General features: G+C 33.3%; 18 protein-coding genes and 2 long non-coding RNA genes across 33 annotated transcripts; 14 read left to right on the top strand and 6 right to left on the bottom strand.

The window, feature by feature from the left end:
- The first annotated feature begins 7,534 nt into the window (after positions 1-7,534).
- Positions 7,535-9,549, top strand: LOC108454574 (CASP-like protein 4A3). Its single transcript, XM_017753078.2, has 3 exons — positions 7,535-8,549; positions 8,624-8,759; positions 9,173-9,549. The coding sequence occupies exons 1-3, from the start codon at positions 7,975-7,977 to the stop codon at positions 9,365-9,367; spliced, it is 906 nt and encodes a 301-aa protein (XP_017608567.1). The 5' UTR covers positions 7,535-7,974; the 3' UTR covers positions 9,368-9,549.
- A 7,892-nt stretch (positions 9,550-17,441) lies between these two features.
- On the top strand, positions 17,442-23,025 carry LOC108457312 (1-deoxy-D-xylulose 5-phosphate reductoisomerase). 2 transcript variants are annotated; one of them, XM_017756299.2, is made up of 13 exons: positions 17,442-17,883; positions 18,059-18,240; positions 18,413-18,499; positions 18,829-18,954; positions 19,041-19,103; positions 19,401-19,550; positions 19,744-19,811; positions 20,070-20,181; positions 20,305-20,409; positions 20,589-20,710; positions 21,022-21,168; positions 22,407-22,599; positions 22,679-23,025. In XM_017756299.2, exons 1-12 carry the CDS (start codon positions 17,793-17,795, stop codon positions 22,573-22,575), a joined length of 1,422 nt encoding a protein of 473 aa, XP_017611788.1. In that variant the 5' UTR covers positions 17,442-17,792; the 3' UTR covers positions 22,576-22,599; positions 22,679-23,025. The 2 variants fall into 2 exon arrangements, with proteins under 2 accessions (XP_017611788.1, XP_052875076.1); XM_053019116.1 differs by lacking the exons at positions 18,829-18,954; positions 19,041-19,103.
- Positions 23,026-25,041: 2,016 nt separating this feature from the next.
- On the bottom strand, positions 25,042-80,667 carry LOC108456394 (serine/threonine-protein kinase ATM). 2 transcript variants are annotated; one of them, XM_053018734.1, is made up of 79 exons: positions 80,355-80,667; positions 79,777-79,885; positions 79,524-79,667; positions 78,927-79,088; positions 78,611-78,806; positions 78,325-78,481; positions 78,110-78,249; positions 77,918-78,005; positions 77,558-77,661; positions 76,784-76,882; positions 76,014-76,070; positions 75,759-75,843; positions 74,208-74,282; positions 71,992-72,033; positions 71,782-71,852; positions 71,160-71,208; positions 70,713-70,784; positions 68,812-68,967; positions 68,623-68,712; positions 68,351-68,538; positions 61,436-62,048; positions 61,255-61,326; positions 60,924-61,085; positions 59,803-59,928; positions 59,144-59,271; positions 56,734-56,890; positions 56,545-56,591; positions 56,403-56,466; positions 56,095-56,169; positions 55,455-55,574; positions 55,002-55,187; positions 54,208-54,329; positions 54,046-54,115; positions 53,819-53,946; positions 52,706-52,847; positions 52,483-52,623; positions 52,228-52,326; positions 52,067-52,113; positions 51,593-51,785; positions 51,291-51,503; positions 50,690-50,761; positions 48,983-49,052; positions 48,289-48,406; positions 47,731-47,854; positions 46,288-46,422; positions 45,066-45,173; positions 44,131-44,178; positions 43,911-44,015; positions 43,666-43,752; positions 42,738-43,052; positions 42,517-42,632; positions 40,603-40,669; positions 40,440-40,514; positions 39,012-39,134; positions 38,178-38,342; positions 38,008-38,106; positions 37,367-37,518; positions 37,059-37,260; positions 36,939-36,986; positions 36,783-36,866; positions 33,772-33,855; positions 33,440-33,520; positions 33,249-33,338; positions 33,115-33,177; positions 32,579-32,719; positions 32,422-32,478; positions 32,266-32,325; positions 30,716-30,810; positions 30,516-30,624; positions 30,125-30,214; positions 29,325-29,404; positions 29,151-29,229; positions 28,852-28,898; positions 28,672-28,771; positions 27,984-28,115; positions 26,949-27,083; positions 26,812-26,877; positions 25,417-25,560; positions 25,042-25,335 (listed from the first exon to the last, which is right to left on the bottom strand). In XM_053018734.1, the coding sequence occupies exons 1-79, from the start codon at positions 80,421-80,423 to the stop codon at positions 25,258-25,260; spliced, it is 9,102 nt and encodes a 3,033-aa protein (XP_052874694.1). In that variant the 5' UTR covers positions 80,424-80,667; the 3' UTR covers positions 25,042-25,257. The 2 variants fall into 2 exon arrangements, with proteins under 2 accessions (XP_052874694.1, XP_052874695.1); XM_053018735.1 differs by lacking the exons at positions 79,524-79,667; positions 79,777-79,885; positions 80,355-80,667 and having other exon boundaries at positions 78,611-78,819; positions 78,927-79,062.
- A 5,447-nt stretch (positions 80,668-86,114) lies between these two features.
- On the bottom strand, positions 86,115-87,041 carry LOC128280889 (uncharacterized). The gene is made up of 2 exons (XR_008271085.1): positions 86,771-87,041; positions 86,115-86,448 (listed from the first exon to the last, which is right to left on the bottom strand). It is a non-coding gene; the product is annotated as an uncharacterized LOC128280889 (long non-coding RNA).
- A 5,501-nt stretch (positions 87,042-92,542) lies between these two features.
- LOC108456181 (dof zinc finger protein DOF5.6) lies at positions 92,543-94,841 on the top strand. Its single transcript, XM_017754780.2, has 2 exons — positions 92,543-93,239; positions 93,808-94,841. The coding sequence occupies exons 1-2, from the start codon at positions 93,189-93,191 to the stop codon at positions 94,582-94,584; spliced, it is 828 nt and encodes a 275-aa protein (XP_017610269.1). The 5' UTR covers positions 92,543-93,188; the 3' UTR covers positions 94,585-94,841.
- A 115-nt stretch (positions 94,842-94,956) lies between these two features.
- On the bottom strand, positions 94,957-96,233 carry LOC108456030 (uncharacterized). The gene is made up of 2 exons (XR_001866852.2): positions 95,621-96,233; positions 94,957-95,281 (listed from the first exon to the last, which is right to left on the bottom strand). It is a non-coding gene; the product is annotated as an uncharacterized LOC108456030 (long non-coding RNA).
- Positions 96,234-103,402: 7,169 nt separating this feature from the next.
- Positions 103,403-105,818, bottom strand: LOC108454802 (uncharacterized). Its single transcript, XM_017753382.2, has 5 exons — positions 105,626-105,818; positions 105,109-105,213; positions 104,562-104,817; positions 104,291-104,368; positions 103,403-103,911 (listed from the first exon to the last, which is right to left on the bottom strand). Exons 1-5 carry the CDS (start codon positions 105,662-105,664, stop codon positions 103,778-103,780), a joined length of 612 nt encoding a protein of 203 aa, XP_017608871.1. The 5' UTR covers positions 105,665-105,818; the 3' UTR covers positions 103,403-103,777.
- Positions 105,819-106,504: 686 nt separating this feature from the next.
- On the bottom strand, positions 106,505-109,446 carry LOC108454760 (uncharacterized). Its single transcript, XM_017753326.2, has 3 exons — positions 109,059-109,446; positions 108,502-108,836; positions 106,505-107,501 (listed from the first exon to the last, which is right to left on the bottom strand). Exons 2-3 carry the CDS (start codon positions 108,827-108,829, stop codon positions 106,789-106,791), a joined length of 1,041 nt encoding a protein of 346 aa, XP_017608815.1. The 5' UTR covers positions 108,830-108,836; positions 109,059-109,446; the 3' UTR covers positions 106,505-106,788.
- Positions 109,447-114,634: 5,188 nt separating this feature from the next.
- Positions 114,635-122,698, top strand: LOC108455425 (cysteine-rich receptor-like protein kinase 1). 2 transcript variants are annotated; one of them, XR_008270970.1, is made up of 7 exons: positions 114,635-116,107; positions 116,194-116,304; positions 116,394-116,744; positions 116,834-117,068; positions 117,200-117,344; positions 117,445-117,980; positions 121,992-122,698. XR_008270970.1 is itself a non-coding variant. In XM_017753982.2 (6 exons), exons 1-6 carry the CDS (start codon positions 115,345-115,347, stop codon positions 117,775-117,777), a joined length of 1,938 nt encoding a protein of 645 aa, XP_017609471.2. In that variant the 5' UTR covers positions 114,635-115,344; the 3' UTR covers positions 117,778-118,075. The 2 variants fall into 2 exon arrangements, 1 of the variants encoding a protein (XP_017609471.2); XM_017753982.2 differs by lacking the exon at positions 121,992-122,698 and having other exon boundaries at positions 117,445-118,075.
- An 8,185-nt stretch (positions 122,699-130,883) lies between these two features.
- On the top strand, positions 130,884-133,356 carry LOC108455424 (GDSL esterase/lipase At5g03610-like). The gene is made up of 5 exons (XM_017753981.2): positions 130,884-130,940; positions 131,028-131,250; positions 131,332-131,603; positions 132,391-132,706; positions 133,023-133,356. Exons 1-5 carry the CDS (start codon positions 130,884-130,886, stop codon positions 133,250-133,252), a joined length of 1,098 nt encoding a protein of 365 aa, XP_017609470.1. The 3' UTR covers positions 133,253-133,356.
- Positions 133,357-134,653: 1,297 nt separating this feature from the next.
- LOC108457134 (26S proteasome regulatory subunit 6B homolog) lies at positions 134,654-138,237 on the top strand. The gene is made up of 6 exons (XM_017755997.2): positions 134,654-135,330; positions 136,720-136,950; positions 137,046-137,204; positions 137,296-137,448; positions 137,637-137,720; positions 137,828-138,237. Exons 1-6 carry the CDS (start codon positions 134,830-134,832, stop codon positions 137,960-137,962), a joined length of 1,263 nt encoding a protein of 420 aa, XP_017611486.1. The 5' UTR covers positions 134,654-134,829; the 3' UTR covers positions 137,963-138,237.
- A 357-nt stretch (positions 138,238-138,594) lies between these two features.
- LOC108457136 (phosphopantetheine adenylyltransferase-like) lies at positions 138,595-141,573 on the bottom strand. Of its 3 annotated transcripts, none has more exons than XM_017756000.2 (8): positions 141,463-141,573; positions 141,327-141,372; positions 140,793-140,913; positions 140,610-140,700; positions 139,935-139,994; positions 139,431-139,525; positions 139,031-139,100; positions 138,595-138,902 (listed from the first exon to the last, which is right to left on the bottom strand). In XM_017756000.2, the coding sequence occupies exons 3-8, from the start codon at positions 140,813-140,815 to the stop codon at positions 138,780-138,782; spliced, it is 462 nt and encodes a 153-aa protein (XP_017611489.1). In that variant the 5' UTR covers positions 140,816-140,913; positions 141,327-141,372; positions 141,463-141,573; the 3' UTR covers positions 138,595-138,779. The 3 variants fall into 3 exon arrangements, with proteins under 3 accessions (XP_017611489.1, XP_017611487.1, XP_052874975.1); XM_017755998.2 differs by having other exon boundaries at positions 140,610-140,681; positions 141,463-141,564; XM_053019015.1 differs by lacking the exon at positions 139,935-139,994 and having other exon boundaries at positions 140,610-140,681; positions 141,463-141,564.
- A 12,027-nt stretch (positions 141,574-153,600) lies between these two features.
- LOC108454881 (ubiquitin-conjugating enzyme E2-23 kDa-like) lies at positions 153,601-158,537 on the top strand. Its single transcript, XM_017753486.2, has 7 exons — positions 153,601-153,752; positions 155,726-155,799; positions 156,485-156,564; positions 157,003-157,117; positions 157,397-157,449; positions 157,639-157,767; positions 158,007-158,537. The coding sequence occupies exons 2-7, from the start codon at positions 155,756-155,758 to the stop codon at positions 158,141-158,143; spliced, it is 558 nt and encodes a 185-aa protein (XP_017608975.1). The 5' UTR covers positions 153,601-153,752; positions 155,726-155,755; the 3' UTR covers positions 158,144-158,537.
- A 363-nt stretch (positions 158,538-158,900) lies between these two features.
- LOC108455423 (probable inactive receptor kinase At2g26730) lies at positions 158,901-160,917 on the top strand. The gene is made up of 2 exons (XM_017753980.2): positions 158,901-160,194; positions 160,280-160,917. Exons 1-2 carry the CDS (start codon positions 158,901-158,903, stop codon positions 160,846-160,848), a joined length of 1,863 nt encoding a protein of 620 aa, XP_017609469.1. The 3' UTR covers positions 160,849-160,917.
- A 2,914-nt stretch (positions 160,918-163,831) lies between these two features.
- LOC108454765 (WAT1-related protein At3g28050-like) lies at positions 163,832-167,478 on the top strand. 2 transcript variants are annotated; one of them, XR_001866766.2, is made up of 8 exons: positions 163,832-164,202; positions 164,284-164,346; positions 164,427-164,543; positions 164,652-164,892; positions 164,969-165,127; positions 165,209-165,360; positions 165,686-166,633; positions 167,226-167,455. XR_001866766.2 is itself a non-coding variant. In XM_017753333.2 (7 exons), the coding sequence occupies exons 1-7, from the start codon at positions 164,012-164,014 to the stop codon at positions 167,347-167,349; spliced, it is 1,047 nt and encodes a 348-aa protein (XP_017608822.1). In that variant the 5' UTR covers positions 163,856-164,011; the 3' UTR covers positions 167,350-167,478. The 2 variants fall into 2 exon arrangements, 1 of the variants encoding a protein (XP_017608822.1); XM_017753333.2 differs by lacking the exon at positions 165,686-166,633 and having other exon boundaries at positions 163,856-164,202; positions 167,226-167,478.
- Positions 167,479-195,106: 27,628 nt separating this feature from the next.
- LOC108457315 (alpha-mannosidase I MNS5) lies at positions 195,107-201,081 on the top strand. Of its 2 annotated transcripts, XM_017756306.2 has the most exons (16): positions 195,107-195,399; positions 195,785-195,827; positions 195,909-195,974; positions 196,043-196,104; positions 196,250-196,349; positions 196,553-196,735; positions 197,145-197,193; positions 197,279-197,458; positions 197,639-197,759; positions 198,371-198,452; positions 198,537-198,622; positions 198,746-198,846; positions 198,996-199,137; positions 199,255-199,405; positions 199,516-199,760; positions 200,741-201,081. In XM_017756306.2, the coding sequence occupies exons 1-15, from the start codon at positions 195,260-195,262 to the stop codon at positions 199,738-199,740; spliced, it is 1,731 nt and encodes a 576-aa protein (XP_017611795.1). In that variant the 5' UTR covers positions 195,107-195,259; the 3' UTR covers positions 199,741-199,760; positions 200,741-201,081. The 2 variants fall into 2 exon arrangements, with proteins under 2 accessions (XP_017611795.1, XP_017611794.1); XM_017756305.2 differs by lacking the exon at positions 200,741-201,081 and having other exon boundaries at positions 199,516-200,190.
- Positions 201,082-202,298: 1,217 nt separating this feature from the next.
- LOC108457316 (snakin-2-like) lies at positions 202,299-203,155 on the top strand. The gene is made up of 4 exons (XM_017756307.2): positions 202,299-202,417; positions 202,497-202,544; positions 202,611-202,662; positions 202,738-203,155. The coding sequence occupies exons 1-4, from the start codon at positions 202,364-202,366 to the stop codon at positions 202,920-202,922; spliced, it is 339 nt and encodes a 112-aa protein (XP_017611796.1). The 5' UTR covers positions 202,299-202,363; the 3' UTR covers positions 202,923-203,155.
- A 3,928-nt stretch (positions 203,156-207,083) lies between these two features.
- Positions 207,084-216,148, top strand: LOC108456688 (uncharacterized). 7 transcript variants are annotated; one of them, XM_053019435.1, is made up of 7 exons: positions 207,085-207,283; positions 207,395-207,817; positions 210,072-210,443; positions 210,523-213,157; positions 213,278-215,007; positions 215,156-215,223; positions 215,583-216,148. In XM_053019435.1, exons 2-5 carry the CDS (start codon positions 207,677-207,679, stop codon positions 214,957-214,959), a joined length of 4,830 nt encoding a protein of 1,609 aa, XP_052875395.1. In that variant the 5' UTR covers positions 207,085-207,283; positions 207,395-207,676; the 3' UTR covers positions 214,960-215,007; positions 215,156-215,223; positions 215,583-216,148. The 7 variants fall into 7 exon arrangements, with proteins under 7 accessions (XP_052875397.1, XP_052875396.1, XP_052875398.1 ...); XM_053019439.1 differs by having other exon boundaries at positions 207,085-207,817; positions 215,583-215,778; positions 215,908-216,148; XM_053019441.1 differs by lacking the exon at positions 207,085-207,283 and adding an exon at positions 209,704-209,761 and having other exon boundaries at positions 207,684-207,817.
- Positions 216,149-220,538: 4,390 nt separating this feature from the next.
- On the top strand, positions 220,539-221,501 carry LOC108455421 (uncharacterized). Its single transcript, XM_053018639.1, has one exon. The coding sequence runs from the start codon at positions 220,539-220,541 to the stop codon at positions 221,499-221,501; it is 963 nt and encodes a 320-aa protein (XP_052874599.1).
- A 3,608-nt stretch (positions 221,502-225,109) lies between these two features.
- LOC108456497 (peroxidase 31-like) lies at positions 225,110-226,261 on the top strand. The gene has a single exon (XM_017755061.2). It carries the CDS (start codon positions 225,175-225,177, stop codon positions 226,168-226,170), a length of 996 nt encoding a protein of 331 aa, XP_017610550.2. The 5' UTR covers positions 225,110-225,174; the 3' UTR covers positions 226,171-226,261.
- The last annotated feature ends 13,535 nt before the right edge of the window (positions 226,262-239,796 follow it).

Genomic DNA, 239,796 nt, shown 5'->3' with positions numbered 1-239,796 from the left:
CAAAATTCATTATATATCAAAATTTACAAATTCATTGCTTACACTGTTTCTTCTATGAGAAACTAGACTCATTAAGATTTAATTCCATATTTTTTCATCTTCTAATTCAATTTATAAAATTTATGGTGATTTTTCAAAGTTAGACTACTGCTGCTGTCCATAACTGTTTTAGTGCAAGATATTAATTACCATGTTATAACACCCTTATTTTCTTTTTCTACACCATTTCTCATCACTTTCTCTTATTTTCTCTTCACTAACATATCAAGAACATAGGACCTTATGTAATAAAACTCTACTATAACATTATTTCCATGATTTATCAACAATAACAAACTTAAAAACATATTGAAATCTTGATGTACTTACCTTATTCTCTTGATACCAATCTTTAACTTGATTTTCTCTCCTCCAGCTTCTATTTCTTGAATCCAACTTGATATTCTAACTCCCCATGTTCTCCTTAACATTTTCTCTCTTGGTAGCTATGGAAATTCATTTGATTTTTGGGTGAAAATGGTGAATTTTTGGTAAAGGACCAAATTGTAAAGAAAGTAAAACTTTCTTTCTTCCTCTCTTTCTCTCACGTTAGTTTGCATGGAAAGGAAAGATGATGAAAGTTCTTCATCTTTCTTTCCTTATATACTAAATAAATAATAATAAAATAATATTAAATATCTCATAAAATATTAATAAAATAATATTTATCTAATTAATTAATTTAAAATATCATTAACATAATCATTACATTCTAGAATTCTCTCTCTTACTAATTGACCATTTTGCCCTTCATGATCTTTTAGAATTCCATCCTTGAGTCATCATTTAATTTGGTAAAATTACAATTTAGTCCTCATAGTTCTTCACTTATTCAATTTGGTCCTAATTCATCCATTTTCCTTAGTTTCTAGATCATTCTACCCTTAAAATATTTACACTATTGGTCCTTAAACTTTTCATATTTACACTTTAACCCTTTAAGTCTTGAGTATTTACTCTTAGGCAACAAAACTTTTCTAACTTTTACAATTTAGTCCTTTCTGAATCAAGATATCATAATTTACTTCCCAATGTTGCCATAACTCAAAACTTCCCTTTTTATCACTTTATTTCCTTATTTTATTATATCAAGGATAATATATTCTTGTAAAGATTTTGTGGTATTACATTTCTCTCCCCTTAAAATAAATTTCGTCCTCAAAATTTTCTTGTTTTCTTTTGATCATGAATTTCATTATTTCTATAGTTCTATAGTTTCTTTCTGTACATATTTACCCAGTTTATCATTTATATCCATTCTCTATCTTTTCATTTCATAATTTATTTTCAATACAATATTTCACATTTACCTTTCAGAGCTTCTACCAATAGAAATAGAAAATAATATCATATGAATCTTATTATCAAGTGTTCTATCACATATATTAGCTTGAAAAACCAAAGAAAGATAGAGTAGTACCACTTGTGAATCAATCAGACTTGCGATAATTTCTGTCTATTAACATATTTATCCAACCTTTTCATATATTGATTATAGCATCCAAACATGAACAGTTCCATATGCCTCTGAAAATATCAATATATATAAGATACCCATATAAAATCCCAAAAATTTACTATAATATACCCAGTTATAACGGCTATATTCAAATATTTTTGCAATCTATTCACCAATCTATTGACTAGTATAGTCATCAATAATTTCACATCATTTACTCTACTAAAAAAAAACTAATTCGGAAGAAATTTTTAGTTAACTATTCTGTAAATACCATATTAAAATAAATCGATTTTCCCATAAATAACTTCTTTCTTTAACAGTGATACTGTATATCTCAACTAGTTTAAGAAAAATCTGATATCTTTATTCAGAACCCATCTTTACTTATTAACTCATTCTCAGTTCCGACTGCATTATCAATTGTTCAACCATTGAGTTTTTTTCACTTTCCGCTTCTGAACTTAATCAATATAAATCTCATGAATTTCATTGCATATAATTGTACTAGTAAAGGGGTATAGATCGTAAAGTCTCATAATTTAATTGTCATATATTTACTCATATAACATTTATCTTTCTCAAGTACTATAAAACATTTATTCGTACTTTTACGAGTTCTACTTCATCATAACTAACATTTTTACTCGGAGATAATCCTTTACTTCAGAATGAAAATTGTTTACTTTTTACTTAGCAGAGGCCCAAGAGACTAGATAGAACACTTGGATATATGGGACTTATATAGAGGTGCATTATTATGCACTATTAAATGAAAAAACTTGAAGTGCTATCTGAAAGTACAAATGTCTTGAATGTGCTAATAATCGAAAGCATCTTGAGGTCCCTTAATATACTAGTAGTTCTAATCTTGTCTACTTGGGCAAATTATTTCATGCACGCATATCACTTTTACACCTTTCGCATGATACTTTTACATGCTTTACAATTTAATCCTTGTACCAATAATTCATATACTTATATCTTCGTATCTTCCATACATGTAATATATTTCAAAATTCGCTATTTATTCATAATTCTCTAATAATCCTTATCATGTACTTCATATATTACTTTTATATATTTTGTAATTTAGTCATCAAGACAATATTTCATGTAGTAATATAATTTGCTTTTAATAATACATATAGCATCATATTCATCATCGACATGTATTATAAAACATTTATTCATACCATTTTTTTATACCGATTTATCATAATCAACTTTCTACTCATATACTTGAGTATCGCTTTTAACATTATCGAAATTAGCTTGGTTGAAAACATCTCTTTCTATAAATAAAACAAATCTCATCGAGTCGAAAGATATCACACTATCACATATTATAATGACATGTGTTTTAGACTTCACATGTACTACGTTTGGTCCGAGAATCGACTAAACCATAGCTCGATACCACTAAATGTAACACCCTAACCCGTATCCATTGCCGAGCAGGGTTTCGGAGCATTACTACCATTTACAGATCACTAAAAAATTTAAATACTTACCGATTCAATGCATCATATAAATAAATATATTACCATTCAATCAACAGTTTGACAGTTGTATAAACATCAAACAGCAACATTGTTAGTATACTTGCACATATCTCATATAAATTCAACACTGATATATCTATTTTCTCGACATATCACACTTGAGTTTAATAATAGTCTCAATTACATAATTTCCTTGTATCAACATATCAAGGATAATCATATATGTACATGTCATGAAACATATCATGCTCTTACCGTTTCTTCATAAGCATATATCATTCATTTCATTATATCAATATTTCATTCTCCATCATTTCCATATATTTTATGTATATTTATTAGGTAATAGCTTATATCAAACTTAACATAAATTATATTTCATGTACTTATACTTATTTCGTTTATCTATCTTCATAATTATTTCATATAACCATTCGTCATCTGATACATATTACCTGAATATCAATTGTTCAACAGATGCTAGAGCGTCTCCCATCCACGGTCTTATTTATCTTTGACATGATGCCATAGTGTCTTTCAACTATGGTCTTACTCATTTTCTGTCATGTTGCCATGGTATCTTTCAACCATGGTCTTGTTCATTTCATATCACGTTGCCATGGTATCTTTTAACCATGGTCTTACACATTCATATCAGTTGCCATGGTATCTTTCAACCATGGTCTTACACATTTTATATCAGGTTGCCATGGTATCTTTCAACCATGGTCTTACACATTTTATATCAGGTTGCCATGGTATCTTTCAACCATGGTCTTACACTCGGGTTGCCATGGTATCTTTCAACCATGGTCTTACACATTTCATATCGAGAGCACACTCATGAACCTCATCCTTGCAGCGGGATTACCAGTCGAGCTAAATCCGCAATATAAACTCATAGAGTATTGTCGGGATTACCGGTCAGGCTAAATCCCTCGCAACGACAATTACTCTAATGAGCTTGGATCCGAATTACCGATCAAGGCTAAATTGAGACCCTAATTCGGATTACCCGTCCGGGCTAAATCCATTTTACACATATTCTTGGGAGGGCTATATCAGATAGGATCACCCGTCCGGGCTAGATCCTTTTACCGTCAATTCCTTTTCGAGATCCATCAAATTTTCCTTTCATTCAACCGGATTTCTTCCCATTTTATCAAATATATCAATGTTTTATAAATTTTCATACAATGAACATTCAAATCATATTCATATAAAAACATACAATCTCAAGTAATTTAAGAATATAATTCAAGTTACGAACTTACCTCATTGATTGCTCGTGTTTATTATTTCATTATTATGATATATTTTCTTTTCCATGATCAAGTCTCGTATTTGTGTCGTCCGGATCTTTATAAATAAATTTGATTATCATTTTCATTCATTTCATATTCTAATACATTTAATTAATGCTCTAGGCAAAATTACCATTTTGCCCCTAAACTTTAATTAATGACGATTTCATCCTTAGGGGAGGAAAGTAAAATTCTTGCAATTTAATCCTTATTTCCAACTATTATTCTCATATATATTGATAACAGTCCATGAATTCTATAAAGTATCAAAATTTTCCATAATTTCAACACTTTTCAATTTAATCCCTAAAACATGTTTTCCCGATCTTGAACTAAATTGATAATTTCGTTAAATTTTGTAATTTAAATAATAAAATAATCTATTTCATGCAATTTAGTCATTTCTGACATTTTTACAAAATTGCCCATAAAATTTTACTTTTATTCAATTTAGTCCCTGAGCCTAAAACATGCAAATTAGCCATGCTAGATGAATATTCATACATATTTTCCTCCTCCTCCTCCTCTCCATTCCACATCCTTAATTTATATAACATACAACAAGTAACATTATCAATAATTTCACTATTTACTTATATGTACATTCAAAACTGTCCATTTGCGTCATAGTCACTAAATTATTTATATATTAAGCTACAGAACTCAAAATTAAGATCCGTTAATTTTTCCTGAAACTAGACTCACATGTATTCTTATCATAAAATTTTCAGAATTTTTGGTTTAGCCAATTAGTACAGTTTATTCATTAAAGTCACCCCTGTTCTGCTGTCTGACAGTTCTGACCCTTCTTCACTAAAATTAGTTATCTCCTTTTACAGAATTCAAATGATGTTCTAGTTTGTTTCTAATAAAACTAGACTCATTCAGGATTCTATAAATATAAATTTAAGCCTCTAATTATTTTTCTTCATTTTTTATTATTTTTCAAAGTCTGAACAGGGAACCCGAATTCATTCTGACCTTGTCTCACAAAATTCATTATATATCAAAATTTACAAATTCATTGCTTACACTGTTTCTTCTATGAGAAACTAGACTCATTAAGATTTAATTCCATATTTTTTCATCTTCTAATTCAATTTATAAAATTTATGGTGATTTTTCAAAGTTAGACTACTGCTGCTGTCCATAACTGTTTTAGTGCAAGATATTAATTACCATGTTATAACACCCTTATTTTCTTTTTCTACACCATTTCTCATCACTTTCTCTTATTTTCTCTTCACTAACATATCAAGAACATAGGACCTTATGTAATAAAACTCTACTATAACATTATTTCCATGATTTATCAACAATAACAAACTTAAAAACATATTGAAATCTTGATGTACTTACCTTATTCTCTTGATACCAATCTTTAACTTGATTTTCTCTCCTCCAGCTTCTATTTCTTGAATCCAACTTGATATTCTAACTCCCCATGTTCTCCTTAACATTTTCTCTCTTGGTAGCTATGGAAATTCATTTGATTTTGGGTGAAAATGGTGAATTTTTGGTAAAAGGACCAAATTGTAAAGAAAGTAAAACTTTCTTTCTTCCTCTCTTTCTCTCACGTTAGTTTGCATGGAAAGGAAAGATGATGAAAGTTCTTCATCTTTCTTTCCTTATATACTAAATAAATAATAATAAAATAATATTAAATATCTCATAAAATATTAATAAAATAATATTTATCTAATTAATTAATTTAAAATATCATTAACATAATCATTACATTCTAAAATTCTCTCTCTTACTAATTGACCATTTTGCCCTTCATGATCTTTTAGAATTCCATCCTTGAGTCATCATTTAATTTGGTAAAATTACAATTTAGTCCCTCATAGTTCTTCACTTATTCAATTTGGTCCTAATTCATCCATTTTCCTTAGTTTCTAGATCATTCTACCCTTAAAATATTTACACTATTGGTCCTTAAACTTTTTCATATTTACACTTTAACCCTTTAAGTCTTGAGTATTTACTCTTAGGCAACAAAACTTTTCTAACTTTTACAATTTAGTCCTTTCCTGAATCAAGATATCATAATTTACTTCCCAATGTTGCCATAACTCAAAACTTCCCTTTTTTATCACTTTATTTCCTTATTTTATTATATCAAGGATAATATATTACTGTAAAGATTTTCAGGGTATTACATAGACAATGGTCCGACCTTAAACGAGGGAGGTATTGGACTCGCACGTTCAAGAAAAGGATTCTCCAATTAGGGTTGGCAAAAGCGTAGTCGATATGTTCTTGTATAAGATGACCTGCTTCCCTTAAATTTGTCCAAGTAAATTTAGGACCAGAAAAGACCCAGATGAATGAGACCACATTCATTGAGACAGTCGTTAAAAGCCTTTGTTCTACTCGGGGTCATTTTGCATGAGTGGAGATGACCATTGAAGTTACAGTAGCAATCCATGGTATATTATGGTTCCTTGCTACTGAAGACAAGTTGATCCACAGAATTTTCCGTTCCTCTATCCTAGGATCCATGGTAAATATCAGACAAGAGCTATTGAGAGTTAGATTGTACCTTCACCCTCGCGTGAATCTCTTGCTCCGTTTCACAAAGATTGTCGATTGTAACCACTGCCGAGAGTCATAAGAGCCAAATGCCACTTCTCTTACCAATAGTAGTTGTATCGCACCAAGCATGAAAAAAGAGCTTATTGACAACACCTGGCAGATTCGCAGCTCAAAACTTTGTCTCCGTGATGACTATAATTTGAGGGTTGTGAATGAAGCCAATGTGTTTTGCACTTTACAATCCCATGTTAACACCGTGAAAAACAGTCAACATATAGTATTTTGCCACGTCGTACCAAAGAAACGTGAGGGGAATTTACCGGTAAAAATCCTGGGCTTTGTCATAAATTACTGCACTTGATCGAAAGCTAAAGCTTAAAGTAAATCAGTAAATTAAAAAGTCGGGTAAACTACTAAAATAGTCACTTTTGTTTGTCTCATGTTACATTTTTGTCACTTATATTTGAAATACTACGATATAGTCGTTATCTTGTTGTTACATTTTAGTCACTGAGTGTAAATTGTCGTTAACAGTAATGGTGTAGCTGACTAAGCACATTAAATCATCATTTTAAATGAAAATTTTAGGTTAAATTAAACAATTGGTCTTTTCGCTTTCAATAGTTTAATTTTTTTTCTTTTTTGTTTTTTGAACTTTCTTTTTTTTTCTTTTTTTTATTTCCCTTCTCATTCTCCCTCTGTTTTCCTCGGTTCTCAATTATTTACCAAGTTTTTTTTATGTTTTCATTTGTTAAAATTAGTCTTTATATTTTTATATTTTTAACATTTTTTTATTTTTTATTTTCTTTTCTTCATCCCTATTATTTTTCTCTCTTATCATATTCTTCATTGCAGAAACATAACCTTTACTCACCAAAAACACCACCAAAAACACCAAGTAATTATTAACATAGGTGACTAAAATATAACATTTTAAACAAAAATAACTAAAATGTAATATAAGATAAATAAAAGTAACTATTTCCTAAAAAGTCTTATATTCTTCAATCGTTCTCTTTTCACTCACTCAATTTCTCGCTACCCCCAAACCCTGATTTCTTTTTCTTTCTAATTTTAATTTTAGTTTGTTTCCTCTCTTTTACTCAGCCCATTAGATTTCCGGAAAGAAATGGAACCTAAAGCCTCGATGAAAAACAATCAAACTCTCGATGACATCATGAAAAGATCCTCTTCCTCAAACTCCGACTCACTGTCTCACCTCGACTCGCCCCACTCTCCTCTCTGTTCAGACCACGGTGACCCCGACCCACCCGATCCCCAAAATACCTCCTCTCCTCATGTTCCTCCGGCAGTCTCCCCCCCAGTTGACAACTGCAAGGCACTCGTCGCCTTCGACAAGTCCACCCAGTTCAACGCCAATTCTTCCCCGTTTGCTTCGCCTCCGCTTCCGCCGACTACTCCACCGCAACAATCCTTGCAATTGTCAGTGAACCGATCGGTGAGGGAGGAAGGACAGGGGATGACGACGAAGACGAAAGTGAGTGGTGGAGGGGGAAGAGGAGGAGGAGCAAGGGCAGTGGCGGCTGTGCTGAGGAGATCGAAGGTGAAGGAGACTGTGAAGATGGCAGCTCTAGGGTTTCGATTAAGTGAAATTGTTTTATGCTTGATATCTTTCTCTGTTATGGCTGCTGATAAAACCTCAGGCTGGAGCGGTGACTCTTTCGACCGCTATAAAGAATACAGGTTCTTCATTACATGCTTCATTAAATGTCTACTTTTTACATTAACATGTTTCACTGAATGTATATGTTTTACAGGTATTGCCTATCGGTAAATGTGATTGGATTTGTATATGCGGGGTTTCAAGCCTATGCTCTAGCTTATCATCTCATCATGCGAAAACATGTCATTCGCCATTACCTTCGTCAGCATTTCGATTTCTTCATGGATCAGGCAAGTTTTTTGCATTTTATAGAACACTTAATTGTAAACTAGCCTCTTTAGCTTTCATTGTTAGCAGTTACTCACCCCTGGCATTTTCTTAATTACTATAAAGTTAATTTACTGCAACTCTCCCTGGATATGCCTCTTGGTCTTGCCATGTTGTCGAGTATCAGTGTATCAGTATTGGCAACTGTTAATTAGATTTCCCATTTTTGTGATAGGTTGAGTTCACTTTACATGCCCTTGCATCAATTTGCTAATAAAATTGCACTAGATCTATGGATTTAAGTATTATATAAGATACATATGGCTGTTTGAATCGCAAAATGTCCAAGTGAAACACAAAGGCATGCATTTATATGTGCAAACACAGAGCAAAATGCTGAAAGAGAATTGCTTGCTTCTTTGGTTTCATCTTGCAGATACTAGCCTATCTTTTGCTTTCAGCATCATCTGCGGCAGCCACGCGAATAGATGACTGGCAATCTAATTGGGGCAAAGATGAATTCACTGAGATGACTAGTGCCTCAGTTGCAATGGCGTTTCTGGCTTTCACTGCATTTGCATTAAGCTCGCTTTTATCTGGTTACGAACTCTGTACCCATGAATCTGCATGATCTCTGAGGCAATTACAAAATCATAGCACGATTGGATTAAATCAACTTGAGCTGCACATTCGGTTTTAGTTATTGTACAGAGAACATATGATATCATGTTTTTCTTGTGAAAATTTTTCCCTTCAAAAGATAACAATGTAAGCATTCAGATTTGGATATGGTATACACCCTCTTATTGGTCATTTGGTGCCTGGTTCTTGTGTCTGCATAGGAGTTGGATTCTATCGCCCTGCACATCTGCTCTTATCAAGCTATCGTAGGGTGATATTAATGTTGTCAAAGCCGGTTTTGTGGTGGATTCAGGTCTAATATCAATATATATATATATATATATATAGATTCTCTTGTCACTCTTTTCTCTGGAGATTTGCCTGGAATCCAAGCAAAGGGAAACAATTATCCCAGCTAATTAATTGTGGCTGTACTTTTCTGATGGTTAATTTGGTTGTCCTCAATGTCTATATATCTCCAGAGGAGAAACAAATTTATTTCATTGTCGGTAAAAAGATGGCGTACAGAATTAAGGTCTTGGATCAATTCATTCATGCAATCATCTCCCACAAAGTGATATCTGACATATTAGGGATCCAAATCTCATCATTTATATAACCCTCTACTCTATGTTCAGATTGCCGCAACTTCCTTAGCACTTGAAGAAAAAAAGTGGTAAGACTGATAGTATGGCTTTTGCTCCCAATGGAACAGAAAGATTGATAATTATGACTTCCACCCCCCTTTGGTTGGAGAAGAAAACAGATGATGAACCACTAGAAGTTTACATATCAGTGTCTTAGCATTTGTTTCAAAAAATGTATTCATTCTCATGAAGAGATATAAATATTGAAATGTTTTTAGGTATATTTCTATCATTTAAAAAAAAAATTGTCAGTGGATTGATGACTGCAATTTATGGATCTCGTGGAAAATTAGGACGGGTTGATGCTATTCAAGAAAAACTTGACCGTGTGTTGGTGATGGTGGAATGGAATTTGATATTTCCTTCCGCCAACAAATTGTGGTGCAATTATTCAGGACAGTTGGAACTGGAGTACGGGAGATCTGGGTGATCACAGCACCCATGGAAACTCAGGACTACCTTCTCATTTCTCCACGAATGGAGAAGGTCGAAATTCGGGAATAATAGAAAGATGATGGCCAAACTCCTTAAAAACCTGCTTACCTACAATTGGCCCAGACTACCACTTAAACAAGGTATGAAGCTCAAGCCATGAAAAAGAAACTCAGACTCCATCTAGGAGATGGAAGAAATAATTGGCTCAAGCTTGGCACTCTCAACACTATTCAACATCGCAACACCAATGCCATTCGAAGAAATAAGGGGCTTGACGGGAAATGGGTTGATGAAGAAGATAAGGTGTCTGAGTTGTTCCATCATGTTCTAACTCCTAGAATTAATGAATCGTTTGCAATTGTGGACAAGTTGATTCTCAAAGAGGTGAATGTTGTTCTTATGGATATTGCATCTAATGAGGAAATTGAAAATGTTTCTAAAATCGGTTCCCTTAAGGCCCTTGGGCCCAATGGTTTATCTGGCACTTTTTGCCTCAACTTTTGGTACGTGATCAAGGAGGGCGCTGACGGTTTTCAATTTTTCTTTCCAGCACCAGATTCTTATTAAAAAGTCAACTGCACGAACATTATATTGACCATGAAAGCAAATGACCCGGAGTTGATCTCTCAAAGTCGCCCCATTGGCTATTGTATTTTCATGTACAAAATCACCCTAAGGATATGGCTACACAGACGAAATTATTTCTTTCAAATATTATATACCCTCATCGAGTTTGCATTTGTGACCGATCAACAAATTCAACAAAACACTATCATCCCCCGTAAAGTTTTTCATGCATTATAGAAACGAAGATAAAGGAGAAAAGAGGCTACAACTATTAAATTTGACATGATTAAGATTTAAGACCAAATTTCTTGGAAATTTCTCAATCAACTCCCATGAAAAATGAGTTTTTGTGACCAATGAATTGTGGCATGACACGAGTTTTCACTGTCCGTCTAGGCTTCAGATCGATGGTGAGAGAGCAAAGAAGGGTTTGCTCCAAAAAGAGGTCTTAGACAAGGCAACCTCTTGTTTCCCGTACCTTTCCATTATTATGGCCAATGTGTTGTCTCTTCTTCTCTAGCAAGTTGTGAATGATAATCACTTTAATGGATTAAAGATGAATCACTTTTGCCTAAGAATCTCCTACCTCCTATTTGTCGATGATTGCCTGCTCTTCACCATTGTTGACTCCTAAAATTGTGATTCTTTAACTCGAAGATTCTTTTGTTTCAATAGGTGACGAGCGAAGAAGTTAACATTTCCAACTCAATAGATTACTTTTGGATTAAATCAATATTTAAGGCTTGAGCTTGATAATTATTCTTACAATAGGGCTTGAACTTTTTTGGGTTTAAGTTAATCTTTGAATTTGACAATTATTTTCACATTGGAACTTGATAAGCAAGGTAATACCAACTTAAGTTGTACTTGTTTGAAACTTTTTTTTATAGAAGTTGGACTTCAAGGTGGATAAATTGATTTATGAAGGGCATTATGGTGAAAGAAAGTGAGCTAAGGGGTCTTAGAGCGTAGACTCTGAAATGTTCTTCGTGTTAGCATAAACAATAGTTTACAATATAGAACAGCGAAAAATATCAAACATAAATATTTCCCGCCATTGCCTGAAATAAATATTATAACACCACTATCGAGCATGTCAAACCACCATCTACATGTCCACTATCACACATACAAATGTAGTTCCCACTAATTACCATGCAACATGAAAGTGGGGGCAGGAGAAACGTGGGAATGACCTACGAACCACAGCAGTTCCAACACTTGGATACCTAGAGCTTTTGACATGAAACGGTTAAGTAAAGCTCTAATGTAAGAAAAGCAAAGAAATGATAAGTAAAAGAAGCATGAGAGGAAGATGATGTTACTTAGGACCTTGAGCCAAACTGCCCTGGAGGTCAAGTATGGGTTAATTGATAGTCCCCCATTTTTGTTCTTAGCTGAGCCGAAGTATATTGTATGGGATATAAGGTAATCTGTGTCAGGAGTGCGGCACATGACAAGTGCCCATATGTGATCTCACCAAGTGTTGGAAGCTATAAAAGTTTGTTTCATGTGCTGCTAGATGTCTTTCGTTAAGGCAAAACTTGATGTTGGGCTGGGGTATTATTTGGGCATTAGCCCAATAATTCTTAGCAATTTGTCAATGATTAGAATTCGAGTTTCATCAACAATTGATTTAACATTAACTGAAATCTATAAAAAAAAAAAAAAAAAAAACTTTACAGTTATCAAAGTTTACTTAGAAAAAGAAAGAAAAGAAAGAATCTGGAATGATGAAAAGAAGCACCTGTTTAATAATTAAGAAAGAGTTGAAGTGAGAACAAAATTAGGGGAGATGCTTGTGTCTAGAAAGACAAAAGATGACCAAAATGCGCCCACTTATATTTCATGTTTCCTACTTGACCAATTATACGGAAGTTATTTGTGAAGAGACAAACTTCATGAAATGGAATATCTCCAAATTTCACAAACTTTAGATCCCTTCTCTTATTTTAATTTAACTCAATGCAATTATTTATAAGAATTCTAACCATTTTAATTGCATCAACCCTCATTTTTTCTATTACTTAGAATTAAAATTAAACAAAAAATTATAATCATAATCAATCACTATATGACCATTTATTAAAGGTGAGTAAAACTTGATTCGATTCAAAAAAATCAGTTTTCAACTTAATTAAATTGAGTTGTTCGAGTTGTTCAAGCCAACTCTAATAAGTAATTCGAGTTTCAAGTCAAGTTTGAATTTTACAATTCGAATAACTTGAATAACAAATTGGTGTAAATACCCCTTTGGTTCCTATCAATTTTTAAAATGAACAAATTGGCCTCTCTCTCAACAAAAATCATAAAATAATTTTAAATAAATTTTAAATTTTAAAATATTTATAAAATTTTAAAATCTATATATTTTAAAAATTTTAACAAATTCTAAAGAATATATAAAGAATAATAAAATTTTATAAAATAATAATTTTAGAACCTAAATAAGTTAATTAATAATTCAAGTTTATCATACTAAAATATAATGTTTTTTTTATTATATTTCTTTGAAATTTTTCAAATATATATGATTTCAAATTTACATATTTTAACATGGAATTAGTTATATTACAATAATATTTTAATTTGACACATTTAATTTTTAATTTAACTCGAACTATTTCACTTAATTGAAAAGAAATTAAATCTAATTTTTCACTTAAAAAGGAATCGTCAATTCGATTAACTTAAATTTTTTCACTCGAGTTGATCAAACACTCACTCTTAAATATTTATCATTGTATAATCGAGTTAAGTCAACTATCAATCTAATTAAACAGAATGATATTTCGATAAATTTAATATAATTATGAAACCTATAAATAATAAAACTTCATTCGCATCTTAAAATTTCAGAGTTTACATGTTATTATTAGATCAAAGTGTCGTTTGGCGCAGAAATTCTGATTTTAATAATACCAAAGATATATAATTTTGAACTTAGTGATTTCAGCACAACAATGAATTATTAAACGTGTTGCTGAATGAAGAATCTTTAGATTTGAAGAAGACGATAAATTTTTTATATAAATGAGACATTGGGATTTTCTCTCTTTGTCCTTACATCCTTTCACCTTCTTTTCTGATGAAATGAGGAAAAAAAAGAAAGTTAATATTTTAATTTCAAAACATAGAGAGGACAAACATGCATGAGGGACTAACTCAAAAATGTTACCGTCCAGGTTAAAATGAATTAATTTAACTCATCGGAATTTATTCATTATTTTTAGTAATTAAATTTAGATATAATTACTTATAATTATATATAAATGATATGTTTGAGTAACAATTATAATTGGCAACCTTCACCAAATTAAGTGTAATTGACGCATCTTGATTACATTTCTCAATTATTAGAAGCAATTACTTAGTTAATTACATCCAAATCCAATTATATTATTGTTTTCTAAACACTCACATATTATTTAACTTTAAAATGATTTTTATACAAGTTTTAAGTTGTAAAATTATATTATAAGCATGAACACGTATAAATGTTTAGGATGATTATGACCATTTTTTTAAATTATATTATTAAACCGATTCATATTAATTTTATAAAGTTATAATAAAAATTATATTATTTAAATCTTAAAATTTTTCTAAAGTTATGGTCAAAAGTGTATTGTAAAAATAATTTACATGTTATAAAAATGTGTTTCAATATGTTTATTTTTCTTATTATTTTTATTAGTAAACATATTATTAACTGCTTTTTTGAAATAACATTTTACATATGATTATTTGATTTTAATTTTTATTACTCATTTATAAAAATTATCGCACTGAAAATTTTTATAGTAATTAATATATTTTAAAATATAAATTATATAATTGTGTAATTACAATTTATACTACCAAATATGACGTAGAGAATTACGATGCAATTACACTTCATCAACCAAACACATCTAAAAATTATAATTTTTGTAATGACACTTTCACCGAATTACTTTTTGCTATTCAAATAAATCTTTAATAAATATTTAAGTTTGAAATTATATCCATAATCTCATTTGACTATACAATCCAATTATTTTAATATTATTTAGTAAATTTAAAAAAATAAATATTATTCACTTTAGTTGAATATTTTAATATTAATTTTATTTTAAATAATTTTACTAATTGAGATAATGTGTAATTAATGAATGCACCAACTTTGTAAATTTTTGGACATAGTAAGTACTACATATAACTCTTATAAAAAAAGTTTGTGATTTTGTTTGATATAAAGTGATATGTGATTTTGTTTGATATAAAGTGAAACAAATTTAATTAAGTAAATTATGTAAAAAGTATTAGAAATTTTATTATATGTATATGTGTATAGAAATTATATGTTTAAAATATAATTGTGTGTTTAAGAATAACATACAATAAATAAAAACGTATAGTTTAAAACTAATTAATCATTACGATATTAAAATAAAGAGTAAAATAAAATTTATACACATAAATGTATTAGATGAATAGTACTAAATATACTATAATTATTTATCATGATTTTGTCAACAAATGTGAGTTAGTGTCGAGTTGACTTATGACACCAATTCAATTAACAACATTATTAATATGTACAACTAATGGAGATAATAATTTGTGCATATTAAAATAATAACGTATAAAACACATCAAAATGAAGCTTTAGTTGAGTGGTGAATTTAAAATTTTACTAATTAAATTGACGCGGATTTAAATCTCACGATATGCATATTTTAATTAGTTTTAGTTGAAATTAAAATACTAAAATATTCTCAAATAACATAACTTATTTTAATTACAAAAGAATATTTTCATAATTTATTAATATAATTAGCGGTCTAGTTGAGAGTGACACCAATTTAGTAAAACACTTAATAAATAGTAAGTACAGATATACAACTAATGGAGAATTGGAGATAATAGCTTGTGTATATTAAAATAAAAATGTATAAAATACATAAAAAATAAGTTTTAGTTGAGTGGTAAATTTAAGATTTTACTCAATCAAATGGTATGGGTTTAAATCCTACCATATGCATATTGTAATTGGTTTTTGTTAAAATAAAAAGACTAAAATACCCTCAAACATTATAGTTTATTTTTATTACAGGATGACATTTTCGTAATTTTTAACTGAATTGATAACCCGATTGAGGGTGATACCAACTCAATAAAATACTTAATACTCGAATTCATCATATTAATTTTGTGGTTGAAAATAATTTTTAAAAAATACAAATATTATATTTTAAAAGAAAAATAAAAATAAAGTCTTGTTTTTAAGTGAATAGTTGGTTTTAGTCAAGAGTTATTTCTTAAAATAGAAAATCTAAATATCCTAATTTATTTTTAATTATACTATAAATTTAGCTTTTATATGGTTTCTTTAGGTAAGGTAAGTTGGTGTCAAAGATTTTGAGAGTTATTTTTTTTATATGACTAGTGTTGCTGACCTTAGATTTGTGGATGCGTAATTGAATTTTACATTTCTTTTACCCAAAAGAAAAAATCCTATTTTAGGTGAAAAAAAGTAGCTAAGTATATTTCTTTAATTCAATTAAAATATAATTTAATTAAAATATATAAGGTTAATTTAATAATTTTATTGATTGATTTGGTGTTAATTTAATCCGTAATACTAATTTAATTATACACTTAAATAATAGTATAGATATACAAAATTAAAATATAAAAATACCTTATAATTAATCAGTTAGTTTATAAAATAAAATAAAATAAAATAGTCTAATTTTCTAATTCTTTAATTGATATCCCTTAACCTATCACATAAAATTCAATTGAAAATTTTATAATAATAAAATTATTATGCATGCAGTAGTAAATATTGCCAAAAAATATGTTTGGTACCTATAATGTTTGCGCACCCACTACGTGATAGTGGGTATTTTCTTTATTCAGCAATATAGTTTTTTAAGTGAAACATATAATAAACGTTTTCGTAGTTCTATTTCAAAATAATTAATTTATCATCATTCCTTTATCCTCTCGTCTTAAAAAGTCAAAAAGTATAATGTAGTATATTTAAGCATGTATTACCATCCCACTTCTTCCATTGCTCACTCAGCAAACCACCACCACCGGCCGTCTTCCACTTCCACTTCCCCTTCACTCATTAAAATATCTTAATTTATTATTAACTTTTAATTTTTTAATCCATTTTTCTAACAGATTTTAAAGTTTTAATTTTTTTTCCTTTTAAAAGATTTTAATAGGTTTGTTTACTTTGAAATTCTTTTGCTAAGTTAAAATTTTTAAAATTAAAAGTTATTTTTAAATTGAATGTATTATTTTTTATTTTATTATTTTCGCGTGTAAATATATGTTTTTGTTTAAGTTTTTAATTGTATGGGTGTTATTTGACTATTATCTCAATTTCAGTAAAAAAAATTATTATAAAATTGATTAACAAGTTTTTTATGAAACGACCGAGGGAGATGAGACCATCATCCATCATCTTGGGTCTTAAAGAGTAAACTACCAAACCATGGTGGTAACTGGTGAGAATAGGTGTATGTTATTGATGATGTTACCGTCCCAATTGTCCCATTGCCTAACTATATATATATATATGCTAAAAACAAACGCCAGCAGACCACCACCACCATCCTTTGCCACTTCCCAAACTCCCCCACCTCCACACATTAATACCAATTCCTTATTCAAAGAGTTCTCAAAGTTTTTTCTTTTGGCACCCCCACTTTTCATTTCTCCAAAGCCTAGCCTGGTGTGATTTCCTTTTTGTTTTGAGTTAAAAGGGAGTTCCTTTTCACAGTTATCATGGCTTTGAATTTGGTTTCTCCTCCTGAAATCCATTCTATCTCCTTCTTGGGTTCTACTAAGTCCAGCTCCTTCTCCAAGCTATTTCCAGGTTTTTTTATTTTTTGCTGCAACTTATCCTAGTTTCATCCTTTCTTTTTTCCGTGTTTGGTTTCCTAGACACCTGGAAAACTGTTTTTATTTGTTCAAATCCCTGAAAATGCTTCTCTTATAGTTTCTTGGGTTTGGATTGTATTTTTAAAGATTGTTGTTTTGTGAATTTTAAGGGGGTTTTGTTTTGAAGAAGGACTGTGGCACCACGTTTGGGAGGAAAGTTCAATGTTCAGCTCAGGCTCCTCAACCACCACCTGCATGGCCTGGACGAGCTTTTCCAGATCCCGGACGCAAAACTTGGGATGGCCCCAAGCCTATCTCCATCGTTGGTTCAACTGGTTCCATTGGAACTCAGGTGAAATGGGGCAAAGCCAAAAACTTTTAATTATTACATGCTAAAAGCAAGTTTTTGGCCTTTTACGATTAAACTATCTAGCGGCCATTTGCCTATGTAGCTTTTTGCTCCAGTTTTAGGCCTGCATAGCACTTGATCAAATTGTTTAGAATCACAATTTGGTGTTTTGCAGACGTTGGACATAGTTGGAGAGAATCCAGATAAATTCAGAGTTGTGGCGCTTGCTGCTGGTTCAAATGTGACCCTTCTTGTTGATCAGGTAACAATTCAGTTTTACCGGCAACTTGTAATGCGTTAGTGTTTTCTTACATAAAAACTATTTGGAGATGTCAACCTTGGGCTTGAGTAGCTTGATTCATGGACTAATATGATATTGGTGTCATCATGACCTACTGATACTTGAGTCATCTGTGGTTCTGTAGTATAATCTCGTATAAACTGGTTTCAGCAGATGCTTAAAAGTGTTACAATCAATATGATAGAGTCTGATAATTTGTTCTTATAAGATTTAAAACATGAATTGAGTTTTTGCTTTAATGAATAGGGAGTAGCAACTTTGTAGGCTGATAATTGTTCTGCTTATTAAAGGTTAAGACATTCAAACCTCAATTGGTTGCTGTTAGAAATGAGTCTTTGGTAAATGAACTAAAAGAGGCTTTGGCTGATATGGAGCAAAAGCCTGAGATTATTCCTGGGGAATCAGGTGTTATAGAGGTACCTATCATTTAGTTCTTTGTTTCTTTTTTTTAACAAGATAAAGCAACTTTTAGTATTTAGATGGTTTGCTTAAAATTTTCCAGGTTGCTCGCCATCCAGATGCTGTCACTGTAGTTACAGGGATAGTAGGCTGTGCAGGATTGAAGGTACGCACTGATATCTGCAGATATATCTCTGCATCCTCCATGCATAGCTTCCTTTGTATCCACTGAACAAAGTATGTTCAAGATATTATGAACTACAGTTTACCGTCAACCATTAGAATATTTATTAGAAAGAGAAGTGAATAGTTTGTTGTTTATTAGTATATATTTTTGCTTGAACTACAGTTTACCGTCAACCATTAGAATATTTATTAGAAAGAGAAGTAAATAGTTTGTTGTTTATTAGTATATATTTTTGCTCTGCTAAAATCCTGATCTTTTATTTTTTATATTTTGTAGCCTACAGTTGCTGCAATAGAAGCAGGCAAAGATATTGCTTTGGCCAATAAAGAGACCTTGATTGCTGGTGGCCCGTTTGTCCTTCCTCTTGCTCACAAACATAAAGTAAAAATTCTTCCAGCTGATTCCGAACATTCTGCCATATTTCAGGTGTGGACCATAATACAATGAATAAGATTATTTGAAAATCGCTCATATTTCAGAGATTATTTGTCAAATGTGTTGTTTTCTTGTCAACAGTTGGCTGTCTTTGCTCTTTTTTTGGTGTAACTTGTTGCATCAACTTGCTTAACTCATTCTTGATAACTACAGATCAAGCTCATAGAATCTTGTGTTTCTTCAGTGTATTCAGGGATTACCAGAGGGTGCACTTCGGCGTATTATTTTGACTGCATCTGGTGGGGCTTTCAGGTGTAGAATCATAATATAAGTTAGAATGGTTAAGTTTGTAAGTTGAAAGCCTGATATAATGAACTGTTTACTTGCTGACATCTCCTTACTTTCTGTCCTCAATTGAAAAGAAATTGACATTGTTAAAACTAGGCCTGGATGTGCATAAACATGAACTTCCATTTCGATTATATTTTTTACTGAGCATTTAATATAACTTGCTTTAACATTGCTAGAAAGAAGCTGTATTGAACAATTTGCTCATTTTTTCCCACATAGGGATTGGCCTGTTGATAAATTAAAAGAAGTCAAAGTAGCTGATGCTTTGAAGCATCCTAACTGGAATATGGGGAAAAAGATTACTGTGGACTCTGCTACCCTTTTCAATAAGGTTTAGTTTTATCAAACGTCTTATTCAAAATTACAAGCATTGTACTTTTTAAAATAGTATATCATCATTTTGATGTCAACCTAGTCTCAATTACTAGCATTAAGTGATTTGTCTATTTGACAGGGTCTAGAAGTCATTGAAGCTCATTACCTATTTGGAGCTGAGTATGATGATATCGAGATAGTAATTCATCCGCAATCTATTATACATTCAATGGTTGAAACACAGGTGTTACTCTTAACTTAATCTTGTTGGCTACTTCTTCTTGGTGATGTTACAAATGTTACATGCTGTTTACCTTTTAGTTTGTGTGGGACCTGTCCCCTTGAATTGCAAGATGTGGAGAGCATAGAATGTAATTAAAATTTTCATTCCCATCATTATTTTTGCATTTTCTTGTTTTGAAGGATTCATCAGTGCTGGCTCAGTTGGGATGGCCAGATATGCGCTTGCCAATCCTATACACTATGTCATGGCCAGAAAGAATTTATTGCTCTGAAATAACTTGGCCTCGCCTTGATCTTTGCAAGTAATTAGTTTGTCTCCTTTCAAAATTTACTTCACTGCTAATTTAAGTTTTCAAAGTTTGATAGGTTTTCATTCGACTTACAATTAACAGTAATAATACTTGTGATGATAATAATAATGCTAATAGCCTGATGCCAGCAGGTTTGATATAACAGTTTATTGAAACTTTTGAAACTTTCAAAGTTTATTCGATTTACAAAATTTACTGCATGTTACCTTTGAAACTTTTGTTGGTTGAAAAAGTAAGTTTATTGAAAATGCATTGCCTCCATACTCATTCTCATGGGTTAAGTTGGTTGATGGATGATGCAGACTTGGTTCACTAACTTTTAAGGCTCCTGACAACGTGAAATACCCCTCCATGAGTCTTGCCTATGCTGCTGGAAGGGCTGGAGGCACCATGACAGGAGTTCTTAGTGCAGCTAATGAGAAAGCTGTGGAATTGTTCATAGATGAAAAGTAAGTCTTTTGTTTCCTGATGTTATCTTGTTAGCGAATGTTGCTTTCACTTTACAGTTTTATGTCTGGGTTCTGCCTTCACCTTTTATGGAATTTTGAGTTTTTTTTATAAGGTTAAAGCATGAATTCGGTCCCTCTACTCAATTTCAATGAATCGAGTCCATGTACTTTTATTTAAAAAAAATATTTATGGACTAATTGATAGCAAAAAAAGATTCTCCCTTTCTTATTATCCACCTTAGGCCTAGCTGAGAGAAGTAGCAAGCTCTAGTTGATTCATCCAACAGTTCTTCCACCAAGGGATTAGAGATCTTTCCTTAACCAGAAGATTGTTGCATTGCCTATAGGTCAGCCCATCCTCCTGATGATGCCTGCATCATTCATCTCAACAACCATTTTCTCTCTCTCTCAACTTCTGTATGGTAAGGTATCAGTATGGCCTTATTTTGACTGTTTGAGAATTATCCACCGAGATGGTCTTATGGTCATGCTACCTATGAGATAGCTCCTCCGAAATTTCAAACAGCAGAGCATAGTGAGCTATATGTCTTTGGAGGTCCTCTGTCTGTGTGTGGTTTGCATTTTGATTTTGACATGCATTGTTGGTAATGGGAGTCATAATTGAGGTGCTTGTCAACAGCAGACTGCATTGACCTGTAAAGTCCCACACAATTGGCCTGATTTGCTTGAGCCACTCTACCCCCAGTACCTATTCACAGCCCATGAGAACTAGCACCAAGAAATCAGTTTTTTTGCTGTGAACTTCATGCCCACATTTAACTGCTTCACAAGTATCCCTATCTAGGATCTTGTCACCATTTGCTACTGTCACACTGCACCCAGCAACAGACCAAGTGTGGAACCCCAACCTCTTGATCAAAGATTGGTCAATGAAGTTTATGCTAGCATAATCAATCAAGCGAATCACCTTGAGGTGCTTAATTCTGCCTTGGGTACTCATACTCTGAGAATCTTCAGTTCCCAGTAACTCTTGGAGTGATATGATTGGCCGTGGCACTCAGCATTGTTATTCACGAACTCTTTGTTCTACACAAACCGGGAATTCTTCAGGTTCTGGTGGAACTTTGAATCATCTGCTGGTTTTTTATAGTGTTGGGATTCCATACATGTGTAGTAATATTTTTATCTTAATTTATGTTGCTCGGACATGGGTATGGATATGATCCTCCTGTGGATATCGATGAATTGGAGCTAAATAAATTGTTACCCAATTTCAGGATCAGCTATTTGGATATTTTTAAGGTGGTGGAATTAACATGTGAGAAGCACCAGGAAGAATATGTGGCCACTCCTTCCCTAGAGGAGATTATACATTATGACCTGTGGGCTCGAGACTATGCTGCTAGCATACAACAATCATCTGGTCTGAGTCCCGTTCTTGCATAACTGATGGCTTGCACATGTTACAAGGTGAATACCCTACAAAACTCGTGAACAACTCTTTTCATGTGTATTCGTTACCTAATAGATTTCTCCCCTGCACCCCCAGACCAAACCAGGCTCTATCTTGAAGACTCGAAAGTTCTCAGTTTATGCAGAAGGCTAGCATTCTTTCAAAGATGCCTAGTATCATGTGTCTCGATCTGAAGATATTGATATCATTCCCCCGTTTAGTTGTATAATGTCCAATTTAGAAGTGGCAAATTAAAGAATATAGAGCATGACATGTTGCGGTTGGGTGTAAACATAGGACAAATGCGAGCAATCAGTAGCAGCCTCCGCTAAGCAGGGTTGTTTTTATTACATCTAATTGATGTCATGTTTATGTTTTTTTTTTTTAATGATATCATTGTACTGAAAGTGTTAAAATATTTATATAAAACTTTGACAGGTTAATAGTGCTTGGCATATTTGTGAATTTATATTATGTTTGGGTTCTCCATTTGAAATCATCCAAGTGGTAATGTTTGGTATAAATATTTAATTAGATAAATATATAATCGGAGATCTGAGCAAACTGACAGATTGCGGCGGAAGAGCAACTAGAGTGACATGCGTGCTTGAATTCAGGAGTGGGCAGAAGTTGAAATGGGGATAGAGCGGGGAGAAGCTAACAGGCTGACAGTGGTGGGATGAAACGGTGGTGGAGCAAAGCTAAGAGTCGAGGCGCGATGCAGGGATATAAACAGTGAGGAAGTTGTCTAAGGAACTGAGGAGCTTTCGCAAGTGGGAAAAGATGAGATTCAAGGAAATCAAGGTAAATTTAGAACTAAAAGTGAAAGAGCTTTTGAGTGACAATAACCTTCGCCGGGAAAATGGCTTACACCAACGGCAACAATTCTCCCTCAAGAAAATAAAACAAGAGTCAATTCTATTTCAACTATTGAAATGATGTGTGAAGAACTCGAACAGAAGAAATTTACCAGAGAAGAGAAGAAGAGAAGAAGAGAAGAAGAGAAAAGAGATTTCGAGAGAGAAAGAGATGAGAGATGAGAGACGAGAGATGAGCAAACCAATCCACTGAATTGCATAACAATTTTCCCCCATGAATGGTGCTTAAGAGGGAAACTAACGATTTCTGTGAACAGACTGGCAAGCTGTTAAATAATAGTTGCCTGAAACACACTGTTTTCATTAAATGGTATTGACTCAAAACGTTTCGTTTTGAACACGACTCAGACCCTAGCTACAACGGACTATTTCATTAAAGTTTCTAACGCCAAAAACGCAGCGTTTAACAATTACACTAAAAAATGCAATAACAGAAATAAAAAAAAATTCAAAACCACAAGACTGGTGCTGCATCCTTCCATAACATTCCAAGACCGTTGCTTGGAAGTTTCAAGGACATCAAATAGTTCGCATCTTTATATGGCTTTTCCTTCAACAACGATTACTCACCAATGTGGAACAAGTGAGGCGAGGGATCGGACATGATAGTTCTTCTTTGTTTTGCGGACATGAATCAAAAGATGTTCTGCATGTGATTAAAGATGCCCGCAACGAAATAAGTATGGTTGAAGGTTATTCCAGTAAATCATAGTAGTAATTTTTTCTCGAATAATCTCCATGAGTGGCTAGCTTCATATATTCAAAACCTCTTGAGGCAAACCGTGGGAGAGGTAAACTTGTTTTGCCTCTTTGGTTTGCTTGCTTGGTCTATATAAAAAAATAAAAATATTTACTTTTTAAGATGTAACTTGAAGCCCCTTCAAAATTGTTAAGGTCTTATGATTGGGCTAAACAGAATGGCTCTAGCTCCAACTCACAATGAAGACTTATTATTGCGGCATGAAACTAGATTTGAGAATTCTTTACCAGGTAATTGAATCCATTTAGGCATTGATGGTGCCGTTAAAACAAACTCAGGAACTGCATGAACTGAGGGAGTTTTATGTGACAAAAATAGATATTAGATTCTAGGGTACAAACCTTATTTGAGGTAATGTTCAATCTTTGATGTTAAGTTTTGGGTATTCTGAATGGTCTTGTTCTTCTTTAAGGCCATAGGTACCAAAGGATGATGATTCAAAGTGACTGCTTGGAAGTGATAAGATTCTCCAAAGACACTTCTTCAACAGGATCAAATTTTGCTTTGATCAAGCTTATCCAACAACTTTTGAAGCATGTCAATCACTGCCAAATTATTAATCCTCTAAAAGATATGATAACAATCCTTTACTTTGATAAAGCTAGAGATGTTTTTGTTCAGCTTAATATAATGTAATTCAACAGTTCTGTTTCTTTTCAAAAAAAATAAAAAAAAGGGGTTATCTTGAATGACATAAAACATGTCGATTTTTCAATCTTTTTGTTTGGGATTTACTTATTAGTATTGAATTGAAAAGCAAAGAGTTAACCGATTTGACATCAGGTTTTTAAGTCGTTGGCAAGAATGCAAGAGAATTCAAATTTTATAAAACCAATCTTGAATTTCGGAAACCCTAAAATTCCCAAATAAAAAGAAATCCTGTAATAATTTCTTGTACAAAATGTACAAACACCCAAACTCAAACCCTCAAACCTCATTAAAAAAAATACAAATAGAGAACCGCCTGTACAGAAACATGATTGGGTGTAAATGTGGGGGGTGGGGGTTACCGGTGAAAAAAGAATATGGAAAAGGGATCACATCCAAGCTCCCCATCCAGGAAACATCTGACATAATCTCTCAGGATCAATGGCATCTTGAATTAGTTGCTGAACCTACATCACATTAATCAAACATTTCAATTTGAACTCCATTGATTTAGGACCAATAATGCGACAGCTGAAATTGAATATTACCTGCCCGTGGACACTTCTCATTTCACCTTCTTCATATCCATCTAACTTTTGTTTTACACGCAGGAGAGCACGTGCAGCATCCTTATTACCTTCATAATCATCTTGGGAACCTTCTATGCTTGTATCCAAATCGTAATCTGTTTCCTGTTAACCAACAAGTGGGAAAAACAGAGAATATATGCTGTGAGAAGATAAGTATCATTTCCAGAAACATATGTCAAAGCATTTCAGCCAATTTACTGTTTACATAAAAGTGCTGGTTCTCTCAAAGATTAAATTTGGTGATGACTCCCAGTGAACTATTGCTCAAATAATTAAGCTTGCATTTTGGAACTTTTTCAGAAAATGGTTTTGAATTTCAATTTAGTGCAAAATGCGTGATAAACACATAAATGTAATGATATCAGTGATTATTTTTCAAATTCATTAATTTGTTAGATATTCATTTAGCGGTGAAATTGAAATTCCTATAAATATACTTGCGATTTTGAAATTCATATTTTAAATCTTTCAATATATGATATTGAATCTTAATTAATTCACAAACACATATATAATCCATGATTTCGATTCCATAATTTATATAACAAATGGAATCCATACATAAATTTCCGAATTCATGTTTCCAAGCACAGCATAAGATGATAGTATAGAATAGATGCTACATCTTAGCACCAATTGTCAGTAATGCAACACCTAAAATTGGACTTTAATTACTGGAAAGAGAAACTGAAACCAAAGACATAAGAAGGCGAACATCAAGTATTAGGTATCGAATCCCATCCTAGTAGGACACTACTTAGTTTTGGACAGTGTTGTTGGAACCAGACGGGATGAACCAGGAACTGGTTGAATTAGCTTATAAATTTTAATATATATTTTTAAATTTATTAATGTTATGAATTTTTAATTAATTAATTAATTGTCATTGGACCAAGGCCAATTGGTCGAACCAGTTGAAACGGGAATTAATGGTCTGACCAGTTGACCACCGGTCCAGTTTTTGAATCATTGGTTTTGGAGGCGAGTAAACCGATTGGACGCCCCAAGTTACCAAAATTTGACTTTCCTGTACTCCAAAGAAAGGAATACCCAACAGGTGGCCTATTTAATGAATCAGTCCCCAACAAACTAGTTCAATTAGATTATTTACATACCTTAGGTGGCTTAACTGAGTTGTATACATACATATTACAAACCAGCTATAAAATAGAATATGGAGGCGAGGGACTATTATTTGTTTATATAAATGGTAACAATTATGAATTTCTGGTCTATCATTAAGCCAGCAGTTAGGTTGGGTTTTAATTGCCAATGTCAATCATCTTGCTCTTCGTTTATCTCAACCAAAAAAATTTTGAACTTCAATGCAAAAAATATTGTTCAAGAAAATACCTTTTGACGCTGCAAAGCCTTCAGGGGTGATAAAGCCCACTTATAAAGAGGATCATGGATAAAAACCTGCAAAGGGTTTTCATCATCAGGAAAGGATACTTAATGTGGGGAATTTAAGTTGTCCACGAAAGTCATACCTCGATAATAGTCATTAGAGCTTCTTTGTTTGTTCGCATTACAGAGAGAGTTTCCTCGCAACATTTTCTGAAAACACCTTCCACTCCAGCAGCACCCATGCCATCGATGATGTCTCTTGTTAGCCTGAACGGAACCTGGCACAATTAAAGGAATAAACGGTGAGAAATACTAATAGCTGACAAATCCTTGAGGATTTGTTGACTCGAATAAAGGAATTCAATCCTAGATTCTCCAATATTGTACACAGATAAATATATAAACAAGAAAGACCATTTCTCTCAACCCAGAAAAACCATAATATCTTGTCTCTGAAACCTCAAATCCATCCCAAACTTAGACCAATCAGTTAAACAAAGAGAAGAATGAGAAGCTCCGAAATCTTCTTACTTCAATAGAAAAAAGGTTGATACATGTTCATTTGCACATTTAGGTAACCATTCCTTATCACATTCTCTTTACTCAAGGGTAAGTACAACACAATAAATCTGAGTTGTTGATTTGGGTGCTACTGATCACATTACCAATGGGTCATATCACTTCACTACATATACTACATCTCCCGGAACCAAAAGAGAGTTACCAATGGTAAAATGGTGTCAAATTGCAGGAAACATAATTACTCCCCTCATACCCCTCTCCCCGAAACCTGTGCTACACGTGCCTAAACTTTCTACTAATCCTTTGAACATCCATAATTGACAAAAGATCCAAAGAATCTAAAATGCAAACTAGCTATGTCACCTACGGATTGTTTTTTTTAAGGAATTGATTTGGTTGACTTAAATCAAGGAGAGATTACAATAGTTGTGTTTCTTCCCTTATTTAGTTGCAAAAATCTGGCCATTAATTTTCGGGTTACTCCTAAGAAAGATTTCCTTCTAAGCTTTTGTAATTTAGTTTCCTATGGGAGTGGTGATTGTACGAGATAAGTTTTAAAGTCTATTTCACAGAAATATGTCAGATTTCTCATTAATTAACAATAACTGAAAGAAGTAATGAGAGAAAAAAGAAAGTTAAATTATGGAAGAAGCTACCCTCTCTGGTGTCTTGAGCATTAAACCTTGTTCAAAAGCAACACCAAGATCAATGTGAACAACTTCTGCTGTGGCCTGATCAATCAAAATATTCATAGTATGTCTATCTCCAAGGCCAACAATATAACCCACCTGAAACAAAGATGTTTTCAGTATTATTACATTTTGTGACAGACTACATTGTCCTGCGAAGAGGTAATGAATCAGAATTTAATTTGAATCGTTATTAATAATTTTTTTTATAGAAGTTACTAATACTCAAAAATCAGAAATAGTACCTTTTAAAACATAAATAAATAATTCAAAGGAAAGAACTTAAACATGATTTTCTTGGAAATAATACAGACCAAAAATCCTCCAAATGGATGAACTTATTCCATTTATCACTTTGTTCTAACGATTTATATCAAAGTGGAATTTGTCAATATAGAGAGAAGAAAAGAACTTTGCTTGTTGGAAACAGAATAACTGCCCATTTTTGGCAACCCATTGTTCTAAAAAGAGTATATCTATCAGTGCAAAAGACATGGGAACTAAGCTTTTTGGTTCATTCTTTGTCTTTCCATCTATTTATGTTTGGATTAACGGGATCATGTCCTAGAAGGTTAAAATAGTTGGATGGCATAACAAGGGGAAACAATTCTTGACTTTAACATGAATACAATAATGCAGAGCAGAGTATGCCTACCATTGAAGTAGCTGCTACACTTCGCGTGTAAGCTAGTCTTTTCTCAAACCAATCAGCTGGTTGAAGAAATCTTTCTAGAAAAAAGTAATGCATGACAGGTCTGCAAAAAGCCTCTAGTACGTTAGGATTTGAAAACCATAACAATTAAACATAAGATATCTTATATTCCAAAGTTTAAACCTGAAGGTCTCACAAACTTCCTGGAAGGCTTTGCGCTTGTCTTTTTCCTATCATCAAATAAAAACAATATCAGGTAATTTTTATTTTTCATCTGCCAATCTCCATGGAGAAGAAGGGTTAGAAATGTTTCTTCAGATAATTAGAACATTTAGAGCTTACAGAAATAATCCAACTGATTATCACAAAAGAGATAGAGCAGAGGAAGAAGGGTTAGACATGCAATCCAAGCTGGTTAGAAATTTTACAGCAACGGAAAACTACTGTTTTTGATGAAACAATAGAAGGGAAAGGCAACTTGCATTTGACATGTGTTCTCGGCATTTTAGAAATGACCAGTCTCCGATTCCATAGCGACCATGTGCACCGCCATTCCTATTGCTGAAAATTGATGATATTGAGTCATTAAAGTTCGTGTCTTATCTCACAGTCAACTGGCAATGCTATGGGACTGGAACTGTTGTAAGTTAACAAACCTTCCTATAAGATATTCCCCAAGAGGAAGTGTGCCATCAACCCATTCAATAACACCAGCACTTGGAGTGAAAGGAACAACCTAATTCATCAATAATAATGCATTTATAATTCTGAAAGGAAATCAAATTTTAATTAAAATGCACAAACATATGTACTTAAATACAGAACTAGCCAGCACTGCAATTCTTTTTTCATCTTCCATGATTTACTTGGTGAAATCACCACAGAGCCAAAAATCAAACAAAACCTTATAATCATTCAAGTTCTTCAAAAAGAATCCTCAATCCCCATGTCTCTCTCCATTATTTTCAAGTATATAATCAAATTAATCATATGAGCTCTATAGCAAACAATTGAAAGAACATAATAAAATGGTGAAATTGTATAACCAATGCAAGGGAACCTAGCATCTCTTACGAAATTCCAATTGAAGAGAAAAAAACAACACTGCATAGATGCCATCATCAATATAAGTACCTTCTATGCCATATCAGATGCCTCTAAAGAAGGAGAACAGGGAAAAAGTACAAGTAAAATAAAGAGAATTCAGATATACATGACTATACAACCAGAAGACATGCTTGTAGTCTTTCCAAGGACAATGAAAACCCAAAAGAGTTCTTAAGTTTCAAAACTACAGAAAAGGAAAAAGGAAATTTATAAGCTAATGATCATCTAAACCAAGATTTCAAAATTATGAAAAAGAAACCAATTCTTTGATCCACATTGAAAATGAACCTTCAGCTAAACAAGAGTGAAATAATATTTCATTCTTGTTATAAAAGAAATGAGGAAGTACCTTGTATGTACGTATGACTAATCTCCTTTTCCATGTATCGCTATGATTCTGTAGGAAAGTATTTACTAGTCCAAAAAATTGTTCCATAACCTAAAGAAAAAGTACTCTCAGAGTTTATATTCAATTTAAATGATGCATTCCTCAAAAATGAAAAAGATGCACAACATGTGCTCATACGAGACTTCAGACTAGTTTGACTGAACTTTGACATGATGTTTATAAAGTTTTCTGGCCAAATTTAATGACAACAGTATAGACTTTTATATTTAATGCTGAAAGGGACTGAGAAGATAGATTTCTGAGATTCTATCTATAGATTTCTGAGATTATATCTTAAGATTGACCATGTCACCAAGAAGATACTGAACAGATGGATAGAGAAAATTCTTACAGCATCTTGTCTTAGGTCATCATTCCCAGATTTTGCGAGCTGCTTGTATTTATGACCATCAGAACCCAAGCATTCAACCACTCTTGGAGCATTTACACCATTCATTACCCTGCTTATAACATCCATAACAATTAGCATCCATAGCTATTATACTGAAAAATGAAGATATAATCTCAAACAATTAAAATTGCCAAATGTACATGACCGAGTCTGCCAATCCTCTGAAGTATGGGAAAGAGCCTTCACAGTATCGACAACTACGGTCAACTGGAAAGCTAGCTGTCACTACAGGTACCTATCAAAATAGAATAATCAATGTTTAGCATCCCAGTAGCAGCATTCAAGAAGTAAAAGTTGCACTAAATAGCTGCTGAATGAAGTAAGAACTAAAAATCCAAAACAAGGTAGCTGCTAAAGAAAAATTTCTTTCCACCAAGGATCAAGAAATAAAGAAAACCAGTTAGAAGAAACTGTCACAAAAAGCCAAACTTGAACTGGTTTTGGATAACAGTTACTTTCCAGTTACAACAACATGAACCAAGCATGAGTTAAAAAGATCAAAAGTCAAATTTAAAAAATTTCAGATTACTCAAAGAAAATGTGCTTTAAAATTTATGTTCTACTCTTCAATACGTTTGAAACATGCCATAATCAGGATGTAATTAGACAAATAAATTAGCATGAAGATAACAGGATTCAGGAGTAATTGTCAATATTTAGTTTCCTTAGATAGCATCTGCAGGAGTAATTGTCAACATTTAGTTTCTTAGTTCTTTGACGGGGTGTGATGCTTGAACCCAACAATCTATTACAACTCTGACTTTGGGATTCAGTCATGGGTGATGGATAGAGAACAATTCAAGCTCATCAAAGAGAGCCTACAACCTGAGGACTCGTTAGAGAGAGATCCAGATCTCTTTAGGTTTTTGATAGAAATTTTGCATAAGGTTTATTACTCCATAAATAGGAAACCTATTCTAGAAAGGAAAGAAATCAATTGAAATAGAATCATAATAAAAAAAAAAACCTAAGGAAAGAAATAAAATCACAATCTAAACCTTAATTAGAGAACTGAAATTAACAACGTTTAACATAAGTTCCGCCCGCAGAAACATCCATAACACAATCAGAGAGATGTCAAACGGCGGGTGCAAGAAAAGCCTGAACCTTGAAAAGCAATGATTGAGGATAAAAGCATCATTGCATCTAAGGAATACCAAGGAGCATTGCCAGAAACCGCAAGGAGAATCTCCAAGCAGGAAAGAGGTTCCAAAAAGGGACAAACATGAAATCAAGGATAGGTTCACATGAACACAATAAAACTGAGCCTAGAGAAGCCTTAATAACAAGGAGGGTTCAACAAAAATGAAATTGAGAAGTTAAAAACCTATCTGGGACACCTGAAATGTCATGGTACCATCAATGCTTCCTCCTAGGAACACTCAGCTAAGTTTTTGTAGCACTTACGGATTAAATACCTCAGAAAAGTTTGCTACTTGTAACCCATGTAATAGAAAAAATGTTAAACATACATATTTAAGTATTTGGGCCTATAGAAAGAGAATAGATCTGTTAATAGTTCTCTAAAGATAGTCTGCCTCAATCCTTTTAACTATGATTAATGAAAATATAACCTGAACAGAAAAAGATAGAAATATTTTTAACACAGGAAGAGTGTAACTGCTAACGTGAAACCTTCTGAATAAAAACCAACAATTCAAAAGCTATGAATCGATATTTTAGCACTTACAAGTTCCAGCTGTCGAACACTGCGAATTTCTCTTGGCAGTGGTACCTTTCTACTAGTGTCCTATTGAGAGAATATTAATAAATTATTCTAGTGAAATAGAACCATAACCAACTGTAATGACAAGAAACAGTGGACATTTGAAGCATGTAATAAAACCTCTCTCTTGGTCTCAAGTTCTGCAAGCTTGATATAAATCTCCACCATTTGTTTCATCTGACAAATAATGAAAAAATGGCAACAACAATAACCTAGCCAAGAATAACAACAAAGAAGAACCAATAATTATTAATAAAAAGAAAAAAAATCTAATTACCTGTCTAATAACAGGTCCATGGTATGCTGATAACTCTTCCAAGAGATTTTCTGCTGCAAGCTTTTTATCCAAATCCACGACAAAAGAGTTCCTGCTACGCTGTTTGTCCTTGATACGATCACCATTTGCGAGAGCTAGAAGCTAGCATCAAAACAGATCGAAAAATACAATATTTAAACAAAAAAGCATAAACCATATTCAGATGAAAAAATACATACACACAAAAATGCTACAAAGAAGTTAATCAAAACACCCAGCTAGGATACACAGGATATGCAGGCCTTCAATTTCTGATTCAACCACTGGTATAAATTCATATATAAGTTTTATTTATTTAATTTTAAAGTTACTCAAAATGATGACTTATGCACTGATTGGAAAGCAGCAGCAAATCTTACCAGCAGCACAAGTTGTCTAATTTTTTAGAATATTTTTTATCTTTTTAAAATTTTATGAATTTTTTAATTTTTTAAAAAACTTTTTTGCAAAGAAAATTCATTTTCCCAACAAAATGCTAGTAAGGCTGTTAAGTTCACCTGGAAGATTGTATGGTAGGGATGATCAATGGCCATTTTCTTCAGAAGAGAAACCAAGGCAAACTGCGAATGGATAAATTTGATTAGAATGAAATTGAACTCTAGAAAATTTAACAGTCCAAAAATTGTCAAACCTGAAAATTATTAGGCACAATTCCATCTCTAATGTTTCCCATTCTTGAAGCAATTTGGTAAACCAGTGGAACAAATTTATAAGATTGAACCTGCAAATTTACACATACAAGAGCTAGAATAAGAAAAAATTTCACTAAAAATACAATACGTTACATCTCAACTGCATGAACATTGGCAATGAACTCCATACCTCATCAATCGTTTTAAGCAAGTTGTTGACAACATCTTGTCTAGATGAAAGGCTGAACCACAATGATACAAGTCGAAACACCTAAATGCACAATGGTTAGTTTACAAAAAGGCAATTTTATTAGCTATAATTATTTTAAGTGAAAAATAGAATACAGTCAAATAAATGCACCACCCATTTGGATGCAGAACTTATTATACAAAAACTAAAATTGGCTGCTCGCATCAAAGCAATAGGAAGTAATTAATTAAAGTAATTTATCTTTTCAATGACAAAAATCATACAATTTTTGTTTTATCATGTGCACAAAATACTTGGATACAAGTGCATACCACTCTTACGTCATATTTGTCACCTATGACCAAGCAACGTTTATAGCCCTCCAAAGCTAGGTTGAGAAAATTGTCTCTGTCATCCTGGGAGGCCAACAGATGAATATAAAACATTATTTATAGACTAGATTATAGAGCTTTATGTCAGTCAAAAGATAAATAAAGGTTTTGAAGTAACAAATAAAATAAAAAAACCCAGTATTCCATGATCATAGATGAACAGACTTAGAACTATTATTCCATGATTATAGACTTACAGCTATTTTATTACTATTATTATCATCATTATTAATTAACAGACTTCAAAAACTTGAGGTTTATCAAACACTACTTTTTATAAAAGTTCCAACTTCTTGTTTCTCAGATTTGTTCTATTGATTTGCAGCTGTTTTCTCCCTAAACCACACTAATTTTGGTATTTGACCCTGATCAGATCCTAGGTTTACAGTACAACTTGCTTTTAAGGGATATTAGAGTTAGACATGGTAGAAGATGAGAAAGAGGTAACAACTGTTGAGATAAAACAAAAAATGTTGCAATAAAGAATTGTGGCACGCAACTTACGCTAGGCTAGATAGGAACAAATGGTTCCCACGTGGAATTTTCAGAAGGTGCCCACGACAAGTTTGGTGTACTAAAAGCTAATTTGCTAATAATCCTGATTAAGGTGGGTAAGAAAGCCCCTTTTCTAATACTGGACCAACAAATTGTGCAGTAACTTGAAAACATATAAAAAAAAAATTGGTGGCTTATAGTGGTGTTGATTAGAGATGTAAATGAGACATTGTTGCTTGCAAGCTACTTGTGTTTGACTAAAAAAAATTCGATCTCGATTCGGTAATTATCGTGCCGAGCTCGAGCTATCGATCTAGCCGAATTCAAACTTAGTAATACTTGACTTGAACGGCTTGCGGGCCTTATTGATCTTTTCATATTTTTATATTATTAAATTACATTATTGATCTTAATATATATTATTGAGTCGAGCTCAAGCTTGACTACAAAAATTGGTAAACAAGCTTAATTGAGTTTGAGTAGCTCGATTATATCTCGAGCTGAGCTTGAGTTTAAAAATAGATGTTCGATCGAGCTCGAGCCGAGTATCATGCTCCGAATTTTCAGTCGAGCTCGAGCTTGGCAGTATTCAGGCTCGGCTTGGCTCAATTACACCCGTAGTGCAGATGTAGAATATAGATCTATGGCACATGGGATTTGCCTGATGTTGCAGCTTAAATGAATTTTGGAAGAATTAAGAAGACTTTATGACTATGCCTATGAAGTTGTAGTATGAAAACAAAGCAACCTTCAGTATTGCCCACAATCTAGTCCAACATGACATGAAAAAACACATTGAGTTTGTATACCATTTGTCCCTGCATCACAAAGGAAAAGATTGAGGCTGGAACAATTTGTATACCATTTGTCCCTGCATCACAACAAGTGACAGATATTCCCACAAAGGGATTGTTCAAACCAAACTTTGAGTTTCTCATTAGCAAGTTGGGTACAATGGGTATCCATGCACCAACTTGAGGGGAAGTGTAGAATTTTGAAATAAAATATGATAGACCAAGATAATTAACATAATCTGTCGATAAGGGATTTGGAGATAGTTTAGGAGATTTTTTAATGTAAAGTTTATCAAAGAGATCCCAAGAATCAAGGATCCCGATCAATTAAAAGAATTTCATACCACATTCAATGCCATGTTTTCCCTATAAATTATATTGAATTTTTTCAGAATGAAGTATCCAGAAAACTATAGCCTTTTGTTCTGAACTTGCTTTTATTTTTCTATCCTCAAGAAGCAGCATGTTGTAGCCAGAAGCAGTGCAAAAGCTGAATTTAGAGCAATGTCACACAACATTTGTAAGGGAATTTGGTTAGAAAGGATGTTAAAAGAATTAGAGGTATCTCCAGGAAATTCCATGAAGCTTGTCTGCAATAATAAAACAGCTATTAACATTGCAAAAAATCCCGTTCACCATGGTCAAACTAAACATTTGGAGATTGATCGCCACTTCATCGGAGGAAGGAATCATCAAGCTAGTTTACACACCTACATGTCACTAGACAGCAGAGTTATTATGTCGATTGATGTTCAGTTTGGAAATCAAGAAATGTTGACTAGAATTAGGAGTTATTATGTTGGTTGATATTAGGTAGAGAAATTTTAGGAATATTTGTTGACTAGTGGTTAGCACAAATTTGGAGTTCTCAATTGTGGATTTGGAGTTATTTTAGGAGATTATGTTAAGCTATCTAGGTCTATCATATTATATTCCATAATTCTACAAGCATGATGACTGAACTTATGGCTGCATGAACTACCCATTGGGTAGCTTTGGAACAAATTTTATGTTAAGGGAGCTCTAGGAGGAGGAATTTTATACAGAAATCATTGTCACTCTCTTACTGAGTGTTTCTCATATGTAAATTGGGAAGGTTCTTAAATTGAGGGGGACCTATTACAGGATAGTATTTTTTATGGACATAGTTGGTGTCATAAGTAAGAAGCGAAATGTTTTCTAGGTATAGTGTAGAATCAGAATATAGAGCCTTGGCACAATCCTCATGTGAGCTTCAATGGAAATTTCAACTACTAAAGGCAGTTGGTCTTGGTAATTGACCACCTATGAAGCTGTGGTATGACAATCAAGTTGCTCTTCATATTGTATCAATCATTCTTTTCCATGAAAGTTTTAAACACATAGCAATTGATTGTTATTTTATTCAAGAGAAAGTACCTGATATCGCTACTAGTTATGTCAAGAAACAACTACATGACATCTTTCAAAAAGCTTAAATGGTCCTAGGATTGATCGTATTGGTAACAAGTTGGGCATGATGGATTAGTTATAGGCTAACTTTAAATTGATTGGTTTTAGGACCAAGATAACTTCTCACTAACAATATATGTGCCTCAACACATACCATTTTCTGCAGAACACATGTAGAAATGCATGCTTAGGTAGAAAATGACTCGTAAACATGTAAAAGCAAAACAGTACCTGCAACTTTTGAGCTTCTTCCTTGTCCATTGCAAGTTGCTTTTGCAACTCTTGTATTTTCACTGAGTAGTCAATTTTGTCCCCCTAAAATGTACCATCATCAAGGACAAGGAAAATGAAAGCGCTAAATTGAATAGAGAGAGCCTTGCAACATACCTTTGTTGAACCTTTCAGACGTCGCATAAGGGCTTCTAGTTCCAATGTCTGCAGAGTCAAATTTTACACAAATTTTAGTGAGAAGCTCTCTTTATATAGATGCATGTTGTCAATTACTACCTTATGTTTTCTTAAACGCATTGCTGCTTGCCATTCATTGGAATTAAGTCTTTCCTCATAACTTCTGAAAAGAGCATCTGCATAATGTGCAAGGCGGAAATGAGTCTGACTTTTTCTTTCTGCTGACTTCTTGTCAGCAGTCTTGTTACCTTCAGCAAGTGACACTGCAGGTTTTAAATACTTCTCGAAAATGGTTCTTGAGCTATATTTTCATGGAAAGGCATTAAAGAAAAAAAAGAAAAAATCAGCATTTACTATTGATTAAAAAAGAAAAGAACAATTGATCCAAACAGAAGAGACAATCATACTTGCTAGATCTAGTTTCTGCCAACCACTTCCCAACCAATCGATATACATCTGAAGCTTCTTCGTCCAACCGATTAGTCTGCAAGATGTATTTTCCAAGGCCGATGGCCATTTCATGCTGACCTTGAGCACGCAACAGCTTTGCTTCCTCAAGCTGCCATCATACAAATATTTCAGCAAAACTGGATCAAAATTTTATTGGAAGACATTTATGGTTAACCAACATGGGGCATGCTCTCATCCAAGAAAGGTATGGAAGTGGCTAAGGCTTAGTTTGGATGGGCGATTGAGTGCGGTGCGGTGTATTTAGCTTACTTTTTGTCTCACGCTACAGTATTTAATCTCACCGCCACCGCTATTTTTACACTAACCACAGGTAAACGCACCGCCCATCTAAACTCACCCTAAATGTTACCAATTGAAATAAGACATCTTCAAAATAAGCAAAAAGTTTTCCTCCTTTTTGCTAAAAATAAGTCATGGAAGTGGCTAAATATTGCTGATTGAAATTAATTTATTGCTAACTCATATACTAAAGTATAGTGAAAAAATAACACTCTTACCGAACGTAGCATTGGTGATATAAGTATCTTTCTTCAAATTTAACTGTAAAGCAATACAGAAAGAAATAGGAAGAAATTACCCTTCCAAGCCAATATGCAGATGAACCTTGTTCTCCAGTTCTCACACAAAGAAACTTAAATTCATGCAAAGCTGCAGCAGCTTGAGAAAACCGAGAGCCCTGTACCACATTGAACAGTTAGAAAAACAGAATGCAGCATGGTTGCCCAGTATGCCAAATGGTTATCATACCTTACGAAGAGTGGATGCAGACTGCAGAAGATGTTGCATTGTACAGTCATGACAATTCAAGATTTGAAGTAGAACTCGCCTAAATGCAATAAATGGTTCTAACAAACTCATATGCAGCTGAGATTTCGTCAACATTGAGCTCCAGTCCTTATTCAGCCACAAAAACTATATTGAAAATTAAAAACTTTGTAAAGCTATGTTGGAAAGAGAATTTCCCTTCAATTCCCACAGCAGAAAAGGTAGGAGAGCTCCATTAATAGAATAACTTGCAAGATTGGCTACAATTTTCTTCCACCAAGAAAGGAGTCATGGAACATTTTTCACAGCATCATGTATAAAAGAATATTATCATAACATGTTTTAGAACTTTTTTCCATATAACACAAGTCTACCACACACTAAGGTAAGGCACAAAATCTTACAAGACCAATAAATTAACAACACTTTACCATTCACACCAATAAGTTCGTATTGCCTTCATTTCTAAGTTATCTGTAACTACTATATCACTTCAACATCTTAGGTAATGCATTAATCTAGCAATCTATAGAATTATATTGCATGCAAATAATCCACATACTTTTGAAGTCCAAATATGCATACAAATTGTTGTCACAGTTTTCATTTTCTTCTTTCCTTCCAGCCCTCAACTATAGAAGAGAAAGTAGTGTAACCATGATATTAATGGATCAAAACAGGATTATTCAGTAAATAACAAAACTAGCGGACCACATAATTTTCATTGTACGAAGTTGCATAAAGTAGACAGTTATCAGTCATAACTCATAAGTCAATTGCCACAGCTACAGCATACAAAGTACTGGAAGTAAATACCTGATCCATTGTAGGGATTACAGGATCTGAAAACATTTTCTGCTTATGTTTCTGAAGTTCAATTCTTTCAAATGAAGATGTTGGCCAGCGCATTTCCCATACTATACCAAGATGATACAGGATCTGTAAGAAAGGATTGGTAATGTTAAAGGGAACAAAAAGTAAGATACACTGCAAGATTCCCCCCCCCCCCAATTTAAGTGAACAGATGCGGCCGAACAGCCTAGCAATGATTCAGAAATTCAATTTCTAAAGCATGTCAAAGCTTCACAAAAGTTCTACGCATGAGTTACCATTTAATCCTATCATTAGACCGAACTTTAATTTGGCCAAAAAAGTGAACCAAAAGATAACAAATATTTCTGCTAGCAGATTCTAACTAATAGGGGTGATCAAAATGTCAGTTATCTGACTAAACTGAATTAAACTGAACCCATTTGACTGAATTTTATAGGTTAGTTGATATTCGGTTAAGTCAGTTAGAAGTTTGGTTTAAATAGGTTTATTCCATCAGTTGTTGGATTTGATTTTCGAAACCAAATAAACCAAAATCCAACCTAATACCCATAATAACACAATACGTCTAATCCAATAAATGTTACCCATACCCAACTCAAAATTAAATGAAATAAAGCCCAACGCAAATCATTTTAAACCCTTTTATAATATTAAAATACTAAACCCAACCTAAAATAATAATAAAGAAAAAGTAAAAGAAAAGTAAAATCATCACAAGGAACACTTATCCTGTCACCAAACCACCCAAACTCCTTCCCCCACCCCTGTTTCCGTCGAGATTCTTGTCAGATGTTGAGAGACAAACCAGTAAATGAACTAAAGCCTAAAACATCCTCTGAAATTCTCACCAATCATCTGTCACCAACCTACATAGAATCTACCCTAAAACAAACTAAAACTACAAGCCCATTACCTAGTACCAGAGGTTAAAAGCTGCCTCCCTTGACCTACAATACTTTTTATTCTCGCATCTGTCTCAGGTTTTTTTTTACCATGGGTGTCATCAAATCTTCCAGGTATAATGCTTACTTGAGGGGAAAAAAAACCGAACCAAACTGACATTGTTCGGTTTGATTATTTTGGTTTTTGAAGAAAGAGTCAGCCGGTTTAGTCAGTTTTGAAGTGTAAATTGGTTTAATCAAACTAACCCAGTATGTGTTTGGCTTTTCAGAAGTACCATAATTGACATATGAGAGCTTTTTATTTGATTACAAGAGTTTGAGAAACATGCAACCCTAGCCTGGCCATTTTATCCAAATAAAATAAAATATCTTGGACTGATGATGGTATACAACAATATTGGTTGCAAGCATAATATAAGTAAAAAATTCCAGACTGCCTATAGTGCCATGAGTAGAAAATACAGCTTGTCAAAATTTCCATATCAGTAGAGTAACAATATTGAGGTACCTGAAACTTAATTATTGTTGAGTAGATAAACTCAGTGCTTTCCTCACTTGCACGAGAAACAGACCAAACAAGCTCCTTAAATTGAACAAAAAAACAAGCATGTTAGTAGGTCATACAAAGTCTAGCACCTTACAAACTAGAACATATGAGAAACTAGCACAACCTCTTTTGAATGCTTCAACTTTCTCTGAAATTCATCAGAATCTCCCTCCTGCAATGCTCTTAGGCAACTGACATTCCACCAAGTGGAAACAAAAGCATTGTATCAGGAAAAAAAGGCATGGCAATATAGGTAAGCTCAATTCTAGGGGCTTAAACATTTAGGTATGAGTTTTAATAGTATAGTATCAAAAACCTACTTGAGTAGTAGTTCAGATTCAAAATCTGGACACTTCGTCATTAATTGAGAACTCAGCACATAGGGGAAAGCATTTGAAAAAAACATTAAAACATCAATCAAACTTGGCGTGGATGGTGCAAGATTACCAATCATTGACAGCCTCAAGCTGGCAACTCAGACTTTTAGGACTACAGATTCTCTAATGTGATACAGACAGCTATATAGTTCTTTTCTTGATAAAATCAGCTACCAATGTCTTAAATATTTAAGAACAGTAAGATATCACTGTACCTATAAAGTACCAACTCAAGAAAATGTTTACTTCCCTTTTGCTTTCTACAACAGATTTTACCAGGAAAAAATAAATAAATATAATCTTTATATAATATAGGTAAGCATAAAAAATCTACTTGACTAGCAGTTCAGATTTTAAATCTGAACGCTGTCATTATTTGAGAACTCAGCACATAGGGGAAAGCCTGCACTTTAGAAAAACATTTAAGCAGTAATAAACCTTGATGTGGATGCTGCAAGAGTACAAAACATTGAGAGCCTCAACCTGGCAACTCAGACTTCTAGGATTACACATTCTCCAATGTGATAGAGACAGCTAAATAGTTTTCTTTTCTTGATAAAATCGGCTAGCAATGTTTTATATATTTATTAATGGTACGATATCTCTACAATCAGTGGCTGAGCAAGGGGGGAATGGCAGGGGCCCCAGCCCCTCCTAAAACAGAAAGTTTTCCATTTAGGCCCTTAATAATTTATACAATTTTAAATTAATAATAGTAAAATTACACTTTGCCCCCCAAAATAATAAAAATTTGAATTAATCCTTTAAAAATTATAAAGATATAGACTATTAAAATGGTGAAATTGTATTTTAACTATCATAAAAATATACAATTTAATTTCACCCCCCCACCCCCAAAAAAAAATAAAATTTCTGGCTCCGCCACTGGCTACAATGTCTATATAATACATTAAAAAAACTTACCCTACTACTCTATTTAAAAGCCAACAGAAAAGTAATGTACCCCTTGAGTCCATTTTCTTCTCCATGTTAGCCTACTTTTAGCTTTCTTTTTTTTTTTTCCCTTCTGTGAAACCAAAGGAGAGAGAAAAAGAGGAAGAAAGAAGAGAAAGAAGACAGCCTTGCTGTCACTGCTTTGGCTGTAATCAGCCATGAAAAAGGTTTTCGGAAATAATTTCCTGTGTATATACATTATGCTACATAACATATTTATACTAGCACCCAGATATACAAAGGCGGAAAGATATCTAGATTAACGTTAATTATTCCCTAGAATTATGCACAATAAATCTAAAGACACTAATATTACCATAACACCTTTTTTTTTTCTTTTTTTTCTGTCAAGGTGAATTACTTAAACCATCATATTCATGTAAACCTGTTAATGAAAATCCTCAGAGACGTGTGTTTCATACATGAATATCATTATGTTCTCTAAAGCTTAGCAGTCATCAAAATCTTTATTAAACTTACTTTCATCTCATTCATTCTCTAGTCAATATTATTTTTTGAAATAAATAACTCCTTTAACGAGCTTTAAATTGACATATCCCTACCTTTACAAAAGCAAAAGCAAAAGCAAAAATTTACAGAAAATGTCTTTTCTAACAACACATCCCTATCTTTTGAGTCTTGACACAAAGTAAAAACAAAATTTAAGAATCCAAATTGAAAAACGAAAGATATTCAAAGAAATTTACCAGTGCAAATTTTCATTGAAATGATGAGTTTTAGTATGTTGCTCTGAAGATTGAGGAATAGGTCCTGCTGAAAGTAAAGAGAAATCCCAGTTTCCCGCACGCCAAGCAGCCTCGTACTGCAAATATTTGCTCAGGCAACAAGTGGGAAAGAGTGAGAAAACATTCAATTACATTTTAATCAACCATCCAAAATAAAGAGAATAAATAATAATGTCATGAACCTGCAATTCTGTGAACTCTAAATCCTGCTGAAACTGACCCTTCCCAGAAGTTAATCCTTGGCAATACAAATCTAGCATATGCCTACAACCAATTTGCTGCAAAGATCTAATCAGCCCTTTGTAAGGTTTCCTCTTAGCCTCATCGTCTGATGTGGAAAGGTGAGGTTGAGACAAAGATTGGGTCTCTGTTAATGATAGAGTTCTAGAACTTCCATCCATGTGAGCTGTGGCTTCAGATCGCACTTGTAAGTCATAATATTCGAGGGCCTTGTTCCAGTTTCCCTCATGCTCAAAGGTAATAATTTGGGAGGTCAACTGTTAAAAGAAAAAAAAAGGGATTTAGAAAACCATCAAGACAAACTTCTTTTTATTTTTCCAACCATTACGACAGACACATCATCATTTACACTCTTATTATACGTATACATACCAACTGGAAGCATTTCCTAGCTGACAAACATAATAATAATAATAGGGTTAATATTTGGTACATTGGCAGTGTACTTTTTTTATCGTCTCTTTTTTTAAATATATATTTTTAATATTTTACAATATTTTACAATATTTATTTTTTTTAATATTTTACTATACCCCTAGGACACTTGTCAACCTCCTGACCCTTCTTGTGGAGTCTAAAAACTCCATTGGTAGTGTACCAAATATTATTCCATAATAATAATTATTATAATAAGTCCTTATGTTATAAACAAGGCCAGGGAACAAATTTTCTTTTAAGTTAGCAAAACGTTAGTTGATCTGATTCACAATTTGATTCACTTTCACTCATATTATTCATGAAAAATTCACTACTTAATTAATTTCTAAGATAATTGTTGGTCAATAAGACAAATACCATTATGACATTTCGTACCTGTGTAGAACAAATCATAATAACTAATTGAGTACTGTATGGACTAGGTAGACTTACTGTGTGTGACTGGATAATCCCATATAAGCTGTCTGGTTCATTTATTTGAGTGATTGCCGAGATAAGAATTTCAATGTGCTGCGGTAACTGCAGGGGAAGAAAATAAAAGGGGAATTGTTAGAAAATTTAGTATACGAGTTCCATTGTTCCTTGTGCTGCTCTACAAAGACAGCCAGAAACTGACATATATTCTGTGAAAGTACCCATTTCCAAGTTTAAAAGCACAAAGTTTCTCCACAAATTACCATCTCAAGATTGGAAAAGTCAGGGTTCCCAAGGGTGAGGCCATGAAAATGTTCTTCACACCAATACTCCACATACATCATGGATGTAAAGTAAGAGCCACAAATCTATAAAACATACAACCTTGTTACAAAGAAAACCACATATAATTCCAAAGAATTAAAATAAAAAACATATGGAGACAATTAAAAGGAAATGAAGTGTGAAGATTCAGATACTCACAATTGCTGACCTAGCTACAATGAGATAATCAATAGAAAGCCAATATACCTGGCAAAATAATACATACATCTCAAAAAAGAAAAATCAAGGGAGCAACCAAGCATAACTAAAATAAACCAAACACATCCAGATTCCAGAATTAGAGGCAGTTTCACTTAAAGTGAAATCCTAATGAGCTAGACAAAGACCCAGTCAATATAAACTCTCACTACATACGAGTACAGTGCTTCACCTTCACCAGAGTAAGATTATTTAATTGCTCCCGCTAAACTTTTTCTTAGCCCTACTCATAACCTCCACTGACAGAACTCAGCAGAATATTATGACATAAATTTTCAGTATGTAGCATGCAACAATAAACAAGTCAAACTGATGCTTATATCAAACTTGTATCTTATAAAGCCAATTAGAAATAAGTAATACTTTTCAAGAAGACCAAGGTTCCAAGACAAATAGAGAACAACCATAAAGTTTTTCTTGGGGGAAGGCAGAATAAAATTATAATCAAATTATAAACTTTTTGGAGTTCAAATGAAAATTCACCATTATATTTACTTACAACTTTATAATTTATGGAGGGACAACTAATATTTCATCATTTTTAGAGAGGCCATAATTGAATTATAATTTTTCTTTTGGGGGAGGGGTGGCAAAATGCAAATTATCTTTGTATTAAGATACAAATTCATATTTTGGAGTGGGGGAACAAAAGCACCTATCTGCCCCCTTGGAGCTGTCCCTGAAGACAGCTCGTTCTATGAACAGAAGAGCCTGATACAGTTGAACTGTACACAATTTTTACACAAGCTGGAACTGAAAAACGAAACAGCTCACTAATCAAGTAATCCTCCATATAGTATTTAGGTCTACCCAATATGCAAGGACATCAAATGCACTCCCGCTATGTTTGTGCACATTATAAGCAAAAAGCAAACCTTGGCCCATGAAGATGTTGACATGGTCACTGCACTCAATGTAGCTACTGAATCTCTAGGTTTCATTGAGGAATGGGATCTTGAACTAAAATTAGAGGGCCTGCAATGCTGCAAAATCATCATGAAACTCTCAGTACAATATAATGGCATTCATAACCATGCAAACATCGGATATATTGCCATAAATCAAATAAGAAGTCCCAAAGAATAGATGCGGACAAGCAATTAATGTCATATATTGATAGGTCAATTACATTGGAGTACAAGTTAGCTATTGCAAAATCTCAAGTGTGCGGAGTAAAACAACTTCACTTGCTACCATGGCAGCAAAGCACAAAATGCTTCATCCCCCTAGGCCTGTCTTAGAGGATCCAGTACTATGCAATGAACAATATGAATTCCTACATTAGTAGCTGATCAAATAATTACACATTTTTTTGACTCTTACAGAAAGCTAAAAATTGGAATTTCCCGTCAAGTTCAAGAAATTACCCCTCTTTAGCCTCATTAAATGAAGATTAGTAAAAAAAGAAGCGACTATGGCAAAATCATAATGGTATTCAATCTTGAATGAATTCGTGTATAAATCATTTAAATATTGTAAATAAAAATTATGTTATTCATTAATTGTCAAATTTTAAGATGGGCAATCAACCCAAAACCAATGGGCAATAGCTGTAGTGTTCTAGTTATTATTAGTTCTTTTTTGGTGCGTGGGTTAGTTATGTTTTAACAGATGAGGTATCTCTGTTATCTCCATTTCTAGTAATTTGCCTCAGGTGTAGGGACAACAAACCTACCCCATGCTATGAACTTCACATAGAGGCATAACAAATCTATTGTCTGACATGAACTTTACATCATAGCGATAACACACCTATCATGGACAGTATACATCTGCTATGATGCCAAGAAAGAAGAATTGATTCGATTGAATGAAAACTTCAATTATTTTTGTTAAGCACATGATGTGTGTACATGTAAGATATCATCTTTACAGGACTAAATCCTATCTAAGACTGCACCATGTATAACCATTCTAAGACTACAACTAAATTCTCCGGTCAATCAAAACTTTTAGCAATTTAGTCTAAGTCATGGATACTGAGACAACAAAACCATGGAATTCCACATTAATTCTATCTAATTTTCATGTAACTGAGGTAATAAAAGAATAGCAGCACCACATCCAAACAATCAAGAGGATATCTGATATATGTACCTTAGAATTTTCCTTTCTTAATGGCCCCGAAGATCTTTCCAGAACATAACATATTCGAAGTTCATTAAGGGCATTCAACCAAACTTGTATAGACTTTATCAACTTATTCGACTTCACAAATATATGCTCCTGAACCTGCAGATTAAGCAAAGCAAAAATTCCAATTTGGTGTTTTCAGCTAAGATCATACGTTGCAAATTAGGCAACGAAGAAAGAAAGGCATCACAGTACCAGTATTGACATCTAAAACTAACCTAAAGAGAATTTAGAAACCATTGCACAACATACTATCTTGTTCATAAAATAATAACTAAAACTGGAAAAAAGAAAAAAAGAAAAAAAAAGAAATGGGTTATAAGCAACAGAAACAAGAGTACCCTCAAAGGAAATTCATAACTGAAATATGGTTTTAAAAAGAGTAAAGTAGTCCTTTTGTGTATTTTACATCATTGATGAATGAATGGTGGTCAGCCAACTGCACAGCAAAAAGTAACATCTCACACATTCAATACATGCATCTATCTATACTATCCTTAGTATCCAAGGGTGCTTCACCTAATTGCCATTTGTATAATGCATGCCTCCTGTTCCTCATAACAATCGGATGAATTAGATTGCTCCTCTAGCAAAGATGCAAAAAATCATGATCATAAAAGATATGCCATTACTCAAAAATTGAGTTTATTTGACAACTTTAGGCCCTGTTTGACATAAATGTGAAAGAAAGAATTTGGCCTAAAGGCTGCATTCCACCCTTACCTCAATTCCAAAGGGGTAAGAATTTCGGCCCGGTTTCCAGGCAGCAATGCAAGTGCTTCTACAGTGAAAAGCGTAGTTTGCAACTAAAATTTACTCATTACTCCTTATAGCTCTAATTTTCTATCCATGCATAAGTTTTTGGACATTTTAATTCATCATAACACCTTTCAACATCAATGCTGAAGTCTTAAAACTCTCTAACCATACTTTTCTCACGTCAAACACACTTTTTCCATCCAAGCTTTTCTTAACTGCAATACCAATACCAAACTAGGCCTTAATTTGCTTTTTCAATTACTCATTCACTATTACAATCAATAGCATCAAAATGCTTGAGCTTTGAGTTTTAAAAACTAAAGATCACATATCACGCAAAGCCTTGTTATCAATTGTTATATATTTAAAATTTTGCCAGATAAAAATACAACATGCCTACTTTATACCCTCGTGCTCACTACAAAAAAGTATACAGCTTGTCATACTCTCATACTCTAATCCAGTCTTAAAGCCAGTCTCCGCTAATGACAGTGAATTAGTAAGTAAACACATGAAATACAGAAAATATACATTAAAATGGTAAGGGACAAGCAAAAACAAAACCTTGGCCAGAAAAAGCAGAAAGGAAAACTAGAAAAACATCAATCTCTTTTGACAAAAACTCCCACTAAAAGTTTAACAGGCAACCTGATCAGAAATCAAATTCTGAATATTAACACCAATATCCTTTCTTCCAGCTAAATTGACAACAACACTGGGCAAAAGAAGCTCTGCAACTTCCGGTTTCAGCAGCACAACATCCTGACATAGTCTGAACATAGCATGTTGAGCAATTAGGAATTTGAGCAAACTATCAAGAGGATGAAATGAGAAGTATGAATTTATTAAGGTTATTTCAGACCCTAAATTTGGATAATCAATTTTAAGATTTTCAAACATTTATATTTAAAACTGAGGAATCAAAAATCATTGTTTGGCTAAACATAGGATTTAAAAAGGATTTTAAAAAATCTTAGTTTTGGAAAGCAAGAAGTTTTTAGCTAAGTGAATTAGACAAATACATACCTAAAAGTTTATTTGAAATCAAAGATGTGGATGCCTTTAAAAATCCAAATGGGTTAAAATCAAAGTCAACATTTTGCAACCATTTCCAGACCACAAATTGGAATTTTATAATACAAATATCGCTAATATGCATTTCCAAACCTACCATAAAGCATTTCGCAAGATGCATGAAAATAGTACCTTAGGATCACATCACTGCAGTAGCCAACCAATGAGTATACAACTGGACATATCCACATCTCAAAAGTTTTACCATGCGTCACCCAAGTTGTTGACTTCTCCAGAAAAATGTGTTCAGCTGTAATAACATAGAATGACACATTATAGATTTAAAGGCCAAAGAACATAGATAAAGGAAAACCAATAGAAATGTTATATAATTGACCAGAAAATTGAAACCAAGCACATCGCTCAAGCAAAAATTGACAATGGCAGCTTCAACTAACTAAAACAGAACGCACCAAAAATGTTGGGTCCCTACAAGGCGTAATAACATATTTGTCTTGCTCATAACCTAAAGCCTATTGATAGCATGATTTTGGGTGTACCTGTCCCAAACCATACTCCCTTAACTGTTTTCTTTACAATTACGTTTTGTTTTTCATGTTAATAATGCTTCCCTTGTTGAAATGAGAAAGCTTGTTTGTATTTCAAAAAAAGGTGACAAAGGTCATCCAATTCTCCCAAATAGAAGTTCACAATGATAACAACAATTAATTTCTTCATCTGACAAAGTCTAAAATATATCCAAGAAATATATAATAATTAAAACAAACAATAACAAACCTACAAGATAAGATTCATTCAACATGTAAAGCCCACATAAACCTTTTTTAAACTAAAAGACCATTTTCAATATTTAGCCATGCACTACCTTTAAACTTCTTTTCCAGATCCATTAACAACTTTTCCACCAGCTCAGAGTTAATGCCTTTAGAGTGAACCTGCAAGGGAGGAAGATCATTACTTAAGCATATGAGAGGAAAATTCATCTAAAACTTTCATAAAATAAAATCATGTATCTGGATAATGAAAGGGATCATATCATAATTAGCAAGAGACTATAAGCTGCCAATAAAGTACAACAGATATGAAATAGAGAAGCATTGTGAGCATTCAAGTTCCACTAAAATGCAGCAGCATCTCTATCTGACTCAGGCATATGTGACCATATATTTCATGCATCTAACTTAATTATGCTAGAGTTCTCGAATGATGCTTCACATAAAAGGGAACCTCTATTCTATTCTAGTACAACCACACAACAGCAACATGTACATACGGTTCAGCATCAAAGAAATTATCCAACCCAAATGAATATCCAACCAAAGCAATTTCACAAATTGCTTCTGACAGAAGGCAAACTGAGCTTTGACACAGTAGCACCATCAGATTCTCCTAAGTAAATAACAGGTATTGGAGGTCCAGATCAGATTCAAGTTAAGCATTACTTGAAAGGTAATCCTGGAAAAGGAATAATGTTCAAGAGAAACTCTGAACTTATTCTTGAAGCCTACAATGATGCAGATTATGCTGGGTCCCTATAGACCAAAGTTCTACATCAGGTTACTGTACATTCATTGGAGGCAATTTAGTGACTTGGTGGAGTAAAAAACAGAATGTTGTGGCTCAATCAAGTTTAGAGTGATGGCACAAGGTATCTGTGAATTGTTATGGCTGAAAACTATGTTGGAAGAATTAAAGATTAAATGAAGTCGATCAATGAGGCTATATTGTGACAATAAATTAGCCATCAGCATCGCACATAACTCAGTGCAACATGATCGAACTAAACACATTGAGATGGATAGACATTTTATCAAGGAGAAGCTGGAGAGTGGGTTGATTTGTACACCATATGTTCCTTCAAGGGGACAACTACTAGATGTCTTTACAAAGGGACTTGATGGTAACACATTACATGAAATTATTATCAAGCTGGGAATGGATGATACCTATGCACCAGCTTGAGGGGGAGTGTGCAAGATATAGGTATTTTCAGCAAGTTTGAGATGCGGGTCGACTAACACTAAGTTTCATAATTTATCTTTAGATTTATCATGTAATTATGTTTCCTAAAGCCGAGGATCAGAATAGCTGTTTAGGTATCTTTTATTTATCACCTATTTTTCCATCTTTTAATATTTGTATATTTAAACAATTAGAATCCAAGTACAGTGAAAATGCAGAAACTTTTCCCTCTTTCCAACAAGTTCAAACATCCTCATCAAACCAGGTGAAGTTAGATGGTGCAAGGGCATTCTCGTTGTAGCTTAGGGTTAGACAATGACAAAAGACCAATCTTCTAATGTGACAGAAATTTCAACTTGGATAAAACTTTCAACCATCAAGGACCTGCCGTTTTCAACCTAATCACGGGAACGAAACTGAGGTAGATGGAAATCTTGTAGAATTCAGCTATCATTGTGGATACACACCACAATATGATTTCAAATAACCTTGCTAAAACGAAGTAAAATCAAATGAAAATACGTTCTTCTTATTCTCAATCATAAGTTTAAGGAACCTATAATGTTTAAACAATATAATAAGCAAACAAAACAGAGAACAGAATATTTACCTCAATCAAAGATCTTTCATAAGAATCAAATGATAATATAGCTTTTTGACCCCTTTCAGTTGAAAGTATTCCCTATAGAAGAGAGTAAAAGAAATCAACAAGATTCTTTTTTTACCATCAAAGAAGCTTAAAATAATATTTTGAAAAAAAGTGTGTGCGTGTGTGGCAAGAACATTGACCAAAAGTCCAAGACAATTATGAGAGGAAATAGAATAAATTACAGGGACTCTTTCATGCAATAACAAGTAAAATAGGAGATCTGACAACTTAATGAGAATAGGTCCAAGTTAATTATTTTAATGAACTTACCATCATCAAATATTTTACTATCTTAACAGACAACAAGCCTTTCCTTGTCCCATCCACTCAGAATTTATTTTTAATCATAGTTTTTTAGTGCATTAGCAATTAATGTTCTAAAGATAAGATTAAAATTAATTTTGTAGGAAAGCTTACAGAATTTATGTTGTCATTACTGCTTACCTAGTCAAAAAAAAAAATGCTGGCTGATAAAAAACTGACAGGAAAGAAACCATTGAATACAACTTAAAAATGGGAACTTTACCATAAAACAGAGGCAAAGAAATCTTTATGGACTCACCCGAAGTGTTTGTGACGTTATATCAACTATTTTAACAGAATCATCCATTAAGTATTTCTTCAAAACTTTCAAAAGTGCTATTAGAAGCTCTTCAGATACGCTAGACCCCATGATTTCAGAAGCACCATTATGACTAATGGGTCCATGAACATGCATATGGTTAGAGTCTCTGGGGAGATGAAAAACAACAGAGTGTGGATCTCCAATGCCAACCTACAACCACAATCAGGTAGGCAGAAATCATGTAAGCTGACACATAAAGCATCAGATAGCAAAGGTGTAAGCAAATCTAATAAAAATACCCTGGATATTAAATCAGACACCAATCCTCTAATCCTACTAGAATCATCTGAAGCACACATGCGAACAAGTGTCCAAACCGCATGCACAATTTCCCCGTCACCATGCCAATATGTATCATCCACAAATTCTTTAGTAGTCTTCCCTCCCTGAAATGTTTCCCCTGCAAGTAGCTTCTTGTGCAGTGCCTGTAGACTGCAAGGGCCAAGAAACATGAAGCATCTTAACAGCAGCAGCATATCAGAAATTTCAGCTGAACCCATTCTAAATATAGAATGCAACACCTTAAGCATTTTGAAAACAATCACTTTATAAAATATAACTTCATAATGTACAGGAAGTGATTTAGTATTAATTGGTTTCTATTTTTTTCATTTTACCACCTGCATGCTAACTAGACAACCCAAAGGTATTTATATAAGCTTCAATCTGAAGAACCAAGAGCATGGAAATGCAAGTTTAGAAAGCACATTGACCTCCATGAAAGTAATCTTGGCGGAAGGTTGCAAGACCTCTTCACAATCTAAAAACAAGCAGAACAAAATGGGAGAAATAGAACAGGAAAACCATGGTGAGTAAATCATCCAATCATACATATAATGATACATTGATTTAGCTATAATTCATTCAGTCTTACCTTCAATAAATGGTCTCTTGGAGAGTATGCTCGGCACAAATCCTGGTGGAAGTTTCTTATTCGTTCAAAGATATCTATTTCAGGAAAGGGTTCCAATTCCTGAAATAGAATACTCCATAAATAAGTTCAAGGATATAGCTTCCAAAAGTTCAAAAGATAACCATACAAAACAATATCACATGCATCTGGAAAACTTCCCCATTAAGGTATAATAAAAGAGCCTCCATTTTACAGTAGGAAGCCAAAGATACTTACTCTAATATAATCATAAAGAGAAGGATCAGACTCCACTGTTAGCTCAAGAAGCAAAGACAAAAATAGAGATGATACAGTTGCAGAACGCTGCCCTTCAGCTTCAAGAGGAATGCAACATGCCACCAACTTTGATACCAAAAACTGCAAAAGAAAACAAGTTGAGAACAGAGATTTCGCCAAGTTAATAAATTGTAATCTTTAAAGAGTTAAGCAAATAAAATACCTGGAGTTGTTCACCAAGCACACCAACAATTTCCTTAGATGGGTTGCTTTTAAAAGTTTTGAGTAAGGAAGAAATTATACAACAGCACTGATCTTGTAAAGCATGGCAACCAATATATTGGCCAATCAAATTGAAAAGATAACTGCATTAACTCAAAAATGATTCAAATGAGGATTCAATTCATTAAAGTGCATAACTTTAAATAATAACCGTACAAGCCAAAACTAGCACGCATGAGACTGAAATTCTTCCAAAACCTCAAAAAATTTTCTGAAAAGCCAGGCATCAAAAGATCACAACTAAACTCAGCCAAAGATTTCTGAGAGAAATTTACCCTTTCACACAACCCCGTTATTGAAGACTAAAAGAATCCAAAGAAAAGATCAAAAACATAAAAAAACAAAACTTACATTAATCAACATCAATTGCGTTTTACTATTATCCCAAACTTGAAAACGCAGTTTAGGTAAAATTGTCTTTGAGCAAGTGCACAACTATTCTGCAGTGCAACTTTGTGGGGAGGATGTTTCAAACAATAGAAATATGGGCAACAGTCTAGATGATAAAAGGCCCAACTAAACATCCTAAAATGGTAATCAACTCAACATAAGAATCCTAATATGGTATTCACTATTAAGCCCATAGATAAAGTTAGATGTTGAGAAAGAAAAGAAAACTTGTAAATTAAGACACATCCTGAATCCGCAGTTAACCAAACATCCATAATTAGTTTTTTCTATATGCAACTATTTACAACAACAAAGGGGAATTCCACACAAACTTCACCCCTGCCTCCTTCCTAGTCCTGATGTGATCTTCACTTGCTGTTTTTATAACTTACCCTCAGACACTACAATAGCTCAACTAATCACAACCATCAATCGTTATAAATAAAATGAATCTTCAAAACTCTTCTGATTGTACACAAGCAAAGGAATGAAAAAACTCGTATCACACCTATATATAGACTATATGTATGATACAACCCATTCAAAACAGCATAGGGCAAGTTCCACTAATTGCTAGAACAAAACCTCAGAAGCTCGTGCAGATGTTTCACACATGCACATGTATAACTTTGATTAAGTCAATAAGACTTTAATTGCAACTCACTTGGATGTACTTGAAAGCGCAGCTCTATGCCCAAGAACGGTTATAAGCACCTCTATTGAAGCTAACCGATGACATCTGTGCCTGTGATGAATAGCTGCTGCAATTTTGTAATGCATTTCTACAATAAACTGCAAAATTACAATGAATGTGAGAAAATAAAAGATAAGGAAGACTATTCATTGAAATATCCTTAAATAGAAATCCTTGTTATAAGAAAGCATCTTCACCATGAAAACTCTGTCAGGACGAAAGATATTAATCTTGTCAACAACACTAATACTTGCACAGTGATCATCCCTACATGAGTCAAAGGAGAAATGAATAAATACACAAAGAAAAGCTAACAAAATGAACAATAAATAAATAAATAAAAACTAAATGTAACATACATTTCCAAAAATCCATCAACAACTGTTTGTATTGCACGGGCAATAGTATCCCTGGAGAAAAAAGGAATAATTGGATCTGATGCACAAGATGCAAGAGAAAGAATATGGCTGACAATAGACACCTACAAATGCACAAAAAAGAGGAAAAAGTCAAACGTTAAAGTTGATGTGGTCCTGATCATACATGATTATAAAAGCTAAGTCCCGAAATATAAAATGATTTTGCAATAAATGAGGATTCATAAATGACGCAGGACTAAAATGCTTTGAATGCATAATTAAAGGTGCTACACTCCGAGAAAATACTGTCCACATAAATGTAACTAAAACTACTCTCATTTAAAAATGTTTTTTGAATATTAATTATTGTTTATTCTGTATTCACTGTCCACATCGTAATTCGTTTGGGTTTTTAGTTATCACTATCAGACCTATATATACTGATGAGAATTAAATGGTGTTATCCAATATCAAATAAGATTTCAATTTAGTGCAGCCATATATTCAAGTTGTCCGCCTCCACATCATATCAACTGGTTCTAGATTGGACACTTAATTTTTGCTATAGTCAGCCTGTACAATGAATCATCAGGAATTATCAGAAAAATCTTGAGAAACTGTTACTAATGAATGCATATTACAGTAACAAAGTGAGTCACGCATATTATCAGAAAAATCTTCCTGTAAGTGATCCTGCTCAGCGGGGTTGTCATGCCAAAACCAACTTAAAAAGGTTTTCCACCTAATTTTGTTATCATGAACCGCTGGATGTATCAAACTTACAGGGAACATACCATATTTTTCTTTATGAGTTCATCTCTTTCACTCTCAGAGATCTCAGCAAAATGTAAAATAGAGTTCTGAAGCACCATTGCTCCCTTCTCAAAACCAGAGCTCTTACTGCAATGCAGTGTCATACAAACTGAAAAAATTGGCACGAAATGATCCTTAACCATAACAGTCAAAGGTTGACCAGCAATCTGAAATCAACTAATCATGTCAGTCAAACAAAATATAGTATGTAAGTAGAAAAGGGAATAGATATCATTAAGAGACTAGTACGTCTAAAACAAAACATTTATCAGATTGACCAAAACCACCTATAAACCTTAATTTCTTGCAAAAGAGAAGACAACATTAATTAGTGACATTTCTCTAAAGATCTTTTACCTAGATGTAACCATAAACCTTAAAATGTCTTTATTTATTCAAACCAGAAAGGTGATAGGACAAGGAATTTGTCCTACCTTAGAAACCCAGTTCAGGTTAGAGTTGTCCTCGTGAATAAATAAAGCTGGAAGAAGCCAATGGAAACAATATTGCAAGAAATAACTAGGTTCAGCATCTAATACAAAAAGTTGTCGTATCTGCAAGCAATAACCGCCAATGGTCAGAGAATGTTTAATTCCATAAGGAAAAAGAAATGGAAAAGCAACATCGTACATAAAAAAATAAGGATCCAAAACATGCTTTCCACATTTAATAATTGAAAGCAAACAAAACAACCCTAATAACAAAATATTACCCAAGTTTACAACACATAATCAATGTATTTGATTTAGTCATCCAACTAGATGAGTTAATCAGAACAGATGACACTTCAACTCATTCAGTGACTTCTATCATTTATTAGCATCAACAGCCAGACGAGAATGAGAAGACTCAATAACATTTAGCAACCTTTAAAAAGCACATAAAAACTGCTACCTTAGAATATTTTAAAGAATTTTGAGATTAACTGTATCAAAAAGCACAACTGCTGCCAAAACAACAAACCAACACAACATAGGAGTTGTTCAAAAAGATACTTGATTGACTACAACAGATGCCAGTTATTGTGTTTTTCAAACAAAACAGAATCCAATAAGAAGCTAACAGGTAAGTTACCTCAACAAGAGCAGCTATGCTGACACCACAAGCAACCCAACAAAATAAAATGGATCCAATAAGTTCTTCCAAGTACTGCAAAGGAAAAACGTTCTGCAAAGTTAAAGCAAAATGAAGGTCCAGATAGTTCGGAAAATCAAAAACTTCCAGCAAACAAATTCCAGAATCAATCCTTCCATTGAATGCTTTGAAAGGGAGTTCATAAAGAGGCATTTTGACAGGGTAAAACCTCAAGAAATATAAATCACAGCGATCGCTGTTCCATGTCAACAATCATAATGAATTAAAAATGAAGAAAACCTGCTCACCTTCATTCTTGACATATAGTTTAGCTTTCTTGCCAAATTATCAAGTGCTGCATTTACTAATTCCCTGAAGCAAAAAGATTACCACTCAAAGGAACAAACCCGTGTTGGTAAAAATCACAAAGAAAAAGGTAGAATATTGTACCTCTGACAAGGATCAATGGAAGAAACTGCACACATCATGAAAACAGCCTGCACGTTAAATGAATACAACCATTAAGCCCTTCTAAATTGCACAATTAACCCATTCAATCATAAAAAAAAAAAAAAAAAGGTTCAAGAAGGGCGTTCAAGAAGGGCAGGTGCTACAGTAACAAACAAAATCACATCCAACCTCTAATTCGATGTTCTCACTATGCAAAGCAAGCTGCATTAGGGTAACAATGACAGTTTCAACTTTTTGACGAGGCTGTGGACCAGCAGCAAGAACTTCCCGAGCTGTAACAAGTTTTTCTTTGGAGTAAAAGATCAACTCGATGCCAAAGTTAGAACTGCAAAAACAACCAAGAAAGTGTTACAATTCAATGTGTTACTTTTTTTATGATTAAGGACCACTCTAAAAATATTAATGGAAAGGGAAAAAATAGATTGAAGAGAACTAGAGAACCAATATATTATAGTAAGTCTTAATTAACACTATTAAGTATACTGATACTAATATACCCTTCACACTAGTTCCTTAAGAGATATCAATATAAGATAGAACATGAAAGCGCGTAACCTTTTATATAATGTACATGAATTTTTACTCTTTTGACAGTAATTCTAATGTTCAGAGTGGAAGAAAGATGCTTAGAAAGACATTTTTCAACAGCATCCCTTTATTAGTAGATTCCAGAGAACACGTCTAGTCAGCGTGAAACTTTATCAAACCTTTTTCCATCCAAAACAACACCCATCTTCAAATTAGAATTTCAACTGAAACTTGTTTTGGGCAAAAAAAAATCTAGACACAAGATAAGAAAGCTATAAAGAAAATGAATTTCGCCAACAAGTGCTCTTAGGGCACTTTTGAAGGTGCTATTTATGAAAATATTTTCACATTACATGCAACAGTTGACTACAGACACTTATTATGTGATGACTTCCAATTCATTGAGTGAATATATTTCTCAGAAAGACAAGTTAGGAAAGGTGGAGCAGATTTTCAGATACTACAAATCCAGGAGTGGGCAAAAACTCCAATCATGGATCAACAGCTCCTACATGACTAAATCATCAAGAGACAAAACAAGTTGACTGTTTAACAAAATGAAAACTAGAGATATCTTCCTAGCTAAAGAACCTACCACAGATGGCCCATTGTCATTTCTCATGCACATAGTATGATATGACTTTACTTTTGCATAAAAAGGTGCTATTAAAGTACAATTTCCCAAAGCTAAAACATTGTTTAGAATGTGCCGTAAACATCAAAGGTTCTTCCATGAGAAAGTACCTGCCAGCCAAAATTAAAGCCTAAACAAATAACCTGAAACTGTTAACTATTTGAAAACACCCAAATCACTATCACCAACATCAGGACTTCTTAGTGAAAAGCACATTAAAGAATAAAGTCAGAGACTCCATTTCCCAATAATTCAAATCCCCCTGTGAACTTCGGATATATATAAAGGGATAAATTTATTGGATATTTTCAACATTTTGCATTTTACAAAAAAAAGCATCTTTTATTGTTCATTCACCAAACACATTTTCCAGGAAAAAAACAGTATAAAACAAAAGCAGTTTGCAAAAATAAAATTTCAAACCAAAAATAGCCTTAATATTGGTAGACTCAAAATAAAATAAATAGAAGGCAAAATGATTGACAAGTGCATTAGAACAAAGTTGAAACATAAGAAATATTGAAGTGATAAAAAAAAAGACATCTATTAAATTCTGGGTATCTGAGGCACATGGCCTTCCTTCCTATTGCAATTTGGATTTAGGTTGGATGCCCATCTTAAAATTAAACATGGATAGCATACATCTGTCCATAAAGGAGAAAAGAAAAGGAAAGTCACTGAGAAAATTTACACATCAAAAACAAAGACGACATATAAAGACGATGATGTCTATCATATCATTACGGTGCTTAAACACAAAAATTTAGAGATGAAGATAGCAATGTCAACAGCTGCAACAATAGAACTTCACCAGCATTAAAACCAATACTGTTCTACTAAAAGCAAAACAACAAATATTTGTATACACAAAATAATAGGCATATGCATCAGAAAAAAGTTGAAACATAAGAACTCTTAAATGGTGAAAAAAACAAAAGAAAAAACAGATGATAAATTAGGGGTATCTTTGCCACATAAATATAAAAAGGGCCTCTCAAACAAATGCTAATCAGTTTTAGGGTGGATGCCTACAATTGGGGGTACCTATCCCCATTCATTAGTACCCTGGTGAAAGACCTATTAAGCCTACAATGCAAAAATTCATGTCACAGATAGATCCAGTATGACTACATGTGAAGTTCATGTCAAGTGATAGGTCCATTGTCCTCATACATGAGGGGGAGTAATGAATTGGTCATAAAAAGAAATCCCACATGTATCAAATTGCAGTATCTTAGGCTGATAAACACAACAATGGCCTCTCCACCTATTGCCAATTCATTTTAGGATGGATGTCCGTCTTAACAATTAACAAGAACTAACCACTGTATTATGACATATTCCAACGCACAAAATCAAAAAACCTTCTGCTTAGCTGAGCCTTTCATAAAATTGAAAACACATCAAGAAACTCACCAAATATCACGAAAGAGCTCTCCATGGCCATCCCAGGTCTGGAATAGAACACCAATGCGCCTACTTAGAATGAACCTAACTCGATAATCAGGATCATGGAGCATGGAAAGCAGCTTTTCAATCATTGTCTGTAGATGGTTACAGATCAGAAAAAATGCCCCATATAGTGGCATGTGGAGAAAGAACAAGGAACTGAATCAGTTCGTTCTATTTAAATAATTTTCGAAAAGGACAAAATATTCGTGATGTCCTAAAACCAAGAGACAGTGATGAAAACTAGAACTACAAAAAACTGAAAAAGGAATTGAAACTACTCCTAAAATTACATGTGTCCAGGAAGTAGAATACTTTAGAGGCATGTTTATATGTCTTGACTTTAAATTACTAAATGCGATTTCCTTTTAAATAAAATAGCCTCCTGAATGCCTAATTAAAGTGATTCAAAACGTTTCTCATCTAGAAGAGGTGCCTTCACAGTGCTAATGACCTACAAGTTCTTAGATTTTCCACATCATATAAGTATACAAAATCATATCAGCACTAATTTTTTTTAAATCTACGCCTAATATATTATTTTAGTCGGTGCATGAACTTCTCTGTCCAATCTGAAAAGAGAAACATGAGAGGCACTATAGGGGGGAAGGATCAAAAATAATCACCTGGCCAACCTCAGGACTGAGTAAAACAAAATTGCATATGCAGTCAATTAGCTTAACACGACCAAACCAGTTAAGAAGATCAAATTCTGCAACTTTGCCAACCAGCTCCCCAAGATACACCAAGGACTGCAATAAAAAATATCAAGCCAAAACACAATGGTTGGGAACAAATCTCCAGGTCAATCTCGTCATCATCATAGCATAAGAATATATTATGTTTTGCAACAAAGAGGTCCAATCTTTGAATAAAAAATTTCAGATAGGAAGTTGGAAACTGTGTCAAAGCAGCATGCCACTTGAAGAGAGCACATTGCTATAATCAGCGGTTATGACACTAGAAAAGGTGAAGAAAGCAGGTTGAAATCAAAATTCAATACCTTTCCAAGACAAATTTTCACCCAACCTGAGAACTTACAAGTTTTCATATCACCTGATCTAAACTTAATTTTATTCTTCTTAACTGAAAACTCCCCACGTCACCCCTAAAATCCATAAAATGATGATTCCCGTTTTAAGCAACTGATGGTCAGAAAAAGTTTAAAATTCTATAAAATTTCACCTTTTAAGGCTTCTAGCCATCTATAATACTATTTTTCTTTCAGCAGAAACCAACCACTCTCTTAATGCATCAAATGACAGCTATTGCTAGGCTTACCACAATAGATGCGGCAATATGTGCAGCAGGGCAGATTGGATCATTTCAGGTTTTCACTTCCAGTTTGCTCCAGGTTGTTAAGGTTTCAATTTATAATCTTTTCAAATTAATTTGGATTGGCTTTTACATTTACTGATTTGTTAGCAAATAGAAATCAAATTCAAGTCCAGCTCGATCTTGATTTTAGGTTGCCATAGTCCAAGATCAGCTTGGTTTAAAACCAGCTTAAGATATCTAAAACTCAATATTCATTAACCAATGAAGAAAACTGTGGCAAATTTGACCCAAATCCACACAGGCTGCAGTATTCAAATTGTGGATGTATTATATCTAGAGGAAAAACTAGAAATTCACCTGAAAACCCAATCTCTTACAAAGATAAACAATCATCATTTCTTTTCAAATCAAGCATATAAAACCAATAACAAAGAATAAACAAGAAAGGCAAAATAACATTATAAAGTACCTGTTTAGCTTCTCTTTCTTCCAAAGCTACGACACCATGTTTATCCTTTTCAACGTCCAAAGAAAGAAGGGTATCAAGCAAACAACCAATAGCAGCTAGAATGTTAAAACAATCAAGCTTCTGACTAACTTGCACTCTGATCCTGTTATCTATTAAATTGACCTAAAGTAAGAAAAAAAATGTTAGACAGAACAGTGGAAAAGTTGAAAAAGAAACAAACCCTACTAAAATGGCATGAGCATTAAACAGGCTGCTATGGTTTCTATTACAAATACTTCTACAGAAAATCCTTATTAATTCGACATAATCATCGGCAAGACATTTTTCATACCAGATCTGTCAGCTTTGAAGAATATAATGAGGGAAGGCGCCGACAAAGATTGCACAAAATAACCTCATACACCTGAATTCATTGAAAACTGTAATTATAAAAAAAAAGTGGGGGACAAAAGCAGTTAAATGCAGATAACGCAGCAGGAAACATATACAGCATAATACTATTACATTCATACCTTAAAGTCAAGTTCTTTTCCCAGGAGGTTCGATAGGACATCCCAAGTCTTATCGTGCAGAACCAAGAAAAAACTTGAGATTAGCGATACCATACCCAACTTCCACTTCACTGCAGAGAAAGATCCACCAGACGGAGTTTTCCCACTAGATGTCTGAATAGTCATATCTTTGCCATCCTCATCTACATCTAACTCCATGTCCATGATCCTACTCTTATTGCTATCCGCATGGTTAGAAATCCGTATAGAAGAATCAGATCCAGAAGAATCTGATGCCAATAACTCAGACCTAAGGTTGGTTATACTTTCAGTATATTCATCATACAGTTCAGTAAAAGCCTTCAGAAGCTTCTGCAGGGATTGCTTTACAGCATCATAAAGTACAACATCCAGGGCATCGCCATCTCTCCTTTGGGTGAAAAGGGGACCAAGAACAAAGGTTTTAAATGAAACAACAATAGCGCTTTTTTGGTTAAAGCTGGAAGTAAAGCCCAAAAATCCAAGAGATCTGGAATCATTTTTGTTTTCTTGAATTACATTAACAGCATAGTTCAGCAATTCTAACAAAAACTGGCCCAATTTTGAGAGAAATGATGAAACTTCTTCTCTATTCCTGGTATAAACAATCCATGTAACGTAATGAATAAACAATCCGTTAACAAAAACATTTGTTTAGACCACTGAACTGCAAATAAAAAATAAAAAAAAAGGCATGAACTTGTGAAGAAATGCCACAGCCAAACTCGCCATAATCAGTCTAGTCAAATTCTATTTAAAAGTTGTTTTCGTTTTACAGACATAAACATGTCTGCAACCATAAAATCTACACTCTAATAGAGTGAAACCGCAAACAGCAGGGCACCTTCCATGGAGAAAACATAGAAAGAGAACAAAGAAAAATTTAAAGGAACAGAATCAGGGAAATTGACAAAATTATTCAGTCGCCAGAATAACCTACAGATAGGACTGGTTAGCATCAAAGTATTAACTCACATCAACCATCTCAATAGAAGAAAAATTAAAAATAAATTGGTTGTCTCCACGGTATAAAAGGTCAAACTAAAATGTTCGCTGGAGAAAACACAAGTTTCACAAAAATTTGCCCCAAGTAAAAATTAAGATTTTGCCAAACTGCAACAAAGTGGGAAATTGCTTACTTGTTCATATATCAAGATTTCTATTTATAGGGATCAAAGGTCAAAGTTCAACAACTTCTGGGCCTCATATGTACGAAAGTTCCAATAATTTGAGGCCTTCTCATTTGGTGAAACTGGACACTAGTTGCCAGAAGATTAGATGACATTTTTAGTCATAGGCAGTAGACTCAAGTTTTTGGCACTATGTAGTGTAGGAATATTCTGTAAATATTTTAGGAATATTTTGTAGATGTTTTTTTTTATTAAAATCCCTTATTTTAAGGGATCATATCTCCTATTTAGTATCTTTCCTAACTTAGAGTTTCCTAAAGTAGTGTCATAGGTTGTATATAAAAACTCTGATTTATGTTCTATTTAGTATCAAATACTCTGATTTCTACATGGTATCAGCTTAGGTTACGATTTCTTTTTCAACCTAGACCATGTCCCAAACTCCTTCTCCTACTTGAGATTACTTCAAATCCGAAAATTTTTCTGGTTCCGATGCTCCATCGATTTGTGCGGTCGACTATCACCGCCATCGATTGAATGGCAACAATTTTCTTGAATGGTCCCAATCGGTTAAGATTTTTCTCTTGGGCGAGAAAGATTGGACTACGTTCTTGGTGAAATCAAGAAGCTTCTTTGTGGATGATGCTGGTTTTGCTAAGTGGATGCGTGACAATGGTCGTTATGACTTGGCTCCTTAATTCCATGACCCCAGTATAAGCGAAACTTTCTTCTTTACACCACGTACCGCTGAAATTTGGAGTGCAGTCCATGAAACCTACTCTAGCACGGATAACATTGCTGAATTATATCATGTTGAAGATCAAGCAGCCACCCTTAAACAAGGAACCATGCTCATTACTCTCTACTACAATACCCTTATCGCTCTTTGGCAACAATTAGATTTGTATGCACATTATGATTGGGTAGATCCAAGAGATCTTGCTCTTTATCAGCAAATTGTTACTCAACGAAGACTTTTCAATTTCTCCAAGGCTTAAATAAGGACACGGACGAGGTTCGCGGCAGGTCTGGCTATTTCTCCTCTTCCTCCTTCGAGAGGCTTTCTATGGTCAAGAAGGAAGAAAGCCGAAGGTGTGTGATCTTGTCGATGAACCATATTCCACTTCGAAAGATCGCCTTATCGACCCATCAATCATCTCCTCTTCCAAACGGGAGACCTTGGTGTGATCATTGCAAAAAGCCCGGCCACTCTAAGGAGAAGTGTTGAAAGCTTCATGGTAAGCCTCAGGACTGGAAGTCCAAGCACTCTCGAGATAATAAATCAAGCCTTGTCGTTGCCACCTCTGTCACTAGTTTCACTAAAGAACAGATTGCTGAACTTCAAAAACTATTTGGAAAGTTTCAAGGGTCTTGTGAGGGTAATCTGGTCATAAAAGATCCAGAAGGTAACCTTTCTTCTACTGCATTTTTCTCCTCCCAGTTGACTCCTAATTGGATCCTTGTTCTGGTGCTACGGATCATATGACTGGTAACAAGGCATTGTTTCACAATTTTTTCCATACCTTTGGTAAAGCTGTCAAAACGGCTGATGATACCTTGTGCAAAATAGAGGACATGGCAATTGTTATTCTCAATGAACAGATTGCACTTAAAATGTTCTCTTTGTACCAAATCATGGCGTGCAATCTCATCTCTGTTAGTAAATTGTCCACAGACTTGCACTGCTCTGTAATTTTTAATGATCATGATTGTACTTTGCAGGCACTGAACTCGAAGAAGATGATTGGTAAGGCCAGCTTGCATAATGGTCTCTACATCCTCCCTTCCTCTCCTAAAATCGAGATCTCCAAGTCATTTACCGCTTTAGGAAAAGTTGATACTGTTATGTTATGGCACTTTCGTTTAGGCCATCCTAGTTTCCAATACCTTGCAAAATTGTTTCCGCTCTATTCATTAATAAAGGCCTAATTCTTTTTCTTGCAAAGTTTGCTCTCTTGCCAAACATACTAAATCATCTTATTTTCCTTCTACATACAAGCCTTCTTACTCTTTTGCTTTGATCCATAGTGATATTTGAGGCCCTTCTCGGGTGAAGAATGCTGATAATTGTAAGTGGTTTATCACTTTTATTGATGATCACATGAGGATAACTTGGACTTATTTGCTGAAAGATAAATCTGAAAGCGCTAGTGTTTTTGTGCAATTTTATAACATGGTTCTCACTCAATTTGGGTCTAAAATCCAGCTCTTTAAATCGATAATGGCGTGAATTTTTGCTAGGTCTTTAGGTGATTTTTTAAGGAAAAGGGCATAGTTCAGATTAGTTCTTGTGTTGGAACCCTGACAAAAAAGCGTTGTCGAAAAAAAAAATAGGCACCTTCTTGAAGTTACTCGTTCTCTTCTATTTACCACTAATGTTTCTAAATATTTGTGGGGAAGCCTTATTAATCGCCACATATTTAATCAACCGGATGCCTAGTAAGGTTTTAAAATTTCAAACGCCTCAATCTATATTTTTGCAGACTTTCCTCATTTTAAGCCTATCTCCTCCATTCGCCACTTAAAATTTTTGGCTGACTTGTTTTTATCCAAAATATTGCTCCTAATAAGTCCAAGTTAGATCCTAAGTCTTTAAAATGTGTATTGGTTGGGTATTCTTCACTTAAGAAGGGTTATAAATGCTATCATCCTCCTTCTAAACGATTTTTCACCACTATGGATATAACATTTTATGAGCAGATTCCTATTTCACTCAAAGTTGAAATTGTGGGAAACATGGAGTGATTTTCAGCCACAACAGTATCTCCTCCTAATCTTCATTCTCAACCTTCGAATTGCCATCTTGTTCGCCATTACTGCAGATCATCACTGTGAATGCTCCCATTGATTCTCTGTAGTACCTATGACTAATTCACCTACACCCACTTTAAACACTCTTCCGAAAATACACCTACTCCAATTGTGGTCTTCAAAAACACCACCACCCAAACAAACCGTGTCTACACAAGAAAAAGAAGACATATCCACGAGACTGTTTTGTAATCGATTCTTGCCAAGAATTGGATTTGGGTCCAAACCGAAATGGAAGAAGAAATCAAGAAGTCCACTACTCTAGATGACTTTCCTATTGCTATTAGAAAAGGGTTAGACGATTGCACCAAGCATCCTATTGAAAAATTCTATGGTTATAATTCATTGATGCCGTCTTTTCAAGCATTTACAGCAACTTTGGATAAAGAACGAGTTCCCACAAGCATATTTGAAGCTCTAAAGGATCCAAAATGGAGAAGGGTCATTGAAGAGGAAATTTGTGCACTAGAGAAAAATGCTACTTGGACCATTACGGACCTTCCTCAAGGAAAAAAGGTCATTTGTAAATGGATCTTTGCTGTAAAGTATAACTCCAATGGCAGTATCCAACGATACAAAGCTAGACTAGTGGCCAGAGGTTTCACGCAAACATATGGGATAGACTTCACAGAAACTTTTGCACCTGTGGCAAAGCTTAACACTATTCGAGTACTCCTAAGTTTGGCTGTAAATTGCGATTGGAAATTACACCAACTTGATGTAAAAAACGCATTTCTTAATGGCAAGCTTGAGGAAGAAGTCTATATGCAATTGCCACCTGGCTCAAAGTCTATTGAAGGTAGCAACAAGGTTTGCAAGCTCAACAAGTCTCTATACGGGTTAAAACAATCACCCAGAGCTTGGTTCGAAAGGTTCACTAAAGTCATTCTTCAAAATGGCTACAAGCAGTCCCTTGCCGATCATACGCTTTTCATCAAGGTAACTTCTACAAATAAGAAAGCTATCCTAATTGTGTATGTGGATGACATCATTCTTACTGGAGATGATGAGGAAGAGATTTGAAGAAGTTGTTAAACAGGGAATTCGAAACCAAGGACTTGGGAAAGCTAAGGTATTTCCTAGGAATGGAGGTGGCAAGATCAAAAGAAGGACTTGTGATCAACCGGAGAAAGTATGTACTTGATTTACTCAAAGAACTGGTTTTCTTGGGAAGTTTACCGGTGATACACCAATGGAGGCAAGCTTGAGATTCAATAAAGAAGATGAGTCCTTAGTAGACAGAGAAAATTTTCAAAGGTTAGTTGGGAAACTAATCTACTTATCCTTGACAAGGCCGGATATAGCTTTTCAGTAAATGTGATAAGTCAACACATGACTAATCCTCTTGAAGAGCATATGGCGACAACAAATAGAATTCTCAAGTACTTGAAGAAAACTCCAGGACACGGCTTAATGTTTAAGAAGACACAAGATGAATCATTAAGATTTTTAGACTCTAGTTGGTGGAGATCTCACTGAAAGAAGATCCACTAGTGGGTCTTGCACTTTTGTTTGGGGTAACCTTACAACTTGGAGAAGTAAGAAACAATCTGTTGTTTCAAGAAGTAGTCTTGAAGTGAATCTAGAGCACTAGCTTTGGGGATATCTGAAGGAATTTGGCTACTTAAATTACTAAAGAACTTGGCACAAATCGGAGGATCACTTTGAAGTTTTGTGTGATAATCAATCGCCATTCAGATTGCCAAGAACCCAGTTCAACATGACCGAACAAAGCATGTTGAAATTGATAGGCATTTATTCTTGATCAAGTCAACAAAAAGACAGCCACTCTTTCTTACATTCCTTCGAAGGACAGATTGCGAGACATTCTTACCAAGGCTTTGCCAAAACACGTGTTCAATAAATTCCTATTCAAGCCGGGATTATACAATGTATATTCTCCGACTTGAGGGGAGTGTAGTAATATTCGTAAATATTTTAGGAATATTTTGTAGATTTTTTTATTAAAATCCCTTATTTTAAGGGATCATATCTCCTATTTAGTATCTTTCCTAACTTAGAGTTTCCTAAAGTAGTGTCATAGGTTGTATATAAAAACTCTGATTTATGTTCTATTTAGTATCAAATACTCTGATTTCTACATGTAGGACAATGTTCTAGAACTTTAAGGAATGCATTCAAGAATCTAAGATTTAAGAACGGCTTAATTCGAAGCATGAAATAGTAGTGAGACCATAGAGATCAAAGATAAAGAAGAATGAGAACAATTAGAGAAATAAAAAAATAAAAAAAAATGGATGAGTTATAACCGAGAAGGCAACCATGCCCTCAAGGAAACAAATAACTTCTAATTTGATTAACCAGAGGCCAACTGAACAAAAACAAGAGATTGAAACTAAGAGAAGCTCTTGAAAAATTCCTTGACTTACAAGTACTTAGACTCCTAATAAGAAATTATATACTACATGATATTCTTAGAAACTCCTAGAAACACTAAACTAAATTACCAAACTACCTTCCAGAGTTTTAATTGTGTCCCGCCTACAAAATAATTTTAATTGCCTGAACTAGCATTGCATCAATTAAGATTCACTGAAACTGCTTATTTTTTCCATGAGAAAGTATTAATAAGTCCCCCTGCAATCTTGTCAGGCTACCATGGACTTAGGACAGTCCACCACTAACATTGTAATCAAACATTGTTTTGAAATAGCACAGTCCACAATATATGTTGTGCTGAAATTTGATTATTAATTAAAATATAAAAGCATGCATGAGTCAAACGTGCTGCTAGGTTGAAGGCCCTTTGATATTATACAAAGCAACCACTTAACCTAAAGGCTTATGATACTAGAGAAAGACCAAGAATAGGTTTTATTTTCTGCAACACAACATGCAATAATAAGTTACTCCAACATCATGGATGCATTGTGAACAAATAAAAAAGAAGGAAAGCAAATCTGATAAAGACAAGTCTTGAGAAAATAATACAAACCTCGAAAAATATAATCCATAAATGAAATTGCATAGTAGAGCACATATGAAGAAGATATCAGACAAAGGCTTCTTTTCAAACTTGAGATCTGCTAAAAGTCCCAAAATACAGGACTCCATTTCTTGCATAAGCGACTCTCTCAATTGTCGAGGAAGACGTAAACTTTGATGAAAATGAAATGAGGAAACCTGAAATTTTATCAAAATTAACAAAACCAATAAATCATATAAACCTGAATAAGAAGAATGCTTTTGAAAATAACAGCCCATAACCTGAATAATTGAATCCAAATCAATATTTGCAAGAACTTCAATAGAGCATTCAAAATTTTCAAGCTGCTTTTCGTGATCATATTCGTCAGCCTATATACATGATCCAAATAAGATTTATCAGAAAAAACAACATATAGTATAAGGTTCATAAATCAAGTCACAACAAGGAATGTCAACATCATAACATACCTTGATCCAATCATCTGCAACCTCAATAACATCCACAAAAGACTGTAACAGGTGAATTTCTTTGTAACACTGGGTAAAAGGTTCACACCCAGCACAAAGAGCATAAACTGCTGCTGGTAACAATAATACCAAGCGCTCATTTAGTAAGGAAGGTTCCTGCATTCCATAAATAAAGAAAAATTTAAGGTTAAAATAACAGTTTATACTGCTGCAAATGAATAGCTTATAAGGTGACAAACTAACCACAAATAAGAATATAAATCTGATTATATATTCGTTGTCACAAGCCAAATATATATACACACAACCACCAAAAAGTTCCTCGTAAAATAAACTTCTCAGTTCAAAATTTCTAGCAAGGACAGACTTGAAAAATAGATTGCACCGAACTAAATTGCGGTTCAAACTACAGAGAACCAACTTGTAGTTGAACTCTTAATGGAACATTGCATAACCCCAAAAAAGACTAGAGTGCATAAAACTTGAGCACCATTCAAAAACCAACTTGTAATAGAACTCTAAAGATAGACAATTTGCATAACCCTAAAAAGGATCTAATGGAAGTAGGAAAAAATGGCCTGCAGCAATAAATACATTTCAAGAAAAAAAGGCCTATGGGAATTCCCCAAAACATCCAGGCTATTATGTCTACTGAAAACTAGCTTCAGGAGGGTGAAACAAAACAAAAATCACTCACCTAATAAACCAAAGAAAGTCGCAAGCAGTAATGGAAAATGACCAAGGGTATTATTGCTTCCACTTCCAAGTAGCAATATGCTTAAAAGATGGCTCAGCCACACAAGATCAAGAAATTTAACTTTAGAGCAACTTCAGATAATAGAATGGTATTTCTCCTAACTCCTAAAAATGAAGATTCTCAGAGAAGAGACTCGACAACAAATCTAGAAATCACCGCCACCACATTAAATAATAATTAATCTTGATTGATTGCCAACAGCCAAAAAGGAAAGATAGCTCCTTCTCTCGAAAAAGAAATGTTTCCAACTCTAATCTTGACCTAAAACAGAAATGTTACATTTGGTTCACTAAATGGATTAGAGTGAGAATGGAGTAGTCATTCGATGAAAATATAGCAGAAAGGGAATAGATATTACATATCATTGAATGGAATACAGGAAGAATATTGTTAAGATGTTTGATTGGTTAAGATGTTAATAAACAAGGAATAGACATAAAAGAATTGTTCTACCCTTCAATTTAATAATAACATTTTACTAATAAAAATTAAAATCATTATACAATTTTTAACAAAACATTGTAAATTTATGTAAATTATATGTTTACAGATTCTATATTCAGCAGAATAGCATATTTTTAAACTAATTTGTGAGGGTTTTTTACCACAAGTTGAGATTGATATTTCTCGGTTTCTTTCTTCTTTTCTGCTTGTATTAATGCTTAAAAGCTTAAAAAAAAAATTCATTGCATCTGTCATGGTTCAATATTTGAATCAACTTATAGCAGAACAACGGATCAAATGCTTGAGAAATGAAGAAAAATCTAGACAAAGAACAGTAGAAAGATAAACAAAGAAAAATAATAATAGGATAAGAAAATATGATATAATTGGGAATACATAAAATATGTGAAGGTAAAATTGTCCTAAAGGAGACTTATTCCTTGTCACCCAAAACAGTCATTCATATGGGAGATCTCAGAATCTCTATTCCTTTCAACCAAACTTTTACATAACTGTTCATCACAGAATAAGTAATGAAATAGCCATTCCTCCAAACCAAGCATGGAGTAAATAAGAAACAAACACATGAACAGTAGTCTGAAAGTTCTACCTTCTATACTAACTCTAAGGGGGAATAACTAAAATAAAAAATCATGCCAAATAAAGGACAGAAGTGGTATAGGAATCAAGAGAAACATACATTCCAGCTAAGAGAGCCCAAAGTTGCTCTTAGAAGATACTTCCGTAGATGTAAAATGTCCCTCAGGTCACCCTGCAAAAATCAGATGGCTCACTCCCCATTCATATCATGCACACACAAAACTGACATACCAGCTTGAATTTAAAATAAAAAGGTGATCAGTTCTAGTTTATTCAACCAAATTAACAAGATATTTCCAAAATTCTTCTATTTGCTTGTTTCTTTTCAAAAGAGAGCTATGGAGATAAATTATTATATCTAAAATTTTAAGAAACTCTAATGCATGCTATTGGAGCGAAAACCAACTAGCAGGTACATTGTATCAAAAAATATACACAAGATACATGAAAAATAACACACAAATATCCCAAGCAGCGCATAGAGACAGTGAAAGCAATTGTGAGGTAACAATTCAAAATCCAAAAGGAACCAGTTAGAGCCACTTGCCTGAGATCCCTTCCGAGAAAAATAACAAGCAATGAAGTACAGAGTACACCTGGAAAGACATAAATGCCAGACAATTAGATAAAAGAATAACATCAAATGTAGACTTGAAATGAGGTTCCATCAAAAAGAGAAGTGGAGAAAGCAAGGACAAGATTTTCAAGTATCAACTGGGGTTTTTAATCAGTCCCTTAATCAGCAATTCAGCAGTTCAGCTTTCTGGCTTGCACATAAAGACTCACATTTAGTAGCCATATTCTATTTTACTTGATGTTTTAATTGACAAATGATGACCTTTATATCCATTACATGCGGTTGTATACAGCCAGATGCAGTAGAAACAGCTAATGAAAACTAAATATAGACAAATAAGCATACATCTTAACTATATCCAACTTTTTTCAGTTGAAATTCAATATTTAGTTCCCTCCATTCAAAATTTTCCTTAACTTGTACTCCATCAGTATACCTTCTTTAAATAATACCATATGTTATGAAGAACTTTCACAAAGAAAATTGCCTAAATAAACCTTTTTAGAACCGTTGAGCGAGAACTTATTTACCTTTTCATTAAAGACTCCTAATGACAAATATTTTCGTCAGGTCAAAAGCAAAGAGAGCTTACAGGGAAGGCATTCCTTTAAATAATCGAAGATCCCATGCGTCATGAGGCACAACACATGTGTTTGACAAATCCTAACAACAAAATCACGAGCAAACCAAATAAAAACATTTAAATGAGAGAATACCAGATTAATTTAGGAAGTTTTAATTAAATAAAATACAGCACCCTCTTACTAACTAATAGGCCACTGGTATGTAGAATAGCACTCACATTTGAAATAATGCTCCCAAGGAGAGCCAGTGCAGCATCTACCTGCATGAATACACAAGTTAATATCCAAGCAGAAGCTTAAACAGCAAGTAAATCACAAAACATGGTTTCAAAAGCTAGCAACTGGTTTTTTGGGACATAATCCTTCTAGAATTTTTAAAAAATAAAAAGTATTCCTCGACACAAATCTCTTCCCTCAAGCATATAATTTAATTTTGAAATTAAAGGACTAGACGGATTTGATGGCCTTTTTATCTAAAAAGGAAATTCGACATGACATATAAAAATTCAACATAATTCTAGTTCAAATCTCCTAGGAAACTAAACAAGACCAAAACTTAGTGAAAACCCCCAATAAAATATCTATTTAGCACAAAGCAAGTTCTCCAACTACTTGTAAATGCTGACTGAAACAAGATTATTTAGCATTATGATATTATGAACACATGACATAGCCAATAATTACATTGTAAAATTTAGGACTTTAGAGAAGTTTCATATACAAGTAAATCTAATAATTTTGATATTCCTATGTTATTTTTTAGAGTCTTTGCCAAGCTGCCTAAAAAGCAACCCTATAGCTCAGGAGGATCGCACTGGTAGAGAGATAAAGACTAGAGAAAAGCTTTTGAAAAACAAGAGAGTTTCTCAAAACATAAAGCTGATAATTGGTAGAAATAAAATGACACTCTAATTTATTTGTTTATATAATGAAGTACACATTATTCATATTAATTTCTATTAAAACAAAATTAGCTACATGCATTATTATTCACATTATTTTCTATTAAAAGAACAATAGCTAAATATGATAAGATTTGCCTATAAACATTCAATGAATGGTTAAGACTATAAATATTATGAAATTATTATGATGAGAAATTTTGTTAATTACAATAAAATTCAATTAACCATCTGATCATAAGCAAAGACACAAAAAAGGATTATAATACATGCAAAAAATTATTATGATGATAATTTACATGCAAAGAATTACTACACTATTTATCATCCCCCTTTCCCTCTCAAATTTTCTTCTATATCTTCAAAGCATTCTCTACCACTGCTTGCTCACTTATTTTTTCCCCTCAACCCTTTTATCTTAAAAAACAAATAAGAACGGAACTGAAATAATTAAAGAGAACATTCAAACCACCCCCACCCTTTCTCCCGTTCTCTTATCTGTTTCAAGTTCCAACTCTCCAGGCATCCTTCTAATTTTTCTTTCGCCTTCACATAACAAACCAGCCACCTGACCCAACAAACCACCCTTCTCATGCTCAACCTCAGCTTAACCCTCAACCGGCATCACTTGGAACTGATTGCCAACTGGTGGCTATGAATGCCATAAATCTCTCTCCACCTAGCCCCAGAATCACATTTTGAAAATTTTAAGGGAACATTGGTAATTTTAAGTCAATACTTGTCATTTACCTTGAATTGGTTCTCTTTTTCTTTTTTTTTCTTTTTTTTTTTGTATTTTATTTATTGAGGCTTAAATTTGGTGATTTGTTATAGAAATTGGGATTCTCTCTTTGGGATAGGTTCATCGCATTCACAGAGCAGTTATATGATTAATGGTGGCAGATGGGAGCAAAACCCTTAAATACTGGCTGTTTCCCCATATCACAGCCACTTTTAGATTCCTAGAAGGCACCCACACAGCAAGACGGACTGCAGAACAGATAACTTGCAACTTAAGCAAGGCAGGAAACTTAATCTCAGGATTAGATCCTATCATTTCAAGAGTTGACCAGACCTAAGTAAGCATCTTGGATTCTAGAAACTTGCCTCCAAAATATAAAGATGAAGTAACCATTTCCCAGCTGCATAAACCCTAATTAGCGACTATCAATTCTAGAACATTTTATACTGCTCCAAAGTAAGAATGCCCACTCTCACCTCAATCATTATAAATATACATACAAAACTCCAAAAATGATAATGAAATACATAGAAATGAATGACCATATCACTTGATAATTTCAACTGTTTTGCCTTTCAATTTTGATTTCAAGTTCAACTGTTACAAAGATTCCTCGATATCAATATGTTATAGCAGGCTCACAGGAAACTTAAATTTCTCTAACAAAAAGAAATCATAATGCATTGGAAAGCTCTTTCTCCAAACAAATTTCAGTGCATATTGAGGAGAACAAAAGATTAAAACTACTTATCAAAATAAGTACAAGAGGGAAAGGCATAAGAGAACTTACCACTGGAGTTACGTTGCTAAATGTTGGTAATCCATGCATAAGATGGCTCCATATTAGTTGCCAACCACAATCAAACTGCAGTTTTTGTCACCAAGTCAAAACAGCTAAAAGAGAGAACTCGTCCAAAGCAAAGATATAATTAAGAAATCAGTCAACTACTATTTGAAGATCTGTCATATGCTAGCCATCTATTACAGCTGCAGTTATTTTGGTTCTTTATATAGTATCTGTTTCTTCATTTGGTGCACTGTGTAGTTAGATAAGACAGATTTTCTTTGTTCCTTATTGTAATGGTTAATATAAATCCCCATACTTAAGGGATTGATTCTAAATTTAGGTTCCAAACCTAATGGCCTCTCCAGGCTATTTGTACACTTACATCAAATAAACACAAAGCATTGTTTCTATCGCTACTTCCACATGGTATCAGAGCAAGCACTACCCCATCATAGTTCCCCCTGTGATAGGTGTCTTATATGTACTATACAAAGTCCATATTGCATGTAACGTCCATTATGCCTACATGGGATGTCCATTATGCCTACAATTATTCAGAATCAAGCCTCTTCTAGTACTTTGATCATAGCGTAGTATTAATGCATTAAGAAGAAGAATAAGTCAAATGTAAATGCAATTTTTCAATAATATGGAATAATTAATTAATGTGCATTGTACAATAGTAGTTCCTATATAGAAAGTCAGAAAATATTCAGCTATATCTCTCTGGTGATGTTCTTTTCAATCATTTTGATATTTTCTTACTTTTATAGTGGTTCCATTAGATAATTCTAAACATTGACAATGTTAGCATAAACCATTTAAGGCTAATCTTGACAAGCTCTACTATTATGAAAACTGCAGCATGAAAAACTCAAATTATATATATAACTCATGGCAGATGAAAACAGCACATATTTGTGGGAAAACTCCTCTAGTTCAGCTTTTCAAAAATCTTAAATTCAAGAAACAAATTCTATTTGAGACATAACCAGCCACAAAAAGATAGTCTTAGTTAAGCTCTACAACTCCAAATGCATGTTACTTTGAGGCAGCAAAACCCAATTCAATGCCTACAACCTATTAAGTATCCAACCTAATACTGATTGACAATAGATGAAATCTAACCTGAATTTAAAACCATAACAATACTAATTGTAAACAACATGAAATAACACACCTTACCACTCCCCGCCTACGACCTAATACTAAGGAACAAGCAATTCTAATGAATGGGGAACAAATAAAGGCCAAGAAAACAAAAACGAGGTAACAACCATTAAACATCCAACCAAAATCAAAGCCTACTAGCAAGGTTAAAAAGCCGGACTTAGATATAACGTAACATCTAATTTTGAACTTGAAATATGTGAGATAACAGTAACAACAACTAACACAAACAAGCCATAGGGCCAGGAGTAGACACCAAAATCCAATATATAAGCCAACCTAAAATTATGTGTATCTGTTTTTTTAATACATCAATAAGCGAAACATGCATATGTCAAATTACAGAAAACTATCCCAAAAGAAAGAGTACTAAGAAAAATGTACCTCTTTTGAGGTAAGAGATGACCTCAGTGAAATCTCCACTTGAGCATTTGAAGGCAGCTCCATCAATGAGAGTTCCTGCAGACTCCTTTAATGCATGTAACAACAATTTTAAGCTCAAAGGAAAAGTTGAATCTTAAATCCAAGAGACATTAATAAATCAACCATTGAATATGACAATTTTGAAGACAATAATAAACAGAATCAATAAAAAAAAAGCGAACAACAATTCCAAATTTTATAGTCAAAAGGGTGTACCGCAAAGTCCATAGTAAACCATCATATGCATGCTCCACATTTGCATCATTCAAGATTCTGTAGCATAAACATGTTAGTCCAACAAAAACAATTAACAATAACAAGGGCAAGGTTATATTTCACAAGTATTAAGAGAATACAAGAAAAAACAGCAAATTATATCCTGAAGATTGTAGTAATCTATGAATATCAACCAGAAAATTCCTAAATAGGCATGCATACACCTGAACATGGAAGGCTTTAGCTTATCTCAATGTGAAAGGTTTTTTTTTTTTTTGTACTTGAGAATTTTGAGATATACAATAGGTGGTAGCCTCTCCCAACCCAAAAACTCCACCCCCTCCATCCTAGAATATGAACCTGGGGGACCTTCAAGATGGAGTCCAATAAATAGGGTGTAACCTCCACGACAACATGGAATGTTTTGCATAATGATGAAATAACATGAGGCAAGTCCAATAAATAATATAATAATGTTGTGCACAGAAGTTTCAGAAATTTTCAAGTGCATGCATCCCTATGCACATGAATACATAAATGCAAGCATTAACTTGATCGTGCTTGTATGCCTGTATTGAACCTGTTATGACAATAATGCGAGTAAATTTTCCCAATGTTCCGGACTACTTTCAAGGATCAGTAACAATGATAAGGAAACCACATGAAGGCACAACTTTTTCATGTATCAATATGCACCCAAAAAGAAAGGGACGTCAAAAAAGCTACCCAAACAATTAAGATAAGGTTTACAAAAAATTGTCTGATTATACCTTTCAAAGCTTGCACAAATGCCTTCAAACCAGTAGATAAAAAGATCCTTACTGATGCGAGTGTAGTAATTACGAATGAGATAACAAAATGTCACATTCCTGCAGTAACACCCATGCAGCTCAACTTAACAAAAATGATTACATAGAAAACAGAATAAGAGGAACTTCCAGCACCATTGAGAAGATAAGCATAAGCTAGCAATTCATAGAGATTTAGCAAAAATATTGACCATGACCATATCGAGAATAATTAGATATGATTGTAACCCATATTTTACAAACATAAAACTAATATTATTATTGTTTTGGGTTTAATTTATTTATAATATAATTATCATTTATGTTTGATTCTTTTACATCTAAAAATAAGCAATATGCTTATTTTTTGTTCGTTTAAATTTGTTTATTTATTGTTCATGAACAAAATTGTTAATTATTCATGAACGTGGTCATTTAATGTTCAGGAACAAGTTCATTTAATTTAGACAAATGAAATGAACAAACAAAATTTTAAATGAACGACCACAAACTGAAGACAAACGAGCCTAAAAATAAACAAATGAACATGAACAAAGGTAGGTTCGTTCAAGCTCAATTCATTTACCTCCCTACTAAAAAGAAATGGCATAGAATAAAACAAGCTCAGAAAGGCTTCACTGGGATAACATGTGATACATTGGAGATATAACATGGAACTTAACAAAGGAAGAGTAATCAAATAGTAAATCACTCAATATGTGGTATAAAAGTACTTCTTTTCCTGGTTAAACATACCATAACCATTTTCCTTTTACAAGCTCCTCCTTCAAACGGGCAGCTGTACTCTCTCTTTTAACACGTTTTTCATTTGATGTTGCTCTGCTTGTAGTTGCACATGCCTATCATATCACATTAAGAAAGACTAAGCCATTAAATTTTAAAGAATTCGACCACTAAAACTGCCAATTTCAACAAATAATTAGTCAAATTTATATGAACACCACCCGAACTCAAAAATCAAATGCACAATTCAACACAAGATATGCAGCAAATTGAAATTATTATATCAAAACATAGATACTTTTAAGAGTGTAGCACAGAATCAATTCTAGTAAAAAAAATAGCTATTAGATACTAGGCATGAGAACAGAATACCCGATACAATACAAGTGCTGCAAGCTCCACCAAATGTTGCTGAGAACTACTCAAGGTTCCAAACTTATCATCCTTGGTTCCATCTCTCCTAAAGTTTCTTGTATGAAAATCCATAAAAAACGAAGCAACAGGCAGTAAAAAAAAGGGGAGGTGGGGCAGAATAGGAATAGGATAAAAATTAAAAACACTCACCATGAAGTACCAGGAATTGAAGAATTGCTTTGATCTAGTTCTTTAGATATGACATCCAAGAGTTGTTCAACCAATAAACTTCCCTCAGTTACACCTCTAACTAAATTTAGTTGTAACCTTGCATAAAGAACAAGCGCATCCTATAGAATTAAAAAAATACATAAGATATAACCCATAAATTCAAGTTTAACTTAAAAATTGGAATAAGTGTTAACCTTAAGACCCTTATCATGTGTCATCAGCCAACAGCGAAAAACAAATTGCTGTACTGCATTATGGATCTCTAAGGACTGACAACTCAAATTTGGACCATCCTTTAACAAGTATGTATTAATACACTCAATTAGCTTGCGAGAAACTTTTCCCTCATCCCTGAACATGTGCAGCAAGGGAAAGCAGAAGCTATTAGATCACTTTCAGCAATCACTACAGAGAATGATTAAAAGCAGCAGAAGAAGGCAAAATAAAAATGAAAGCATGCAGGTCCCAACAATGGTATACCTTATATAAGAAAATATCTTAACAAACCCCTTCACGATGTCTTCCCTAAGGTGATCTGGGAAATCTCCAGCAGGATTTTCTAGAAGAGAATGAAGGGCTAGGATGCTGCGAAAGATCTCCTCTTTCTGACTATATTGGGTGTTATTTTTCTCTGTCAATGTTGTTGCCACCTTTTCCAAGTAGAAAACCATAAGACCTGGCCAAAAAGTCTTGAAATAAAATTGAGAAGACTAAACAGTTCCAAACAAGGATTGCCAGCATAAAAACAGGAAAAGATATGTGCCTGCAAATGCAATATAAACAGTATTAAACTCACCAGAGTAAACGTTCTTCCTCATATGAAATCGATACTCTTTGACCAGCAAAAGGTGTCGTAATATAATCCCATATTCAGATTGAAAGCTTGGAACATTGTTTATCACATCCAGTATGTGACTAAAAAGTGTTTTAACCACAGACAACAATGGATACACATTTCCTGAAAGAAAAATGTATGATGTATCAATATGAGCTTTGATGATACGTGAAAGCACAAATTGCTGGGAACCTGCACAAGCCTTTTAGCTAGTCTACCAATGTGGACTTTCAAAATTACGAAGTAGCATGGGCTTTAACAGCTGAAGTCCTAGGACTAACTTTTGAACTTTGTTTTCAGTGGCTACTAGCTATTTGAAAAGTAGTTTTACAATTTTCTACTTTTGGTTGAGATGGCCATGTATTAATCGGCTGGCATTAACAAGAAGGATTTTACTCACCAAGAAATCCCCTAGAGTCTATTAACCTGGCTGAAAACCACAACCCTGCAGTTAAGGTAAAGGAAACCAAGACTACCCAGCTATCGATAACACAAGGATGCAACTAAATATTTTTATCTTATATAAATCATAAGGAACCAAGCGAATCAGTCACTAACCAGGAAACTTAGTATCTTCTGCACGTTGAATGGCAGTTCGAAGAGTTTTTGCAAAAATTAACTTAGGTGGTCGCCGCTTGCTTGTTGATATCTCCAATGATACACACTGTGTAAGCAACTTAATAAGAAATGGCCATGTTTCCGCTGCAGATAACAATATAACCAATGTCAATTCCATTCGGATGATGTTTTAATAAAACACCTAAAGAATGCATGCCAAAGTTACAAGCAAACAAACAGACATCGATCTTACACTGAGGAATCTCGTTTGGTTTAAGTTTTGCAGTATTCTGTCCTATAACTTTACAAAATCCGATAGATCTTTCTCCCTCTAACCACATAGTCAGCAACTTTATTCCGTCCTGAAAATGCAAAATAATAATAATAATAATAATAATAATAATAAACGAAAAGAATTTCAGTTAGTTATCGAGTAAACACATAAACAACAATATAAGCACATTGTTTAAAAATCCAAATGTTTCTACTATTCTTTTTCAGTGTCAAAATAAAAATAGGAGACCGAATTTCTTTGATCATCTCTTAGAAAATGTGAGAAATAATTTCATTTTTAGTTCCATGTAATATGTAAGAAAGTATTAAAAAAGAAATCCTGAAGGTAATACCATTGTCATTTTTGAGTCGTTAAACCAAGAAAACCTTAAATAGTATTTTCATTACTTTTGTTTTGATTGTTTAGGCACGAAAATTGGAGCTTCGAAAATAAACAGTACATTCAATGGTCACCAAAACCGAAAGGAAAGGAAATAGAAACAAAATTCCAATCCGATTGTATTCGGGAGAAGAAAGTAGAGAGTGAAAGGGTTTTACTTCGCGGGCTTTAGCTTTATCGGAGGACAGCTTAGATACGATCTCTTGAACATCACTGGAAGTAACCATGGCCGCCGTCGGGAAGAGGCTTCAGAACTAACAGTATATACATAAACAGGAAAATGGAGGGAGTGAGCAGTGTTTGGAAAAGTAATGAGTTGAAAAGTGTTATTTTATTTGTATTTCCGGGAAACAAGGGTTTTCTTGACAATGAGGGGGCGGGTGGGTTTAAAACCCAGTCTGTTACATTTTGTTTCAATAAAGGCTCGTCTACCAATATTTTTGGTTAAACTATAGATTTAGTCGCCCGTAAATGTTTAGATTAGGTTTCGGTTTTTAAACTTTAAAAGGTTACAACATCAGCTCTAATTTCTTATTCCCTAGTTGTTATTCTATTGTATTTTAGTTGTTTTATTTAAAAATTTTAATATTTCAAAATTGAATGCATATTATTTACTTAAATAAAATATTAATTTTATCACTCGATTAAAATTTTATTTTAATATAATATTTATAGAATTGTATCTTAATTGTATAGTACATATTTTATTATATCTATCAATTATATATATTGATAATGTTATTTATTGATTTTGTGACACAAATTAACTCAATATCAACTCAAGATTAATAACTATGCAATAGTAAACAATTATAGCATATTTAATACTCTTAATATGATATATTTACATATTTAAATTTTATTTTACTCACAATTTAATATATTTTTATTTTAATATTATATATATTTTCGTGTTAATATAAATTAAGTTTAAACTATTGTTTCATTATTTATTATTAGTTATTTTAAAATTAGCATATATTTTGTAGAGAGATAGAGAAGGGGGGGGGAGGGGAGGGAGAGAAACCATGCATTATTGTTCAAAAGGTTTTTTAGCAAAATATCTATTATTAATTTGTTTAATTACAATTCAGTATCCCAGTCACTTCCCATGATAATTAGTATTAGAAGTATCGAGAAGAGAAAGAAAATAAATAAATAAATAAATAAAATAAATAAATAAAATTTTAAAAAAATAATAGGAATTGGTTTTACAAATTGACCTAAAATGCTCAAATGAAATAATGATATAACGTATCATGTTAGTTTCTTATACCTTTAACGACAATTAATGACTTATAGCTAGTTTGGATGGGCGATTGGCTGCGGTGCGGTGCGTTTAGCTTACTTTTTGTCTCACGCTACAGTATTGTTACAGTATCTAATCTCACCGCCACCGCTGTTTTTGCACTAACTACAGTCAAACGCACCGCCCATCCAAACTCACCATTAGTGAATAAAATGTAACAATTTGATAACATCAACAAGTTATCGTAACTTAAAAAATATCGATGGCCAAAATTAATTTAAACAATTTGTAAGTAAAACAATAATACAATAAAAAATAATAATAGGGTGACCCATTAAAACGACATCACAACCCATTAAATAACAACGACTACAAATAGGGTCTAATCTAGGGGTGCTAGCAAGGGCCCCCGTCCCCCTAAAATTAAAATTTAATTTTTATTTTGGCCCTTTAAAAATTTAAATTAATAAAGATAAAATTGCACTTTCTCTCAAAATAATAAAATTTTGATTTAATCATTTATAAATTACATTTTTACTATTGTAAAAATTATAATTTAATCCTGGCCCCTTAAATTTTTCTTTTTTTTGGTTTGCCCCTGACTATAACACGTTGTTTTGGCGGCAATATTGCATCTTTATATATACACATTACATAGATGTGTTACTATACAGGCATAATTTAGAGGCAAATATTAGATAAACGTTGCTAATGCATCACATTAGGATCCGATGTTCTTTTTTCCACCCTAAAAAATTATTTAATGATGCTTTATCATAAACGCCACAGTAGATTTTAACATATGGTGACAATAGTTTAGATTAGAGGTGTGCATGGGTCGGGCCACCCAGCCCGGCCCGAAGGCCCACCAAAATATGATAGGGTTTGGGCAAAAATATAGGCTTGGGGAAAAAAAGCCCGTTTAAAAAATGGGCCGAGCCTCAGGTAAGGCATTTTTGGCCCGGGGCCGGCCCGGCCTGAATTCACTAAATGAAAAAAAAAATTCTATTTTTTAATATTATTTTCTTATTATTTTCTTCCTATTTTGTTACTATTTCACTATTATGTTGCTACTATTTTGTTATTGTTTGGATATTATATAAAACTTATTTTATTGTTAATTTTTTATTATTTTAAAGACATTTGCTAATTTTGTTATTATTTTAGAGGCATTTACTTGTTAAATTGCATCTATTTTAGTGTTATTTAAGTATACATGTTTTTTAAATTTATTTTCAATTTGTTGAGAAATATTTATTTTAATGTTTTTAGTATTTTGATAGTTTATATATATTTTAAAATTATATAAAAATAATATAAAATTAATATGGGCAGGTAGGTTAGACTCAATTTTAACATTTTATTCGGGCCGGGCTTGACAAAATTTTAGGCCTATTTTTTTCTGGTCAGGCCGGGCCTGAGCCTAATAAACGGGTCTAAATTTTTAGTTGGGCCCGGCCCGACCGGGCCCATGCACACCTCTAGTTTAGATTCAATAAAAAACACTCAAGAAGATAGGAAAAAAAAGAAAAGAAAAATCTTAACTTGAGATTTCTATTATCTTCTTCAAGAGTCAATATGCTTATATACACTTTCACAAATGTAGATATAAAATTACATTTTTACTATCGTAAAAATGATAATTTAATTTTGCCCTCTAAAATATTTTTGACTTCACCCTTGCACATAATAACAAATTACGAACTCTAACCATATAAACTAATAGCTAAGATAACAACTTGACTATTGTAACAGCTGACAACAACTCATTACTAACAACAATCACAAAAAAAGGCCGCTAACTGCATTTTTAGCCGCGTTAATCACAAAAAAAGGCCACTAATTGTTTAGCTTTTAAAGGCAGCTTCCCGTAGTACTTGGGAATTGTGTTTTTCATAAAAGAAATTTCTAAATAAATAGATTTTCTTTCTTTTCGATTTTAATTTAATTAATTAAGCAACGATTTAGGTTTAAACATCGCAAAATCTTTAAATTATAACAATATGGCTCATTTAATTAATAAATAATTTAACAAATAAGATGGTGACCAAAATGCCACCGTTGTATTTGTGGCATTTTCTTTAAATGCCTCTAAAGGCATGATTAGGTGCCAATAATTTGATTCCCTAGTTTCATTTTTCTGTCAAAGTTGAAGTCCCTAGAAAAAACTCTCCCTCCATCCTTTCGGTCGTCGGTTCTTGAAGTTGTCCCTCCACCAACTGTTGTTTTCGTTCGTGCATATGTTATAGATCTACTTATGAGTTGGGTCAAGTTCATACAAATATTTAAATTAAATTATCAAATTTGAACTTAACTCGATAATAAAAGGGATTTATTTTTTTATCCAAGCTCGATCTAAATCAAAAAAAGTAAACTCGAGCTCAACTTGGCCCACACACGTTTAAATTTTTTATTAAATTTTTATTTAAAAGTAAATTTAAATATATATATATATATAATACACTAAATGCATTAAAAATACTAAAATAAACAATTTTAACACATTAAAAATAGGATTTGGCCACTAAATTATACATGTTTTGTCAAAATGACATTAATTTTTTTTAGCCTTTTTTTGCTATCAACCTTTATTTTATTTTTTTTGCGAATTCTTTTTCTAGCAATTTTGATGAAAGCACTGTTAAAAAAAATAACGAGGATGATGTGAAATATTTTTAATGAGATGTAATTCATTACTTAGATAATCTAATAAGATAATTACATGTAAAAATAATAAAATAAATCATACATGAAATTAAAATATAACTCATAATTAAAGAACATAAACATAATTATCTAAAAATGTTTCAAAATAAATGCATACGTTTATTTATTGAGAGATTTCAAAAACATAATTAATAAATCAAACTGAAAACACTGAATGTATGCATTCATTTTGAAACTTTTTAGATAATTACGTTTATTTTTTAAATTAAGAGTTATTTTTTAACTTTATGAATTATTTAATTATTTTTACATATAATTATTTTATTGGGTTATCTAAGTAACAAACTACATCTCATTAAAAATATTTCATATCATCTCGTTAACTTTTAATGGCACTTTCATTAAATCTGTTAAAAAATCAATTGGAAAAAAAAATAAAGGTTGATGGTAAAAAAAAGCTAAAAAATACAACTAGGGTCATTTTGACAAAACCTGTTAATGTTACTGGCCAAATTTTTCGTTAAGCCTTAAAAATACATCAAATAAGTATTTGTATTAAAATATACTAGCATAAGTATAATAAATGTTTTATTATATTAAAAAAAACAAATATAATAAATATTGTATTGTATTAAATACAAATTTTAAAATTTTATATTTTTTGTTGAGTAGGTTTTTTTGGGTTTCAGATAATGGGTTTAATTATTATTGGGTTAGTGATTAAATGTAAATATATATAATTATTATTTAATAGGTTAAATATAAAATTGGTACCCAAACTTTTTTTCCATAAACTAACTAGTACTCGAGCCTAATGCCGTTAAGTTCAAAACAAGTGGTAGAATAAGATTATGACACTTGGCATTTTTTTTGTTGTATATTCTTCTCCTTTTTTTCTTCCTCCCTTAGCAGTGACGGACAACGCCGTCAAAATAGTGGCCACAACATCACTACGCCGCAACAAATACCAATCTGTTGATATTCTCTTTGGAGTTAGTGTAAAGTGAAAGGAGACAGTGATTAATTGATTTTGAGTTTTAAATTGATAGGTGAAAGTTCCCAATTTTGAGTTTCATTTTCTTTTCGAGTTTTAATAATATGATGAGATGATTAATATTATAACATTTAATTTACCTTCCGAGAACTCTCTTTTCAGATTTCTTGTTTGCTTGTGTTTGTTTAATTTATCTTTGCCAAGATTCGAATAATGCCTAATAAGAGTTCTTCAGTAATATTGGAACATAAGGGGAAAAATGCTTTCTGGAATAGAAAACACCTTCAACTCAAAAAATGACTGCTAATAAAATTGATGAAATATTAAAGGGAAAAAAAATGAGAAACCCAAGCCAATGAAGAAGGATATGAATGTAAAAGGAAATTGACAAAAGAAAAAAATAGAGGAGAGCCATCTTTGTGGGTTAGTTTGAAAAGGGGAAGAGAAATGGTGGGGGTTGGTTGATGGTGATTAGAAAATGGGGAGGAAAAGGAAAGGAAATATGTGATTTTGGTGGTGATTTTAGGGTTCTTGACAAAAGAAAGAAAGAATAAATATGAAGAAGTGTAAAAGCAAGGCCAAAAAAAAGGAAAAAGAAAAAGGGAAAAAGGAGGGAAAATAAAAAAGAAAAAGAGGTACAAGATGGAAAAAAATTCGAGTACCAATTTGAGACAAAAAAAATCATAATTATCAATCTAGAAAAGATGGATAAGTTTGAATACCAATTTTATATTTAACCCTATTTAATATACATAATTAATATAACTTTATTTTTATAATATAATATATTCAACCTGAGTTGGGTTACACTCGAACCAAAAAATCTTACTCGAAGTTAACTCATATAGAAAATGAAAATTAAATTTTACCCAAACTCATTTTCAAGTATTATATATTTATCCTTCCTATTTTTCAAACCTACCTTTAAGCATCAACGAGTGACTTAACCCACGAAGAGCTCTAGTCGGTCGGTATTTTCTATCTGGCCGTTGGAATTGTTATAGCCAATTTTGGCCTAGCCAACAAGAAATAAAAACCCAAATTAATTCTAAAATATAAAAGTCCCAAAACAAATTCCATTTTACAAAAAAAAAGAAAAGAAAAAACAGCAAGCCCAATTTCCACATTGAACAGCCCAAACCCAATTACAATGACCCAAATAATACAAAACCCTAAAGGCCACCTAGCCCAACAAACTAAACATTTTCAGCAGCAAAAAAAACTCAGCCCCCAAGCCTCAGCCGCACACCAGGCCAACCAGTGGCCACCTCGCACACCACCACGCATGCCACCTCGGCCACCACACCCCTGACCGTCGCCCCTTTCACGCGTCGCATGGCACCTGCAACAAGAACAAACACGACATCAAAAGAAAGCACGCGAATGACAAGAAGAAATAAAAAATAGGAACAAAAACAAAAAAAAGAAACGAATGTTTTAGGGAGATCGGCTTTAAAAAGTAAAAATCGATCATTTGTAAAAGGGGGAAGAGGGCACGTACATTTTGAATCAAAGAAGAGAACAAATATCTAAGGTTGATCTCGATATACTTTTTCGCGTTCTATTCATTACTTTGTTTTTACTGATATTTGAATACAAACTCATTTAAAAGAAAAGGAGGCAGACATAAGATCAATTAAAAAGAAAAAGGAAGAAGGCCTCACCGGGATTGTCTGAAGTTTCGTCGCCAGGGTTCCTCTTCCGTTGTCGGGGTTGAACCAAATGGGGGAAGATCGAGAAGGCGTAGCCTTCGGGGATGCCTTGAAAAGGGGCTAAATGACCTCACCCATTCGCGTCGTCGACCATCGCTTGTGGTGTTGCCGTGGTAACAGCGGCGATGATGGGTTTCCTAACCTTAGCCAAAGGAGAAAAATAGGAAAGGGAGAAGGAGAGGGGGCAAAGGCCCTCTATTTTCCTCTTTTTTTTTTAAATATAAGCTGAAAAAAAAAAAAGAAAAAAGAATGGCTTAAATGGCCATAGAAACGACAGCATTATTTTCAAGGCTAAAGTGGTTCATTTGTACTATGGATCCTTCCGCATTTTTAAATGTTTTAAATTCATTCTTTCTTATTTTTAATTTATCCCTTTAATTTTGTCTCTATTCCATTTCGGTCCATCTGATAGTCACAGGCATGTGGACAAAAGGAATATTGTCCTATTCAGGCCTTGTCCTTTTAGCGCGCCTTACTTTGGGCCTTGTTTCTTTTAATCATGTGCAATTTATACTCCATATTTTATTTCGATTTTATTTTTATCATTGGTCAGCTTAATTCTTGTTTCATTTTACTTTATTTTTAGTCTTAATTTTTTTTTAAAAAAAGAGGGGTTGTATTATTTTTTTTATGTTTGTTTCATCTCATTTGTAAAATCGAATCTACTTGATTTTTATTTACTTAATTATTTATCTTTTATAGTTCGTTTTATAGGTATCCTTTTATAAATGTTTTTATATGCATACTCTTATTCCATTTATCTATTATTTAGCTAGTTACTTGTTTATTATTATTATATAGGTTCTTTTAAAATATAATTGTTTATAATCTCTTATTTAGTCCAAAATTTACTATTATCATTATTATATTATTCATTGTCACTTTTTTTCTCGATACTTTCACGTTTGTCATTTTTATATATTATGCATGTTCTATTTTCTATCTTTTTCTCTTCATATTATTATTTACATTGTTGTGGTTATTATTATTCCTAATTCTATCATTATTCGCGCATTGTCGTCACGTTTCATTTTCATTATTATTATTATTATTATTTATTATTATTATTATTTTCTACTTTATTATTATCATAATATCATTACTATTGCTATCATCGCATTATTAAACTAATTAATCATATATTGATTTTGTTATATATTTTCTTTTGTATTTATTTACATCATTATTACGATTATTATTATTTCTATTTTTTTAACACATCGTGGTTTTTAAATTATTATCAATTTTAAATATTTTATAAATGTTATTTCTCTTAAAATATTACATGTATTATTTTAAAATTCTTATGTACATCTTTGTATTCTAAAATAATATATGAATATGTACATATCATTTTGCATTCTTATATATTTATTTAGTATTATCATTTCATATGATAACTGTGTTAATTTCTTCTTATTATTTATCATAAATTTTTCTACTACCATTAATTCTAAAAATTTCATATGTTAAACTTTTGTACATATCTTCTATGTGTTAATTATTTTAAATAATTTGTTTTACAATATTATTCATTCTAAACTTTTATATGTAGTTTTAAATTTTATTTTATTTTTGAATTATTATTTTAAGCTATTCTATTTATATTATTTCGTTATTCTGTAGCTTAATTGTTTACTGTCATTCACTTTAGGTTATTTTTCGTAGTGTCTATTTCAAGCTCGTTTTTCTTACATGTTATTCATCTAGAATCGTCTTATTGCTTATTTTTAATTGTTCGTATTATTCGTTTCATTTATCTTTAATTATTAATATTCAAATAATGTACGTCGAGTGATAATTGTCATTGTGTGTACTATAATTTGTTCACTTATTTTCATACTATTGTCACTCATTTGTATAGTATGGTACCCATGCATTATTATTCCATGAACATTACTATATTCTTATTTCGTGTCATCACGTCGTGTGTTAAGCTTCAACATATTTATCCAATACGGATCATTTTACCTTATTCCAAACAAAATAAATACACATCGTTTTAAATTTCATACTTGCTATCACGTCATAAAAAGAAATTCTCTAAAGTAAAGCAATATTCCGTATTTGGAAATTTGAGAAATCGTGCCCTACGTGTTGGGTTTCGATTTATCATTTGACCAAATAAACGGATATCCTTTTAAAATTTCAATGCATGAGTTTTGGAAATCATGAGATGATTTTGGGCATCGAAGGTTGGAAATGTCGTGTCCTACGTGTTGGATGTGATATTTTACTCCTTCAAAACAAGAGAATCTTAATATCCACTTCAAGTTAGCTAAACATTCATAAAAAGGGATCGTATTTCCAAATTTGTTTTAAATCTTTTCAATTTTCGATATTAAGACATTAATTAATCAATTAGGTACTAATTTTGGGCGTTACGAGGGTGCAAATTTCAATGCATGAGTTTTGGAAATCATGAGATGATTTTGGGCATCGAAGGTTGGAAATGTCGTGTCCTACGTGTTGGATGTGATATTTTACTCCTTCGAAACAAGAGGATCTTAATATCTACTTCAAGTTAGCTAAACATTCATAAAAAGGGATCGTATTTCCAAATTTGTTTTAAATCTTTTCAATTTTCGATATTAAGACATTAATTAATCAATTAGGTACCAATTTTGGGCGTTACGAGGGTGCTAATCCTTCCTCGTACGTAACCGACTCCCGAACCCGTTTTCTCAAATTTCGTAGACCAAAATGTCGTTTTAGTAAACTAAAATGTTTTATTAAAACAAGGGTGATCCGATCACACCCTATAAAGGTCGGTGGCGATTCCCGTTTTAATTTTCACTTTCAAAACCAAAGTCGATCCCTATTTTTTTTTTCAAAAAAATGGTTTCGACAGGAATCAAGCCATAAAAGTGCTATGGCTGAAGGAACAAGGGTGGTGATAAGTTTTGAAGGTTTTTATTAAATTTTGATTGGTTGGAGAACTTTGACTTTAGTCATTATATAGTGAAACCGGCATGTGGAGGTCCGGACCGACTTTGCATGTAGTCGATTATTTTGCTAAATAAGTGGCCTTTATTATTATCTTGCTAAATATATTTTCAATATATAATATGAAACAGAACCAAGGTTTTCTCATCTTACCCAAACCGAATAACTCCAAAAACCAAATCAAAAGCTCTAACTTCTTCTGAATTGGTGATCACCTTCTTTGACTCTTGTACAACTAATTTTCAATACCATCAAGTCCTGTCGACCAACTTAAACAAGTTCTTTACTTAATGGGCATGGAAGCCTAAGAAAAGTGATGGAAAGCTCCATCAAAATCTTGTTATAGATTTGAACAATAATTCAAGAATTTAAAATTTTATTAACTGTGATAGAATAACTACAATAAAGAGATTATTAATTTGTTCATCTTAAAGAACATTCAATTTACTAGATGTTTCCACTTTAACATCTTCATACTTATTGAAGAGATTATTCACTTATAAGTGAAGATATTTGGTGAGATTGAGTGTAAATAATTATGCACCAATAAAGTTGATTTTATCTTTATAAAATGGAGTAATTAGAACTTAAACTGTTAGTTATATTGGAAATTTGTTTAATGGAATGATACTTTAAGTAAAATTTCATTGAGTTAAGATTGTTATTTTGAAATACACAAATAAATTTATTCTCCTATCGCACATTAATTTTCCTGTAATACTTAGGTTTCGGTTTGATTTGAACTATTGTTATAACATTGCTTTGGACAAAAAAAAATTGGGAATTACGAATTAGTGTGCTTTTTCATTTTATATTCAAAATGATTAAAAAATATTTTGGATGTTAATGCTTTCTTTAGCTTTATCTGGTTTGCTTCACACTAATACCAAAACCTCTCTTACCAACTTTGGCAAGCAATGAAAAGCAATTGGATCAAGAGTCAATATCGACATCAATTGCAGAAACCTTTTTAGTTTTTTTTCCAAGCAATCATGGATAGAAACCCAGTTGATCAGTGGACCTCCTCTGGGTTTGGTGCATGATTGCCTTCCATGTGCTTAAAAGGAGCATAGGATCAATGATAAGATACCAAAGAGAAGAAAAGAACCCCGATTAACTACACTCTTTACAAGATTGGATTGTTTGACCACCTCCACTCTCATCATTCCTTACGCTGACTAAGAAACCACCACACCAGATTCTCATCATGCTCTCCACCCTCCTCACCTTATTTGCTTGATTCTGTACACAGATGATAAAGCTATGTAAAATAAATACTTTATATGCATGGCTAAAGCTCAAGGCTCTCTTGGTTTCAGTTTAAAAATTGAAACTGATTTCGGACAGCCCACAATGCTCCTTCAGTTTAGCTTTGAGTTCATCTTTGAGCTTACACGACGACTAATAACATAATATTTGAATATCTAATGATAAAAAAAATTAGAGCAATAAATGGGTTTTTCCTAAACTTTAGGTTGATCTTTAAAATCACAATATACATAAGAGTGAATTCGAGAATATTACTTCAAATACAGATAAATTTAGTACAAGAAACAAAAATTAGAACACAATTCATTAAATCTATAAAATATAACCTCATAAGAGTAATTTCTTATTTTGTAAAAACACAATAGGATTTATTGGGATATAATTTTTTAAAATATATATGATTTTTGTATTTATATAAATACATAATTTTAAATAAATAAAATTTAGAGTTTGAGAATGCTTTATTTATTCAATAAATTTATAATAAATTATATATTAATAAAATTGTTAATTTATTGAATCGGATAATCTTGAGATTATATATACTAACTAGATCATAATGAGCTATAGTGTTAACCTTTCTTTGTTGCTATATATACATATATAGATAATTAGGGTAAAATATTGTATAAGATTAAATTTAAACTCTCGTATTTATAACATAATATTTCCTCATTACTATATTATTCATCTGAAAAGAGGAAAAAAATTTAAAACAATGATGCTAAGTAAATATATTCCACATTACGATATATTATTCGGTTTGAGGAAAAAAAAAAAAGAGACAGGAAATAGACAATGAAGCAAAGCCAAGTCTCACATCCAAATGGTTAATTTGACTATATATTTTTCTTACGAATGAAGTAACTAAAAGTTTGATCCAAGTCCAAAAATCCATGATTTCACATTGATTTTTGTCACTATCAGGCAATGAAATCTTTCTAGTCCACTATCACTACCCTTAACACAAGATGACAACTATTGGTCAAATTTTTTAAATGCGGTGCATGCCTCAAATGATCCTCAAATCTCATACTTATCTATTATTTCAAAAAGTAACCCAAACCCTCTTTCACATTACTCATACTTAACCAAATAGTACAGTAGTTCAAAATTTTAAAGATTTCAACAAACATCATCATGAGAGCAACTTAATGGATTAACAAATGATTATTCACTTACTGTGACTCCAAAATACCTTACCTTCCTTTTTGGGAATTAGGGGGGATCCAAGAAGAGAAAAAAAGGGGCATTGTGTTATGATTGGGAGATCATTATTTCCTGAACCAAAAGGAAAATTAATGATGGAGTTTACTCCAAGGAAGTGTCAAGTGTAGGGTGAAACGTGGGCACTTTATTCACCTGTCAAATGGGGCTGTTGGGCCCTCTTGGGCAAGTGTGATCCTGAAGCTAGTTACTGAAATTGGTTGTCCAAAGGGGCTCTGTGCTCTAGCCAAGCTAGGAATCAAGTGTCGTATTCAATATTTGTCTGGTTTTAGAATCCAAGAACAAATGTGAGAGTTACTGAAATTGGACCCGCAAGTGGAGTGCTCTTTTGATATGTTCTTCTCTTCTTTATCGAAAAACACCCCCACATAAACTATAATTCTTTCTTCTCCTCTTGTGGGTGGATGGTGGGTGACGTCAAAACATGTGTTTTCATGTTATACCCCTACCAATGCCGATATTTCTGACATACTCTTAACAAATGATCACACGGCTGAGGTTGTCCCAACAGGACGACCAAGGTGACATCAAAGTCCTACATTTTCAAGCTGAGTATTCGTAAAGATCTAATAAGTGGGACCTCTGTCCTTGGATTGTACAGCATTGTTGGCCCCATAGAATAATATAATTGTTTTAGCCCACCGACGACTAAGAATGGAAGGGATTGCAGCGACTCTCTCTCTCTCTCTCTAGACCTTTTTCTTCCTTCTTATTTACAGCTTCCTCCCTTTATCTGACAGGCCATTTCCCTTTCTGATATCCTTCCCTCCCTCACTCTCTCTTCTTCTGCCTTTGATCTGCTCTCTATCCCTTTCTCTATAGTATTTAGTGGCATATTTAGAAAAAGTGTTAGTGAAGATAAAGCGTGAGAGGGAGATTAAATTTTTTGCATTGCGTATATTTGGTTTTCAGTTTGTTTGTTTGTTTGATGGGTTTTACTTCTCTTCAAGTTTGCATGGATTCATCTGATTGGCTTCAGGTATGCTTATTACAGTATGTTTTCTTTATTCATCATTGGCCAAATTAGACTTTAACTTGGCGCTTGGAATGCCTCGTTTTGCCTAGCCCGACATCTAGCATAATGAGCATGACTCCATGCATTGCATATTAAACAGTGTTAATTATTAGAAGCATTTTTATATGCTTTTGAACTTTGAATAACTTCGACATGGAATGAATGATTTTGGAGTACAAGCTCGCATTTTTATTGAACACATTTAGATTTATTACATCTATAATCAAGCAAAAGCACTTTTTTTTTTTTTGGGAATTTAATCCTAAATAGTACGATGAAAAACACATTAATTTTGACAACAGCAAAATTTGTCGGGTCTTATTTAGCAATTATTGTACAACTAGTACTGTTTATTCTGGAGTATTTTTTAAGTTCAGACAATCTAGTTGAAAACGTGACAGGATAAAGGAATATCTAGTCATTGCATTATCTGCCGCCTAAAAAGGACAAAGAATGTCTAGTGCTAACATATATAATAAATTAATAGATTAATGGTTAAACTGCACAGTACTGACACTTTTTCCATGTTTAGGGAATGACTCAGGAGGTGCCAGCAATGGATTCTTCATCCCCATGTGGGGATATTCTCACATGCTCAAGGCCATTGATAGAAAGGAGGCTAAGACCTCCGCAGGAACAAGCTGTCAAGTGCCCAAGGTGTGACTCCACCCACACCAAGTTTTGCTACTACAACAATTACAGCCTCTCCCAGCCGAGGTACTTTTGCAAGACTTGTAGGAGGTACTGGACCAAGGGCGGAACACTAAGGAACATTCCTGTCGGTGGAGGGTGTAGAAAGAACAAGAAAGTCGCTACTACTAAAAGATCAAATGATCAATCAGCCAACAACTCTGCCGGGTCATCTATGCCTCATAATCCCACTGATCTTCACCTTTCGTTACCTGAAATGCACCTTTCTCACCTTAATAACATACTTGGTATTCATGGTAGTAATACTAACTTCATGGAGAGTAAATACAATCCACTGCTTGAAAACCCAGGGCCGATCGATTTCTTGTCTAGGAACTACGAAGGTTTGGGGAATGGTGAGTTGGGTATGATTGGAGGACTTGGGGATTGCTCTCCATATGGGATGTCCCTTGATGGCAATGTTAATACTATTACTTTCATGGACACTTATCAGAGGATGACGTTTCCCTATGCTGCAAATGAAGATCAGCATGCAACGGACGTGAAGCCAAACACTAAGCTCTTGTCCCTTGACTGCTGGCAAGACCAAGGATGTTCTGATACAGGGAAATGCACTTACGGATTCTTCAACAACTTTGGATCATGGAATGATGAATGATTATGGACCCTCCACGACAAATCAATGATAAAGAGTGCCCATTCCGGTTGTTTCAATGTATCCATTATTGATAGATGGCTGGGGAGTTATCATTCATGCGATCAAGTCTCATGATTTGCCTGCTATGGCCTATAGCTTTGTTACGGACTAATTGTTTTAGTGCATCCTTTGATCTAATTTCAATTGCCTAATCTTGTATCTTTGTGTAGTACGTTTGTGGAAACCTAATTTTATTCGAGCTTATTGCTTTATTTTCATGTTAAAGACTCCAGGTCTGGGACCTCCAAAAAGCACCAAGGCAAGGGGAATAAGTATTAAAGCTCGTGCAAGCATTAAAGTTTTAAAAAGGCTTAAAAAAAGGTCACAAATAAGTTTTTAACAACTCTCTAATGTAACAGTATTTAAGTTTAAATTAAAAACAATGGTAATTATAGAAGCCCAAATCTGCCCGGGCCTAATATAATAAAACTAAAAAATAATAAATAATAAAAGTCCAATAAATAATAAAAGTCCAATAGTCCATTTACATGATAATTTCAGGCTTAAACTACCTAAGCCCAAATTATCAAAACCCTAAAGCCCGTCTACCCAAAACATTTCAGCAGCCCTAGCCCCCAGTTTCAGCCGCCGCACTCCTCTCCAATGGCCACCACCACCACCGTCAGCCTTCTCGCACGCGTCTGACCGCCCATGTCACCTGCAACAACGAAGTCCAACACACAAACGAGAGAAAACAGAGAACAAAAGGACAAAAGATAGCAAAATAACAAAGAAAAAGAAAAACAAGGAAGAAACAGACAAAATAGAATGAGAACAAGCATATGTATTCGGCTATAAAAGCTACTTTCGTTTCCTTTGCTTTTTTTTTTACGAACTTTAGCAAACAAAATCACAATAGCAAAAAAACAGGAAAGTTGATTTTATTTCTAGTCTTGTTCTATGTTCTGATTTCATTTATTTTTTGTATTATTTATTTTTTTATTTTTATTTTTATACGAAAAAAGACAAAGGAAAGAGGAGGGGAAGAGAGTCTTACCGGATCTACACCGTGGCCGCGTCGTCGGAGCTCCCCTCTCCGTTTGGCATGGTGAACCGCCAGCGATGATGGGTGTTGAAAACTTAGCTGCAAGAGAAAAAGGGGTGGGGAAAGCAAAATAAAAGAAAAAAAAATAAACAGATTTAAATACTGCATGAAACAGCGTCGTTTAGGCAAAGGAGGAGGGTCTGTGCGACTAAAATGGGATATTTCGGTTATGGCCCCTCTTTCTTTCCTGAGTCATTCCATTTAGCCCTGTTTGCATTTTTCCTTTTTTAAATTTCGCCCATTTATTTTATTCCGTTTCCGATTTAATCCCTGGACTGAGCTAATAAAACGCCGCGCATCAAAGGGCCTGGGATATTTGCTCTTTCGGGCCTTGGTCCTTCGCGCGCTTTCTAATGCAGTCCCTGGAAGCTTTTGGTATTTATGATTGTACCCCATTTTTATTGATGACTTACAAAGCAGTCCCCGACTCATTATTTTCGCATTTATTTTTAATTTGCTTCTGTTTATTCATTAATTCATTTATTTTACTTTGTTTCTTTTCTGTTTTATTTTATTTTACTCTTTAAACTTCTGTAAATCTTTTGTTATTTTATATACATTACCTCTCTTAAAATTATTTTATATATTGTTTATTTAAAATTGGTTTAAAGCATACATTTCAAATTGTTTACTACATATTATCTTGGATTATGAACATATATATATTTCTCTTACTATATATTATCTTAAATTATTTGGCATATTATTTATTTTATATTTTACGTATAGATTATTTCATTTTAAACCTTTACATATTTTATATTTTAAACTTTAATATACCATGCAGTTTAAATTTTTTTTTATGTTTTTATATATGTTATTTATTCCAAATTTTTATCCTTATTCTCTCTCTATATTATTTATTGAAACCCTTTTTCATTATTTTTGTTAAGACCAGATTTATAGATTATTTACTCTAAAGCTCTTTTTCCACATATTATTTATTTTAAGTTTTCCTATGTTATTTTAAAAATTTTTAAAAAAAACTATTCACTTAAGGTTAATATATATGTATATATTATTTTATTCTATTTTAAATTGAAATCATATATCAACTATCTTAACTTATTTTATATCATTTACTCTAAATTTGTTTTATAAACTATTTTAAACTTGTTTTTGTGAATTATTGTTTTATTACTTGCTTTAAATCGTTATATGTACCTCATTTTAAAACCCTATTTATATATTTTGGAATGTTTTATTATTATTTACGTTAATATTTTTTATATTATTTGTTTCATACTTTCGCATACACATATATTATTGGTTTTAACCTTGTTATAATCTTTTAAAACTGTTTTGTATATGGTTGATCTTTCTTTCAAAATTCTCTTTGCATATTATATATTTATTTATTTAGAACTCATTTATTATCCTTTTAATCTCGTTTCTTCTTACATCTTATTCATTTTAATTAACTTTATGCTATTTGTTATAGTCAATTTTGGCCTGGCCAACAAAATAATAAAACCCAAATTAAAAGTCCAAAATAAATGGCCCATTACAGATTAAAACAAAAAACAAATCAAAACCCTATTAGCCCATTTCTTAAACTAACCCTAATAGCCCACTACCTTTATTTTTTCAGCAGCCACGCGTGCTGCTGAACCCTTGGCCTCCCCTCGAGCCAACCACCAGCCTTTCACTTTTGACATCTGCAATCAAATCAGATGCAATAACAGAGAGCATGCAAAAGAAAATAATGAACAAAAGAACAAAAAAGGGGAAGTGAACGGTTGGTAGATTGGCTTTAAAAGCCGAAATCTATGCTTTGTAAACAACTACAGACATTTACCAAACGAAATTAATCAAAAGAATAGACGATTTCAAAAGGTGATTATTGTTGAGTTTCGATTTTCATTCTTTTCCACTTAGATTTGCTTTCTTCTTTATTTCTTTTTCATTTTTTACACACAAAATAGTAATAAAATACGAATAATAAAAAAGGGAACTTACGATTTACTGCTTGGGGCGTGCTCCGACTTTCCCTCGCCGATTTGAAGGTCGCCGAACCCTTGGGGTTTGGCCATTGGCCGTGGCTGAGGGAGAGGAACCAAAAGGCTCCTCTTCTCTTTATGGTGCCGCAAGTTGGGGAGATTCCATCCTCGAACTCGTTCAAAGAGGGTCGGAGAATCCCACATCGCGCAATACTGGTCACCGATTCGTGGCATGGGGTGGAGGACCGCCGAGGAGTTCATGGTCGGCCATGGAGGAGGCAAAAATGGGGGGTTTAAAACCTTAGCAGAAGAATTGAAATGGGGGTGTTTAAAAGTTTTTTTTTAAACAGCAGTAGAAGAATGAATTTTAAAAAAAATAAAAATTTAACTTAAATAAAAGAAGCAAATGGCACCGTTTAGAAAGGGGAGGGGTCCGCATGTCTCCTTTGAATGGGAAATTACTCACTTTGGCCCCTCCCCCTTTTCTGACCCTTGATTTGATCCTGATTTGCGTTTTTTTATCCTTTCAAATAGCGCCCAATTATTTTATTTCATTACTGATTTGGTCCTTGACCTAGACAAATTAAACGTTGCGCATAAGGGGTTAGGGAAAATTTCCCAACCAGTCTCTTGAGGTTTCGGCACGTTTTAAATAAGTCTATTACCCTTTTTTTTCTTTCTAAATTCTCCCTTTAATTTTATTTAGATTTTAATTTAGTCCTTTTAATATTCGCATTTATTTTATTTGAATTTGGACCCTTAATCTTTGTTTTATTTGTAATTTCACCCTTTTTTTCATGACAATCTAGACCTTTCGTTTATTTATTTATCTTAAACTATTTTCATTTACCTTAAATTTTATATATTATCTTGTTTTAAATTGTCTTAGATATATATTATTTTAAATTATTTCATATACTTTAAATTGTTTTATCCATTGTTTATTTTAAATTAGTTAAATGCATTATTCATCCTAAACTGTTTTATTATGTATTCTAAAATATTCTTTTTTGGATATTATTACTTCCAAATTTCTATATGTGTTATCCATTTTCATATATACCCTTTTTAAATGTTTTGTATGTTACGTATTTTAAATTTCTATCTACATAATATTCATTTTTGACTTATTTTTATCATAAACTATCTTATATATTATCTATTTTATCTTGTTTTGGTTTTACATATCATTTTGAATTATTATATACATGTTAATTATTTTACATTGCTTTTCGTTTACTTATTTTAAACCTTTTTATATATTATTTTGAATTACTTATTATTTTAAATTTATATAACGTTTATCCTTAAACGCCTTTTGTATAGGGCATTTATTTTCAAATTTTCATATGTTTTAATCTTAAACCCTTTGCACGTTGTCTATTTTTTTATGCATATATTTATGATAAGTTTTTATACTATGTATATTATTTATTTTGAACTTCTTTTTACATATTATGATTTTAAACTTTTCATTAATGATTTTAGATTTTTTATTATTTACTTTAAGCTACCTTTATAGTATTTATTTTAAAATCCTTTATGTATATATTTTATATTTAAGATTATCTATTTGTTTGATTCAAATCATTTTATATTATCACCTCATTTCTGTGTTTATTAAGCTTGTTATTTAATTGACATATGTTATGTTATTGCCATTGTGTGTGTTATAATTCGTTTATTCGTATTTCCACTATTGTCATTTGCTCGCGTAATACTTTATTCATGTATCATCACTCTATGTCGCATCATATTTTTATTTTTTATTATCGCCTTATGAATTAAATTTCACTACATTTATCCAATAAATCGCTTCGTTTTAACCTAAACAAATAACGTACGTCGTTTAAATACTACCTTTGCTACTATTCAAAAACTAGAATTTCAAAGTAAGGCAATGTTTCGCATTTTGGAACATCCGGGATTTGAGCCCTAACTTACGGGGTTTCAATTTTCTCATTGTTTCTAAATAACAAATATCATTTTCGAGTTAAAACACATGGATTTCTAATTAAAATAAAAGATGACCTTGCACTCGAGAATTCATGGTATTGTGTCCTAACTTACGGGATGTGATATCCCGATATCTCGAGATAAGGAAATCTTTAACAATCATTTTAAGCTAATTCAAGAATATTAAAATCGATATTAATAAAAAATCGTATTTAAAATCCATTCCCGATTTTCAGCTTTCGACATTAAGACATTAACTAATCAATTCGGTACCAATTTTTGGGCGTGTCGAGGGTGCTAATCCTTCCTCGCACGTAACCGATTCCCGAACCTATTCTCTTGGATTTCGTAGACCAAAATGTCGTTTTAGTAAACTAAAATTGTTTTATTAAAACAAAGGTGACCCGATCACACCAAATCAAGATCGGTGGCGACTCCCGCTTTAAATTTCGTCTTCAAAATCAAGTCGATCCCGTTTTCAAAAAATGGTTTCGACACTATTCATTTTTATTTGATTATTTAATTCATTTATCTTTGATTGTTAATGTTAGTATTTAAACGATGCATGTTGTACGATTATTGCCATTGCATGATTCGCTTATTTGTATTGTCATATTATTGTCATTCACTTGTGTAATATTTTTATCATTGTTCTATGTCGCACTACACCTTTATTTCATATCGTCACCCCAATAAATCAAACCTCGTTACATTCATCCAATAAATTGTTTTATGTGAATCCAAACGAATAACACGTTTTTTAAGTATCAAATTGCTACTATTCAAAAACGAAATTTTCCAAATAAGACAATGTTTTGCATTTTGGAACATCAAGGAATCGTGCCCTAACTTACGGGGTTTCGATTTCCTTATTGTTTCTAAATAGCTAAATATCCTTTTCGAGTTTTAAAACACATGAAATTCTCATTTAAATTAAGAGACGACCTTATGCTCAGGAATTCATAGTATTGTGTCCTAACTTACGGGATGTGATACTCTGATATCTCGAGATAAGGAAATCTTTAAACAATCGATTCAAGCTAATTCAAGAATTTTAAAGTCAATATTAATAGAAAAGATCGTATTTCAAATCCCTTCCCGATTTTCAAATTTTCGACATTAGGACACTAACTAATCAATTCGGTACCAATTTTTGGGCGTGTCGAGGGTGCTAATCCTTCCTCGCACGTAATTGACTCCCGAACTCATTCTCTCAAGTTTTGTAGACCAAAGGCACTGTTTTAGTAAGCCAAAATTGATTTATTAAAACAAAGGTAATCTGATCACACCTAATAAAGATCGGTGGCGACTCCCGTTTTAATTTTCGCTTTCAAACTAAGTCGACCCCGTTTTTTCAAAAAAATGGTTTCGACAGTAATTATAAGAAGCAAAATTTTCAATGGACAAAAAAAGTAGCTAAATTGTCAGCCACCTATACGTTCAGATTTTCTCAGTGGGTGCTTCCCAAATAGCAAACCAGTGTGGTGAGGACAACATATCATTCAAGATTTCATCTCACCATGACTAAAATGGGATCCAAAGGATAGCCACTGTATAATTTTATATTTCCTTGTTATGTTGCAAGCAGATAATTAAAATGATTGATTTTCAAGATTCTATTTTTCTCTCATTTCCTTTTACTTTTCTTCTTTCCAAATATAATTTTAGATACGATTGTTAAGTATCTAACATAGTACAAGGCCTTTCTTTTTCCTCTAAAATTGTGCTGATTAGTTGCGTACGTAAGATTGTCAAGTTTCGGATCTAAAAAGCTGCCGTGGCAACAACATCGGAGGATCAAAAAAATGGAACTCATGATCTATTGCCATGATCTACTTTCGGGCACAAAAACTTCACCAACAAATGAAGTAATATTTGGTTAGATGAGAATCATGTTTCATTATAGAAACAATAAGTTTATCTTGCGGTGAAAAGCTATGGTTAATATTTTGCAGTTACCAAGTCTATGTTGAAAAGTCAAAAATGGTGGGTGGTGGGAGGTGCAATTGGCACCGAAAGAAAAAAAGTGGCAAGCAACTTGTTTAAAGTTGAATGGAATAATTGTAATTTTGGTCCCTAATTTTTTAGGCCATTTGCAAGTTAGTCCCTGAGCCTTAACTATAAATAGGCCTAACCATTTCTCATTTCAATCATCCCAACCAATCTTTCTCTCTTAGTTTTCTCTCTTCTCCCATTTGAGAATTCTTAAGGAATTCTATTTGTTTGTAATATTTTGGAGATAGTAAAGTTATCATCCGGTGTTAGTGCAGAGGGCGTAGGTATAATTTACGAACCTCGTTAAAACTCTTGTGTTCTTTCTTGTCCTATTTTTCTTTCAATATTTGAGGGTATAATAGTAGTATTTAATTGTGCTATTAAATTACTATAAAGGGATATTCGACTAAGGAAAGACTTGGTATTTAAGAGATCCTTGTGATCCACCTCTCTTCCCTGGGAATTGAACTTTGTGTGATTTTTTAGTACAATAATTTACACGCTTCCGACCCTATTGAAACAACAGTCTATCCCTGGTGAATATGGTGTGAATAAGAATGGTAAAAAAAACAAGAAAAACAAATACTAAGAGACCTATGATGGTGTTAGAATCTATAGTTTATTCGTAATTTTTCGAACATATTTCATTAAATAAAATTCAATTATTCACATTGATATTATTTGTATTTATTCTGAACAGTTTTACACGCAAACAAAATGTAAATAAATATTAACTTATCGATTACTTAATGTTTAACCAATATTAAGTTGTATTACATGATCAGAATGTAATGCACGAAGACAACTTTTATTAGTAGATAATTTAAAAGGTTCATAATATGATGAATTGAAATTAAGAAAATCGGTTAAATAATTATTATGCCATCTATCAAAGTCTAAACATGTATTAGAGTGATTTATTCCTAAAAAATAAAGACATTATATGATTGTCTGTATTAGTAATACGTCGGACAAGACCTAAGTAGAATTAATCCTAGATTCGTTTATGGATTAATTCACTTATGACGTTTATAGTGTGACTTATCTCAATCTTGAGTAAGTAACTAACCATGTATACGCGATTTGTATAATTTAATATATTAAAAGTATGAGTTTAAATAACTAAAGAGCTGAGAGTTGATACATTGGCTATACAATATATACGACTTTTGCATGAGATAATGGTAAATGATATTCTCTCATTAACATTACATAATAGATGAAAAAGTAACGTGATCATGAGTCATTGATTTAGGACAAATTTATTTAATTATTATTTACTAGTAATTGATTTTTTATGATAAAAGATGTAATAATTATTATGAGATAAAATATAATCATATTAGATAAACAAATTTAACTCAAAGAAATTTTCATCTCCTATGAAGGTAACACATCTATGACAATTTCATTTGATAAGTTGCTTTAGTTTGAATGTCATTATTGCACAATTTCTAAAAGAAAATCTTTACAGGGAGCTTGACACGCCATAAATTCAACCATGCTTTTTGGTCGATTTCCCTAGGAAAAGAGCTTTGGAGAGAAAGTTCTGCTAAAAAGGTATTTAGCGCGGTTAGGATCAAGAAGACTAAGGGTTCTACTATAATCCCAATAACTGGAATTGTGGTTAAGAAGATCACGAACAAGAGAACCAAAGTTCGAGGGTCTGAACTAAACTCTGCTGAATGATGGTTTATGGGTTTCACCATTAGACAAAAGACTTAGCAATATGCAGAACGATCTTTGTTTAAAAGTATCTCCAGCCTTAGATGTGCCCAGAACAAAACAAAACAAACAAGCAAAAGAAGAAATCCAAGTGGTCAATCAGTTTAGGCACAGAATATAATAAACACACATTTGAATTTCATGATAAAACCGTCTCAATAAATCTTATCATCGATGAATCTTCAGAGAAGGCAAACGCTAGATCAGACAATAGTTTTCCTTCTACTCTAAAGATTTCAGACAATAAGATGATTAACAATAGAGCATCACCAACAACATTTATATTATTCAATGCTGGACAAGGACCTACATTAGCAATAGCAAGAGAATAAGATTACACAAATAACAGTTCCATACTTCCAATCTCCTCAGCCCTTTATCCCATGCAAAACTTTAGCCCTTAAAAACAATGAATACATTGCCAAAAGCAGTAAATTTAGTTCCATGCCAATGCTGTCAGTAGTGTTCTCTATCTATGCAAAAATTGGTGGGTCTACTTATTCAAGTTTTCTTCAAGCCGATCAATGGCAGCCCCAAGACCACTCTTTGCTTCTCCAATTTCACCTGAACTTTTAGCAGCCATATTCCCTTCATTTGCTTTCTCTACAAGCTTCAAGTGGATCCATCCTGTCACAAAATGCAACCTCTATATTATATGCCCAGCCCCAGCCCTATAAATCAGCTGTCCAGTCTTTTAAAATTCTAACACTAACAATCTAAAATCACAAAATGCAACTAGATTCCTTTTACTGTCACCTTTGACAGTATTTATGGTAATATTGGCTCGTGATTGAATCAGTTGGCAGAAAATTTGCAAATACTATTTTTCATGAACTCACTTCTCCACCTCTCCTTATCAAACTCACATACTCCTTATAGTGACATGCTAATCTTGAAAATTAGCAATTGGTTACACAGCAGTTACATAAAGAGCCATTGGAGACAATCACTTCATTGCTAATTCAAGAAAATAGCCATATAACATTATAAAGTGCAAATTAGTTACCAAGAGGAAAACATATAGCTGCTCCAAGAACCGAACCTAGCACCACATTCCTTGCACGCCATTGAAGAGACCCAGGCACTGCAGGACATCAACCAATAAAGGAAAGGAAGAAGTTAAATACAGATGAGGATGATATATTATCCATTTGTTCTGTTACCAAGGTTCCAATTTCAATTGTGAAAGAAGTTGGTGATAGAGATTAACTATGCTAGAACTCATAGGAAAATTCTTGCAAATTCTAAAGATAGTTTAATTAGGTATGAATTATTACTAATTAGACCAAAGGCTGCAGCAGTTGCTGAACCAGCGCCAACAACATTGAATACATCATGGACACCTCGTTTCTCAGCCAACAAATTCTGTAAACCATAAAACCCAGCAGTGAACATTCCAAGTCGAATTCCACCTACAATTGAGCCACGAGTGACTCGGATAAACCTTTTTTCCATTGCATCGCGCATCAACCGATACTGCTCTCGTTTATCTGGAGTGCTGCCAAGCTTCAACATTACTTCTGCATCTTTGCTCTACCAAAGAATTCCAACGTTTCAATAAAAAAACACAGCAGAATAAGAATAAGCACATGAATTAACCATTAATATGGACATAATTGATCTCAAAAGAAACCCAATAAACATAAACAAAGGCAGCTTTGAAGGAAGAAACGGCAATCACATGATTGCAACCAAAAGAAAACAATTGCCAGGACTGTAAAGACCTCTATTATATACAAATTATATCACATTCAAACATTCTTGCAACTCCCTATGAACCAAATTGAAGGTCTTTTATACCAAAAAAAAAAAACAATAACTTACAACTGAAGCAGCAGCTTCCTTACTACCTCCATATAACATGCCTGCAAACACTCCAATGACAGTGGCTGTGCCCCAGTTTACAGTTCCAGCTAATCTTTCGGTTCTCTGATTTAGAAACACTGAAGTTAGCATATAACACTTTAGCCATAAAATTGGCTAATTATTTCGATATAAGGATCAATTAAATATAAAAAAAAAGTCTATGCTAATAAGTTAGGGTAACTAAGATATCCACATATAAGCATTACCAAATCAACTTAAACCATGACTCAAATTCATAACAAAAGCTCCAAGAAAATTTCAGAAACTTGGAGAAATCAAGAGAACATAAAATTGCAAAATCAAGAGAAATTATAAGCACATCGTAGAAATGATAAAGGGCTTTCATTTTTTTTTACTGACAGCTATGGTATATTTGAATAGAATCAAGATTATATCATGTTCATATTATGAAAAAAGAAAATCAATTAAGAAAAATTGAATTGGATTGAATTGAAAGAAAAAAAAAAACCCTTACATTTGAGTGGGTTTCTTCATGTTTTTCAGAGACTTCCATTAATCAAATTTCAGTGTCGCGAAACAGAAGATACCGCTGATGCTGGAAACGATTTTGTAACAATTTGGTTTCTTTTAAGTTTAAAGCGGCGGTGCCACTCGGTAGATGACAAGGTGTTAGCTCAAGTGTATAATTCTACTCTCAGTCCCTGTACTCTTTGGCCTTTTGATATATAGCGTCTTTATAATTCCATACTATTTTACTTGAAAATTTAATTAATAATATTTTAATTGATTTCAGTTAAATTTAAATATGTATCATTAATTTTTAAAGGTAAATATGTACCATCAATTGAATCTTAATTTTTAAATTAATATTTTGAATATTAAAATATAAGAGGTTTATTAACAATATAAATTAAACTTTCAAAAGTCTAAAAGTACAAGATTTAAATCTAGCTCAAATTATCTAAATTTAAATAATTAGAAAGTGTGTAAGCAAATTTTTTTTTTTTTGGGTTGGGGGGTGGGGATAGATAAGGAAGCTAGTTTAACAACTAGCCAATACAATCAATTGAGAAAATCTAAAATACCCTTTCTAAAGAATAGGTAAATAATAATAGATACAATTTCTCAAATATCAAAACTTTAAATTCCTGAAAATATAAATGGAGGAACTAAATTCCAAAATTTTAAAACTACAAGGACTTGAAGCATATTTTAACAAAAAAAAAAAAACTAAAGAAGTTTTGTTCAAAGTCAAAATGTTAATTCAGTGTTTTCTTTTTTTTTTTTTGGTTAAATTTACATATAACTTAAAAGCTAAAAACAAACTTGTAAGTTTGTTCATACATTCGTTCATATATTTGTAAGGTATTTGAATTTAAATCGAAAAATAAACTTTGTTCAATTATTGCTCGTTAAATTCAAACTAGCAAGTAAGTCAAGTTCCGATGACATTCAGAAATTCTTGTTTTTAACTGCAGATGTTTGAAGTTTGAAGCCACATAACTCATAAGTCCCATGAATAATAGCATATATATGGGCAAAACGACTTGTCATACTTGGTTGGAAGGAAGAAAGATATGATCGTATGTAGGCAATACATATCTTAGTTTGAAAAATAATATTTCCTAAACCAACATAATTGGTTCCTAGTGTGTGAACTCAGATAACGAGACGTGGTTAAATGCAGCAAAAATCACTTTTTGGCCTCCATACGCGAAGAAGCCGGTCGTAAAATGAGCAAGTAGCCACAATAGTACTGCCTCCTGGTAATAACTTTGCTCGCTGCCAATCTGCCCCGTATGCAAGTGAGCCATGCTGACTGTAAGCTTCAAAAACTTCCGGTTTCTCATCTCCAATCTTGACGATTGCAAATCCGTTATGCATACACGCTGCTAAGACCAAACCTGACACAAAAGGATGGTGCTTGATTCTCCAAACTCCTCCTCCAAGACAAACTGAAGTTTCATTCACTGGTCTTGAGATGCACCTTAGATCCCATACCCTCAAGTATTCATCATAGCTACCTGTAAGTATGGTATTTGGGTCGGTGGGGCTCTTGGCAATGCAACAAACTCCCATCTTATGCACCTTGGAATTCTGGAAAACCATCCTGGATGGATTATCCCGCATATCCCAACACTTGAATTTGCAGTCATCCGATCCTGTATATACTAATTGTGGTTGGTGAATGTCAAAGCAACTTGTCCAAAGCTCAAAATCATGTGCCTTCCACTCTTGTAATTTTTCTATTTTGGACTCTGCAAGTGTAGTTATTGAAACAGAACCATCAGAAAGTCCGACTGAGATAGATGTGGCTGTTGGGTTCCAATCCAGGAAAAGACACATGGAGGAGCTGATTTTTTCACCACACACTTCATTAAGAAAGCCTCCTGCATTGAAGAAAAATAAATCCAGGGAATATTTAAAAAAGACTAAAAAGAAAAAGAAAAAGGCTAAACATCAGCTCCATAAGCAACAAATTTTTTCTAACAATGGCAACATAAGATTATATTTGATCAAAGGGGTAAATTCATGGCCATCTCAAAAGGGGTGAAAGTCAGTTACCTAAAGCATCATTGATAGGGGTAAAGTTCACTTAAGCAAAGCACACTTGGCTTGTTGTGAGGGCTTTACTTTAATCGCTCTCGGGTTGATAGGGATTAGTACCAAGTCCAATGTGACATGGGATACTATGGGTTTAAAAAGAAACCCTATCCTAACAATATTTTAAGGAGTCGCAGAAAATAGATGAAAAATTGAACTGAACACCAGTATTAGTATGCTCTTGCTCTAATCTAAATTAGTGAAAGATATTAACATATGTTCTAACACTAATTTAAATTAAAATGAAACTAAAATAGAAGTTTGTATGATCTAAGTTATTTCGACTCTTGAATTTTCTAGAAATATTCGTTTTTAATTCTTCTGTTAGATACTTAGATGAATTAGACAACAGAATGATATGACCTTCCAAAGATCTTTCAAATACATGGAAAAACCTAAAAAAAAGGGTGAATATACCATGTTGGGCATAAACTCGCATTTGACATTCACACCTGAGGTTGAGTAATTTTAGTTCATCAATTCAGGTACCTTATATATTTTTTTCTCGTTAGTGGGATAATTGATCATTACCTACCCCATAATTACTTCCTTGAAGTTGATTACCATGGATTAAACAACATAAAGACATGAATGTTAAAGAATGCAAGGAATGATTTTTGTTCTCCCAACTATTTAGATAATCTGCAATCGAATCACTAGAATCTTCAATATGACAACACGGACTTCCAAGCATAGCAAAGTGAGTTTCAAAATTCTGAATTACTTACAGTGATGAAAACAAGACTAAGAAAAATACATAAAATGTTACGTAAACTTGAAACATACCTCTAGGTTTCTCTTCATTACAGCAACCCTCTAAACTATAGATTCTCAAGTACCCATCAGCATCAGCTTGAGCAAGGAGAGGACCCACATTGCTTCCAACTGTGCTCCACTTAATATCAAAAATCCCAGCAGTGTGCTCGCGATGAAACAACTCGAGATTACCCTTTTCGGCATTAACATCGAATAATGAAATGCTACCAGCTCGGATTGGTTGCTCACCTTCTTTCAGGGTGTACGTTGAAGCCGCCAATACATGTTGGTACCCATCGTGGGGGCAAAACTCTACGGCATCAGCATTGCCTTCTAAATAGCAATGAGCCACGTCCATTCCTCAGCTGCGCATTTCATCAAACAGGTTGTAGGCACATAAATGAAACTTAATATACCCTCCAAAATAAAAATAAATAAGAAAAACTCTTTGTTGGATCAATTGATTTAAGACACTAGAGTGATGGAAAATGTTGGCACATTCTTTGAGGAAAATCGGAAAATTTAAAGAATAAGGAACTACATTATGTTGTTACTTTCGTAGTCTTCATAACATTTTCCAGCATTACCTAACTCTTTCTGAATTGGAGTTTTTATCAACAAACACTTAGAACCAGTGTCTAGCAGATCCTGTAAATCTTGTCTTGGGTGCTCGATCTTCTATGTTGCAACTCTCCCAATCTTTCACAAGTTTTTGGAAAAAAAAAAAAAGAGATAAAAAATGCATTTGCCACCGAAAAAGTTTTAAAAGTTTCGAATTAACCCTATATTTTAATTTGAAAGTAATAAAAATTTATATATGCCCCCTTCAACCTCCATAAATTTTCAATCTAATCCTTATAGATTTGCAGTTTTCTTAACCATTCATGTAGTTTGATATGATAATGCAGTAACACTTTAATTATACATAATGTTTAATTATTTTGTCAACCTTTTCATGCTAATAATAAAAAGAGCTATTGCAATATTTGAAACACATTGGACATTACTTATTTTATTTTTTATTTTTAATATTAAATAATTTTATATAAATTTTAATTAGATTAATAATTATATGTAATTTTTAAATATACAGACAACCAACATTTTGAAAATTGAAAAACAGCATCTCATTATAATTTTCTATATATTATTTTTAATTTGTATAGGATTGCACCATAACAAATTTGTATAACAAAAACAATTTCCCTACCCTAGCCTCTCAAATCTATAAATAATATATTTTTAAATAATATTTTTGCAATGTACAATTAAAAGGGTAGTACTCACACATCTACGATAAGGATATACTCATATCACACACGCATGCACTACGTGCGAATAGAGCTGCCTAAATAAAGGGTTACAACTGCTCTCCGGAGATTCGAACCCGGTGGGTTCTAAGATAAACAATTTTTTGACATTAAGAAAGTTCTTTAAATTAAAATTAATCTATTCAAACTTAAAAAGCTATTTGAAGCAAACAAAAAATTAGACAGATAATCGATCTTTTCAAAAAGTACTCATTTATACTTACTATTATGTAAGCAATTTATTGAATTGATTTCACCCTTAATCGGTCATCAACTCGGATATAAAATTATAAAAATATTTATTTTTAAAATTATAATTAATATTATTATGATAAACTTTTGTCTTGTTGTACTTTTATATCATAATCTTTAAATAAAATAATTAAAATTATGAATCCAAGAATCGAACACGCGTTCAATAGTATTAAATTATAAAATTATTATCATTCCACCTATATTTATAATTACATAAATTGTAAAAGAAAATATTTTATTAAATGATTATTATTACTTTTGATGACTTTTCTTTTCTTTTCAGACTTTCTTATAGTTTTAAAATAAAACAACTAAAATTAATATGTTTAGGAATTGAACCTATGTTTAAAAGAATTTGTTTACACATGATTAAATGGTGTTCTTGATCACATGACTAAATGTATTGATACAAGTAGCTCTTTGATATGTTTATTTAGATCCCCGCTGGCTTCGGCCATGAACTTATTAGGAAAATATCGCAACATATTTATTTACTATTGATTATGATTTTATTTAATGTAATCGTTTAATGCTGTCCTTTTCTATAAAAAAAATCTGTTTACACTATTAATAATTCTTGAGTAAACTCAAAAAAAAAAAAACTTTAATATAAATTTTTTTTTCTCACCAAATTTTTGTATCACTAATTGCGTCAACTCGATATTTAATTTTTAAAAACTTGATTTTTAATTCTGAATTTTTCACTAACTTGATAACTTTTGAAGTGATATAGAAAGATGATAATATTACGATAAACAATTGAAGTGCATTTAATATTCTTAATATGATGTATTTATCTATTTCAATTTTCTTTTACTCACAAGTTAAACTATTTACATGTACTTTAGATATGTGGTTTCCACATGCATTCGCGTGTGATAGAATTTCTAGTATCAATAAAGTTGTTGATTAAGTTGATGTCACAAGTTAACTTGACACCAACTAAAAATTGATGACAACACTAAGATAAATAATTATATTACATTTAGTATCCTTAATATGATGTATTTATGGAATTTTCTTTCCATCATCAATATATTTTTATCATGATGTGGAGGTCATGTTGGGTTGTTGTGCCAGAGGAGATTGGTGTGGAGCAGTTTAAGGTTCACATGGAAGGCCTGTGGGATAGGAATGTCAACATGAGCTATTTGGATTGACAAAAATATTGATGTGGAAAAATTGAATCTTCTAACTAATAATTGCAGCAGTTTTTATGAATGTCAAGGTTTAAATGGTGCAATGAATATGATTGGGGTGTTGATGAAGTTCCAGTGAAGGATTCTTATTATTCATGCCGTGCCATGTGTGGGAAAGCTTCTCTTAAGAGCTTGCTGAGATATATGATTAACCCTGCCTTTTTCTTGATTGTTAAGTTAGTGAACGATAATAACTTAGGCAGAATTGAGTATGAACATTATTACTATTTAAATATTTAAAAAGAAGACATAATCAAATCATTGAATTTTGCTTTTGATTTTACTAACTTTTTTTTTCGTACAGTAATGATTATGAACTACCTTGGGAGAGCAGTAGGTTTTTATTAGGTTTTTTGGTGGGCAAACTAAGATCGGATCGGAGAGGGGAAAATTAAGGAAAAAACAACAAAGTTGCAAAGCTTGTGCAGTGCGATTCCAATCCCAGTCAACCTAGTCATCTCGTTCTTTAATCCCTTCTGTCTCTTTACATCTTATGTATATGCTTAAAACTGTCTCTTTCTGCTGTCGAGCTCTCTCTACGAAGGGCACAGGATAGATGAACGTGCTACAGAAGATCGACACACCAAGTATGTGAGATTTAAGGAACAACAGGTGTGATTCGATGTAGTTTAGGCTATGGACTTGTCATCTGATTCGACTCTATCGTGGAAAGATAGGCTTTTAGGAAAATGTTATTCAGATCTGAAGAAGGTGACTGAATCTACTGGATTCGAAGGGGATAATGATTTTGAATTTTTTGATGGGGATATCAAGAAGTCTATGGTTAATGACATCCCTTTGATTGAATTTTCAGAAAGGGTTCATCAACTTCTCATCAGGGATATCGAGAATGGGTATTTTTTGGCAAAGTTTTAGGACAAAAGCGACTTCGAAAAAATGATCTCTTAAGGGCCATGGGTCATTCAGAATCAGTGGGAGGAAGCATCGTGTTCTGTTTTATACAAATAAATTATAAAGTTAATTGCCAACCATTGCAAACTTATTTTCCCAAGATCATTGCTGAAGAGCAAGTAGGATTTATTGTGGGAGGAGCATCACAAATAATGTAATTATTGTGCAGGAAGTAATTCATTCTATGAAAGGTAAGCAAAACAGGAAAAATGGATGACAGTTAAAATCGATATGGAGAAAGCTTACTACAGGGTGCGATGAGAATTTATTGACATCTCTCTTTAAGCTACTGGTATTTCGGATTTACTCAGAATTGTAATTATGTCTACTATTTCTAATTCTATCATGCAAGTATTGTGGAATGGTGTGCCGACTTAGAAATTCAGGCCTGCCAGAGGGATTCGACAAGGATGCCCTTTGTCTCCTTATCTCTTTGTATTGTGTATGGAATGGTTTGGACATAATCTCTACTCTGCTATATTTATAGGTAAGAGATGTCCTATTTGGTTATCCCAGACTGGTTCAATTGTATCTTATCTTTTCTTTGCCGATGATTTATTTATTTTTAGCAAAGTGGATATGCAACAAGCTCGACGCCTTAAGGATATTTTAGAGTGTTTCTGTACTTTCTCTAGGTGTAAGGTTAACGCTCGAAAAACAAAATATCTTCTTTTCCAGTGCAATTGATGATGATCTAGGGATGCTGATTAGTGATTTGACTGGTTTTCAATAAGTGGATAATCTTGGACACTACTTAGGTGTGTACCTTTATTCCATGGGAGAGTTACTAATAGTTACTTGAGATTTGTGGTGGAAAAAGTTCGTAGTAAGTTACAAAGTTTGGATGCCAGACAACTATATTGTCGGTTCAACTATTTTGGCACAAGTAGTCTTGTTATCGAATCCTACCTATTTTATGCAATCCATGATTATTCCCAAAGGTATCTGTGAGGAGATCAAACGTATGGCTAGGCAGTTCATTTGGGGTGCCTCAAATGGTAGGAAAATTTGGCTCTTGTTGGATTGGATTCTATTTGTCAACCTCGTTGCTATGGTGGTCTTGGGTTTAGGCAATTGCGGGACCATAATACATCTTTTTTCCTGAAACTTGGGTTTAATAAAGTTTCAAAGGATAATGCTTTATGGGTCTGTGTTTTTCGATCTAAGTATAACCTGAATGAGAGATTACCGGAAAATATTTCTTGAGGTAGATGTTCTTTCCTTTGGAAGACTTTCTCCAAGATCTAGCCTTTGCTTCGTGGTAATCTAGCTTGTTCAGTAGGAAATGGTAACAACATTCGGTGTTGGATAGATCCTAGGTCCTTGAAGCAGGTCCTTTGGTTTTACGATTTCCTTCTCAAGCCAACCTTCTTCCGGACTGTTTGCTTAGTGAAATGGTAATGAACGAAGGCATGTAAAATCTAGATCTTTTTCGAGTTTGGGTATTGAAAAAGATGTCATAAGACGTATTGTGAGTATTCCCCCTTCTCATCCTACAGTGGGACTGGATAGAATTATGTTGATGGGTACTTCAACAGGATTCTTCTCCATTAAAAGTGCATATTGACTATTACGAGAGCATACTTGGTCTCCTAGAGATGCAGCATGGAAATTGGTGTGGAAGTTTCAGGGTCCCCAAAGGGTAAGGTTTTTCATTTGGTTAGTACTCAAACAACGATTACTTACCAATGTAGAACGAGTGAAATGGGAAATCAAAAATGATAGTTCTTGTTTGTTCTGTGACCATGCATCGGAAGATTTGTTACACGTGCTTAGGGATTGTTCAGTCGCCAAGGAAGTTTGGTCGTAGGTTATTTCGATTAATCATCAAAGCAAATTTTTCTCTATTAATTTCTAGGAGTGGCTTGTCTCTAATTTATAGAGTAACTCGAGGATAATTATAGGAGGGATTCTTTGACCTTGTCTTTTTGGCTTGCTTGCTTAGCGCATTTGGAAGAACAAAAATCTTTTCACCTTTCAAGGTGTATCTTGAAGCCCTTTTGAGATCGTCAAAGTCTCCTATAGTTGAGCAAAGCAGTACATTTCAATTCATAAGAACACTTAGATTAGCCAACATGAGGATAGCTCTAGTCAGGTATTGATAGGTAATTGGGTTTTTTTTAAATACTGATGGTGCTATTAAATTGGACTCAGGAATTGGAGTTGCTGGGGGAGTAGTGCATGATGGGAATGATGATTGGATTTTCGGATATAATCAACATTTGGGGCAATGTTTATAATCAATATTTGGGGCAATGTTTAGTGTTTGATATAGAATTATGAGGTATTTTGGATAGTTTGGTGTTCCTTTCGAAACAAGACTATAAAAAGGTAGTTATTCAATATGAAAGTTTGTAAGTGGTCAAAATTATCCAAGAAAATTCATTGGTAGACTCAAATTCAGCTTTGATAGGGCGGATTCAATAAGTTCTGCAACATTAAAGTCATTGGCTCTTAAGGCATGTTCCTAAACAAAAGAATCAAATCGCCGACTCTGTATGGCAAAAATGTCTTTTGATAGGAGGGAAGATTTGCAGGTGTTTGAGAGTTAGTTTAGAAGATACTAAAAGTCTTAGTTTCCGATAGATTAGAAGGAAATTGTGGCCAAATTAATTTAGTTTAATTCCTTTTGTTTGTTTTCATAAATAAAAAAAAAAAAGAGAAAAAGAAAAGTTCTAATTTGGTATTATTATACTGAATTTAATTACCTAAATTGGCTATTTAATTACAATTTTAAACAAAGCTGGCTGTCCCGCAAGGCGGGGCAGTTGTGGAAGTCGACCCGCGTTGCCGGCTGAATGCTGATATGGAACGTGGGCGCAAGGGTTACATTACAGCGAAATGCCGTGAATCAGTTATCTAAAAATGGCCTTAAAATAACAAAGAGAAACGAAATTCAGTTCTTGATTCTTGCATTTTTATCTTTCTGTCTCCCCGAAACAATAAAGACAAACAAAACAAACCATCTTCCCTTATGCATGCAAAAAGCACCAGACATCATACCTGGTACACACAACAACGACTCCATACCTCCTTAGCCTTGGGTTTCAAAATCCTCTCTCCATCCCCACACCCCTTTTTACCCAAACAACACAGGGAGAGAGGGGTAGGATAGGAGAGAAGACAAGAGAAGACAATACAACTGGTAACCTTCGATGTGTTCATGAAAATTGCACCAACAACCGAGATAGAATTCGATGCGATTATCAATCCCATATCCTTGGAACATAAAAACAATATGGATGTTTTTGGTATTTTGTTCATGTTTTTTCCCTTCTTTGTCATTCGAAGGCCACCTTATATGTGGAACTAACAACCAAACGTCGGACAACTTTGGTCACAAAGTTAATGAAGCCATGGAATCATTGTGGGAACTTGTGTCTTCTAAAAGTTGGGGAACCGTGTTTAAGAAAGATCCAAAGTACAATATTTTTGGATTTGCCCAATGCTACCAAGATGTGAATGCTGACGATTGCGAACTCTGTTTCAAAATATCCCAAGGAAAACTCCAACAATGCATTCCTGCCAGATCTGGCCGGGTCTATCTCGACCAATGCTTCCATCGTTTCGATCACTATGACTTTTACAACGAAGGGGTTGATCCAAAGTATGATCACGTCACCTGCGGCTCCCCTACAGGTGATTCCAATGACACTTACATGTCTCAGGATTTTCAAAGTAAGTTGGATCATGTGATTTTGAACGTCGAGGAGGCTGCGTTGCGGAAAAATGGATTTGGGACAACCGAAGTGAAAGGTGGGGTGGTAACCGTTTACGCCTTGGCTCAGTGTTGGAAAACCATCGATAAACAAGCTTGCGATAAGTGCCTCACTGATGCAGGGATGCGGCTGAGGGAGTGTGGCCCAGCAGCCGAAGGCCGGGCTTTGTTTACTGGGTGTTATATGAGGTATTCAACCAATAGATTCTTTGATCATGGTTCGGGCACGGTGGAAAAAAAGGGTAAATTTTGCTGCCCACATTGATTTTCTTCTTTATCTATGTTGTCTGTCATGTTGGATAGTGATTCTTGTCATTTGTATGTGTAGGGTTTACAGATTGGGTCACCCTAGGACTGGCTTTATCTGGAGCTACATTCCTTTTGCTTGCTGTCGTTGGTGCTTTTGTAAGCTACAAGAAATTATCCAGAACAAAAGAAGGTATATATATACATATATCATATAAAGCAAAATGATTGAAATTTGAACCTTTTTTACCTGTTTAACTATTTTCTGTTGATTTCTCGTAGAGGTGACTGGTCTAGATGCCCTTCCGGCCACCGGACTCAAGACTAGTTTAAACTTCAAGTATGAAATGCTTGAAAAGGCAACCAATAATTTCAATGAATCAATGAAATTAGGCCAAGGAGGAGCAGGCTCGGTGTTCAAAGGAGTCCTACCTAACGCAGAAGCTGTTGCAGTTAAGAGATTGTTCTTCAATACTCGGCAGTGGGTGGACCAGTTCTTTAATGAAGTAAATTTGATCAGTGGAATTCAACACAAGAACCTTGTAAGGCTTTTAGGATGCAGCATTGAAGGTCCGGAGAGTCTTCTTGTTTATGAATATGTGCCTAATAGGAGCCTCGATCAAATCCTTTTCTGTAAGTGCATGCTTTCTAAACTTAAATTTCCTTATTATCATTTGATACATTTCTCCATTTTCCACTCTTATTATGATTATTTGATGCAGCTAAGGACAAAAGATATATTCTAAGCTGGTCCCAGAGGTTCAACATCATATGTGGAACAGCTGAAGGGCTGGCATATCTTCATGGAGGTTCTGGCGTGAAAATCCTTCACAGAGACATCAAAGCCAGCAACATTCTCCTCGATGAGCATCTCTCTCCCAAGATTGCTGATTTCGGACTTGCTCGTTGCGTTGCTTCGGATAAATCCCATGTCAGTACTGCAATTGCAGGGACACTGTAAGATATTTAGTTTTGGTGCAAAAAGAAAAATAAATGCAAAATCAGTGAGACTTGCTTTCTAATCAAAACAAACATATAACAATATGATATGATATGATACAACTATGAACTTTTAATCTGTGTTGCAGAGGATACATGGCTCCAGAATACCTTGTCCGGGGACAACTAACAGAGAAAGCAGACGTTTATGGTTTCGGGGTGCTAGTTCTTGAGATTGCAACTGGTCGGAAAAACAGTGTTTTCTCGGAGGGTTCAAGTTCGATTTTGTACTCGGTGAGATATCCATTATTCTTACAAGCAGATATCTTTAATGTTAATGTTTAAACTATAGAACATGGATAGAGGGGCTCTTAATACTGTGCTTTTCAATCAGGTTTGGAAGCAATACAAGGCAGACCACATTACACAATCAATTGACCCTGGGTTAGAAGGCAAGTTTGAGGAAAGGGAGGCATCTACTGCGCTACTAGTTGGGCTTTTGTGCACTCAACCTTCAGTTGCAATAAGACCATCCATGCATGACGTTCTTCACATGCTAACCAATGCAAATTCTGAAATTCCTTGTCCAAAACAACCTCCGTTCTTAACTGCCAGTGTGTTAAGTCCGGCACACACCCCCGACGATTCTTTTGCAATGGATTCTTCAGCTTTAGATCAGCCTAAAACAGGTTCTGAGTCATCCACTCAGAAGGCCATTGGGCATTAAATTAAAGCTACAATGGAGTCAACATAGCCTTCACTCATTTTCTCCTTGGGCTTTGGGGAACCAAAAAATTGTAAATCTCAGCGATGCAGGTCAAGAGATCTGAGAATTTTCCTCCCCCAACTGCAATGAAACCTTTGTTTTTCCCACTTGGAGGCCAGGCGGGGGAGCAAGAATATTTGCATGGCTTCTTTTTAGGGATCCCGGTAGGTCGGATATGTGTCCCTTTTTTTTTTTTTGTCATACTTGAATTCAAATTCTGCTTTAATTTTTAAATTCTTTTATTATTTACATTAAATTTAAACATTATAATCTGAATTTGAATTTAAAAAATATAAAAAACTATAATCCTTCATATAACTTACTACAACATATAATTCAACCACAATTCCGTAAACAACTAAGTTTCCATTACTATCGAGCATTAAGATGAACTAAATTTTGTAACACTTGTTCATTAATCTCCTATTAGTCGCACCTTACTATCCTCCATAACCATTCTCTACATTTCTCTCTTCACTATATATACACACAAAATTTTTTGTCACCATCTTATAACATAAGATTAGCAATATAAGTTTGAATAAAGAATGCTTGTTTAACTAACATTTCTTATACCTTGCTTCCTTATCACTTTAACTAGTAGAAATTTAGGGTTTTTTACTATAATAATATTAAAAGAAAAAACGAAAATAGGCTGCCTTCGAGATAATTTATCAAAATAGTATACTTCAAGTGATGGAGGGTGGTGCATAGGCGGCACCACCTTGAATTTTCTGATAAACATAGTGAAAAAAAATATAAAATAATAGGTCAAAAAAAGTGAAAAATAAAATAAAATAATGGGTCGAGAGCATCTTATAGGCGGCATCAGTTGGGGGATAGCCATAGGCGGCACCCATGGTGGGCCTGTTAGAGGTGGCACCAGTGGTGCCTTTCTGACAAGCATCACCCCTCCAATATATCTCCACCCTGTTCCCCCCATTCTGCTCTTACCAAATTGGAAAAAAAAAAATAAAGAAGAAGAGAGGGAGAATAAAAGAGAAGAAAGAAAGAAAGGAGGAAAGAAAAGAAAAGGTAATTTTTTATGGTTATTTTTAAATAGAATAGATTATGATAAGAAAAAATATTTTGTTAGTATTATATAGTTTGTTTAGTATTATTTTTATGTTTTGTTTTAAAAGTTATTTTGTTTATTGTGATATGTTAGTAAGTTTTGTGTTTAGATTAATTATGTGTTTATTATGAATGTTATGTTTTAAATTTTTAAATATATTTGAAAGTTTTATGTTAGTAAAACTATTATAAAGTAATTGTTAATTAGTGATAGCAACTAAAAATATTTTTGTTATACATATTGTTAGAAATGACAACATATTTGGTATTGCCTGATGAAATAATAACTTTAACACAAAGGGAGAAAGTTGATAAGATGATGGGAGAAGTGTAAGATTACAGAATGAAACCAGAAGAAGATATTGTTCAACACCTTATTACCGTAAATCGAAAGATGCAGAAAGTGTTGTGAAAGGTCATGAAATGATTAGAAACAATAAAGTGCAATACTTAACTCTTAGAGGGACATTAATAGAACGGGAGCATCAAATCATTTTAGACGAACTTTGGAAGACATCGGTACCACGAACCTATTAGAATCTAGTTATAAACTTCGCGAAGTTTATAATCTCTTATGGAGCAAGGAAAATAGCGAGACAAAGTATAGGTTCACGAAAGTTAACTGGGAAGCAAAATTTGTTTGACAAACCATGGATCGATAAATTAGTTGTTAGGAAATTACCGAGAGAACTTGTATATTCAATACTCGTTATAAAAATTGAAGAGGCAAAAGATCCCGAGGAATTTCCAAATTGGATTGTAGAAGATGAATATGAAGAGAATCAAGAATTTCCAAATCGGATTGTAGAGAATTTCCCAGATGAAGATACGGGATCGGAGATGGAAGAAAATGTAGAACTGAATTTAAGTGGTTAAATGTAAAGATAAATGTTGTTCATGTACAAAATGAGAATTAAAAAAGTATGGGCTTATGAATAAAAAAATTGTATATTGATTAATTAATTTTGTATTTAAGTAATTTATTTGTCGTTCGAAATTGTTTTGAGAAATTTTGTTTATTGTTTAATAGATTGAGTATTGAAGATGGATAATCAGTTTTTCGTATGCTTTTATTTTGATAGAATCATCTTGACAACAACCGTTGGATGCATATTTGAATGTCGGCAACAAATAGCAATGAGATTTAATAGATATTTCTCATTGGATGATATGAAGGGAATGATTAATGCAAAAATTGTTAGACGTTGTAGGAGAAGGATTTCGAAACTTTTCTACAAGTTTCCAGTTTCGACAGATCCCATCAAATTCACCGAAATGGAACTTGTAGACGACGAAGACATGGAGACAATGATAGCTCTTTACTGTGGGAATGAGAGTGACAAAAATGCACCGATTCACTTATTTGCTGAGTTAGCCAGTATGGAGCAAAATGAAGATTTCACTGCATATGGTGAAGAACATGGAGCTCAAAAACCGTGCGTGGTGGCTCCAATATCGTATGTTGATAGTGAATCGACTATACGTGGGATCAATATCGATCTTAGTGTTACATCCAATACTGATGTGGTTGGTGATGATGGATACGATAGTAGTGATCCTTGTGATCAAGAGGTCAATAGTGATAGTGATCCCGATGTGGACTATGTCCCCGATGATATTGACGATGAAGATGTGAATGACGATGGAAACATTAACCCGTCATCAGTGGGGAACCAGATGCGACGTATTGTAATACAATAATCCTGGGCCATACATGTCGCTCATAGACCCCGACGCGACGCATGTAGTTGAGTTTTCGAAGTACCCTGAAATACTTTCTGCTCACCGACTGGCCGTAAATTTTGAACATGAGGAGTTGTTGGTAGGCTAGAGATTCGAAAGCAAAGAAGAGTGCGTATTTGCTATTAAGCGGTATACCATGAATACATCAGTGGATTACAAAGTTACAGTGTCTAAACCGACATTATATATTAGAGAATGTTAGAAGTCGGCGGAAGGCTGCAATTGGCGGGTACGAGCTGCATTTATTCAAAAATCGCAGATATGGGAGATACGCAAATTTGTTAGGTTTCACACATGCACATCAACACGTATGACAGAAGACCATGAAAAACTTGATTCCAAAACTATTTGTACGTTTATCATGCCAATGGTGAAATATATGCCGACCATTAAAGTTTCGGTATTGATTACCGAAATGCAAGCACGATTTCAATATCGAGTATCATATCGAAAATGGTGGATAGCTAAACAGATGGCAATAGAGCAATTGTATTGGGATTTCGATGCGTCGTATAACGAGCTATAAGGATGGATAGCCGCTATGCGAGAGTACATACTGAGGACTGTTATTGAGTTATAAACACGACCTTATTACGACCCGGATGACCAATTACAGCAGGAAAAAGAATTTTCCATCAGATGTTCTGGACGTTTGATCTATGTGTGCACGGATTTCCCCATTGCAAGCCGTTTGTGCAAGTTGATGGGACCTGGCTATATGGAAAATATACACAGATCTTACTTTTTACGGTTGCTCAAGACGACAACAGGAATGTGCTCCTGATAGCATTTGCCATCATAGATAAGGAGAACATGGAATTGTATGAATTCTTCCTTACCAACTTGCGGAGGTATGTTATTAGCAACGATAATACTTGCATCATCTCCGATACAGAGAAAGGATTAATTGCCGCCATTAGGCGTTCCGGCGTACCATAGAGATCTGTTTACTGTATCTGGCACATCGCGGCTAACTTCCATCGAGATTATAAGAATGTAGGCTGGAAGAGAAAAGTTGGGAAAATGAGTAAATGACTACCTTCTCTTTTCAAAATATGTTTTAATGTTTTAGGGAAATACTGTAACTTATCTTTCCTTAATACATATACAGCGCACGAGCTAGAGCCACATATTTTTCGCCAAAGAATGACTCGACTTGAGAGTGACATGGAGGGTCAAACGAATACATCTTTCCAACAGTGGTTGGGTACTATGGAGCCTTGGCAATGGGTTCAAAGTTTTGAGGAGGGCTTTTGTTATGGTCAAATGACCACAAACTTAGTGGATGGGGTCAACGTTGTGTTGTTAAAAACACGACATCTTCTGATTTCATTTGTCTTTTCTGCTACATTCTACAGGTTGACTACCTTGATGCCAAGAATGGGTCAGCAACAAGTTAACCAGATGGAGGCGAGACATGTGTTTGTCGAAGATGTCAGGGATGTAATGACTGTAAACCATCGAATGGCGAGGTTGATGAATGTAGAAATATATTCACGACGCCATGAAACATTTCGTGTTACGGATACCATCGGTCGTCAACCCGGCATACCACCTAGGTCCTATGGAGTTTATCTCTGGAAAAAACAGTGTGATTGCAAGAGGTTCCGAACACTTCATTATCTATGTGCGCATGTCGTGGCAGCATATGCTAAGGTGAACCTTAATGTTAAACAATTTGTCGATGATGTATACACACTCGAGCGCAAGTTACGTGTCTGGGAAAATGAGTTCCCTGTTCTGCCTAACCTGTCAACATGGGAGGTACCTTCGATGACTTTCGAGCTTGTCCCAGACAGAGGGCTACGCAGGAATCCGAAAGGTCGTCCGCAATCATCCAAAATCTGTAATGAGATGGACATTAAGGAGAAATCTGACGGTAAACGTTGTGGATTATGCAGGTTAGCTAGTCATAATCGGAGTAAATATACGCAACGAAACTATCATGTTAAACAATCGTCATGATCGGGTAGGAATTGAACGTATGTTGTAATGTATTTAATTTATATAAAAAAATTATATTGCAAAGTTTGTTCCAATTAGATTAATGTTACAAGACTAAGTTTGTTAAGTTTTAGTGTTTTAATGTTCAAATTAATATAATTTATGTTATGGTCAAATTTTGTTACAATTTTTAAAGTTCCAATTAATCTAATTAAATGTATACAAAAAAATACAAACTTTTTAATATCAAAACCCAAGAAACCCCTAAAATTGATGGTTCGATGGTATGGTCCTAGGGGTATACCTATGCGGAGGTCGACGTTCACGTTGTGGGTGATCGCGACGACCAACATCCTCTTCAGTCGCAGGTGAGGGTGTCTGATACGTGAAAGAAAAATCATATAGCTCGAATGGCATTGATAAACTTGAGCCGAGAGGAGTGCCATGCTGTAGTGGATACAACCCAGGAGGAGTGGAGTACTGTGGTGGATATGGGTCGAAGGTAGTGCTGTACTGCAGTGGGTACAGGCCGAGAGAAGTGCTGTGCTGCAATGGATACGACCTAAAGATATCAAACCCGTAATGGTATCCGCCCCCTGACGAGTCTGGAAAATAGTCATTGCGCGGCAAATCTGGATGATAAGAAGTATCAGCCGAATGTAAATGCGATCGTTCAAACTCGGCCTCCGACTGTGGCTCGAGCTCCACCTCTTGCTCAGGCTCGAGATCTAGCTGTAGATCGGGCTCTATATCAGCTACTGGCTAGTATGCCTCAGGTCGCTGTACGTGCAGGTGGACTACAGTCGACTGGCCACCAAGTAAATATGGCTTTCCCGTACTAGAGTACCATTGTATGTACTCTAACGATGGTTTCAAATCGGAAGATATATCCATCTGAGGTATTCGACCCATCCGATTATCCCACACCGCAATATATCTCCGGTGCACAACCCCTAATACATTCCATGTTTTCCTTTTTTGTTGATGCCGTGAACCTTCCCTACCTCCATTGGCGGATCTAGGATATACTGGATACAACCAAAATGTTGTAGTACTCGATCCCCATGGTAACACTCAACTACATTGAAACTGATAATTGGTGCGTTACACTACAATTGAGAATGAATGTAGGCAGATGAGGGTATAATAACCGCAATTTCTGGTCTACGATATTGCATCCAAATAAACTGCACGATTAATACCATGGTTAAAATTTGACACGGTTTGAGTAAAATATATAAAGTAATTACATGTCACGAATATTGGAATAGCTTACCCCTTTGTCGACATGTTGTTCAATCATCAAACAATATATCGGGATAGTGTATGACCTCCCGATACCCGGATAAATACTCTATCTACGGAAACAAATTTCAAATAAATATAGTATCGTTAGAATAGCATCATTATAAAGAAACTATCAATTAATAACAAGTTAAATTTTATCACCTGTTAACTAGTGGATATACGTATGGTTGGTGACTAATCGATGCCAAGAATGGCATCCGATAAAGAGCCCATGAATGCATCAATATAAGGCATCCGCCTATGTCTACGGCATGAGGCTTTGTCGTCCGACAAAGCTCATGATACAACATAGCCAGAACTGCAAAGCCCCAACTATACGAGCGAACATTATGCAAATCAACTAATAGAGGTAAATATTGGAGATGAATCCTGTTGTTGTTTGCATCGGGCATCAATACACCCCCTATATTATACATAATGTACGCTCGAGCTGCGCACATCAACTCTTCTTTAGTGGCATTAACTGATAAATGCTCAAAATTGGCTTTCAGCCAAGTAAATTTCAAACCCGAAAAATTAGACTCATCATCGCCGAACGAGGCTCCTAGTAGGCTATAACAAAGTGCAGCCGGCTCAGCTATCGCACTTACACCCGTTACGGCACTCCTGTCGATTGGGAGCCCAAGTTGCAGTGCAACATCCTCCAGAGTGACAGTGCACTCCCCACGCGGCAAATGAAAAGTATGGGTCTTCGGGCGCCAACGCTCAACCAATGCGGATATTAAATCTTACCGCAAATCAAACGTCCGAATCAATGCTGTTGACCCGAATCCAGCTAGCTCCAAGTAGGGCATCAGTCGTGCATCCGGGGAATATCCTAAACCATTCACCCGGCCCCTTAATACGCGGTACGAGCCCTGACAATGTTAAATTGCAAAAAATAGTTATAATAACATAATTTATTTCCGTAAATTACGTAGATCTTTTTTTAATGGAATCCGTGAGTAACAAATAAAAATATATTACCATATTATTAACTATGTTAGCTACGTGAGGATCTTTCTTAATCAATGAAGCCATTGCGATGCCTGCAATTTCAAAATAAATTTCAGTTATTAATTTCAATGTTTGATGGATTTTAAATATTTATCAAAATAACTAAATTTTATATATTACTTTTAATTACAAAAAATACCAAACAGTTTTTTTGACATATTTTTTATGATACTACATTAAAAATAAATATATCAATTCAAATACAAATATTTTAATATTATTTTAAAATGATAATAAGTAAAATATTTTGGTTTAAATTATAATATATATAAATACCGGGCATGTAATTTAATATATTTTGGTATTTATTTTATTTTCGGATTTTATTTTTAAATATACTATTTTCGTATTTTATTTTTTATATTATTTTAGTACATAATGGTTCGAATGTATTAATTTAGTTTTTTATATTAATTTAGTAAAAACTCTGATTTTGGCCATTTTTTATTATTTATTTTATTTTTGAATTTTATTTTTTAAAATATACTATTTTCGTATTTTATTTTTATATTATTTTAGTACATAATGTTTCAAATGTATTATTTTAGTGTTTTTTATATTAATTTAGTAAAAACTCGATTTTGGCCGTTTATTTTATTATTTATTTTATTTTCGGATTTTATTTTTAAATATACTATTTTCGTATTTTATTTTTTACATTATTTTAGTACATAATGGTTCGAATGTATTATATTAGTGTTTTTTTATATTAATTTAGTAAAAATTCTGATTTTTGCCGTTTATTTTATTATTTATTTTATTTTCGAATTTTATTTTTAAAATATACTATTTTCGTATTTTATTTTTATATTATTTTAGTACATAATGTTTCAAATGTATTATTTTAATGTTTTTTTATATTAATTTAGTAAAAACTCTGATTTTGACCGTTTATTTTATTATTTATTTTATTTTCGGATTTTATTTTTAAAATATATTATTTTCGTATTTTATTTTTTTTACATTATTTTAGTACATAATGGTTCGAATGTATTATATTAGTGTTTTTTATATTAATTTAGTAAAAACTCTAATTTTGGCCGTTATTTTATTATTTATTTTATTTTGAATTTTATTTTTTAAAATATACTATTTTCGTATTTTATTTTTATATTATTTTAGTACATAATGTTTCAAATGTATTATTTTAGTATTTTTTATATTAATTTAGTAAAAACTCTGATTTTAGCCGTTTGTTTTATTATTTATTTTATTTTCGAATTTTATTTTTAAAATATACTATTTTCCTATTTTATTTTTATATTATTTTAGTACATAATGTTTCAAATGTATTACTTTAGTGTTTTTTAATATTAATTTAGTAAAAACTCTGGTTTTGGCCATTTGTTTTATTTTTTATTTTCGTATTTTATTTTTATATTATTTTAGAAAAAACCACATACACCATTTTCCCAAAAAAGTTATTATTTTCTTGTTTTATTTCTTTTCGTATTTTATTTTTTCATTAAGATATTCTTTTAATATTTTTATACTATTTTGTAAAAAACCTCATCACATAAAAAAAAGATATAATCAAAATATTACATACCAAATAAATTTCATAAAAAATATATCTAATTAACCTAAAACACACTTAACAAATAAATTACATAAAATAATAATAATACATTTTTGTACATAACATACATAGGCTTTCTTACTTCAATAAAAATTAAAAATAAATTATAAATATATATAAAAAATAAAATAAATACAAACATATATTAATATCTCTTTTAACGAAATTATACCTTGCAAAAAATAAATTTAAAAATTAAATCAAAATCAATCAACAATAATAATAATAACAACTAAAATAAATAATTTATTTCCTTAAATTAACAACTAAAAATTATTTCCTTAAATAAATCAATTACTCAATTTATAAAAAAAAATTACCTTTTTTTACTTCTTTTTCCCTCCCTCCCTCTTCTTCTTCTTCTCTTTTTCTTTTTCTTTTTTCTTCTCTCACCAATGCCGCCTCCTTCTTCTTCTTCTTCTCTTCTCCTTCACTCACGCACCAGCAGAAACAAATTGAGGACCATTATAAGGTCTCCAAACACATAAAAAAAAAAAACATTGTAGCATTGAAGCATCCCATCGGTGCAGGGTGCCGCCTCTGGCAACCCAACCATTGGTGCTGCCTATGGCAGTCCCATAACCAGTGCCGCCTATGAGATGCCCTCGACCCATTATTTTATTATTTTTTCAACTGTTTTCGACCCATTATTTTATATTTTTTTCACTGTGTTTGTCAGAAAATTCAGAGAGGTGCCGCCTATGCACCGGCACCACCCTCCATCACTTGAAGTATACCATTTTGGTAAATTATCTTGAAGGCATCCTATTTTCATTTTTTTTAATATTATTATAGTTAAAAACCCTAGAAACTTAGCTTCCCTTCACCAATTTCACCCTCTTTTCATTGCAAACAATATTAGGTGATTTGGATTGTGCTTTATTTTCTTTAAGTATGCTTTGATACGGAGAAAAGTGAGAGAAAAAAAATGGAATGGATGAGCATTTTCCATCCTAATGCATAAAAAATAATCTTTTCAAATTGGAATGATTAGAGGAAAGAATATGAGAGAGATCTGAATATTAGTTCAAAATCATGTATTTTCAAATATATATTCTTTTCTTTCATTTTCAGCTATACTAAGTAAGGGATGAAATTTTCTTCTCATTTTCCATCACTCCTACTAAGCACACCTATTGAAAGAAAATTCATGTTCTTAATTTTTCTTGTTTTTCTACCCTCAATTTTCTATCCTTCTAATTTTCTTTATACTCTACCAAGAAAAGCCTTAGTGATTAAGGTTAGGTTTGGATGGCGGTGGGGTGCGGTGTGGTGTATTTAGTTTATTTTTTGTCTCACGTTACAATATTACTATAGTATCTAATATCATCACCACCGCTATTTTTATACTAACCACAGATAAATGTATCATCCATCCAAATCTACCTTAATTTTATACTAAAATTTAAGGTAGTATTTTCATGAAGTAATGATTAATATGTTAAGGTTTTAGCAAGTTTTCTTCTTCTTTCAAGTTGCCTAAAACATTCAAATTTTTTATTCTTCTCTTTCTTCTCCCTTTTGCCAAAACATGAGAAATGTCTCCCCCCACCGTGTAATAGCACCATGTAATGGTGAGAAATTTAACAATTCTTTCACTTGCCACCTAGCTATTTATGTGTCACATATTTCTTACAGAAATTGTTATTAGTTTTTAATGGCTAATATCAAACCTCATCTTCCACTCAAATATGTAGTAAAATAACATTTTTAAGTCTATATTTCTCTTCAATTTTAATATAGTCCTTACCTGAAATTGTAATTTATATTTTTATCACCTTTAATACTTTTTTCTTGATGTCTAATTTAATTCTACTAATATTATTCAAATAATATTTATTTATTCTCTCGAGAAATTTAGTGCTTATATTCTCGAAATAGTATCGTTAACTACTCTGAAATTCTCGGAACATAACAAAAGTAAAATCAATTAATAAAAATTGTATGCTTTTTTACTGTTAGAGTTCTTCACATGTAAAGAAATTTGTGTATTGCTTCATGTTAGGTTGTCGAGACCTACAAAAAATAAAACGTACTTGAAAAAGAGTAATTAGTAAAAGTAACAAGTAGGGTGGGTCGTATACATAGAGATAAATAATAACTTTATTTCTTGAAGTAAAAATAATAAAAGTAAATTGGAAGGGGCAATTTATGAAATCGAAAACTAAAATTAAACTAAAGCTAAATTTAAATTGAAAACTTAAGTTGAAGAAAGCAATAATTAAAAGTTTTAGAAAAATCGATGGGAAAAAGCTCTAATCAAAGGTAAATCCCCGTTTGATTTATGAATTCGATCATTGATGCAAAAATGACTTTTACACCTTTAATAAATTTGTTCTAGTCGCTGACTCAATGTTGGGCAACCAAATTCTTCTTACCTGTTTAGTAGTCAATAGGCAGTTCATTTGAAATTACTTCTCTAACCGATAAATAACACTATAACTCAGCACTCAAAATTTAACTTATCGATAGCATTAAAAATAAGAAAGACTTAAATCTAACCAACAAACTCACCTTAGTAAAGTTCATTTAAGTTGGATAACACGCCCCCACCACATAAGTGTAAACTACGATATAAACGAGTTATGCAGTTCGTTACTAATATACGACTTTAATTATTTTAATTGACAAGATAATCATTCTAAGCTATCAAAACCAGCTAAATATTAACAATTTTGAGCAATAAAATAAAACAATCTTTTTATACAAACAAAATGAAACAATTAATTACCTTACTTTGTAACAACATAATAATTCTTGCTTCATCTTTAATCTTAAATGCTTGTATTATAGTTATAAATGGATAATCTTCCTTTATTCATCTTTACAACTTTTAATTGAAATTAAAAAAATTGTTACAAAAAAATAAAAAGAAAATTAAAAATATATATATATATATAATGAATTTAAATTTGAATTATGTAAAATATTTTTATTAAGATTTTAATATATCTCCAAAATACAACAAAATCATCAAAACTTCAAATATAATTATAAAATGACTAATAAAAAGTGTTTTATATACCTACCAAATAAATGATTTTTTCACAAGATAATTTTTCATAAGATTATATTGCTTTTGAAGACAATTTTATATAAAATTATACAACACAACTGATAATGAATAATCATATTTTAAATTCTAATTACCTAACTATTTTAGATAATAAAATATTATTACTTATCAATATAATAAACTCCATGAAAAGATATCAAAATTGTTCTCTACTTCCACAACACCCATCACTTATAGATTTTTCTCAATAATAACAAAACATATAAAATTTAAGACAATACGGGTCCAAATCGACACGTGAAATCATTTATTGTTCTAAAATATTCTCAAAATAGAAACAGATTAAGAAATTAACGAAGAGCCACTCACTTTCCAAGAACTATTGGTGATCGGTGGAGTTTTAGCAAACGACAGGCACCACCATCATCTATATATCACAATTTGTGAAGACAACAAAGATACTTACAAAACATATCTACAAATTAAAAAGAGAGAATACATGTGTAGTGAATGAGAAGAAGGAAAAAAAAAGAATTAATGGGAGTAGAAAAAGGCGGGCGATAGCCAGCCCAGAGATTAACACCGCCACTGAGCAAAACAAAATATAAGAAGCAAATAACTTAAAAAAAAGTTCATCTTTAATCTTAAATGATTGTATTATAGTAATAAATCAATATACTACCTTTATTCATCTTCACAACTTTAAATTGAAATTTAGAAAAAAAATAAAAATGTTAGTAAATATGATGGATTAGAGGTGCTTAGAATACTTTTATTAAGATTTTAGTATGTCTCTAAGATAAAAGAGAATCATGAATACTCCAAGCATAATCATGAAAATGACTAATAGAAAAATGTTCTATATACCTACCAAATAGATGTATTTTTCTACGAGATTACTTTTTGTTTTTGAAGATAACTTTTCCTAAAATTATATGAAGTTATACAATAAAACTAATAATAATGGTATTTTAGATTCTAATTGTTTAATTTTTAGATAATAAAATATTATTACTTTTTATGATTAAAAATTAGTATCACTACTTTAAACTCCATAAAAAAATATCAAAGTCGTTCCCGGCTTCCACAACAACCTTCATTTGTAGATTTTTCTCAATGGCCTTATGATAACCAAATGATACAACCTGCGTCCTATTCTAATGCTTACAAGTAAAAAACTTCCTAGTCTATCATTTAGCCAAGTCAACGTAAGAGAAATATACGCATGTTAGAGAGAAATACAAGTTTATACTCTTGATTAAGCCTTACGTAGTTCCACTATATAACCTCTTGAAATTATCAGTTTATCGGTCATCTTCCAATTTTCCAAATATCACTTCTCAAGCTTAAGGTTAACCAAACCAAACCATTTCCTTTCCTTTCTTTTACCCAAAAATTTTCTTTTCCATGGACACTCAAAACTCTCTCTTCTCACTCTTTTGTTTCTTCCTAGTTTGTTTTTTCTCAGATAATAAGAAAACAAATTAACCCCATTTTCTGCTTCATTTGCAAGGAGTTTTTAATAATTTCTTTTGATGGTTAAACAATGGAATTGTAGATGAACAAGTTGTTGTTGAAGGTAGGAGGTTGCCTTGGACATCATCACCCTTTGGTTTTAGACCAAAAATGTTGTTTGTGTTCGGATATTCCTATGCTGATACGGGGAACACTAAGATAGCAGAGACAAGATCTTGGAAATTCCCTTACGGAAATACATTTCCCGGGAAACCTTCTGGTCGTTTCTCCGATGGTTTTGTTTCCACTGATTACATTGGTAAAATATTAATTTCTATCTTTATTACATATTAAGAAAAGCAAATTAAGACTAAATTGGGAATGGTTTTTGGAGAAGCAGCGGGGTACTTGGGAATGAAGACACCGATACCGTACAGATGGAGGGAACAACTGAGTGAGCGAGTGAAGGATGGATTGAACATTGCTTATGGAGGTACAGGTGTGTTCGACACGATGGTTGCGGAGCCAAATATGACCACCCAAATCGATTTCCTACAACAGCTTCTCCACGACTCAGTCTACACTAAAAGGAATTTGAAAACTTCAGTCGCATTTGTCAGTGTTGCAGGCAACGACTACGCCACTTACAATGCCAAAAACGGCTCTGCACAGGTAATAAGACCATATCTGTTTTATTTATAGTTGGTGATGACTAATTAAACTAAATTATTCAGGCTCCTTTTACAACCAAAACAGAAAAAGAAACCAACGTTATTGTAGTTTTGATGGTAGCCATAAATAGTTGGCTGCAGTGTAGGTAACTCGGAATAAATGTGAAATACAGCTACAAGTATTAGAATTTACATTATAAAATATGAATGTATTTTTATAATTTAAAATTTAAACTATAGTAGAAAAATACATAAATATTCTTAAAATCAACTCCTTTTTCATTTTAACTTTGACTTTTTTTTATATTTCAATTATTATTTTTAATTTATTTTACCTTCCAAAATTTATCTATATTTAACAAGCGGAAATAAAATGATAATTCAAATATCAAAATAAAATAAAAATTAAATGTCAAAATTAAAATATATATACTCTTAAACCTTTTCATTTAATTAAAGTAGAATTTAAATTTTAAAGCATGCTCGATAATATAGTGTGTGATATAAAATGATAAGTTTTATAAAAGTTGCCGTCACCATTTTTCTTGTCTATCAAGTTTGTATTTATTTTTTGTTGTCTCAATATTATGTGGGAATGTGATTCTGTAAAAATTATATATTACGTGATTGATTTTAAAGATTTCACTTTTATATTTATTTAGGTTAACCTATACTTTTTCTATATTATTTGTGCATTTGAGATTTAATTTTTATTTTTATAAACTTATTTTTTAAAATTTTATATTTTAAAATTTAAATTTAATTGTTGAAGTCATTAAAATTTATAGGATTTTCCGGCCTTCATGGAAAGCCTCGTGAACCAACTTATGGTGAATTTAAAACGCATCCATGACATGGGAGTGAGGAAAATAGGCATTACCTCACTGCTACCATTGGGTTGCCTCCCTAGAAACACTGCCCCATTCTCCTTTCAACACTGCGACGATACTTACAACGCCCTCGTTGCCCTTCATAACCAGCTCTTGTCTCAAGTTGTCAACACCTTGAACCAACAAACCAATACCTCCAATAACCCCTCATTCTTTATTCTTGATCTTTATAATGCCTTTTGGACAGTTTTCAATCGGAATGAAACTTATGAAGGTAAATATTTTATTTAACTCTTCATACTTAGCTTTTGTCTTAAAAAGTAGATTAATCAAATATTCAATATATCAAATATCATTAGGTCCTTATATGAGTAACCGTGAGCTTATGTTAAATACCAATTTAGATTTGATATGAAACATATTTAAAATATATTATCAAATTTTAAATGAGCGTATATGTTATATGAACAATTTGAATCGAAACTAACATTTAACACTCAAACTGACGAAAAAACTTGATTGATATAATACTGATAATTTAAAGACTTGATTAGAATATGTTACAATTAACCTTCAATTTTTTATTGTAGGAAATGATCCAACATTTGAGAAGCCATTTGAGCCATGTTGTTTTGGAGTAAGTGGAGGATTTAAATGTGGAAATGTAGATGAAAATGGGGAAAATAAGTACACACTTTGCTCAGACCCTATATCCAAATTCTTTTGGGATGGAGTTCACCCTACAGAACAGGGATGGTACGTTGTATACAAAACTCCTGCATTTCAAAACAGTCTCAAGCAATTTTATGGTTTGACTTAGGGACTTTGCAATGTTTACTTTTGCTTTTGGTATCTCTTGAGATCCCTTTTGTAATGATCTCTTGGTTCAATCAGTTGTATGAAAGCTCTTCACTGTTATTACCATTTGCATTGGGTTCTAAAATTGTTTGATTGCAAGATTCTCGTACCTAATGAAACAACAGCAAAAATGTAACCCAATTGTTTTATGTAGATCGGGTTTTTAATCTATGTCTATGGAAGAATCAATTACAGAATTACAACATAAATTTGGATGTTTCGATCTTATTCTTATACATAAATTCACTTAATAACCTTCAATTTATGGAATGTTGTAAAATAACTCTTCATGAAGAAGTTAAAATAAATACTCTTTTATATATAAAAACAAGAGAATGACCGAAACTTTATAAAAAATTCATCCACAACTTCAAAAGTGATTGATAAATCAATCTTATAGAAATGAGATAATATAGCACTAGGGATGAGCGTTCGATCTAATTAAATGAAAAAATTTCGAGTTGACGAGTCTTATTTTATCATCTTAACTCGATTTGAAATTTTTGTAAATTGAGTCGAGTAAAATGAAATTCGAGTAAAATTGTTCGAGTTAAATTAAAAAATTAAACATGTTAAATTAAAATCTTGTTACAATATAACTAATTTTACGTTGGAGCACATAACTTTGAAACCATATATATTTAAAACTTCTTCAAAACAAAGTAATAATAAATTTAGATAGATAAACTTGAATTATTAATTAATTTATTTAGGTCCAAAATTATTAATTTAGAAAATTTTAAAATTTTAATTTTCTTTATATATTTTTAGAATAATTTTAAAAAGATTATATAAATTTTGGAAATTTTATAAATATTTTGAATTTTTTTGTAATTTTATTGAGAGAAATCAATTTGTTCATTTTCAAAATTGATAGTTATCAAATGATTATTTACACCAATCTATTATTTGAATTGTAAAATTCAACTCGATTTAAACTCGAAATTCAAATTACTTATTCGAGTTAGCTCAAATAACTCGATTTGACTAACTCGAAATTCAATTTATTTTATAAGTCGAAACTTCATCCATGATAAAATGCTTCACCCATAGTATTTATATTCGAAAATACATGTCGTTTTGAACAAACTTCTATACTATTTTGAACAAACACAATTAATATTTAATTACTTAATTTTTAAATTAACAGAAATTAAATTATTCTAAATATTTTAAAAAATTAATTTTCTCAATTTTAAAATTAAAAAACTGAAGAAATATTTTTATCAAAATTAAGTAATCAGAATGTAATTTTAAATCCAAGTTAGAGGTGAAATTAACCTTTTCAAAGATTGGATAACCCACCTGACCCGATAGGCCAGACTTGATTAGAATTGAACTTGGATAAAAATATTCGCATTTCAACTCGGCCCGACCTAAATTCAATCCGACCCTGACCAGGGACACCTGTACATGGAGCCATTTTTGCTGCCAGTATATAATAAACAAAGGTGTCCTTTATCCCATTCGATTTTTATTTAACTTCTGTTGTGACCTTTTCTTGTTCTTCAATCCAAATTCAAAAGTCGGAGAAAGTAAATGGCAGCCTCAACGGTGGTGGCGGAACCGAAATCCTCGGCAGAGGCACCATTCCCCGTCACAGGAACCGACCTCGGCAAGTGCCTGACAATGGACCCTCCCTTGGGTGCCGATGAGGACGATCTGTACAGTAGGCTGAAATCCCTTCAAAGGCAATTGGAGTTCATAGACATCCAAGAAGAGTACGTAAAGGATGAGCAGAAGAATCTCAAGAGAGAGCTTTTGAGGGCTCAGGAGGAAGTCAAGCGAATCCAGTCGGTGCCTTTGGTCATCGGCCAGTTCATGGAGATGGTCAATCAGAACAACGGAATCGTCGGTTCCACCACCGGCTCCAATTACTATGTCAGGATATTGAGCACCATTAACAGAGAGCTGTTAAAGCCCTCGGCTTCTGTGGCTCTTCACCGACACTCCAATGCCCTTGTTGACGTGTTGCCTCCCGAGGCTGATTCCAGTATTTCTCTGCTTAGCCAATCTGAGAAGCCCGATGTTACTTACAATGTCAGTTTCTTATCTTCTTTCTTTTAATTTCATCTGTTCTGAAGCTTGGTAGTTTATTGATTTATTTTTAGGATATAGGTTATCTGTTTGCGATGATTGATTGGTATTAGGTCCTTTTTTTTATTATACCTTGCAGCCTCAATTCTCGTGTTAATCGATTTGTTTGGGTGTGTAGTTAAAAAAAAAAAAAACTAGGATTTTTGTATGCCACAGTCAGGAGAATATGGGGTTTTGGGTTTGACAATTAGATAAGGTTAGTTTTGCTGAAAAGTAAGAAGAATTGAATAGTATTTGAGTCTTTTTCCTTTTTACATTCTTAAATAATTTGATGTTTGAATTTGAAGCTACCATATGTTAGACAAAATTTGCACCTTTCATGAGCTCCTCTGTATTGGTTTATTGGACTTTTAGCCAGATTAACATAAGCTTGGAATATAAAGTGAAGCAAATTCCATCTGTTACGTGGGGAATTTACCTTAATAACTAAAATATGCTTCAATATTCCAGGGTTGGCCTAAAATTTTGGGTTGTGTCACTAGTTCTTGAATAGGAGTGTAAACGAGACATTTGTGCTCGCAAGTTATTTGGATTTGAATCGCAAAAAACTCAAGCTTGATACAGTATTTATCAAACTGAGTTTGAGCTCAAGCAACTCAAGATAATGCGAGAGTCGAATTTGAGCAACTTAATACCTGCTTCGAGTAGCTCACAAGCCCAATTGAGCATTTTATATATAGTTTAATATTCAAAATTGCATGTGCAAAAGCTTAATTTGAGCTTGAGCTCAAGTATGGGAATGGAGTAAGTGAGATTAATTGAGCAGTTCGATCATATCTTAAGCCAAGCTTAATCTTAGAAAATAAAACACTATCGAGCTTGAGCCATGTTTGGGTAGATTACAGCCCTATTCTTGAATAATGAAACTATGTTATTTTAAAACTGATGGGTTCCACACTGAATTTGTGCCATTTTCAGTGGTTTCTTAAATTTCACATGTAGAATGAGTGGAAGGATAGTATTTTCATTCTTGACTGGTTATTTATTTCATTTTAAAATGTTCTTGTCGTTTCACTGGTTACTGTATTAAAACAAAGCAAGGGATGTTTTGAGTATCTTACATGATTTGTAGTCATTTGTGTCTTTCTAATATTGTAAATTTATATTCAATTTTCAACTATTTAATTTGAACCAACTACATATTTGAAATTTAAGATTCTTGTATTATTTTGATTTAGGGATAAGTTATTGTCGGTGTTAGTCCTCTGCTGTAATAGACTAAACAGACTCTGTTAGAGTACATATCTTCCTTTCTCGGAATAAAAATGACAATTGTTATGTTTTGGTGGTTGTTCCCTGTATCTGAGACTTTGTTCTCTTCTATTCACTTAGGATATTGGAGGATGTGACATTCAAAAGCAGGAAATCCGTGAGGCTGTAGAGTTACCATTGACTCATCATGAGCTTTACAAGCAGATTGGGATAGACCCTCCTCGTGGTGTTTTACTCTATGGCCCCCCTGGCACTGGGAAAACAATGCTTGCAAAGGCTGTTGCTAACCATACAACTGCAGCCTTCATTAGAGTTGTTGGATCTGAATTTGTTCAAAAATATTTGGGCGAGGTAAGGCTACAGTTCACGTTACTGATATTGTTATTTAGTGTCGGTTCTCTTCTTCTGTTGGCGGATAATAACCTTGAGCATTGTTACTGTTTCAGGGCCCACGGATGGTTCGTGATGTGTTCCGTCTTGCTAAAGAAAATGCTCCTGCTATTATCTTTATTGATGAGGTGGATGCCATTGCTACTGCTAGGTTTGATGCCCAAACTGGAGCTGATAGAGAAGTTCAGCGAATCCTCATGGAACTTCTGAATCAGGTATGTATGACTTAAGGAATTTCTTGAGTGTCATTCACAATGTCTGAGGAAGTTGAAATTTACTTAACCATTTTCTCCAAACTATTTCTAGATGGACGGATTTGACCAGACTGTGAATGTTAAGGTCATTATGGCAACCAATCGAGCAGACACTTTGGACCCTGCACTTCTTCGTCCTGGAAGGCTTGATAGGAAGATTGAGTTCCCTTTGCCTGATAGAAGGCAGAAGAGGCTTGTTTTCCAGGCAAGTAGGGCAATATGTATATCTATGTCCATGTCATTATTGTCACTAGTACATTTCAGTGTGATTGGTGATTGTTTCTAGTTGTGTATTTTCCTTTCATTCTGTTTATCCATTCTGGTTAGATGAGAGTAGGAAAGGTTGCATTTTGTTTTGTTGGCTGTATTTAAGGTGATCTTTACCTTTCACAGGTTTGCACTGCTAAAATGAACCTAAGCGATGAGGTTGACTTGGAGGATTATGTTAGTCGGCCTGATAAAATTAGTGCTGCCGAGGTTGGTTGTGAATACTATCTATCATAGCATTCTATGTGTCTCTCTTTCTAGATTTGTTCTTGAAATCTTTTTCACTCATTATTTGAATGCATGTTGGAATCGGACAGATTGCTGCCATCTGCCAGGAAGCTGGAATGCATGCGGTTCGCAAGAACCGATATGTGATACTTCCCAAGGACTTCGAAAAGGGTTACAGAACAAATGTGAAGAAGCCTGACACTGACTTTGAGTTCTATAAATGATTAATGAATATGGAGTGCGCTATGGATATTGAAAATGGAGTTTTCAAGATGTTGCTGACGCTGATGTACAAATCAATTTAAGTTATAAACTATTTCTTTAGTTATATTCGTTTATGGACATAGTTTAACTTGTCAAGTGTTTATCATTGATTTTAGATTTTAAAATTATTATACTTTTACAGCATCAATATTTTTACACTAATTCGTGTTACATAACATATTACAAAATATACAATAAATATTATAATTGAGTAATGTTTTTATAAGAACACAAATTGATGTAGATTGTAAAAGATTTGCAGTCAAATGATATATATATTTATAGCATTTATAAAAATAATGAGGTAATTTCTTTCAATGACTTATGTCTTGTAAATCTAAATTTATCAGAGTGCTTACCGTAAAAGCCCTACCCGGTGGATCTATTAAATTCCAACAAAAAAAGTCGACATTTATTTAATTACAACAAGAAAGTTGCCTAGAATAAACATTTAATATACTTGCTAAGTAGTTCTTGTTTTCTGTTTTATGTTATTGTTGAAAATTATTAATGGATGATAAAATTTAGTACTTCGTTCAAGGAAACGATAGGAGCACATATAATCTAAAGAGAAAAGTAAGAATACACCTACTTTATAAAAATATTTATTCCTTGAGACTTCATACTTGTGCTTCTCAATTTCATTTAGAAGACGGTATAAAACACATTGTAGAATGTGATAATGATATGTACATACATAGACATTGCAGTAATTGAGGAATCTCTTGTGGACACCTTGCTATAAAAATGGTTTCCTAACCTTTCTCAACATTGGCATTACCTCGACTCATCATCATGCTTACCCTTCCCTTGCTGTTTCTCAGCCTCCAGCTTCCTTAATGTTGTTGAGCTAAGCTTATCTTGGCTACACTCTTCAGAAACTAGATCAACAACTTCAATCTGCACAACTCCATGATACATATAAAGCCAACTCCTTACTAGTTCCAATACAGAATTTGCTTCAACTTAATATATATATATTCATCCTCATCACATGAATAAAGAAAATGAAACCCAGAAATTCTAACCTTTAGTTGTGAAAGGCCTCTGTCAGCTCTATTTCTATTGACCGATATTCCACCTGGTATTGTCTCCTTGCTGCAGAGAATTAAAACCAATCAAAGCATGTGCGAGACCATGACTACTTAAGCAATAAAAACAGTATAATATCCTTGGAGATTCAGCTTGCATTAACATAACCACATTTCTATCAACTACAGAAATAAACCCGAATTGGCAAAGCCGACTAGGTTAAAAAACAGAGAACACCTATGAACTATCGATGTATAGCCAGAAAAGACTAAAGGCCTGAAAGGCGAACTGACACAACTCATATAAAACAACTATTTTTCTATACACCACACCAAAAAGGAAATGCTCTGTAAGCTTTATTTTACAAGACTAAAAACATGCTGGTCAATTACAAACCTGACAACAATGGCATCTAAATTCTCATCAACAATTGAAGGGCCGTATGGATCTGTAATCGGTCTAACATGCACAACCAGCTCAGGTTTGATAGACTGCACAAGTATAAACAAATTCAATACTATCCAAAGAAAAGAAGCTAACAAATTATACAAAAAAAAAAATCCAATAAACAACACCTCAGGTTGAAAGAATGGTGTACTGTGTTATTTTTCTTTCTCTCTTAACTCTTTGAATAGATATAGAACACTAGATAGAAGGTGATGCAGTGTCATCTAGCTGACACACAACATAATGACAGGCAAAGGAAACACATGCAACTTGATACACGCCATCTATATCCATTAACCTTAGTGCAGCCTCACTTCAAGCTGGCATACAACATTCAACTCCAGTTGAATTAAAAAAATGGCGGTGCAATCACAGAAATAAAATGCATTAATCGAATAAATACATTTTTCTGGCTCAACATGCAAGACATTAACAAGATATTCCTTCATTTACCTTTATATAACATTCCACATTATGCATCCTTTCCTCAATGGGCTCTATTAAATCAGAGTACTACAGAAACAAAAAACAATATATATATCATGTAATATTGGAATTTCAACAGCTTGGAATAAAAATAAAGCATAATATCTTGATGTCTCAAATGGAAAACATCATCTCTTACATTAAAATAGGTCTAAATTTATACGGCAGTGATACAGATTTACTTCAAGGGTGCATCCACTTTTTTGCTAGAATGTAATAACAGTTTGCAAAGCACCTCTTTGAAAGGACCATAATGGAGTAATAACTCAACCAATTCCGCACAAACGGTTTACCATCATGGACATGTGACAAAAAGCAACAAGTTGAAATACGTACATCATTTAACTAGTAATGTTTAGGAATAAATAGGGTTTTGGTGCTCATCACAACTCTTACAGAAAGGGATTTTGCAATAAGTAATACAGTCTAGAGAAGGAACTTATATCAAACTACAACAGAGTTCAGACATAAAATCTGTTTCCTTTCAAACTGATTTCAGTTAAGCTAGACAAAATTGCTACTCATCTCTCTGAAGTTTTCTCCAATGAAAAATCAGTTATCAATGACTAAAACCACATATAATAGCAGTTCATTAGGTTATTACGCACAATCGCCCCTAAGAAAACACAACTCAGCATTTACCTGTTTGTTTGTCAACATTGGCCCATCACAAACTCCAACTACAATCCGGCTCCTAGCCAACTCAGCTGATGACTGTTGACAATGCACACTTCTTTTGAAATTTGATCCGTTCAGATGAAAATTTTGAAAGAAAAAGAAAGCTGAAAGCGAGAACTAGAGATTTTTTTTTTTTTAAATGCTTACTCTGAGGAAGAGGCGATGACCATCGTGTAAGCGATCAAACGTGCCGCCAAGAACTACAGCTCCATATGAATTTGGTGGAGAAATCTTTGAATCCACTACTGATTCCTCCAAAATTGCCATTCTGAAAAGCAAAAACAAATATCAGAAAACAAAGGAGACCTTTTCTTCTCCCTCCCTCCCTCCCCATCTCTCTTCTCTTCAGAAAATGAAAAGAGTTTGATGATCTTATCCTGTTTTATGTTTGGGGTACGCAAGATTTAAAGGACGCCATTATCTCTCTTGTATACTGCCCTTTTTTGGCATGAGAAAATGAATTTAGAATGTGATTAATCAAAGTTACCCATAACCATGCCAACTACAGATTTTTTTTATTTTTTTTATGAAAAATGCAAACTTTTAGCTTTATGGGATGCAGAAAGAATTGCTCCCTTCCATATTAAATCAAACAAATGAAAATAAATAAACCCCACAAGTTTTGGATCCAAACTCCAAACAATTATGGAAAACATAATACTAAAAATTAAAGTTTTGTACCTTTTTCTTCTTGGTGTTTCTAATATTTCTTTGCTCTATCAGATACCTGCAAAGAAAATAATTTAAAATTCGATAAAAACCCCCTTTCCATCCATAGAACGAGAGAGAGAGAGAGAGAGAATGCAATATGATTTACAGTGTGAAGTATATGTTTGGTTGCGGGGAAACCGAAGCAAAATGAAAATTTTTGGAAAGGACACCCAGAAAAGGAGAAACCCAGTACCATTCTTTAAACCAGTCAAGCGTATCCTTCAAGCACACGTGACATAGAGATGACCACGTGTCAAAAACTTTGTTTTTTTAATTAGAATGTTTGTCCGACCCGCTCCCCCGACATGACAAGGATCTCCCGATCGGTTTGTTAAACAGGTTAAATAAATTAGTGATTAGGTTAATAGTTCGACCAATAACACAAAATCAGATTTTTATAAAGGCTTAGTATTTGGTATATTGTCGTGAATACATGAGTCACGATAGAGTTCTCTTCTAGTCCCTGTATTTTTATCTATCATTTTGTAATATCGAGAAGTCTCTTTTTGCCAGTTTCAATCGGCGGTGGTGGTCTTATGGCAGTCGTCGGCCCCCCTCTCCTTCCTACACTCTCCTCTCCCTTCTCTCTTGATGATCTTTCCCCTCCCATTCACCTCCTTTGCTGTCCTCTGTTCTTCTTCCTTCTGTTTTCTTTCTCCTTTCTCTTATCTTCCTTCCTCCCTTCCATGAAGGCGGTCGGCTTGTTACCATCGTCACCAACACTTCCACATAGCATTTTAAGCGCCTTTTTATGCTTTTTCTTTCATCTATAAATAGGACAAGCCTCCCAACATTTTTCTCAAGCTTTTAGGAATTTTTTTCATTGAAGAAGTACAGTGAATGAGCTTATAGTTAAAGTTTTGTATTATATATATTAAGGAAAAAAAAGTTAAAATATTACACTAAATTCGATATCAATGGAGCCACATTTAAACAGAATCTCTTCCCTCATCACGAAAAATTTAATAATCAGAACCTTATACAAAAAGAAAACGTATTCTAAACAATACTTATTGAAGGAACTTGAAAATTAATAAAAAGTTTGACCCGGAAACTCGAGAATCCATTTTTTGAAATATCCTGACTTTTATATATATACGACTTTTGAAGAAAAGAATTTTGTGATAAATATATTTACTAAAACCTTATATAAAAAGTAAATTAATCTTTAGTTGAAATGAAAGTTAACTGTCAATTTTATTTTCTCGTAAATTCAATTCTATGAATTTCTTATTATATAAAAATATAAAAAGATAAAAACACTTTAGTAATAATATAATTTATCCCGTGATAAAAGTACCATAAAAGTTTTTTACTAGGAGTTTAATGTGTTTTGCTTTATCAACTAAAATGAGTAAATTAGCTGTTATATGTTAAAAAAGTACAAATTAACTATTTTGTTAAAATTCTATTCATATGTGTTATTAAGTGATGATTAAATTTTTTATTGTAAGTGGCATGAAATTAAATGATGAGTAGGATTAACTAATAGCACTAAGATTCGGATTGCATTTGGTCTCCTCTAGTAATCTTTCTGCTAAAAATTCACTAACACGTGGCCTGCCATGTGTACCTTAAATAATAATATTTAAAAATTAAAAAAAAATTCTAAACATAAATAAAATTACTTCATAATTATTTAAAAAACCACTCTGGTATGGACTTAAATAAATAGTTGTGCTAGTTCATTTTGTTGTGGACATATTTTTCAGAAAAATTATAATAATGTGGAGATTTATTTAAAATTTGCTAAGAATTATTGAATTTTTAAAATTATTAAAATCAATAAAAAGTATTCAAAAATGTTCAAAATGATCTTGGACAAATGGTTGTCCAGGTTCAATTACTTGGACAACCATTTGTCTATGAACATTCTAGATGTTTTTATTAACTTTAAAATAATTTTTAACAAATTTCAAAACTTTATAATTTTTTTTTTATTTTTGAGATTTTTTAATTTTTAAATATGTATTGTTGTAGTAAAATGTGAACATCAGGCACATGTAGTACATCACTTATCACTATATAGTTGTTTCGTTAATTATGTCTGTAACATTCCGAAATAGGGCCTAAATGGAACAGTGGTTGCGAAACCACAAATTCGGGGTAGAAAAATTTATTTTATTATTATTTTGAGGTTCATGGTATGATTACATGATTGTGCGAAAATTTTGTGATAAAATTCTATGCATAAAGTGCTTAAGTTGAGGTTAGGGACTAAATCGAATAATTTGCAAAACTTGCATTCTAGAAGTTTTTAGTATGAAATTGTTTTGGAATATTAATTAGGAGATCTTAAATGGTAATTTGACCAATTTTAAGTTCATGGACAAAATTAGGACATGGAAGGAATTTTTGAAAGTTTAGTAAGGAGGGTCATTTTGGTCATTTGGTTATTAACATTAATAAAACGGTAAAAAGATGACAAAATTGTATCATCTTCTTCAAGTTACCAGCCGAACCTTACCTCTCTCCGTAGCTGGGGTTTCTTCAACTTTCAAGCTTCATAGTAAGTGATTCCAAGCCCCGTTTTTTATGATCTTTACGTTTTTGAAGTCACGGTAGCTCGATAAAGCTTATGCTAGCAATAATTTAAGTTAGGAATCAAATTTGGAAAAATACCCATAGGTGAAATTTGTGTATTTTGATGTTTTATGATGGAATATGAGGTTTTAAATTATGTTAGACAACTTGTGCTACTTGGTTTTAAGTGAAAACGAGTAAAAAGGCTTAATCGGTAAAAATACCTAATAGTCATAAGTACATGTTAGTGTGTGAATTTGATGTTGTCATAGAAGGGAAAAATGATCAGCATATCATAAAACATAAGAAAATAGGATGAAGTTTAATTTACGAGCCTTGGGGCAAAAGTGAAAATATGTGAAAGTTTAGGGGCAAAAATGTAATTTTCCAAAGTTTGAGTAAAGGGATGTTTTGATAAATGTTGATATTAAATAAGCTAAATTTGCTATTATAGATCAAGAAGAGCGAAATTGGAGTAGATCGGGAAAAGAAAAGTAAAAGACTAAATTGTAAAGTTTAGTCACATTTTGTATCGAGGTAAGTTCTGATAAATAAATGCAATATTATTTTATTTTACATTATTATTGTCAATTTCTAGCATTTATATATTTATGTTATGAAAATATTTAAAGTCGAATTTAAGGTGAAGTGACAGAGGAAAAGTGTTAGAAAGCCGGTTGAACCCTAAGAATGTTAGGATATTAGGGTTGACAGATGTAACGAAATGAGCCATGTAAGTCCATATTAGAAATATGGCTTTGGAGACAGGATTGAGCCATGTAATTCCATATTATATATGGCATTGGAGACAGGAATAATTTATGTAAGTTCATGTCAAAGACATGGCATTGGCAGGATATTGATGAGACAGAAGCGACCTAGTATCCTTAGTATTCCGAGTGGTTCAACGGGTCAGGATCTGAGTTAAATTATAGTGAATTAACAGCAAAGGAAAAGTAGATTATATTTATGAAAAAGGAAAGGCCAGGTAAGAAAGAAGGTAAGGGAATAAAAAAGAAGATAGAAATTGAGAAGTAAAGAAATTTATGATGTTAGATGATATTATGCATAATTATCCATTATGTTGAATGTTGTGATTTATTTTCTTGTAAGCTTACTAAGCCTAGTGCTTAATCTCTTTATTTTCTTCTTCTTATAGTACTTACCTAGCCACTCGGGGATCGAAGGAAACGTCGGAGGCCGATCACACTATCAAAGAAATAACTCGGTATAATTAGACGTTTTGTTTTGTATATGGCATGTATAGAAACTTAGCTACTTTTGGTATAATATGAACAATGAATGATGTGTAAATACTTGCTAGTGATTAGCTAATAAAAATGGCCGATGATATGCATGTTTATTAATATGTATGATTGAATGGTGATTATCACATGAAAATTATGAAAAATGTGAAAGTAACTTAAAAACAGATTTAAGTAACAGAAATGATGTAATTTTGAAAAATCACTAAAAATTTTAGAAACATAGTTTGAAGATGAATAATATATGAAGTTAAAGCTTATTATGTCTATTTTCTTATGGAATAAGAAAAACAGGTAAAGGTATTATATTTTATGAGATATCTGAGTTTTAGTGAAACAGGGTTAGAGCGATTTCTGGATCCCCTATTTCAAATTTGGAAATTCACCATAAATTGTACAAAACTAATTAGAAGGTTTACTTTATATGGTTATAATCCTTGTTGAGTCTAGTTTTAATAAAAACAAACGGCTTAGTGATATGAATTTTTTACAGGAATAAACATGGTTCGTAGTAAGAAGAGGTTAGTGCAGTCGAGTTTTGAAACATGGGAAACTTTAACTAATAAACTGTACTAATTGGCCAAGTCAAAAATCTATGAAAAAAATTAGTAGATAGATATATGAGTTTAGTTTCAGGAAAAATTTACGGATCTTAATTTCGAGTTTCTAAACTCAAGATATGAATTTTTAGGCGACTACGACGCAGAATGGCAGCACATTTCGAAAAGCTTAAATAAACAATTTAAAACTATTTAAGTGATAGATTAAGTTTAGTAATGCCTCGTGCTCGATTCTGGAAACAGTCTCGGGTAATGAGTGTTACATTTATTGGTATCAGAGCAGGTTTAGTCTGTTCTCGGAACAGTTACTGTGAGAAAAAGTCTAGCTATACATGCCATACTTGTATTTTGATAGTGTGACGACTCCTGACGATTTTTTTTAAATATTTTGTTTTATAGTAATGGATCCCGGGCGAGCTGGTGATGATGATGTAGAAAGTAATGCGCCTGCTTCCACAGAAGGGGCAGCGCCATCTGAGAATAGGCCAGTAATAGTTGATCAGGGAGGAGTGACTTGAGAAGTTCTCTTGCGAGCTTTGAATGATTTGTTTGCCGAGTTCGTTAAATGCGAATCCGTGATTAGACCTCCACCCCTCATGATTCTCGGGCTACCCATGTAGCTCAAGCTTCCCTAGTCACAGTGCGGTGGTAAGAGAAAAGCCACCGTTGATAGAATCAGAAACAAAGGCGGAAGAGTTAGAGCAACAAAATATGATGATGCAGAAGAAGCGAATTTTGGTTAGAAAATACTATCGAGTCTTTGTGAATTATCTTGTACACAGGAATGTATGAAATGTGTAGTATCACTTCTTAGAGACTCGACCTACTCTTGGTGGAAGACACTTGTATCAGTTGTACCGAAAAAAAGGGTCACTTGGGATTTCTTTCAGGAAGAATTTCGTAAAAAGTACATCAGTCAGAGGTTTATTGACCAGAAGAGAAAGGAATTCCTGGAATTGAAATAAGGCAATATGACGGTGACCGATTATAAGCGTGAATTTGTCAGGCTTAGTAAATATGCTCAAGAATGTGTGTCCACAGAGGCTATCACGTATAAAAGGTTTGAGGATGGGTTAAATGATGATATTCGACTGTCAGTGGGTGTCCTAGAAATAAAAGAGTTCGTTATTTTAGTTGAGAGAGCCTGTAAGGTAGATGAGCTATTAAAAAGAAAAGGCAAAGTTGAGACAGAGACACAAGATACAAAGAAGAGACAGTGAGCGAGATCATTTGGGCTACATCCAAGAGGCCCAAAGAGTTTTCTACGGATCTAGCTTTTCGACGAGGCAATCTAGTCGAATAGAGGTAGCAGATTTAAGGATCCGAAGGCTCGGACCACCTCGACTACGAGTGTAGGTAATGTCGACGAGGTAGATCAGGTGTCCACGGTGTGGTAGACTTCATTATGGTCCTTGTCGGGCGGCGAAAATGTTTGCTATAAATGTGGTGCTCCAGATCATTTTGTACGAGAATGTCCGAAGTGGCTAGCCGAGAGGTAACACAGAGTGCTAGATTCGGAAATGCTCCTACTAGAGCGGATCACCGAGGCAAGCGGGAGTAGGAGCAAATGTGAGAGGTACCTCTAGAGATTGGTTGTGAGACCGGATGTTAGAGCCCTGCAAGGACTAATGCTATTCATACACGCCAAGAGGCATCCTCCCCGATGTGATTACGGTACATTTCTCTACATGATATTAATGTCATTGCTCTGATTGATCCGGGTTCGACTCATTCTTATGTTTGTATAAAATTGATGCCTAGTATAAGTATGCCTATAGAATCTACAGAATTTGTGATCAAAGTATCGAATCCATTAGGCAGGCATGTATTAGTAGATAAAGTATGTAGAAATTGTCCTTTAATGATTAGAGGCTACTGTTTTCTGGCCGATCTCATGCTATTGCCATTTGATGAGTTTGATGTGATTCTTGGTATGGATTGGTTGACTACACATGATGTGATAGTGAATTGTAGAAAGAAATTCATTGAGTTGAAGTGTGAAAATGGTGAAATTCTTGGGTTAATTCGGAAGAGTCGATAGTTCATTTCCATAATTTCGTATATGCCTTTCGAAATACTTGAGAAAAGGGTATGAAGCTTATCTTGCTTTTGTGTTGAACACTAAAGATCCAAAATTGAAAATTGAATCAGTGCATGTGGTATGTAAGTTTCCCAATGTATTTCCGGAAGAACTACCAGGTTTGCCTCCTGTTAGAGAAGTTGAGTTTGGTATTGAGTTGATTCCAGGTACCACGCCCATTTCTATTGCTCCTTATAGAATGGCTCTATTGGAATTGAAAGAATTGAAAGCTCAGTTGCAGGAATTAACAGATAAAGGCTTTGTAAGACCCAGTAGTTCACCATGGGGTACACCAGTGCTATTTGTGAAAAAAAAAGACGGATCGATGAGATTGTGCATAGATTATCGGCAACTTAACAAGGTAACAGTAAATAACAAGTATCCATTGCCTAGAATTGATGATTTGTTTGATCAATTGAAGGGAGCTACTGTGTTTTCCAAGATAGATTTGAGATCCGGATACTATCGATTCTGAGTTAAAAGTCGATGTCTCAAGGCGCTTTCCGGACTAGGTATGGTCATTATGAGTTCCTTGTGATGCCATTTGACTTGACTAATGCTCCTGCCATTTTCATGGACTTAATGAACCGAATTTTTAGACCATACTTAGATAAGTTTGTAGTTGTGTTCATTGATGATATTTTGATTTATTCTCATGATGAGGACCGAGCATGCGAGCATTTGAGAACAGTTTACAAATTCGAGAGATAATCAGTTGTATGCCAAGTTCAGCAAAAGTGAGTTCTGGTTACGAGAAGTTGGTTTTCTTGGACATATTGTCTCAGATGAAGGTATTAAGGTTGATACGAGTAAGATTGCAGCCATTGTTGATTGGAAGCCTCCTAGAAATGTATCAGAAGTTAGAAGTTTTCTTGGTCTTGCCAGATATTATAGACGATTTGTGGAGGGATTTTCCATGATAGCTACCCCATTGACGAGACTTCTACGGAAGGATGTTAAGTTTGAATAGACTGAGAAGTGCCAACAAAGTTTTGACAAGTTAAAGGCATTGTTGACGGAAGCTCCTATCTTAGTACAATTTAACAGGGTAAAGAATTTGTGATTCTGATGATGCATCCTTGAATGGGCTCGGTTGTGTACTCATGCAGGAAGGAAAGGTAATTGCTTATGCCTCTAGACAATTGAAGCCACATGAGAAAAATTATCCGACACATGATTTAGAGCTAGCTGCAATTGTATTTGCATTGAAGATTTAGAGACATTATTTGTATGGTGAAAGGTGCCGGATATTTACCTATCATAAAAGCTTGAAATACTTGATAACTCAAAAATATTTGAATTTGAGGCAAAGAAGATGGTTGAAATTGCTTAAAGATTATGAGTTAGTGATTGATTATCACCCAGGTAAGGCAAATGTAGTTGCTGATGCTTTAAGCAGGAAACTTTTATTTACATTGCGAGCTTTAAATACCAATTTAGCCATGTCAGATGATGGTTCTATTTTAGATGAATTTAGAGCTAAACTGGTATTTCTTGAAGAGATTTGTGAAGCTCAGAAAGATGATAATGAGTTACAAGCTAAAAGAGTTCAATGTGAGTCAGGCATAGAATCAGATTTCTGGATTGGTTCTGATGGTTGTTTGATGTTTAGAGACAGAATTTGTGTACCAAAGAATGATGAGCTTATTCGGAAGATTTTACAGGAAGCACATAGCAGTTCTTTATCTATTCATCTAGGCAGTACAAAAATGTATAATGATTTGAAAAAATTGTATTGGTGGGTAGGAATGAAAAGAGATATTTCAGAGTTTGTTTCTAGATACTTGATTTGTCAACAGGTAAAGGCCAAACATCAGGTACCCTCAGGATTATTGCAACCTGTGCTAGTTCCGGAATGGAAATGGGACAGAGTTACTATGGATTTTATGACAGGGTTGCCGTTAACACTGAAAAAGAAAGATGCAGTATGGGTTGTGATTGATAAGCTAACTAAGTCAGCTCATTTTATCCCAATCCGTATGGATTATTCACTTGACAAGTTGGCCGAGTTTTACATTTCAGAGATAGTTAGACTACATGGAGTGCCATTATTGATCATTTAGATGAGATCCAAGATTTACTTCACGGTTCGGAAGAAGTTACAAGAGGCTTTAGGTACGAAATTGAGTTTTAGTACGACTTTTCACCCTCGAATCGATGGTCATCGAGAGAGTTATTCGGTACTTGAAGATATGCTTAGATATTGTGTATTAGAATTTCAAGGTAGTTGGGAAAAATACTTACCATTGGTAGAGTTTGCCTACAATAATAGTTATTAGTCAAGTTCGAAGATGGCACCTTATGAAGCTTTGTATGGACGTAAATGCCACACACCTTTATATTGGACTGAGCTTAAAGAAAGCCGATTTACTGGGTTGATCTAATTAAAAAATGAAGAAAAAGTGAAAGTTATCGAAATTGTTTAAAAGCGACAGACGAGCGGTGAAGTCGTATCTGATTTAAAAAGAAAAGAGATCGAATATCAAGTTGGTGACAAAGTTTTTTTGAAAGTATCCCCGTGGAAGAAAGTTCTCAGATTTGGCAAGAAAGGTAAACTAAGTCCACGTTTTATTGGACCATTTGAAATGATTGAGAGAGTCGGACCATTAGCATATCGGTTAGCTTTGCCGATTGAGTTAGAGAAGATTCATAATGTATTTCATGTGTCTATGCTACGTCATTATTGTTCAGATCCGTCACATGTGATTTCTTAGACAGAGGTTGAGATTCAGCCAGACATGACTTACGGTGAAGAACCGGTAAAGATTCTAGCTCGAGAGGTAAAGCAATTAAGGAACAAAAGTATTGTACTTGTGAAAGTACTATGGAATAGACATGGGGTAGGCGAGGCTACATGGGAACCCGAAGAGGCTATGCGAAAACAGTACCCATATCTCTTTACAGGTAAGATTTTCGGGACGAAAATCCCTAAAGGGGGGGAGAAATGTAACATTCCGAAATAGGGCCTAAACGGAACAGTGGTTGCGAAACCACAAATTCGGGGTAGAAAAATTTATTTTATTATTATTTTGAGGTTCATGGTATGATTACATGATTGTGCGAAAATTTCGTGATAAAATTCTATGCATAAAGTGCTTAAGTTGAGGTTAGGGACTAAATCGAATAATTTGCAAAACTTGCATTCTAGAAGTTTTTAGTATGAAATTGTTTTGGAATATTAATTAGGAGATCTTAAATGGTAATTTGACCAATTTTAAGTTCATGGACAAAATTAGGACATGGAAGGAATTTTTGAAAGTTTAGTAAGGAGGGGCATTTTGGTCATTTGGTTATTAACATTAATAAAAAGGTAAAAAGATGACAAAATTGTATCATCTTCTTCAAGTTACCAGCCGAACCTTACCTCTCTCCATATTTGGGGTTTCTTCAACTTTCAAGCTTCATAGTAAGTGATTCCAAGCCCGCTTTTAATGATCTTTACGTTTTGAAGTCCGTAGCTCGATAAAGCTTATGCTAGCAATAATTTAAGTTAGGAATCAAATTTGGAAAAATACCCATAGGTGAAATTTGTGTATTTTGATGTTTTATGATGGAATATGAGGTTTTAAATTATGTTAGACAACTTGTGCTACTTGGTTTTAAGTGAAAACGAGTAAAAAGGCTTAATCGGTAAAAATACCTAATAGTCATAAGTACATGTTAGTATGTGAATTTGATGTTGTCATAAAAGGGAAAAATGATCAACATGTCATAAAACATAAGAAAATAGGATGAAGTTTAATTTACGAGCCTTGGGGCAAAAGTGAAAATATGTGAAAGTTTAGAGGCAAAAATATAATTTTGCCAAAGTTTGAGTAAAGGGATGTTTTGATAAATGTTGATATTAAATAAGCTAAATTTGCTATTATAGATCAAGAAGAGCGAAATTCGGGAGTAGATCGGGGAAAAGAAAAAGTAAAGGACTAAATTGTAAAGTTTAGTCACATTTTGTATCGAGGTAAGTTTAGAGTAAATAAATGCAATATTCTTTTATTTTACATTATTATTGTCAATTTCCAGCATTTATATATTTATGTTATGAAAATATTTAAAGTCGAATTTAAGGTGAAGTGACAGAGGAAAAGTGTTAGAAAGCCCCGGTTGAACCCTAAGAATGTTAGGATGTTAGGGTTGACAGGACAAAACAGAAATGAGCCATGTAAGTCCATATTAGAAATATGGCTTTGGAGACAGGATTGAGCCATGTAAGTCCATATTATATATGGCATCGGAGACAGGAATAATTCATGTAAGTTCATGTCAAAGACATGGCATTGGCAGGATATTGATAGACAGGAACGACCCTAGTATCCTTAGTATTCCGAGTGGTTCAACGGGTCAGGATACGAGTTAAATTACAGTGAATTAACAGCAAAGGAAAAGTAGATTATATTTATGAAAAAGGAAAGGTCAGGTAAGAAAGAAGGTAAGGGAATAAAGAAGAAGATAAAAATTGAGAAGTAAAGAAATTTATGATGTTAGATGATATTATGCATAATTATCCATTATGTTGAATGTTGTGATTTATTTGCTTGTAAGCTTACTAAGCCTAGTGCTTAATCTCTTTATTTTCTTCTTCTTATAGTACTTATCTAGCCACTCGAGGATCGAAGGAAACGTCGGAGGCCGATCACACTATCAAAGAAATAACTCGGTATAATTAGACGTTTTGTTTTGTGTATATGAACAATGAATGATGTGTAAATACTTGCTAGTGATTAGCTAACAAAAATGGCCGATGATATGCATGTTTATTAATATGTATGATTGAATGGTGATTATTACATGAAAATTATGAAAAATGTGAAAGTAACCTAAAAACAGATTCAAGTAACAGAAATGACGTAACTTTGAAAAATCACTAAAAATTGTAGAAACATAGTTTGAAGATGAATAATATATGAAATTAAAGCTTATTATGTCTATTTTATTATGGAATAAGCAAAACAGGCAAAGGTATTATATTTTATGAGATATCTGAGTTTTAGTGAAACAGAGTCAGAGGATTTTTGGATCCCCTGTTTCAACTTTGGAAATTCACCATAAATTGTACAAAACTAATTAGAAGGTATACTTTATATGGTTATAATCCTTGTTGAGTCTAGTTTTAAGAAAAACAAACGGCTTAGTGATATGAATTTTGTACAGGAATAAACATGGTTCGTAGTAAGAAGAGGTTAGTGCAGTCGAGTTTTGAAACAGGGGAAACTTTAACTAATAAACTGTACTAATTGGCCAAGTCAAAAATCTATGAAAAAAATTAGTAGATAGATATATGAGTTTAGTTTCAGGAAAAATTTACGGATCTTAATTTCGAGTTTCGAAACTCAAGATATGAATTTTTAGGTGACTACGATGCAGAATGGCAGCACATTCCGAAAAGCTTAAATAAACAATTTAAAACTATTTAAGTGATAGATTAAGTTTAGTAATGCCTCGTGCTCGATTCTGGCAACAGTCTCGGGTAAGGACTGTTACAATGTCATTACTTAAAATTAGAATGATCAATTTATTCTTTAATCTAAAATTAAAAGATAAATTTATATTATTTTTAAATATAAAAATTAATTATTTTTAATAAAAGATAAAATTAAATTCACTCATGATATAAACACCTTTATAATATTTTACCCTTACTTTATATATAAAAACATTTTAATAAATTTAAATTTAAATTAATATGTAGCAAATCACGAAAAGAAATGCATTAACATGACATTTCTCGATAATTTGTTGTCCTAAATAAAACCATGCATGCCACGTAACAGAGACTTTGAATCCAACACGTGCACATGAAAATATGACGACATTCACTCCCACTTCCTATTCAAAATATTAAATCTTTATTTTCTTTCCCTTTTCTCTATAATTTTTTTCCTTCCGCTCCTTCCCCATTTTCGGTTCATTTCTCCCTTTATAGGAACGATCTCCCGAATTATTTTTTGTTAAAATTACCCTTTGCTGAAACGTAAGATCCCCTGGTTTCATTCTCGCTTTTCTTCTCCCTTTTTTTATCTTTAAGTGATCAAACAGGGAACAATTTGTTGGTCGTTTCTTTTGTGTTTGTGGATGCCCTTTTGCCCCTGGATCTTAATTTATTACGTTCTATTAGGATGTTAAGTTTAATGGGAATGAAAAGATGATGAATTTGGTTATACTTCTATGTGTGTGTTTGTGCGCGCTTGCGCGTTTCTGATGCTATATTTCTCTATTTCAAGAATGCCTTGTATCTGTTTCCAATGCTTTAAGGAAGAAAATGGGGATCCATATGAATCTCTTCTTTTTTTTTTTTCTCTTTTTCCATTAGGCTACATTCTTATGGTAATGGGTAGTTTCTCAAGGATAAACGAGATTTGTATTTGTAGTATTCTAATGCAAATGTGTAGTCTAAAGATTTATGCTTTAAATGTGTAATGTAAGTGACATAGTGGACAAATTAAGGCATTTTTATATACTTTTATGGAAATGATCACAACCTTCTTGCTTTCAGCATTATTAGATTTTCCACTTTTAGACTTGAATATTGCATCTTAGGATTGTATATTGATTTATGAATCAAAATCGATGGTAGAAGAATAGGAAAATTGTTGATTCGTGAGATGGTTTTAATATGTAGTGTTTGTAATTGTGACACTTATAACCAGCAAGCAGCATTTGAAGTTTGTGCCTTTTTCAGTGTGCTAATTAAGAATTTTATATACTAGATTTGCAGCAGTATTAATATCTATGGATTACTGGGAATTGAAGTGCAGACTTGAATCTTCTATCTTTACATATTTTGCATTTAGATTTTCGTCAGAAGAATATGAAGCTGCTAAGGTTGGCTCTTTGCATCTAGGTAGTGTGTGTATGAACAAACTTGTCAAAATTTCTAAAACCTTGCATCTTTGGTTCAGGGTTACATGCCAATCCAAGTAATTAAAGAGTTTTGAAGTTGTTTCTCTAATTACAAACATTTACTCACATCCATAGATTCTTTTGATGGCAATCTATTCATATTTACATTTTAATGGCAATCCAGCAGGAAAATTTTTCTTGCTAAGACATTGTGCTAAGGCAATATTCTTTGTTTAAGAATTCGATATCAGTTGAAAGGTTATCAGTATTTTTCTTCCGTCTTACGTTCTTTATGTCAAATATACTATGAGGCTTTTCATACTGGCTTTCAATCTCATTACTTATAACTCTAAAGTCAAGGAATGTTTTACATGGATAACTAAATATTGCATTGCCATTTTTCAAAAAAGTGCGTTCTTTAACGTCTTTGTTTATTAAAAAAAACATTTCACTTAGCTTTAATTCGACTTTGTTAAACTGATGTACTTTTTTCTTAAGTTATTGGTTCATATTTGAGTTAAAGTTTTTGATCTGCATGCCAAGCTGTTGAGCTTCATATTGATTCCAGGATTTTTGGGCTAGCTATTTCCCGAAGATTAAGGAGCAGTGAATTAAATTGGTCATAGTTTAGTGTTTGTTATCCAGTGTAATTCAGAAATTGAAAATAAGCATGAGCATCAAAAAAAATTGTCTGGACCTTTTCAAATTTCTAAGGATTTGGTTCGTCTTTTTAAGAATTTCATGCAAGTGTAACTTTGGTTGATATGAGGATTTCTTCGGTTATATAGACTGCGATAAATATTCAGAACTCACTACTTCGACACCCTGTTTTGGATTAGTTCACTCAAAAGTATATACTTGTTTTTATCTCTGCATCAACATTTATTTTGGTGCAGGACATAAAATTTGAGGTTTCTTAGAATGCAGCCTCTAGGATTCTACAAGTTAATATGTGCCCTTCTCCCATTATCAGACTAGTTTTTTCTAGAATGTTTTAGAAATAAGAATATTTTGGACATGGAAGTATGTAAAATGTGAAGTTCATTTCATAAGTTTTAATCTTGCAGAAGTGCAAAACGTAATTTTGTTGTTGATATTCTGCAGGTAGTTTGGAATCTGCAATATTGGCTTAAAATGTCTTCCCCTAGCAAGAGGAGAGAAATGGATGTAATGAAGTTGTAAGTTTCTCTTACATATTTTATGTTCAGAATAGTTTGCTACTGTAATGCTTTTACTGATAGTATTTTGTATGGTGTTTTGGGCACTTCTTTTTGCAATTTTCTAAAGCAGTAGTAATTAGTGTGGCCAAGGCACCCAGACCGGCTGTCTTAATCACATAACAGGTGATGGATAAGTTGGGATGTTTTGAGTTGTAACCTTTTTAGTTAATAGGAGTAGCATCATGAAGATGTTCGTAGCAGAGATGGTAAATTGAATTTGTTGAATGAGAACATCTATATTCTGAAAATTGGATTTCATAGGGTTGATGGGACTATAATTTGAATGGCCATTATTCATTAAATACTCATGAATGTCAACTGTCTGTGATACTGTTTTGTTTCTTTTCTACAATTAAGAAATCCATGAACAGTAAAAGATGTTGATGATTTTCAGCTTTCACCTTTACTCAGCAGTGAGTTCATTGCATTATTATAGGGCATCCTGTCACTTTTAACAGACCTAGTGACATATTTTTCTTTTTGTTTGCCTGAGTGATTATTTCAATTCTTGATACTTTTATTTTATTCAAATGAACTCTTTCCATTTCCACTTCGTGAAAGCTTTGCTGAATTTAGAAATTGCTGCTAAACTTGGATTTTGGCCTGAGTTGCTCATGAGTTTTTTATTTTTAATTTTATCTAGGATGATGAGTGATTACAATGTAGAAACAATAAATGACGGGCTCAACGAATTCAATGTCAAGTTTCATGGTCCCAAAGAAAGTATGCTTATACTAATCTGTTCAATTTACGTTCTTTTTTTCATGTGTGTTTGATATGATCCCTCTCACATAGTATTTATATGTTTAAGCATGTACTTCAGGTAGTCACCTGGTTGTTATTATTATTATTGTTATTATTATAGAGAGAGGATACAATATCTATTTATCATTACAAAGTAAACAAAACACCTAGATGATCGAGTTCCAAAATTTGCATTCATAATACGAATGAAAAACAAGTGCTGGACCAGCAGAGAACTGTTCCATAGTGTTTTATATGCTTATAAATTTCAAAATTGTTGATAATTTTATTAAATTTATTATATACTTAGAGGGCTTTATCTATGCTACAGCTTATAACAAATTGTTTCTATTGCTAGTCCAAGTACTTGTTTTTAATCCACTTTGATTTCTTTTATATCAACTTCAATGCATACAGGTCTCTATGAAGGTGGGGTTTGGAAAATCCGGGTTGAGCTTCCGGATGCTTACCCATTCAAGTCTCCTTCTATTGGATTTGTGAACAAGATATTCCACCCAAATGTTGATGAACTGTGAGGAATTCATAATTTCAGAATTGACTCTTACAAACTATATTATCTTTGCTGTTTAGTTTTTTTCATTCTTGTCTTCAAAAATAGTCCTTTTGAGCTTTCATGGTCAGCCATCTAAAATTTGGAATTGATTTGCTAAGAAAAATATTTAAGATGCTCTTGTATTAATTGTTAATAGACAAGGATTCCGTAACCTTTTTGTATTTCTGGGTATGCCATGCTGATTCTTGTTCAAAGTTGACTGAATCCGATTTTTTTTCTGTATTCAAATAATTGCAGGTCTGGTTCTGTTTGCTTGGATGTTATTAACCAATCATGGAGTCCAATGTTCGGTAAGCATCAATTGGATTACCATTGCTTACAATCAGGAGACCTTTTTCATTTTCTTGATTGACACCTAACATACATTTTTTGCATTAATAATATCCTTGGTTCTTCCATATACAAATTAGTTCTTTTTTTTCTTTTCTGGAATTTGTAATGGAAACTGAGCTATATACGACTTTTACCTGTTATTGCAGATCTTTTAAATATTTTTGAAGTTTTTCTTCCACAGCTCTTGCTTTATCCAAATCCTTCAGACCCTCTAAATGGGGATGCAGCATCATTAATGATGAAGGATCGAAAGCAATATGATCAAAAAGTAAAAGGTAAAATATATTGAATCGGTTTATCTTCTTTTCCTCCGTTCTGAATTTTGCTCTAGTCGAATGGCTCCAATGTACACTGTGCATTTGGAAATTTTGTGATCCGGTGGTAAACTCAGGATTACTGCTTTATTACATTTATCCATGAGTGTGTAAGAAATAGAGGGTGGTTGTTGACTAAGTATTCATTTCTTGGCTGAGTGATGTAACTAGTGTCTTCTTTTTTCCCTTCATGGAAGCAGAATACTGTGAGCGATATGCAAAGAAAGAAGACATCACGAAATCCGCAGCTGACAAGGAAACTGATGATGAGGATGACATCACTGATGAAGATACTGGATCTAGTGATGATGAAATTGCTGGACATGCAGATCCATAACCACCTTGGAAGGTCTAGCTTCTACGAATTAAACATTTGATAAAAGCGATGATGAACCCCCTTTGTTGTTCTCATCGGCATATATTAGATAAAAATAGAAGTGGCAAGTAAAGTTAGTGATTTCAATATGGTAGGGCTCAAAAGGAAAAAAAAAAAAAATAGCAATAACTATTGATACATTAAACTCAAATATTCTTATTAGACACCAGCTTGTATCTTCTTTCCCCGTAGATCCTGTACTAAGGGAATACATGGTCATGTATTTGTATTTGTATGTGGTTGGTATTTGATTAAATTTGTTTTAACCTCATGCTGGAAGAATAAAGATTTTAATAACATTTGTTTTTAGCCTAATGCTAGAATAATAAAAGTTTGTTTGTTAATATGAAGAGAATCCTTGGAAAAGTTGCAGTTTTACTTTTGAGATTTATGCTTTTCTAGGACCTGAAGCATTTGGCTCGTGAGTTAGATGGCAACCGAGAAAGACATGCACTGTATTGCAAGGATTCTTTGACACTTTCACCTTGCCGGCAGTCAATTTTAAATGCCACTTTGGTTTATTGACTCATTCCTTGCTCATTATTTGAGTCTTACAGAACGTAGCAAACCACATACTCAAATTCAGCCATATGGCAAAGCAAAAGTTGGCAGAGCATGTAAACCATTTTATTTCTGTTTGTTCTTCAACAATTCGTGAACAAGCAATCCCTTTTCCTTAAAAGTTGGTAGAAACCTTGCTTCTGTTTGTAAGTTGAAAATGAACCGAGTTTCAATCCGGTTACTGCCCATTTTGATCTTTCTGCTCTTCAATGTCTCAAATTCAGAAGATGAAGAAGTAAAGCAATCCCTGGTGAGATTCATGGACAAACTTGCGGGTGTAACTGCAAAGACAGATCAAAGTTGGGGTTGGAACACGACATCAGACCCCTGCATACACAAATGGAAGGGCGTATCGTGCGACACTCAGTTGCTGTCCGTCAAGAAAGTAGTTCTTGATGGGTTAAATCTCACCGGAGTTCTCGATATTGGTTCAGTTTGCAAGGCAAGTTCCCTTCTCGTGTTTAGCATCGTCAAGAACAATGTTGCTGGATTGATAAAGGAAGAGATGGGGAATTGCAAACGTTTAACTCATCTGTATTTAAGTGGTAACCAATTATCAGGTCACCTTCCGGATTCTCTGAAAGAGTTGAGTAACTTGAAAAGATTTGATATCTCCAACAATAACTTCTCTGGAAAGGTTCCCGATTTGTCTCAAATTTCGAGGTTGATTATGTTTTATGCTCAGAATAATCAACTTAGCGGAGAGATACCAAAGCTTGATTTCTCCAATCTGATGCAGTTCAATGTCTCCAACAACAACTTCAGGGGTCCACTTCCTGATGTAAAAGGCCGGTTCTCTGCTGAAAGTTGGTCGGGTAATCCAGAACTAGGTGGAGAATTTATCTCAAAGGAATCCCCTCCATCAGCAGCAGCACCATTATCTCCACGAAAATCTGAAGATTCATCAAGGAGACTGCTTCTTATCTACTTTGGTTATGCTGTTCTTGGACTTATTATTCTGTTGGTCGTTGCCTTCATATTAATCAGCAAAAAGAAGCTGAAAGAAGCCAAGGCTGATTTTGCGAAAAAGGGAGTGAACGCATACATTAGCAGTACTTACGATGTATCCAAGATCACTGAGCATAAGTCAGAAAATTTAGCAAGTTATGAAGAGAGTAAAGCGGCAATGTCACCCCTTGTAGTTCTTAGAAGTCCAAGGGCCCAAGGTTTAAGGTTCGAGGACCTGCTTCGAGCTCCGGCTGAATTGCTTGGAAAGGGGAAACATGGAAGCATCTACAAGGTAATGCTTGATAATGGGTCGACAACCTTGGCAGTGAAGCGGGTAAAGGACTGGAGTGTTACAAGTCAAGCCTTCAGTAGAAGAATGCAGAGATTGCACCAGACAAGGCATCCGAATATATTGCGATCACTAGCTTTTTATAGTTCCAAGCAAGAGAAGCTCTTGGTATATGAATATCAACCAAATGGCAGTCTTTCCAAGCTACTCAACGGTAATGTCATTGTCACCTATGCTTGTTGGTTAGCAACTAATTGGGCTCTTTTCATCACTACTGATATGGTTCCTTGTTGATTCAGGATCCCGAAATGGCCAGGCATTCGACTGGGGAAGCAGAATAAACGTTGCAGCTACTGTTGCTGAGGCATTAGCATATATGCATGAGGAGCTGAGTGAAGACGGAATCGCACATGGTAACCTGAAATCAGCAAACATACTGTTCAACAACAACATGGATCCTTGTGTGAGTGAATATGGGCTAATGATTTCCCACAGTGAAAATCCATCATCGAATTCCCACTCCAACAGTTTCAGCTTGGATCCTGCCCGTATCCGTACAAGCTTTAAAGCAGACATCTATGGTTTTGGGGTGATCCTTCTTGAACTTGTAACAGGAAAACCGGTCCAGGGTGATGAGTTGGAATTGGTTCAATGGGTTAACTCAGTGGTTAGAGAGGAGTGGACTGTTGAAGTGTTTGATAAAGGCTTACTTCTGGAAGGTGCAAGTGAAGAGAGGTTGCTGATCCTTTTGCAGATAGCATTGAAGTGCATAAATCCTAACCCTTATGAAAGGCCCAACATGGACCAAGTTGCTGTTATGATCAACACGCTAAAAGATGAAGAGGATAAATCAAGCTCCCATGTATGAACCACTCCAATGTCATACTTCTGCATTAATTCGATTGTTCATCAATCGGCCCAATTTTCATTTCTGTAATTTATTAAAAAGGTTTTTATATTTAATGTATACCTATAAAATACAAAACCTTATTAAATGTAATAACTTCACTTCTTCTACAAAATTTTGATTGCAAAAAATTACTCATAGCTCTTTCTCAACCCTTAATTAAGAGAATAATATGTTTCAGTATATTCGAACTCACATCATTATATACTGACAATAATACTAATACTAATCGAGTTAAGACTCAACTGACAACTAAAACGGTAATTAAATGGGATGATTATGTTCGGATTAAAAAAATGGTTAATATATAAATTGCTCTCTCAACTTAGCCGCTTATAACCAATTGATATTGAGACTTTTTGTATAATTAGTACATAAATTTGGAATTTGTCACACTTTGGTATATCTACCATTATGCCATTAAAATACAAAAATATAAAAAATGTGTTGCCAACTTTTTCTCAGATTACAACTAGGATTGATGTTGACAGTGACACTAACATTTGAGAAATGTAAATGTTAAATTTTGAATTTTTTATATTTTTACAATTAATTTTAATTTGTATATAAAAATATCTTATAAAATTTAAAGCATTATATATAAAATATTATAAAATTAAAAATAAATATTTTTAAATTATTGTGAACTGATTTGCAATTTAAAAGATAATACATAAAGGAAAAGGAAAAAAATTAAAGTATAAATTCACTAATGTATTTTTCAATAAGTGATAGATCACAATTTATCGACCCATCTTTTTCAATGGTTTTATTCAAAATTTTCTATTCAATGTATTTTTTCCATTTATTAACTTATTTTGGATCAAATTTAAAAATTTTCTGAATATTTATTTATTTTTGGAATAAAATACCAAATATCTCAAAATTTAATTTAACTTTCTTTTGCTTTTGCTGTTTTGGGTCGATTTTTAAATTTTCTAAATATAATTAATTTTCTTTTTAGATAAAATTTCTAAATCCCTAATTTAATTTATTTTTCTTTCTATTTTTCCATTTTGGATATAATTTAAAATTATTTATTATATCTTTTGGGTTAAAAGTCTTTCAATATAATTTATTTTTCTTTTTACATTCTTTTTGTGTAAAATTACAAAAATTTAAATTCAATCTATTTTCTTTCTATTTCGCTGATCTAGATAAAGGTATCTACTCCTTTTTTTCACTATTCAACTACTTTATATCATTATTAAAAAAAAACTTTTTACGTTAAAAATCCGTTATAAAAATCGTTTACTCTTTTATATTAAATTCACATCCAATTAAATCCTTATCATTATTTAAAAGAATTAATTAAGTCCCCTTTTAACTGTTTGTTCTTGATCATGTTGACTATTAAAATAAATTGACAGACCAATCAGATGACAACACATGATAACTTTTGATTTAATCTAATATTTAAGCCTTTATATTAAATTTGCATCCAATTAACCCCCAGTCATTATATAAAATAATTAATTGAGTCCCTCTGTTAACAGTTTCTATTATTGACCACGTTGACCATTTAAATTTTAATTATTCAAAAGTGATTAAATTATACAATAATGGTAAAAAATAGAAGGACTAAATTTTTAAAATAAAAATATGAAGACTAAATTCCAGAAATACAGAGAGCACAGAAATTTGAAGTATATTGTAACATTTAAATTTTAACTATTAGTCTATAAACAATTAACCCAATGCGAGATATTAAGATGGATGTAAAGAGTAAATCTATTGATTCGGGTTAGTATTATTTTTCATTTTGGGCGATATGTAATTTTATTAATCAAAGTCATTTCTTATTTAAAAAATTTATCTAAAAGGAATAAATAAAAGTTATAATTTTGTTAATTCAAATTAAATAATTTGATTATAAAAATTGATAAATATAACAGAAAATAATTTCATTTTAAGGAGTGTTCAAAATTAATTAAAGTTGCAACTTTAATATACTTAAATGAATTATAATTCCAAAATATTACTTCTTTCGATTTGGAATATCTGAATAATTTTGATTATGCAAGTTAACGACATGTTTCTTTCTTTTCATTTATTTTTATTTTATATAATTTCATTATTTAAACTATTTTATTTTATTTTAATGTAACTATTACATAGGTCGCATTATAATTATATTCATATGTTTAATTATATAAATATGCAGTTTTCACACATACATATGTGCATCTTAATTACTAAGGTATATAATTTAGGTATATGTATATATAATATACAAAACTAAGAACTAAAATATAAAAATATTTTTTAACAAAATTTTCTTATCATATCATTCTTTTTTATATAATATCTAAAATTTTCTATAGTCTCGAGTTTCAAGTTTGAATAGAGTTGAACTTTACAATTGAATAACTCGAATAATTTGAATAATGATCGATGTAAATACTATTCGGACCCTTTCAAATTTAAAATGAGTAAATTAATCTCTCAATAAAAAATACAAAATAATTCAAAATAATTTTCAAAAATTCAAAATATTTATAAAAATTTCATAATTTATTTTTTTACTAAATTATTTAAAAATTCAAAAAATCTAAAAACATATATAGAAAATTAAAAATTAAAAATTTTCTAAAATAATGATTTTGGAAACTAAATAAGTATTAATAACTCAAATTTATTATATTAAAGGATTAATGATTCGATTGAACACTCACACCTACCTTCAACCTTAAAATAGTAAGAGAATGCGTTTCAGCGCATTCGAACTAACGTCCTCCTAAACTAATAACTATACCGATACCAATGAAGTTAATACTCAATCGGCATTAAAATATAAATTATATAAAAATTAGAAGATAATATATAAAAACAAAACGCGTACGTAGTTCGTTGGTTGGTTGGTTAACATTCCATTGGACATGGTAGATTATTAATGGTGTTAATTAATTCTTTTTCTTTTTCAACAGTATGGAAATGAGTTGCAGCACGTGATCAAATAGTCCATTTTTCCTGTCTTAAAATTACATTTTAGTGTCTACCTTTTGTCCGTACTCCGTTGCAATCCCGATGATAAAAGTGAAACTCAGAAAGAGAAAATTATTTTTATTTGTACCAGCGACTTAAGTCAACCACCAACTCCCAGCGATCAGGAGAGAAAGAAGAGATGAAAGTGAAGTCGTGGTTAGTTGAATCGGCGCCATTTGCAGCCATGGTGGCTGTGGAGTGCCTGGATGTTGGCTTATCCACCCTCAGCAAAGCTGCCATGTCCAAAGGAATGAGCCACTTTGTCCTTGTCGTCTACTCAAATGCTCTGGCTTCCCTCATTCTTCTTCCAGCGGCTTTTTTCTTCACAAGGTTCTCATCTATTTATCAATTAGATCCATGGATGAGCAATTAATGGTAATTATTTCTGTTTCGGGACTTCCTTATATGCAGGAAAAAGCGGCCACCAATTACTTTATCTTTTCTGTGCAAAATTTTCTGCTTAAGCATTGCTGGGTATGCAATTAAATCTGAACAGAGTTCAATAATTCCTTTATTGGTGAAAAAATTGGGGTATGAAACCGGGTTTTTTGCAGGATCACTTTGATGCAGAACTGTGTAATCACCGGTGTAAGTTACAGCTCTCCAACCCTTGCTTCTGCTCTTGCCAACTTAATCCCAGCTTTCACTTTCTTGCTTGCTGTTATCTTCAGGTTCGTCTTTGCTACTATGCCATTTGTTTTTGTAGTATAAGGCCTAATCAGCTGTCTTTGATCTTTGCTAGCTATAGCAGTTTTCCCATTTTTTTTTTAACTTTATAGGATGGAAAAGCTAGAGTTGAAAAGCCCAAAGAGTCAGATCAAAGTGTTGGGCACCTTGGTATCCATTTCTGGAGCGTTCATTATGACCCTTTACAAGGGTCCTCCAGTACTTTCCCCACCAATTCAACCGCATTTACACCCATCTCCTTCTACCATGTTAACAACATCTAACAATTGGCTCATAGGTGGCCTCTTCATCGCTACTGCCTCTTTGTCACTTTCAGCAAACATCGTTGGTCAGGTAATTTAATATGCTATTTCATAATCCACAATGCTTTGGCTACTTCAAACTGATACTTTCCCTACTAAATTTGAAGGCTGCGGTTCTGAAAGGGTATCCATCGGAGATAACGTTGGTTTCCTTCTATTGCCTCTTTGGGACCATTCAATCTGCATTGGTTACTTTGATTTTTGAAAGAGACCCCAACGCTTGGATGTTGAGTCCAGATATCGAGCTCATTTCTGTGGTCTACTCAGTAAGGAGACTGCAACTCCCCATGTTAGCTTTGTCATTTTGGCAAATCAAAGCTTAGTAACTGAGACCGATTTCGTTTCAGGCTTTATTTGGAAATGTGGTAACATTCGGCGTGCAAGCATGGTGCATTCGGCGTAAAGGGCCGGTCTTTGTGGCCATGTTCAAGCCCTTAAGTATTGCTATTGCTGCCTTCTTGGGGTTCATTTTCCTTGGTGAAACGCTTTATATTGGCAGGTACGAATTTCCTTATTATCATTTTTAATTTGCTAATTTTTGCAAACTTAGTAAACTGTTCATGAACATAAGCAAGGGCTCACCTATTAATTAGCAAATGAGCATAAATAAGTTTAAAACTAGATAAAAACGAGCTTATTAATTTGCTCACCCTCGTAGTAGCAACGAGATAAAATATAAAATATTTGAAGCCAAAGTATAAGTTGTGTTGTACGAATAGGATAAAAGAGAGTAAATTATTATACTAGAAAATTACACAGGTTTATATTTTGCCGCAAAAGATACAAGTGAAACATTACAAATAAAGAGTAAAAATTTGTCTTAGGAAAAATATGACGGATGATTCAAAGATGGAGGAGCAACCACCCATTTATAGTAGTACAAAATCTCCACAACTTTGTATTCTTTAGACGTGAGATTGTGTTATTTCAATAAGTTGATTATTATAAAGGGATGTACTAAAGTTGAACACAATAATAGGCTACAAATAGACGACCAGTTGATTTCACAAGAGATACTCTAAACAAAAATTCCTTAACTTGGACATAAAATCAAAGGAACTTTTGACAGAAACATTGTGTAAATTGGTCTGAATTTTGTGGAACTATTCATTTAAGCCAAAGAGCTTCTTACAATGATGTTTATTCTCTATCCGCATCATTTACTGCTTATGTTTAAAGGCTCTAGCGAGGCTCATAGTTGTGACTAAATCAGGGGTTTATGCATTTGAGCATTTAATCGGATGGAATCATCTAATCCAGCCATAAATAGCCTAACATGTTGTTTTGCCCGAATGTACTGACTAGCTTGTCTTAATTTTTATCGCAATTGTCAATGATAAAGCTCTACCCTTCCTATCTGTTTCAAACTAACCAAATCTCCCAAGCGGAAGGACCAAAACAGAGGGAGCAATAATTGCTGAATTATAATCATTTCAGCACACCCCTCTAACTTAATCTGAAAAATATCAAAGTTGTGCCTCATCCAGCATGTGGAAGGTTGCCAAACTTTATCTACCTCAGTCCTGTGTTGATTTTCGAAAAACTATTCACACCGATGCAAGCCAAATCAAAGGATCTTCCGATCGATCAAACTAATATCATTACTTGGGAATAGTTTTTTCAAGTGGCGAAATTGCCCCACTCGGGGGTGTTTCCGTCACGCCTCCTCCAACAGCTGATGGGAGATGGGAAGTATTAAATCACCCTTCAAAGGACTACGTACGTGTTGGCTGAAACCTACGCACACAACCCGAATAAGTAAACATGCAATGGTATTAGCTCACCCTATAAGTTTGAAAGCATAATAGGTCTTTGCTCTTATATTCTAATCTTATGATGCCATGTTTGTTTTATTTTACTTTTGCAAAACTGTCTTAAAAGTACCATTTCTTTGTTTCTTGTATCACAAGTCACATTGAAGTTTTGAACATACGATGCTATAGTGTTATGTGATTCATTCATCAGTTTTTCCTTCTCTATGCGGAAAACTGCTTTTGGAAATAGGATTGTTTACCTTCGTAAACTTTTACATATTTGCGTTAGAATTAACACCACAAGAGCAGTGTTTGGCAGATGAGAAAGGTCAAGAAAATCAAGAGAGAAAAAAACTTGAAACAAACTTCTATCAATTTGATTTTGTAGACTTATCTCTTTGGGTTATTCTTTATCAATATTTCTATTACATCTCTTAAAATTCAGTGGCATTGTGATATGTTCCGCTTTTGTTATAGTGGATCAACATCACAAATTTTATAGTAATTGATCTAAGTTACCATAGACGAAGGAAGCTGTATTGCATGCAGCTATTGCACCACTTTTACCAAAACTTAACAACGAGATAATAATACTAGTACTCCTTTGCAGTATTGTGGGAGCAGCCATAATTGTAACGGGCTTTTATGGGGTGATATGGGCACAGTCGGACAAGGAAGAAGTGGGCAAGACAACAACCACCCCCCTCTTAGATGGACATGATGCAGATGCCTAAATGATTAAATTTCTATTCTTTTTAAAATGATACATTCATGAAATTTTATGGGTTAGAGCAAATATTTTATTAATTTTGTGTGTGCTAATTTAAAAGATCAAAATAACATGATCCGTAGATTTTAAGAAATCAATTAATGCAAGTATGCTTCCGCATCTAGTTTTATTCTTGATGATTTAGCATTGAATCATTACATTATTTTTGTTTGGTTTTGACATATATGGTTTAAAAAAAATAGTCAAAGATTACGGTTTTCGGTTTTTTAATTGCACTATTAAGACATCCTTATTTCGGGTTATTTTAGAAACTCTAGTGCAATCAGAAATTTTAGTTTTGAGCTTTGACAATTGGGTAAATTTTAAATTTGAATATTGATATAATTATATATATATTTTAAAATAACTTAATTGAAGCAATAAGTCGCCAAAATGATTTTTTTTGTATAAATTATTTTGTTTTAAAACATAAAAGGTTGTGTGCATGTAACTTAAGTTATGTTAATATTGATCGGCTCAAATGAAGTTAATGATATTACATGTGCAACTATGGTAATAAATATGTGACAATTATTTGGTTTTACATGTGAGCAATAAATTGGCCCAAAGGAAGATTTATGGTTCGACATGTTCTTATTGTCAATGTTTGATTATTACACCAATATAAATGGAGTGTCCGATATCTTGAGATAAAGTTTACCTTTATTCAAATTATTTTGGTTTAAATTTGAAATCTTATGTGAGGTTGTTTATGGTTTATGATTTATTCAACTATTATTATATTTGTCAACATCATTGTATGTTGTTTTAGGATAAATATATATACTATTATCTTTTAATTTGATTGAAAGATGAAATTAAGAAAAATATTTTGAAACAGATAAATTCATATTTTGGCTTTAGGTTTTAATTAAGGATGCCTAATATTTTAATAGATTAGTTGAAACAAAATACCGTCAAAGTGACCTCTTTTGTGTAGATTATTTTATTTAAAATATCAAGATGATTATATGTGTCACACCCCTACCCCCGGTTCGATTGTATGGACTCGGTATAAGACTATTACATTTGGTGCTAAAATTGTTTTAGCACCAAATGTAATAGTCTTATACCGGGTCCATACAATTGAATCGAGTTTAGAGTTTTACATTTATTGGTATCAGAGCTTAAGTTTTCTGAATTATTGGGTTGGGAATGAGTCTATCTGTACATGTCATTTTGTATATTGATGAGATGAGATGAGGTTTAGTTATTTAATTGTGTAATTTATGAATATTGTAAAAACTTAAAGATGTCAAATAGATCTTGTGAAGAATCGGAAAATGAAGTAGAGAGTAGGGCGCCAAACCTTGATAGGGAAAGAGATCAACATAGAGCCCAAGCCCAAAGTGAATCGGTAAACTTAGGGGATTATAGGGAGCCTAAATTGGAAGAAATAACTCAACTTGAAATAGAGTCGATACCGCCTAGAGAAGAAATTCCAATTCTAGACTTGTTATAGACAATGAATCAGTTATTGCAGCAAGTTGTAAGAATTAATAATGCTCCATCTATTTCATTACCATCTCCTCCTTTTACTGCTCCACATATACAACCGTCATAACTAGTCATCGATCTCTATCGGAGAAAATAAGAAAATATAGAGCTAAAGACTTTAAAGGAAAAAAAATGATGACCCAGCTGAAGCTGAAGAACGGTTAGAGAACAGTCAAAGGATATTTGAAGAATTACAGTGTACAGGGGATGAAAAATTGAAATGTGAAATACCTTTATTAAAGGGTGAGGCTTACCAATGGTGGACCACTGTCATGAATATTCATCCTGCAGAGAAAATTAATTGGAATTTCTTTGTGTCCACATTTTGAAAGAAATATGTGAGCCAACTTTATCTTGAGAAGAAGAATAGAGAATTTTTTGATTTGAAGCAAAATAACATGTTTGTTGCTGAATACGAACGTGAATTTATCAAATTGAGTAAATATGCCAATGAATTAATAGCAAATAAAGCACATATGTGCAGGAGATTTGAGTGAGGATTGAATGAAGAAATTTATGTTCCTCTTATACCATTACATGTAGCACCCTCTTAACCCCGTCCCGTCGTCGGAACAGGATTACGAAGCATTACCAGTCCTTACAATACTTTTATGCATTAAATAGGGATAATTATGATACATAAATTAAAATTATGTCATTTTGTATCTTAAATGGGCCTATATTGATTACTATAAACATCTGAATCCAACCGGGGTTCGATCAGAAGCTTATAAAATTTTTTGTGAAAACTTAAAAATTTCCTTCTTTTTGTCACACGCCCGTGTGACCTAGGGGACACATCCATGTTCACTTCTTACACGTCCGTGTAGGAACACCGTGTTGTTTTTCTTTAGAATCTGTTAATCTCGCACGGCCAAAGCACACGCCCGTGTGACTTGGCCATGTGAACCTATGATGAACTTCGTTTTGCAAGTTACTAACCCTGTAAAAACTTAAGCTTTAAGATAATATTTTTACCGACTTTTAATATGATTAGAACTCGATTAAACATATTTAATGCTAACCCAACTTGACAATACGACATTCAACCAATGTACTCTCAGTGGTACCACAGTCTAGATTGACTAAAATTTTTTGTGTACAATCTTAAACAACTTACCTATATTAACTTTCAAGCATGCATATTTCATTTTATGACCTAACATCTTTAAACCATTCTTGAACATTTTTACTCTATTAACTTAATAGCCTAGGTACATGCCATTTTCAACAATTAACATATTTTACCTTGTTGAGTTCGGGATTGACTTAGGATGCTGATTCGACGATCTTTCTTTAGTTTAACCTACGCACGGAAACAACCGTACGCTGAGTATAAACTCAGTGGTATTTCTATAAACTAAATACTTAATAGTATATTAAAAAAATATAACATTTGCTTAAAATCATGCAACTTTTACAGTAATTTCATAAATCAATAAAACAATAATATTTGTCATTCATATATGTATTCGAGCTTTAGCTTTTAGCTTTACAGTCTTTATAATTCAATCACTTAACTTCACTTCATAACTTATAAATTTTACCATTTAATTCGGTCTACATTCGTTATCCATTAATACATAACAGTCAACAGTCAATATTTATCAACCAATTTATCGATTTCATACAGAACATTCAGTCATTCATCAACAATTAATTATACTGTTATAATCATTTCTTCATAGCATTGCCATCTATAACGATCAGTTATACAATAATGATCATTTATTCAAGAATATCAATTATTCCATAGCAACAGTCTTTAATACTTTTAGTTACCCCTATTAACATGACTCGGACCTGGATGGATACACGGATCCAATTCCAACCCATACACCAAGGATAAAATACAGTGTTTCATCGGCCGAAGTCGAAATACAAATCATGAATGTGATAAAGAATGATCCACGAAGAACGGTACACAAAGTACCTCATCGGAACGAATCCGGAACAGTCACAGTCTGGCTACACATAAAGTGTCTCATCGACACAGAGTCGGAATATCCCTAACTCCACTGATCCTATGGCATGCCAACTATATCCGACTAGCTCAACATTGTTAATAGAGATTTCAGTCAACTTTCAATTTTCAATTTCCCTTCTTAATTTAATTTTACTTCATTTCAATACTTTTCCATATCAAATCACATGTAATTCAATTTAAATACAACATACCTTTTAATTCATTTTCCAATAATCACACATTCAAATATTTCATACTTTAATTACTTGTCACATATCAATCATGATACAACAATTAATAATCAAATTCAATAAATTATATAACATTATAATTCTTACCTTAGCATTTCCATTCTCAAGCAATTTCAAATATTAACATAACAATTAATTATTAAGTTCAGTTTATAGAAATACAAACCGTAATTCTTGAGTCCACTCGATATCCTCGTCCATTTTCTTTTTCCCTTTCCTCGATGACACTTTCGGTGCTATATTAGCTACGGAAAAATTAACACAACATTTAAGATTATTAATATCATATTCTCTAATTTACCATGTAACTTTTTCATAAATTCCATTTTAGTCCTATCACCATAACCTTTCTTTTTCTTCAAAATTAACCTAATTAACCTAGTTTTCATCTTTATACTTACTTTAAAGTAATTTCCAGCTTTTCATATTCAACATAAAACTTCAATTTTGAATTCCCTTTAATTTAATCTTTACTATGTCAAAACTTAATTCTCTCTTTACGATTTAATCCTTATATCATTTTTAACTTGAATTTCTATTAATTTAGCCTTTAATTCATCATTTTATTTAACATAAACTATATCTAAAAATCAACTATCTTTCAAAACATTAGCTTAAATCAAGTAGTATTTACCTCTAGGATTCCATGAACTCAAAAATTACAAGAAAATGGATTAAATTGACTTACCAAAGTGACTTTGAACCTTGAGACCCCAAATTTTTCTTTTTCTTTTTCTTTCTTTCTTTCTCCCCTGTTTCTTCTCTATTTCGTTTCATCCCTTCCTTCCTTTTCTATTCTTTTTCTTTTATTTCCTTTACTTTATATAATATAATAATTACTTTAATAAATATCTTTTAAATAACAATTCTTTATTAAATATTTGTATACATACACATTATTACACTTGTACCAATCATCACTCTACATTTATCATAATTAAATTATTTACTTATATAATTATCTTATAATATAATTATTTAATTGATAAATATCTAGTAATACTTAAATACATATATGAAAAATGTATGTATTTTTATTAATACATGTGTATCCATTTATTACCATACATTTGTCTTCCTTTTATTTATTTATCACCTAATATCAATTTAATAATAATAAATGCATTAATTATTTACTTAAATATTAAGCAAATACATACATGTATTACAAATGTATGTATTATATTAATTACACATGTCCTTTATTTTATCACACACTTGGCGTTCACTTTAGCTTATTTGGTTATTTAGTCCCTTCACTTTTTTTAGTCTATAATTAAACTTTTATTCTTTATTCAATTTAATCCTTCTACTTAATTATTCCTAAGTAAGCTAAATTCACTTTATTAGACTTTAATTAATCACTTACTTAACTTCGTAAATATTTTTAATAAATATTTACGAATCTATTTTTCATAAACAAAGATCTGAAATTACACTTTTCCAGTATCGGTAAAATTCGGGTCATTACATTACATCTATAAGAATTTTCTATTTTGGTTGATAGAGCACAACGACTAGAAGAAGGGTTAGCTCGTTCGAAAGTGAAGAGTTTTGGAAAAAGATTAGCAACTAGTTCAACACAACCACCGTCTTTAAAAAGAGTGAGGGATTCTAGAGATTCTAGATACACTTCTTCTACTGCTGGGCAAAGATCCAGAAGTCAGACAAGACAAACTCAGCAGACGACCTCTATGGTTAGTATTGGGGGTTCTAGAAGAAAACCAACACCGCCATCATGTGAGCATTATGGAAGATATCATTGGGGAGAATGTTGACTTAATTTTCGAGCCTATTTTCGATGTGGATCGAAAGATAATTTGATCAGAGATTGTCCAAATGTGTTAGAAAGTGTTACAGAACAGTCTGCGAGAGGTAGCTCAGTTTCACAAAGAGGTGGACAGCCTGGAATTTCTGGTGGTACTGGTAGTGGTATAAGATTTGTGAGAGAAATAGTCGATACATATGAATCTCGGAGACCCTGGACTTATGCTATCAGAACACGAGAAGAGGGAGATGCTCCTAAGGTGATTACTGATAAATTCTCTTTATTTGATTCTTTTATAATTGCACTAATTGATCTTGACTCTACGCATTCATACATATGCATTACATTCGTGAAAGAGAGAGTTTTCAATAGAACATACAGAATACGAAGTAATAGTTACTAACCATTTCGGGCAAAGTGAAAAAGTTAATAAAGTGTATAGAATATGTCCCTTAAAAATTCATGATTATGAGTTTTCAGCAGACCTTATGGCACTTACGTTTCATGAGTTTGATATGATATTGGGTATGGACTGGTTGTCAGAACACAGGGTTATAGTTGATTGCAGAAGAAAAAGAATTTCCTTGAGAACTTCAGATGAAGAGGAAGTGATTGTAATCGATGAAAAATATAGTGCATTGACGAATGTGGTGTTTGCAATAAAAGCTTCTAAGATAATTAGAAGAGGATATACTAATTTTTTTGCTTACATTTTAGATACCTGTGCAACAAATTTTGATATTGAAAAGATACCGGTGGTTCGAAATTTTATCGACTTATTTCTAGAGGAATTATCGGGTTTGCCCCTAGAAATAGAAGTAAAGTTTGGGACTGAGTTAATTTCGGGCACTATACCGATATCTATAGCATATTACTGGATGGCACCCACTGAGTTGAAAGAATTGAAAATGCAACTACAAAAGTTACTAAACATGGGATTTGTACGTCCTAGTGTATCACTATGGGGAGCATCAGTATTGTTCGTGAAGAAGAAAGATGGGTTTTTGAGGCTTTGTATATATTACTGTCAATTGAATAAAGTGAATGTAAAGAACAAATATATGTTGCCCAAGATTGATGATTTGTTTGATCAGTCAAAATGAGCTAGTGTATTTTCTAAAATTGATATCAAATCAAGGTATTATCAGTTACGGATGAAGGAATCTGATGTGTCGAAAACTGCCTTTAGGACTCGGTACGGTCATTATGAGTTCTTAGTTATGCCACTTAGATTGATTAATGCTCCGGTCGCCTTCATGAATCTTATGAATAGAATTTTCAGCCTTATTTAAATCAATTTGTGGTGGTATTTATAGATGATATTCTAGTGTATTCAAAATGAGAAGAAGAACATGATAGGCATCTTCGGATTGTACTACATATTTTGAGAGAAAAATAGTTGTATGCCAAATTGAGTAAGTATGAATTTTGGTTAAAAGAAGTCGCTTTTCTGGAACACATTGTATTAGCAAATAGTATTCGGGTAGATTCGAATAAGGTAGAATCTATACTTGAATGGAAACCACCAAATAATGTGATAAAAGTAAGGAGTTTTCTCGGATTGGTTGGTTACTATAGAAGATTTGTTGAGGGATTCTTTATGGATGCATCACCCTTAACAAAATTGTTATAGAAAAATGTGAAATTTGAATGGACAGAAAGGTGTCAGTAAAGTTTTGGGAAATTAATAGCAGCATTGACAGAAGCTCCTATGTTGATTCAACTAGAATCTGGTAAAGAGTACGTAATTTTTGGTGATGCTTCATACAGTAGTTTGGGTTACGTGCTAATGCAAGGAGGATAGGTTGTAGCATATGCTTCTAGGCAATTGAAGCCACACGAAAAGAACTACCCGACGCATGAGCTTGAATTGGCTGCGATGGTGTTTGTGTTAAAAATATGGAGACATCATTTGTACAGGGAAAAATGTTATATCTATACTAACAATAAGAGTTTGAAGTATTTGCTAAACTAGAAACAGTTGAACTTGAGACAGAGAAGATGGGTTAAATTGCTAAAGGATTATGATTGTATTATTGATTATCACCCCTGGACAGTGAATGTAGCAGCAGACGCTTTAAGCATAAAATCATTGGCAGCTTTGAAAACAATGAATACACCTTTGTAAAGGTGAAACCAAATTTGTTGCAAGAGGTGAAAAATGCTCAAAAAGAAAATGAAGAATTATTGGTGATTAAGAAACAACTTGAGGAAGGGAAAAATAGTGAATTTGAGATTGACAGTTAAGGGAGCTTGGGATTTCACGGCCGGCTATGTGCACCTAATCAAGAAGTTTTGAAGTAAAATATTTTGAATGAAGCACATCACAGTTCGTTTAGTTTACACCCAAGGAGTAATAAGATGTATCAAGACTTAGAACTATTCTACTGGTAGAAAATGATGAAGAAAGACATAGTTGAATACATTTCTAAATGTTTAATATGTCAACAAGTGAAGGCAGAGCATCAAGTTCTATCGGGATTGCTACAATCAATAGCCATACCAGAGTGGAAGTGGAAGCGGGAAAGAATTACTATGGATTTTATAACTGGATTGCCACTTTCACCGAATAAGAAGGATGTTACTTGGGTAATTGTAGATCGATTGACAAAGTCTGCCCATTTTCTACCAGTACTAACCGATTTCTCCATGGACAATTATGTACAATTATATATAAATGAAATAGTAAAGCTTCACGGAGTGCCAATATTTGTCATTTTTTATCGGGATCCGAGATTTACTTTGAAGTTTTGGGAGAAGCTACATAAAGCTTTAGGTACGCAATTAAATTTCAGTATAACATATCACCCTCAGACTGATAGACAATCAGAATGGGTAATTCAGACACTGGAAGACATGTTGGGAAGTTGCATCATCGAATTTGAATGCAACTGGGAAAGGTAGCTACCATTGGTTGAATTTATCTATAATAACAGATACTAGTCTAGTATTCAAATGGTGCCATATGAAGTACTGTATAGAAGAAAATGTAGAACTCCTATGTGCTGGACAGAATTGGGTGAAAATAAATTAGTAAGTCCTGACTTGATTAAAGAAACAAAAGAGAAAGTGGAGTTGATCAGGTACCATTTAAAAGCAACCTCAGATAGATAGAAATCTTATGTTGATTTTAAAAGGAAAGATATTGAATATAAAGTGGGTGAAAAAGTATTTTTGAAAGTGTCGCCATGGAAAAAAGTTCTCCAATTTGGGAAGAAAGGGAAGCTGAGTCCAAGATTCATTGGGCCATATAGGATTCTAGAACGGGTTGGTATAGTTACTTATTGGTTAGCCATACCACCGAAGTTGGATAGAATTCACAATATTTTTCATGTTTTAATGCTACGAAGATATCGGTCTGACTCATCTCATATGGTTACTCCTGAAGTAATAAAAGTTCAACTGGATTTGACGTATGAAGATGAGCTAATTAAGATACTTGCTCGGGAAGTAAAGGAATTGAGAAACAAACAGGTTACGTTAGTAAAAGTCTTGTGGAGACATCATAATTCGAAAGAAGCAACAACAGAAAGAGAAGAAACGATGAGACAACAATATCCACAATTATTTACGTCGGGTAAATTTTGAGGACAAAATTTATTTAAGGGGGAGAGAATTGTAACATCCGCGTTTTAACTTGAGGTTAGGTACAATGATGGATCGGGTCAAGAATTACTATATATTTTTTAAATATAATAAATAGGAATCTTGAGTATTAAATTAGTAAGTATATAGATCTAATAAGAAATTTTAAAAAAATTAAAAAAATAAATACTCTTTAGATAGGAAATTTTAAAATAGATGCATTGATTTAATTGAAAGAATAAAGAATTTGTTGTGGCCAAAGTAGGAAAAATATTAAGTTAGGAGATATATAATAGTAAAGGAATGAATGATTAAAAAGAAACTTAACCAAAGTGTTGTATGAGCCATACTAGAAAAAATGAAAGATAAGGAAGGACAAAGTGGTAATTAGCCAAGTGGATATTTATTAGGTGTAATGATGATGGGTAAAAGTAAAAAGATGGATGGCTTAAGGACTTAGAAGCAATTTGACCATTTTAATTAAAAATGTGAGATATTTTAGTGGAATGATGTAGAATATCATCTTTTTTCAAACACAAACCCTCACTACTTCTTCTTCTTCCCCCAACTTCTATCCAACTTTTCTTTTTATTCCCTACATGTCCTTCCATCATAGTTAAACCATTCAAGCTTCAAACCTTCAATTTTTTCTTTGACATTTCTTTAAACAAAATTAAGTACAAAAAGAAATGTTAAACAATCAGATGTGGAAAGGCTTTTAATACACATAAACGATGGATCGTGTATCTTAAATCTAAGGTTGATACAAGAAAATTAAGAAATCAAAAAACAATTTCAACATATGGTATTTGGACCCTTTTTTTTCACAAATTAAAAATTTGTGATTATCGCTTTTAATTTTTAATTAAATTATTTTTAATTTAAATTTAAAATAATGAAATAATTTAATTTTTACTTGAAAATAATAATTTTTATTTATTGTAATATGTGTTTTAAAAGTTACTTTCTAAAATATGTTTTTAGGGATTGTTCAACAATCATGAGTGTCAAGTTTTGTGTATTAATTTCAATTCTAAATTTTTCGTACCCCGTTGGAATCAAGGTGATGATTATCAAATGGTTAAATGTATCTTAACATCTATGGATGTCGAGTTTCTTGTAAACTACTTAAATTTTAAACTATAACGATATAATTTAATTTTGTAAATTGTTTGAATAATATTTAAATAAAGCTTGACTTATAACTATAGCTATGGGTGTCGAGTTTTTTTTAAAAAAAGAAACTAACGGGACCCTAACCCTAAACTCTATAAATGACCTATCCTAGTTTGTATTTTTCACATAAAAAGTAAAATTTTTCTCCTTTGCATTATATATCATCTTACATACTTAAAGCCTCTTTTGGTTATTAATATGATATCATGAGAAAAAAAATATTTATTATATATGTATTACAATAGGTAAGCATAAAATGAAGAATAGCTCGTGCAAATTTAAATTATTAGAAAGATAAAAAAGGCTCTTGTAAAAAATAAGATTTCTTCAAAATAAACGATTTTTTTTCCTTTTCTTTACTAAAAATAAGTCACGAGAGTGACTAAATATTACCAATTGAATTAGTTTATTGTTAACCCATATACTAAAACATATATAAAAATTAATACTCCTACCAAACGTGTTGGTGTGTGGCAATAAAAATAAACATATAAGAAATTAATGAAGGTTTCAAGACGTGTACAAACGTCACTTTCTTTAAGGTTTTATCTGCCCCCGTCTATATTTTGGTGTACAAAAAAGTTACCGGCAAATAACATCGAGGATACTATAAAGCCTAATGACTATCGACGTTTTGTACTGACGGAAACAATCTACTGAGCCTTGAGCGGAGTATAGCAAAAATATCAATTTCTATAAAGAACTTCTGCAGTAATTTTTTAAAGAATAATCTAAGAATATTAAAAGATGGAGGAAAATAGAAAGAAAAAAAACTTTTGATATGTTCTGTGGTACCAAACAAATGAATTTTGACTATTATTTATAGGAATTCTCATGTCTCCTTATAGAGACATAACTATTCAAATAGATAGTCAAATCTTTTAGCAATAAATAAATTTATTCAATAGATATATATTTGAATAATTATGACTCTTTGTTAATGTATGGCCCAAATTTTGCCCAAGGCCCAATAAAATTAAACCCAAATTAAACCTAGCTCAAAACCCAACAACCTCCAAAGCCCAAACCTAAATGCACCTACCCAAACCTAAGCCCAAAACCCAAAAAAAAATAATAAAAGAAATAAAATCCAAATATCTTTACTCCACTAAACCACTCCAAACACTCCAATCACTCCACTAAACCACTCCAACCACTCTAACTACTCCACTAAACCACTCCACTAAACCACCCCAACCACCCTACTAAATCACTCCACTAAACCACCCCAACCACTCCACTTGCCTACAAAAAATTTATTTGTAAAATTTGGCTATAAAAGCCATTCAAGACTATGTTAAAAAGGGGGTTTTTATTTTTTGGAAAGGCTAGTTTTTAGAGATTAATCAAAGATCAAAGCAAAAGAGGTTTCTTTTGTCTATTCTCATCTTAAGTTCTTTGTTTGTTTATTGTTTTCCTTTCAATTTTATTTTATTTTTTATACTGAAAGTAAAAATAAAAGTAAGAAGCTTACCCATATTTTCATTACGAAAAAGGTTTTTTGAGGTCTGGCATGATGTCTTGGTGGCGTAACGAAATGACCCGTGGGGTCCGTGATCAAGCAAAAGCGGACTAATGGCCGATTTAGAAAAGAGGAGAAAGAGAGTTGAGAGCTTTGTTTTATTTTTTTATTTTTTATTTTTACTATTATTTATATTATTATTATTATTATTTCTCATGTATATATTATTATTTATATTATTATATTATATATGCCTCTCCATATTTATTTATATTATTACTATCATTATTGTTACTTCTATTATTTTTTATTTCGACTACTATTATATATATATATATGTATTATTGTTTGTATTATTATTATTATTATTATTATTATCACCTCTATTGTTATTACTTTACTTTTGTATTCTAATATATTATTAATATTACTCATATTTTCATTATTTTTGCTATTACTATTGTTATTATATATTAGTGTATATTTTTATGTATATATATATATATTTATTATAGTATTGTTTTTATTACTTTAATTTAATATTTTTATTATATTTTTTTTGTATTTCTATATATTTTTTATTATTATTATATAGTAGTGTGTATTTCTATTATATACATATATATATATATTTGGTAATTCGAGATAATCGTGCCCTAACTTACTGGGTTTCGATTTTTCTCCTTTAACCTAAATAACAGAATACTCTTTTAAATCGCGACATGAGTTTTGAAAAATGCTTCTTCTCGGAGATACGAGGTGTTGTGCCCTAACTTACCGGGTATGACATTTTGTTACCTCGAAATAAGATTTTTGTAAGTAAAGGCAATATTCGGTGTTCGGGAATTCGAGGAAACGTGCCCTAACTTACTGGGTTTTGATTTTCCTCGTTCACCTTAACTAACTGAATAAACTTTTGAAATACACGAATTTTTATATAAAAGGCAAGCTCGCTCTCGAAAATTCAAGATGTCGTGTCCTAACTTACTGGATGTGACATTTTATATTGTGAGACGAGAAGGTCTTTAACATTTGAGCATTTTCTTTACAAAGAGGGATCGTATTTTAAATTCTTTCAAGTTTTCAAATTTTCGACACTAAGACACTAATTAATCAACTAGGTACCAAATTTGGGCGTATCGAGGGTGCTAATCCTTCCTTGTCGTAACCGACTCCCGAACTCATTTTCTGATTTTCGTAGACCAAAAATTATCGTTTTAGTAAATCTTAACTTTTATTAAAATGATTAATTTAAGGTGATCCGATCACACCTCATCAAAAAAGATTGGTGGCGACTCCTCTATTCGCTTTCATTTCCAAAAATCGAGTCGATTCCGTTTTTCAAAAAAATGGTTACGACAGCTTGGCGACTCCACTGGGGAGTTTTATAAGAGAGTCAAGCCACAAGTTGATTAACTTTTGTCTTTTTTTGAAAATTGAGAATTTGGTTTTGATATATGATCTCTTCATTGCGTTTCACCCGTTTTTCGTACTGTTTTCATTATTTTATTCCTATTTTCTTTAATCGGTTCAAGTTTTTATGCATATATCTTCTCGCATTGCATTGCATGACCGTTGTGGTCACACCCTTAAGTGGGAGTGAGAAACTACGCCTTTGTGAGGTTTTCACCTTCGTGCAAGATAGTGGATCACTTTTGGAATACATCCGTACCTATGGTTTCGTGAGATTTTCATCTCCGTGTAGCCATAGGGAAATGTATTCCCCTGAATTGAACTCGATTCAAATGAGCCTATAATGGGTGAGGATCGAGGAATCTGCTGGTTCAGGTACTCTTACTCTAGAACCAAACCACATATAAGAGAGACCTAGGAGCCCACACTAGGTAGAGCCACTCTGAACCCCTAGTGGTCACCCGAATTGCTTTATTTGTTATTTATTTATCCTACACTAACGTGTTTTATTTTTGTTTTGTTTATAATTGCATTACATTACATCATCCTAGGAAGGAGGTGTTGATTCATATTTGATTGCTAAATAGAACAGTTTGTCATAAGAAAATGGATTTCTTGATAAAGTGGATTATAATACGGTTGTCTAAATATGGTCCAAGTGAACACATGAAAGAAGACTGAGAGCCCGTGAAGAAATACAAGACTTTGCTTCATTGCCTGAAGACAAAAACTAACAAAGACTATTCGAGAGCCGTCACGTCTTGACCTTCTTAAAGGAGCTGACAAGTATCACAGTAATAAGTGAGCAACGAGTTGCAGCCTAGATCGAGCAAAAAAGGAGTTAATATAGACATCTCTTGGAGAATTCGTCAGACTCGACCATAAGATCCGGATATGAAGAGGAAGATAGGTGTCTTCACTTGGAATATGAGAGAAAAGCCGTATATGTAGTCCGTTTTATGTAAAGGAATTTGCTTTTTAGAAAAGTTGTTTTAATAAAATTAAATTTAGAATCAATGCCTTCCTTTTTTTTTGCATTTATGCATTTGCATTACATTACATCAAAGAAAAGAACGTGCTGATTCGAAATTCGATTCCTAAATAGAATAGTTTGTCATAAGGAAACGAATTTCTTAATAAAGTAGATTATAGTGCGGTCGTCTGAATATAGTCCAAGTAAACACGATGAGAGAAAGCTGGTAGTTCACGGAGGAATACATGATGTAATTGACAGAGATTCAAGCCAACAAAGGCATGACGAGAGAAAGCCGGAAGTCCACGAAGGAATACATGACTTGATTTAATTGCCAAGAGCCGGCACTTTTTGATGAGTATCATGGAGATAAGCGAGAAAGAGATCGAGGCTCAAATTAAGCAGCAAGGAACTAGCAAATGCATCTTTTGGAGAATTTACAGGATTCGACCATGAAGAAAAGATTAGCGTTTACTTGGACTATGAAGGGCAATACCGCATATGTAATCTATTTTCATGTAAAGAAATATGTTTTCTAGAAAAGTTATTCTAATGGAATTGAATTCAAGATCAACATCTTCCTTTCTTTTGCATTCATTCCATACATTTGCATTACATTGCAACATTTGCATTAAAATTTCACTAAAGAACCCTGATTAAACAAAATTATTTCAGTTAATCTGGAAACCAACGAGAATCAAGCAACCGAACACAGCTACTATACTCACCGTAAAACCAAAGCAATGGACCAGAGATTAGAAAGGATAAAGCAAATGCAAAGGGAGATGCAGGAACAATTACAAGCGCAGATGCAATAGCAAATGGCTAAGATACAACAATATATGAAGGAAAAAAGGGAAGAATCCCAAAATAATCTGATAGGCCAGTTGCCGCAGTTCCTGGCTAGAGAACGCGAGAAAGGAAAGAGTACTATGGGGAATAATAATGAAGACCCTATCTATCCTCCAGGCTTTGCTCCAGTAAACACTCAACCACAACAAGAGGTGCATCCACGAACGGTACCCGTCACTATCAGGCCCCAGCAATACCAGGCCAATGCCTCAACACCAATGAATATTCTTATAGGATCGGCTCTAATCCCGGGGATAATCCAGCTAATCTATTGGTCTTGAACCTTGATGACATGGCAGAAATAGAGAAAGGAAAAGTAGACATGGCAAAACAACTCGATGATAGGTGTAAATGGCTTGAAGAAGGATAATCCCGGAGACTGCTGATTACCGTGGCAGGATCGACGTGAAGGACTTAAGCTTGGTCCCAGATCTGGTGCTCCCACCAAAATTTAAAACTCCGGAGTTCGAAAAGTATAATGGGACAAGCTGCCCTGAAGCTCATATTACGATGTTCTGTCGAAGGATGACAGGGTATGTTAACAATGACCAGCTTTTGATTCACTGTTTCCAAGATAGTCTGATCGGATCTGCGGCCAAGTGGTATAACCAGCTCAGCCATGCCCAAATTGGTTCATGGAAGGACTTGGCTCAAGCTTTCATGAAACAATACGGTCACGTGATGACATATAGCACCGGCTGAATTACTCTACAAAACATGGAAAAGAAGCGGGTGAGAGCTTCAGCAAGATGCATGTAGTGGAAGGAAATAGCGATGCAAGTCCAGCCACCTCTCTTGGAGAAGGAAACGACCATGCTCTTCATTAATACTTTGAAGGCCCCATTCATCATCCATATGATTGAGAATACTACCAAAAGTTTTTCTGATATGGTAATGGCAGGCGAGATGATTGAGAATGCCATAAGAGGTGGTAAGATTGAAGTTGGAGAAACTACCAAGAGGTCAGTTCCAAAGAAAAGGGAGAATGAAGTGAACAGTAAGAGCTCATACAATAGAGATCACTCAAGGTCAATAACTGTCAATCAGCCAAAGGTAACTACGAGGGGGCAACAAGGTTCGACAAAGCAGGAATCAAGTGTAAGGCAAAATTTTGAAAAGCTCCAATTTACGCCAATCCCAATGTCGTATAAGGAGTTATATCAAATTTTATTTGATTCACATGTGGCGTCCCCATATTATATAAAGCCGTTGCAACCCCGGTACCCCAAATGGTATGATTTAAACGCTCAATGTGATTATCATGCGAGAGTATCGGGGCATTCAATAGAAAACTGTACTGTATTCAAGAAGACGGTTGAAAGACTCCTCGAGATGGGGATTGTAAAGTTTGATGATACCCTTAGTACAAAGAGTCCGTTACCAAATCACGATGATAAGAGCAAATGATTAAAGAACTCTGTCAAAGATGGAAAAATAAGAAAAGGGTTAGTAGCATTGGATCCTGAATAGAGAAACTTGCGAGGCATTCGTCCTTACAAACCTGGAAATGTTTTGAACGATTAGTCTGTAGAGGAACCTCTTGTAGTTTTTAGAGCTAATCTAGAGTAATATTCAAAACACGCTTGTTGCTTTAAGCCTAGAAGTAATTAAACCCCTTTTGTGAAATAGGCTTGTGTCCTAAGTCTTTATTTCAATAAAATGCATCTTTTTTAGCAAATATTCTTTGATTTCATCTCATACGGTACAAATAATTGTTCTTAGATTCTTTTGTTCTTTGGAATTTATTTCAAATATTCATTTATTCTTCATTCATGATCATACCATACAAATAATCATCCTTAGAATCATTTATTCTTTGGAATCTGCCTTCAGCGGGTCCCCAGATATCAATGATGTGAGTAAAGCTGTCATTGACTCCGAGTCTCCTTTTGAGCGAAATATGGGCCTAAAGGGATCTCAACATTCTGAAGATGATAGAGATGTAGACTACTCTCTGATTTGTTAAGGATGGTAGAGTAAGATGAAAACAGATCCTCTCTTACAAAAAAGCAGTAGACAGTAGGCCTAAGACAAGAGAAAGAGGCAAACATCGAGTCTCAGATACCATAAGCATAAGCGAGACGTCATTGAGTCACTTCCGAGAATTTAAAGATTTTTTGCACGATCATATCAAGATACGCCTGGCTACTAAGACAGGAGAATATTGTAGGGTTTTGAATGACATATGCTAATGGTTTTACGATGGCCAGGCTAATCATGAGATTTGGGTTTTGCTGGTCTACCATAGAAAGGGATTGCATCAGTATGCCATAAATGCCAAATTTATGGAGAGAAAATTCATATGCCCCTTTATTCTTTCGATTTTCTCTATGTGGGGCATGGAGATTATTGGGCCAATCTCGTCGAAGGCTTCTAACAGGCGTTAATTACTTCGCCAAGAGGGTGAAAGTCACTTCATATGTCAATCATCAAATCCTAAAAAAAAAAAAGATCACGGAAAGATGACTAAGACTTCTAAATATTGGCATAAGAAGTCATCATGTACCCTCTATGCTCATCGAACGTCAGCCAGGACCTTAGCTGGGGCAACAAATTGCTCGTTGGTTTATGGGATAGAATCGGTTTTGAAGATGAGATTCCTTTCCTCCGAGTCTCGTCAGAGCTGAAGTTAGATAAGGTAAAATGGATCCAATCCTGATAAGATCAATTAAATTTGAAGAAAGAGGGTCCAAACTATCTATCGAGGTCTAATACGCAGGAAATGATTGATGCGAACTTACTATAAAGAGGTTTATCCTAGAGAATTCCACGAGAGGAACTTGATAGTGAAGAATATCCTTCCTATACAAAAGGACTTCAGAGAAAAGTGGATGCCGAACTGAAAAAGACCTTATGTAGTAAAGAAGGCCTGTTCTGGAGGGGCATTGATATTAACCGAAATGGATGGCAAAGATTTACCCAAGTCAGTGAATTCAAATCCAGTCAAATAGTGTATTCTACCTAAAAAGGGAGAAGCCAAGGTGAAAACTCGCAAAGAGAGCCCTAAAAAAAACACACAAAAAAACAAAACAAAAAACAAAAAAATCTAAAAAAAAGTGAAAAAAAAAGAGAAGCCAGGGTGAAACCCTGCAAATTGAGCCTTAAGACTAAAAAGGTTTCGAGTTGAAAACCCGAAAAGGGCAGCTCAAATTTGGATCAAAGTGGGGCATACATTAGTGTTGTTATGCCTGAATTAACAATAAAGTTTCCTTGAATTAGCTGCCATAGTATTTGATTTAAAAATTTGGAGACACTACCTATATGGAGAGAAATGTTATGTGTATACAGACCATAAAAGTTTGAAATATTTAATGTCGCAGAAAGAGTGAATTTGAGACAGGCGATGGTTAGAAGTGTTGAAAGATTACGATCTTATCATTGATTATCATCCGTAAGGCAAATGTAGTGGCAGATGCACTTAGTCGAAATCATCATTATTTGCTCTTGAGCGTTAAATGCTCATTTTTCATTAATGAAAATGGTTCTATATTAGTGAATTAAAGACAAAACCAAGATTCTTTCAACGAATTCGGAATTGCAAGATGAAGATCCGAAGTTGGTGTTGGAACGATAAATGATTCGGGATAATTTGAACTTAGATTACTCTATTGATAATAGTGGTATGTTATACCATCGTAATAGAATTTGTGTCCGAATAATCTAGAATTGAAGAAGGATATCTTATCGAGGCTCATAGTAGTATGTACTCGATTCATCCGGTAGTACGAAGATGTATTGTGATTTGAAAAAATGTATTGGTGGCCTAGTATGAAACGGAAATTTGTGAATTTGTGGCAAAATGTTTAATCATCAACGGTAAAAGTTGAACATCAAGTGCCTCTGGTTTGTTACAACCCGTAATGATTCCGAATGGAAGTGGGAACATGTGACGATGGATTTTGTATCTGGATTGCCGGTGACTCAAGAAAAAGATTCGATTTGGGTGATAGTAGATGATTCACTAAATCGAGCATTTTATTCCAATGTACAGATTTTTCACTTGATAAGTTAGCGGAATTATATGTGTCGAAATTGTGAGATTACATGGGGTGCCGACATCAATTATTTCGATCGAGATCCGAGGTTTACTTGAGATTTTGGAATAAACTACAGGAAGCTTTAGGTACTAAGTTAAAATTTAGTACTTTTCACCCTCGCATGATGGACAATCGAGCGAGTGATTGATTTTGGAAGATATGTTAAGGTGTTGTATACTGAGTTCGATGGCGGTGGGAAAGGTACTTACCTTTATTGAATTTGCTTATAATAACAGTTATCAAGCTAGTATCAAAATGGCACCGCTTGAAGCTCAGTATGGAAGGAAGTGCGAACCCCGTTGTATTGGTCGAATTAAGTGAATCGAAATTAGTCTGAGTGGATTTAATTAGGAAACCAAGAGAAAGTTCAGATTATTCGGGAAAGTTTGAAAGCTGCTTCCGATCGTCAAAAGTCGTATGCAGATTTGAAAAGAAGAGATATAGAGTTCAATGTGGGTGATCGTGTGTTCTTGAAAGTTTCTCCGTGGAAGAAAGTTTTACGGTTTGGTAGAAAAGGAAAGCTTAGTCCACGATTTATCGGACCATCTGAAACCATTGAGAGGATCGGTCCAGTAGCTTATAGATTGGCCTTGCCTCCGAACTTGAGAAGATCCATAATGTATTTCATGTATCTATGTTGAGACGATATAGATCAGACCCTTCACATGTGATTCCTCATACTGAGATAGAGCTACAATCAGATATGACTTATTCGGAGGAACCAGTGAAAATATTAGCTCGGGAAGTTAAAGAACTACTAATAAACGAGTACCGTTAGTAAAAGTGTTATGGCATCGACATGGATTGGAGGAGGCAACCTGGGAAATAGAGGAGTCAATGAGATCACAAGATCCAAATCTGTTGTGTAACAAATTTCGAGGACGAAATTTTTAAAGGGGAGAGTAGAATTACTAATTTTCAATGGTGTCGGAAATGGTGATTTGAGATCACTAAATTCGACAAATAAGATTGAACAAGATAGTAATTTAATATTTATGAGTCAAGTAAGAATTTAGAAGAATTTGTGAAATGGTGAAATTAGTGAATTAAAAGAATTTATTAGGTCAACGGGTCAAAAATGAGGTATCGAGACCTCAAAGTTGAAAATCGAGCTATAAATATTTTTATAAATATTTATGGAGTGTCATTGAGTTAGTATTAAAGTTTCATTAGAAAATTTTTACGCTTGGATGGCTAATTAATTAAAAAGGACTAAATTGAAAATAGCGCAAAATTTGTTAAATTGTGAGTAAATAGCTTAAGTATTTAAAAGATGGATTTAAAGAGCAATTAGACCCAAAGGTTAATGGCTGGACGGTTTGGGTATGAAATAAGCAAGAAAACAATGTGAACAAGGGCAAAATTGGAAATAGCATAAAAGTTAATAGTTAAATAATGATGTAATTGAAAAATCTAGACATTTCTTCATATTTTCTCAGCAAAAACGCCATAGAAGGTCTGGAGAAAGCTGGTTTTCATATTTTTACATCATGTGAGTTTAATTCTTACTTTTCTTGATAATTTTATGTTTTTATGACTTTTACAATTAGGTCCACTTGTAGAATTCATTAGTTTTTGATTTTATGGGTGAAATTGGAAGTTACCCTGGATGGATAAGGGAATTTTATGATGAATTATTATGAAATTTAAGTTCTAATTTCATATTAAGGTGGTTTTATTAAGTGATTTTGATAGGAAATGATATTTAGGACCTAATTGTGAAAAAGTTGTGAATTGAAGGTTTCTGTTGAAATTAAGAATATAAAAGGTTTTAAATAGTTTATAATGATAAAATAAAGTGTTAATTGAGAAAATTAGTTCAATTGATGGGTGAATTGAGCAGGACTAAATTGTGAAAATCAGAATTTTGGGGTAAAAGTACAATTTTGAAATTTGAACAGCATAAATTGTGAAGTGAAATAGAATTGAAATGGATGCTAATGAAGGAATGATTTTATAATTATAGATCAAGAAAACGAACTGAATCATGGAAAGGAGAAAATTCAAGAATAGTCCCTGAATTTCTACGACTTTTGCAAATTAGTCCAGGTAAGTTCATATGGCAAAGTTCAATGTTTTGATATGAAAATCTTATGATTGTTAAAGTATTTTATTGTTGATGAATACTATCAATTTGCATTAACTAATGAATAATGTGTAACTAAAAGTACAAATTAGTAGGAACAATGGATTTGGCGCTTCTATTCGTGACCTCGATGAATTGACGAAAAATATGCGATAAGTGTGCCCGTTTAAGACCATAGCTGGGCTATGGCATCGGTGCAATGTGATAATGTGACTCAGATAAGACCATAGTGGGCTATGGCATCAGATAATGTGATAATGTGATTCCGTATAAGACCATGTCCAGGATATGGCTTCGGTATGATATGTGAACCGTGTAAGACCATGGCAAGGCTATGGCTTCGGTGTGTGATGCGTAACAATGTGAAAGTCCATAGTTTACTATGGCAATATGATAATGAAGCACTCAATTCCCTTATTGTTCCTTAATTTGACAATGAAGTAAATGAGAAATTGGCCTAAGGGAGTTAAATTGTGAGTAGCCATATGGAAATTATTCCAATGAGTTATTAATGAAATTGTGATTTGGAGGATGAAATAGTTAAACTAATAGATATATGATTGTGTACGATATTTGATATGATTTGTGTTTATATGCCTATGAGCTTACTAAGCTTCAATAAGCTTACTTGTGTGTGTTTAATATTTTTATGTAGATTGACTTGAAGTGAAGTGGGTAGATCGGATCAACACAACAGGGCACACTATTCTGATCAATTCTGGTAGTTTTTGTTTTATGTTTAAAGATTTATATGGCATGTATAGAGTTTGAATGAATTGAAGTAAAGATGTTATGAACTAGTTAACAATATTTGTACTAAAATAGTTTTTGGTAAGTAGCAGTAGTTTGAATTTGAAAATTCACCATAAATTGTGGAAATTGAGTTAAGGGCTGGGAAAAAAATGAGATTAAAGCCTAATGAGTCTAGTTTCATATAGAGGAAACGGTGCATGCAATTGGATTTTATGTTATGAGATATTTAAATTGTAGTGAGACAGAGTCTGAATGACTTCGAGTTCCCCTGTTCTGATTTTATAAAATCATTAAAAATTTCACAAAAATAATTATGAGTCATACTGTATATGTATAGATTCCTCATTGGGTCTATTTTTAAGATAAACAAACAGCATGGTTATTTGAATTTTTTACAGAGAGAAATTTGGTTTGTAGTGCACAGGGGTCAAAGTAGCCAAACCCTGAAACAGGGGAGGATTTAACTAATAAACTGTACTAATTGGACCAACCAAAAATTATAAAAAAAAAATTGGTAAGTAGATATATGAGTATAAATTCGGGGAAAATTTACAGATTTGGGTTTCGAGTTTTATAACTCGAGATATGAATTATTTAACAACTATGACGCAGTTGGACAGCTTGTCTGAAAAGTATGATATAAATTATCTAAATTTAGTTAAGTGCTCAAATAAGTTTAGTAGTGCCTTGTGCTCGACTCCGGCAACGGTCTCGGGTAAGGGGTGTTACAACGTTGAAGCAAATCTAAGATGATTTGGCATCTCTGTATTGTCAGAGAACAAATCGAAGTCTAGCATCTCCACTTCGACGGAAGGCAGACACATAGCAGATCCAACCTTCAGATGTTTATACTGAAGTAGATCCAAGATGGTTTTGGCATCCTTGTGCTTACAAGGAGCAAATCGAAGACATAGCTGATTTGGCGTTCACGTGCTTACGTTAAAGCAAATCTAAGATGATTTGGCATCTCTGTATTGTCAGAGAACAAATTGAAGTCTGGCATCTCTACTTCGATGGAGGGTAGACACATAGCGGATCCAACCTTCAAATGTTTATACTGAAGCAGATCCAAGATGGTTTGTCATCCTTATGCTTAAAAGGAGCAAATCGAAGACATAGCTGATTTGGCTTTCAAGTGTTTACGTTGAAACAAATCCAAGATAATTTGGCGTCTCTGTAGCGGCGGAGAGCAGATCGAAGATTGCAGATTTGGCATCCCTGTGTTTATAGAGAACAGATCGAAGATAGTAGATCTGACATTCATGTGTTTACAGTGAAGCAGATCGAAAATTTCAGCATGGCATCCCTGTGCTTATAGGGAACAAGTTGAAAACAGTAGGTTTGGCATCCCTTTGCTTATAGGGAATAGATCGAAGATAATAGATCTGACATTCCTGTGCTTACAGTGAAGCAGATCGAAAATTTCAGCATGGCATCCCTGTGCTTATAGGGAACAAGTTGAAAACAGCAGATTTGGCATCCCCGTGCTTATAGGGAACAGATCGAAGATAGCAGATCGACATTCCTGTGCTTACTGAGTGAAGCGATCGAAGATTTCAAACATGGCATCCCCTGTGCTTATAGGGAACAAGTTGAAAACAACAAATTTGGCATCCCCGTGCTTATAGGAACAGATCGAAGATAGCAGATCGACATTCCTGTGCTTACGGTGAAGCGGATCGAAGATTTCAGCATGGCATCCTGTGCTTATAGGAACAAGTTGAAAACAATGATTTGGCATCCCCGTGCTTATAGGAACAAATCGAAGATAGCAGAATCGACATTCCGTGCTTACGATGAAGCGGATCGAAGATTTCAGATGGCATCCCCGTGCTTAAAGGGAACAAGTTGAAGATAATGATTTGGCATCCCGTGCTTATAGGAACAGATCGAAGATAGCAGATCGACATTTCGTGCTTACGAGTGAAGCAGATCGAAGATTTCAAAGATGGCATCAACGTGCTTATAGGGAACAAGTTGAAAACAGCAGATTTGGCATCCCGTGCTTATAGGAACAGATCGAAGATAGCAGATCGACATTCCGTGCTTACGAGTGAAGCGGATCGAAGATTTCAAAGATGGCATCCTGTGCTTATAGGAACAAGTTGAAAATAGCAAATTTGGCATCCACGTGCTTATAGGGAACAGATCGAAGATAGCAGATCTGACATTCCTGTGCTTACGGTGAAGCAGATCGAAGATTTCAACATGGAATCCCTGTGCTTATAGGGAACAAGTTAAAGATAGCAGATTTGGCATCCCTGTGTTTATAGGGAACAAGTTGAAGATAGCAGATTTGGCATCCCTGTATTTATGGGGAACAGATCGAAGAAGCAGATCAAGAACTCAAGACTCGGCGAGCCCGGGCAAAATTGGTCCTTTTATAGTCTTTGCTCTGTTCTTGTTACACAACAACAAGCAAAGAGGGGCAGCTGTATGGCCCAAATTTTGCACGGGCCCAATAAAACCATACCCAAATTAAACCTAGCCCAAAACCCAACAACCTCCAAAGCCCAAACCTAAATGCACCTACACAAACCTAAGCCCAATACCCCAAAAAAAATAAAAGAAATAAAATCCAAATATCTTTACTCCACTAAACCACTCCAAACACTCCAACCACTCCACTAAACCACTCCAACCACTCTAACCACTCCACTAAATCACTATACTAAACCATTCCACTAAATCACCCCAACCACCCTACTAAACCACTCCACTTGCCTACAAAAAATTTATTTGTAAAATTTGGCTATAAAAGCCATTCAAGACTATGTTAGAAAGGGGGTTTTTGTTTTTTGGAAATGCTAGTTTTTGGAGATTAATAAAAGATCAAAGCAAAATAGGTTTCTTTTGTCTATTCTCATCTTAAGTTCTTTGTTTGTTTATTGTTTTCCTTTCAATTTTATTTTGTTTTTTTTTATACGAAAGTAAAAATAAAAGTAAGAAGCTTACCCATATTTTCATTAACGAAAAAGGTTTTTTGAGGTCCCATTGTCGTGGTACGGTGATAATGATGGCTGCCCGTGGGGGTCCGTGACCGAAGCAAATCCGGACCAATGGCCGGATTTAGAAAAGAGGGAGAAAGAGAGTTGAGAGCTTTGTTTTATTTTTTTATTTTATTATTTTTACTATTATTTATATTATTATTATTATTTCTTATGTATATATTATTATTTATATTATTATTATTATTTCTTATGTATATATTATTATTTATATTATTATTATATTATATATGCCTCTCCATATTTATTTATATTATTACTATCATTATTGTTACTTCTATTATTTTTATTTCGACTACTATTATATATATATATATATATGTATTATTGTTTGTATTATTATTATTATTATCACCCTATTGTTATTACTTTACTTTTGTATTCTAATATATTATTAATATTACTCATATTTTCATTATTTTTGCTATTACTATTATTATTATATATTAGTGTATATTTTATGTATATATATATTTATATATAGTATTGTTTTTATTACTTTAATTTAATATTTTTATTATATTTGCTTTTTGTATTTCTATATTTATTATTATTATTATTATATAGTAGTGTGTATTTCTATTATATACATATATATATATATATTTTTTATATATAGTATTACTATTTACTTTACTTTAATATTATTATTATTATCATTATATCCAACCCAATAATAATTCTTTCATAAAAGTAATATTCCGTATTTGGTAATTCGAGACAATCGTGCCCTAACTTATTGGGTTTCGATTTTTCTCCTTTAACCTAAATAACGGAATACTCTTTTAAATCGCGACATGAGTTTTGAAAAATGCTTCTTCTCGGAGATACGAGGTGTTGTGCCCTAACTTACAGGGTATGGCATTTTGTTACCTCGAAATAAGATTTTTGTAAGTAAAGGCAATATTTGGTGTTCGAGAATTCGAGGAAACGTGCCCTAACTTAGTGGGTTTTGATTTTCCTCGTTTACCTTAACTAACTGAATAACCTTTTGAAATACACGAATTTTTATATAAAAGGCAAGCTCGCTCTCGAAAATTCAAGATGTCGTGTCCTAACTTACTGGATGTGACATTTTATATTGTGAGACGAGAAGGTCTTTAACATTTGAGCATTTTCTTTACAAAGAGGGATCGTATTTTAAATTCTTTCAAGTTTTCAAATTTTCGACACTAAGACACTAATTAATCAACTAGGTATCAATTTTGGGCGTATCGAGGGTGTTAATCATTCATTGTGCGTAATCGACTCCCGAACTCATTTGCTGATTTTCGTAGACAAAAAATTATCGTTTTAGTAAATCTTAACTTTTATTAAAATGATTAATTTAAGGTGATCCGATCACACCTCATCAAAAAAGATTGGTGGCGACTCCTCTATTCGTTTTCATTTCTAAAAATCTAAGTCAATTCCCGTTTTTTCAAAAAAAATGGTTACGACAGTTAATAATTAAATGACATGAATTTTGGTAACAAGAGATATAACTTATTACTATAAATGTGACAACTCTTGGTTAATGACTAAGTGGCACAACTTTTGGTATTCAAGAGACCTAACTTATTACTATGAATAGTGACAACTCTTAACCAAAAGTTACACTTTATAACATATTTCATTTCTAGTTAAAACAACCTATAGTCCAACATTTATAACATAGACTAAAATATGTGTAATCATTTATAAATTTCATTTAGCTTATGATGATTTTAAATCAACAATGAAAATACATATTATAGATAAACTTTGATTTAGTATATCGTTTATCAATTAATACACTTAAATAATGTCTCGTAAATAACATTCAAATGCTAGTTACTAATATCACGATTTGAATAAAATAAATCATTAAATATCTCAAGATTATGAGAAATAAAGAAAAGTTTTGTAGTGAAAATTTTCACACAAAATTGGATGGAGTGAACTAATTATTTCAACTTCAACCAAATATTTATATATAATGTACCAATAAATATACAAATATCTTATTGGAAAGTCATAACTTTTATATTTGGAAGTTTATCAAATAAACATGATTATTTGAAATTGAAATCATCGAACAAGCATTGTTTCTTTTTGTTGAGTCTGCAACATATCCAATATTTCAATTTTTTTCTCTTATTAGAAGATCTGGATAAAATATAAATTTAAAAATAAATTTTAAAAAGTTTATTTTTAAATGAGTAAAGTTTCACGTAAATTACTTTTTACTCGCTTAACTTGAATTTGTAAAAAAAATTGTTATTATATTTTTTACTTTTTTTTATTTTTTATTATTTTGCTATTATTTCATTATTATATCACTATTATTTTGTTGTTTTTGTTTGAATATTATACAACTCTTATTTTATTATTAATTTTATTACTATTTTAGAGGTATTTACTTGTTAAGTTACATTTATCTTAATTTAATTATATATTTTAATTTTTCTTATTTGTTGATAAATATTTATTTTAATATTTCAACATATAAAATAATATAAAAATATCAATACCGACTGATCGGACTCGTGCAAAATTTTAAATTAATTTTTCAAATTAGATCTGAAAGTAAAATATTAACCTAAAGTTTTACACCAACCCTTTACGTAATATATAAAACAGGCGGAAGAATTCATAAATTCATAAACGCCTCATTTTATAATATTAAAATAATAACTAAAACTCACTATTAATCATAATAAACATTTGTTTTCGGAAATAATTTTATTTTATTATTTAATTTTGAAATTAATTCTATTTAATTTTAAAATCAATTCTATTAATTATATATTTTTTCTTTTAAATTATTATAAATATTTAATGTATCATTTTATTTTTTCATTTACTTTTTCTTGCTTCAGTAAAATTTTAAATTACTATAAAACCAAAAAAAAAAATACTGTTCAGTTGGTTAGCAAATTGTAAATGGTGAGTAATTTGCAATCCATGCCATTTGTCTAATTAATTTATCTCTCAAATCTGGTAAATATTCGCATTTGTTCCAACATTGCTGTAATATTATCTCTCACAATTTCGCTTTCTTGTCCAAATTCAACCCAAGACCAGACTATGCTGTTATCTCGCAGTTATGGAGCTTGGCTTGTCCTATTCCTCCTCATTTCACCCGCCTTCATTGCTCCTTCCATGTCTCAGCTTGATTCCCCTTGGGCTGCTAAGAAGAGGAACATGAGAGAGAAAGTTAGAAAAATGTAAGCCCAAATTCCCAATTTCTTTTATGATCAAATTCCGATGTTAATTCATGGGTGTTTGATATTTATGTGCTTGGGATAATGGGTATTGGTCAATGGTCAATTTGGATCCCCCCACCCCTCCCTCTCCCTTTGGTTGTTTCTGTTTGGTGCCCGAGGAAATGTAGTGGAAAAGAAAATTTTATATGTTTATTCACTTTTTTTGAAATTGATACAACCAACGCATGTTTCCTTCAACTTGAACTCTGCATCCTGGGAATGAAATTATTTTGTAAGCAAAGGAAGATTAATTTCTGATTGAAATTGTCCAATTACCTGAACTTTGTGCTTCTGGATTTGGCATCTATTTTTTATATAATTTTTGGGCCTTTTTCTTTTTTTGCAGGTTCTATCACGCATATGAAAACTACATGAAACACGCGTTCCCGGTCAGTCCGTGTTTTCATTTCAATAAGCCAGACTATATTATTTCTCGGATTTCGTATTGAATTACATTCAGTTCTTTACAGCATGATGAGTTGAAGCCTCTTACCAAAAGCTTCACAGACTCTCTTAGCGAGCTTGGAAATTTAAAGGTAATATATTATTAGTTGAGAATAACAGTACTTAATGGAATACTAACAATTTATTCTTTCATTTGCAGCTTCAACACTTGCCGCGAAACTATAATGGATCTGCCCTTACACTTATTGAATCATTGTCCAGGTATGACCTGTTTCCTAAAACAAATTTGTAGGCAATATGTTAATGCTGTGAATCAAACCACCTATATATTCGCTTGTGCATGTCTGAATTTTGCCAAGTCTTATGCCGAGTCCTTGTTCTTATACAAGTTTTCTGCTCTTCTCAGCCTTGTTATCATGGGAAACAACACAGAATTTGAAAGGGCAGTTACATGGCTATCTGAAAACCTGACTTTCAACATTGATGCCAGGATAAATCTTTTTGAGGTATCTAATATGGTACCTTATGCAGACAGAATTAAGTAGGATGGGCTTGTTTAAAATTTTCATAATCTAATTGATTATATTTGAAACTTACTGTTATGGGATCAATGGTTATCTTTTAGAGTTGTAGGTCACATTCTCAGTGAGATCAACTTACATGATGCATTTCTAATTACATCCCTTTTCACTTGATTTCTATTGTGTAGTGCAACATAAGAGTTCTTGGAGGACTTATTTCTGCTCATATTCTTGCAACTGATTCCACAAACAGGTTGGTTCAAGGGTGTTACAAAAATCAGCTGCTTAATCTTGCTGAAGATTTGGGGCGCCGCTTTTTACCTGCTTTCGATACACCAACTGGGTTACCATATGCCTGGGTTAACTTAAAGGTAGTACCGGAAACACACTAGTGATATCTGTAGCATGTATTGAATTCCAAAATATAAGATACATTCTGATGGTTAGTGTTGCATGAAGACATTTGATGGTGGTAATAAGCACACTAGTCGCATTGCTGTTAGGGCTTTGCCCTCCTCTTATAATTCACCAAAAAAGAAATAGCAAATGTGCTTAAAAAGTGGTGCAGCTAAACCATGTAGCAAACAACCTTTAGAAACGCTAAGACACTTTGATACTGGCTGATTCTCTCTTTCTGACATGTTTGAGACTCCCCTGATCTCACATGATATTTTAATCAGAAATGCACCTTTTAATTTCTTGGAAGTATGAATATGCTCTGTTGATTATGTTTGTTAAGAGGATATATGACTCCGCATCAATGCAAAATTCTGTGGGCAGTACGGAGTAATGGAGGATGAGACGCCTGAAACAAGCACTTCAGGGTGTGGTAAGAATCTTATTAGAACGATGTAAGCTGTGTACTTCATAGAATATGTTATCCTTAAATAGCCAAAATTTCCTTTTTTGTTTAGGTTCTCTGATTCTTGAAATGGGAGCATTGTCACGATTAACCAGTGACCCCAGATACGAATCTGCAGCTTTACGTGCTCTACGAAAATTATGGAGCATGCGCAGTTCCTTAAATCTACTAGGAACAACACTAGATGTAACAACTGGAGAATGGATTGAATATTCATCTGGCATTGGTGCTGGTATGTGCAATCTGTGCTTTGATGTCATGCAAGATCTTCTATTATGCAGTATAGAGAGTTGCTAAATATATTGGCATCATCTGGTCATATGGGTAGCATTTATTTTCTATTTCAGATCTGAAACACTTCTCAATTGAATTCCAACTTTCTGATGTTAGCTTTTGAATGGGTTTTTCTAAGGGGTTGATTCATTCTATGAGTATCTGTGCAAGGCGTATATTCTTTTTGGAAAGGAGGACTATTGGAGAATGTTTCATTCTGCTTATCTTGCAGTACAGAAGTATTTCAGACATGGTCCATGGTACTGCATTGATGACATTTCTTCAACTTAGTTGAATGTTCTGTTATGTTGTTGCATATTGAATTTTTTCTAAATGCATTGAGGCTGAGCTCTGGTACTCCCAACCTCCAAATTAAATGGGTCATTTGCTGATGCAGGAGGGTACTAAAACTCTTTATTGTTCTTGAAGCACCCATGTTCATAATGTGACCAACAGATGTGGTATAGGGAAATTTTCAAAAAAGTGAACGTACCTATATCTGGCTCTTACTCCTGTGTTCGAGCAACATACTCCCATAACCATTATATTTTGTTCATCTACACCGTCACTTTTCACAATTTATACGCTCAAAACACTTTTAGATATTCAACCGAAGTAAATAACACCCAGAATATGTGAACAATATATTTCCTAGCTTAATTCCACCAACTTGTAACTTTAAACTATAAAACGCAATAATCGGAGAAGTGGTTGAAATCCTTAAGCGCAAAGCTTTTAGGATTTTTCCTAAGAGACCAAGGTTCTCAAGTTCTTAAAGAATCAACTTCTAATAGCTGGCTATTGCAATAACTATACTTGAGAGCTTTACAAATTAGCACTAACTGGTTATGATCATTTTATTGTAATAAAGGTACCATGAAGCTGATATGAGGACAGGAAAAGCAACATATTGGCAACTTACAAGTCTTCAAGCCTTTTGGCCTGGTTTACAGGCAAGTAACTGAAGCCCCTGACATCAGGTGCTTAGTTATTTTACAATGGAAAGGCTCCTGTTCATGTTTGAATTCTTGTTTTAGGTTCTTGTTGGGGATATTGGAGCTGCTAATTCATCACACCGTGAATTCTTTTATGTATGGAAGAAATTTGGAGTTATACCGGAAAGGTGTTTGACCTTTTGAACTTTTATGAGCTTATGGTTTTTGGTTATGACTAGGGACTAGTGGTTAGTTGATCAATTTCTTTTTCCATCGGAATAATAGTAACTTAAAGTATAGAATTTCTGTAGGTATTTGTTGGACCATCAGATGTTACATCCTACTGAAAAGTATTATCCCCTGCGGCCGGAGTTGGCAGAGTCCACATTCTACCTCTATCAAGCAACCAAAGGTCGGCATGGCAATCTTTTTTATCAGTTCTATCTTCTAAGTTTTTCTTCTACTTATGTTGAATATTTGATTGATGGTTTTGATAGCTCTTGATAGTAATGAATTTACTAGTTCATTTTAAATAAATAAAAAAGAACTCTTTAAATACAGATCCATGGTACATACAAGTTGGCGAATCAATTGTCAATTCTCTTAATTTGTACACCAAAGTAAAAGGTGGTTTTGCAAGTGTTAGAGATGTGACAACAATGCAATTGGAAGATCATCAACATAGCTTCTTTCTCGCTGAAACGTAAGATGACATTTTTTTTATCTATTTCTTTCCATCTTCGGCCTTTCTACTATAATGATACAAAAATACATCCCTCAAATCTGCCGTTTTTCCTGATCTGTCTTCCATTTTCTATAGGTGTAAATATTTGTATCTTCTTTTTGATGATTCTTTTTTGGTTGATCGGAATTATATTTTCACAACCGAGGGTCATCCTCTTCCAATATTAAGTTCTTGGCATGAGAAGCTTCCGGAGGCATACATTCCTACCAATTGGACTTATGCAAAGGTCTTCCTTCTGCTTTTCTCTTAATCATTCATTCATAAAATACCAAGTTTTACCATCCTAATTGGTGATATAGCAAGTAAAGTAAATGTGTGCAAGTGTTTATGGTGCAGAGTGAACAGCAAACAAGACGTGCAAGTGCGATGTCTCGACAAGTCTGTCCTGCAATAGCTTTGAGATCAGGATATGGTGTCCAACAGGTTGAGAGTGCATGCCACATCCCTGATTCTCGTGCCGATCATAGGTGTTTCAGTGATGAGGAATGTGGAATTGACTCGAGTACGTGTAGAAGAAGATCATGCAGCATGGCTGGTTACTGTGGGTTGTGGATCCAATGATCACTGAAAATCAAAAGCAGGTATTCTTTCTAGCATAGACATAAATACATTGAAATTACTCTACAAAAAAGTTAAAAAGTATTTCCTCAGTTTGTAAACTAGTTATGAAAGATGAAACAGAAAAAGCAAGCTTAGAAACACATGTTGTAGCACTTGCAAGATAATATGGATATGCATTGTCACCTAATTTTCCTTCAGGAATTAGCTATTAGGCTACCATATTGTCCCTGAATCCATTATCCAATAAATACAACCTATTGGTCGATGCTTTTTCTTTTCTTTTATTCATTTTTTGAGGTTTAATAGTGTGTAGTCAATATTGAACTGGTATCATTGTAAAAGTTTAAACATTATCAATATCGTACTCTTTTGCTCTTTGTATTGATCTGAACCGACCATAGCTGTCAATATTAGTCAATACTAAGTAAAGGATTTTGATTTTTCTTTTTTAGTTTCACTTCTCGTTTTGATCATTTTTACTTTTAAATAACTACATTTAAAAATAAAACATTTCATTAAATTTTGACTATTTAACCTAATCATTAATAATTTGTTATAATTTTATATATTTTTATCTAGTTGTTTAAATTTTTGATATAAAATATATGATATTATAATATTATAAGTAAAAAAATGTGTATCTGATAGAGGTGCATTTGCATGTGTGTATATATATATAATATTTTATACTTAATATTTAAATTGCTCAGTGTACAATGGAGAAATTATTTAAAAAGAAAATAATGTGAATAAATAACCAAATAAAAGCTTGAAACATGTAAAAAAATATTACATTAGAAATTGATTATTTCTATTTTTGTGTTTGATTCAATTTTTAAATGTCGATATTTTATTTTTATAATAATAAAAAAGAATTGCAATAAAAACAAATTATTTAAAAATCATTTGGGTAGAAACGTGGGGAAAAAATAGTTGTGAAGAAACATGAATATAGCGTGTGGCAGTGTCTAACATAATGTTGGGGTTGTGATCCCAAAAGAATGCAGGCCAGGGTTTGACAAGCTGTAGTGGATAGGGTCATCAGGAGTCTTGAAATCCAGCTGGAATAGGGTCGCCGATGTTGAACAGCGCAAATTGCCTGCTCTTCCCATTCCCCAAACAAGTTTTTGTCAGTGTCCTTAGTCTCGGGATTAGGATTTTTGTTTATTCTCTATCTTTGCTAACGTTCAATGTTTTCTAAATTCAATCGGTGCTGGAACATGTATGTCTTCAATTTGATTAATTTAATTGATTTGTTTAAAACAAAATTGAATCTCAACTTATTTGTATTAAACTTTTTCTCGATTTCGATTTAAATATTTTTAATTAATATGAAATAAATCTTAAACTGATTTATTTTATAAAGTAATATATAAAAATTTTAATTCTGATATTTTTTTACAGAAGAAGAGGGCTACACCCTAATTAGTAAGCGGCTAAGTCACTACTGCATTCATAATCCCGCAAAATATGACTCGAAAAGGAGATTAAAAAATGTTAGATGTAAATTACATTATGCTCTTAAAAGAAATTATTAGAGTAAATTCTTTGGTACAATAACCCCAGTACAGAACGTACATAATGTTGGAGTACAGAACACAAACAGCTGTCTGCAATAACAATTTACGCCTCTCTCCTATATAAAAAGCTTAGAAAAAGTTCGTAGGTCGACGGTTGAAAAAAAAATTACCCCCTTTAACAACAAAATTTCGATAAAAATAACCAATAATAATAATTTAATATCTTATAAATACTCTTTGAAGAATTACTTTTAACAAGTTCCACAAATAGTTCTTATCTAAGACGGAACCCTAATAAATTAGAAGACGAAACTCTAATAAATTAGAAGGTGAAAGGCTCTTTCATTACTTCAAAATCAAAAATAAAACTTACCTCAACAAATAAATCTCACAAATAAAAATATTTGTTTCTAATGAATCATGAAGAGACTTTAATATAAGTTAGCTAATTACACTAAATTAAAACTTTAATTAATTTAAATAAAAATAATTTTAGTAGAACTAAATTTTATTATTGACTAAGAAATATAAAACTCTTAAATAACTTAATATATATAATATTGAACTCATATATAATAAAAATTAAGTCTAAAATTTCAACCTATGATTTAAACTTAATTAAAGTCATAAATTTGTAATTTTTCTCGTCTAAAAATTTTGTTCATACAATTTTCATTAAACCGTCATAACTTGAATTCTTAAATTTAAAATTAAATGATTCAAAATACATTTTAAAACTAAAAATAATTTTTAAATGTTATTCGGACATCTCAACCTATATCTGTATAAATTCTACCCAAAAATTCTTTGCAAATGAACTAATCTTCTAAACTTAAAAATTAATAGGTTAATAGAATTGTTTTTCACCCATCCATGTGTCATAATTGGGTTCGACAAATTTCCTTTTAAACCGAATCGACCAACACGACACCCTGAGCTTACCAATTCTTTGTACTTATCCAAAGCCGAAATGGTGGTCTAGTGGTAATAACAATGAAATTGAATGTCCAATTACGTAAGGTCACCATGAGCAAGACCACTATAAAGATGAATGCCATGTTAAGCAGACATTGTACTAAGCTCACTTCAAAAACATAGCAGCCATGGCAGTCCGTATGCTTCTTGCGTTAGGTGTCCTACTACTCTGCCTTGCAAAGGTAAATTAGCTTTCAGTTTTGCTTTCTGGGTTTAAGTTTTAACCTCTTTACAAATTATATGTGACCATCTTCAATGTAGGTTTCATCTGATCTGAAGGCAGAAGAAGATATAACCAATGTCGGGGAGGTATGTCCACAAAATTTTGCTTTCAGTGCTGTGTAGGTTCACTGAAAATGCCGTTGCTTTCTTCAGGTGGGTTCTTTGGTTACCAGAGGCGGAAACAGAAGACTGATGCTAGAGATTGGTGGGTTTAATTAGTGAGATATTGTGAGTAGCGCTTCCTCTTATTATTGTTCTCATGTTTGCAAATGTTTGGCAGATTGTGGAGGATTATGCAAGAAAAGATGCAGTCAACACTCGAGGCCAAACAGATGCAACAGGGCGTGTGGGACTTGCTGCTTGAGGTGCAAGTGCGTGCCACCGGGGACTTCAGGGAACAGGGAGGTCTGCGGGACCTGCTATACTGGCATGACCACCCATGGAAACGTTGCCAAGTGCCCTTAACCTTTACGTCGCCCAATATGTGTTGCATCCATCAAGGGGAAAAATGAAATGTTTGTTTGTGTAATATGTATGTTGTAGCTCAGACGTCTCACCTACTCCTAAAATTATTAGTACTTGTAATATATATTTTTAAAATAGTAGTATGCATTTAGCCTCCGTTCAGTATTACAATGTGGCTTGCTGGTTTGGTATTATATTTAATATGATATCTATAAGTTGTTAGATCTTTAAAACATGACAATTCATTACTTATTCAATGGACCACCGTTCTAACTGAATCCAATAGTAAAACTTGAATTTTACGTTGGGAGATGTACCTTTTTAAAGCATAATTGTGCCCTTTGATCCTATTCCTTTGTCTACATGCAAAGATAGAGTAGTGAGTTGAATCAATTTGCTAAGGCAAATCTGAATTTCTTTGTTGAATCAAATTGCTAAGGCAAATCTGAATTTCTCTTCTGGATATGTTAGGATTCTAGAGTGGGAGAATAAGAAATTTAGTTGGATGTTTTTAAGGAGGAATAATCTCGTTTGATGTTTTTAAGGAGGAATAATCTCGTTTGTTATTCTTTTTTTTTTAGAAAAAGATAAAGATCCCTTTTCTACATCCCTTTTCTCGGTTTTTTTGTTAGTATTTTTATTTGAGTATTGATTATTTCTAAAACAGGTTCTAACCCATTGGCTTTGATTCTTCTGTGTCTTCTTATAGCTTATTTCTATGATTTTTTTCACATTTATATTAGTGAAAAAATTACTGATCTTACTACTCTTGTCATTACATTTATATTTGTGTCATTAATGACATTTATATTTGTGTCATTAATATATAATTTTAATAATTGAATCTAGAACATTAAATTTTGAACTTCTGAATTCAAGTTTTAAATTTAAAGTAAAAAAGTTTAAATTTAAAAATTTAAAGTAAAAAATTATCAATGACATAGAAAATTTATTAAAATATTAATAAATAATTAAAAACATAAATATATAGTGAGAATGCTTTATAAAATAAATTTTTTATATAAATCTAAACAGCACAAAATATTTTGGACGACAAGGGATACTGAATTTATATTTTGGGCTTGGATGGCAAACGAGCTTGGACATTTAACACCAGACCAGAAAACTATGAGCTTGAGTCCAATTTTGAATTTTAAATTTTGATTAAAATGGTCGGCGTCTTTAAGCCTTGATTAACTTCAATCTTTTAAAAGGGCTAAGCTAGAAGAATGGAAAAACATGGGACTGAATTTCTAACTGGTCCACATATTTGGTCTTTCAAATTGGTTTATTACAATACAACCCAGTTTGATTTTTGTTAACATGGACAAACAAACCCGTTAATATGTAATTTGACTCATAAATTTTCATTTGATATAATTATATGTGTGAAATTTTTATTATGGTTTAAATATATTCATGAAATTTTAACTCTGATTTAATTATTTATATTTTAAAAAATAAATATATTAAATTTTATATTAAATAAATATAATTATTTCGTACATAATATATAAATACAAAACGGTGCTATATTAATAATTTGTGAGAATTTAATTAAATTGAAATTTTATATATAAAATTATACATTAAACCAAATTTTATGTATAATCTTGATATTTATCTATTGATTTAAACTTAAATAGATGAAACTCGATTTAGTATGCTTTTTTTTAACATTTCAATTTAATCCCTAATTAAAACTTCAAATTTCAGTTTAGTCCTTAATTTTTTTAAAATGATTTGGTCCAAAATTTCATATAAAACCCATTTCAGTCCAATCATTGAAAAATCAAAATAAAAGTCTCGAACAAAATTAGTTGTTCATAATCGTGTTATAATGGTATTTAACATATTTTGTATTTTTATAAATTTTGATATATCCATAATTTGCCTTAGGAAGAATTTGAAATCCTGATTGAGTCCAGAATGATTGTCAACTAGCAGTAAATAGATATTGTGGATGGACATACCTAAACATGATGATCACGGTTGAAGCAATCCTTTTGGATGAAGTAGCCTCTCAACAATAAGTAGCATGAACTCATCTTTGTTCTCATTTATTGTCTAGGTGGTTGACCTAGGTAAAATTGTCATATATATAACAATTGTTGCTCAAGGTGAGGAAAGATTATAAAATGACATTTCTCGAGATGATATTTTCTGGTGAAATAAAGTTTTACATTGGTGAAAGAAAGATGATTGATGATTTTTTTTTTTCATTTTAAAAGTATTGTTATTAATTTTTTTTATGCCGTTTTACATAATTAATTGGAGTGTCGCAACTAACATGCATAGACATTTAATTTTGATCCTGCCCTCTTATCATAATTTCATAATTTTTGTGTCAAAATACGTCATCAAGGTTTCAGTTTAATTTAGCATTGCTTCCTAAAAATATTTTTGTGCCAAAAAAATACTTTAGTAAAAGCTAAATTTTTTTGCTTATGCTTTTGATTAAAAAAGTATTTTTACAAAATATTTTTGAAAAGTTCAAAAATATTTTATTTAATAATATTTTTATGTCAAAAGTATTTTTTATTTCAAAATTACTTTTTATGTTTCTTCCGGTGACCTATGTCTGCTTTGTCAACAGGGCGAGGAGATAGTTCTGCACGTGTGTCGTGATTGCCCATCTGTTCCTCAGTATGGTTTGATTGAGATATGTCACATAACAGTAATTAGATAATTCCAAAGACTAGTGATCTATTTAATTTGTTTCAAAAGATGATATGACGTGCACTGGAATATCTGTTACTATCTAGGATATTTGGCACCAGGAACAAGTTAATTCATGAAGATAATAGTACTACCCTACTATCACATTTTATCAACTTCTACCTTCTCACACTAACATTGCAGTGATTCCCAATTTTGTTCTCGGTCCATGACGTTCTAAGCCTTAGCCTCCTTCCCATTTAGGTGTCTATAAGATCAATTTTTGGTGCCATAGAGGGATTTCGAGGGAGAAGTTACGAGCATGTATGCTTCACAGTTGAGGCCTTGGTTGCCTTTTTACTATTCTCTTTGCACCAGATCAGGTTTTATGAGATATAGTTTTAGAAGTTACCATAGTGAAATCTAAGACTATAGACCGTTCACTTATCTCAGCATATACTGTTGATGGCAGGCGGTTGGTGTGTGGTTTTCGTTCTTGTTCTCTCTGGTATGCTCGGTGAGAGGCGAATTAGGCGGCTCATTTTCTTTCTCAACAAGGCCGACACTGAACAATTATGGATGGAGGATGCTCCCCATTGCATCTCTCACCAGGTTGGGCTAGCGAAGCCCACTGCATGATTTCGAATATTGCTTTTCATCATGGGTTTTCCGGTTTCATGGCTTGATCGGAGAAGAAGGCTGCATGAGGCTAGCTTTTTGGATTATGGAAACGAGCATCTGAAGTTTTTTCATTTCCCAAAGACTTGCTTTCTCTAATGGAAGTCTCCAGGAATATCACTGACATACAATTGGTCTCCATATTCAATCTGCTGATTTCTATCTTCACAATTTTTTACGTTTTGTTGTTTCATTCGTGTACTCTGTTATCTTTTAATGAAACGCGCCGTTTTATTCTAAAAGAAATGACCACTTCTACAAATTTAACTATAGGCATAGATCCATTAGGATGCAAGCTAATATCACTATCAACATTCTTTAAAGAATAAGTTGGCACAATCCAAGACTCTGTAGCTCTACAAATCAAAACAATATCAGATGTCACAAACCCGACATTCAGGATAATCCTTTAATCCTCGAAGAGGAAGAGCCCTTAGATTGACGTTTACTTCCAGTATAATAAGTTTATTTTTATTTTTTGTTTTATACTACAATATTTAGCCTTACCACCATCACTATTACTATTTTTACATTAATCGCAAATAAACGCACTATTTATCCAAAAAATCTCGAAATTTTTAATATTTTTTTATCAAAATCACTTTTTTTTTGAAATTACAAATATTTTTAATTAAATACCATATCACTCACACGTGTCAGTTGAGGTCAATCCAAAATTGATGGATTTGGAAAAGGAAAAAAGAGTTACAAAGTGTAATGAAACAAAAAGAACAAAGGCGAAACTAAAAAACAAGACACTCAAATGTTGGAAGAGAAAATTGCAATTATGCCTTGAAATTACTTAAAAATGAAAAAAAAAATTAAAAGAGAACTTTTTCTTGGTAAGCACACCTATCAGTCAACACTTTCTAAATTTATATCTAGTCGTCGAGTCCCATTGCAGAATCCCACAAACGTTATCTTAATTCTGTCACAGCCCGTGACTTTATCTTACCGTTGTTACGAACTCGCCCGAACTACTATATGCCCAAACCCAGTGCCCGTTCTGCCTACCATGTACCAAAGTACACCTTTTCTTTTGCCATCCTTCTCTATATATCTCCCTCTATAGATGTAGAGCAAGTTTTTTCTTCTTTTTAATTTTAAACTTCTCTTTTTTTTATTTCCCTCTGTAGATCAAAAGGCGGCTTAAGAAATCGAACGCAGTGGACGGATCTAAGGTTGAATTAGATTGGGTAAACGGGAGAATCACGGTTAAAGGGAATTAGGTTTTTAGATTTGTGATTGGGGAAATTAGGGTTTGGTTAAGGGGAGATTTCTCATTTCTGTCGGAGATAAGGTTGGGGTGGATCTAGGGCTTGAGTTGGTGAAAGTAGGGAAGCTGGAATTCAAGAGGGGAAAAAAGATAGATATTAGGAGGGCGGATTGATGGTACTCGAAGGGGAAAATGCAAGACTATGCATGGGCGGGGAGGAGATGATGAGAGGAAAAAGGTACGGCAGATGTGGACAGTCCCTACACGTGCAACGGAGGTTCTGAATGGTGATGGTGTTGCTTCGCCCTCTTTTTCTTCTTCCTCAGTTAATTCATTTTCAAAGGTATAACTTTCTAAAGCTATTTTACTTAATTTGATTTGATTGTATTAGATTTTTCTTTATTTTCTAGGTTTTCCTTTTTGTTCGCTTGTTGGATTGTTTATCAGGTGATTCGGTGAGAGGGGCTTTATCATATTGATTTTGGTAAACGAAGAGGTTCGGTTTTGCTTGTGAATTTTGAGATGGTGTCTTGATTGATGGGGAAGTGTTGAAATAGTCGCGATTTTCTTGGATTTTGTTGGCTTGGTTTGAACTTTGTGGATGATTTGTTGAGCTCGTTTGGAGTAAAATTTAGTCAACTGTTTGGATTGTTTTGGAGATTTTTTTGAATTTTGGACTAATTTGTATGAAGGCATTTAAGTTTTTATGTTTTGGGTTGATTGTTTTACTGAGGTATATGTGCAAGACTTTTTTGTTTGCCTTGATTTTGTGGATCATATAGTGTTGGAGCTGTGGAGAGCGATTGCACTAGATTATAAGTTGGGTAAGATAGGGAAACGCATCCCTCCTTGGATGAAATTATTTGTCCTAAGATAAAATTTCTGTGCAAAATTATTTATACCAAGAATAACTTCTTTTTCATTTTCTCCTCTAGAAGCTATTCTACTGCTGAAATGTTTAGCTAACTTATCTGAAAATTTTAAATTGTGGACTTGGAGTAATTGTTGCTTAGCATGCCACGGGGTGGTCCAAGCTGAAATGAATTTTGGGCAGAAAGTGTTTCGGAGATGATAGAAATAACCTGAATTTGGGCAATTTGCAACTTTCAAGAGTAATGATGATTAAGGAGTAATCATGAGCATTATGATATTTAATTATATTGGAAAAAAAATCCAATTTAGAAGAGCTTGAGAGATAAGGAAATAGTTTCTGGTTCATCATCTTGGAGGGAGAGATGGTAATCTCCTGGGTATTGTTGTTCAAACTATTGGAATTCCTATATTTTGGATGCTTGAATCATGAATTGATTTAAGTCTATTAAAAAAATTGATACTTCTTTATTGTTCTAGAGACGGGGAATAGGAATTAACCATTTAAAGATCTATTACTCTTACTAAATGTGAATGCACTTTTATTACCAAGGAATCAGAGTAGATATTGTTACTTATTGTGGATTGACCTAGGCAACGGGTTCTTACTTTCTTAAGTGCTACTGGTAGCAAGTTTGTACTTCATAAGTTCTTTGTTCAAAATTTTCAACTTGAAGGTATGCTGGCCATTTTTTATAGTTTGTGGGGAGTTATTGCTTCAATAGATGACCCGGAATGTGGTAAATGCAATATTGCTTCTAACTTCTAAGGTCTTTCTGTATAAGGCAAGTCTTGCAAGTTCCTTTTGATGCATCCAGTTATGTAAAATGTTTGTTGTCCTATATAAAGCAAGTGTATTGGTCTTCCCATTTATAATAAGGTTTTAACATGCTTGTATATGAGTGAGATGGAACATAATTTTTGTTATGCTTGGTGTTTCTCTGGTAAATATGTCAAAAATTGGTTTAGAGAAATGTATTGGACATCTTTAATGGAGCCATATTTATATGATAACGATGTTTGTTGAAGCAGCATCTTAAATATATCCAAGGATTTAAAGAGGGGCATGCACAATATAAACAACACATTTTCAGTATTTGTAGCGTCAAGTTTTCCTTGATTGTAGATGTATAAAGGTTTCCCTGATGAGAATAGCAAGTTTTGAACGCATATGAAACTTGTTCCTGTTAGTGGTGAAGGCTTGTGGAGTTTGCTCATATAGTATTATAATTTATTTACGAATTATAGTTGAAATGTCGGTATATACTTTTTTTTCTCAGGTGTCTTTTATGTTTGTTCTGTCTGTATTCAGTTACCTTTTATGTTGTTTGAACTTGACCGGACCCCTTGGTTGGACAGGGAACCCGCCGAGGTACTGGTCCGGAGATAGGCATCAAACCAGTGTACCCGTGATCCGGTATGGACCGGGCTAAAAAACCGGTGGAACCAGATTTTTTATTTTTATGAATTTATATGATCTATTTAACCAGACTGACGAACCAGTGGCTTGACTGGTTCAACTACTGGTTTGGTTTTGAAAACCTTGGTCACCATTTGCACTGCTGATAGGTTGTTAGTCTATGAAGCTAAGTTGATAGTTTTTAAAAGTAACTGCTTAATGCAAGTTTGAGTTGTTGATCAAGCTTCTTCTTCCTTTTTATTTTTCCAAATTGTTTATATATATTTTCTCACTGATGAAGTTTGCATACTTGGTCTCCCCCTAATAGGATGGACGCAAGATCAGTGTTGGTGACTGTGCTCTTTTCAAACCACCTCTAGATTCTCCACCTTTCATTGGAATAATTCGTTGTCTGACTGCTAGCAAAGAAAATAAGTTAAAGTTGGGTGTTAATTGGCTTTATCGACCTGCTGAAGTAAAGCTTGGTGAAGGCATCCTGTTGGAAGCTGCGCCAAACGAAATCTTTTATTCCTTTCATAAGGATGAGATTCCTGCTGCATCATTACTCCATCGGTGTAAAGTTGCATTTCTTCCCAAAGACGTTGAACTTCCATCAGGTTTTTGCTCATTTGTTTGCCGGCGAGTTTATGATATTACAAACAAGTGTTTATGGTGGCTAACTGACCAAGATTATATTAATGTGAGTTGTAGATGCTCTTTCAGGTATGTAAAATACACTAAATTTGAACTTCCATAATTGATGTCTTTTCCTTTTACAGGAACAACAAGAAGAAGTAGATCAGCTATTATATAAGACGCGCTTAGAAATGCATGCTACAGTCCCGCCAGATGGATGTTCACCAAAGCCAGTGAATGGTCCAACATCAACATCACAGTTAAAACCTAGTTTAGAGAGTGTACAGAACACTGCTTCATCATTTCCTTCTCAGGGTAAGGGAAAGAAAAGGGAGCGTGGTGATCAAGGCTCCGAGCTTATCAAACGGGAACGCACTAGTAAAATAGATGATGGGGATTCTGGTCATGGTAGACGAGAAATTAATTTAAAATTTGAGATTGCAAAAATCACTGAAAAGGGGGGCCTAGAAGATTATGAAGATGTTGAGAAATTAGTTCATCTCATGGTGCCTGAGAGAAATGAAAAGAAAATAGACTTGGTGAGCCGGTCAATGCTTGCCAGTGTAATATCAGCTACAGACAAGTTTGACTGTCTTAATCGTTTTGTTCAGCTGAGAGGGTTGCGTGTTTTTGATGAATGGCTCCAGGAAGTCCACAAAGGGAAGATTGGTGATGGTAGTGGTTCCAAGGATGATAGATCGGTTGATGATTTTCTTTTAACCTTACTACGAGCACTTGATAAGCTACCTGTAAATCTCACAGCTTTACAGATGTGTAACATTGGTAAGTCTGTGAATCATTTGCGTACTCATAAGAACATAGAGATACAGAAGAAAGCAAGGAGTTTAGTTGATACATGGAAAAAAAGAGTTGAAGCTGAGATGGATGCCAAGTGTGTCTCATCTCATGGTGTTCCCTGGTCTGCAAGGTCTCGACTTTCGGATGTTTCTCACAGTGGAAGCAAGCATTCTGGGTCAACTGAGGTTGCCGTGAAGAGTTCAGCCACTCAGCTTTCTGCCTCTAAAACTATTTCGGTTAAGCTTACTCAAGGAGAGACTGCAACCAAGTCTGCTTCTGCATTGGTGGGATCTACGAAGGCAGCAATATCGCCTGCTTCTGCCAGTGCAAATTTAAAAGATGTGCAGGCACGAGGTGCAACTGTTGTTGGCACCTCTGATCCTCAAACAACAGCAAAGGATGAGAAAAGCAGCAGTTCGAGTCAGTCCCACAACAATAGTCAATCTTGTTCTAGTGACCATGCAAAGACTGGAGGAGTTTTTGTGAAGGAGGATGCAAGAAGTTCTGCAGCTGGCTCTGGATCAGTGACTAAGATCTCGGGTAATTCTTCCAGGCACCGGAAATCCAATAACGGTTTACCAGGGTCCTCTGGAGTTCAAAGGGAAACTGGATCAGGCAAAAATTCTTCTTTGCACAGAAATCTTGCTTCAGAAAAAGTAATACAGTCTGGTTTAACGTGTGAAAAGGCTGTGGATGCTCCTATGGCTGAGTCTAATAGTCATAAGTTCATTGTTAAGATCCCAAATCGAGGTAGAAGTCCAGTACAAAGTGCCAGTGGAGGATCTCTTGAAGATCACTCAGTCATGAATAGCAGGGCTTCTTCTCCTGTGCTTTCAGAGGCGCTTGAACAATTTGATCGTAACTTGAAGGAGAAGAATGATAGTTACCGGACTAATGTTGCTACTGATGCCAATACTGAATCATGGCAGAGCAATGACTTAAAAGACATGCTAACAGGGTTTGATGAGGGAGATGGTTCACCTGCAGCTGTTCCCGATGAAGAAAACTGTAGGACTGGAGACGATGCTAGGAAAACAAATGAAGTTACTAAAACTGCTTCATCTTCTGGAAATGAACATAAATCAGGGAAAGTGCAGGAGCCTTCTTTCAGCTCCATAAATGCTTTAATTGATAGTTGTGTCAAGTTCTCTGAATCAAATGTGTGCATGCCTGTTGGAGACGATGCTGGAATGAATCTGCTTGCTAGTGTGGCTACTGGAGTAGATGTGGCTTCACTGATAGATTCTCCACAAAGATATACCTCCCTTGTTGAGCTCTCTTACACAGGCAATGATACAAAACTAAAACCTTCTTCTGGGGATGAGGTTGTCCGAGATCAAAATCAGTCTGTTGAGAGTGCCAATGAGCATCTGAAGCAGGCAGTTGGTGGTAATTCATGGGCTAAGAATGCAGACAGCAAGATTGGTTCCTCTCAAGAAAAATATAGAGAGCTGAATGAAAATTTATCGTCTTCAAGAATTCCGTACACTGCAGACCCATGTGTTGAAAATGATAAATTAAAGGAAAGTGTAACCACCACTTTAATTAATTTGCCCTCTGCAAGCACTGTGGAGAGAACTACTGATATTGGAGATTGCAAAGAGCATCTGGAGAAAAAGGCAGGTGGAATGGATGGTGATAGCAGTTTGGGTACTAAACAAAAATGGTGCTCTTCTGTGGCCAATGAAAATAAAGTCATAGATCCATTTGTAGAAGTTGAGAAAAAAGAAGTTCTAGGATCTTCATCTGTACCTTCTGTCGAAGTTGATGTTGACAATAAGAAAACTGTCTCTGAAGGTTCAGAAAGAAGTTCACAGACTCATCAGAAGTCACCAGTTGTTGGACATTCCCCCAAAGGAACTGAGAAAGAAGCTTTGCCTCCTGGATTTGGTAAAGATGCAGTTTTCGAAAATGTTGATGAAGTGAAGGCTGAGAAGGATGTTGAGACTAAGGCACCTGGTCATACTGGTGAATGCGAAAGTAATGTTTCTCTTATTGATCTCTTAATAAAATACAAAATACATATTTATTGAAGTCTTTTTTTTCTTTTAATATTCATTCATAATTAAAATTGGTAATTAGTTGTATTTGTTCTTTCAGCTGTCAGTGCCCAGAAAGGCGAGCTTGTGGAGCAGAAGCTAGAAGATAATGAGGGTAATGAACCATGTGCTGGACCATCTCCTTGTGTATCACCTACTGTAAGGGATAAAGAACAACCTATGAGGCCAAGGGGGTCTAATTTGACTGGTGAAGAGGCAGATGAAGCTGAGGAAGGGACATCAGCTACTAGAGATGCTCCTGTTACAGGTGGTACAGATTCAGATGCAAAAGTAGAATTTGACTTGAATGAAGGCTTTAATGCAGATGAGGGGAAATTTGGAGATCCTAATAACTTGACAGCATCAGGATGTTCAGCTCCTGTTCAATTAATTAGCTCCTTGCCTTTCCCTGTTTCTTCTGTGTCTAGCGGCGTCCCTTCTACAATTACTGTTGCTGCTGCTGCTAAAGGGCCTTTTGTTCCCCCAGATAACCTTCTGCGGACTAAAGGGGCACTTGGTTGGAAGGGATCAGCAGCCACAAGTGCATTCCGGCCAGCTGAACCCAGAAAGATTCTGGATATGCCTCTGGGTACAAGTAACATCACTATTGCTGATGCTAGTATTAGGAAACAAAGTCGTCCTCCTTTGGATATTGATTTGAATGTACCTGATGAGAGAGTCCTTCAGGATCTAGCTTCCCGAAGTTTTGCTAAGGTCACAGACTCTGCACTGGACCTTACTAGTACTCATGATTTAACATGTGGGATGGTGGGTTCTCCACCCACTCGGTCCTCCGGGGGACTTGATCTTGATTTGAATAGAGTTGATGAGCCTGCTGATTTGGGTAATCACTCAACTGGGTATAGTCGTAGACTGGATGTCCCTATGCAGCCTATAAAATCATTGTCTGGGATTCTTAATAGTGAAGTAACTGTCCATAGGGACTTCGATTTGAATAATGGTCCTGCTGTTGATGAGGTAAGCACTGAACCATCACTATTTAGTCATAATGCTAGAAGCAGCAATGCCCCATCTCGACCATCAGTTTCCAGCCTCCTGATGAACAGTACTGAGGTGGCAAATTTCTCATCATGGTTTCCTACTGAGAATACATACTCATCTATTGCAATACAATCGATCTTACCTGATAGAGAGCAGCCTTTCCCAATTGTTGCAACTGCTGGGCCACATAGGGTGTTGGGCCCACCTATTGGTGCCACCCCTTTTAATCCTGATGTCTATAGGGAACCCATGTTGTCATCTTCACCAGCAGTGTCATTTCCATCAACTCCTTTCCAGTATCCTGTTTTCCCCTTTGGAACAACATTTCCTCTTCCTTCTAGTAGCTTTTCTGTTAGCTCAACTACTTACGTTGATTCATCTACGGGTGGGAGGTTTTGTTTTCCTCCAGTTCATTCGCAATTGTTACGACCTGCTGGTGCTGTACCATCCCATTACCCGAGGTCCTATGTTGTTAGCCTTCCTTATGGTAGCAATAGTAGTGGTGCTGAGAACGGTAGGCATTGGAGAAGGCAAGGTCTAGACTTAAATGCTGGGCCTGGAGTTCCAGACATTGAAGGAAGAGATGAGTCCGCACCTCTTGCATCAAGGCAACTGTCTGTTGCCAGTTCACAAGTCCAGGCAGAGGAGCAAGCAAGAATCTATCAGGTTCCTGGTAGCATTTTGAAAAGGAAGGAACCTGAGGGAGGATGGAATGGATACAAGCAATCTTCATGGCAGTAGGAATCAAGAAACCTTAAATGTCACATCTGATGACTCAACTCAAGGCATGTAAGTCATTTGTGTTCTTTTCATATTTCTTTTGGCAATGCCCTTTTTGTCTTTTTCTTGCATTCTGTCACTAACGCACTCTTGAGGCAAACAATATTTATTAGAATTATGGATTTTCTGTGACAATTTATATTTATTTTGTTTCTAGGTATTCAAGGATGGGAATTGGCTAACCTCCAGAGGTCATTTACCCTGTGTGCTCTTAGAGGATGGGTGGTAAGTGAGCCATTTGATGTTTATAGTCTCTGACCCCCACATCTTACTCTATCAATTGTATCCTAAAAAACTGTTCAGTGTTTTCAAGCCATTATTCCTTGAATTAGTTTTTGATTCAGATCACCTTCCCCTTTGTAGATATTACAACTGTTGGAAACTTAAATTCTATGCTGCATAGGCATTAGAAATTGGTGCCCATATTGTTTTTTAGTGCAAATCTTTCTTGCCTTTGTCGTTCAGTTTTATTTTGTTTCCCAATTAAAGTGATCACTAAAATTTGATACTGAACCTTTTTTCCTTGCATGACTGGGGTTGATGTTGAATTCTAATCCTGTTTAATTTATGAACTGTAATTGTAGTTCATCTGCAACAGTTGTGATTCCTGCCAACTTTGATATCAATGTTTTTATAAGGTGTTGGCACAGAGGTAGCGTTTGAAGTCTGATGTTGCACGTTCACCTCTATTGGCCCTTGTGATGACCAGTGACTGGCAACAATGTTATTCATCTTTTGCTTGTGCTTCGCCTTGATGTTTCTGTTGATCGAATTTGCTAGGTAGGTGTCATGAAGCAAAGCCTTGTATGTATTCTGGAACTACTAATATAACTACAGCAGTTCTAGGTGATTATAACGTTTTCAAGACGGATTGGCACTGTTGTTAAGTATGACTAATTTATTTTGAAGGGAAACTACTCTCAATCCCTTTGATTTGCTGCCTGCAGTGTTGGGATTAGAAGTCAAGTTCACGAGTGAAACTCAACAATAGGGTAATATTTTGGGAAAAAAGAGAATGGGGTAATGACTTCTGTACTAACCGACTATTGGGCTTGAATGTAGTTGTTCAAAATGTGTAAAGCAAATTCTGGTATGTTGATTATACATGGTGTAGTTATGGTTATAGATCATGCATTGTTTTATTTATAAATATGGGATCACAGAATCATAATTCTTACTGCGAGTTAGAAAGTGTATCTTCATGATGCCACTATACCTCTTAAGGAAAATATGCAACAGAAATTGGGTACAATACAAGCAACAAACAGATTGCGAGGAACATAGAATGAATTGAGTCCAAAACGACCACCTCGGATGTCCAACAGAAGCATTTATTATTTTTCTTAACAAGCGGTATCTCACATGCCCTGTCCAATTTCAACAAATCTTCAATTAGGATCAGGCAATTCACCAGTTCAACTTTGAGTTATTTTGGAATTCTCTGGGCCATGCTGAAATCCTCTCCGTCCTTTGCGAAAGAGTTCATTATAGAAATAGATCAGATACAAACATGAAAAAGCCCAAAGCTTAGTCTCAATTCAGCTAAAACCAAAGCCTTACACAGATCATATATAAACATAAAAAGGAAGCTCCACAAAGGCGGCCTAAGAATTTATGTTTAGGCTTATTTATTATGTAAATTGTAAGAATGAGATGCTTATGTTATAGATGAATTGAAATTAGTTGAAATTTAACATCACATTAGAAAAAAAAATGTTTTAAGAATTTCAAATTTATTATTAAAATAGTAATCTAATAAATTCAGGGATTTGAGAAATAATTGTTGAGGCAAGGGGATGCATCTGTTTTGACAGCATTAGCATTTTGGGACAGACCATGCCATGGTTGGAAACAAAAAAAAGATTCCGTTGACCAATTTGGGAGTTAATCAACGGAAAGGCGGTGGAGGAGAACTTCTGGCCAAAAGACCTCAAACCACTACTGGTGCGACGAAACTCAATGAGCGATGTTACTCCTGCCAATGTGGAAACTAGCGGCGGCAACGTCAACAAGCATGGAAATCATAGCTCTCACTGGCGAGATCCAAACCAGAAAAAAAAGAGACGGAGACATCCTTTTCACGATGGTCGGAATTAAGGAAAAAGGAGGTACGGACCAACTTATTTTGTGGAAAAATGGAAAAGAAAAAGCAGCTGACGGATAAAAGAGGGGAGCAAGCTTAGCGGAGAAGAAGCCTTACTTTTGAGAGAAGGCAGAGAAATTCTGTGTTGAGAGAGAGAATTAGCTAGGATAATGTACGGCTTAGATTTTACCCCCACCTAATGGCTGTCAACATCATTAGAAATTGAAGCTATGCTTTCCCGTTATCACTATGATTGTGATACAAGGGAGCTATTAAGACAAATTCGAGTATCTTTCTTTTAATTTCACTTTCTCACTCTCATAGCAACTGTTCCACGTGACCCAAGCACAAAGTTTTTTTTGTCTCGAAATTGGAAGAATATATATGTCCTAGTGTCATTCTGATTGCACATAAAACCCAGTAGTATTATCACTGATAAACATGTTAATATGCATATTTTTGATATTTAATATGGCTTATTTCTGAATTAATTTCTGCTTAATTTGTGTTTTTATGATTTAATCTTGTCAGGGATGTAATTGGTCAAGAACGAGCAAAAAGGGGGCAAATTAGAAGAAAATTATTGGATTGGGTCAAAGCGAAAAGATGGAGCAAGCCAAGGACTAGTCATAAATTTGACTTTGCAAAAAAGTCAAAAATGGGAAATTCTATTTTAAGTTTATTTTAATTTTATTTTTTAATTATTATTATTTTAGATTTTATATTAATTTTCTTAAGCTATTTTTAGTAAACCCTATCTATATAAATAGGGGTTTTAGTTCTTAGGAAATCATCTATTTTTCAATTGTCTTTACATTCCTATTTCATTTTGGAATTCCATTATCCACTTTGTTTTCTTTTCTTAATTCAATTGAGCATTAGATTATTTTGTCTTCTTTTTACAAAATTTGTCTAATTCTCTTTGCAATTTTTCCTATCCATTTCCACTACCTTTTTCATATAAGTTCATTTCCATAACCTTCAAGCATGATTAAATTCATGCCACACTAAACCCCTTTCAGCTTTAAGCCAGTTTTAACCCCGTCAAAAAACCCGTGAGTTACGAACCCGAGCTGTTTAACTCCCAACTTCGATATTTATTATTTCTCCGGATTAAGAGTATGACTTCGTCAACTCACAAAGTCAAGTCAATACTAAGTCAAAAAGACGTCGTTTGAGTTAGTGTGGCTAGACGTCGATTGGAATTCAAAGGATCGATTGTCTAATTGGTCTTCCGTGAACACATTGGCGCTAACCGGGATTGCTTGTTTGGTTCCGTCAAGGAAGTAGTAACGGATTTAAATGCCCCAACGTTTGAGGGCATTGGTTCGAAGCTAGGCTCTTCTAGAACGCAAAGTCATGCGGAGTTCTAAATCACGAACGTTTCGTAGGTTGTTCGATCGGTAAGGGTTAGTTATAGGACGTTCCATAACTAATTTACACAAGGATGAGTTGGTGTCCGAGGCGTCCTTGGTAGCTATAACTAGCTTGTCGGAAAAGAGGAGTTCACCTAATTTCGAGGAACGGGTCAAAGACGAGAAAACTCGTGCTTAAGGTTGAGCTAAGTTTTATTGATTTTCCTTAAAATTATTTTGTTATTTATTTTTATTTCATCTTTTACTCTTTACTTTTTACGTTTTCTTGTATTTATTTCAGGTTTCATATTTTATTTCCCCCCCTAAACGTTGCGGGCACGACAACTGCCCAGACACTAATCTGGTCAAGAAACAAACAATTTTCAGTAATTCCAGTCTCTGTGGGATCGACCCTACTCCCTATACTACTTTAATTTGCAAACTAGGTGTAGGTTTATATTGGTGGAATCGACAGCCAGCAGTTTTGGCGCCGTTGCCGGGGACTGGCAACACTTACAATTGTTTAAATTGTCTTCATGACCAGATCTTCATCCGGAGATCTCGAATACCACCCAGAGATCGAGAAATCAGCGCGAGCTCGACGAAAAGAGACAGAAGCTCTTAAACGTGCAAGTAAATCAGGAATTGAGCTAGGACAAGGGATCCTAGAGTCCGACGTTGAAAAATTGAGTGAAGTAATTCGCGCAGAGGTAATTCGACGTGGGAAACGAATCGAAGAGGTTGAACCTGAGACTGAACCACTCTTTGAAACAAAAGGCAACCTCGGTGAACTAGAAAGGATGGCCAACCGAACCATTCGTCAACTAGCCGCTGCTCCCAACGAGCAAACACCGTTATGCATCAACTATCCAACCGGAGGAACCCCTTTCGAATTGAAGTCAGGCTTGATTCACCTTTTGCCCACTTTTTGAGGCCTGAAGAACGAAAATCCACACACTCACTTGAGAGAATTCCATATGGTGCGCTCAAGCATAAAACCCAGGAGTACCAAGATGAGATCAAACTTCGGGCCTTTCCTTTTCTTTAGTTGATACAAAGAAAAGAATGGTTATTTTACTTACCTCCGGTTCTATCACAACGTGGGATGACTTATCTCGTGTATTTCTTGTGAGTTCTTCCCAGTCGTCACGGCGGTGAGCTTAGGAGGGACATAGTGGGAATTCGCCAATTGGAGAGTGAATCATTGACGACTCTCGGGAGCGATACAAAAAACTGTGTGCGAGTTGTCCTCAACATGGGTTGACCGAACAATCACTTATTCAATATTTCTACGAGGGTTTGCTCCCTATGGAAATGAAGATGATCGACGCTGCTAGCGGAGGAGCGCTTGTCAATATGACCCCTCAAAGGGCAAGAGAGCTAATATCCACCATGGCAGCAAATTCTCAACAATATCGGCCAAATTCAGAACCGACAAGACGGGTTAATGGGGTAAATGTTTCAACTTTAGAAGATAAATTGGATAAGCTTACGAATGTTGTTCAATCTTTGCTTACAGAAAAGAAAAGTTTGACCCCACTATGTGGAATTTGTACTACGTCTGAACACCCGACGGATTTGTGCCCAACCTTTAACGACAGTTCAACGGCACATGTTGACGCTATCGGAGGTTTTCTAGTACCTCCACAAAGACACTATGATCCTTTCTCCGACACCTACAATCCCGGGTGGAAGGATCATCCGAACTTGAATTACGGAGCTAATCCCCGATATAATCCACCATACCAACCGAAACCTCTGCAACCACCACCACAACACAAGCCGAGTACATCTCTAGAAGCTATCATGGAAAGACTTGCTGCCGATGCTGCAAAATATCAACAGAGGACAGACGCATCAATACAAGAGTTAACTAATCAAGTTAGTAAACTCTCGATGGCAGTTAATCGCTTGGAGTCTCAATGTAAACTACCTTCTCAAACAGAGCCGAACCCTCGGCAGAATGTCAGTGCAATAACTCTTCGTAGCGGAAAGGTTCTAGAAACAGTTCCAACTAAAAAATATGGGCAAGAAAAGGAACGGGAAAAGCAGATCTCGGATCAACAGCAAGGCCAGAATCGGAAGTTCAGAAACCAGTTGTGATGCCACCTCCTTTTCCAGGAAGGCTTGCAACGGATAAGAAAGAGAAGGAGGAAAAAGAAATCCTCGAGACATTCAGGAAGGTGGAGGTAAATATCCCTTTACTCGACTCTATCAAACAGATCCCTCGTTATGCAAAATTCCTCAAGGAATTGTGTACTAGCAAAAGGAGGTTAATAGGTAACGAAAGAGTAAATGTAGGAGAAAATGTCTCTACAGTGCTGCAAAAGAAAGTTCCACCCAAATACAAGGACCAAGGTATGTTTGCTATTCCTTGTGAGATAGGCAATATAGGCATTAAGAAAGCCATGTGCGATTTAGGGGCTTCCATTAATATTATGCCTTATTCTATTTATAAACTGATTAACGCGGGTCCTTTAAAAAAGACAGGAGTAATAATCCAGTTGGCGGACAGGACAGTCGTCTATCCTGAAGGGCTGCTTGAAGACGTCCTTGTTAAAGTTAACGAATTAGTTTTCCCTGCAGATTTTTATATTATCAACATGGAGGATGACAATTCGGCTAATTCGTCTGACATAATTCTTGGAAGACCATTCTTGAGTACAGCACGAACGAGAATTGATGTTTGGAGTGGAACACTCACCATGGAATTTGACAATGAAATGGTTAAGTTTAATGTTTATGAAGATATGGGACATCTCAATGATAAGTCACAAATTGTACCTTGCAGGAATGTAGATCTTGATGTTAAGCAAGAGGAATTATCGATGATCCAAAAACCAATACGTGAAGCTGTGATGAAAGCCTCGAAATTGGAAATCAAACCGTTTCTAGAACATACAAGGATTCCAATAGAGGAAAATGTAAAGATGAACGAAGAAGATCAAATGATAGGAGAATCCGAGAAATGCTTCAAGGATAGTGGAAAAAGGTCGAAACCTTTCTGCAAGAACATCCAAGTGCACAAGATGGGAGAATTAATTCTCAATAAACCCAAAGGATAACATTTAAGGTCGTCGAGCTAACGGCGTTAAACAAAAGCGCTTTTTGGGAAGCAACCCAAATTTATTTTCATTTATTTAATTTTGAGTTTTAGTAAGATTTAGGTTGTAAATAAATAAATTTTTATTTAATCTAGTGAATTTTCTATTTTCAGGAACGTAATGGAGGTTTTGCAGAAGTCAGACAATGATGGTAGCGTGGGCACACAGTGCTAAATGCTGACAATTATTTCCCAATGCCGACAACATTAGTTGAAACACATGGGGAGAAATCTTAACCTTTCTCTTTGCTTGTTGTTTGAGTTACTAAACTTCATTGCATATAACACATGCTTGAGGACAAGCATAGATTAAGTGGGGGGGTTGGATTGATATGTTAATTTTTGCTGCATGTCTTTCTCTTTTGCATGTGTTCAATCTTACGATGAATTATTTCGACAATTTATTCAACATTTGAGCCTTAAAACCTCATACTTAGTCGATTTAAGCAATTGGGCAAATTTCGAATTAAATGTTTAAGTATATAGATTAGTCGACATTTCGGTTTTAAAATTGGTATATGTAGCTAGAATTTTTTTCGCATGAATTGATTGATTGAATAAAATATGTTTGCTTGTGCATAAATAAATTAATAAAGGTTCAGGCTATGAATGAAGTTTCAAAACGTGACCGAATTGAGTAACAAGGCGGGGTGCTTGGGTTGTCATCTTGTCTCGCGTAAAAGGTTCGAGTGACAAGTCGATAACTTCGAGACATTCCGCTAGTGAACACCCATAAAATAAAAAAGAGAGAAAAATAATACATAATAAATAAAGACTGTTTGAACTGAGTAACCGGGATAGGGTGCTTGGGTTGTCATCCTAGTTCGCGTAAAAAGGTTTGATCTTGTCTATTAATTTTCTGATGCATAGTTAATTAATAATGCCGTGCAAACTATGGGATTCAATCTCAATTTAGTGAAATTGTTTAGTTGACATATTTCAATTTTATGACACTTGTTGATTAAAATGTATATCTCGAACATTTATTTCTTTTTGCCTATATTGTTTGCATTGATTGAGGATATGGAAAAAGGGCTCGATTTTTAATAAATTGTGGAATTAATTCTAATGCTTGAAAGAACAACATGCTTGAGGACAAGCATGAGCTAAGTAGGGGGGATTTGATAAACATGTTAATATGCATATTTTTGGTATTTAATATGGCTTATTTCTGAATTAATCCTTGCTTAATTCGTGTTTTTATGATTTAATCTTGTCAGGGATGTAATTGGTCAAGAACGAGCAAAAAGGGGGCAAATTAGAAGAAAATTATTGGATTGGGTCAAAGCGAAAAGATGGAGCAAGCCAAGGACTAGTCATAAATTTGACTTTGCAAAAAAGCCAAAAATAGGAAATTCTATTTTAAGTTTATTTTAATTTTATTTTTTAATTATTATTATTTTAGATTTTATATTAATTTTCTTAAGCTATTTTTAGTAAACCCTATCTATATAAATAGGGGGTTTTAGTTCTTAGGAAATCATCCATTTTTCAATTGTCTTTACATTCCTATTTCATTTTGGAATTCCATTATCCACTTTGTTTTCTTTTTCTTAATTCAATTGAGCATTAGATTATTTTGTCTTCTTTTTACAAAATTTGTCTAATTCTCTTTGCAATTTTTCCTATCCATTTCCACTACCTTTTTCATATAAGTTCTATCATTTCCATAACCTTCAAGCATGATTAAATTCATGCCACACTAAACCCCTTTCAGCTTTAAGCCAGTTTTAACCCCGTCAAAAAACCCGTGAGTTACGAACCCGAGCTGTTTAACTCCCAACTTCGATATTTATTATTTCTCCGGATTAAGAGTATGACTTCGTCAACTCACAAAGTCAAGTCAATACTAAGTCAAAAAAGACGTCGTTTGAGTTAGTGTGGCTAGACGTCATGATTGGAATTCCGAAAGGATCGATTGTCTAATTGGTCTTCCGTGAACACATTGGCGTGCCAAGTGGGGATTGCTGTTTGGTTCCGTCAAGGGAAGTAGTAACCGGATTTAAATGCCCCAACGTTTGAGGGCATTGGTTCGAGCTAGGCTCTTCTAGAACGCAAAGCTGGCGGAGTTCTAAATCACGAACGTTTCGTAGGTTGTTCGATCGGTAAGGGTTAGTTATAGGACGTTCCATAACTAATTTACACAAGGAAGAGTTGGTGTCTGAGGCGTCCTTGGTAGCTATAACTAGCTTGTCGGAAAAGAGGAGTTCACCTAATTTCGAGGAACGGGTCAAAGACGAGAAAACCCGTGCTTAAGGCTGAGCTAAGTTTTATTGATTTTCCTTAAAATTATTTTGTTATTTATTTTTATTTCATCTTTTTATTTTCATTTCATCTTTTACTCTTTACTTTTTACGTTTTCTTGTATTTATTTCAGGTTTCATATTTTATTTCCCCCCCTAAACGTCGCGGGCACGACAACTGCCCAGACACTAATCTGGTCAAGAAACAAACAATTTTCAGTAATTCCAGTCTCTGTGGGATCGACCCTACTCCCTATACTGCTTTAATTTGCAAACTAGGTGTAGGTTTATATTGGTGGAATCGACAGCCAGCAATCCCCTAATTCACATCAAGTCCGGATACACGATCATTGAAACATAATAATATTCAACTACATGAACATCCAATGAAGAAAAAGCTTATACTAAAGCAACAAAGAATGGTAGTCAAACAACCTTCTCAAAAAGGGGAAGTTCTAAGATAGAAGAACAGGTTGATCAATCATGGGTCTTGATTGAACTGTATTAGTAGTTATCCTCAAACTGCCATCGAGTCTGGAATAGACATGATCATCCAAAAATCAATGAAATATATTCCAATCAATGTATCAAACGCTCCGCATGCATCATAGTAAAAGAAAGAAAGGAAATTTTGAAAAATGAACAACTCTTATAAGCTACATTAAAGCGGCAAAGTCTCGATTGAATGATCGTCAGACCACTATGTTATCAAAAAGGGGAAGTTCTAAGATCAATTATCTAACAGTGAAGCTTAAATCGAACCACAAACACCCAACATTAGCATACCATTCGTATTTCATATTTCATTTTTGTTGGAGTTCCCTGCTTCTCCAGCCCATATCGATGGTTGAACTTAGCAATCCGTCCTACACTTGCACGTTTCGCCCTTCCCCAACACTATGTAATTTTGTCATCATGAAAATTATAAATCGGGCACAAAGCCTAAAAGTTTTCCCCTTTTCCTAATGATATATCCTTCTCAAAACTTGTAAATTTTGGTATACAGATTCACATTAAGTCATCTGTTTATGTGCTTGCTGGTGCTGTCTGGGAGGCATTTGGTAAGGATAGATATCCAAGATGGGTGTGATTGATGCATCAAACCATCTTGCAGGAGCGTAAATCATTTTTAGATAGAGATTAATAATTTGTTAAACCATCTAACAAATTACTAGAAATTAGTTTGAATAGAGATCAACAAAACACTAGAAATTCTTCTAATATTATAATATTAGCACTGCCACATGTTGTGCACACAATCAATCAGCCAAAATTTAGCATGCAAACATACGTATAAAATAGGGGATGACAAATGAAGCAAGCCAAAATATAAATTTTATTCTCTTCAAACCCTTCTGGAACTTGAATCCAGAAAAAACAGACAAAGCCTCGATGGTCGCCATGGTTTCTCCTTCTTCCCTTTTCCTCATTCTCCTCTTCCTCTCCATCCCTTTCTCGGAATCTAACCTCACCATTGACTATTACAAGAACTCATGCCCACAATTGGAGAATATCATTCGAGAAACGGTGACCAGCAAGTACATCAGCGTCCCCGCCGCCGCCGCAGGTACCCTTCGTCTCTTCTTTCACGACTGTATGGTTGGAGGCTGTGATGCTTCGGTTCTTATCTCCTCCAATGCCTTCAACAAGGCCGAGCGTGACGCAGACATCAACCTGGCTCTTCCAGGGGATGCTTTTGATGTCATTGTACGCGCAAAGACAGCTCTGGAGCTGTCTTGCCCTGGCATTGTCTCATGCGCTGACATTCTCGCCCTTGCCACACGCAACTTTGTCTCCATGGCTGGCGGACCCGTCTATACTGTTATGCTAGGCCGCAAGGACAGCTTGGAGTCGAATATCTCTTCCGTCGAAGCCAACATACCACGGGCCAACACGACCATGGATGAGATCATCAGGATGTTTGAATCCAAGAATTTCACAGTTGGAGAAATGGTTGCCCTTTCTGGTGCCCACACCATCGGGTTCTCTCATTGCAAAGAGTTCGCTTACAGGCTTTTCGGCTACAGCAGAAGTACCCCAACTGATCCTAGTTATCATCCAAAGTTTTCTGCGGCTCTAAAGAAATTGTGTGCAAATTATAAGAATGATAGTGATATGGCAGCTTTCAATGATCCCATGACTCCATCGAAGTTTGATAACATGTTTTACCAGAACTTGAAGAGAGGGATGGGGCTATTGGAATCTGATAATGGGCTATTGAGACACCCCAGAACCAGCCATTTCGTGGATTTATATGCTTTCAACCAGACTGCCTTTTCCAATGATTTTGCTCGAGCAATCGAAAAGCTTAGCCTTTCTGGGATTAAGACTGGAAACCAAGGAGAAGTGAGGCGGAAATGCGATGCTCTTAACACATTTCAAACTTAAAATTATAAATCAATTCGGTTGGATTTGTATGTATTTTATATATTTTGGTACAGTTTGGGAATAATTGGAGAGGAGACAGGGATTGTTAAAATTAAGGATCAACTCCCGCACTAGCTGAACTGATTCATATTATACGTATATGATTCATGTAAATTACGGATGCTTGACTTTTATGGGTTGCGAAAAAGTTTAATTTAAGATACATGCCTATTAAAAAGTTTTTCAAATACCAATTTTAGACATCATACATTCATTCAAACCAATTTAAGATTATCTCAACTTCCAAATATCACAAATAAATAAATTAATACTTGACTGAGTTTTAACTCTTTTTCTAATGTATTATATGTGTTATTTTTTATTTTTTATTAAAATTATATTTTTAGTTCGGTAATAGTATTTAATTCAGGTTTTAAAGATAATTTGATAAAAATTCAAAATTAGATAATAATAATATTAATATTTAACTTTCACCAAATTAAATACATCTGTTAGATTGTATTTGAAAAATTAAATAAATTCACAATTAACACTTGAATTTATTATATTAATAAGATCATGAAAAATACAAACCTACTAATATTGACAATTAATTTTTATCAAATCAACCCTAAAACTTAAATTAAACACTAATAAGTAATATATAACTTTTGTCAAATATATATATATATATATCGATTGGACCAAAAATAACACAAGTATCATATTAAAAAATTGTAAAACTTAGGTACCAAAAGCCAAAAATTAATGTTTAGTTTAATAAATCTGAACAAGGTTCCCTATAGTAATAAGATTTAATTCTAACAAAATCTAGTAATAACAAAATAAAAAAATTGATTTAGTAATTTTTCATTGTTTATGGTTTGGTAAACTATGCATTTTTTTAAAAATCTCAACGTTGTCATTTTTATAACTAGAGAAAGTAGAACAATTAGAATTTTTTACTTGATAGGAGTTTTAGGGTTTTTTTTAGAGGATTTTTGGTGAAAGAGGGTATTTATATAACCTCTTATTGTGACCTATTGATCGAACATTTATTTACTTCAAGAATAACTTGAGTTCGAATCATCGTTGTACCAAAAATAGAAAAGGATCTCAACTACTGAGGTTCAACTATGACACTGATTTTGTTTTTTATTGCATGTAGGCCCGACGAGTTCCTAGGTCTTAAGGTTGTACTTCATTAGTTCTAATCACACAAGCGTGGTGAATTTACAATGCAGATAACTAGCTAGTTCAAAACATAATTTTTAAAAAATATTGTGTGAAAATGGATTTTTATAGTGTTAAGAGAAAAAGCTCTGACTTATGGGTACGAAAAAGCATTCTCAATGGAAGAGATTTATGTAAACAAATGATGGATTCGCAAATAAGGAATGGTAATGACCTAGTCATTTTAAATGGACATATACAGGAAAATAAGGGTGGTGTGAGCAATGGTTCAAGCGAGTGTGTTCAACTAACAAAATTGGTAACAAATAGAGGAAGAGAATGGGATGAAATTAAATTAGCTAGATTATCTGATCAAGAGACAATAAACAAGCTTAGATCAAGATCTTTATCAGCTTTAGAGGTTTAGATAGGAGGGTGTGGGCTCTGAATAATAATGGGGAATATTCAGTAAAATCAAGATATGAATGTGTAACACCCCTCACCTGTATCCAACGCCGGGATAGGGTTCGAGGCGTTACCGGACTTAAACATTCACAACATGCAAAACCGGGCCACAAAATTATCACCAAAAATTAAAACATCTCGAACACATGCATATCATCCCTTATATAGGTTTTCGAAACCTATAACATGCATTGAGGTGGTTCGGGACTAAACCAAGAACTTTAAAAATCTTTGGGCAACTTAACTAAATTTTCTTGCTCCGGAGAGTCACGCACCAGTGTGGATTGGGCCGTGTGGTCACACACGTCCGTGTGGCATGGGACACGCCCGTGTCCTGTGCCCATAGAGCTCTCTGTCCATTTGGTCATGAACAAGTTAGGGTCACACAGCCAAGGCACACGCCTGTGTGCTTAATCCGTGTGTCATACACGGCCTAGACACACGCCCGTGTATCTATCCGTGTGGACAATTTCAAGGCTATTTTCCAAGCCAATTGTCACCCTTAATTACCTACATACACTTATACATTTCATAGCAATTGACATGACATATTTGAGTAATTATATATATCCACAATCAAGACACAAGCATGGCATTCTCATAACAACACATAACATATTACCAACCATGCATGGCAAACAAGCATATGCACATCACCAATATCAGACATAACATGAATAGCTAGATTTATAAGTCAGAATCATTAGCTCACTAAAGACCAATATATTTGGCCAAATTATAATAACACATGTTATAAAACTAGGTCCCTATACATGCCACTCACTTGATAATTGTAGCATATTTGTTTATACTATCAAGGTGTTGGCTTGATAGTGTGATGCTGCCTTCGACGATCTCCAACCCCGAGCTAACCTGACAACACTAAAAGAAATGGAAAGGAGGGGGTAAGTTTTACGCTTAGTAAGCTCGCATGAAAATAATAAGCAATTTACTAACATGCTTTCCATAGTAAAACTATTCCAATTGTACATTTACACATGTTCTGGTTAAGCTATTTTCTTGAGTCACAGTCACTAAATCATTTATATCTGGAGCTACGGAACTTCAAATTAAGATCTGTAAATTTTCCAAGAAACTAGATTCATATATCTTTCCACCATAAAATTTTCAGAATTTTTGATTCATCCAATAAGTACAGTTTATTATTTAAATTATCCCTTATTTTGCTGTTTGACAACTTTGACCTTTCTTCACTAAAATTTAATTATCTCATAGTACGAAACTCGGATAATGTTCTTGTCTCTTTCTCCTAAAATTAGACTCATTAAGTATCTCAGTCATATGAATTTTAACTCATAATTAGTTTTTTAAAATTTCTAGTGATTTTCCAAAGTTGAGACAGGGGAGTCTGGAATCACTCCGACTCTATCTCATAAAAATTCAAATATCTCATGATACAGAATTCTTTTGCTTTCACTGTTTCCTTTATGTGAAACTAGGCTCATTAAGATTTAATTTCATATTTTATTAAGCTTCTAACTCAATTTCCACTATTTTTTAGTGGATTTTCAAAGTCGGATCAATGCTGCTATCCAAATCTGTTTTGGTACAATATAATGATAACTATCATAAGATCATTTCCAACTATCATGAACTTACCATTTCATGGATCCCTTACTCATTTTTCACAATGGATCTCAATAATAATAATGATAATATTACTTACATTTCTTTTTCCACACGTTACATTTATGCTTACCAACTTGTCCATTCAAGGAATGGCTTACGGATTTGAGTACATCGTGATCTGAAGCCCGAAGTCTAGCTGAAGCACATAAGTGCTAAACGGAAGCCCGAAGGCTAACTGAAGCACACAAGTATTAAACGGAAGCCCGAAGGCTAACTGAAGCACACAAGTATTAAACGGAAGCCCGAAGGCTAACTGAAGCACACAAGTACTAAATGGAAGCCCGAAGGCTAACTAAAGCACACAAGTGCTAAACGGAAGCCCGAAGGCTAACTGAAGCTCATCAGAGCTAAACTAAAACCCCAAAAGGTTAACTGAAACTCATATGAGTTAACGGAAGCTCGTAAGAGCTAAACGAAAAGCAAACACGAGAATTCACAATAAATGCTAAATCTCGGTTTACTTGGGTAATTTATCGTCAATTCATCTTTTTCACTGAACGATCGTACTCTTTTCCTGCGTTCCGTTCCTCCGAAATACTTAGTTCAATTTCGTAACTTTTGTACATAATTTACTTATTTTCAACAATTAACATACATAAATATTAATCACTATTCATAAAATAATATTGAAATTTAATAATTTAACCGTATGAACTTACCTCGGATTCAGAAGTGGCAATTTACCATTCTAGTCCATAACCTTGTATTTTCCTGATTTAAGCCCAAATCTCGATTTCCTTGATCTATAATATCACATTTAGCCTACTAATTAGTCACACTATTCATATGGGTCTAAAAATCATATTTTTATAAATTTGCATTTTGACACTAAACTTTTGCATATTTACACTTTTGCCCCAAGGTTTGGAAATTAAATTTATTCCTATTTTCTTATGTTTTATGACATGCTGGTCAATTTTTCCTTCTATGGAAACATCAAATTCTCACTCTAACATGTACTTATGAACATTAGGTATTTTTATCGATTATGTCGTTTTACTCGTTTTCACGTAAAATCGCTTAGCAAAAGTTGTTTAATACAATTTCAAGCTTCATATTCTACCATTAAACATCACAATACATGCATATAATTCATGGGTAAATTTTAAAATATAAATTCTAACTCAAAATAATGGTAGAAATGAGCAAATCATGTTACCGGGATTTCAAAAATACATAGAACATTAAAAACAGAGCTCGGAATCACTTACTATTAAGCTTGGAAGCTTGGCCAAACCCTAACCATGGCTGCTCTTGGTAAATTCTTCTATAGCAAGAAGAAAGGGACACATTTGGGGTTTAAAATTTATCTTTTAATTCATTTTACCCCTAAATGACCAAAATGCTTTTTTTACTATTCTTTCAAATTTTACCCAACCAAGGTCATTTTTCGTCCAAAAAGTTATACAATGGTTTAATTATCATTTAAGGACCTCCCATTTAAAATTTCATGATAATTAGCACCTCTAACATATAAAACTCAACTTTTGCACTTTTTACAATTTAGTCCTTTTACTAAATTGAGTGCCCAAACGTCTTCAAACGAAATTTTCACGAAATCATTCCGTGAAATCGTAGACCATAAAAATATAATAAAAATAAAATTTTCCTCATCGAATTTGTGGTCCCGAAACCACTGTTCCGACTAAGCCCAAAATCGGGATGTTACAAAATGTCTAGTCACAATGAAATGACAAGAGGAAGACATAACACATTATAAGAGTGGACAACAATAAATTAGAAATCACTAGGAAGTTGAAAAATCCTTATAAAACCATGCCTTTTTTATGAAAAATTTGTGTGGAAGCACTACCTTACAAGGAGGATTTAGAAAACATAATCAATAGATAGGACATAATGTGCAAATTATGTAGACAACGAGATGAATTGTATGAGCATCTTTTGTTTTGTTATTTTTCTAGGGTAATCTGGTTGGGATTGTGCTTAGGAATTAAATCAATGGAACTAAATCTTTCAACTATCAGAAGTTTCATTTTGAATATAATTATTAGAAAGAAAGGCATCGACGCAAATTCTTAATATGATTATTAGGGCAATCTAATATTTGAGGGTATCAAGTTTATGATGATATGTATCTTACCGAATATCTGGATAAACGATGTTATGTTTAAAGGAATGAAAGCAAATCCCATTAGTTCATTCAGAAAGCTAACATTTTGAATTGTCAAAGAAAACAAGCTTTTCTAAAAAAGCAAAGAGGATATAACAACACAAAACACACTTAGGGCTCACAAAATAAAATTACAAGAATTATCCGTTCCAATCAGATCCTATATGGAGTTGCCATTATAGCTTGAAGGAAATAAATTATGTCCTACAATGTGTCTCACTAAAAATTTTCTTGGTACCAAAAAATATAGTACCTATAAAATTTAATAATGAAAATTCAACATTTAGTTTTTCAGTTTATTAAACAATACTTTAGTCTTTGAGAAAGTAAAAAGTTTGAAATATAAAGGGTAAACAACATTGGTAGTCACCCAACTATTAGTTTATTTTTTGGACACGAACTATGAAATGTTACAAATGGTCACCCAATTATTCAACCTTTTTCTTTTTCTGTAACACTCCAATCTGTATCCGTCATAGGAATAGGGTTACGGAGCATTACCGGTAATTACAGAACATTTTCAGATAATTCGAGTAAATTATTGTTCATAGCAAAACTCTTCACTTGAGTCATAGTTACTAAATTATTTATATCGTGAGCTACAGAATTCTAAATTAAGATCTGCTTGATTTTTTCGAAACTAGACTCAAATATCTTCTACCATAAAATTTTTAAAATTTATGGTTTAGCCAATAAGTACAGTAAAATCTTCAAATTTACCCCTATTTTGTTGTTTGACAGCTTCGACCTTTCTTTACAAAAAACTAATTATCTCTTAATACGGGGTTTGGACGATGCTTCTGTTTGCTTCTATTTAAAATAGACTCATTAAGAATTTAAGCATATAAATTTGAACCCCTAATTACTTTTTTACAATTTTTGATGATTTTTCAAAGTCAGAACAAGGGAACCCGAAATCATTCTAACTTTATCTCATAAAATTTATTATATCTCATAATTTATAACTCTATTGCTTACATCGTATCTTCTATGAAAAATTAGACTCAATAAAATTTAATTTCATTTTATTCAACCTCTAATTCGATTTTCACAATTTTTGGTAAATTTTCAAAGTAAGACTATGGTAACACGTACATAATCACCATATCATAATTTCATAAATATACCAAACCAATCATCACTAGCCATTCCAATAGCTAGGTTTCAAACCACAATTTACAAGACAAGATTTAGTCGAATTAGCCGATACATGCCATTATAACCATAATTGTTTTACCTTATACACTGAATGAACTATTGGATAGTGTGAATGATCTTCGCCAAGCTTCCAATCCAGCGAGCATTCCGATTTACTATAAGACAAGGAAAAATAAAACGGAGTAAGCATATAATGCTTAGTAAGTCCATATAACTTAGTAATAAACTTACCATCCATTCATCATCAAAATAAATATAAAGGGGCATAATCAAACCATTTAATCTCACAAGCCCTATCAAACATTCTCATCACCCTTGTTAGTCACATATTTCATATAAACTTCAAGAAACACATATATGAATTCATCAATATTTGGATTCTCATACACACATGTTTTTCCACAACATGTATTCTCATAACATATATACAAATTATTTCCATGTATTTTAGATATATTTTATATTAATTCTTATCGAGTTCTGATATATTTCATGTCAAGACTTTATTCAATAATCAATTGCTCTATTGATAATCACTCGGGTAGTACACTAAAGGCGTACTAATCTATTCTCATAGATGAATGTATTCATCAAACAATTCCATGTTCATATATAAACACCTCACACTTCTATATTTCATTTCATGTAACATATTTTCATATTTCCACATATCATGTCTCAATCTATAACCATTTATCTCAATTTCATATTTGCTCATATTAGAACTTTGCCTGTTGAATTTATTTAAATGATCGATGGATTCTCATGTAGTACACTCATAGTGTACAAATCATAATCCGTCAATTCATATCCAGTAGTACCTTTTAGGTACACTCTCGAGCCACATATTATACAGCATAATTACCAGTCCAGGCTAAATTCTGTCTATAATGCATATACTTTAAGGGCTTTGTTAGATTACCAGTCTAGGCTAAATCTAGTCAATTAGGATTACCAGTCCAGGCTAAATCTAGTCAATTAGGATTATCAGTCCAGGCTAAATCCTAATTGAAACAAATGCTCGAGAGACCCATTTCTGATTACCCGTCCAGGCTAAATCTTTTCCATAATGAGATCAATGGATTACTCATCCGAGCTAAATCCTTTTTGCTACACATGCAGGATCTCATTTCATATAGGGAAATCACCACTATCCTTCAATAATCATTATTCAACCGAGACTTACCATTTATGGGATATTATCATTTATTGGGCTTTATTGAACATCCTTAATTTCATAAAATATATATATGATTTATATATCATCACACACATATATATACCATCACATTCATACAATTCAATTTAAGCATATTAACATATATAGTTAAGTTACACGAACTTACCTCGATAGTTGTTCGTGTACATAAAATATATTTATTCGACATTTTCTCATTTCCTCGCTCTAACTCCATATTCGGACTACCCAAATCTATATGAGTAAATTTAACATCAATTTAATGAAATTCATACTCAATTTAATCCAATTTACATTTTAGGCAAAATTATCATTTTGCCCCTAAACTTTTAATAAATGACAATTTTGTTCCTAGGCTCGGAAAATAAAATTCATGCAATTTATTCCTTGTTCCAAGCCTAAATATTTTCATATATAACAATAGAAGCCCTTGAATTCCATGAAATTTCAGAATTTTCTTCAAATTCAACAACGTTACAATTTTATCCCTAAATCATGATTTCACTCAAAATTCTTTAATAAAGTACCTTTACATATCCATTAATAGGGGTGTTCAATCGGTTAACCGACCCGAAATAAAATTAACCGAATTAACCGACCTTTCAAAAATTTTAAGCGTTAATCGAACCGAAATTTTTTCAAAAAAATTAACCGAATCGAAAATTTTTCGGTTAATTCGGTCGGTTAACTGAATTAACCGAAAATTATATGTTTTTTTAATTTTTGGTTAAAATAAGTATAAAATTAACCGAATTAATTGAATTAACCGAATTACCCGAATTACCCAAATTAACTGAATTAACCAAATTAACCGAATTATTTGTATAAAATTATATGTTTTTATTTTTATTTTATTTTTATTTTTAGTTTTAGATTTTTATTTTTATTTATTAAATTATTAGTAATTTTATGATTGGGTTGGATAATTGGGTTGGGTTGGGTACTTAAGTTAATATATATTAGATTTAGTATTTGGGTTTATGTTGGATTGGGTTTGAGTGCATAGTGTGCTATTTATATATTATAAATTTTTTATTAATTTTCTTCGGTTAACTGAATTTTTTTTGGTTAATCGACCGGTTTCGAACCTAATTAATCGTTAACTGAAAACTCAAAAAATATTTAACAGACCCCCAACCGAATTAATTCGGTTAACCGACCGATTAACCGAATTCGGTTGGTTGACCGAGTTTTTTCGGTTTTACCCGAATTTTGCACACCCCTATCCATTAACATCTCAATTTCATCATCAAATAACTAAAATCATATGAACTTATCAATGGTATCTTGCAAAACTTCCAACAAAATACAAAACTAATGAAATAACAAGTTGGACCTAATTGTAAAAGTCCAAAAACATAAAACTTTCAAAGAAAAAGCAATAATTGAACTTACTTGAAGCTAAAATATGAAAGACCAGCAAGAAAATGTCTAGAAACAATTAAAATAACATTTGGCCATATAAACTTTATTTTAATTCCAATTTTATCCCTAATCACATGAATATCTTTGATTTTTTTCGCGTTATGCCGCCTTAGCCATTTAGGATGGTCTATTTGCTCTTCTAGTCCTCTTTTATTTACTATTAGGCAATTTAATCACTTTACTAAGTTTTGCACCTTTTCAATTTAGTCCTTTTTAATTAATTGACTACCGAAACGTTAAAATTTTCTGACGAAACTTTAATACTACCATATTGACACTCCATAAATATTTTTAAAAATATTTATGGCCAATTTATAACACCGAGGTCTCGATATCTCTTTTTCTCAATTAATTGACCTAATAAATTTTTAAAAACCACATTTAACACATAAATATTAAATAATAAAATTTACAAGCTCATTTGCCGAATTTAGTGGCCTCGAACCATAGTTTTCAACATCACTGAAATTCAGGCTATTACAATTCTCCCCCTTAAGAATTTTCGTCCTCGAAAATCTCACCAGTAAAGAAGTTTAGATATTATATTTCTCATAATTTTCCTCCACCTTACATGCCAAAATTTCAACCAATCGCTCACTGAAAGTCATGTCAAGCTGAATTCTAATACTATCAGAGAAATAACATGTGACAGATCTGATCGATACCGTCGAAACATATACACATAAATAACATTTATAACTTCTATCAAGCTCTAACAACAATACCAATTGATATGCAACAATTCCAATTCTTTTCAATAATCTAATATGACCTGTTAAACTGCGGACTTAATTCACCTTTACAGTTAAAATTGGAGAACTTCTTCCATGACAAAATTTTCAAGAATATTTTGTCACTATCTCAGATCTCCATTTCTTTTTATCTAAGATCGGCACAAGACCTTTGAGTATCAGAAATTTTCTTAAAACTATCTCAGATCCCTTTCACTTTTTTTTTTTACTAATCTCAATCCAATACTATAGAGTTTTGCATTCATGGTCATACAGAGTCTCATACGGTACCATTTTAATACTTGACTAAAAATTAGTATCGTACGCAAATTCAACCCACAACAATCATTTATTTTCCAATTGCCTTCAAATTTTTAGAATATAGTACCGGAACATATCTTCAAGAATTCAAATTACAAATTCAAATTAACCATTCATCAGAAAATGACATGCAGTACTAAAATATAACCACATACCCAAAGTTTCTTGAAATTTGTTCCAGAATCAGAATGTGAATCTTAGATTTCAGTAAAAAGTAATGGAAACTAGCATATCATGAAATCTGACAATCTCAGGAACAAATAATTCAAATAATCTATTAAGTAAGAAATCTGTTCATATCAGGATAATCTATACAGTATTCGTCAAATGGTCAACAATTACTCAAATAGTATCTTTCTTTTCATAGACAGGGATAATCCCGATATAGAATTCATAATAACTTTATCACATTTCTATTTCAGTATCTTCACTGGCTATAACAGTCCCGAAGGTAGCAATATCTGATGCTTAGCTTTAGTTTACTGACATATAAAGCATTTAGATACAATTTTAGAAATACCACATTTCATTCCGGACTACCATTATATCTGTTTTAAATTATTATGCATTTTATCATTCCTCGAATAAACAAATATAGTACCACTGTGAGCATTCATATAAAATTTTCTGTTACAAGCTCTAAATTCTTTGGTACACATATTCTTCCTTTGAATAACTACGAATTATCAAATTCAGTTTGAAATTCTAAATAAAAGTTGTTTTACTTTGTACCCATTTAACTTATAACTCTTTATCACCTTTCTAAGCTTCACTAATCTGTTGTAGAAACATCAGTTTAGCTTTCCTCAACCAAAATTAATCTTTCATCAGATAACAGCAATTAGATATTTATTGCTTATAAAACAAACAAAGATTTTCTTTTCAGAATATCAACAACTATATATATTTTCCCGAATATTACTCAATTATCAAGTCAGAGTCTTTCAATAGTTCAAGCCATCTGCGCTGTATCAGATTCAGATCTTTCTACACCATCAGATACTTTAAAGTTCTATGATCAGTACATATATCGTATTTTTCACCACAAAGATAATGTTGTCAAATTCTCAATGCCAACACAATAATTACCAACTCAAGATCATATATCAGATAATTCTTTTCCTGAAATTTTGTCTGTCTATAGGCCATTACTTTGCCTTCCTTCATCAAAATACAATCTAATCCATTCAAGGATGTATCACTATAATAATAAATTCCTTACCTGATTTAGGCTGAGCCAGAACTGATACTTCGGTCAACAGAGCTTGCAACTGATCGAAACTTTGCTACCATTTATTGATCCATTCCAATCTCACATCTTTCTATAATAGACATGTCATAATAAAATTTTTTTAATTTGAAATCCATATCACTTGACTTCCATGATCAAATTAGGATTTATAGTAGTAAAACATGTAATTACTTTCGATCAATGAATATTCCTTACAAACAACCCATAATAATGACAAGAAAACTGAGATAATGAAATTCAAGTTGTGAAATTATACTGAATTTCCGTGAAGATAATCCATATTGAATAATAAAAAGATTGATGACATCTCAAAGAAAGTCCAAAAGAGTAATATTGCACATTCACACTATAAACAGTCATAATAAAAACAGTGTAACTTGCACATTTGCTATTCAGAACTTCAACCAACAGAAGTAGAAAATAGTATCATATGAATTTCATCATCAAATTTTCTATCAAACATTCTGAATCAGAAAAACCCGAGAAAGATATAGCAATACCGTTCATGAATTAACCAGACTTACAATAATTTCCGTCTATTACCATGTTTAAACAACCTTTCCATATAATGATTATAGCATCTGAACATAAACAGTTATATATATACACCTTTGAGAATAACAATACATATAAAATACTCACATAAAATACCTAGAAGAAATTGCTGTAAGATACCCGATTATAACAGTTGTATTCAAATTTTTTTGCAATTTCATCACTAATCCAGTGACATATCAATAATTTCACATCATTCAGTTCACTCACGAAGCTTATTTGGAAGAAATTTTCAGTTAACTCATTCTATAAATACCATATCTGAATAAGTCGATTACCTATAAATAACTTCTTTCTTCAACAGTGGCACTGCGTATCTCAAATAGTTTTTCAAAAAAAAATCTGATATCTCTCTTCAGAACTCATGTTTAATTACTAACCCATTCTCAGTTTTAACTACTTTATTTATCATTCAGCCACTGAATTCTTCAGTTCCACATTTTTGAACTAAATCAATATAAATCTTATGAATTTTATTACATATAATTGTACTAATAAGGGGGTGGAGATTGTAAAGTCTCACAAATCAACTTTCATGTATATACTCATATAACATAACATTTATCATTCTCATATACTATAAAACATTTATCTGTACCTTTTCGAAGTCTATTTCATTGTAAGTAACATTTTACTCGGATACTTGAACATCACTTTCAGAATTATCGGAATTAGCTCAGTTGGAAAGCATCTTTGTCTATTTGTGAAACAATTCTCATCAAAGTCGGGAGATATCACACCATCACAGGTTATATAATGGCATGTATTTCTAGACTTCACATATGCTACGTTCAGTCCAAGAACCAGCTAAACCATAGCTCTGATATTTTCAGTCACCCAACTATTCAAAATTTTCTTTTTTGAACACCAGTCATTAAATTACTAATGGAAAGATAACTTGGCAACTTTTAAATTTGGCATAATAACAAATTTAACTCTCAACACTTATACATTGTGTCGTTTAGTATGATTAAAAAAAATTAACCCTCAACATTTACACATTGTATAATTTGGTCTTTTTTTACATTTTACTTTTATTTATGACATTAATGATTAATTTTAAAAGAATGAGAAAATATGAAAATTATTATATTTGATTTTCTAGTGTTTTATTTTTGGTATATATATTTTATCAAATATAGTTAATAGATATTTTTAGCTTTTTAAGTGAAAGGGTCACAAAAAATCAATTTTAAAAACAGATTGGATTACACAATGTGTAAACATTGTGAGTTAAAATTTTTGTAATCAAGACTAAATTGACACAATGTATAAGTATTTAGGGTTAAAATTGTTATTATGCCAATTTTAAAATATACCACATCATCTATTCGTAAGCAATTGAAGGTCATTGACCAAAAAAGAAAAAAAATCAAATAATTGGATGATCATTTTATAACTTTTCACAATTGAGTGACCAAAAAAGAAAAACTTACTAACAGTTGGGTGACTACAAATGTAGTTTGCTCCAATATAAATAAGATAAAGATAAAACAACATTTAGTCTCTAAACTTGCAACTTTTCCCTACTTGGTCATTGCACTTTTCTTTCTACGTTAGTCTTAGAATTTGACAATTTTTTTCAATT

The sequence above is a fragment of the Gossypium arboreum genome, chromosome 9, assembly GCF_025698485.1.
Source record: "Gossypium arboreum isolate Shixiya-1 chromosome 9, ASM2569848v2, whole genome shotgun sequence".
NCBI classification, from domain to species: Eukaryota; Viridiplantae; Streptophyta; class Magnoliopsida; order Malvales; family Malvaceae; genus Gossypium; species Gossypium arboreum.
The sequence above is the reverse complement of the archived record's forward strand: the minus strand, read 5'-3'. Positions and strand labels throughout refer to the sequence as shown.

Coding starts and splice junctions, on each gene's coding strand:
- LOC108456394 (XM_053018734.1), bottom strand. CDS start 80,423: ATGGTTACTTCCAGTGATGTTCAAGAGATCGTATCTAAGCTGTCCTCC. Junction 38,343..39,011: donor TAATCCCTACAATGGATCAG/GTATTTACTTCC, acceptor TTTTCAATATAG/TTTTTGTGGCTGAATAAGGA. Junction 36,987..37,058: donor TGCGTTTAAGAAAACATAAG/GTAGTAATTGAC, acceptor TTGACTCTGCAG/ACATTGGAACTAGAAGCCCT.
- LOC108457316 (XM_017756307.2), top strand. CDS start 202,364: ATGGCAGTCCGTATGCTTCTTGCGTTAGGTGTCCTACTACTCTGCCTT. Junction 202,545..202,610: donor ATATAACCAATGTCGGGGAG/GTATGTCCACAA, acceptor TGCTTTCTTCAG/GTGGGTTCTTTGGTTACCAG. Junction 202,663..202,737: donor AAGACTGATGCTAGAGATTG/GTGGGTTTAATT, acceptor AATGTTTGGCAG/ATTGTGGAGGATTATGCAAG.
- LOC108457134 (XM_017755997.2), top strand. CDS start 134,830: ATGGCAGCCTCAACGGTGGTGGCGGAACCGAAATCCTCGGCAGAGGCA. Junction 136,951..137,045: donor TTCAAAAATATTTGGGCGAG/GTAAGGCTACAG, acceptor TTACTGTTTCAG/GGCCCACGGATGGTTCGTGA. Junction 137,721..137,827: donor ATAAAATTAGTGCTGCCGAG/GTTGGTTGTGAA, acceptor GGAATCGGACAG/ATTGCTGCCATCTGCCAGGA.
- LOC108454574 (XM_017753078.2), top strand. CDS start 7,975: ATGGAACCTAAAGCCTCGATGAAAAACAATCAAACTCTCGATGACATC. Junction 8,550..8,623: donor GACCGCTATAAAGAATACAG/GTTCTTCATTAC, acceptor TATGTTTTACAG/GTATTGCCTATCGGTAAATG. Junction 8,760..9,172: donor TCGATTTCTTCATGGATCAG/GCAAGTTTTTTG, acceptor TTCATCTTGCAG/ATACTAGCCTATCTTTTGCT.
- LOC108456497 (XM_017755061.2), top strand. CDS start 225,175: ATGGTCGCCATGGTTTCTCCTTCTTCCCTTTTCCTCATTCTCCTCTTC.
- LOC108455423 (XM_017753980.2), top strand. CDS start 158,901: ATGAACCGAGTTTCAATCCGGTTACTGCCCATTTTGATCTTTCTGCTC. Junction 160,195..160,279: donor TCTTTCCAAGCTACTCAACG/GTAATGTCATTG, acceptor TTGTTGATTCAG/GATCCCGAAATGGCCAGGCA.
- LOC108456688 (XM_053019437.1), top strand. CDS start 207,677: ATGCATGGGCGGGGAGGAGATGATGAGAGGAAAAAGGTACGGCAGATG. Junction 207,818..210,071: donor CAGTTAATTCATTTTCAAAG/GTATAACTTTCT, acceptor TCCCCCTAATAG/GATGGACGCAAGATCAGTGT. Junction 210,444..210,522: donor CTGACCAAGATTATATTAAT/GTGAGTTGTAGA, acceptor TTCCTTTTACAG/GAACAACAAGAAGAAGTAGA.
- LOC108455425 (XM_017753982.2), top strand. CDS start 115,345: ATGCGATTATCAATCCCATATCCTTGGAACATAAAAACAATATGGATG. Junction 116,108..116,193: donor GGGCACGGTGGAAAAAAAGG/GTAAATTTTGCT, acceptor TTGTATGTGTAG/GGTTTACAGATTGGGTCACC. Junction 117,069..117,199: donor ACTGCAATTGCAGGGACACT/GTAAGATATTTA, acceptor TCTGTGTTGCAG/AGGATACATGGCTCCAGAAT.
- LOC108454881 (XM_017753486.2), top strand. CDS start 155,756: ATGTCTTCCCCTAGCAAGAGGAGAGAAATGGATGTAATGAAGTT. Junction 155,800..156,484: donor GAAATGGATGTAATGAAGTT/GTAAGTTTCTCT, acceptor AATTTTATCTAG/GATGATGAGTGATTACAATG. Junction 156,565..157,002: donor GTTTCATGGTCCCAAAGAAA/GTATGCTTATAC, acceptor CAATGCATACAG/GTCTCTATGAAGGTGGGGTT.
- LOC108454765 (XM_017753333.2), top strand. CDS start 164,012: ATGAAAGTGAAGTCGTGGTTAGTTGAATCGGCGCCATTTGCAGCCATG. Junction 164,203..164,283: donor GCGGCTTTTTTCTTCACAAG/GTTCTCATCTAT, acceptor CCTTATATGCAG/GAAAAAGCGGCCACCAATTA. Junction 164,893..164,968: donor CAGCAAACATCGTTGGTCAG/GTAATTTAATAT, acceptor CTAAATTTGAAG/GCTGCGGTTCTGAAAGGGTA.
- LOC108457312 (XM_017756299.2), top strand. CDS start 17,793: ATGGCTTTGAATTTGGTTTCTCCTCCTGAAATCCATTCTATCTCCTTC. Junction 20,182..20,304: donor CTGCTACCCTTTTCAATAAG/GTTTAGTTTTAT, acceptor TCTATTTGACAG/GGTCTAGAAGTCATTGAAGC. Junction 20,410..20,588: donor ATTCAATGGTTGAAACACAG/GTGTTACTCTTA, acceptor CTTGTTTTGAAG/GATTCATCAGTGCTGGCTCA.
- LOC108454802 (XM_017753382.2), bottom strand. CDS start 105,664: ATGGAAGTCTCTGAAAAACATGAAGAAACCCACTCAAAT. Junction 104,369..104,561: donor TGCAGCCTTTGGTCTAATTA/GTAATAATTCAT, acceptor GATGTCCTGCAG/TGCCTGGGTCTCTTCAATGG. Junction 103,912..104,290: donor AGCTATATGTTTTCCTCTTG/GTAACTAATTTG, acceptor ATTTTGTGACAG/GATGGATCCACTTGAAGCTT.
- LOC108455421 (XM_053018639.1), top strand. CDS start 220,539: ATGCCACCTCCTTTTCCAGGAAGGCTTGCAACGGATAAGAAAGAGAAG.
- LOC108454760 (XM_017753326.2), bottom strand. CDS start 108,829: ATGGACGTGGCTCATTGCTATTTAGAAGGCAATGCTGATGCCGTAGAG. Junction 107,502..108,501: donor TAATGAAGAGAAACCTAGAG/GTATGTTTCAAG, acceptor TCTTCAATGCAG/GAGGCTTTCTTAATGAAGTG.
- LOC108457315 (XM_017756306.2), top strand. CDS start 195,260: ATGCTGTTATCTCGCAGTTATGGAGCTTGGCTTGTCCTATTCCTCCTC. Junction 195,400..195,784: donor AGAGAGAAAGTTAGAAAAAT/GTAAGCCCAAAT, acceptor CTTTTTTTGCAG/GTTCTATCACGCATATGAAA. Junction 198,847..198,995: donor CCTCTATCAAGCAACCAAAG/GTCGGCATGGCA, acceptor CTTTAAATACAG/ATCCATGGTACATACAAGTT.
- LOC108457136 (XM_017755998.2), bottom strand. CDS start 140,912: ATGGCAATTTTGGAGGAATCAGTAGTGGATTCAAAGATTTCTCCACCA. Junction 140,682..140,792: donor GTCATCGCCTCTTCCTCAGA/GTAAGCATTTAA, acceptor CATTGTCAACAG/TCATCAGCTGAGTTGGCTAG. Junction 139,995..140,609: donor CAATGTTGACAAACAAACAG/GTAAATGCTGAG, acceptor TTGTTTCTGTAG/TACTCTGATTTAATAGAGCC.
- LOC108455424 (XM_017753981.2), top strand. CDS start 130,884: ATGGACACTCAAAACTCTCTCTTCTCACTCTTTTGTTTCTTCCTAGTT. Junction 130,941..131,027: donor TCTTCCTAGTTTGTTTTTTC/TCAGATAATAAG, acceptor TTAAACAATGGA/ATTGTAGATGAACAAGTTGT. Junction 131,251..131,331: donor TGTTTCCACTGATTACATTG/GTAAAATATTAA, acceptor TTGGAGAAGCAG/CGGGGTACTTGGGAATGAAG.
- LOC108456181 (XM_017754780.2), top strand. CDS start 93,189: ATGGGTTTTACTTCTCTTCAAGTTTGCATGGATTCATCTGATTGGCTT. Junction 93,240..93,807: donor ATTCATCTGATTGGCTTCAG/GTATGCTTATTA, acceptor TTCCATGTTTAG/GGAATGACTCAGGAGGTGCC.